The sequence below is a fragment of the Rhipicephalus microplus genome, chromosome 7 (assembly GCF_043290135.1).
Source record: "Rhipicephalus microplus isolate Deutch F79 chromosome 7, USDA_Rmic, whole genome shotgun sequence".
In the NCBI taxonomy this organism is placed as follows: Eukaryota; Metazoa; Arthropoda; class Arachnida; order Ixodida; family Ixodidae; genus Rhipicephalus; species Rhipicephalus microplus.
Genome location: NC_134706.1, coordinates 46,447,252 through 46,735,609, shown reverse-complemented (window position 1 = coordinate 46,735,609; position 288,358 = coordinate 46,447,252). Strand labels below are relative to the sequence as shown.

Genomic DNA, 288,358 nt, shown 5'->3' with positions numbered 1-288,358 from the left:
CAATCTTGCGTAACAAACAAATAGAGTAGAGTTTTTATTTAAGGATGCTTCATTTCTAGGTGTATAGGTTTTGTCAGAAGAAGTGAGACCGTGCATTTTACAGCACGCATTCATGCGTTACGCAGAGCTCTGGACATGATAAACATTTGTTCGATAAGTGTTTCTTCGGGCGTCTACGTACGTGTTGCCTTTCAAGGTGGCTGATCAGAATTGTAACAACGTTATAAAAGGCACGGAATACAGAGTCTATGTTCGATTTTGCCATCACATAACGCAAGCTATATTAACAAAAAATATTATGCGGTTTGACGCACCAAAAGCACGATATGAATTGGAGGCAGGCTGTAATGGAATGCATCACACAATTTGACCAGGTGGTGTTTTTGAGGATGCATTAACATTGCACAGTTGACGGGGTTTCAATTCACTTAACGTCGAAAGAGATACGAACACCGTGATGGGGTGGGAACTGTGTAAATTTGATAGGAAGCCGGCCACTCTATCATCATGGCCGATTGAAGTAGACTATGGCGTGAGCTTTGGGACAATGATTGTGTTGCGTGTTTTTCGCTCACGTTAACAGTGCATAGGGCGGAGGGATGTGAATAATTTATTTCAATGTATGAGATCCCCTATAGATTGCGGCTGACTGAATGTTAGTGGCTCGTAAAACAATAAAAATTGCAGATCCCACGTAAAGTGGGAATCGATGATATGCGAAGCATGAATGAGAAATGTTCATATGTGACTTTATACTAAGCACAACTTTACGAACTGGAGGTATATTATGCCATGGATGACTTCCGTGTGATAATTATTACATTTCGATGTATCTTTTGTCATTTTTTGACGTCACGTGATACCAAATTTAGCATATGTGGAGCTAGCGAAACGGCCATGAGCACGCTATGAGCATGGTATGTTGTCATGTTGTTACATGACACGCGTGTCAGGATTATTATGTTTGCACCAGTGATATATTTTGTCATTCATTGACGTCACATAACACCAAGTTTGGTATATGTGGAGCTAACCAAACGGCCGCGAGCGCATCATGAAGGACCCAATATATTTCAATGTAGCGTGGACGCTCGTGCACGCTGGGCACTGCGATGCTACGTTAGCAAAACGCGAGCACTCTACAGTCTGATGCCAGGCGCGACCAGCATCCCTCGGTGCGGCCCGACGGCAACCAGCACGGAATGCGACATGCTGCATTTCGAGCCGAAGCGTTACCCAGACAATAGAGAGTTTTAGTACTGCGTACGCTGCCTACGTGGCGGCGTTGTGTACGTAAGGACGCCACGTTCTGCGTAGTGCGCATGCGCAGACCGCAACGCGCACGTATCGCATTACGTACGCAGCCGCTACGTACGCACGCATGAGATGCGTGCGTGCGTACGTACCAGGTGATCGCGCCGCTCTCGAACAAGTTCGCGACAGCGCGAGACCTCGTTTTGCAAAATGGTGGCATCGAAGGCAAGCACCGACCGGCTCTGTGGCTCAAAATATGGCCATAATCTGCCTATAACAGTTGGATTGGCTCACATTGGCTGTCAACAACACGTGCTTCTATTTTGATCTACCAGATGGCGCAACACGCTTCACGCTGGTTACGTACGCGGGTACTACGGCGTACTAAAAGCCGATTAGTGGCAAACGACGCCACGTAACGCAAGGCGCTTGCGTGATGCGTACGTAGCACCATTCCGCAGTACTAAAACTCTCTAATAATGCGTCTCCCTCTTTTCGGGACGGATGGACGCCGGACGCGCTGAAACTTGCATGCGTCAAAGCAACGCAGCGCGGCGCGCGCCTGCGAGTATATGGCAGGACCGGCGCCTGGCTTGGCAAGGCCGGCGTGACGCGACGAAATGAACGCCGGCAAACACGCGCACCGCGTCACGTTGAACTGGCGCCTTGACTGTGGCATGTAGTCATGTTCTCACATGACACGCATCTCATGAAAATCATGTTTGCACCAGTCACATACCTTCGTCGTCCATTGGCGGCACATAATACCAAACTTGGCATATGTGAAGCACGCGAAATGGCCGCGAGCGCGTCATGAGTTTAGCTTGTAGTCATGTTGTTACATGACACACATCTTACCATTATCATGTTTGGATGTGTTATTTGCCTATGTCGTCCGTTCGCATCACGTGAAACCGAATTTGGTACAGGTGGAGCTAAAGAAACGGCCACCAATGCATCATGAGCGTGGCATGTAGTCATGTTGCTACATGGCACGCATCTCATGATTATCATGTTTGCACCAGTCATATACGTTCGTCATTCATTTATGTAACGTAATACCAAATTTGGTATGTGACACTTGCGAAATGGCCGAGAGCGCATCATCAGTGTGGCATGTAGTCATGTTGTTACATGACATGAATCTCATTATTATCATGTTTGAACCTAGCACATACCTTCGTCATTCATTCACGCACCGTAATATCAAATTTGGTATGTGGGGCGCTAGCGAAACGGCCGCGAGTGTATCATGAGCGGGGCATGTAGTCATGTTCTTACATGACACGCATGTCATGATTTTCATGTTAGGGTCCGTCTCTTGTGTTCGCCATGATTGATAGATATGTGGGGTATAACGTCCCAATACCACCATAAGTATATGAGAGACGCCGTAGTGGAAGGCTCCGGAAATTTCAATCACCTGGGGTTCTTTAACGTGCACCCAAATCTGAGTACACGGGCCTACAACATTTCCGCCTCCATGCTTGTGTTCGCCATGCAATGAAGCCATATTATACCAGTTTTGCAACATGCATTGTGAACGAAACTACTGGAAGAGCTGCAGGATTATGAAATGTATATCATGACATTCATGAGATGCATGTCATGATTTTCATGTTATGACTAGTCAAATTTGTTCTTCGTACAGTCATGGTATGCTATACCTAGTTTGGTATAGATATCTTTATCGAAACGGCCAGGAGAGCTAAAACTCGAAGGCGGCTAGATAGATAGATAGATAGATAGATAGAGATAGATAGATAGATAGATAGATAGATAGATAGATAGACTCAAAGTCGCCGAAGTTCGTCAAGAAATGGTTCGCATTTAAAATTCAAGAGCTGACACTCCCATATACCGTGGTCGACCATAGCGCCCAGGGACGACAGATCTAACTATCATTTTCTTTCGCTTGCACACTGATTAAAAGGAACACTCATTTGCACTGGAGATTTTACGAATGGATAAAAGCAATGCTCTTGACGAAATACAGAGTAATGTACATATATTACAAGAAATGAACTTAGGAGCTCTGAAATGGACTATGGTCCTTGGCTGTTTGCAATAACAAGCATTGAATTCGCAGTGGATGGCATTATCAGAAACAAAAATATGTTCATGCAAGCTGCTCAAAAACTAGCGCTTCTTCAGATACACATGCGGTATCCAGGGTACATACACATGTGCACAGATGGCTCAAGTATTACAACGTCTTCAAGACCGGCATTTATTATACCACCGCTCAATGACGCCTTAGACCATCTACGCCACGCCCAGTTCTTTACATCATTAGATGTTAAGTCAGGGTATTGGCAAATTGAAATTGATGAGGGCGACCATGGGAAAACCGCGTTCGTGATTCCTGACGGGCTCTACGAATTTAAAGGGCTTATTTGTTTGTCCTTTTCTCTGTGTTTAGCACTTCGTTTATTTTTTCCCTTTTTTCGAATGTTTCTATAGTGACCTTGTTTATTTATTCCGACCATGGATGTTTACTGTTTTTGTGTTTTTTAAGTTAGTTCATTCATGATGTATACCATGTTTACCATGTTTTTGTGTGACCCCTGTGATGCTGCTCAGTGTATGAGGTGGCCAGGTTCCCCTCAAGCTGCTCAATGTAGCTTTTTTGCCTGGTCATCCTCGCAACTTGTAGTTGTGAATAAACAATTCAATAAAAAACAATTCAATTCAATAAAGTACTGCCTTTCGGTCTCTGTTCTGCTCCCGTCACATTGCAACGCTTGATGGACACTTTACTAGCTGGACTAAAGTGGCAGACGTGTCTTGTATACTTGGATGATGTCGTTGTGTTTTCAAGCACGTTTGACGAGCATCTTTCAAGGCTAAAAAGTGTCCTCACTGCAATAAGGAGAGCGAACCTTACTACAGAGCACGAAAAGTGCTACTTCGCCTATCCGTAACTCAAGTTTCTCGGCCACGTGGTGAGCCCGGGGGGTGTTCAATCAGATCCTGAAAAGTTGGCTGCCGTGGCCGATTTTCCTCGTCCTGGAGACAAGAAAGCTGCAGCGATTCCTCGGACTCTGTGCGTACTACCGCTGTTTTGTCGAAGGAATTTCGAAAATTGCGGAACTTCTTACAAGACTGACACGGCCGTATGTGCCTTTCGTATTGCCGGAAGAACAACAACAAGCTCGTAATCGAGTGCAGACAGCTCCAGTGCTGGTACATTTGGACGACACTGCCGACACCGAGATCCACACAGACGCCAGCAACGTAGGAATCGGAGCCATTCTAGTTCAATGGCAGAACGGCGCAAAGCGTGTGATCACTTACGTGAGCCGCAGTCTAACAAAAGCAGAGTATAATTACTCTACCACCGAAAAAGAGTGCCTAGAAGTCGTTTGGGCCATATGCAAGTTTCGCACCTACCTATACGGCCGGCCACTTCGAGCGGTAAATGGCATAAATGGAATCGGTAAATGGCCTCGGCGTAAATGGCAAATCTAGCCTTGGTGTCCCATTCGTGGTTTTCTGCTACCCTGCTCATGGCCACATTAAACAGCGTTGGTCCTAAAATAGATCCCCGTGAAACACCTGGAACACCTCTGCCCAAGAAGTTAGTAGTCTTCGGGCTCCATACAGGTGATGCACCGCTTAAAGCGAAATGGTCGAGCTGCAAGGAAATTTCGAATCAATGTCTGCGCACGCTGACTTGGGTAGCGCTTAGCTAGTTCTTCAAGAATGGCGTTATGGTAAACATTCTTGAACGCTTTCTGCATGTCCATAGCCAGCAAGTAGTCAGGTAACATCTTTCCTGAGGTACGACTGATAACGCGCCGTAGCAGCCAAAGGCAGTCATGGGTGCCGAGGTTAGGACGAAAAACCCGCCTGGGCTAGATGGTATTCCGGCCGGGTTATCTCGAGGTAATGGGACATGCGTGTGTGAATCATGCGTTCAATGAGCTTACATAAGGTAGACGTTAAAGATATTGGCCAGAGGTTCTTGCAGAAGGTCTTTTGTTTTCCATGTTTCGAAATAGGATAATTGAGACAACTTAAGGTTCTGGGGAATATTTCTCGAGGCCTAGAGGTCATTGATTAGCACCAAAAGTGCGTCCTGGGCTTCATCTGCGAGGTTGCGGAGCTCTTGCCATGTGAATCTGTCATGGCCAGGCCCCAATCGAGGACGCCCGTGTTTGATAGCTGCTAGCATTTCTCACATGCTAAATGGGCGATCGAGATTCGGATGAGGTTGCGTTATCGTTGCAGGCTTTCGGAAATGTAGGCGGAGCGAGTGAAGCGTGAGGAAAGAGTTGTAATAAATTTGTTTTCCGAATCTAACGAATATGCCTTGAGGAACAGGGTGGCCAGAGGAGGGTCGCCCTTTCCTTTGCCGCTGAGGCTACCAAAGATGCATCATAGACCTTGGAGGCCCGGTACATGGCCAAGGCGTTCGCAGGTGGATTGACAGGCTTCGCTTTGAAGTAGTAGCTGGTCTTCATTGACAAGCTTAAATTGGCGCTTAGTTTTCATGAGATCAGAGTGTCGTTTGCCATGCGAGCGGTATCTTCTGACTTAATATTCTGCTATTTTCTATAAGTTGCCTAAATGGTTATCCATCGGTTAAGTATGGTCTTTGCATGGCACTGTTTCGCGTGCCAGCTCACGGCCTGTTGAACAATATCTAGAAGGCCCTCAACTGTCGAGAAGGATCCAGTAACATTACTACAAAAAGTTTTCTAATTAGTCATTGTTTTTGTTGTTGCCTTGATCCGGAAGCATTCTAGATGAAGTGCCACGAATATCGAAAAATGATCACTGCCTCATGACTGGCTGTAGACTGTCCAGTGTCGTACAAATAGGAGGCTGGCGAGGGTAAGATCTGGGATCGTGTCTTTCTGTGCAGTATATAGTCCTATTCTTGTAGGGTTGTCAGGGGCGTTACAAATTTCTACAGAAGGGAGGTTAATAGCCTCGTAAAGATATTTTCCGTGTTTATTGAGCTTTCGGGCACCCCAGGCAGAGTGACGAACTTTAAAGTCACCTCCGATGAGCAGAGGGAGGTTCTTAAATGCTTGCTTTAGCGTCTCCAGCCAGGTGTATGGTCCAACTGAAACATTTCCTAGGCGAAAATACGCAGACACGACCTCGAAGGGCTTTTGGCAAGGAGGACAAGTTTTAACAGCTACTATTTCGCGAGCATTAGAACTGAGATCAGGACTGTTCAATTGAGTGGCCGGGCATTCATTACGCACCAGAAGCGCTGCCTGGCCTTTGGCAAGCTGCCGCTTACGTTTGATGATTGGTGTCTCAAAAGCACGGTAACCCGGAAGCCAGCACGTGCCGCGCGTCTCCTGGAGAAGAAGGAACAAGGGGCGATGCCTTTGAACATAATTACGAATAGTGGAGTGCGTTTGTTCAAAACTACGACAATTCTACTGTACCCCTTGAGCGAAAGAATTTATGAGGAAGGCCCTGCTTTGCGGCGATTATCGTCATCAGCGAGGACATCGCGCTGCAGTTCATCAAACATGTTTTGAAACCAAGTTGGCATGGTATCAAGGGCTTGTGTTAGAGTGTTAACCATCTCCGACCGAATTGCATGCTCTAGCCTATTAGATTCTTGAGTGTGTTCTTGTCGCAGGAGCCCAATAATGTGAGGGTGAGCGGAGTCCTTGTCGTTAACCGGTTTAAAACGACGTGTCGGAGAATGGCACTTTCTTTTATTTCGAGACCAACTGCGGCTTGTGTTGGGGACCAATTTCCTTTCTTTTGGTCCAGCATGAGGTCATGAAGAAAGAGAGAAAGAATAGACTTTTATTATTAACAAATACACGCTGAGCCTTCCTTGGGTGGGGCCCTCAGTCCAGGGCTCCATTGTCTTGCGCGACCCTGCGAACCCGCTGGACCAGCTGCTGCTGTTCCTGCCATTGTAAGCTGAGCAGTGCAGACTCCCAGGAGGAAGGGGCGGGGTTGGGAATGAGAGGAATGCCCTGTGGGGCAAAGCATTCTCACATGGATTGGTACACTGTCGGTATGGATCCACAGAAGGGGCAGTAGTAGGGGTAGAGAGTCGGATGAAAGCAATTTAGCATATAAAGGCAAGGAAATTAATTGGTCTGTAGTTGCCGCCAATTGAGAACATCTGCTCTGTTAAGCGAAGGATGAGGGGGAGGATACGTATAACGGCTTTGTCGGTGTAGTACTCCAGCGTAGCGTTGTAGTTTAACGGTTCTGTCGATGCATTGTCTGTATTGGACAGCTCTTCGAATGGAGCGTGGTCGGTCAGCTCTCAAGCAACCGCATGAACGCGTTGATTACCATGAAGAGAGGCGTTTCCAGGAGTCCAGACGATACGCACAGGACGTAATGCAGACGGTGAGACAAAAGAGAGGGTATTGTGTGTATTTGCAGCCACAAGTCTTTGGGCGAAAGCACGGCAAGCAGCTTGTGAGTGTGGTACAGTAGTGACAGGGAAGTGATCTTACAGTGTCGTAGCGTGAACAATTGCCAGAGCGAGAGCTCCCTCCTCTGCCAGACCACTGTCTGTAGTGCGAAGTGTGGCGGACGCCCCAAGGGCGTCTGTGTCATCTATCACGGCTAAACACATGGCTGATTTCTCAGGGTAGCGTGCCGCATCAGTGTAAATGACTTGTAAGTCTGTGGTATACCATCACCAAAGACGGGTGTCATAACCTGAACTCGGGCATGTCGACGACCGGCGTGGCGGGAGGGATTCATATTGCGTGGAATTGGAGGCACTTTGATGAGTGCGCGGACAGTAGAAGCAAGTTTATGTTGCGGTACTTGTGCGGGTGTTTTGGTAATCAGGTAGCCAAAACGAGACAGGATGGCGCAGTCCTGACTGGTCTGCCTGAGCCGTTGGAGCTGACTGTTGTGCTGGGCCTCGATGAGTTCGGTTACGGTGTTGTGGCCTTTTAGTTGAAGGAGGTGTTGTGCAGATGCGTGTGGAGGCAAGCCGAGAGCCGCCTTCACAGCTGTCCGTAGAAGGATGTCCATCGTTTCTATTTGAGCTAACGTGAGATTGTGAAGGGGAAGATGATAGGTGAGCCGACTAACTATGAGTGCTCGTGCAAAGCGGAGGACATTCGTCTCACAGAGGCCTCTCCTGTGATTGGTGATGCGTTGGATCATGTGTGTACTTTAAGTTATCTGCTGAACCAGAAGGTGTGTATTGTGCGAGGCCTCGCTGTCGGACTGAAGGTAGAGGCCTAAAATGTGAATTCGTGGTACCAGAGGGATAGGACGGCTTCAAGAAACAGCGAAATGTCAGGACAATCAGCGGTTTTGCGGCACCGCTTTGTATACCAATAACAACTCCGACTTATCCACTGAGCACGTAAGGCTGCTGGCAGCAGCATAGTATTGTACCACAGACACAGCTTTCTGTAGGGCGTCTTGAATGGTTCCGTCTGATCCTTTGGTTGCCCAAATTGTAATGTCATCTGCATAGATGGCATGCTGAATGTTGGGAACCTGTTGTAATAGGAAATTGGAAGTTTAACCGTAGCCACGTTGAACAAAGTGGGTGAGAGAACAAAGCCCTGTGGTGTTCCTCTGCCTGCGAGACAAATGACGTCTGAGCGGAGGTATCCAATCCCAATAGTGGCTGTGCGGTCAGCAAGAAAGGACCTGACGTATTTGTAAATACGTTAGCCACACTGAGATGAAGCGAGATTGTCAAAAATAAGGTCGTGGGAGACGTTGTCAAAAGCACCCTTCGATCCAGGGCCAGAGTAGCTCGGACTTGGTTTGAAGTGGAGCTATCCAACACGTCCTCCTTAAGCTGTAATAATACTTCCTGTGTAGAGATACCAGGTCGGTAGCCGAATAGTGTATCAGGAAAAAAGTGATTGTCTTCGAGAAATGGTTGTAGTCGAGAGAGGACAACGCGTACAAAGAGTTTAGCTACACATGAAGTTAAGGATATAGGCGAAGACTCTGGAGGGATAGCGGCCTGCCAGGCTTTGGAATAAGTATGATTTCCGCGTGTCGCCACTCCTTTCGTAGCGTGCCGTTGTTTCATTGTTCACTGTAAAAAGTGGTTAAATATTCAATGGACTGGTCATCTAAATTATGCAGGAGTGTGTACGTAATCCCGCCTGTCCCGGGTGCTGTGTTACGCTTAATGCTTCGCAAAGCTGCCCTATCCTCTGCTTTTTTAATGTCCTCATCTAGGGGCGTATCGTGTACGCGTGGATAATCACGGTAGGCGGGACGGGGGCCCGTGGATACATAGTGCTGCTTTAAGGTGTGCAGCAGAGTGGTATATCGCCGAGCCCTCATTTGTGGATAATGGTGTGGATTCTGTTAGCATTGTGTGATTTTGTGTGCGTGATGTTTAAGAGAGCACAGAGTATACGCTACGTTCGAGGTGTACTTAGTGAGCCGTTCAGTCGATCGCAGAAATTATGCCAATTGTTGCTACTGAGGATGTTCGCATAGTCATGTGCCTCAGTAGCTAGCTGGGCGATTCAGAGACGAAGTTTTCGGTTATGTTTCTGCCGCCGCCACCACCGTGTCAAGCCCCTGTGGGCATACCAGAGATGCAGCAGATGCCAGTCCACATGCGGCGTTTCTGTCGTCGCAGTGATGAGTTTGGTAGCTGTTTGAAAATTGGACTGAAGTTGCAATATCCAAGCCTCTAAGGAGGTAGAGTCCTGATGGGTAGTTGTACGATTACGCCTAAATGCATACCAATTTGTTAGTTTTATGATGCGCTCTGGGGCACGCGTGGCTGCTTCTTGGCGCTCTGTAGTTAGTATATGGTGATCACTGCCAAAATTCACCCTGAGGTAGCACCACGAATGGTGACTAACCCCCTTGACTTTTGTGAGGTCGGGGCATGTGTCCCTGCTGACACTATTAACTAGGCGAGTGGGTTGATCCGGTTCCATCAGCACGTCAAGCGATGAATAGCAAGAACCTGTGCCAGTCGTCGGCCTTTAGGCGTTTCTCTTGCGTAGCCCCAAGCCGGATTGGGGCATTTAGATCTCCTACAATATATATGTGTTTACTCAACTTGCGTAGTTGTGCAAATAAATGACTGAAGTCATCGTTCCTGGCGTTAGATGCGCTATAAACGTTAAGCACATACAGTTTGCTACTGGAATGATAGCACGGGACTGATTCTAGAAGTACATGTGAGATGGAGGTGCTTTGAAGGATGTGTTATACGACAGTGACATGCTTACAAACTAATGTAGCTGTGCGATGTGGTATATTGTTCGTGACGCCCGTGTATGTGGTGTAACTCGTAAGCATAGGGGTACATTGTACTTCTTGTAACGTTTTGACATCGGGAGTAATCCGCTGCGTCGCAATCAATGCATTAGAGCTCCGTCCCAACAGCAGCAGCTGTGGCTGTTGGGCCGGTTTTTCGGAACGGTGATAGGAAACGGTAAGGGCGTATGTAAGGATGCGGTCGCTGTATTTCACGTGCCGATGACGTGGTGCGTTTTGGGGCAGATGGCGCAATATGAAGTCGGCCAAGTGCAGCAGATATCTGCATTTTAACATTCGTTACAATTTGCAGGACAACAGGTTGCAGGGCCTGCTGGATCAATTGTTGGTTTGGAGGTGTTAGTTCAGCCATAATGATCATCATCATCATCATCATGTCATCATCATCATCATCATCAGCCTGACTACGTCCACTGCAGGACAAAGGCCTCTCCCATGTTCCGCTAGTTAACCCGGTCCTGTGCTTGCTGCTGCCAATTTATGCCCGCAAACTTATTAATATCATCTGCCCACCTAATCTTCTGTCTCCCCCTAACCCGCTTGCCTTCTCTGGAAATCCAGTTAGTTACCCTTAACGACCAGTGGTTATCCTGTCTACGCGCTACATACCCGGCCCATGTCCATTTCTTCTTCTTTATTTCAGCTATGATATCCTTAACCCCCGTTTCTTCCCTAATCCACTCTGCTCTCTTCTTGTCTCTTAAGGTTACACCTACCATTTTTCTTTCCATTGCTCGCTGCGTCGTCCTCAATTTAAGCTGAACCCTCTTTGTAAGCCTCCAGGTTTCTGCTCCGTAGCTAAGTACCGGCAAGATATAGCTGTTATGTACCTTTCTCTTGAGGGATAGTGGCAATCTACCTGTCATAATTTGAGAGTGCTTGCCAAATGTGCTCCACCCCATTCTTATTCTTCTAGTTACTTCAATCTCGTGGTTCGGCTCCGCGGTTACTACTTGACCTAGGTAGACATAGTCTTTTACAACTTGAAGTGCACTATTACCTATCTCGAAGCGCTGCACTTTTCCGAGGTTGTTGTACATTACTTTTGTTTTCTGCAGATTCATTCTAAGACCCACTTTTCTGCTCTCCTTGTCTAACTCCGTAATCATAAGTTGCAATTCGTCCCCTGAATTACTCAGCAATGCAATGTCATCGGCGAAGCACAGGTTACTGAGGTACTCTCCATTAACTCTTGTCCCTAACTGTTCCCATTCTAGGCTGCTGAAAACTTCCTGTAAGCATGCGGAAAATGGCATTGGGGAGATTGTGTCCCCCTGCCTTACACCCTTCTTGAATGATATTCTGTTGCTTTCTTTGTGAAGCATTATGGTAGCAGTTGATCCCCTGTAGATTTCTTCCAGGATGTTTATATATACTTCATCGACGCCCTGATTCCGCAGTGTCTGCATGACGGCTGATATTTCTACTGAATCAAACGCTTTCTCGTAATCTATGAAGGCTATGTATAGTGGTTGGTTATACTCTGAGCATTTTTCTATTACCTGATTGATAGTATGAATGTGGTCGATTGTTGAGTATCCTGTTCGAAATCCTGCTTGTTCCTTTGGTTGATTGAATTCTAATGTTTTCTTTACTCTGTTAGCAATTACCTTTGTAAATAGCTTGTATACTACAAAGAGCAAGCTAATCGGCCTGTAATTCTTTAAGTCCTTGTTATCTCCTTTCTTATGTATTAAGATGATGTTAGCGTTCTTCCAAGACTCTGGTACTCTTCTCGTCAGGAGACACCTCGTACGCAGGGTCGCTAGTTTTTCTAACACAATCTGTCCTCTATCTTTCAGCAGATCTGATGTTACCTGATCCTCACTAGCAGTTTTGCCTCTTTGCATGCTCTCCAAAGCTTTTCTGACTTCTATCATTACTGGTAGGGTGTCATCTGGGTTACTGCTGGTTTTTATAGTGTTAAAGTCGTGGTTGTCCCGGCTACTGTACAGATCTCTGTAAAACTCTTCCGCTATTTTAAACTATCCTATCCATATTGGTAGTTATTTTGCCTTCTTTTTTCCTTAGTGCATAAATCCGATTTTCGCCTATCCCAAGCTTCCTCTACACTGCTTTGATGCTTCCTCCGTTTTTCAGAGCGTGTTCAATTCTCTCCATATTATACCTGCTTACATCGGATACCTTACGCCTATTAATCAGCTTCGAAAGCTCAGCCAGTTCTATTTTGTCTGTTGTACTTGAGACTTTCATGATTTGACGCTTCTTAATGAGAATCTTCGTTTGCTGGGAAAGCTTGCCAGTGTCTTGTCTAACTACCCTGCCTCCAACATTAACTGCACACTCTGTAATGATACTCGTCAGATTATCACTCATTGTATCTATGCTAAGAGTGGGCTTGGCAGCAGCATTCCTGGCATGATGCTCAACCCTTTTCGCTTCGTGCTGCAGGCTGTCATCGTTCTGCTGGGAACCTCTTCGTGGCCGCACTACTACATTTCGCAGACGACGCATGCGCACAAACTCGTGGCCTTCGGCTGCGTGTCATCTTCGGAGGGTGATAACTTCGCCCTGGATGGATTCTGTCTGCTGCACTCCAATGAATCAACATGGTTGCTATCTTCGGTGACGTCACCGCACGTGAGAGAATCGCCGGCTATAAGAGCGCCAGCGGAACGGGACTTCACCAGTGGGCTTGGCAGCAGCCTTCCTGGCATGATGCTCAACCCGTTTCGCTTCGTGCTGCAGGCTGTCATCGTTCTGCTGGGAACCTCTTCGTGGCCGCACTACTACGCTTCGCAGACGACGCATGCGCACAGACTCGTGGACTTCGGCTGCGTGTCATCTTCGGAGGGTGATAACTTCGCCCTGGATGGATTGTGTCTGCTTCACTCCAATGACTCAACATGGTTGCTATCTTCGGTGACGTCACCTCACGTGGGAGAATCGCCGGCTATAAGAGCGCCAGCGGAACGGGACTTCACCAGTGGGCTTGGCAGCAGCATTCCTGGCATGATGCTCAACCCTTTTCGCTTCGTGCTGCAGGTTTGTAATTATTCATGCGTTCAGTGTTTTCGTAGTGATGACCCATTTCTGGTGCTGCTGCCCTGCCCACTATGTTTAAGGGGTTTAATTTCTGCTGTTCGTTCTGTGCCGCTGGATCTGTTGAGATGCGGGGATGTAGAGGCAAACCCAGGTCCTACAGAGCAGATGTCAGAACTGTTAAATGGTCAGGCACAAATTAATGCCACACTTGACGCCATAAAGTGCTCTCAAATTGGAATCGAGAAAAACATTTCTGATTTAACCCAGCGCATAGAAGGGCATAGAAGAAGCTACCTTGACAAGTAAAGTAAAAGGTATCGAGATTTGTATGTCAAAACGAGATGAACCGATTTTATGCTTGTATCGAAAGTTGACGATCTCGAAAACAGATCCCGCAGAAATAACTTAATTATATATGGAATAGAAGAACCTGCTAGACAATCTAACGAGGAACTACTGAATGAAGTAACAGAATGTTTTCAGAAAAACCTTGAGGTAACGACATCCGTCATTGAAAGATGCCTTAGGCTTGGCCGTAAAGTTGGAAATACGCCACGTCCAGTAATCATAAAATTTCTAGATTATCGGGGAAAGACTTCTGTATTAACGAACGAATTTAAGCTAAAGAGAACTACGATGTCTATTTCTGAGGACATCTCTAGCAGGGTACGGGAAGTACAAAGAAATTTGTGGAAGAGCGCGGCTGAAGAAAAGAGAAACGGCGCAAAGGTTAAGCTAATATACGACAAATTGAGCATTGATGACACCCTGTATGGTTGGAATGAAACCGAAAAATCGCGCTTTAAACTTCAAAAGAAGAAGAAAAACTGACTTCGTGATCTCGTATCTGAACCATTAAGAATCCCTAATGTAAATTGCCGAAGTGTGGTAAACAAAGCAACTGAATCAGAATCATTGCTTCTTATTCATGATCCAGACTTAATAACTCTTACAGAAACATGGTTGCATAGTACAATAATTGATAGTGAAATAATTCCACCTGGTTTTAGTGTGCTAAGAAAAGATCGTGAAAGTAAGAGAGGAGGCGTTGCAGTTGTATTTAAGAAATGTCTCAAAGTAATTAGGATGCCAGATATTCCTCAAGTGGAAGGCTTATTCTGCAAAATGTACCACAATAATATTCAATATATTGTAGCTTCAATATACAGACCCCCGACCTCGTTCATTGAAGTCATCAATGAATTAAAAAAAATATCTGTGCCCTCATGCAAAATCAGGAGCTCGGATAACTTTATTAGGAGATTTCAACCAACCAGATATGGATTGGACCTCTCTTTCAACTCTTGACCTTTCTTTCAACTACTAAGCATAACGATAAGATAGGAGAAGCAATGCTCGACGTTGCTTTTACTTTTGATTTGTTACAAGTTGTTCACGATTTCACTAGGGTGCAGGGAAGTTCGAAGTCAGTACTAGATCTCTTTTTTTGTTATTGGATGTATTAAGTCTTTGGCCACGTGTGAAGTGGTTCCTGGTATTTCTGACCACAGTGCTGTACTATTGACCCTAGCAAATGGCTTTATGGCACAGAAACAAAAAACGTCATGTTGTCGAATTTTTTTGAGAGCTGACGATACATCAATTATTATTCTCCTTTCTCTCAACTTCGACTCGTTTTTAAACAGTACTGCTGATGTGCAAGGCCACTGGGACTCATTTAAAGATTTGGTGAATGAATGTATTGATCGCTTCGTTCCATGTGTTGTTAAAAAGAAGAAAGAAAGGAACCCCTGGATTTCTCGGGACACGTTGCATCTCAAAAGGAAGCAAAAACGATTAAAAAAGCGTCATAGTCTTGGGAATATCCCTGGTATAAACGAAGAGATTTCAGAACTTGCAACTGAACTAAAACACCAAATTTATGTTGACAAACAGCTGTATTATGGTGAATCATTACCAAACGTCATTAAAACGCGTCCTGAGAGATTTTGGCGGAACATTAAGCCTACATATACTGAATGTAATGTTTTTGTAGTTGATGGAGTTGATGTGCATGATAGCAAGGTTATTTCGAATGCCTTTGATCAACAATTCAAATCGGTTTTCACCATTGACAATAATGTTCTTCCCTCATTCGATGCAGATTATCCACCTATACCTGATGTTGTTATCAGTGAGCACGGCATTCTAATAATGCTACTTAAACTCAATGTTAAAAAGACACCCAGACCGGATAGCATTCCAAACGCATTTTTAAAGCGTTATGCCGAGTGGATCGCCAAATATCTGTATGTTTTATTTTCAAAATCGCTACACGAAGGTCGAGTACCAGATGATTGGAGGGCCGCCAGAGTCAAGCCTCTTTATAAGTCGGGTAAAAAGCAACTTATCTCAAATTATCGTCCTATTTCATTAACGTCAACTACCTCTAAGCTTATAGAACACATAATAAATACGCATATCTCTGAGTTTCTTAGTAAGCATAATATCTTAACAAAACACCAGCACGGATTCAGAAGAGGCTATTCAACCTGTACGCAACTTGTGGAGACAGTTCACGACTTCGCAACTTCAATTAACATTGGGACACAAACTGACGCCATTTGTATGGACTTTTCAAAAGCGTTTGACAAAGTCTCACACAAGAAATTACTGTTTAAATTAGAGAAAACACTTAAAAATCCGCGCCTAATAAAATGGATAGCAGACTACCTTATAAACCGTAAACAATTTGTTGTTTTTAACGAATTCTGTTCAGAAGAGGCAACCGTCATCTCTGGCGTCCCACAGGGTACGGTTTTTGGACCCCTTTTGTTTTTAATTTTTCTCAATGATATTGTGAATGAAATTCCTGTAAAAATCAAGTTGTATGCAGATGACTGTGTCATATATTCTGAAATATCCAATGTAACCGATCAAATCATTTTGAATAGTGCCTTTTATACCATTGTGAAGTGGTGTGATTTATGACAGATGTCAGATAACTTCGATAAAACAGTATTTATGCGAATAACTCACAAGAAAAAACCCTTACTATTTATTTATTACACCGCAAGTTTCACCCTTTCTGAGGTAACTAACATTAAGTATCTTGGCCTTTGGATCAACACTGACCTTAGCTGGACTAAACATATTGACTCCGTAATTACAAACGCTAACCGAAAACTATTCTTCCTTCGAAGAGCTCTAAAACATTCTAATTCCATGGTGCGTACTCTAGCGTACAGGACTATCATTCGCCCAATGTTAGAATATGGAGTGAATGTTTGGGACCCCTTCCCTAAAGCTAACATAACTAAATTGGAAAACATGCAGAAGAAGGCAGTCCGCTTTATCTTTAATAGCTTTGGACGCACCTCTATATCTGAACTCCTACATCGTGCCAATGAGCCTTCAGTTACCGAAAGAGATCGTTTAATACGACTACAATCTCTTTACCAAATAATTAAAGGGCATTATAAGCTTGATGTTTCCAATATCATTTCCTTTTCTTCTGGGTACGCCACCCGCCAAAGGCATCAACTTACAATAACCCCTTTCCGGTCCCAAAATAACTGCTTGAAATATTCCTTTTTCCCTCGTACAGTAACTCAGTGGAATGGACTAACTAATAACCAAGTGATGGAGCCGTCCTTAAAGTTGTTTGCAGCAAATTTGACCTGATTGTTCACATCATGCCGTTCTATTTTTTGTTTGTTTGTTTGGTTTATGCATTATTGCGAACGACGGACCTGTCCCGCCGAAGCCACCACTGTTGCGAAAGACGGACCGATCCCGCCGAAGCCACCACTGTTGCGAAAGACGGCAACGCCAACACGGCCCCGGAGGCGCCACTGCTTTCAACTCCGCCGGGAAGGTCACCAGCCGTTTGGTAGCGTATGTTTCTCAGCTCGCGACTGCTTCTGCGCAGAGCTGATCAGACGAGCGGACGAGACGACGGTGAGTCAAACAAGGTTTATGTACAGCATATATACAGAGGCGTTACAATTTCGGCACTGGGGCCGACAGAGACTCGAAGAGCCGAGCTCTTCTCTCTAACCATAGTTCAGCCTTTCGCCTAAGACCGCTGACTCACACACATGTCGGCACTCCGACATGGGGACTCCTCTCTCTAGGACTGCCGATCGCGACGCACCGCAGGGCTTCTTTTATTTACACCGGGTCCAACCAAAATGTCCAATCAGAAGCGCCGCTGGTCGTCAGCGCAGATTCTTCCAATGGGGTTGCCGCGCCATGCGTCAGACCACCAGACACGAGAACGCCGGCTCGCTGTCACGTGCGCCGCTGACTCAGTGCACGTGGGCGAGAGAGGCGCCGCGCGTGTTCACGCCGTTGAGATGTTCGCGTCAGGCAGACGGCGGGCTGGCCTTGACCCAGATTGCCTTTTTCAGAGGCACGGACGTTTGACGAGGACTCGCTGGCATAACAGCACCCCCGCCGCCAGACAATGCACCGGAAAGACGAGCTGCTTCCACGGGGCTCGGATGTCAGGTGCGCTCGTTCGCCAGGTCCCTCCAGGTTCGCCTCCAGGGCCATGGGGAGAATACAGCTCCAGACTGTTCCGGGAACACATCCCATTTTTGACGACGGATCCCAGCTCCACTGGCTTGTCGCCACAACTTGTCGACCAGCTTCACTCGTCTCTTCTGACCATCTTCGGTTTCAGCACTTGTCGATGGTTCTGCAACTTGCTAAGAACGGTTCGACAACAGACAACACACGACACAAGCAAGTGCCCTCGGTCACCCGACAGAACACCAGACAAAGTATAGTACAACATATACCTATCTACGTGTCTATTGGAATTTTGTTCCCTCTACATCAAGAGGCACATGTGGGACACAAGACTCTTAAAATGACAACTCAATTTTTTTTTCACGTACAACAACGTAACAGATTAGAATACCACATAAAGTTGGCCCCTTGAGATCACTCTGAACGAGAGCGCTCAGCCCAGGTCGTGATGAGGTCAAAATTTTGCCCCGAATCGCCAGCGAGAAACCGAAAGGTGTAGAAGTTACTAGCTGGAACGCACTGCTCAATGCACCTGCATTAGCGTTTACCTTTTCTTTTTTTCTTTAGCGAACGTTAAAGTTGCGCTGTGGAGCAACATGCTCCACTTCAGTAACCGGCCACTTTTAGGCGACGATACCTATGCGGCACCAAGAGCAGCTCACACTTTCGACGTTGCACATGGGAACAACGATACGGCTTGCTACGGATTGACTCCTCACCGCTTAGCTCGATATCGTGTTCGATCACCCTCGTGTTTCCGGGGCGGTCCGAAAACACGTCTCCAAACTCGGAACCAATCTTTCTCAGGTCCTCTTTCTCAGGTCCTCCTTCACTTAAGCTAGGCTCTAGGTTTATCTGCTCCCAAATTACTTTCGATCCCCCTTCAATTACCTCACTAGAACTCAAACTTTCTGCTTCCTCTTCCTTTGAAGCATTCAACAACAGATTTACGACCGCTTGATGTTGAACGTATGGTTTCATCAAGTTGTAAATTTTGTCCGGCCGCCTTCCTAATTTCACTTCATAATTTGTATCGCCAGGCTTCGATAATACTGTGGCGGGCCCTTCCCAATCAACCTCAAGCTTGTTCTTTTTGAACGGCTGCAGCAGCATTACCTGACTCCCTACTTCAAAAGCACGCTTCTTCACCGATTCCTTGTAGTGCTCCTTCGACAGCACTTTTGCCGCGTTTTTCTGGCTTTCCACTAGCGCTTCGATTTGGCTTTCCACTAGCGCTTCGATTTGGCTTTCCACTAGCGCTTCAATTTGGCTTTCCACTAGCGCTTCAATCGAGAGATCCTCACGCTGCTCTCGAATGAGCGTCTCTCGATCAACTCTCGGCAGCTCGCTCCAACTTTCCGCTACAGGCGAGAGCGTTGCAGCCCTCTCGCTCTGATTCAATGGCGCCATGTCGTCTCCCCCAACGCATACCGCGCCGGCCGCTTCCGCGACGGGCCGCTCGCGTGACTGCTCACATGACTCACGCGGAAAATTTCCTCTCTGAGGTTCCGTCGACCCGCCGACAAGGTCACTTGAGCGTTCACCGCATTGAACCAGATCAAGCTCCGGCGAAAGCTTTCGCGCTTGCGATCGCGTGAGAGCCATGCACGCTAAGTTGGGGAAGAACGATTTGCCCTGCTCTTTGAGAAGCTGCTCTGAGTTGTTGGAGAATAGATAAGGAAAACGGTCGTTCAGCGCGGCAGACACAGCCGCTTCGGTGCGAAGCTTACCGAACGGGCCTTCAATGACAACCGCGGCGATCGGTAAGCGAACACTCTGCTCTTCGGCGACTTGCCTGATCCACGCGCATTCTCCTGTAAAGTCATCCGGAGACACCAATGAAGGATGGACAACGTCCATGGTTGCCGCTGAGTCTCTAAGTGCTCGGCACGTTTTCTCATTGACCCTAATTTCTTGGAGATACGGCTCCAACAACCGAATGTTTTTTTCTGATTCTCGGATCGTTGCGAAGGCAAACTTTTCCTGACAGTTTCTCGCGATGTGCCCTTCCTTTTTACAGTTGTAGCAGATTAGCGGCTTCCGTTTGTTTTCCGATTCAAATGCCTGTGTGGTAGAAACCTCACTCGATTTCTCCGCTTCTGTTTGCCCTTCCCCTACACTGTCCTTCGTAAGAGACGGGTCCTTCTTGAAATTACGGTGCGGAGCGGGTCTCCGTTGATCAGGTTTCTTTGAAAAGCCCTCTTTTCTCTCATACTTTTCAGCGCGCACTGCCCTGCTATGCAACTTTCGGCGAGTATAATACTCCTCAGCTAACTCAGCTGCCTTATTTAACTGTACTTCCCCAAGTCTGTCCTGCAGCCAAAGTCTGACATTATCCTCGATGCAGCGGTAGAATTGCTCCAATGCAACGCATTCCACCACTTTATCGCGATCATCATAAACACCTTCGCCCTTGAGCCATTCAATTAAATCGGCTTTAAGACGAAACGCGAAGTCAACGTGTGACTCGTTCCCCTTTTCAGCATACCGGAACCTTTGCCTGAAAGCCTCGGGTGACAACTTATAACGTCTCAAGAGCACTTCCTTAACCTCGTCATAGCTCTCAAACGCTTCCCTCGACAAGCAAGTTATCGCGTCGGACACTTCGCCGGGAAGAAGAGCTAGCAGGTTCCGCGCCCAAAGAGGCCGCTCCAAAGCGTTTCGCTCACAGACGTGTTCAAACTTGACGAGATACTTCGCCATGTCCTCGCCTACTACGAACGGTGGCAGTTGGTCCCGAATTCTAAAACCGCTGACCTGAATCGTCGGAGAAGCTACGCTAGGCGCCTGCGAACACTGTAGGATTGCCAATTCTAGTCGTTTCAACTCTAGGCGCTCTTGTCTCTCGGCCTCCTCGCGACGTTCGCGCCTTTCAGCTTCTTCGCGAGCTTCGCGCCTTTCAGCTTCTTCACGTTCGCGAGCTTCGCGCCTTTCAGCCTCTTCGCGAGCTTCTACTTCTCGCCTTTCAGCCTCCTCACGGCGTGCTTTAATATCCACCCAGGCCTCATCGACTTCCTCAGCCGACACTCCCTCATCCTTCATGATCTCAAGGCTCGCTTGCTTTCGTTTCGCACGGCCCAAAGTAATGCCGAGTTCCTCACAAATTTCGATGAGTTCCTTCACCTTAAGGTTCTCCATCGTTCACACTAGCCTCTTGCTGTTTGCCCCTGTTAACAATTTACTTGCCGTACCCACTATAAGTCAACTAGCAAGACGCGCAAGCAATTTTTCACTCTCCCGTGTTTACCCCCTCCGCATTAACTTTGGTTTCAAAGCACTTCGACTTTGCTTGAAACGATCAAAGCTCACTAATGCTTCACACAGCCCTTCTCTAAACTACTACAACCTGAGCTAGAGCAGTCTGGTGAACTGAGGGGAAAACATCAGGCACTCACCGCATCGATGTCGCTGACGCCGGCCGATCCCGCAGCTGCCAACCACTATTGCGAACGACGGACCTGTCCCGCCGAAGCCACCACTGTTGCGAAAGACGGACCGATTCCGCCGAAGCCACCACTGTTGCGAAAGACGGCGACGCCAACACGGCCCCGGAGGCGCCACTGCTTTCAACTCCGCCGGGAAGGTCACCAGCCGTTTGGTAGCGTATGTTTCTCAGCTCGCGACTGCTTCTGCGCAGAGCTGATCAGACGAGCGGACGAGACGACGGTGAGTCAAACAAGGTTTATGTACAGCATATATACAGAGGCGTTACAATTTCGGCACTGGGGCCGACAGAGACTCGAAGAGCCGAGCTCTTCTCTCTAACACATAGTTCAGCCTTTCGCCTAAGACCGCTGACTCACACACATGTCGGCACTCCGACATGGGGACTCCTCTCTCTAGGACTGCCGATCGCGACGCACCGCAGGGCTTCTTTTATTTACACCGGGTCCAACCAAAATGTCCAATCAGAAGCGCCGCTGGTCGTCAGCGCAGATTCTTCCAATGGGGTTGCCGCGCCATGCGTCAGACCACCAGACACGAGAACGCCGGCTCGCTGTCACGTGCGCCGCTGACTCAGTGCACGTGGGCGAGAGAGGCGCCGCGCGTGTTCACGCCGTTGAGATGTTCGCGTCAGGCAGACGGCGGGCTGGCCTTGACCCAGATTGCCTTTTTCAGAGGCACGGACGTTTGACGAGGACTCGCTGGCATAACAGCATTCTTGACTGCCAATATTGTGAAAGATATATCTGTAACCACCCTGCTAAAATCTCTGTAATAGGGATTGCAGTATGAGAAAATAAATAAATAAATAACTAAGAGCCGAGTACCTGTTCTGAAGCGAGGCTCTGAATTCCTGTATTTTACCTCTCAGTGCTAGCTCATTGACTGGCTTCTTGCGTATCAGTTTCTGTCGTTCCTTTCTCAAGTCTAGGCGAATTCGAGACCGTACTATTCTATGGTCACTGCATCGCACCTTGCCAACCACTTCCACATCCTGCATGATGCCTGGGTGTGCACTCAATATAAAGTCTATTTCATTCTTATTCTCGTCAATAGGGCTCCTCCATGTCCACTTGCGGTTTCCTCGTTTTCGGTAGAATGTATTCAAGATCCGTAAAGTATTGCGTTCTGCGAATTCCACTAGTGGCTCACCTCTGGCGTTTCTAGTACCGATGCCATAATCTCCTACTGCCTGATCTCCAGCCTGCTTCTTCCTTACCTTTGCATTAAAGTCTCCCATCAGTATTGTATACTGTGTTTTTACCTTACTCATTGCCGATTCCACGTCTTCATAGAAGCTTTCAACTGAAGCGTCATCATGGCTGGATGTAGGCGCGTAAGCCTGTACCACCTTCAACTTGTATCTCTTATTCGGTTTAATTACGATACCTACCACCCTTTCATTAATGCTATAGTATTCCTCTATGTTGCCAGCTATGTTTCTGTGAATTAGGAACCCCACTGCCAGTTCTCTTCTGTCAGCCAAGCCTCAATAGCAAAGGAGGTGCCCATTCTGTAGCACCGTATATGCCTCTTCTGTCCTCCTAACCTCACTGAGCCCTATTATATCCCATTCAACACCCTCTAGCTCCTCGAATAGTACAGCTAGACTTCCCTCACTAGATAAGGTTCTAGCGTGCAACGTTGCCAAGTTCAGGTTACAATGGCGGCCTGTCCTGATCCAGAGATTCTTAGCACCCTCTGCTGCGTTGCAGATCTGACCGCCGCCGTGGTCAGTTGCTTCGCAGCTGCTGGGGACTGAGGGCCGTGAGTTATTTGACGTATGCATGTGGGAGGTAGTGGCCAGATACTGCACCAGGGTGGCCAATCCTTTTCTGGTGAGGGAGTGCGTTCCCGGCGGTGGTTACCGGTGAGGCCACACCCCATTGCCTCGCAATGCAGCTCCATCACCACGCGGATTTTTTTTTATCCGGTTGGGAACTGTGCGACATAATGCTATCCTTCCTATTCTGCGTTTCTACCTGCATCATAGCTGCGAATTTATTCCTTAAAAAGTATCCATTTTGTTCAACGCCCCTCGTGTGCAACAGTCAGATCGTGCCGTAGTTGGCGGCATGTTAGGGTGAGGCTGAGTGTCCACTGACATGGGTTGTGGTGTTAATTGCTGCGTTGATGTTTGTGTGAGGGGGTGGGACTGATGTGGAGAGAGAAGGAGAGGAGGGAACTGCCATGCCCAGCTTAGTGTTTGTGCTTTCTTGCGGGAAGCGCTTTGCTGGCCATGATGATGCGTTGTCCAGTCCGTGTGCCAGCCTTGAGATCTCTGCTGGCCAGCGCTCCGCGATGATGACTTTCCTCGCTTGGGCCCCGACTTATCCCTGGAACGGCTCCTTCGCCTGGCTGCACTCCCGGACGCACTGCTCTGCCATCCGGGCTGGGGGATGGCGACTGGGCCTTCCTGATGAGAGTAGCTGACCGGGGTAGTGTGCGTAAGTTGACTGGTGGCAAAAAACCGCTTTGGGCATGGTTTGGCAGCCGTCGGGTGGTCGTCACCGCAAAGCATGCAAGAAAGACGGCACTCGTGGTTGTTAGGTGATAGTGAATCCCCGCACACTCGACATTTCGCTGTTACAGGAGGCTGTGGGCACACATCCTCGGGGTGTCCTGTTTTGTTGCACTTTCTACAGTGGGGAATAGTTCGTTTGTAGAGGTAGCAGAGAAGAACTTTTCCGTACGCGTTGACGAAGAAAGGGACCCGCTTGCCACAAAATGTGAGCACCGTTGTTCCAGAGTCGCCAAGGCGCCTGCACGTAAGGACCTCGTAGCTCGGTACTTCTACTTCTGTTAGGAAGTCGTCTGGTGTGATTTCATGCCTATTCCTTTGACCACACCTTTGCACGAATTATCAGGCACAATACCATAAGAGGTGATGTCGTTGGTTGCTGCTGGACTGTAATTTCGGCGATTTGTTCAAGTGCAGTGGCGACGTGTTCAGATGAGGTGCTTATTGTTGGCACATTTTGATTTTCGTCAACACGAAGCTTGATATAAGGCTTCTCACTGCGTATATTTGCTGCATGAGTAACGGCGAGAAGTAACGTCTTGAGGCTAACCTTGCTCAGATTTAATCCACCATGGCGACAAATTGCTAGCTTGTAGTCCTCGGAAGGAAGTGGTGGGAGTCTTGGTAGACGCGTCTTAGGCTGGCTCTGGCATAGAGCGGGCTCAGATGGCGTGCTGGGCAGCTATTGAGTCAGTACGGTATGGGTTGCAGCTTTCGGCATTTGTTCGCTCTCAAACACCATAACATATTCCATACACCATAACAAAACAATATTGAAACACCAAGCGTTTCGGTATGGAGTTTGTATGAAATGCCAAAAGCAGCAGCTGTGTTTTACCGATCATGCGCACATCGGTGATTGTTGCCTGTTCACAGCGCATATGCACTTTGATGTACTCAATTGTTTGGCCGGATCTGATTTTTATTACCCCCCGAGAGCTGCCGACTGCGTGTGGCTGAAGAGGCGATGTGTCAACATCAATTACTCGCACGCTACCATTGACTATTGCCACTAGGCGCGAGAGTGTGCATAGTTTGCGAAAATGACCTTCGTCACGTAGTGTAATCCGTACGCAGTTACTGGCTATGTCAAAGCGCAGAATTGACATTTCTGCAATAAAGGTTTACGGAGAGTTTGGCTCTATGACGTCTGTAAGGACTTGTCTCAGAATGTGTCTGTCACATGCACTTTTTTTAGCGGCCTGATAAAAACAATATAGCGGGGCCGACTCACCCGTTCGGCGTGCAGTGTGTTCGGTGACACTTGGCGTCGGTAGTACAAGGCGTTATTCTTTTGTACCCCGTTGTCGAGAAGTTCAGTGGTGCCGGTAGAAGAGCCCACTGCCGTGTTGTTGACACGAGGTCCGGTAGACGATTCTGATGACAACGTAGACTGCGGTGCATTCATTGTCTCGTTTTCGTCAGATAACGTTGGGAAATCGCTTGAGTTCGCTGGTACGCTTGTGCATGCAGTGGTCGTTTTCATAGTGGGCGTCTTGAGATTCGGAGTGAAACGCGCCGTGTGTAACAGGTTCGCCAAGCACGGCACGGCCGCGCGGACGTGGTGTGAACGCGGTGCAAACGCGGCCGCCGGCAGCTGTGCCTTAGGCCAGTCCGTTGCTGCGCACTAGGCTTAGGGTGGTCAGTTCACAAAACACAGAAAAAAAGAAAAAATATTCTCCAAAAATGCTGTCTGTGTGACACAGGCTCACCATGTAATTGGCATTCACTTCTGCGGCGAAAAATCGTGGCCTATTAGCAGAAAAAACTAGCCAAACTGACAAGAAAACGTGGAGGCGAGGTCAGGCACGCGTGCCCTCGTGGGGGCTCAGCAGCGCCCCTCGAGTACAAAGGGTTGGGATTTAGATCACATGTATCCATTTATTGAATTCAAAACTACGCTGGCAAAAAATAGAAGTATGGAAACTCTAATTGAACGATTGAGGCTAGGCACCGCATACACAAAACATTTTTTGCACAGAATTGGCAGAGCTGAAACTCCCGAATGCGAATGTGGATTTATAGATGAAGACGTATGTCACCTTCTCATAGACTTTCCACATCATGACACGCCGAGACGCCGTCTCAAATTGGAACTGTTGGCATTAGACCACAGACCGTTTAGCATTAAGAAACTTCTGGTCCAGTGGCCAACTGGAGTTTTACAGACGCATGCTTCAAGAGTCTTAACATGTTTCTTACAAGGCTGTTGAATTACTGACAAGTACTAAGAAATAACGAACTTTCATTTGTATAAATATGTACTCTATATGCGCAGTATCATGTGTGTACTGAAGTGAATGAGGTGTCGACTATTATGTACACACGAGCGAATACATCTTCATAAAAACCAGACGTGTGCTCTCCCGTTTTGGGTTAGGTGACCCGAATAAGAACGTGGGACATTGTCAGAGACTTCTTACATTGACTTTCGAACATTTCCTTATCATTTTCTTTTGTTATGTGCGTATAAGTGCGTCTTTGCATATCTGTGCCCGAGTGTTTTATTTTCCATGCACGGCTTTGTATGCTTTATTTTAAGATACGTGTTCAAGTTCCACTCAAGGGCTAAGAAGTAGCCGGCATCATAATTGTGTGCGAACAGCTCTTTATATATCATATCAATAAAAAAACATTGACTCTCTTGACCACCTGTTGCTTTTGTCAATATCTTGCGGATAAAATTGCAGGGTCGACTTAATGACCACAGTTACGCTTGTTTTAATAACAGAGATTGAAGCGGTGACGCCAAAGCCCATTTCTCTGGCACTCAAATAGCGCCTAAGCATCAACGGTATGCAGCAAAGTCATTGTTGCTATTAGTGAGAATTAGAAAAAAATGTAATTTACAGTTTGTGCAGATGTTGAATTTGACATAAATATGTTGCTTTTCTTATCCTTGGAAAATATGCAAGGTCACAACAATAAAGTAGAGAAATTGCCCATCGAGGTATTATCTAGCTATTTGTTTTTCAAAGTTGGTCGTCCCAATGTTGAAAAAAAAACCGATTTGCTCTGAATAACCTGAAACGTGTTAAGGTGAAAACTAGCAATGTACTTTCTTTTTCAGTGGCTTCTACAGTAATTAACAACGTTTCGACTGCAATTCGTTTTTTAGACATCTATTGCGACAGTAAGTTCAGAAAATAAAGGAATTCATGAAGCGGGACATGGGAAACATAGCTAACTTTCTCGTTATGCCATAATGGGCTAAAATACTTTTCAGATCTGACAACATTACTCTAGTTTTATGCTCAGTCGAAATTCTGCATTGTACAAGTCACAATATTGCTATGACCACCTAAAATAACTAGCGTCTCAAGCCAGGCCGACCACCCAATATTTATGGCTGGATTCACGGGTCACTCTGCCACTCACTGTTAGACTTCAAACATGAAGCAAACTTTTGTGTATATTCATGCACAAAGGCGGGCTCTCGAACCCAAAGTGAAAACTTGACTGTAATCATTCGACAGGTGTCTGTCTGGTTGGGTATAAAACTGAAAATGATTTAAACTCCAACCAAAAGGTTGCTTGGGGTTTAAATCATTTCCCAAAAATCAAAACTACGTGACGTTTTTAAGGCCTGCTCTCAGGTTAGGCACTGAACCTTTACTGTACAAACTTCACTTACTGGTTTAAGTGCCTTAAGTAGTACTTAAGTACTGCCTGCAATTTTACAACATTTCTTATGGACAAAATGCCACTACGACATCTGTTTTTGTCGCAAGCTGTCACTGCAGATTCTAGGTCACCTCAACATTTCAACATCGTAAAATAAAATTTTATTCCGTGTAGGTAAGATGGTTGGTAGGAATAATAATTATACAATAAAACGTGTGAAGCCCTTGTCCGCCGCTGTAGACGTTAACGTGTCTATATCCGCCATAGTAGGTTTTTGTTTACAGTGCGCAGTTGCTGGTCCGAAAGTCGTAGGTTTGAAGATGGCCATGGCAGCCGCATTTCGGTGGAGGCGAACTGGAACGTATACTGTGTGATGTCAGTTTACTTTGAAGAACACCAGGTGGTCGAAATTTTTGTAGCCTTTCACAACGGTTTCTAGGGGCTCCTTCAGGAATGGGTCGTGCGTCTAGATTCATGAGTGATTTGTGGGGTTTAACATCCCAAAACGACCAGATGATTATGAGAGACGCCTTTGTGGAGGGCTCCGAAAATTTCGACCACCTGGGGTTCTTGAACGTGCGCCCGGGTCGTGCGTCTTCTGTATGTAGTGACCACCTCTCTTTTTAGTCCTCGGAATGTCCGCTGGATGGCAGTACTTGTACATACTGAATATATGATGAAAAAATTGCGAGATGACGGTACTACGAGTGTTAACTAGATGAATGGACGGACGAATAGACGGACGAATAGACGAACGTACAGACATGCCAATGGACATGCAGACAGACGGGCAAACGTACAGAAAGACACACACAAACACGAATGTGCGGATGGATGGACGTACAGAAGGACACACAGACGGACGTAGGTACGTATGGACGGATGGATGAACGAGGCCAGTGATTAATTCACGGTTCGCCCATAAAACCCTTAAAAGTTTTGTTCCCCACACGGTTATTCACTCCGTGGATATATGGTGATTTTTGTTATAATATTCGTATCGTAGTTTCATGATGTTTAAATAATATTGTCAGCGGTTTCACATGTCCAGTTTGCGTCAATTGATGCAGCTAACTTTGCCGCTTGCTTTCTTCGAGGTTTTCCTAGACTGCCGTAAGCCAGCTATGAAAAAAATACCATGTCAGTGGCTAACGACACGAGTCGCACCAGTACAAAAAATAGGTGATAAACGTTCAGTACACAAACAGACCAATATCTATTACATGCGTGCATGCGATTAAACATTCGAGTATATACTATCAAAATGATGTTTAGTTATCTGGAAACCTCAAACAAGTTTAATTCTAACTAGCATGTATTTACGAGGCACTTGTCCAGTCACCCAACTTTCAGAAACAGTGCACGACTCTGCCGAGATAATTATTGAAATTAGTCATACAAAAGAAAATTTGTTTCGACTTATCGAAAGTTTCCGATTGCCCTTTCTACTCATTTTTACTTGGTAAGCCAATTGTTCTCGGAGTTATTTGAATATATTTACGTGAATTTATTCATATCTAACTAATTGCAAGCAATACGCGGAGGTGAAAGAGAAGTAATCTAAACCATTAAATGTAAGAAATGATGCCCCCCATGGGTCGGTACTGCGACCTGTTTTATTCCTTTGTTACGGAAATGTCATTATGAATGACCGCAGTACCAAAATTACTGTTCGTTTATTTGCGGACGACTACATATTATTGTTTAAAATATCATGTAATGAGGGCCAATTAGAGTTAGCTTCAGCACTACATTGCATAAGTGATTTTTGAAAAATGAAAATCAACCACAAAAAACAGTACATGCATGCATTACTGGGAAAAATGTGTTAGTTTTTAAATATACGCTAGATGGTAAGCCATTAAAGCAAATGAGGCCCTTTAAATATTTAGGCATTACGATATCAGACGACTTTTGCTTTCCGATGTATAATCGAATCGCACACACGACAATAATACGTTTCGCACTTGCATACGGGAGAATATTAAGGGATGCGTATAAAAACATTGAAATAAAAGAATGGTAAATATACAGAGACGTAGAGCAAGATTTATTAAGTCAAAATACAGGTAAAGGATTCAGTGACTGAAATACTCACTCATATAAACTTGCCTGAGCTTTTATTTTGACAAAAAGTGTCTAGATTAAAATAATTTACCTAATTAAACACAACTGCTTCATTGTTAACTCTTACAAACACATACAAACGGAAATTCCATGTGTTTCACGGTCTGCTAGATCTAGCCTTCTGGACTGATGTGTGTTCATGCCTACATTGTACACACCTTTATATACTCGCTTTTGCGAAAGCGATTGAAGAGCCCAACATGCTATCACATAGCATCACCATAACTAGTTATTCAGAAGAATTTTATAAAATGATACTAGCCTGTTATTCTTTCATCTAACCGCATTACCCTCTTTTTTTTCGAGTTATTAGCGGGATGTTTGCTTTCACATCATTTCCAATAACTGTATGTGATATCGAAAACCTTTCTGATTATGATTTAAAAAGTGTTGATACACATGCCACAGCTTCAGTTGAGTGTAGTGTATGCAACTGTGTCACTCGACTATTATCGCGGCTAACTAGTGAGTAAACTTCAATTATTTGCGTGTTGTGCTTTTGGTTGAATCTGTCCTTTGTTCGAATTATGAGTTGTATGGTCTCCATGTTGTAGGTGGGTTGAAAGCTGTAAGATTTGTTGTCTGACCTGATTCCATTGTGTAGTGCTTGTATCTTCAACAATGTGTGAGGTTTATTTAATTAGTCAACTCTGTATCAGCCTTTCGTTAACTGTACGAATGAATAAGTAAATAATAAATCAAAAAATAAATGGGCTGAAAGACCATAAGAGAAATCAATCGCGAGAAGTTTCTAACCATGACGATCCAATTTCGTTAAATCAAAACAATATGAATTGAATCTCCACAATTTCGAAGCAAGTTTTGTACCCAACAGAATGTTATATGATTTTGAACATGCAACACATCTTTCGTGAAAACACTAAGGTATTCTGCATGTGAGAGCACTCCAATGAGAAACGTCGTACTGATAATAAAATTTGAGTCCACCTTTAAAAATTGACAAGTGCGGGATGTAAAGCCAATCATTTTAGCTCATTTACTTGACATTAAATGGTTTCAGCTTTTTTTTTTTCAAAAAGAAGTTCAAAAGGTGAGGCTGACTTGACACCTGCATTTGATATACGAGTATTATAGTTTGGCAGTTTTGACTGAAACAGAGCAAACAACAAAATCAAAGTCATCAAGACACCCCAAAAACGCTTTTTACGCAGTTTGTAGTACCTTTCATAAAACGAAAGTAATGCGATTTCATATTGCTACTTGCATAGGTGTTGTTGAGACAATATTATTTATTTAAACAAAATAACGATTACCTGAATTTCTGTTGCAGGTAACGACAATGTAATGTGATCTGTATGGGTGAAAAACTGTTATTGCACTTTTCACCATGTTTTACAATTTCCTTTGTTTGAGTGTCAAAATTCAACACTCAAGATATCTAATGAATTCCTATATTTATTGGCTGGTCAATCTCGCCAATCAAGTATGAGACAACTAGTGGCCACAAAAACAACAACAAACCTTTGTTACGTTCGTTTGACTTCGTTTTTGAAGCGAAGCTCCTTTAGGCGTCGGTCGTGCGTCTCCTGTATGTACTGGCACCCCTCGTTTTATTCCTTCGAATGTTCGCTGGATGGCATTACTTGGACTGTTCACCAGAAGGATAGACGCCCAGATGGACATGTGGACAGACGCATGGACAGACGAGCAGACTGACAGACAGACAGAAAGGGAGACGGAGAGGCGAACGCACAGATAGACGCATGGACGGACAGATAGACACAAAGACGCGGCTAGAAGATAACCATTGGTCTGCCGATAAAACCCTCTGAAGCTTCTCCGCACTTATCATCATTCACTCGGTGAATATGGCGTAATTATTTTTTTCAAGTGGAGCATTTCTTAGTCGCACGATGTCGCGCTTTGGCGGCGGCGATGGTGCCGTCGACCCCCCCCCCCCCCCCCTTTGTACATGCTGGCGTCAACGCGTTGTGAGATTGTTGTATCAGTGTAACTTTTTTCTATGCTGTTTCCGCTGCTACAGTTTTAAAATGAATCGTTATGTCCTAGTTATCGACTTAGCTACCTGAAGATGGTAGGTGGCGTCGGTTAAATCATTGCAAAGGGATACAAACCTATGACATACAGTTTCTCACCACTTCACTCTTTCGCATATTTACCGTATGAATCTTCCAATGCGAGAATCGTTTTAGTGGTTTCAGTGCATGTCGTATGAACAAACACTTCGTTTTGTGAGAAAAACTATATCAGCCACTTTGAAACAAATGCGTTCATGTTCGCTACTCAACACACTTGCACCAAAACTTTATATTTACTCCGCAGTGCCTGAAGGCTAACGAACGACTCCCCTTTTAGGAAGAAATAGGTCAACGCACTGATTCAGCACACCTCACAAATGTCCTCGCAACCGTGCGTCTTCGGTTATCTGTTCTAATCTGTACAACGAACTTAGACTGTCATTTTGGCTACGTGGCCACTGCTGCTCGGAATGTCCTTTCTCGCAAACAGGCAGCTTTGTAGAACCCGACCGATTCAGACAGGGTACTATGTTCATTGACGGCTTCGTCGAATGGTCGTGCTACGAAGCATGAAGAGCATGGAATGAACAAACACTTTACCAGAAGGACATGAAGATAGGGTTAAAAGGCTGTGAAGAAGACAGGCTTTATATATGGAATGCAAAAACAGCAGCATTACGACAGTATCTCATTGTTTGGTTCAGCGGACATTTCTATCTATCTATCTATCTATCTATCTATCTATCTATCTATCTATCTATCTATCTATCTATCTATCTATCTATCTATCTATCTATCTATCTATCTATCTGTCTGTCTATCTGTCTGTCTATCTGTCTGTCTGTCTGTCTGTCTGTCTGTCTGTCTGTCTGTCTGTCTGTCTGTCTGTCTGTCTGTCTGTCTGTCTGTCTGTCTGTCTGTCTGTCTGTCTGTCTGTCTGTCTGTCTGTCTGTCTGTCTTATCGCAAATATGACAAATGGTGCACACTTGCAAATAAATCAATAAGACAAATAAAAAAAAAAAACGCCAGGCCTGCGAGGAAGGCGCAGCACAGTCACAATGAAGGCTAGCATAGCGACCCTTTCAGATCCTTCTTGAAACACCTCTTTGGGTAAGTACATCAAGCCCACTTGCTTGATACCCACTAGGGCATTAATAAGAACTTTTTAGGGTACTAGGCCGGCATTCGCTAAGCAATTTTTCTCATTCTTCTGAGAAGGATGGTAACCGCTAAACACTTGCTAGGATACTTGGGCCCAGTGTTCATTCATTGGGTGACGACGATGAGCAAATATGGCTGAAGTGGGTATACGCCATAGTTATTAGGGGTACAAGAACGAGCTTTTGTGATGAGTTGGAGCATTGGACGGCCATTCGTTACGCCATTTGCATTGTGCGACGACTGGTTGACCTTTCGCAGTTTTAAAACGCTTTATATGTCATGTTAACCTGATTGCTTTTCCCACACTAAGGCTGCCTACGGCAAGTTTGACCACAAGTCACAAGCACCGGTGTAGCTCAGTTTTTAAGCTGGGTGGTACCCACATGTTTTTCACTCGCCTTAGTACGTCTTATCCATATAATTTTTTATACATTGAACGATGAATGGGCACAGTAAACACATTCTGCACTAGGTCTTTCATAAGGCACTTTCTTTTCACTTTAGGTAGGTAATGCATCGAAAACCTTGCCCATAAGAAATGATCAGAGAGCACAACTTCGCGCAAGAGCGGTGACATAGTGTGCCGTCCTCCCCTGACTGAAAATACAGAAATGTCAGACATGTGGTGTAATTTTAGAACTTTCTTTTTCAAATTAACGGGAACCCTGCCAGTGAAACCGTTGCTTGAGGAGACGGGGATGTATCTACCATGGGGAAGCAGCTGTCTCCTTTGTAACAAACCTGAATTCATTCAACATGTATTTATTGATTGCAAGAATGCCATTTTCTTTTGTGACATTTTACAGAATTTTTTAAAAGATTTACCTCTTACTCCACGTAGAATTCGTTTTTTTGCCTTGTAAAATTGCTGTGCAGTATTTGGACTTTATTAAAAACGATAGTCTTTCCTGAGGACTTTCGACGCAAAAATTTTGGTCTATCTGTCTGTCTGCACATTTATCTATTTGTGCACTCTTGACGGCACCGGGTACTTGAAACGGCCGACCCCTACCGCAGTGCCCACCAATGTTTCTCAAAGTTCAGCGTTGACACTTGTGCAATTGTCAAATAAAAAAGCAATTATTGCGCATGTCTGGGACACCACAACAGCACGTATATGTTCTGCATGTGCTCCTTCTCCTAGAAAAGGCATGAATAAGTAATTTTAAGAACCATAGCGCTTATCACGCTGCGCTGACCATGCCACGCTTGCACGAAAAGGCGACTGTTTCCAACGCTGTTTTCAATGCAACAGGAGCCAAAGTGACCGTGTTTCGCCACTGAAGAATACTGTCCCACAATCGCGGTCATGTTTTCCGGGTGAAAATTATAACAAAGTCACGATTACTATATGTTTAGCGAGATGATGTTTTTCAAAGAGCCGCAGCACGCACCGGGGACGTATTCAAAGTTGTAGTATTTTATGCAGTACCATTTCACGTTTTCGCACGTGTGAAAACGTCACACTTTTTACCTGCACATCACAGTCAAAATGGCATCTTCGTATTTACGTGAGCGATCGTCGCCATCCGGATGTTCCGGCAACTCGGCTAATGAGCTTGTGATGAATTTGACGCCAAATCGCTCTATAAGCAGGCAAAGCAGATGGTATGCATTAAAATTATTCGAACACGGCCGTCATTCAGAACGCTAGCTGAACCAGTCTGCTTCGCGTACGAATACCGTATGCTTATCCAATACGGCCACTCCCATCCAAATCACCCAGTGGAATTGTCGGGGCTCTAAGGCTCACACTAAGCGCGCCAACCTCCGGCTTTTCCTCGCCACATTTCAAAACCTTCCTGCTGTGGTAGCCCTCCAGGAGCCAGGGAGTGCTGCCAAACTCACAAACTATACTACGTTTCAGCAGGACTCTTTATCTTGTATCTGCGTGCACAAAAATTATACGGCCAACCTAGTTGATCTCGACCTTAAGCCAGCTTTCTCGTGCGTGATGGTGACACTCCTTCCGCTGCGTAAACAGGACCCGCCACTGCACGTGCTAAACATTTATGGCTCACCGAAACTAAGCAACATTCCATTCGCAGACCTTTTTAGCCGCACCTTAATGGCTGCAGGCAGGGACCCTCTGGTGATCGTGGATGATTTTAATGCCCCCAGCACACTCTGGGGGTATGCACGTGAAGAGAAACGTGGACGTAAATTAGCGGAACTTATGTCCACGCTGGGCCTAACTCTTCACACCGATCCTGCCTACCCAACTCGCGTGGGTAACTCCGTGACCCGGGACACATGTCCGGACCTTACCCTCACAAAAAACATTCAGTATGCGGATTGGGTCAACACTGAAGAGACCCTCGGCAGCGACCACTGCATACTCAACACTACCATTCGCACCTATCCTTTGGCAAGACCCTACGGAGAGGCAAATTTACCCGATTACACGAAGTTTCGGCAAATATACGCCGATTCGACACCCATTGAGGAGCAAGGATACCATGCTTGGTCCCAGCAACTGGTTTCCTCATTACGCTCCACAGAAACACAAATTAAACTCTCCGAGGTGACTCCGTCGGTGGATAACCATCTCCTTCACCTCTGGGAGGCCCAGCGCAGCCTCGTCCGCCGACGGCGCCGGCAAAAACACAACCGAAAGCTCAAAATTCGCATCGCTGAGCTCGCCCAGCGAGCGGCAGAGTACGCGGCCCAGCTTGCTGACTCTAACTGGGTGGACCGTTGCAACACGGCCGCTTGACAAATGTCCAGCCGGAGTACATGGCGCCTCTTCCGCGCCTTGATTGATCCGACCCAAACTCGAACAGAGACACAAAAGCATCCGCAACGAGCATTGCACAGCTTCGACGGAGACACAGCCAGATTGGCATGTAAACTCCGAGACCAGTATCTATGCACACAGCAGGACTCCCGAGGGCGGCGTACTCGTATGCAGGTACCGAGAACCCGGAGCTGGATCAACTGTTCCAGTTACACGACCTGAAGGCAGCCCTAGCAAAAATGAGGCGAGGAACGACGCCGGGAAGGGATAAAATCACCGTGAAATTACTTGCCAATCTTCCTGACTCGGCCTACACCATGCTCCTTGCCTACATCAATTCCATTTGGATCGGGAAAACAAGCCTACCAATTGAGTGGAAGACCGCCCTGGTCACCTTCATACCCAAAGCGGGCAAAGCTATTAACACGGACAACCTCCGCCCCATCTCTCTTACTTCTTGTGTGGGAAAATTAATGGAGACGATGGTGCGCGGCAGGTTGTGCGCGTTCCTGGAGACCAAAAATGCATTTGCAGACACCATGTTCGGGTTCCGCCCACACCGGTCCGCGGAAGATGTCTTGCTTCAGCTCGACCATGAGATCCTCGATCCAGTCGAGTATCCCCTGGATGACAAAGTTGTGCTCGCTTTGGATCTGAAGGGGGCCTTTGATAACGTGACCCACGAAATTATTCGAACACATCTCTCACCGATGGATTGCGGCCAAAACACTTTCAACTATATTAAACAATTTCTCACTGACCCACAATCATACATTCGGATTCAGGACATTGAACACGGCCCTTACCGATTAGGCACGAGAGGGACTCCGCAGGGAGCGGTCCTCTCGCCCCTCCTATTCAATGTGGCAATGATGAGACTCCCCGCTCAGCTGGCGAAAGTCGAAGGCATACAGCATGCGCTGTACGCCGACGACATCACCATATGGGCGTCACACGGCTCGACAGGAGACATGGAGCCAAGCCTGCAGCAAGCGGCGAACATCGTGGATGACTATGCCCGTCGCTGCGGCCTTCAGTGCTCCCCGTCCAAATCGGAATTCGTGCACATACGCCCCTCACCAAAGTGCACCACAAAAATCGACCTCTCCCTTCACAGCGGACCAATACCCGAACGCGATGAGATTAGAGTACTGGGGCTTTTTATACACAAAAATCGCAGAGAAGACACAAAACTGCCCAAATTGCGTAAGGTAAGGGACCAGGTGGGCTGGATGGTCCGCCGGGTTTCCAACAAGCGCGGGGGGTTACGATGCAAAGATGCCTTGCGGCTGGCGCATGCATTCGTAACCATCCGAGTCCTGTACTCGGCTCCATACCTCCACCTACGCAAATCCGACGAGAATGCACTCGAAGTCATTCTCCGGAAAATCTACAAGCGCGCCCTCGACCTTCCTGTCAGCACCTCTAACCAGCGCCTTTTGGGCTTGGAATGGTGAACACCTTCAAGGAGCTGAGAGAGGCGCACTTGACAAACCAATATACTAGACTCTCTAAAACACCGTCGGGTCGCTGCCTCCTTGCCCGGCTACACATCAATCATTCAATACACACGGAAGAGCGCGTACGGATTCCAGAAGTTTGGCGATACTCCTTGCACGTGCGCCCTCTTCCGGCTAACATGACCCGAGACGACTACAGTGGCCGACGCCTCGCGCGGGCGGAAGCCTCGGCTCGACACTACGGCCACAAATTCGGAGTATTCTACGTGGACGCCTCCGGCCCGCACCACGGTGGTTGGTACACGGCTGCGGTCGTCCACCAAAACACCATTGTAAACGGACTCACATTCCGTGCACATAACATTACGCACGCGGAGGAGATCGCCTTCGCACTAGCCGCCGCAGATCAGGACTCGAGGGTCATCATCACCGACTCAAGGGGTGCCTGTCGCAATATTGAACAGGGATACATTCCGTACCGTGCTTACAAAATTTTGCAGAACAGCAGCTACCTAGGTGCCCCCACGCACCGAACGATCATATGGGCTCCGGCTCACACGGGCCTCGATGGTAATGAGACGGCTGATGCCGCCGCCCACGCGCTCACTCTCCGGGCACCATTCTCGTCCCCTACCGATCCGGAACTCGAACCCAATCCCGCCTACACCTTTAAGGAGGTCACACAATTTTACCAATCCGGCCATAACGTCTATCCGAAACCCTGTAAGGGCCTCACGAAGGCGGAGGAGCGAATCCTCTTTCGCCTTTATACTAAAACTCTATTGTGCCCGGCAATCATGAAACACTTTGACCCCGCTTGCACGGGGAAGTGCCCGCATTGTGAGGAAAATTCCTCTGACATTTTCCACATGGTGTGGGCATGCCAAAAAACCCCAAACCTTACCCCACTACCCAACCCTTCGCGGGAGGACTGGGAGGCAGCCCTGCTCGGCTGCTTTGACCTGACAGCCCAACGGGCTCTGGTCGAGTGTGCCCGGGCCGCGGCCAACGCCAATGGGCTCCCGTAAGAGGGAGCTCACCTAGTGTTTGTACGGGGCGGCCCTTTAAGGACCGTTCTCACCCTCCCTGTAAATAACATCTGTAAATAAATGTTTTTCAGCAGCAGTACCGTATGCTTCACGTAGGAATACAGTCTGCTTCACACTTAAGGGAAATCTCGTAGTGCTGGCCTTGCGATGCGGCCATGATGCGGCTAGCGCGGCAGTCGGGTGCCGGCAGCAGCTTGCGCGTGCGAAGGCGCTTGAGGGGCATTGTGTTGAATGGTTTAATCATGCTATGCGCAAAAAGCTAGCGCAACTTCCGTAGCAGCCCATGTATCTAGTAGATGGTGCCTCGTGGCCACCATCGCCGTCTACATATGGAGTGGACATATGACAGCTAACAAAAATATAAAAAAAGGTATGAATTTACAACCGGAACTGGCAGCGACGTTTTGAATTTGTCCTTTTGGCGCGAAATTGAACGTTTTGCAATTTCTGATCGTTTACGTTTCTATAAAATACAAGGTTTGTTGCGCATTATGTTTGGGCGAGTGAAAAGGAAGAGCAACAAAAAAGGCCGAGGAAACAAAGTTGTTTTATAAGCCAAATGATGTACTTAATGATGTATACAATATATACTGAGAACTTCGCAAATTAAATTGTGACACAACTGTTCATTAGCACACTACCTATATAGTTCGAAAACTCATGTTGCGCAGAAGTGGAAAACATTTGCAGCGAGACAGCAGCCTTGAAAAAATAACTTTGGCAACTTTAGAGTACAGCGTTTTGTCGCTCAGTCTGAGGACTTCACCGTCACAAAAGGCGAGGGCAGGCCGGCTGTGCACCAGCGAAGTGTGTTGTACACTCAAAGATACCATTATCACTTGTAATTCATTCCACACCTATACATCAAATTGCTTCTCACTACCATAATTTTATACTTTATACACACATTTTACGCTTTTATATAGTATAATTTGAGGCCTCCATACAGCCGTAGTACACCCTGTCATAGCAATCATTGTTCATTGCTTACATACATTGTATCGAAGACATAGCGCTCCTCGGCCACCCATTGACCTCTGCGCGACAAAACTCTACTAATCATAATCATCAAGGCCTAAAGTGCCAACCACTGGCACGCGTACGCACCCATCTACGCGCCAAAAGCGTCTAGTCACACCGGTTCAGGAAAAGGGCGCGCAACTACTGGCACACGTCGACTGCCTGGACGCTCACGCGTCCAAAGCTGATGCACAGTGTTGCTCGGTCTTTTGGCTTTAAACTGTACTAGTTCAGCACAGAACGACGCGTTCTCAACTATATCAGATTCGTACGCTTTCGAAGATATGAGAACACGGTAAAAAATTTATTGTGCTTCACCCGCCGTATATTGGTCTATTTTAGAAGTAATCGACATCGCAGTAACAAAAGTAACTGCAGCGGAATACACCCGAGTTTAACATTGGTGCGTATTGCTTCCGTGAACGAAAGTTCGCGTCTAGGATACTCTACCCCCATCATAGAAAAGCGCAGGGTTCTCCTTGAGGAGGGGTGGGGGCAAGGTTTGTACAGAGCCCCACTCACTATTATATCTATATAGGGACAGCCTTAGTGCCCCCCCCCTTATTATGTCAATCTATGGAGTTGACGTTGCACCCTCCCCCTCTTCGGTGACTAAGGAGGTAGCCGCCCCCTAATCATGTTTATAAATCACCAGGTTCCTATAGCGACACTGCAAAATTAATTAATATTATTGTGAATGTGCTGGTACATTAAGTACAATTACACTTCATAACTTCAAGCTATCAATAACTCAATAATCACGCCTGAAACATCATGATTCGACAAATTTAGGTCATAAGACTACAATTGAGCCCTGTGTAGAAGGCTCTCGAATTATGTGTGCAGTGTAAATATCCTCTAATACAACAAAGCACACGTCACTCCTAATGATAGAACCTATATTGGTCATAAGATTGGAACTAAGCTCCGTGTAGAATGCTTTGGGCATTTTCTGTAGTAGAAATAAGCTCTAAGTGAACTAACTAGTTGTGCCTGACACTTCATGGTGTGACAAATATTCGTCATAAGACTGCAACTGAACTCTGTCTGCAAGACTTCTAGAAGTTTTTTGTAATGAATGTACGCTCTCAAGTGACATACCTCAACCAACTCTTCGTGAAGTCACAGATATCGGACCTATAAAATTGTAACCGAGCCCTGTGTAGAATGCTCTAAAATGTTACTTTTATTCATTTCCAAATACTGCAGCCCAATGTGAAACTACTGCAAGGATGCTGTACATAAATATGAAATGAAAGTATTAAAACATTGATATCCCAATACGTCCACCAAAAGAAACAAATATTGCTACCTCCTGAATGCAGCCATAAGAAAAATGATAAAAATCACAACAATAATATCACACAAGTGCCGCTAAAATGTCAGACACACTGGTATCACGAACAAAACTAGGTTGACGATTTCAGTGTTTCATAAGATTATTTCAATGATTTACATAAAAAACAGCGCCAATAACGAGGGGCAAGAAAAGAAGGACACAGACAGTGGCACTGGTGCCAGTGGTGTTCTCGGCGGTTGTTTTCTGATGTTAGCCGCCGTTTTGTAGAACAGGAAGAACGTGTTAGTGACTTGAGTTTGTATAAATTACATTTAAAGCAGTTTGTTTTTCCCACCTGGTAGACCCAACTTATTGGCGAAGTGAGGATCTTTAGGGAGCATATATTCACGAGAGAGAGAACCTCGATGTCACTGTATACAGACATCGATGCCTCCAGGGGATTACTGAAGCAAAATCACCCGATCACTACAGACAACTTAAAGGCCTTCTAGTGCAGGGCTCGAGACCATGCTGTGTCGCGGTACGCATAACGAAAAAGAAGGCGGATGAAACAACCGCGTAGCTCGCGATGTTCTCTGTAAACCGCATAACTCCGCTAGCCTGTTTCTCATACCCTAAATATTACTTTTGTCTGTAAAATAATTTCCTGCAGCAAGTTTAGTTCCTGTGAACGAATATGTGCAATGGACGGCTGGAAAACCTTACAAGCTGTAAGCATAGCCAGGAAATAGTAGGACGCTCAGTCATAATAAACTGACCCTCCCCCTTCCCCAATAGGACTGTATATTAGATTATAAGAAAAACAGAGGGGAGCAACAAGGGACAAAGCAAGTTTTTACAGGTCAGATGTTATTGAAAACCGCTTACAAACAGCATCTGGCCTTGATTTCTTCAAACTGCCCTGCCTCCTTTGCTGAAAGCTTGTGTCCTCGCAGCGGGTCTTCAATAAAGCAATAAGGCGAAAAATCATACACGGTACCGCCTATATACACGCAGTCCATACATATTTTCTCTACAAGCACTAAATAAATACTGAGTTCACGATATCAAATCATTTTTGTTGGCGGTTATGAAAAAAAAAAGGAGGGCAGAAATAACGACGCAGCACCATTCTCCTATAGGGCATAATAAATGCGAAGCATTTCTTAGCAAACTTTATCTATCTATCTATCTATCTATCTATCTATCTATCTATCTATCTATCTATCTATCTATCTATCTATCTATCTATCTATCTATCTATCTATCTATCTATCTATCTATCTATCTATCTATCTATCTATCTATCTATCTATCTATCTATCTATCTATCTATCTATCTATCTATCTATCTATCTATCTATCTATCTATCTATCTATCTATCTATCTATCTATCTATCTATCTATCTATCTAGCCACCTACGACTTTAGCTCTCCTGGCCGTTTCAATAATGGTATCGATACCAAACTTGGCATGGCATAACATGACTGTATGATGAACGTATTTGACTAGTCATTACATTAAAATCATGGTATGCATGTCATGAATGTCAAGATTTACTTTTCCTGGTCCTGCAGCTCTTGCGGTGATTTCGTTCACATAGCATGTTGCAAAAATACTATGGTATGACCTGATTGCATGGCGAGCACAAGCTACAGACACTAGTATGAAAAGCATGGCATGCTTGTCATGCAACAATATGACTACAAGCTACGCTCATGAGGCACTGGTGGCCGTTTCACTAGGTTCACCTATAAATTTTGATATTGCGGGATGTGAAATAACGACAAAGGTATGATACAGGTGCATACATGATAAACATGAGGTGCGTGTGATGTAACGACATGACTACATGCTACACCCATGATGCGCTCGCGGCCTTTTCGCTAGCTTCACATACGCCAAAGTTGGTATTACGTGATGTCAATGTATGACTAAAGTATGTGACAGGGGCAAACACGATAATCATGGTATGCGTGACATGCCACAGTCAAGGCGCCAATACATTTCGACGTGCCGCTGTGCGCGTGCTCGCCGGCGTTCATTTCGTCGCGTCACGCCGGCGTTGCCAGGCCAGGCGCCAGTCCTGCCATATACTCGCAGGCGCGCAGCGCATTGCGTTGCTTTGACGCATGCGCTTTTTAGCGTGTCCAGCGTCCCTACGTTACGAAAAGACGGAGACGCAGTGTTGTCTGGGTAACGCATCAGCGCGATATGCTGCAAACGCTGATTGCCGTCGAGCCTCGGCGACGGACGAAGGTCGTGGTGGTCACACCTGGCGTCGGACTATAGGGCGCTCGTGTTTTGCTAACGCAGCGTCGCTGTGCTCAGTGTGCGCGTGCGTCAGCGCTACATTGGAGTACATTGGGCCCTTCATTAGTCACTCGCGGCTGTTTTGCTAGCTCCACATATATATACCAACTTTGGTGTTACGGGACGTCAATGGAAGAGGAAAGCATATGACTGGTGAGAACATGATAATCCTGGCACGTGTGTCATGTAAAAACATGATAACATACCATGCTTTTGCGGTACTTTCGTTAGCTCCACATATACTAAATTTGGTATCACGTGACGTGAGTAGATGACGAAGAAAAACGACACATCCAAACATAATAATCATGACACCGAAGTCATGTACGGCATCATTTACCTCCACCACGTAACGTTCTGCTTACCTTAAAGTGACATATGAACCTTTCTCATTCGTGCTTCGCATATCATCGATTCCCACTGTACGTGGGATATGCCAATTTTTTTAGTTATGGGCCAACAACCGACTTGCTTAGTGTACATATACTGCACCGTTCTGGTCCGAAAACACACAGAAGGACAGACAGGCAGGAACAGTAAATGTGTCGCATTCTATAATATTAAAGCGAAATCTTTTTTGCCATTGTTTAGCGAGTATCAGTGTGGTGCCGCGTGTCATTGAAGGGAAGAACGAATGCCCCATGAGAAGCCGCACAAAATCCAAGTTGTGTTGCAACTGTGCAAGACTCCAGGAGCCCGCACCACAGTGATCTCTGATTTTGAGGACCAAATAAAAGTTTATCCAATCCAATCCAATTAACTATAATTTTCACTAGAAACGAAAGAAACTTCGTCAAGGAATGTTTCACGCCACAAACAAACGCATTATTTAGCCGATTACTGTTATCTTTTTCAGTCGACACAAAGATTATCCTGCACATTGCATGTCACATACGCCCCTAATGGTACTAAAAAATTTCTAGAATTGCAAATGCCAATTTCGGCTGTTGCATTGTCATTCCAACCTTCATATCCGCTAACCACGCCTGCAAGTCAAAAATGCCATTGAAAAGCAAGGAGTAGGCAACGGGAGAGAACGGAATCACTCTGTCATGCCGTCAAAGTGATTTTCAACACTATGTCTCATACAGTTGAACCTGCTTCCTTACAGCTGGACGAAAAGTAGCGCATACTGACTTTGACAAAACCGTTTCTTTACTACCCGCCAGAGTGTTGAAGTGGTTATGGTGCTCTATTGCCGACCCGCAAGTAGCGGGATCAAATCCCTGTCGTACTTTCGATGTAGGCGAAACAGCTTGTGGCCCGTGGACATGGATTTAGGTGCATGTTAAAGAAGCAAAGTGGTAAAGTTTCCGGACCACCCCGCTATGGCGTTTCTCATTGACCTATGTTTGTTTTTGGATATTCATCACCATAATCATCATCACCAACCTGACTATGTCCACTGGATGACAAAGGCCTCTCCCATGTTCCGCCAGTCAACTCGGTTCTGTGCTTGCTGCTGCCAATTTATACCCGCAATCTTCTTAGTTTATGCACCTGCCCACTGTTACGCCTGGGAGTCCACACCGAACGTCAATGCCTCTGCAAAGGCAATCTGTGTCAAGGCCAGCGATCGAACCCCCCTGACGCGATCAAATCAACGACGTCATCAAGAGGTGGCGCCGCTCTCTCACGCAACGCACAGCGAGCTCCCTCAGCCCACGAGCCCGTTGAAGCAATCGTCGCCTTCCAGTCTGGCGAGTCTTACGCAATGCGTGGCCACGTCGCTTGGCTTTGGGTGCAACCACGCGCAGCAGTTCCGGATTTGACGAGCAAGACGTGACCCAGCGGCGGGCCCAATTGGAGGATTCTGACATCATGGCCAGTGGCACTTCTGGTTGGACCTTGGTGATTCAAAAGATCCACCCGGTGCCTATAAAAAAGCCCTGTGGCGCGGGCCATCCAGAGGGCCCACGACATAGCCGTGGAGTTTAACCTCCCCGTCCCGTCATGGGAGTGGCCCAGTGGTGTTTCCCCCTAAGGGGGATCGAGCGCCGCCTCCGTATATTAATAAAGTTCTTTGCCTGCCTGCCTGCGTCACCAGTAGTACACATATGTGTCAGAGAAGCCTCTCGGTTGCTTTGAGCCCCTTTCGCTGTCGGTGCGGCCGCTGTCTTTGGCAGTGGCGAGTTTTTTGGCGCTCTTCTTGAACTCGTCGGCGGTGCACTTCGTAACAGTGGTTGGCAACTGCGAGAGAAGACATCTCAGCTCTTCGAGTCTCTATGATGTCGGCCCCAGTGCCGAATTCGTTGCACCTCTATTTCTATGTTGCACATAAACCTTGCCTTGGCGGGGTACATAAACCTGTGCAGGGCATTCACCGTCGTCTTGTCCGCTCGTCTATCAGCTCTGCGCAGAAGCAGTCGCGAGCTGAGTAATACACGCTACCAAACGGCTGGTGACCTTGGCGGCGGAGTTCGGAGCAGTGGTGCCTTCGGGACCGTGTTGGCGTCTCGCCTTCGTAACTGTGGTGGCAGCTGCGGGATAGATCGGTGTCAGCGAAATCAATGCGGGGAGTGCCTGATGTCTCCCCCTCCCCCAGTTCACCAGACTATTCTAGCACAGGATATAGTAGTTTATAGAAGGGCTGTGTTAAGCATTGGTAAGTGCGCTTTGATTGTTTCAAGCCAAGTCACAGCGCTTTAAAACCAAACGTACTCTGGAAGGTTTGAACACGGCTGTCTACAAATTGCTTGCGCGTCTTGCTAGCGGACTTATAGTGTGTACGGCAAGTAGATTCTTAACAGGGGCAAACAGCAAGATGCTAGGTGAACGATGGAGAATGATGGAGAACTGCTACCGCGTATCTATCTACAATTGTATTGCATGTCATGTGTTATTTTACATACACTCATTCGCACGATTATCCAGTATGTTACTTTTCTTAAGAAGCATTTGCTCTAATTCTTTCGTTTTTCCTTTACACCTTTTCACTTTCAATTGCTGTAACTATTGTATAATGCTTGGAAGAATTGCTTATATGCCCTGTTGTTTCTAATCTTATATGCACGTTGTTTTTGTCCTATCAACACTGTTAGGCCATGAAATACCATCTTGTAATTCCTTCGGTGTGTTTTGCTGTCTGCCAGGCTCTGCCAATTAAGCCACCAGTTAGCTTTGGCAGGCCTAGTCACATGTACTGTTTTATTTGATGAATTAGTGAGCAACTCGGCATCACTTTAGGCCGTGCGAAACAAAAGCAAGCGATCCGTGAGATCATGAAGGATGAAGGAGTGTCGGCTGACAAAGTCGATGAGGCCTGGGCGGATATCAAAACATGTCGCGAGGAGGCTGACAGGCGAGAAGTTCGTGAACACGAAGAAGCTGAAAGGCGTGAAGTTTGCGAACGTGAAGATGCTGAAAGGCGTGAACGTCGCGATCGTGAGGATGCCGAGAGACAGGAGCGCTTCGAGTTGAAACGAATAGAATTGGCGATCCTACAGCGTTCGCAGGCGCCTAGCGTAGCTTTTGCTACAGTTGAGGTCAGCGGTTATGGAATTCGGGACCGACTGCCACCGTTCGTAGTAGGCGAGGACATGGCAGAGTATCTCGTCAAGTTTGAACACGTCTGTGAGCGAAAAGCTTTGGAGCAGTCTCTTTGGGCGCAGAACCTGTTAGCTCTTCTTCCAGCTGAAGTGTCCGACGTGATAAAATGCTTGTCGAGCGAAGCGTTTGAGAGCTATGACGAGGTTAAGGAAGTGCTCTTGAGACGTTATAAGTTGTCACCCGAGGCTTTAAGGCAAAGGTTATGGTATGCTAAAAAGGGGAATAAGTCACACGTTGACTACGCGTTTCGTCTTGAAGCCGTTTTAATTGAATTGCTCTAGGGCGAAGTTGTTTATGACGATGGCAATAAAGTGGCAGAATCCACTGCATTGGAACAATTCTACCGCTGCATCGAGGAGGATGTCAAGCTTTGGCTGCAGGACAAACTTGGCGAAGTACAGCTAAACAAGGCAGCAGAGTTAACTGAGCAGTATTACACTCGCCGAAAGTTGCATAGTAGGGCAGTGAGCGTTGAAAAGGATGAAGGAAAAGAGGGCTTTTCAAAGAAAACTGGTCAGTGGAAACCCACTCCACACCGTAATTTCAGGAACGACCCGTCTCTTACGAAGGACACTGTAGGGGAAAGGCAAACGGAAGCGGAAAAATCGATTGAGGTTCTTTAACAACGCACTGATACCACATGGGCGTTTGAATCACGGAAGCCGCTAATCTGCTACGACTGCTAAAAGGAAGGGCACATCGTAATAAACTGTAAGCAAAAGTTTGCTTTCGCAACTATCCGAGAATCGGAAAAGAACATGCGGTTGTAAGAGCCGTATCTCAAAGAAGTTAGTGTGATTGGGAAAACGTGTCGAACACTTCGAGACTCAGCGGTAACCGTGGACATTGTCCATCCTTCGTTGGTGTCTTCGGATGACTTTACAGGAGGATGCACGTGGATAAGAGAACTCGCCGAGGTGCAGAGTACTTGCTTAACAATCGTTATGGTTGTCATGAAAGGCCCGTTCGGTGCGCTTCGCACCGAAGCGGCTGTGCCTGCCACGCTTTCCGATGGTTTTCTTTATCTTCTTTCTAATAACTCAGAGCAGCTTATCAAAGAGCAGGGTAAATCGTTCTTCTCCAATTGAGCGTACATAGCCCTCACGCAATCGCAAGTGCGGAAACTTTTGCAGGAACTTGATCTTGTTCAATGTGGTGAAGCACCAAGTGCAAAGGCTGCTGATCTGTGTGACCTTGGCGGCGAGTCAACGGAACCTTAGACAGGAAATTGTCCCTGTGAGCCATTTGAGCAGTCACTCGAACGGCCCGTCGCCGAGGCAACCGGCGCGGTCTATGTCGGTGGAGGAGATTACATTGCGCCATTGAGTCAGAGCGAGAGGGGTGACAACTCTCGCATGTAGCGGAAAGTTGGAGTGAGCTGTCGAGGGTTGATCGAGTAACGCTCATTCGAAAGCAGGGTGATGACCTCTCGGTTAAAGCGCCAATGGATAGCGTAAACTTGAGAAAAAAAACGAATGTTTCCTTTGTTGAGAAGGCAGGGCTCCTGTACCGAAGCTACACAAGTGTGCCAAATTAGAAAATATGAGCAGTTCATAGGCCACAAAAGTATCGTCGTCAACTATGGTAACTGGCGCATGAAAACGCGTCGGAAGGGCATATTGGCATAAAAAAGACCAAGGTTAGAGTTTCCCTTGAGTTTTATTGGCCGAAATGCTGGAAGGAAACCGTAGTCTTTGTACGCTCATGCGACACTTGTCAGAGAGCGGGCAAATCCACGGACAAGTGGAAGGCACCCATGAAGCTTATGCCCATTATCACAGAACCTTTTCGGTGCCTATTAATTGATATTGTGGGGCCATTGCCAGAGTCAAGGCAAGGTTGTCATTACATCCTGACGGCCCTTTGTGTAGCCACAATATTTCCGGAAGCGATGCCACCTAATTAAGGAGCTCAATTTCCCTCATGTCGTAAGGAGCTCAATTTCCCTCATCTAAATTTGCACGCGTCGGATTTCCTTATGAAATCTAATGCGACAACGGTAGTGTCTTCACCAGCTGCCTTACCTCTACCTTTATGGATAAAGGCGAAATAAAAGTAGTGCACAGCTCGATCCATCACCCGCAATATTATCCGTTAGAGCGTATGCATTCCGTTCTGAAACGGATACTGAGAGCTCTTTGCTACGTGCACAAATGCGACTGGGAATCGTGTATTCCTCCCGCTATGTTCGCTTTGAGATCAGCTTCTCATGGGAGCACTGGTTTTAGCCCTGCAGAGATCGTGTACGGCAGGAGTTTGAGAACACCATTGCGGATGCTGCGTGAGTCCTGGGAGGGATTCGATGAGGACCGTAATTTAGTTGCGTATGTTCTAAACCTCCCTCAGAGGCTTGGGAAAACGAAAGATCTTGTGGAAAGCCACATGAAGGCTGCACAAGTGTTGTCGAAGGAGTACTACGATAAATCGGCGAAGAAGCGCGCCTTTGAAGTAGGTAGTGAGGTAATGCTGCTGTGGCCGTCCAAAAAGAACAAGCTTGAGGTTCATTGGGAAGGGCTTGCCAAAGTAATATGGAAACTTTTTGATACCAAGTATGAAGGGAAATTAGGAAGATGGCCGAACAAAGTTTACCACAGTAACTTGAAGAAACCGTACGTTCAACGTCAAGCGGTCGTGAATCTGCTTTTGAATGCTTCAAAGAAAGAGGGAGCAGAAATTTTGAGTTATTGTGATGTAATCGAAAGGGGATCGGAGATAATCTTGGAGCAGTTGAACCTAGGGCCTAGGTTTAGCAAAGTCCAGAAGGAGGACCTGACAAGGATTGTTTCAGAGTTTGAAGACGTGTTTTCGGACCATTCCGGAAACACGACGGTGATTGAATACGATATCGAGCTAACTTGTGAGGAGCCAATCCGTAGCAAGCCGTATCGTTGTTCCCCTGTGTCAAAGCAGATGATGAAAGAGGAGATCGATAAAATGCTGGAGTTGGGAGTCATTGTACCCGACGAGAGTGACTATACATATCCTCTAAACTTGTTTCAAGTGCCGGGAAGACATTCGAGGCCATGCATTGATTATCGGCGTCTTAACGCTATAACTCGAGACCAAACTTACCGAATACGAAAACTACAGGAGAGGGTAGAAACTGTGTCACAGTTTAACTATATTTCCACGTTAGACCTCGTGCGAGGGTATTGGCAAGTCGCCCTTATGGAGCGTGCTCGCCGCTATGCGCATTCGTTTCTCCATTTGGAAAGTATCGTCCACTTAAGCTGAGCTTTGAATTGAAAAATGCGCTATTTTGTTTTTCAGGCTTAATGGACCACGTTCTTAGAGGCCTGTCTGAGTTCGCTCTGCCGTATCTTGATGATGTCACCATCTTTTCAGAGAACTGGGAATAACATGTCGAACATTTACGCGTCGTGCTCAACAGATTGAAAGGAGCTGGTCTTGCCATGAAACCTACTAAATGTCACCTATTAAGGTGCGGCGAGGTGTCTCAGTGGGGCACGTTGTGGTGCGTGGCCGGCGTAGACCTTCATAAAATAAGGTAGCCGCCGTCGTGAACTATCCCTGACCAACCACAAAATCTGAGATAAGGGCATTCTTGGGTCTAGCTGGATACTATCAGCATTACGTGCAAAACTGCGCTATTATTGACTGCCCTCTAATTTACGCACTTCGAAAGTCTGAGCCGGTTAAAGTAGCATGGGACTCAAAAAAAGAGAAAGCGTTTAGCCAGCTGAAAGAGGCCCTAAACAAAACGCCCGTTCTCATGGCACCCAATTTCTCTAAGAGATTTGTGATTCAATGCGACGCAAGTGATCGCGGCTTGGGAGATATTTTGTGCCAAGAAGACAGTGCTGGTAACGAAAGGCCGGTTTTGTATATAAGCCGAAAACCCAGTGGCAGGGAAGAGGCATACAGTACCTCCGAAAAGGAATGCGCTTCCCTCGTGTGGGCCGTTCAAAAGCAAGCCTGTTATGTCCCCGGTTCGAGGTTTGTGGTCGAAACGGACCACTGTCCTCTTACCTGGCTAAAAAACAAGTCGCCTAAAAGTGGCCGGTCCCTGAGGTGGAGCATGATATTCCAACAGCACAACTTTGATGTTCACTACAAAAAAGGAAAGCTAAACACTAATGCAGACGCATTGAGCCATGCGTTTTAGTTAGTACCTTCTCCACCTTTCGGTTTCTCACTGGCAATTCGGGGCAAAACTTCGTCCTCATCACGGCCTTAGCTGAGCGCTCTCATCCAGAGTGATCTCAAGGGGCCAACTTTATGTTGTATTCTATTTCATTAAGTTGTTGTACGAGTAAAAGATTGAGTTTTCGTTTTAATAGCCTTGTGTCCCACATTTCCCTCTTGATGTAGAGGAAACAGAATTGCGATAGAGACGTAGCTAGGTATATGTTGTATTATACTTTCTGTATTGTTCTGTCGGGTGACCGAGGGCACTTGCTTGTTTCGTGTGTTATGTGTTGTCGAACTGCTCTTCACAAGTTGCAGAACCATCGATAAGTGCTGAAACCGAAAATCGCCAGAACAGACGAGTGAAGCTGGTCGACAATTTGTAGCGACAAGCCAGTGGAGCTGCGATATGTCCTCAAGAAATAGATGTGTTTACGAAACAGAGCCTAGAGCTACATTCTCCCATTGGCCTCCGCCAGATCCTTTCAAGTTTGTCTGCAGGTTTGCCTCCAGGCAAACCTGGAGGGACCTTGCGAACGAGCGTGCCCGACATCCGAGCCACGTGGAAGCAGCTCGTCTTTCCGGCGCATTGTCTGGCGGTGGGGGTCTATTACGCCTGGGAGTCCACACCAAACGTAAATGTCTCTGCAAAGGCAATCTGTGTCAAGGCCACTGATGGAACCTGCCTGACGCGATCAACTCAACGATGTCATCAAGCGGCGGCGCCGGTCTGTCATGCAACGCACAGCAAGCTCCCTCAGCCGACGAGCCCGCTTAAAGCAATCCGCGCCATCCAGTCTGGCAAGTCTTACGCAATGCGTGGCAACGTCACTCGTCCTTGGGTGCAACCACGAGCAGCGGCTCCAGAATCAATGAGCAAGACGCGGCCCAGTGGCGGGCCCCATTGGAGGATTCTGACATCACAGCCAGCGGCACTTTTGGTTGGAAGTTGGTGACTCAAAAGGTCCACCCGGTGCCTATAAAAAAATCCCTGCGGCGCGTTGCCAGCAGTAGACCTATGTGTGAGAGAAGCCTCTCAGTTGCTTCCAGCCCCTCTCGTTGTCGGCGCGGCCGGTGTCCTTGGCAGCGGCGAGTTTCGTGGCACCCTTTGAAACCTTGTCGGTGGTGCACTTCGTAACAGTGGTTGGCAGCTGGGAAAGAACACATCTCGGCTCTTCGAGTCCCTAAGCTGTCGGCCCCAGGGTCCATTTTGTAACGCCTCTATTTCTATGCTGTACATAAACCTTGTCTTCACTAACCGTCGTCTCGTCCGCTCGTCTATTAGCTCTGCGCAGAAGCAGTCGTGAGCTGAGTAATACACGCTACCAAATGGCTGGTGACTTTGGCGGCGGAGTTCGGAGCAGTGGCGCCTTCGGGACCGGGTTGGCGTCTCGCATTCGTAACACCACCTAACTTACTGTCTCCCCCTTATGCAATTGCCTCTTCTGGGAATCCAGACAGTTAGTTTTAATGACCAGCGGTTATTATGCCAACGCGCTACATGCCCGGCCCATGTCCATTGTCTCTTCGTGTTTGCAACTGTGATATCCTTAACTCTGGTTCGTTCCCTGATCCACTCTGCCTTCTTCTTGTCTATTAAGGTTACACCTATAATTTTTTTACATCGCTCGCTGTGTCGTCCTTAATCTAAACAGAACCCTCTTTGTAAGTCTCCATGTTTCTGTTCTATTGCTAGGTAGCGGCAAGATGCAGCTGTTATATGCCTTCCTCATGAGGGATAGTGGCAATCTACCAGTCATGATTGGACAGTGCTTGCCAATTATGCTCCAACCCATTCTTATTCTTCTAGTTACTTCGATCTTGTGATTTGGCTCCGTGGTTATTACCTGTCGTATGTAGACGTAGTCTTTTACAACTTCGAGTGCATAATTACCTATCTTGAAGCACTGCTCTCTTCCGAGGTTTGTACATTACTTCTGTTTTCTGCAGATTATATTTAAGACCTACCTTTCTGCTCTCCTTGTCTAACTCCGTGACCATGAGTTGCACTTCGTCCCCTGAGTTACTTAGCAATGCGATGTCACTGGCAAAGCATAGGTTACTGAGATACTCTCCATTAACTCTTATCCCTAACTGTTCCTATTTTAAGCCTCTGAAAGCCTCCTGTAAGCACGCGGTAATTAGCAGGTGGAAGATTGTATCCTTCAACCCTACACCCCCCTTGATTGGTATTTTTTCGCTGTCTTTATGGAGCACTAAGGTGGCATTTGATCCCCTGTATATGTCTTCCAGGTTGTATATATGCTTAGTCAACGCCCTGATTTAACAGTCTGCATGACTGCCAGTAGAAATTTTGTGCCAAATATTTCTACTGAATTAAACGCCTTCTTGTAGTCTGTGGAAGCTATGTATATTGGTTTGCTGTTGTCTGAAAATTTCTCTATTACCTGATTGATAACATGAATGTGGTCGATTGTTGAGTAACCTGTCCGAAATCCTGCTTGTGCCTTTGGTTCATTGAATTATAATGTTGTCTTAATTCTGTTAGCAAATACCTTTGTAAATAGCTTGTCTACAACAGAGAGCGAGCTGATCGGCCTGTAATTCTTGAAGTCCTTGTCATATTTTTTCTTATGTAGTGAGGTGATGTTAGCATTATTCCAAGATTCTGGTACTTTTCCCGCCAGGAGACACTTTGTAAACAGGGTGGCTAGTTTTTTTAACACAATCTGTCCTCTGTCTTTTAGCAGATCTGATGCTAACTGATCCTCTCCAGCCGTTTTGCCTCATTCCATCCCCCCTAGGCTTTTCTGACTTCTTCTATCGTTACTGTTGGGATGCATCTGGGTTACTGCTAGTTCTTATATTGAGGTCATGGTTTTCCCGGCTGCTGTACAGATCTCTAAAACTCCTCCACCATTTTAACTATCCTGTCCATACTGGTAGTTACAATACCTTGTTTGTTCCTTCGAGCACACATCTGGTTTTACCCTATCCCAAGCTTCATCTTCACTGCTTTGACGCTTCGTCTGTTCTTCAAAGCGTGTTCAATTTTCTCCATGTTTACCTTCTTACATGAGATACCTTACGCTTATTAGTTAAATTCGAAAGTTCTGCCTATTCTATTTTGTCTGTTGCATTTGAGGCTTTCAAGCTTTGACGCTCTTTAAGAGCTTTTTTTTCTCCGGGGACACCTTGCCAGTGTCATGTCTAAGTACCGTACTCGCAACTTTCACTGCACACTCCGTAATGATACTCGTCAGATTATCATTCTTTGTGTCAACGCTAAGGCTGGTTGCTCGATAAGAGTCGAGTTCCTGTTCTGAAGCGAGACTCTGAATTTCTGTACTTTCGCTCTCAGTGCTAGCTCATTTATTGGCTTCTTGCGTATCAGTTTTTGTCATTCCTTCTTCTAGTCTAGCCGGATTCGAGACAGAAATATTCTTTGGTCTCTGAATTGTACCTTGCCAAGCATTTCCACATCCTGCACGATGCCTGGGTGTGCGCTCAGTATAAGGTCTTTTTCCTTCTTACTTTCGTCATTAGGGCTCCTCCATATTCAGTTACGATTCCCTCGTTTTCGGTAGGATGTATTCAAGATCCGTAAAATATTGCGTTCAGCGAATTCCACCAACAGCTACCCTCTGAAATTTCTAGTACCAATGCCATAATCTTCTACTGCCTGGTCTCCGGCCTGCTTCTTCCCTACTTTGGCATTGAAGTCACCCATCAGATGTTAAACCCCATCAATTCATCATTGACAGCTATGTTTTTGCGGTTGTTCAGAACATCTCAATCTAAGAATAACGTACTTCAGTTACCTTCATCCTTGATTGAGCTGGCGCCTCTGGTTGATGTTACACACACATTCAGCTGAAGCCGACTACGTTCCCGTTAAATAACAGTAAGAATATCTTCCGGACGGACTTGTATTTCACGGTGGATGTTCAGAGAGCGATCCAAACGATCTTTCACGTGTTGGTGTAGCTCTCATGTACAACGGTAATGTCTCAGCGATGAAAATACGTCAGGCCTTCGTGGTGTGCAAAGCAGAGTCACAGCAAAAGTTAGAAGTGCGGCCTTTCAGAGCCTTTTCAAAACACTCATTGGGTAACTACTGGAAGCACATTTGCTTGGAATCCACAAGGGCTATAATAATAAACTTTTGGGTAGTAGGCCGACATTCGCTATGCCCTTTTTTCTTCCTTCTTCTGATAAGCGTGGTGTCCGCTGAACACTTGCAAGAAATTTTGTGCCAAATGTTCATACAGTGGCTGTCGACGATGATAAACTATGGCTGTAGTAGGTATGCACCACAGTTATTTAGGAAACAAGAACAACCTTTTCTAATGAGTTGAAGCATTGGATGGTCCACTTGTTATGCTAATCGCATTCTGCGATTACTGCTTGTTTTTTCGCTGCTTTTAAACGCTTTTTAAGTCGTATTAACGCGATTTCTTTCCCGACATCAAGCCTGCCTAAGGAAAGTTTCACAAGAAGTCACAAGCACCCTTTAGCACCGGTGTACCTCAGTGGTATAATATTGGGCTGGCCCCTAGCGGACGCAGGTTCGAGCCCGCCTGTGCCATTGGTGTTAAGTCATGCCTGCCTAAGGCAAGTTTGACAACTAGTTTCAAGTACCGGCGTAACTCAGTGGTAGAATATTAAACTGGCACCCAGTGGACCCGGGTTCATACCCCACTCTGTCATTGGTGAAAGTTTTTTTTTTCTACGCGCGATGTCGTTACGGAAATCGGCAACGGTGGTGGCAGTGGCGGACAACATGCAACTGCACGTGACCTGAAAAGTGATCTAATAACATCTTCCGCTGTAAAAGCGCTCTGCTTCAGCTGTGCTCACCGCAGAGATGCCGGAATATTTAGAAGGTGGTGCACGTTTTCGAAGAAAAATGCCCCGCCGTGGTGGTCTAGTGGCTAATGTACTCGGCTGCTGACCCGCAGGGCGCGGGTGTTAATCCCGGCTGCGGCGGCTGCATTTCCGATGGAGGCGGAAATGGTGTAGGCCCGTGTGCTCAGATTTGGGTGCACGTTAAAGAACCCCAGGTGGTCTAAGTTTCCGGAGCCCTCCACTACGGCGTCTCTCATAATCATATAGTGGTTTTGGGACGTTAAACCCCACATATCAATCAATCAATGTTTTGGAAGAATACCTCTCGACCATTGGCAACCGCTTGCATCGCAGACATGCTCAGCGTTCCTCGCTTCCATTTAGCAGCCTATACTGCTAACTCCACTTGCAATGCTGGAGTTGAGATGATATTCGAGTATACACGTTAGTAAACATCTCGGCAGTGGTAAGAGTGGCTGATATGGCAATTTTCAGTGGCAGAAGCGAAGAAAGCATCTTCAAGGCGTGCTGATGCTTTTTGAAGCGTTCATTGAAGTAGTCTAATCATAGACCAGAATAGTCCAGAAATACTGAAAGGTTAAAGTGCTCTTCTACGCCAGCCACTGGAACGTCATTTCGGTGAAGCTGCCTGCCTGTGACAAACGGCATTCTCATTTTCACTAGTTGTGAAGTGTGCACTGAGAGCAGCGTCGCTTTTCGGGAACTAATATTCAAGCATTATACCGTACGGCGTTTGGGCATGACCATCGAGTCTCATAAAAGGGCGCTGATTGACCCAAGACATGAACTACCAAGCAATACGTGTAGGCAGCGTATTTCGAGAGGGTGACTTCGCATTGCGAGGAAGCGACAAGCTCAGCAATGTTCGTGCAGTGACCCTGAATGCGACAAACGAGTACTTTGGCAACGATACATATAAGCTGGTAAAGTTCCGCCTTAAACACTAGCGCTTGTTTATCGACTGGCGGAAAGTATACATTTCCTTCACTTCCCTTGAGGTTTCGGTAAGGTTGGTCTCGCCCAGTAATTTGCTCTGCGCGCGAGATGTCTCACGTTTGTGATTGCGCCCATACAGAAGGCTGGTAGTTTCTGTCGCGTTGTGATGAAAAACCAGAAACGTTAATGAACGCGAAGAAGGTGATGGCAGTAGTGAAATTCCAGTGACTAGCATCAGAATGCCCGAAACACGCAACCGACAGACATTGATGTTGCACAGTAGAGCGTACATAAATTCGTGTTGCATGCGCTGGCAACTCTCGTCGGAGCTTACGCGTTCTGAGAAACGAATTAGGTTGTATAATGCTCTAAGCAACTCCGGAGTTTATTCCTTCATCCCTCGTGACAGATCGCTGAAGATTTGATGTGGTTCAAGGCTGCTCATGTTCACGCTGGTGAAAGTGCTGGAAATATGAATGCTCGTATGCGGCGTGGAGAAAAATTCTACACAGTTCTGAATCTGTTCAGGTAAAGAGAAAAGTGGGCGGCACACTTGCAAACAATGGAAGACACCTTCCAGCAAAACGATCGTTTCAGAGAGCTGAGCTTTGGAAGAGCTATCTGAACAAACACTCGTAAATTTACGCCCTACAATGCTTGGCACTACGTCAAAAGGTAGCACACTATTCCACGTTTTAGACGTTCTTCACATTGGACAGCATCTGTCCTTCCGACAAGTATATTAGACCATGCGCACCACATCGCTGAAACCAACTTCTGCTGCGTCGCAGTTTTCAGCGAAGAGTCCGATTCTTCACTGGTATTGCGCACTCCAAGTATCCTAAAACACCACACACATCGGGATTAGGCAGCTGTAGTGCCCAACAGCGTTCAGAATGCATTTCAGCGATCGCTACGTGTACGAACGTATCCGCAGTTCACCTCGCGGCGCCTCTGTGTGACTGTTTCTTAGCCAGCTCGCCAGGACGGCACATCGTGTAAATTTTACGTGCGCACGGAGAAAGGGTAGGGACGCCCCCTGAGCAGCGCTGGCTTCCCATAGGCCTGCTAGTAGATGACATAAACCTACATACTGTAAACCTTAGAACCTAGCTTCGCCCACTCATCATGATGCACCTTCATGAAGATCCACCTTCATAGGAATGTGGCACCTTCATGTACACACACGGAGTTTTTTAAACGTCATATCCGGGACGGAAGTACATCAACAATGTGTTTGTGAACCTTGGCATGAGACACTTTTGTGTAAAAAGCACTCCAATCAGACCCTATAAAACGTGTGCGCCAATGAGATCAAACGCGCAACCTTTTAGAAAATCAGCGGGCTCAGTGCTCTGCTATTCCTTGCCTGCATTATTAGGCACCTTTAGCCGGCCGTATTTTGCCTCCCGTTCCACACAGCCAGTCGGTGGTTGCCCCACTGAGCATGCGCTAGATGGTAAGGTGCTGAGCGTGTGAGCGGACCGTCGTAGCGCTTGAAGGATCGCCCCCTCCACGGTGGTCTAGTGGCTAGGGTGCTCGGCTGCTGGCCCACGGGTCGCGGGATCGAGTACCGGCAGTGGCAGCTGCATTGACTATGGGGGCGGAAATGCTGTAGGCCCCTGTGGTCGGATTTGGCTGCACGTTGGTGGCTCCAGGTTGTCGAAATTTCCGGAGCCCTCCACTACGGCGTCTCTCATAATCATATCGTGGTTTTGGGACGTTAAACCTCACATATCAAAGCGCGCGAAGGATCACGTAAGACGAGAAGAAACGACAAAATGGCAGCCCCTTGTGCCGCGAGTACACGCTGCTCTGGAAACGAAGTGGTTGTTCGGACAACACGCAAGTACCGATGGCACTTCAGAACACACAAGGATTTGGCCCTCCTCCTAGAACGCGTCACAACCAGTCCCTTCGAGAATCCGCGCATGTGGGGTGAACTTCCACGAAACAACTCCAGGCGACACTTCGGGCCATAAAGAAGCGTCTCGAGTTGCTTTTTTGGTACTTCCATCAAAGAGACTTCGCAAATCTTGTATAGTAAGCAATTTTATGTAACAATAGTAAAGATTTATGGTGTCCTTCATTGGCAGATTCTGAGCACTTCCAGTAATGCTTTCTTGTGCTCCATGTGGAGCAAGTTTATTCCACTGGTGGATTGAGAGTGCTCCCTGTATGTTTCATTGGTAGATCTGTAGCAGCTCCGTCGCGAGATCCACTCCACAGACCGACTACTTCTACTCCGTAAAAACCGCAGGATTTGACCGGAAGTCAGAAGCACCCGACGCCTTGAAACAGTGCCAAATTTGGGTGGGCCAACATACGCCGGTCGCGTCACTTGGCCTCGCATCGGAGCTCATGTTTTGTTAGCCTATAGGCACCCGATAGTGGACCAGAGGGCGCAACGAAGCTGTTTAGGCCACCTCAGCATTGTTGGTACCGACCGCCAGGAATACTAAGAAAATGGAACGCTCGCTGAACACAGTGACACGCCGAAATGTCAGTGCCCTTTTTGGCAAGTTTTCAAAGAACGCTTCCTGGGCGCTTATATAATCAGCCGTCTCCTCCTTGCTTACAACTAGAAAAAAAAACGGCAGCATACCCACGGAGTGAATGATGGATACTGGGGTGAAGCATCCCTCCGTCCATTCGTTCTTGCTTCTGTCCATCCATGCGTGCGTCTGTGTGGCCACCCATGCGTACATCCGCCCGTCCGTGCATGCGTCTGTTCGTGCGTCCGCACGTTCATCTGGTGTCCATCCCTACTTTCTTCCACACATCCGCTCCTGCGTTCGTCCATGCGTCCATCCGTCCGTGCAGCCATCCGTGCGTCCGTCCTTGCATCTGTCTGTGTGTCCGTTCATCCACCTATTCAACACTCCAAGTACCACCATCTCGCATCTTTTCATCATATATTCCTCATATAGAAGTACCGCCATCCAGCGGACATTCCATGGACTAAACGTGAGATAGCACACGCACACTTTCTAACGGCTTGCGATTCGTGTCTACTTCCCACCTTTAACCACCAGGAGTTCGTGGCATATACAATTCACTGCAATTATGGCTCTGCGGCCCAAAGCTCGCTAACCTTTCTAACGGTGCAGACACACGGCAGCAATGATCTCCTTTTAGTGTTTTCGTTCGAAGACGCTAGAGAAAGCGTTGCGCTAGCCGTTAAAAGAGAAGCAATGAAAATTAGACGATGTATCCCGATGTACAAATTGAAGACTTGTTGCACTGCTCGTTTCTTCAAATAAATTTAAGAATAAGAGATGAAGAAACACCAATGTGAAAGTTTGTTGCACTAGTTAAGGAATCATTCCCATAACTAGCGACGTGCACAAGTCCGTCTGGCACCACTGGGCTTTTATTTATCGTATTTGTTTTTCGCTGCTCTCGACTGCTCTCGACACGTTATGGACGACCGTACGGAAGAAAAAGCGAGGATCGCAAGCCCCACGGCCTGCCTTCTCGCTCTGGAAAGCGAGGCAGACGCTCCAAAAGCCACCAAGGAGAGGATCAAGCAGCAACTGCTGTTCAGCAATTCCTTGCTGTGCGCACTGGAGCTGTCGGAGAAGGCCTGCGATCGATCGATCTGGGCCTCCAGACGAAACGAGAGGTGGTTCGCGGGAACTGTACCTCACCTGGGTGAGCAGAACTTCAAGCAATCTTTTCGAGTGTACCCGTCCACCTTTCGTTTCATTGTGGAGAGCTTGCGCAGTGAGCTCGAAAGACAGTGCACCAGCATGCGTGAAACCATGCGAGTCGGCATTGCCCTATAGAAGCGAGTCGGCATTGCCCTATACAAGCTTGACCACTTCAATGACGGGCAAACACACGACTGCCACGCTTTCCTCACTTGTGCAAAATGGCGCGGTGCAAGACCGAGCGTCACCACGTGATATTGCCGACGCGTTGTAGCTGCTTACGGGAGTAGAAAAGGAAATAACCATTAAAGAGTTCATTACACCTTCTGAAGGATATGAAATTTGTTTTTACAATGGGTTTTGGTGACAGAAAAATAAGCATTCGCTCTTTTTTTCCCACCACTCGAAAATTGCTGGCGCCCGCTGGTTTTGAGGCTACTCATTCGGAGCCGTAAAAGAGATTGACGAACTCCGTTTACGAAAAAGACCGCTTCTGAAAAGGAGTTCGCTGTGTGCCGTGTGTCTGCTGCCAGGAACTCCTTTTCAGAAAAAGTCTGCTTACTTAAATGGCTTTTAAGTGCCCGTGTGACAGGGGTATAAAACTTGGAAGGTTACTCCCAATGAGTAGAACGTATACAACCCTTTCTTGTCTTCTGAGCGTTTTTGAACAATAAAAAATTCGCAGCGTGGACGTTAACTAAAAGCCGAATTCTCCTGTCTTTCATTCCCCCTTAGCAGCCATTGGCATGTACATCGAGCCCTATCTTTTATTGTTCAACAACGCACAGAAGAAATCTCTCACCGGCACCACCTTGGAGGTCAAAATGTAATACTGATTACACACTACTACTACGGCCAAGAGGGACGAACGGGTGCCGCTATAAAGAGCTTCGGCGTTCCAGTCTTCAACGCGGTCAGCGTTCCGGCAGCGTTGCTGCCGGGTGTCCACTCGCGAATTTGCCAGCCAGTTTTTTTGAGGCCTGATCTCATCGTCGTCGGCTCCTGCCGGGACCAGCGAGGATGACGTCAAGGCCTGCGGCACTCCCCCTCAAGGAGCACTGCTTCAACTTCAGCGTCCTGGAGGGGACGGCGTCCGTCGACGAGATCATCGATGGCCTCGAAGACGTCATGGGGAGTGAAGGGGGTGCTGTTCCTGCAACACCTCGGAGCTTCGAAGTTCCTAGTTTTGGCTTGGTCGTCTTCACAAGCAACCAAGTTATGGTAAACCAAGGATTGAAGTTATAAGGTCACAAGGTACAAAATGAGGCAGTCGGGGTGCCAAGCGTAGAAGTCAGTGTGTTCCGCCTGCCGCCATACGTGTCGGATGACGCAGTTATTTCAGCTCTTCTGCCATACGGAAAAGTGAAGGGTATCACATTTGTTACCTTGCAAAGGCATCAATCCACGTACACTGGTACCCGCATCGTCCGAATCGAGATGGCCAAGCCCCTAACTTCCTATCAATTCAAGGTCACCGCGTGATGCTCGAGTATCGTGGTATGCGCAGAGTAGGCGCATGCTGCAGCAGAGAAGGTCATGTTGCGGCTACTTGCACAACACCCTTCTGTCAACGATGTGGCACCTTCGGCCATACATCTGAGGATTGTGTGTCCAAGTGTAAGCGCTGTAATGGGGACTACGCGACGAAAAATTACTTCCGCCCCAAGTCATACGCAGACGCAGCGCAGAGCACCTCACAGTCACTGAAAGAATTCCCAGGACTTTGAGGAAGTGCTTCGAAGAGAACAACCCAAATTGGACCCTCCAGACGCGTGGAGGTTTTGCAACGCAAAACCAAGCCACGGCCACAGAAGATTCTAGATTATTGGGATGAAGACAGCGCAACCGACACAGAATTTTAAGACGCCAAGACAGAAGACGCCAGCGGCGTTGATGCCGCGTCGCCATGTACAACGAGTGACAACGACGTTTCTGCGCTGACTGGGGACACTGCAGCATTGTCATCTAAAACAACGTCTTCACAGGATCCCAGCAATGCTGCGGAGACGCCGAGTGCATCTGCTACGTCTTCATCAGAGGAACTCAAGGCCACAGAAAACGAACAATGCTCGAACGAATCGCCGCTGGTGGAAGCGTTCCAAGCATCTCGGAGCGCTGGCCAACCGAGAAAATCGCTCCGACCTTCTGAGGCAACAAGTGCAAGTGACGAGCTCCATGAACGGCCACCTGTTGGCCTGGAAAGTAGCGTGAAGACGACGCCCACGAAAGAAGTAAAGACCATTTCTTCAAGGAAACTTGACCCGCCTCACACACACACTGTACAGGCCCAAGAAGAAGCATCCGACAAGAGATCCAGACATCGTAGGAGCCGGTCACCATCACGAAAATTAAGGAGTGACAGATTTTCGCAAGCCTCCCGATCGGTATCTTTGTCTCCTGAAAATACGTGTTCTCCCGACAAATTGTCTAGAGCCACAAACTCTCAGCGCCACACCAAGCCTGGTAGTTTAAGCCGTGGAAGTGATGTCACCACCTCCAAAACATCCAAAAAGCCCCGAGTGGCTTCGCCGAACCGAGATCCATCACCTGATGCGGGTGAGGACTCAATGTTTTTTTTTAAATTTGTGCTGCCCACATCCATTATTTCCGCTTCCTGTTGTCTTTACCGTTGCAATGCTTGCTTCCCAGCCGTACAATCGCTATGCATTTGTTGTCTCTGATGCATGCAAACTGTTTAGTATTCCATATGTTACTGTCATTCACGATGGAACCCTCATGTGCCAATTTGTGAGCTCTATGCTGTGGTGGCAATGTCCTGTTATAGTAATTGCATCATGTGAGTTACGTTGCATGCTGCGTGTACTATTTCTGTTATTATTGGTGTTGCTTACTGGGTCAGGTCTATGTGTGCGCGTGAGTAAATCTCAGCACCAGTCCTTCGAGTATCATCACGCTGACTTCATCCACTGCCGCTTGACTCAGGAGAAGCCGTGCCGTCCCCTTACGCATAGCTTATAAAAAAGAGAAAAAAACATTGTTTCGTTTCCCCTTAAATTTATTTTAAATGAATAGGCTATCTTTCATGACTTTCAATATTCGTGGTTTCAAAGATCTTGTAAAAGAACAGGAGATAATGAACCTTGTGCGCTCACTCGGGGTCGACGTGCTTTTTCTGCAAGAAACCAACATTCGAACGTGGCACGACATCATGACCTTCCGTACTAGATTTTCGGTTGAAGCCTTCTTCTCGGAAGAGTGTGACATAAGGCAGTGGAACTGCCGGAGATCCCGACGAAAAAAAGAACAGCTTTCACAGCTGGTGGCCATGCAGCCGAGGCCACCTGCTTAGATACCTCTCCAAGAGGTTGGAATAAGGCTAAGCATGCAGAGCTATGACACTCATGGTGAAGCTGTGAATAATAACAACAAATAGAGAGCGCCGACATTATTCGCCAAATCCATACCGCAATACAGCATTAACCAATAGAAGGAATCTAAATCTCACACATCATCACGGAAATTCTATATAAAGAGAAGAAAAAGAAAAAAATTTTCATCCTGAACATTTATAGCCCACCTCGGCAAAGAAAGGCAACTTTCGACAAACTATTTGAAGATTCAGTAAAACTAGCGAAGCAGAACACGCTCATAGTGGTGGGGGACTTCAATGCAGAAGACCCAAGCTGGGGATACCTCACTCATGATGCTAAAAGCAGAAACACAGCCCAGCAAATTGAAATTACAGGTATGACACTCCTGATGGATCCAGCAATGCCAACAACACTAGGAAACAGTAACTCCAGCGACACGACACCGGATCTAATTATGTGCAAAAATTGTCAAGAGGTGGAATGGCACAACACTCTAGAAAATCTAGGCAGTGATCATTACTTATTATGCACCACTATACACACAGATCAGATACGTAAAAAGATTGGCGTTGCTAAAATAACTAATTGGCATGCGTTCAGAAAATCACTGGAACAAAGGTTGACTGCCTCAGATATTACAAACTTGAGTGATTGGTGTGACAAAATAAGGCGTCTAAAAAAAGGTACAGTAAAGAAATAACGCAATCAAGCAATGCCCCTGAGGTCGGCTCACACCTAACACATCTTTGGGAAGAAAGAAGAAGCCTCAACAAAAGATGGAAAAGACAGAAAGGTAACCGTGAAATGAAAGAAAGAATAAAAAATATCACCCAGTGCGCAGAGGATTACGCCAATCAACTAGCTGCAACTAATTGGGCCAACTTCTGTGATTCACTCAATGGAACGCTGAGTACGGCCAAAACATGGAACATACTGAAAGCCATGATAGACCCCACGAAGACAAAAAATGAAAACAGTAAAGCCTTTGAAAGATTGCTTCACTTATACCCTGGTACAAAAGAGCACCTTATTCAAGCCATGCATAAAAAATGCTTTGAGGAAGACGGAGCGACGCCTTCAGATCAAGGAAGGTATAAAGGATCACCGCAACCTGATTTAGACAAGCCATTTACGCACGCTGAGATAAGAGCAGCCATATCTAGTTACAAGAACAACAAAGCCACGGGATCAGATAAAATCACCAATGGTATGATCAAAAACCTAAATGATGAAGCCATTGAAGCTACCACTAAATACATAAACAAACATTGGCTGGCTGGATCTGTCCCACCAGAATGGAAACATGCGATTGTGGTCATGGTGCCTAAACCAGGAGAAAAACTTGCCATTGAGAACATGAGACCTATCTCGCTCACGTCCTGCTAAGGAAAAATCTTTGAAAAACTGGTGAACACAACGCTCCTCAACCATCTCGAGAAGAACAACCTCATGCCCGAAAATATGTTTCGCTTTCGCCCACACCTTTCTACGCAAGATGTTCTACTACTTTTAAAAGAACAAGTATTAGTAAACATCTCTAAGGTCGGGGAAAACGTCGTTATGGCAAATGACATGAAGGGAGCTTTTGATAACATCAGTCACAAAGCAATACTAGAAGGTCTGGAGGAAGCTAACTGTGGAGAACGAATGTTCGACTACGTCAAAAGTTTTCTTAGTCACAGGACTGCAACAATCAAGCTGGGAGATTACGAATCCGACATCATTAAACCTCCAAACAAAGGAACACCCCAAGGGGCGGTCATTTCACCGACACTTTTCAATGTCACCATGACAGGCCTTGCAGGAAAACTCAAAGATATTGCCGGTCTACAATATGTGATATATGCAGACGATATTACGGTATGGACAACCACAGGCAGCCTAGCGCAGAAAGAAGATAGGTTACAACAGGCAGCTAGCACAATAGAAGAGTACGCAAGGATACGGGGTCTTCAGTGCTCAGCCGAAAAGTCAGAGCTCATTCACTTCACGAAGAGAAAAGCACGGAGGATCGATCCGAATCTAAAGCTGGAAGTCGAGCTCGACGGAAATGTCATTCCGGAGAAAGATACCATACACATACTAGGAATGTGGCCTCAAGCTAATCAGAGATGTCTGCACACACCAAATAAACTCAAAAGATCAGTACAGTAGATCTCACGCATGATCTCGCGAATAAGAAACATAAAGGCATGAGAGAACAAGATACCCTAAAATTGGTCAAAAGCCTCCTCATCAGTCGCATTACATACTCGCTTTCGTATCAATTTATGAACAGGGAAGAGAAGAAAAAAGCAAACCAAATAATTAGAATGGCCTACAAGACATCCCTGAGATTACCGCGGATTACTTCAAACGACAAGCTACTGGCGCTTGGTCTTTATAACACAATTGAAGAATTATCCGAGGCCCAGTTACAAGCGCAAGATAGTCGCCTTCTCCAGACCCCAATAGGCAGAGCAGTCCTAAAAAACTATGGCGCGATACTTCATTACAAACACACTTAGAAACTAAAGAAGTACCAAGCGAACTTAGAGAATGGTACACCATATCACCAATACCAAGCAACATGAATCCTACTCTGCATGCTGGAAGAAGAAAGGCAAGGGCTGACTACATAGACAAAAAGACAAGATTCTTGAACACGGCCAGATTCACTGACGCCGCGCCTTATCAGACCAATGCAAAGAGATATGTGTGTGTAGCCACCGACCATAGAGGGAAAATTACAGCCTGCGCTTCAATAGATCAGGCGTTGACAACACAAGGAGAAGAGGTTGCCATAGCACCCGCTATAAAAGAGGGATGGGCACAAAACGCTCCATTAACAACCATTACAGATTCGCAGAAAGCTTGCACAAACTATCTAAAGGGCCAAATTGGAGCACAGGCACTCCGTATGTTGGTTGGGACAGAATGAGACCCTACAGTGAAATACGTACAGGCTGTGACTTGGGCACCGGGTCACGAGGGCGTGACAGGGAACCTGCGCGTGGACGAGGCAGCTCGAGGCTTCACAAATCACCGAGCCACTCAAGCCAATGCAAGTGATGACCCTACACCCCTGGACCCTTGTTTCGCAACGATTTTGAAGTACTACAGAGAAAATAGGCAGCTGTATCCACGTCCTCGTAGCAATCTCAGCGCTGCAGAGGCAACAGTGCTAAAAAGAATACATACTAACACTTACATAAACCTGCACACTCGTCACCTGATCTACCCCACGGCGTACAGAGATATATGCACGTGGTGTGGAGCCACCCAACACTCTTTCACATTCCATGGGAGTGTGCAGAGCACGACGAACAACACGACACCACTGGCACGTGGGAGGAATGGGAGGCGCTGCTATCTAGCCCAGCCCTGTTTAGAAAAAGTTTATTTACAGCATGTACAGAACACAAAGGCTTCATACCTAGTGAATGAGCGGCGACTGATCCACAGAGCTGAACGAATGGCTCGCGCCAGTGAGGCCCTGGAATAGGGGCACCACCATGCCGGACAGACTTTGCTCTCCACCCCGTATACTTCTCGGGGCACTGGAGTTCAAGCCTCTCTGGATTATGTATATAATAAAGTTTTGTACTCCTACTAGCCTTCTTCTCCTTAACGCAGACAGTCGCGTGGCACTGGTGTCGTCTTTCTCAAGCCGAGGTTAAGGCGGGGTGCGCATTGCCTCTTCGGTTCAGAAGGCCGTGTTATTGCGGTGGACATGTGAATAAACGACCAGAAAATCTGATTCACCAACTTTTACGCGCCCGTGAATAGGTCTCATGCCAATGACTTTTTTAGATGTGCCAGGCCATTCCTGCTAAATTCAGCACCGTGCGTGTTCTTAGATGATTTCAATCGTGTTTTTGATTCAATTCGAGATGTCCGAGGCCCTAGTCAAGGACAAAGCACATACCATTCGAAAGAGTTGCAGAAAATATGTAGAGAGTTGAAGCTGGTCGATGCATGGACAACGCTTCACGAGAACACCTTTGGAGCCACGCACGTTCAGGGTACGTCTCAGAGCAGAATTGACAGAGTATTTAACAAGCTCGTTGAAAATTTAGAGACATGCGATGTCATTTCTTTAGCGCCTGGGCAACGCAAGCTCAGCGACCACATGCCAGTGATGTTCACCTTGAAGGCCCAGCTGGGAAGGCATCGGTCCAAGTTGTGGGGAATGGATTCATCAATCTTAAATGATGAAGTTTCGGTATTTGAAATGCGCATGAATATCAATGCGTCTTTGAAAGACACGCCGCAAATTACGCCGACAGCATGGGATATCTTGAAGGCCTGATGGCGTGTGATTGTGAAGGAGGCCGGGAAAATGCGCCATGCACGTCTAATATCACAAATGAATGAAACATTGAGGCGTATTCGAATCGTTGAGTGCGCAGGCAATCTGACAGGCGCAATTCAAGAGTAGACTGGGGCCAAAAAGGCTAAATACGACCTCTTGTTGAGGGCAAGGTCCGGGGCTTTTAAACGCGCAGAGGAACGGCACCTGCCTACCGATGAACTAGGTAACTTGACATACGCACAGCGAGTAGGGGTAGGGAAACACCAGCCCAGTATTATCGGTGCAGCACGGACAGAGTGCGGGAGCAAATCACAGATATCAAATCAATCGAGGAGGTCTTTAGGGTGCATTTTGAAAGGCTCTGCTCTGCAGATCATCGCTCGAAAGACAGCAACCAGCATCAAAGAATCGCAAAAGTTTGCGAAGGCTTGCCCCCGCTGTGTCCTGAGGCGTCTGATATGCTCTGCGCTGAGGCGACGAAAGATGAAGTTTGGCAAGCCTTGAGGAAAATGAACACTACCACGGCTTTAGGTCGAAACGGAATACTGACGGGGTTTTATATAACTTTTTTCGACGTCATGGTGACGCACTTACTGACATGGTTAACGGGTTCATTTTTGAGGTCTTTCAGTGAGGGCCGTGTAGTCTTGCTGCCAAAAGAGGGCATAGATCCTGACGATCCACGGTCATGGAGGCCGATTACTATCCTTAACACGGACTACAAACTTGTAGCTACGATCTTTGGCTTGAGGCTAAAACCTTTTCTACCCGGTATAGTGTCGCCCACGCAAACGTGTGCAGTGCCAGGTAAGTCAATTTTTCAAACACTTACTCTGATAAGAGACTTAGTCTACTATGCCAAAAACGTTACCGGTGCTTTCGTGTCGTTGGATCAAGCTGAGGCCTTTGGCAGGGTCGAACATGACTGCCTATACTGCGTACTTAAAATGTTTGGTTTGCCTTAGCAGTACGTTCGCTGTATAAAGCTTCTATACACCAACATGACCAGCTGACTTCTCATCAACGGCGTGGAGACAGCAAGCTTTCCAGTAACAAAAGGTGTTCGCCAGGGATGCCCAATCGCACCGGTGCTGTTTGTTCTTTTTATAGATCCTCTCTTTAGGAAAGTGGCAAAGTGCCCTAATATTCAGGGCTTTCCAATGACAGGTCTAGAGTAAGCATCACCGCTTATGCGGATGACATCTCTGTGTTTGTGTGAAAGCAAGCCAGTTACCGCGCTTTCTTGGAGCGGTTCGAAGAGTATGCCAGTTTATCCGGTGCTTTCCTGAATGCGGAGAAAAGCAAAGCCCTTCGTTTCGGTAGCATCCACGGCTCTTTGCCGAGTGGTATTCAATAGGTGGATGCCGTAAATGTCCTCGGGCTATACTTTCAAGACGGGGAGGTGGCCAAAAGAAATTGTGAGGACGCCGTACATCGAGACACGCTGGTCTTCGCGTCTGCTACAGACTTCAATTTGTCACTTGACGCCAAAGTGACGGTGGTGAAAACTAAAGCATACGCACATGCTTTTTTATATCGGGCACATTGCACTCATACCCAAACATTTTGCGAGCCGCCTTGCGTCATTGGTTCGAGCCTTCCTATGGGACGGGAAGACACCAAATGTTCAACAAAAGTTCCCGAAGCTCCCAAAAAGTTGTGGAGGACTCAGTCTGCGAGATGTTGCGACATTCACAAAGGCACTTACAGCTAAAACAGTTCACCGATTGTTTCAGGACAATGACTATCCTGGCCGTAGCTTACTGATATTTTGGACCGGAACTCTTGGAGCTGCATTCACGTCGGAAAGGTACCGGGGATCTCAAGCAGAACACCCACATACCTTTTATAAGGCAGCAGAGGGCCTCAAGCGTTGGGTTGACGGCAACGCCACCGAAGAATACTTTGCAAAGCTCGCACCCGCACGCATTAACGAAATGTTAATCAGTCGCTTGATTACTGACGAGGAAAAACAGTGATGAAGGCCCAGCAAGTGGAAGAAATGGCGGAACAACCACGTACCGGAAATAGAAAATTTGATTGGCTGCGGAGATGAGACGCGTTGCCCACTCGTCAGAGACTGTTAAAGCGGGGCGTCTTTGCCAATGGCCAATGCCCCAACTGCGGAAAAAGAGAAACGATTCGACACACGATGTTTGAATGCGTAGGAGCCAAATGCGTGTGGCACGTGGTGCGTCGTCAATTCGGAGTGTTAATTCCTTCGAGCCTACAGTGCAGAAGGGGCTTATTTGAACAACTCGTTCTGTACGTCACAATGTTCGTCTTGTGGCGTCACCGCTGTATGGCCAAAGCACGGCGACGACCCCAACGAGCTGCGTACCCAGCGTTACAGAAGATTAGAATGATCATGGTTCGGTACCTTACCGAACAGATGGAAACTCGAGGTGAAGAAGCATTTATCAGAAGGGGGCATACACGTTTTTTTTTTTTGGAGTTCGGAACGGGAATATTGAACTTACTTTACTGCCATTTTAACTCGGGGGAGAAAATTGCTTCTCGTAGCACGTAATATGTGAATCTGTTCCAATTTACATCTTTTTTGCCTTTCTTTTCTCTTTGTTTTCTTGAGTGATTCGTGATCTGTGAGAATAGTGGAAGTGCTGTGTGTTACGTCCTGTCTATGTTCTCTTGTTTGTACACGCCACTGAAGTGATTTTGTTACACCAGACAGTTGTACTCACCTGAATTGTTGTTACCAGTTTGCAATTAACTTCCCTGTTTTGCCCCTAAAAAGAAAATGTCATCTCATATCCATGTTCATGTAAATGACGTCTGTTTTGTCATCATCGTTAGAGTATATCTAAGGAGGAAATGTTCCATTGAGTGTTATTGACGTTTGTGGCAATAAATTTTTTCTAAACAGAAAATACACGTGCAAATTCGGTTTCGCAAACACTACCTAGACTATTCACAAGGCCCGTTCATACCCCTCTCTCCAGACGGCATACGTCACGCTAGTTGTCCGATGTTATGACCGGCTCAGCAAGGAAGTGGCTTGCAAGGGACGCTCATCGGCGTAACTGTCAAACGCTGTCCGCGTCCTGCAGGAACGCGGACAGCGTTCTGTGTGAGTCTGTGTGGTGGTGGTGGTGAAAAACATTTATTTACAAAAGAGAGGTGTAGGACCTCTGTAGAGGCCCCTACAGACTAGGTGGAGTCTCTATTCCGGGACCCCATTGGTTAAAGCCGCCGTCTTGGCTCTCTGGACCAAGGCCTGCTGGGCCTGAAGGTCTGAGCAGCCGAGCAGGGCCGCCTCCCAGTCCTCTCGCCTAGGGTTTGGGTTAGGAGTAATGGCTGCGTTAGCTTGGCAGGCCCACACCATGTGGTAGTGTGTGGCGTCTGTGTGTGCGTCTGTGAGGCGTCTGTGTGCGCCGCATGAAATGCACATCAGCGTCGCTGGGACACACAGTCGGCGTCTAGCGCGTGCACGGACGGCTATAAAAGGAGCGTGTCGGAAGTGCGCTGTGCTCTCCCTCTGGACTTCGCTGGCCCGCTCGTCTCGAGTGCGCTCTGGGTCCTTGTGATGGAAAGGCGCGTCTGTACGCTCTTGTTGCAATGTTCTTCTCTTGCAAATATGTAAATTAAACACATCTTCTACTTGTTCGTGAGACGCGTCGCAAGAGTCGTCTTTCGCCGCATCCTGGGTGGCAGCCTAAACTCCTTTCCGGACATATCACCGACTGTCCAGTGGCCGAGGACGCGTCGCTCAGGTGGTGGTGTCGGTCACCCCGCGCACTTTTTTACCCCGAACGGCGGACAAGCCACGACAGGTTTGCCTTTCATCGCTACCTGCTTCGCTGGTTAGAGTGCGTTAGGCTTGGTGCTGCATCGCACTGCTTTGAGTTTTCGTCAGTTCCCACGTGTCCTATTTTATTGGTGTTGTATTTGTGAGTATGTGATTACACATCGATCAGTGCGACATGGGACGTTGTTGTGTTCCCGGGTGCAGCTGCAATTATGACAGTGGTCCCAAAGTGCGTGCTTTCGCATTCCCCAAGGATGAAGCTCGGAAAAAGTCTTGGATAAAAGCCATTCCGCGAAAGGATTTCACACCAAGCATACACTCCAAGGTGAGAAACTGCTGAAATTTGTTGTCTTACCGGCTCTATCGCATTACTGGCGTTCTGGCTCTGTTACTGTTGAACGGTGCGAGTATCGTGAGTGGTGATGGTAGTTTTGTCGCGCTTCAGGTAGGGCAGTGCGGTAAAATAGAACAAAAATACTCAGGCTTGTGTCAAAGTTCCCATTAGCCCGTTTCGTATGAAAGTAATGAAGTCACTGTTATGCTTGGCGCAGGTCTGTGAACTCCACTTCCTCGAGGCTGACTTCATCACAAAGCTGTCACATTTCGACGCAGCGTCGAGACGGACATTGACAGTCGACAGCGAGAGGGTGCGCCTAGTGTCAGATGCTATACCATCGGTGTTTCCGAACTGTCCGTCATACCTGAGCACGAATCGCAATCGTCGAGAATCACCTGTCTCGAAACGAGCTCGAATGAAAGACGAGGCCTTGAGCAAAGCGATTAAGGACTCTATATGCGCAAAAAAAGCGAAGAGGAGAGAAATGCTGTGTCCTCTTTCGAACACTTAAGAGGCAAGCTTTCTGCTGTATGCAGTAATGATTTCTGGACCATCAAGGCCAACGATCGTTGTGTGATGTTTCTCCGCATCGAAGATAATCCATCACCGCACGTGAGGTTTCCGTCACTGTGCTTGCTGATCTCTCACTTGCAGTCTCAGCAGGTATGATCAAGCTTTTTTCATTACCTTGCGGAGGCGCAGTTCCAGACGCAGTGCGCGACATCCGGACGTTGTCCTCGCTGCTCCAGCAGCTGGAAAACCACATGACTGAGACGCCTGAAGTTGCAAGTCCGTCGAAAACAGCCTCAGCATTGCAGCATATCGACTCCTTATTGAATGAACTGTCCCAAGACAGTGACAGGACCGAAGAACACAGTGCTTTGTTTTGTTTGCTAAATGAGCAAATAGCTCTCGCACTCACTGCCCCCTTTCGTCGCTACAGTGCTGAAACATTAGTGTTTTCTAGCATTCTGCACTCCATATCTCCGCACGCCTATAACTTTGCCAGATCAGCGTCGACGTTGACTTTACCCCATCGTTCAACCCTGCGCCACGTTTGTTCCAAGTATGGAGGCGATCCCCTGAAGGAGCAAAACGAAGCGAACTTCCTCTCCTACATTCAAGAAAGAGTGAAGTGCATGCAGCCGCACGAAAAGACGGTGACGCTAATGGTTGATGAAATTCATATCAAGCCATACTTCGATTATAAAGGGGGCAGCATAGTTGGATCTGCAGCCAATTCTCAAGAGGCAGCCACATCCGCTCATGTTTTCATGCTTCAGTCGCTCTTGTCATCAAACAAAGATGTGCTTCACATTCTTCCTGTTGCTAAAATGACCGCCAAAATTCTACATTAGTTCTGCAAGAAAGTAATTTTAGAAGTGGAATCTATGGGCCTCAGGGTTACTGCTGTAATTACCGACAACAATTCCCTCAACCGGATAATGATGTCGTTTTTCTCAGAGAAACAGGAAGTAAGCATTGTATATCCTCATCCAGCCGACAACAATCGGCCTCTGTTTTATGTCGTAGACCCTGTGCACATACTTAAATGCATCAGGAACAACTGGATGAATAAAAAAAACGAAGGAATATGCTTTAACTTTCCTGAAGTGAGCCTGTCAGGAATATTGCCCGATGGGCCGCCCAGAATGATAGCAGCATCATTTGAAGCCGTACGGCAGCTGTATGCACTGGAGCAGATATCACTTCTCAAGCTTGGCTACAAGCTAAATTCCAAGGCAATCAATCCAACACCTATGGAGAGACAAAATGTAAAGTTGGTGTTAAACGTCATTAATCCGTTTGTATCAAACGCACTTGAGACGCGTGGCGATGCCCTTGAAACCACATGTGCCAGTTCAACAGCTCTCTTCATAAACATCATATCGACGTGGTGGAAAATCGTCAACGTGAAGACCCCTTCGAAAGGTCGCTGACTGAACGACACCCTTCAAAATCCAGTGAATTCTACGGTGGATCAATAGCTGGTTTTCTTTAGTGGCATGGTAGACTGGCTGGATGCTTGGAGCAGCGTCAACATGAGCCGTGGCTGCTTGACAAGGGAAACACATTCTGCGTTGAGACTCACTTACTACTCCCTTGCTGAGCTGTCGCGGTACTGTTTAGAAGAACTGAAGTTCAAGTATGTCTTGCTGGGAAAATTTCAAACTGACACTCTTGAAGACCGCTTCGGTCTCTACCGTCAGCTTGCTGGTGCACAATATCATGTTTCCGTGAGGCAGCTTCTGGAGTCTAAAAAGAAAATTCATCTGCAAAAGCTGCTGATGCTTCCGCAGCCAGACATCAGCAGCGAAAGTGACACAGAAGTATCGCAACATAACTTCTCTGTTCACATCTCAAATGATGAAATTTCCAACCCAAAGCATGACACGGAGCTCGTTGCTTACATCGCTGGATATTGTGCTCATTCAGCTCTGAAGAAGCTGTCATGCGCATTGTGCAGCAGCGTGCTCGTCCTGGAGAGCAGGAACATAGATGTGGCAAGTAACACAATGATTGGCAACTTGTCAAAAGGAAGCTTAAAGTTTCCGCAGCAATGTACTGTGCACATGGTGCTGGTGACAACGCTTGTTGTCGAAAAGCTCACCAAGGGAGAAAATGCAAAGGCGTTCCTCGCGTCGAACAACCAACGTGGCATTGTAAGCTCCATTACCACATCACTGTTAGGAGATGTTGAGCTAGAGACTTGTGAAAATAGCCATACCTCTGAGACTATCGTGTGGCATGTAGTGCGCGTTGCAAGAAATGTCGCTCTGAACAACTTTTGTAGACTTCAAAATTACACCATCCAAAGCACCGCACAAAAAAAGGCAGCTGACAGAAAAATCAAAACCTTGAACAAGAAATGAGGTAGGATGGTTTTGGCCTTTCGTCCTAATAAAACTAGTTCTACAAATGCATTTCTGACTATTACAGTTTGATCACTAAAGTGTAAAGGTAGGCGTAAACAAATGCAGACCACGCTGGAACAAAAAAAGAACAAAAAAAAGAAACACCGGCTTTCAATAAGTGCCCACAGCAGATATAACGAGAACGAGTGGCGACGATGGCCAGGGTGCAGGTGGGCAACTTGCGTGACGTCACGCTCTCTCTGGGGCCTTGTCAATAGTCTAGGTGGTGTTGCGCCTACTCGCTAGGCTGTGTGTTCTGGCGCTACCATCTGATCTCGTAAACTGCATTGCCGGGTGCCTATAGCGTCACTGTGCCCAGCGTCCCTACTCAAGCAAGAAGAGAGACGCGTGCATCGCGTTCCAGTCTGACCTTGCCATTTGCTACAGAGAGAGCGCGTGTGTTACATTGGTACATTCCATTCTGTTGCCCTCCGCCAGAGTGTAGTGCTCCGATGCTGAGCTCGTGGGTCACTCCGAATCCGCCAGTGGATGACGCCATTAGTTTTTGAGAGCGGCCACTGTTCTACTATAGTGCCTGCAATATACTTCTACCTATTCAGAAAACCTCTGTAGTTTGATTGGCCACAAGGCAACGCAGAGAGCGCACTGCATCAGGGTAGTACATTTGAAACACGTGTGGGCTGCCTTCAGGGCTTTGTAATGCAGCTCCAAGTAAAGGTGACAAAAATATAGGCTCCTACGCCAAAGAGAAATCACTATACACTCTTTTAAAACAGAATTTTCTTTACTGCTGCAAAATAAGGACAATTTTTATTTTCCTTTACAACAACTTCGTGCACCGGTAACGTCGCCATTGCGTTGACTGAATGCCGTTTCGCTAAAACCAAATACGCGCGCTGCTTTCAGGTAACGTCGAGCGTTCGAGCGCAACATGCCATAAGGTTTCCTTATATACAATACAGGGAACTCTGGCGCTACTGTCTATGGAAGCTGCAACGCACGGCACTTCAGCAAGCATGTTAATAATAGGTAGTACACAGATTTGTACAATATTCGTATACTTATGGCCTGTTTTTGGCTCCACGTGTTCGTGTGGCTTGGAGATATTTTTTCACGAACAAAAATCAGCAAATATTCAGCGGTTGCGCTTCACCACCTTATTCTTTTAGACTTGCTTTTCCAAATCGGGTGACGAAGTTCAAACTGGTTTATTCTTTATTACAAAACAAAACCGAAACACAGCAATAAACGAAGCCGCAAGTACGATTCGCGCCCGCAAGTAGGAAGACTAGGCAAATGTGTGTACTACCCATCATTCCCATGGTCGCTCAACGATCGCAGCGACAGAGTCCCCTCTAGTTAATTTTAGGAAACTCTATTCAACAGGGAACGGAGCACAAAATTGGTCTGCTAAATGTGCGTAATGTAGTGGGAATTCGCAAGGCAATGACCAGAGGGACCATCTTTGAGTGCGAAGCGTGAGCGTGGGCTCCAGCAGTCCAGCGTCTACAGCTCGTACCCACGCTCGCGCTTCACAATCATAGATGGTCCCACTGGTCATTGCCTTGCGAATCCCCCACCACAGTATTTATTTTGTCTAGACGTCGGGAGAAGAAGAAGAAGGTGTTTATGAAAAGGAGGAGGAGAGGTCAGTCTGTAAAGCGGGTTTCTAGCCTGCTACTCCTCACGGAGGTGAGGGGTAAAGTGAAAGAAAGATGGACTTCGCGATAATTTAAACGAAAACTGCGTAGTGTACAGGCGTGGACCACTCATCTGAACGTGGGAGAAGCGCACTGCACACTGGTCACGTCTTTTAAACGCTCAGTTCCAGTCTTCCCGATCATTGACAACTTTGGTGACGTACAATCTTGGAAAAAAGTTAGTAATCAGTCTCTAAACGCGTGTGTTGACTAGTTTCTGTAGCATTTACTACCTTCACGGCATCCATTTACTAGTCACCAGCTAGTATAGATAGTAACTTTAGTCGTTACTAGCCACAGAACCGTAGTGTTTTTAATTAAGCAGCTACTAAGCTGCCCATACGTTTCCAGACCTTTCGTAGATGCCGCAGTACGTTTTGCCGTAATGATGATATTGTAACCAAATTTAGGCTGGCTCTAATTTTACTGAGTGCCATTGAATAGCACTTTCGTGCTACGTAATGGCACATATAGGCAAATAGAAGGGGACATGAAGTTGCGTAGTAAACATCAATTATCTTATACATTCTGTCACTGCTAACCAATACACCGTGTGCGTTCTCAAAGCAGGGGTACATATAGCCTTCAAGCAGCTGCTACAGTGTAAATCTGCTATATCAAAGTCTTGAAGATATATTTGTGCGTGCGGTTGCATGCGTGTTCGCGTGATTCGTTCATTTGAGTTCTCATACTCATATGAACATATAATCATGTAAGTATGAGAACTAATATCATATGTCCACATGAGCACATGAAATTCGCGTATGTATGATCAACTGTGAATCTGGTTTGATCATAAGATCATGTGGTCCAATTCCTATAATTATAATATTGTGATGCGCACTTACCACAGCATAGTTACATGACGTAGTAAGAAGCCATTCAATAAATTATGAGGGCCATGACAATTCGTTTTTACATCTTATACTTTTCTAATAGAATCATTTTGATATGTAAACGCGCACGAACATTTACCAAAATAGACGTAAACCTCTATTTGCGAGGGTTAAAAACAATTCGCGGGGGTTACTAACACTCTAGTCAGCACTATTTCCTCATTACTAGGTAGTGAATTTCCCTAACCTACATTTTACTACCTTCCCTTACTAAGAGGCTAGTGCTTCATGTGACAAGTAAAAAGTTAGTATTTAGTTAGTGAATATGCCAACCTTTATTTTAAAGAGTGTAGTAGTCATCGGTCCCTCGCCGTTAGTATGTGGGAGGATGTTGCAGAGTGAGGCCAAGTGGTTTAACGTGTCGTGCGACGTGTTGAGGAGCTGTTTGTTCTGAATAAATTATTTCAAATACCTTTTCGAGTTTGTATTTTTGGCAAAACACTATATTATGACTCTGTTAGATAAGGTCTGAAACCATAGGCATAGAATACTACAAGCTAGTTATGTAGTTGATTTTTGTTATTACTGCTATAGTGCAGCATACGTTTTAAACAAGGGTGATATTATGAATGCGTACCACGGAGGATTACCGGCATTATGATAGAGAGACAGAGAGCGAGGAATATTATCAGAAAGATAGTGAGGTGAACTAGACTAAAGCCAGTTTACTACCCTACACTGGGAAGAGGGGAATGAGAAAGTAAACGACAGAGAGCGGAGGTGGAGGAGATACACATGGCACATAACACCCACACGCCACCCACACAGTGCAGGTTTCAGAGGCGTAATAGAAACACGCGGGTAAGTGCAGCAGTCGTTTGACTCACCTTCTGAGTGATGGCAATTTAGAAGCGAAGCGCAGCCATGGAGGAATAAAGAAAAAAATTTTAAATCCTCCTTGAGACAAGCGCAGCCCCGAGTATGTATATTGTTTTAAACTTGAAATTATTTTCAACGAAGTGATGTGAATGATCGAGTTTATTGAACAAACCAATGATTTCTCAAAATGGATAAAGTTTGGTCCTTCATTGTCTCTATTTTTAGGGTAGCAGTACCTGAATACTGCAATGACTATTTCCCCCAACAAAAGTCTGTGTGTCAGCCAAACCCACAAACGCAGATGTGAAGTGGAGGTGAACGTTAAGTAGCCAACAAGGTGCCGATTTGCAAATACGCCCGCCGCGGTTGTCTAGTGGCTAAGGTACTTGACTGCTCAGCCGCAGGTCACGGGATCGAATCACGGCTGCAGCAGCTGCATTTTCGATGCAGGCGAAAATGGTGTATGCCCGTGCGCTCACGTCTGCCAAAATTTGCAAAGCTACGCGCCGCGGAAATGGTTCAAATTTCAAGATGAAAGCTGCTTCCCCTCCCCTCTGCGGGCGCACGCGTAGAGAATGAGGGCATGACGTGGGCGAAGGAATTGCCCTACGTACACGGCAATGCAGTGACGTTGGTCCTTCACGTAGGCACTGCGCCACGCTCCCGACCAAGTTGCAGAAATTAGGTGCCTTTCTCATCTTCTAACCACTACCACCACCTTTACGTAGACTCTGCTCTGACGTTGTCAACAGTGTACTCCGTGACACGTCGAAAATTATTTAACACAACATGCGCAGTTTATGTATTTGTTGCTTTAGGAGATGAATAAAACTTGAAATAAATATTGAGACGCAATAAAAAATTGTGCGCGTTTTCCTTACATTTTTCCCGTAAAATGCTACGAGATGCGGGGCTAATGTGCCAGCGTTTCGTATGCGTTCGGGTCCCCGTGGTCAGCGCATTGAGCAGACGACCGCCGTGAAACGCTCCTACGCGTTTGCGCACTCATTGTGCTCATCTACTCTGCCGCGTCTGAGCCAGCGTTTCCGAACGATTCCGCAGAAACAGGCACAAGACCACAAAATAACGTTGGTCAACAAAGCAACGCTGTTCGCGTGCTCGGGGGCTGGGCTTGTTCGGCACGTCATGTGCACGTCACCTCATGGTTGGATGCTGGAGAGGGTGGGGAAGAGATTTGGCTTGCGAAGGATACGCGGAGGAGCCGCAAGGGTTTCGAGCTCGCCTCCTCTCACCTTCGCTTCGCGTCGCTCCAAAAAACCTGTTTTCTCCGCTCGTAATGAACTGATTCGAAAAATCTTTGCGTCAAAACGTTCCTCATCGGACACCCAACAACTTCCACTGTCTAACTAAAATTCGGTATGGGGCCTGGTGAGTGACCTTTCAAACCCCACATTTCAATCAATCAATCGATTTTCAAATACGGGAGGACGAATACCCAATCGTTTGATCAGGCAGGAAGTTGAAAGAAAATGAACGGGGCATTTCATCACGCAAACCCTTACTTAACAAAGGAGCCATCATATTTACCGAGTAAAAAAGACACCTTTACTTTTAATGTCTCTTCCTACAAAAAAGCGCTATGGCGTCTGCTGTCTCTTGTTCCCTGAATGAACGTGACGCGCTGCCTCGGCAAAATAAATAAACAGCCTTCATGGTGCGCAGAGGCGTGAAAAGCTGTATAAAAACCTGTCTTCCTTAAAATTTGATTGCTGTCACGACATTTTGTGCTTGCTTGTATTCTGAAAAGCAATGCAAATCGCGGTTACTTTCATGGCAGCTTGGTTATATCATGTTTAGGACAACATTTAAAGGATAGCGACCGGCTCGGGAAGGGAAACGTTTGCGATAAATCAAGAAATTTATAAAATTTGAGGTTCCTATGATTGAAATTGAGCTACATACTTTACAATCTTCATAACGAATAATTTTACGTGAACAGAACATGGTCAAATATACAAATGGATGGTTTATGCTAGCGCATTACAATAGTATTGATGGCCGAATTTGGTTATAAGATTTTCAGGAATCCACCTAGCTATTACTTGACGCGTTTAGAGTGATAAATAACACACAAAATGCAGAAGAGACGGGGCCTAATTGCCTTAACAAGCAATACATTTATCATTGCCTTGTGAGGTATCGACTGGGCTTATGACTTCAATCCATCTTTTATCCTCCGCTAATTAGCATACGTAATAGAAGGTACATAAAACAGTTGCAATAGAAGCTCATGGGTATTCATGAAAGTTTCAAATGAGTCATGAGCAAGCATCTTGTGATATTATCAATTCAGAAGTAAAAAATTTCAAGTATGTATGAATTGAGCTGGAAGAAGAATGCACTGCTCAGCTTTGAGCTCTATAATAAGGCAGTTCGCATGACTTCACATTAATTAGGAGAAAATATCCTGATGGTAGAACATTACGAAATAATGCTGGAATAGATATAAACATAGGGATCTCTGAAATAACACACTAAATTACTTGCCCTGGCAATGATGGAATGTCGTCAACAAAATAATTCTCTTAATGCAGATCAATAATGGCTTGGACGACGGTATATTAAGACCACCACCTCGGTTTCACGACGCGAATTTCAGCAATTTGTTGACGCAGACAGTGAGTATTTTTGTGCCTAAAATTATGCAGAGCATTGGTATCCGTTTCAGTCTACAATGAACTGTTTATGCTGCCTAACTATAAAACATAATGATTTAGTCACATATTTATTTATTTATTTATTTATTTATTCACACTGTTAGCCCAAGACCGATACCGAATGCAGTACTAAAATACAGTTCACACATCGTTCATGACACAAGCACAAGACAGTGAAATCAAGAAAGATTATGCGTCTGGAAGCTTTAAAGATACACCATACAGACCATGCAAATCGTAATTCAAACAAAGAGCAAACTTAACCAAAAGTACAACGCACATAAGCATTCAAGTTTCACACAGTAGTGACCAACAATGAGCGTAAAAGAATCGCAGGCACTACACTCTACAAACGTTGTTCCATGTGCTTCAAAATTATATTAATCAAACTCCAAAACTTTTACATCATCGCGTATAATTATATTAACTTATGTCAAAGCATACATGCCGCTTATAACTTGAGGTAAAAACACCTAAACATAGTTAAATGGAAGAATGATAGGCCAGTAGTATTTTTTTTCAAGTTCTCCTGAAGAGGCACTTTTATAGCCATAGTATGCAGTAGCACATCACGCTCTTCAGTCGTTTTCAGAAAGAACGAGTATTTAAAGGTGTCAACCTCTGTAGGTACACACACCAATCTGTCCTGGTGGCTTGATCTGACAGACCATCAAATACGTGATATCCGGCTTTGCATGTATCGTATCTATGAGGGTTAAAGTTAAAGCAGCTGTGCTTAATCAAGTGAACGCATTTTTATCTAGCCACTTTTTGCCGCCATGAAAATCCAGGCAAGTTTAGTTCAGTGAGTGTCTCGGTCTCTGAATATGTGTACCTATATTTTGACATAATAAATCTTGCTTCACGTCTCTGAATTTTTTAATTTTTTTATTTCGTTCCTTGTATGTGGATCCCAAACTATGCTTCCGTATTCAAGTGCGAGTCGTATCAAAGACATGTATGCAGGTTAACATCTCGAGAGCCAAATTTTAGCCTACGCCTTAGTGCGCAAATTTTAACCTCTGCGGTATTACATAAGTTAGTAATAATCTTTTTCCAAGTCATCTGATATTGTAATGCCCAAAGATTTAAAGAGCCTCACTTGACTAATTGTCTTGCCATCTAGCAGATGATTAAACGCTAACACATTTTTGTTGGTTTGCTATGCACGCATATACTGTTACTCATAGTTTAGAATCTTTTTCTTCATGGGCACTAATCAGTAATTTATTGTAGTGCTGAAGCTAACTCTAATTGATCCTCATGACATGATATTTTAAATAAGTTAGGCCATCATCCGTAAATAGGTGAATAGTAGGTTTGCTAATAAAGTCATTTTTAACACCATTATGGTAACAAAAATGAATTAAAACAGGTCCTAATAGCGACGCCTGAAGGACGGCAAATGTTACACTTAATGTTGTCGATTTTTTTTTCATTTCAAATCCACGTGTTGTGTCCTAATACTTAGATATAATTGAATGCACTTGAATATATTTGTCTATTCAATTTACTATGTATTTAACTATATTTGTCTGCACATTACAGCTTGCTCGTCCTGAATAAACTCTGCTTTTGAAAGTTGCATGTGATACTTCCATTGACAGTGGCATATACCACCCTTCACAAGCCGAGGGACATATAAAGAGAAAGGAATAAAATATGCAGAGAAGGCAACCAGGTACGCGTGTTATTGCTGCCTTCCACTGGCGAAAGGATTAAAGGTGCGAAAAAAGAGACAGAAGAAAGACACACACATAATCACGCGCAAATTGGGGGTTGCACATCAGATCTTTAGGTGGACGAAACGGCAATACTTTAAGCACTTAAGGTGCGATTTCACGGCCATATGTGCCATCGTCACACTTTCCATCGTCCTAATATCTTGGCTGCTGAAAAAAATTACAGCATATCCACGAAGTGAATGATGATGAGTTGGGCGAAGCGTCCCTCCGTCCGTGTGTCTAGATGGACGGACATAGGCACGGACACATGAAAGGACACAGAGACGCACGGATGGGTGGATAGACAGCCGCATTGACGCTCGGATGAATGGACGGACGGACGGACTCATGAACAGACGGACCGGTCAAAGCATGGACCGGCGGAAGCATGGACAGACAGGCGCACGGACGGACAGACAAACGAATGGACGGAAGCACAGATAGACGCAAGGACAGACGGATGCATGGATGGATGAAAGCACCAACGGAGAGACAGAGGGGCGGATAGACTCACGGGCGGACGGCCGGATGGAGCGATGTGCAGAAGCACGGACGCACAGACGAGTGGATGTACGCATGTATTGACAAAAGCACGGACGCATGGCAAACGAACGGAAGCACGGATGGAGGGACGCGTAGAAGCACGGATGGACGCATGGATGGATTGACATGCAGACGAACGTACGATGTTTCGCCACACTCATCATCATTCACTGCGTGGATACGCTGTGATAATCACTGTTAGCTAGATGCTATATTTAAATATATTTTCAAGGAAACATACACACGGCGCCATCAATTGAGCAACTCATAAATTAGAAGTGACTAGATACTACCGCTACTACTACTACTGCTACTACTACTACTGCTACTACTTTTACTACTACTACTACTACTACTACTGCTACTACTACTACTACTGAGGAGAGAAGGGCCCCTGCTTAAGGAGCTTCGCCCTTAACAGAAACATCTAGAGCCGACATAACTGGGTATCATAGTGTGAGCACCTGCACAGGACGTCCTCATGTCTGCAGTTCCACAGTAGATCTCGCAGAAATGTCCCCCATTCCGACGCATTAGAATTACGCCTCTGTGATGATGAAAACTATCGCAATTCAGTATGACAGGGATGCACAACTATCGAAAATTTACAAGGCTAGTTGAACAGAGTCAAATCATCCAGGCGATACCGTTGCAACATAGGAAATGACCATGAAGCGAGCTGGTTATTCTGAGCTAACAAAGTAAGTTCTTTTGCCGCATCTCTCCATAACCAACAGCTAGCTATGTCCTCTGTTGGAAAGGCTGTCGGCGGGTCACAAAGATGATTTGGTTCGAAGGGGCTTGAGCGAGGAAGCTAGAATAATTAAGTTCTGTGAGACTGCCAAGAAAACACCTTGCGGGAAAACTCGCCTGCCATGGAAATCGATAAACATGGGAGCATGTTGAAGGCACTTACACCATAATACCCGCGTTGATCATGCCCCATTGGCACTACGGGCAGGTTTCCACACAGTGCTCTCTATCGAGTGTAAGGTCAAAGACATGTGTTGAGATCTAGGAAAGAAGAGGAAACAAATGGCTAACCCACTACGCACGTGTTGTTTTTCTTTTTGGATTCTCTGTCGCAGTTAAAGCGTAGTTGTGTGCAGTAAACTCTGAGTTTCTTTAATGCCATGTGCTACAGGATCGGCTATGTCGTGACAACACATACGGTGGCGAAAACCCGGTAGCTGCGGCTAATCAGCGATATGGACAACAGCATCGACAAGAACGATTTCTTTGAAGAATAATCGTCGGTGCTTGGTAAGCGTCGCCGGTAGCCGCACCCAGCAACGTCGACGAGTGGACACAAGTCAAGGCTTTTTGTGAGTACACTGCAGCAATGTATCGTTTGAACTACAAGAAAACGTCGGCACGCACTGAGAGTACCAACATAATAAACAAGGCGACTGCTACTTTGGGAAGCGACAGCGCCGATAGAGCGACACTCATCCCATTGACGGAGCGGCTGACATGCAGCAATGAGAAATATCCGAGGAAATGGAAGAGTACATCCCAGCGAAGGAGCTCACGTATGAATACGCCACAGCAGCAGACTACGAGGATCAAGCGGTCGCGATACTTGCATGCCTTCAGTGCCGAATCGAGGACATCAACAACTTGCAAAGAGCCGTCGACGCTGGAGATTCCTTAAGCACCGTTCATTCTCCTGCGAACGTCGGCAACGTGAACGTCGGTATTCGCCTACCTCGACTTGAGATTAAGCCATTTAACGGAAACATACGCCAGTGGACCTCATTCTGGGAGCACTTTGAAGGTACCATCCATTCAAACTCGGCACTAAGTGAGACAGACAAGTTTCATTACCTTCGGAATGACTGAAAGGAGAAGCTGGTGCAGCAATCGCTGGATTTGTGACTAGAAGCGCATGCCATGACAATGCTTTGTAGCTACTCAAAGACAGATATGGAGACAAACGGCAAATAGAGCAACACCATATACCAGCCTTGAGAGACATTCGATGCGTTAGACTGACATCTGACGCAAAACAGCTGCGCAAAATATACGATTAAATTCAGAGTAGCATGCGTGGTCTCGACGCACTCAGGGTGCCGACAAGCAGTTTTTCTGCGATGCTCTGTGATATACTCCTAAAAGAACTGCCTCAAGATATCGTCATTTCTTTTCTCCGCCAGCGGCGTATAAATGAGGTCATGTTTCGAACATTGGTTGCTACAAATGAAGGAACAGCGTCATTGAGTAAAGAGATCGAGGGAATGCTGAAGTTTACCCGCATAAATATCAAAAGCCGAGAGTGATCCGGGACACAGGAGTCGTTTGAACGCACTTACAACAGCAAGCATATTCCATCGGCATATGTGCTGCATATCAGGCATGTGGAAAAGCAAAAATATGGTGAGTGCTTCTTCTGAAAATCCAACAGACATGAAACAGAAGTATGCGACGGTTCTCTAACGCTTGAAGAGAAAAAGGATAGACTAGACAAAAGTATGAGGTGCTAAAAATGCACATTACCAGCACACCTATATCCCGAAATTGTAGAATACGCATATAATGCAAATCTTGCAAGAAAAGGCAAGCATTGACTATGTGTAACCCAAACGCAAAGGAAAAAAGTGATAAGAAATTGACCACTATAACAACTTCTGTTAACGAAACGCTGTCAGATAAGGGTGAAAAATCAACAGTCGTAACAAGCTGCCAACTTGACGAAGGAGTGCATCTACATACCTGCCGTTGTGGGGCGGGAGGAGATAGTAAGGCTTACTACAAAAGAGGAATGATAGACAGCGGCATCTAGCACACATTTATAAAGGAAGTACTCGCTGCACGTTTGAAGTTAACAGTTATCAGCGAAACGAAGCTGCTAATTAATAAATTTGCGTCCGAATTACGTTCCCAGCCACGGCAAAGTAAAATAGTGGAATTTCACGTGGGAAGTCCGTTTGGCACCCCGCCGTGGTGTTCTAGTGGCCAAGGTACTAGGCTGCGACCCGCCGGTCACGGGATCGAATACCGACTGCGATGGCTCAATTTCTGATGGAGGCGGAAATGTTTTATATAGGCCCGTGTACTGAGATTTGGGTGCACGCTAAAGAACCCCAGGTGGTCGAATTTTCCGGAGCCCTCCACTACGTCGTCTCGCATAATCATACGATAGTTTTGGGACGTTAAACTAAACATATCAATCAATCGATCAGTCAATTTGGCGAAAAAAATAGATCATCAAAGCTATCAGTATACCGGTTATTTGTCAAGAAGCCGCAGTAACGTATACTTATTGTTCGTTTAGCAAGAACCTACGCGCACTGAAGGTGGCAGTAGTGGACGAGCTTACTATCCCTATGATGCACGCTGAGCCTGGAGTAAGCTTGCTTATTGGATCAGAGCAAATATGAAAAATTATATCCGGCAAAGTTATTAGAAGCGAAGAAGTTGAAGGAGTAGTGACTATTACCACCATATTGGGATGGATGTTGGAAGGACCCGTGAAAAAACAGAGCTTGGCTTAAAGCCTATCTAGGGTTATGGTATGCGTATTAAGGACAGATATACATACGCAAGAGAAAATTAACAACGATCAGCAGTCCTTTTAGAATTTGGGCGTTATAGGCACCTCCCCAGAGGAAGAACAGCTCACTTCTTCAAGGACCTTGTCCAGGTTCATAAAGATTGTTGCAGAAGATACCAAAAAAATGAGTACTCACCAAGGTTGGCAATGTGCCCTGCGAGGCAGTCCTTAATGCGGTGACGACATGTTACCATAGAAATCAAATCACAACCACAACAACAAGTGGGAAAAAATGGAAGAGAAAATGGGACGATCGTGAGGAAACAGAAGCCTACTGCCTGTAAAGCTCATTAATGTAGCTCTTCGAGAAAACTGCTGACACCAAGAAAGATAAGAAAGTGGATTGTGCAGGCTGCATAACTGCCGATGTCCAATGCCAAGACCGAATCAAAGAAGCGAATGATGCTACTCAAGCCAAAGTGGAGAGAGAGAGAAATAACATTTATTTATACATCCGGCATGTAGGAAGTCCCGGCCTCGCAGGGCGCGGATGTTCCCTATCTTAAGATATCTTAAACTGAGGCGGCGGAAAGAGGAAAGTGCTCACAAGGTAAATTCCGCAAAGGCGAGAAAGCCACAGAAAAGGTTCTCAAGGAAAGGCTACCTACGATGTTCATGTAACAACCTTCATTCAGAATTTTCATCCCGAGGAAGACTGCTCAAAGACAGCGCAAGCTCAGCAAGGTCAACACGCTCAAAAGCACGAGCCTTGAACAAGCCTCGAAAGCACCAATGAAAAATCAAGTTCAAAGACATGCCCGGATAACCCCACAAGCGGCGATTTGGAACTCAAATGGACACTTGTAATCTCTACGGGTTACTGTTCCTCAGCGTCACGCGCCACTGGCGAGGGGGGCGCGGAGAATGCTGTACAATTTGTAGAAGGACGATACAGCCTGCTCAAGAACTTTAGTTAAAGCGAAGTCAGTTTGTCGGGGCAGAGAATGTTGTAAATTGTGTGCGACGCCGACATAAAGATAAAGAAGAATGGTAGTGGATATTGAGGAACCACTCTTCGCCAAAACAGATGGATAATGTGACCAAAAAGCGTCTGTGATTTTTACTTGTGCATCAATGCGGATGGTAAACTTGGAGTTGGTTGCCGACATGACGGCGAAAGGCTTCCTGCTAGCATTCCAAAGATGTACTGCTAGGAGAGGATTGCCCAGCATCTTGTACTCCGACGACTCTCGATCAATCAAGAAAGCCTCAAAGGAGCTAAAAGAGATAGTCGACCGGATCGAACACACCGAGCTCCAGTCATTTCTCACAACACAGCGGATTAAATGGAAATTCATCATGAACGCTGTTCCATGTTAGCGCAGTTGGCGGGAAAGACTCATTACATCGGTGAAGACGTCCCTGCGGAAAGTCCTCAGGCGAAACAGCCTTTCTGCTGAATAACTCGATTCGCTACTTTCCGAGGTCGATGCTGTGATGAATTCCCGACCACTTACTTTCGTTTTTATTTCATAAAACCCCTAAAGGCCCGCGAAGGGGTATTACATAGGGGAACGGACACATGAAACAAGCCTTTGTACGCTTATACAATGTAAAAACAAGGTTATACAAAATAATGAAAGCGAGCTAAATACAAAAAACAACAACAAAAACCAGATACTATAGAAAAAAAGAAAAATAAGTAGAGATAGAATATTGACTACTGTTAACATAAATTAAAAGCACTAACAAATACAGTATACAAGGAAAAAACTAAAACGAAGGCACGATCTTTAGATACAAAAGTTTGCAATTAACACATAATTAATACAAATTAAGCGTGTACAATGGTGGTGAAAACATTAACACTTGATAACAAGAAAATTAAACGCTGATGTACATATGAAGAAGCTTAATGAGAGTACGCGCGGTGAACATCTAGTCTGAAATGTTGAGTAAGAGTTGTGAAAACTGTTGTGAAATCTGCTTGATTGGCAATGTTGGATAGTAAGTTCTTCCATGCAACTATTGTTCGGGGAATGAAAAAAATAGCATAATGAGCTGAGCGACAAGTTATACGTTTTATCTTGAAGATATGGTGTATGCGTGGAAAGATGACTGTTGGTGCTTCCATGATTCGGTGAAGGTATGGGTGATGATACAGTTTGTGGAGAAGCGAAAGGCGGGCAGTTCTGCGGTGATGAGATAAGTAGTCAAGCTGAGCGCGAGTATTTAGTGCTGAAATGCTAGTATAGGGTGAATAATCGGAAAAGATGAAACGGGCAGCACGGTTTTATAAAGATTCTATTTCTTGGGTTATGTAGATTTGTGAGGGATTCCAGATAGCTGATGCGTATTCGATTTTAGGACGTAATAATGTGATGTATGCTAGTCTACGGAGATTATCTGGAGCATGCTTGAAGTTGCGTTTGAGTAGACCTAATGAGCGGTTAGCTGATGCCAACGTCAGGCGGATGTGATGATGCCACGTAAGGTCAGACTGTAAGTGAACACCTAGGTACCTATACGAAGTTGTCAGTTGAAATATGTTAATATTGATTACATGAGAGGTCGCCATGCGGTACATGCGTATTGTAAATGATTATAACTGTGTTTTAGCTGTATTAGAAGTCATCAACAATGTTGATCACCACGTATTATTTGCCTTAAGATCCGCTTGAAGAATATTTTTGTCATTGTCATATGAAATTGTTTGATAAATTACACAGTCATCCAAGAAAAGTCTGATGTGAGATGACACCCAGTTAGGTAGGTCAGTAATATAGATTAGGAAAAGCAAAGGGCCAAGAACGCTGCCCTGCGGGACACCGGAGGTAACGTTGTTGGATGAGGAGGTGCTGTTGTTAACAGACGTGTATTGTAATCTAGATGAGAGGAAATTTTTAATCCATCAAATAACAGTTGGGTGTATATTCAGGTTCATTAGTTTTACTATTAGTCTATGGTGAGGAACACGATCGAAAGTTTTCGAGAAATCGAGGAATATAGCATCAACTTGAAATCCTAGGTCTAGATATGAATGAATGTGATGTAAAAAGCCGGCTAACTGCGTTTCGCATGAATAACCCCGACGAAAGCCATGTTGTTATTCAAAAATAATGTTGTGGTCTTCTAAGTGGTTAATTATTTCAGTGTATAATACGTGTTCAAGTAATTTGCAAATAGTACTTGTTAGAGAAATTGGGCGGTAGTTCAATGGGTGAGTGCGGTCCTCGGACTTGAATATGGGTATGGCTTTTGCTACTTTCCAGTCGCTCGGAATAGCGTTAGTAGATAGAGACTGCGAGAAGAGTGCGCACAGTATATGTGATAAGCTAGGAGACAAACTTTAAACATTTTGTTATTAATTAATACCATAGTGATCAGATGCCGAAGAAGCTTTAAGTTTATTTAGTAAACAAGAAATTCCTGCCTCACTAATGATTACTTCAGGCATAGATACGTTGATGAGATTGACAAGGGAGGGTGATGATGGGGTGTCTTCATGTGTAAATACGGATGAAAATGCGTTATTCAATAGATTCGCACAGTCACAGTTGTGAACCATATCGCCGTGCTCATTAACCTTGGTTATGTCAGGGTAGTTCTTCGGGTTTATTACACGCCAGAAACGCTGAGGATTGTTAGTGAGCATAGAGTACAAGTCATGAGCAAATAAATGTCGTTTCGATGATTTTAAGAGTGATTGGTATTGCTTATGGCAGACCTTGTAATGGTTCCAGGAATCGTAGAGGCGGTCCTTATCCTTTGAACGTTATAAACGCTTTTTCTTCCTGTTGAGGCGTCGAAGCTTTATGGTATATAAACCAGGGTGATGTCGGAGTGTAGGCTATTTTTGTTAGAGGGACAAATCGATTGATTAGGTCAGTGAAAGTGGTTTTAAACATTAACCAGTTATGTTCAATGGTTTGAGATTGGTAATTATTAAAAAAGTCTAAAGAAAAAACATAAAGCTCAGAGTTTATGCTGTAGAAATCGACTCTATTATAGCATCAGATATACTATCAGAGCACTGGCGTCTTGGAAGGGAAAGTATGACTACCTGTTATGATGTCATGATCAGAAAGCCCATCTTGATGAGTTCGGTCAGAGCACACTTCCGGATCATTGGTTATTAGAAGATCTAAAATATTGGCAGATGTAGCCGAAGGTCACGTGGGACGCGTGACAAGTTGTGTTAAAGAAAAATGGAGACACGACTGCAAAAAACCATGAGCTTCCGATAGGTAGGTTGTTGTGGAAAGGTTAGCCCAATCGATATCGGGGAAATTAAAATCACCAAAAATTAGAAGTACAGAATTAGGGAAACGAGTAGTAGTAAGTTCAAGAAGCTGTTGGAATTCCTGAGAAAACGTCTTGTCCATGTCAGGTGGTCGCTGAATGGCACCAATTACTATGAGACCTGCTTTATGTTTGATTGAAACCCAAACACACTCTAAAAGCGTGTCGAGGAGAACACGTGCGGCGAAAAGATCTTTTTGCACTGCTACCAAAACGCCCCCACCTATTTGATTTAACCTGTCGCACCTAAAGAAGAAAAAGGAAGTCCAACTATCCAGAATGCAGTTATAGGATGCAGTATCGGTGAGCCACGTTTCAGTTAGTATTGCTAAGGATGCTGAACATGTGTTAATCGCGGATGATAGTGGTACTTTTTTCGAGAGGACACTTCTTATTTTAGTGTACAGGAATGGAATAAGGCCTTCAGCGTCATTCCTCTCCGGTAAACGTCGAGTGGACGGATAGTTGGTACGATTACATCCCACTGGTCATTGTGTTGCTTGTTTTAACACTCGCATCGCGCATTTGAGATCGTTATACCATATATAAACATCATCATAGACAAACAACTTGTTCAACACGAGTCGCACACGATCACCGTCCTTTCGGATTGTTTTTGAAAATTGTAGAGGGTTGCGCCACTTGTTTCACACAGGTTCAAAGTAGTCGCGTGATATGCTAAACGGTTTATCTTTTAGTTTGTAAGTATAGCCAATTATTGCCTCAGCTTTTTTGTCATTCAAAATCTTTGCAATAATTGGTCGCTTTTTATTGTCAGTAAAGCGGCCTAACCTGTGCGCTTTTGCTACTAAGGATATTTTCAAACCAAGATTGTTTTCACAAAATTCCTGAACCAGGCGCTCAGATGTTTCCCATCTCTCATTCTCCTCAGAGTCAGAAAGCCCGTAAAACAGTAAGTTGCACCTGCTGGAGCGGTTCTCCGAATCATCAACCTTGTCTTCTATTTTAGAAATGCTCGCTTTATGTGTTGTCAGAGAGTGCGCATTAGCCTCCCCCGGCAAAATCCTAAAGTTATCTTACGCTCGAACTGATCGCATTGATTCTGCAGTTTAGAAAGCCGCTCTTCACAGATAAGTGGGATGTTTCCAGAAGCATCAGACTGAATTTTGGCTTCAAGTTCCAAGACACGCCGAGTTAATTGTTCGAGTTCATTTTTAAGGCCGATATGAATTTGTAGCACCTTGTTAACATATTCTAGAATACCTATACTGCTCGAATCTAGTCTCTGTACAGTATTGAATACAAAGTCAAGCTTTCCTTCTTGAGATTTAGTTATGGGACCCGGGTTGGCCTCGACATCACCCCCAAACAGCAATAGGCGCCACAAATGCGTAACACAATCTCAAAAACGCTTCACTAAGTTGGGTGGCCACGACACCCCTAATAAGAACACATCGTGGTCACGAAAACAATATGCATCATTTAAACTAACCGGCGGAAGCATGAAAAAAAAGCGTGGCATCCCCACAATCGCGGTTTCGTGGCCCGAAGTGCGGTCAAAGTGGGCGTCCTTAGGTACTGTGCTTTCTGTAGATAAGGTTCCATGTTGCCAGCCGGGTAACGCAGTCGTATCCAGAATAGGTGGTTGACATGGTGGCGGACTCGAAGATAGGCCGCGAGTCGAGCGTAATCCTTTCAGCGCGGCGTCCTCATTGGGCCCGCTATTTTCCGATTGATAATGCAGGCACTGCGGTACGAGTGCCGACTGTAGACCAAAAGTAGCCAACAACACCACCTGCGGAAGCATGAAAAGTGAGCGTGGCATCCCCACAGTTGCGGTGTCGCCTGCCTCGAAGCTAGCGAGCCATCGGCGATTACGCCAGCACATTTCATTATAGGCGAGCAATTTGCCACATTGCCGGATGCTGACTCAACACAATATTCAGAGAAACATAGCAGTGCTAAGGAATATTCACGCAGTTTTTAACACCGATAAAATTTATTAGATCATTTCTGGAGATGGTGGAAGCAGGAGTACATCCCCACTCTACCATCGGCGCATAGTTCTCCTGGATCTTCCTCCCCCAATCTGACAGTTGGAAACATTGTGACTGAAGCCACGCCCAGCAAAGCGAAGTTTATGTGGCCTCTGGCAAGAATCGAAGAAGTTTGCCCCGGCAATGATGGAATCATTTGCATTTGCCTATTACGCTTGGGTAACGGAAAAGTTTTGAAAAGACCCGCACAGAAGATACACTACTTAGAGATCGGTGCTACCATAACTGTGGCCCCGGAAGATGTTGCGACCTAGAAAAAAAGAGGAAGCAAAGGGCTGACCAAGTGCGCACGTGTTGTTCTTTAAATTTTCGCCTATAAAGCGTAGTTGTGAGCAGTATGCCCTGAGTTTTTTATTGCCGTGTGCTACAGGATCGGCTTTTTCGTGCCATAACAACATGTTCAGTATACAGTGGAGACACTTGACTATACCATTACGCAATCATGAAGCCTTTGATTCTACGAAACCACATGCCGAGCAGCTTTTTACAGGACAGATACGAGAATATTTTGAATAAAGAGCTTCGGTCAGTATTTATTTGTGGATGCTTCACCACTTTTAGCCGCATCTACTGTGAAGCTGACGGTGACCTTGAGAAACTACTCCGCTTTATTTGGGTCAATCACGTGATAGAATAACCTGAGGCATCTGAATCGGTAGACCATTTTAAGAAAACTCAATTCTTTGGTGCCAAACGAAATAAACATGTACGGGTCAGTTTCCGTATGCACGAGCAATGTCACTGGATGTACGCGCAAGAATGTATTGGCTGTCAACGTGATGCACCAGTAATCTCTCCTGTCTCTTACCTGCATTAGAGACCGGAATGGTATCAAGGTGAAAGTTCATATTCCACTTAGCAAGCACATGGTACTTTGGGTTATGCACAATGTTGGCATCACCATTCCGCGTGCAAATATTCCGATGCTGATCGAGGAAGAAAGCGATCACGTCAACATTGTGCCTGTATCACGTTTGACTAAGTTGCATCAGGTGAATATTATCTTCAGAGGGGGCATTTGGGCGTCGTACGTGACGAGCATTCTATATGTAGTTCGTTCATTTACACCGAAACTGCAGTGCCACATGCGGCGGAAAATGGGTTAGTGAGGGGAGTTAGCAGGAACGTGGTGGTTTGGTGCACCGATGTCGGGATGCGCACAGTGTAGAATCCTGCCGAGCAACTACGCTGGTATGTCCCAAGTGCCACGAATCACATGAAGCTTCTTGAAGAGTCTGCCCAAAAGTGAAGAAAAAATGAAGCGTGGTCAATCTTATGGTAAGGAATAGCTCCACACATGAAGAAACCGATGCGTTCATGACGAGTTAAATAGAGGCCCTGACTGCACGACTCTATCTTAAACGAATAACAGCGTGACAAAAACAGGGACGGGAAATAAATGACAAACTTTTGCGTCATTTCTTTCCCGTCCCTGTTTTGTCGCGCTATTATTCGTTTAAGATGAAAATGCACCAACTTTCCCTATTGTCCTTTATGATTCACGACTCTAGTTAGCCATCTATTTCAGCACCATGGCAGCTGTGGTAGTGATGAGGAATGTGTGGCGTACAAAACAGCGAACATACGTGGGGCGATGGTTTCCACCATGAAACGAGGAGAAAGAACTTTTCATCCAAAGCCGAACGCGCCCAAACATTGTGTTTGTGTTCTAGGGGCCACGACATGCCCTTCAACTAACAAGGATGAATCGTATACGCGGAGCAATGACGGACATTGTGGTGAATTGTCACTGGTGTTACATATGTTTACGTACAGCACGAAAGTTTTAGGACGTAAAACTGTGAAAAATATTATAATACATTATTCGCATAGAGTGCGAAAGTCCAACTTTGAGTCTATCAAATACAGTTGCATATTCAGGTCGTTTCATTATGATAATTATCGTTTAACGTTTGGGCGTGTATGGATAGAAATTAATGAATTCCGCAGACAATTTGCAAGTTTTGAAAAGTGAGGTTCGAGTAACTCACAAAAATATCAAGTAAATTTTGGACAGGCCTGTTAAATATTCTTGTCATGCAGTGACTCTGAGTTTCCTTATAGCAGATACGCGTTTACTTATGCTGTATCTACGGTCAAGTTCCAGCAGCGAAGTTTCTCTCCGAGGCTACTACTGTAGTGAGAGCTATCATGTCCAGAGGCCATCATAGATCGCAGTGGTATATTTCCACAGGGAGTGGGTAAGTCCTGCTACATGCATGGGCCACAACTGCCATCATGTGCACGACTCTATATCACATCACTTCAATACCTTAATGACCCCCATGTAGGGGGTATTACATAAGGGGTGGGTTACAGGTAAATGTACACAGGTTTCCAAATGGAAATGTGCGTGGTGACCTTCTCTTATTATGTTGATGGACACGTGATGGCTGGAACGTCACAGGGAAGGCCATTCCAGTCCACTGCTACACGGGGGAAAAAAGGGCTGAAAAAGTAGTAGTGTGAGAATGTGGACGGGCAATTTGAAACGCGTGGGCAGTGCGGTGAGATATGCGCGTTGGTGGGACGATGTAGGGTGCTTGACGATGTAGGGTGCTTGATTAAGAGGGCTGTGAAGAACTATACTTCCACAACTCATGACTGCGTCAGCTGCTGCTGCCCCCACCGCTATTCCCAGTCTTTATTCTCCCACTTCATGTCACTTCATTTTATTTATTGAGCACACTTCATTCCAGTATGTTAAACCTATTGCAAGCAATCATTTTCGCTGTTTCGACAGTTTCTGCCATGTGGAACAGGCCACATTTTACAGCGAAAGCTGTTACGAGATGACAACTCCGGGCACGCGTGGCGTCGTAGTTGTCCGCCGCCACCGGTGTCCGTAACACTATCGCACGAAATACTCAGTAACTGAAAAACAAAACGCCAGGCCTGCGTGGAAGGCTCAACACAGTCACAGCGAAAGCTAGAAGAGTGGCCTTTCAGAGCCATTTCAAAATACTCATTGAGAAACTAATGCAAGCACACTTACATAATACCCACTAGAGCATTATAGCAAATTTTAGGGCCGAAGCTCCTTGAAGCGGCACCCGTTCGTCCCTAGTCGTAGTGCGTAACCAATCTTACGCTTTTACCTGGGTGATCCCATAAGAGTCGGGTCCAAAAGTTGATATTTTAGATTTCATTGAGTATTTTATACTTCATACACCTCTCACCAGGTAGCCCGAAAGTCGACTTCGTTTTATTAATAACGGCATAACTTACAAGAAAAAAAATATAAAACTTCACCAACACGAAGGCACCAACTTCGTCACCTGTCATTTTGGAAAATTGCAGATGCTATCAAAAAAGACAAATATTTTTGTTTCAAGAAAGATATTTTTTACCTGAAAAGCATGTCTGATGAAGAATGAATTCGTCTGGTTTCAAGTTTGTAGACCCTAAGAAAAAAGCTTTTAAAAATGTCTAATTTTGCGACAGTTTAAAATAGGTTACGTATTCCCCATTTTTTTTTCTCCGAAAGTAATGCAAGCAGCGTTTTCAAACTTGACAAGTCTTAAGGATATAGTGTGTTCATTAGGTGCATGAATTATTGCTGCCGTAGGGCAAATATAATTTTTCATATATTGCCTCAAATTTCTCATATTGGCAAAAGTGTACTCCACTGAAATTTGAATAATAAAAAAAACCCATCTTAGATTTTTCTTAAAATCTCGTAAATAGACAACCAAAGGCCATCATACAGTAATATAGAAAAAACATATTGCATTATTTTGTTTTAGTGACAATATTCTTGGTAAAAATCAGAGCTTTTTGAGAATGCGCTGATAAGTTGAGAAATCTAGAAATCGGAACGGAAAAGCGGCAATAAGCTTCAAACGCGAGTAAACGTGACCGCATTTGGTGAAGAAAGGCTGTTTTAGCAGATATGAGTAACTATTTTGAACACGATATTCTACAGTATCTGAATCCACTCTTGTACGTAGGGCACTGAGACTTCTAATATGTGGTGCCTCTCTATTACTGACACACAGATGGATCTGCTGTGACGGCCATGTGTTTGTAACACGTTGGGTTAGAGAATTGAATGTTGAATGAGTTCATAAACGATTCATAAAAATTTTTTATCATTTGGGGCACGAAGACTGCCGCATTAGACTGAAGAACACGCTTTAGGGCAAGTTGTCATCTGTCGTCTGCTCTACAAATGAAATGCTGTGCGCTGCATCTCGGAGGCAATGCTTTTGATCATATGGTTCAAAGTAGGAACAAAGATTACGCCTCCCGTAAAATTATTGACAAAAACATTGTGAAATTCCTTTTAACGTACTATACTTCAGATTTGCATTCGCACTGCGAATACTTGCGCGCGCTGTTTTACGTCAGCTCTCATTAAAGGTGAGAGACATAGGAACAGACGACAGATAGATCCCTTTCATGCTGCTGGTTTCACCCATAGTTGCATTGCCAGTAATTTGAGCCTCAAAGAGCGTGGCGATGGCTGACCACTTCAGCCGGGATAGAGTTTTTTGTTCAGATTATCTCATGTTACATAAAAAGAAAATACCTTATCAAGGAAACTTCCGCATGGTCGAACACTTCGGCCTGTTTGCCCTCCAGAAGCTTTTGCCGAAAGCTGCCCGCCATGCACATAACAACGACCACGTCTGCCAGAACTGCTTCAGACGCCTCAGAGATATGCTGTCTTCGTCTAATGGCTTCTCAGCTGAAACAGCTGATGAGTTTTTGCCGGAAGAAGAAAAAGGCAGAATTCAAGAGCGGTGTGTATACACGCCTGAAGCATTTTCACATATGCGACTGGAGAAGCTGCATGCGCAAAATAGCAAAGTTCGTGCAGAGCCAAAAGAACTTAGCAGTAATTCTACAGTAATCGTGAAATGCCACCGTGACGTGTGTAACCGCCACTTTCAACCATCAGATCTAAAACGCAGTGTGTGTGCCCAGTGGTTCAAGAACTTGAAGCAAGCCTATGAAGCGTGTTCTTCGTATCAAGAGCGCATGCATTTGTTGACACTGTTGCCGAGCGATATAGAGCGCTAAAAACTCCAAGCGCTTATACCCAACTTGTCAGCTTACATGATATACAGATCCCGACGCTGGCGCACAAAACATGGGATATGGTTAGCACCAAGTGCGGTAAAAAGGACACGGCTGAACCCAATGGACGTCCAGGCAGCTATGACTTACTACTCCAAAGATGAGTATAGCTGCTCTCGGCAGAGTCCCAGCAAAAAAGGTGTAGTATCTGTTATCATTGACGGAAAAAAGGAGCTTGTTTCGAAAAGGTTTATGACCCGTTCGGTGCGAGAGGCTTACCGTCTCTTTAGAGAAGCTAATCTGAACACGTCTATTGGACTCTCAAAGTTTTATTCACGGAGGCCGAAGTGGGTTCTTCTTGCACCACACCAAGAAGTGTGCCTTTGTATATACTGTGCTAATGCCACGGAGTGTGTTTCTGCCCCAAAAGATGTCACCAATGGTGCCTACATGGCGGACTTCTTGAAAAAACTATGATTTTGCAGCTCCCCTACAAGTGATTGTTTTTTAGACCATTGTGACTATTGTGCTAAGGAAGACGCTCTGACAGCCACATGTTTAGGAATCCCTGAAGATATTGAGGTAGCCTATGCAGTATGGGAAAATCGCGATCTAGTAAAAAAAACAGCCCAGGCAAGTGCTTTTCTGCGAGAGCTAAGTCTATGGTTCGTGAAGTGGATTACCCATGAATTCATAGGATACATTCAAGAATCAGCAATACGCCAGGCGAAAGAGAACCAAGAAAAGGAATCTTGCATTTTTCACTTTGATTTCGCCGAAAATTGGACAGCCATTTTACCGAATGAGGTACAGTCGTATCACTGGCACAAATAACAGGTGTCTCTATTCACGTGTGTCGTCACAAGGAAGCAATCAATTGAAAGTTGTCAGTGATGACACATGTCATGATGCTGCACATGCCTGTTTTGCTCTACAAATAATTCACAGCTATATGAAGAAACAACTCAAGCCTGACACGCATGTTACTTATGTTTGTGATGGTGCATGCAGTCACATTAAAAACAAATACCAGTTCTTCGAGTTATGTCAGAGAGATCATATATCAACAAAGGGAATTTTTCGGCCACAGAACATGACGAGAACTCTTGTGACGGCATTGGTGGCCTACTATAGCATCAAGCTACGCTCTACAACCTCAGAGCGGCAAGCTCAGCTGTGATTATGTCAGCATCCCAAATGGTGGCGCAAATGAGCGCGAAGCTCAAGAATGTCAAGCTGCTGTGTGCAAATGCAGACGAGCTAGACACATTCTGTCAGTTTAAGAAGAGCCAGTGAAAATCGTTGCCACGTGTTCCAGGCATACGTTCTTGGCATGTTTGGCTAAGCACATCTGACGGCACTGATCGTGGTCGTGTTTTGTTAGCGTCACGTACTGCTGCAAAAGATGCAGCCATTTTGAGCGCATCTCTTGTTTCACGCAGTCACCACCAAAATACCAGTGAGGGTACTTCAAGCGCATATGATTTTTCTAGTGAGACCCAACACTTGCGTTTAAACATTTTCATGTTTGAGTTTATCTGCAAATATAGACAGATGTTTTGCAACTGATTTACAGTGTCGAAGATTTCCTTCATTAGAGCTGTGTTATCAGGAGCATAAATGCGCTTTCATGGGCACGTATTTGTCAGAGTGCTAAAACAGCCTTTCTTGACCAAACGCAGTCCAGTTTACTCGCGTTTGAAGCTTATTGCCGCTTTTCCGTTCCGATTTCTAGATTTCTCAACTTATCAGCGCATTCTCGAAAAGATCTGATTTGTGCCACAAATATTGCCACTAAAAACAAAAGAATGCAACATGTTTTTTTTATATTACTGTATGATGGCCTTCGGTTGTCTAATTACGAGATTTTGAGAAAAATCGAAGATGAGGTTTTTTTTATTATTCGAATTTCAGTAGAGTACACTTTTGCCAAAATGAGAATTTTGAGGAAATACATAAAAATTTACATTTGCCGTACGGCGGCAATTATTTATGCACCCATAGAACATACTATATTCTTGAGACTTGTCAAGTTTGAAAACGCTGCTTGCGTTACTTTCGGAGAAAAAAAAGGGGGGAATACGTAACTTATTTTAAACTGTCGCAAAATTAAACATTTTTAAAAGCTATTTTCTTAAGGTCTTCAAACTTGAAACCGTATGAATTCAATCTTCATTAGACATGCGTTTCAGGTAAAAAATATGTTCCTTGAAGCAAAAACATTTGTCTTTTTATAGCATCTGCAATTTTCAGAATTGACAGCTGACGGAGTTGGTGCCTACGTGTTGGTGAAGTTTGATATTTTTTTCTCGTAAGTTATGGACACCGCTAGGGGGCCACGGAGTGCGGACGTGTTGCGCGTCGGCTCCGCAACTTTCCTATGTTTTTGGTGGATTGTCGAATGTATCGTGGAAAACGCTTCTCACCATCGATCGGCGGCAGTTTCAAGGACTTCCCTAACACCAAGTTTTGCCAGGTGGGACCACTTTTTAGCCACTTATTGGCGCCTTTTATTCCACCACGAAAGCAAGAACGCCAAGTCCAGCGTCTCTGCGCACGACGCCATAGGCCGGCCGCTGCGGCGGTGGGGCCTGCAAGCCTAACGTGTCGCCGGACCTCCTCGGAGCTCCCGATCCCCGACGGCAGCGTACAAGGCCTTTGCCAGGGCTAAATGGATGTCGTAGAGGTAGAAGGAGAGGACATTCGGCCGGAAGTTTTCGGCGAGGGAGCAGGATGGTGCAGCATAAAGAGAACGAAACAGGCCGACGGCGCGTCCGAGTCAGCGCAAGACCAGAAGACGGAGACGCAGCAACAGGCGGCTGCCGCGGAGACTACAGGGATTGCCCTGGATACTGCCACAGCGGCGCAGAATAAAAAGAAGTGTGCTCGTTACTTGCAGCACCTCGCTAAGGCGAGCCGAATGCGAGAGCTACCGCCCGATGACTACAGGATCATTGTGCGCCCCCGCGGCGGATTCAACGGGGCTGAATACAAGATAGATCGCATTTACTGCTGCCTTCGTAACGCAGCAGGTATCGGTAGAGAAGCGGCTAGAGAGGACAGCATCTGCCTCAACGTTAAACAGAACGTCGTGGTGCTCAGCACTCCGTCCGCGGACAGAGCCAAACGCTACGGAGGCATCAGCAAGCTTTGCATCGGGAACCGAGAGTTCGAGGCGAACGCCTATCAGGCCGCCCCGGAGAACACTTCCAAGGGCCTGATTAGGAACATTTCCAAAGACGAGAGCCCGTAGGACATCGTTAACAACCTAGCGACGCAGCGCAACCCCGGCGTGCTGCATGCCAAGCGAATGGGCACCACGGACAACATCATCGTATTGTTCGACGGTTTCCATGTTCCCAGACACGTATACTATGGACCTATGCTTGTGAGATGCTCCCTCTACAGAAAGCACATCGACGTGTGCTACGCGTGCGGGAGGCTGGGCCATCGCTCCGATGTGTGTCCCAACCCTGCCGACAAGATTTGCCGTGGCTGCGGAAGCAGTAACCCACCGCCTGACCATCGCTGCGAGCCGCGGTGTCAACTGTGTGGCAAGGATCATCTCACGGGTGACCGCGTCTGCAAGGCGAGATACAAGACTCCTTACATAGTCAAGCGTCGCCGCCTAGAGCGAAAGCGGCGTGAAGAAGAGCAAGCGGCCGCAGCGTCCGACAGCATCTACAACAGCGGCATTAGCACCGAAGGCAACGGAGGTTACTACAATCATTATCCGGCGTTTGACAGTCATTCATCCAACGCCACCAGAAGAGGACGCTCGACAAGCCGAGACGCGAGAGGCGGCGGCGGTAAATCCCGGTCCCGCTCTCGCAGCCGGACACCAAGGCCGAGAAGCATGTCGAAGACGCGCGGTGGCGCCGTTCCGGGCGCCGCAGCTGTCAACCAAGGCACCCAACAAAGTCAGCAGCATCAGACGTGGCGGCAGCCGCAACTACAAGGACCCATGGGCACATGGCAGCAGGTGAGATGGGCGGATGTAGCCGCCTTTCGCGCCGGCGGCGTTGTTTCGGCGGGACGTCCTGGCGGACCCGCCGTCGGTGGCGGCGGTGGGAGCGAGATCAAGCTAGCGGTAGAGCGAGTGCTAGAACAACGCCTAGGACCATTACAATCGATAATTTCAGAGCTGAAACGCGAGAACGCCGCCCTTAGAGCAGAAAATTCCAAATTGAAAGGAGAGGCTCTACGAATGCAACAACCGCAGCAACAGTCGACGGCGCCGCCACCACCGACGCCTCGGTCTTCGACTCCGTCGAGACCCGAGGCGGCGGGGATGGACACGGATGACGAGAGCAGTTCGGGAGAGGGGGCAGGCGGACGCGAAGACCGCCCGTGTATCGCGAAAAGGATAGCACTAGATCCTGCCAGGCACGAATCCACACAGCGATTTGGCCGTTATGATAAGCTACAGAAACAAATCGATACTATCGAGACCAGCCTCGATGAACGTTTTGCTAAACAGGTGGCACAGATGAATGACATGTTCAATAGTGCGATAGCTAAGCTCTCTGAACAAATGACACACATGCTCACCGCGCACACGGCGCGCATAGAAAACATTGAAGCGCGACTCCCGCCAGCTGCGGGCAGACCGATTAGAACGGTGAGTAAGCCCTACGCTAGACAGCAACAGAGTCAGCAGCAGCAGAACGCGCTGCCAGACGCCGAGCCGCAGATTAAGCCGCACCCCAGTCGCCTCGACGGCGATGGGTTAAATTAAACACAAGCATCACCATGGCTAGACACGCGCACACTTACACTAACACTCACAAACAACAGTACACGATCTGGCAGTGGAACTGCCGGGGATATAGGAGGAAGCGGGGAAATCTCGAGCAATTTATTCGAAGCCGTGAGACGAAACCGGACATTATCCTTTTGCAGGAAACAAATTATCCGGCAAAACTAGCTGGTTACAAAGCCATAAATGCGGCCGCGGCGGACAACAGGCGGAAAGAAAAACGTGCGACACAGCGCTCGGCGCGTGGTGGGACGCCGGGGGCGGCCGCGGGTCGCCGAGGGCGGGGCGATCCGCTCTCGTCGTCGGCGCGACCGCGGTCGCTGCCGTCGCCCCCGCCGCGTCCGGCGCCGGTCGCCGCCGTGCTAGTTATACGTAACATCACGGTGGCGCAGCGCGAGCTTGAGTGCGTAAGGATACCGCATGTTTTTGTAGAATTAATTCCTAAGCGCGGCCGAGGCCTGTTTGTACTTAACGTCTACAGTAAACCCACGCTACAGCACCGATTTGGGGAGATGCTCCGGAGAGCAAGCATGGCCGCCAACGGCGCACCTCTGCTAGTTGCGGGTGATTTTAATGCGCCCCATGGGGCCTGGGGATACACGCGTGAAATGCTCAAGGGCAAACACCTTTGGGAAGACTCGCAAGATCAACGGCTTGAACTGATCGCGAACCCCGCCGATCCGACGCGCCGGGGTAACAGCGTGAGCGCAGACACGCTACCGGACCTCGCGTTCGTGTCGAATGTCACAGCGGCGTCTTGGCAAAACACGCAGGAGGACTTAGGGAGTGACCACTCTCTGATAGAGATTACGGTAGACACGGGCCCGAGCGTTCGTAGAACATACTCTGAAAGCACAGGCCGTAAACTCAAACTAGTGCAGTGGGACGCGTTCCGCAAAAAGAGAGCAGAAGGCGGGCGGGGCGACGAGCCGATCACGGATATAGACGAGTGGACCGGGACGCTCAATCGGGACGTAGACACGGTAACGTGCCACATCCCGCCCGAAGCGAAGCTCGAAGTAATCGACAGCAGGCTCCTACACATGTGGGAAGCAAAGCAAGCCCTACTCAAGAGGTGGAAACGCCAGAGACATAACCAGGCGTTGAGGAAACGCATAGCACGGTTAGACAGAGAAATTGAGGAACATGCGTTCCAAGTCTGTAGGTCACAATGGGAAGACCTGTGCAACGGCCTCGAACGACAGATGCGAGGGGCGAGTGCTTGGCGCCTTTTCCGGCACCTATTGGATCCGGAAGATAGTCGTGCCGCTCAAGGCCATAAAACTCGGAGACTTGTGAACGATCATAAAGGCGATGACCTGCTCGGTGCAATACGTGACCGTTACTTTAAGTCGGCAGAGAGCCTCCAACACCCAGATTATGACGGCGTTGCTAATGAGCAACTAGACGCCGAATTTAGCGAAGCGGACATTCGGGCAGTCCTTTTTGAACTTAACACCCGATCGGCACCCGGCTTGGACCGGGTTTCGAACAAGGCTCTCCGCAACTTAGATGACGAGTCAATCTCCCGATTTGTGACTTATATCAACGAGTGCTGGCAACGCGGTTCCCTTCCTGAAGCGTGGAAAAGAGCTCGAGTTATCATGATTCCTAAACCGGGCAAGCAGGTTGCGCTTGATAATCTAAGGCCAATTTCGCTCACGTCTTGTGTAGGAAAAGTTCTGGAGCACGCAGTCCTCAAACGCGTGACTGACTTTCTCGAAGTCCGCGATGTATTTCCGCACACCATGCTAGGATTCCGCCGCACTCTCTCCGCACAAGACGCGTTGCTTCAGCTGAAGCACCACATTGTTGAGGACATTACCAGCTCAACCAAGGCGATCCTTGGCCTAGATATTAAAAAGGCCTTCGACAGCGTTAAACACGAAGCAATTTTAAACAGAGTTCAAACATTAGGACTAGGACAAAAAACATATAATTAAATACGTGACTTCCTTGCCGGCAGACGCGTACGCGTCGTCGTTGGAGATGTGGAACTGCAAGAATTTGAGTTGGGCTCGAGGGGCACGCCACAAGGCTCCATAGTTTCGCCATTACTCTTTAATTTAGTTCTATTGGGGCTACCCGAAAAATTACTAGGCATACAAGGATTGCATCACAGTATCTACGCGGATGACATCACCCTCTGGGTTCCCGGCGGAGGTTGTGATGGTCACGTCGAGCGTACGCTCCAGGCAGGTGTAGACGAAGTTCAGGAGTACTTGCGAGGAACGGGCCTCGAATGCTCGGCAACCAAGTCGGAACTTCTAATCTACAAACCTACAAGTAGAGGTCGCAAAACCCCGCGCGACGAGGAAAGGGAGTGCTACAATATAAGCGTTCTATTGGCAGATGGTACTCCCATTCCACACGTAGACAAAATTAGAATTCTGGGGTTACACCTGCAGGCAAACGGCCATAATGGTGAGACGGTGCGAAGACTACGTAGTTCGGTAGACGACACGATCCGACTCCTACGTCGTATCACGAACAGACGTACTGGTATGCGCGAACACTGCGCGATCCGTCTAGTGCAGGCGTACGCAATAAGCCGTATAACATACGTTGCCCCTTACCTCAAATTGCTAGGCTCAGAAAAAAACAAGATCGAATGTATAATACGAAAGGCTTTCAAGAGAGCAATTGGAGTTCCACTGAATGCGAGCACTGAAAAGTTACTAGAACTTGGACTGCACAACTCACTCGACGAGTTGAATGAGGCCCATGTCGTTTCGCAAAACGAACGCTTGTCGGGGTCTAAGATGGGTCGACACATCCTCGAGTCACTTGGTATCCGGTACCACACTCAGCAGGAAGAAAAAGCGGATGTTCCTGCCTCGGTTCGCGACCGCCTAATTGTTCCGCCGCTTCCTAAGATTATGCACCCGACGCACCACGTCGGGCGCCGTAACCAGCGAGCTAGTGACCTTCAAAAGAAGTACGGCACTAGCGACGAAGTTGTGTACGTAGATGCCGCGAGATATGGGGACGGGAGACACGCACACGCCGCTGCGGTCGTTGACCGTGCGGGCAAATGCCTCGCGAGCGCCACGGTGACCACGGGACATACGGAGGCGGCCGAAGAAGCCGCGATAGCCCTAGCAATTACCACGGTGCCGAACGCTACGATCGTAATCAGCGACTCGCAGGCAGCAATCCGCGGCTTCGCGCGCGGCCGCGTCTCGCGGGAAGCGGCCCGCATCCTTAAGAGGTGCGGTGATGGTGACTCAGCGTCGCGATCGCCACAACAAAATTTAACAGTCTTCCTCCTTTGGACCCCGGCACACACCGATGTCCCGCTTCCGGGCAACGAGGCGGCCCACGCCGCGGCTCGAGGTCTCACTCGCCGAGCCGCGGCATATTCCGTGGCCGCCGCCTCCGCTCCCGAGAGCGGGGCTTCTGATCTGCCGGATCGAGACACTTTGACAGACACGCAGCGACAACACAGACCACAATGGTCGTGGGGTGATCGTCTCATCACGTTCTGAGATATTACGCAACACTACAGACTTGAAAGGCGAAAGTTCCCGCCACCGCATGACAAATTAAACAGACACGATGCCGTAAGCTATCGCTTACTACAAACCCACTCTTACCCCAGCCCGGTCGTCTTACGCCACTGCTACCCGCACTTACACATTACCGATCTATGTAAAGCATGCGGGCACAGAGCAACGCTGCGCCACATGCTCTGGGAATGCGCCGATAACAATGGTCGAGAAACGGCCGCCGTTCGCGATGCGCCTATGGCGGCTGCCAATACCAGGCAACAGGAAGCCTCGAGCTCACTCGTTCCCGCCGCCGTCCCGTCTGCGGGAGCCGCGGGGGACCGTCTCCGTCGGCGACGCCGCCGCTGGGAGGCGGCGCTCAGAAGCTCGGAGCTCAACGACCAGCTCTGGGCTGTCCGGCTGGCCGAAGATGCCGCCCGAGTTCAGGGACTCAGCGCCGCCATCTGAGGCCACCAAGACCAAGCTGCCGGCCAAGTTCTAATAAAGTTTCCTCTCTCTCTCTCGTAAGTTATGCCGTTAATAATAAAACGAAGTTGACTTTCGGGCTACTTGGTGAGAGGTGCACGAAATATAAAATACTCAAATAAATCTAAAATATCAACTTTTGGACCCGTTTCGATCTCTCGTGGAATCACCCGCCTGCAAGCTGGTGCCAGTGGGACAATTCTCCTGTGCGTTTTTGAACAATAAAGAATTCGCAGTAACTAAAAGCGGAATTCTCCTGTCTCTCGTTCCCAATTAGCAGCCATTGGCATATACATTGAACACTATCTGACAAGAAAGGGTTGCTAGGTTATACTCGCTGGGCATAACCTCCTTGCTTTTAGAAAGGTTTTGCGAGCGTTAGGTCACAGTGCCATGAATACAGTGAATTATAGTATATACCATGAACTCGAGGTGGTTAAAGGTGGGAAAAGTGTGCTTATGCCACCTCTCGTTTAGTCCTTGGAATGCCCGCTGGATGGCGGTGCTTCTGTATGCGTAATATATGATGAAAAGATGCGAGATGGTGTTACTTGAAGTCTTGACAAGAGGGACGAACGGACACACAGTCAGATGCATGGACGGACGCAGGGATGACTGTACGAATGGCTGTTCGGGTGGATCGACGAATGAAGGAACGCAGGGGCAGATGCATGGACGAATGCAAGGACGGACACACGGATGGACGTGCGCACGCAGAAACAGACGCACGCACGGATGCGCGGATGGACGGTCACACAGATGGACGCATGTATGATGAAAAGATGCGAGATGGTGGTACTTGAAGTGTTGACTAGATGGATGAACGGACACACAGACAGATGCATGGACGGACGCACGGATGGCTGCACGGACGGATAGATGGACGCAGGGGCGGATGCATGGACGAACGCAGGGACAAACGCACGGATTGACGAGTGGACGCACGAAGAGACGCACGCACGGATGGGCGGATGGACACACTGACGGACGCATGGACGGATGGAAGCAAGAACGGAAGCGGGTGGATGGATGCTTCGCCCCACACTCCATTATTCAACCTGTGGATATGGTGTCATTTTTTGGCAGTAGGTCAGCATTCGCTATGCTGTTTTTCGTCATTCCTCTGAGAAGCGTGGTATCCGCTAAACACTTGCAAGGAATTTTGTGCCGATAGTTCATGCAGTGGCTGATGACGATAAATTATGATGGCTGAAGTAGTTATGTGCCACAGTTATTAGGGGAACAAGAAATAGCTTTTTTTATGGGTTGGGGCATTGTACGGCCCACTCGTTACGCTGTTCGCATTGTGCGATGACTGGTTGTTCTTTCGCTGTTTTAAAAACAGCTTTATAAGTCGTATTAACGCGATTGCCTCCCCGACATAAAGCCTGCCTAAGGCTTTATTGGGATAGTTTGCCAACTATCAAGTTTGCCAACTATCGCAAGCACCAGCGTAACTCAGAGGTGGAATACTGGGCTGGCACCCAGGGGACCCGGGTTTGAGCCCCACTGTCATTGGTGCTAGGTTTTTTTTTATATTCACGCGGTGTGGTTACGGACACTGGCGGCGGCGTACAACTGCGCGCGACTGGACATGTAATCTCATAACAGCTTTCGCTGTAAATCACCAATGACACGGGCTTGAACCCGGGTCCTCTGTGTGCCAGCCTTTTCTTCTATCACTGAGCTACCGTGGTGCTCCGGGCTTGTTCGCAAAGTTGCCTTAGGCAGGCTTGACGTCGCGAAAGTAATCATGTTAATATAAGTACTGAAGCGTTTTATAACAGCAAAGGAAAAAAACAGACGTCTCGCAAAGCGAATAGCGTAACGAGTGCGTCGTCCAAAGCTCGAACACATCAAAAAATCTTGTTTTTGTTCGGATATTAACTGTGGCGTATATCCACTTCAGGTGTAATTACTCATCGTCAGCCACTGCATCAACAATTGCTACAAAATTCCTTGCAAGTGTTCAGTGAATAACCCGCTTCTCAGAAGAATTGCGAAGAATAGCACAGCAAATACCAGCCTACTACCCAGAATTTATGACTTTAATGTCATAGTAGGTACCAAGCCAGCATGTTTGCAGATGTTAACCAATGAGTATTTTAAAAGAAAGGCCGAGGAAGGGCGCTCTTGCTTCTGTGCAGCGCCTCCTGCGCAGGCGTGGCGTTTTATTTCACAAATAGAAGATTTTCTTCAAAGCCAAATGAAATACAAAAAATTTTATTTTTGGTGACAAATTGTCATCATAGTATTAAAAGAGGGCCACTACTTGCTTTGTTTAAGCAGGGTAAAATAGTGTTCATGTCTGGTTGGCGAGGAATTGTTTCTACTTGCTGCGAAGCCATGAGCAGCTGTTCTAACCAAGAAGCTTCGCTGTTACTCTTTACAGACATCCAAGCTATTCAGGTCTGCATCATGCCTTCTGTTTGATTTCTAAGCAAGTTATCTCGTTGCAAGTGCAGAAACAAGCAGAGCCAATACATGATTATGATTGAAATTGGAGATAGTTGTACATATTACAAGACAAATCAAAACCAACTTTTGAGAATTTCTATAATTTTCTTTTTTCATGAACTCTAGAGCCAAGGCAACTTATCCCAAGAATGAAGTTTGTTACTTCAGTGCTTGCAAGGGTCATATGGTGCTTATCCATTCAAGGTAAATAAACATGTCATTTTGCATAAACGTAACATGTAGTTTGTGCGCGCTGTATTTCTGTGTTTTGAACTGTTCTCTGTAACCTGTAATAACGTGCGTCTCTTGGCTTGTCCATTTATTTTAAACCACTTAGCGCAAAAATTGTCGCAGAGGCTGTAAAAAATATTCATATGCATTTGCATTGATGGGTTATAGAAATCTATATTTTTTGCAATGTTACTGTGCACTGTGCAATCATTTATTGCTAGTCATGTAAACATTCACAGATACAACAGTTATTAGTGTCCAATACGCAAAATTAATATTTTACGCAAATGACACAAGCATTTTCGTTTCACCCAGTTCTTGCATTAGTTTATTTACCATGGCTAACATTTCCCTGTGCAGTTCGTCCTATTCGTCTGGTGAAAACTGTTTTAATATATACTGCAAAAACAAAAGTGGTAATTTTTCACACCAAAGGCATTACTTTTCCTTCAAATCAAACATTACTCTATAGAACTACAAATGTAGAACTTGTGCGTTCTGTGAAGGTATTAGGAGTACTTTTTACACATATTATGTATTGGGATGGTCATGTATGCTCGGTACTTCAATAGACCTTGCTGGATAACAGGCGTTTCAGGTCGTTACCGATACGCTTTGGCTATTCCTGTAAGATTGTTAACTCAGAGTACTTTATTTTTATTTCATATTCATTTTGGGCACCTAGTATGTAGCACCACGATTCAGTTTACTTTGAATAAACAAACTTTTATGCAGAATAAAATAATACGCATCGTCACTAATGTACCGTATTTGCCTCATACCGAAAACATCTTTTAGAAATACAACATAACCGAAGTTCATAACATATACAAAACTGAACTCTTGCGCGAGTATTAATCTTGTGCTAAACGCAACACAGCGCGGCGTCTGTGTTGTTCATACGACCTTCGAGTGGCTCCTGCTTCCTACAATGATCTTCAAGTGAATTTTTCGAGTGCGCGTTCAGCTTTGTTTGTGTCGCATCAGTGAAAGTGCCAGGACTATTTTGATGCCAAAACCTGCTGCGTGAGTGGACTATTTTCACGTTTTGGAACGTTTTTTCTCCGGAGCCGGCCACCGCCTGAGCTAAGCCTAATGAGGTAAGCCCACGCCGGCGCGACGCAAACCGCGTCGCCGTTCCCGGGTGCTCTTTTCGCTCTTCTCAGGGCTTATTTTCAGAAAAAAATGGAATATCTGGTGGTGGGGGAGGACATAACCCCCGAAGAGGTTACAGAAGACCAAGGTTGGCAGTCTGCAGGTGCCAGATGAGCTGGCGCGCGCTCGGTAGGCACTAATCTTAATGGTGCTACTCTCAACGAGACGAAGTCGACAACGGCCGAGGCCCCGCGAGGCCACAACAGTGGCAATAACATCAAGGCTAGAATCATCCGCGCTGGCCGGATTCCACAGCTCCCCAGTGAGGATACCAAGATCGCGATTCGGCACCGCGGAGACCTCATTATTGTCAAGACCGGCTGCACCGTGATGGCTGATGCAATCCTGGCGGCCACAAGCATCTGCGCCAAAGATTTGCGGGGTGACATGCTATGCCCCAACGTGCAGCAGAATATTATGGTTGTCAGCACACCTAGACGGGAAAATGCCAACTACTATGTCAGAGTTCGGCAGATCGTCGTCATGGGCCGAACATACGAGGTCAGTGCCTACGAGGCCGCCCCTCATTCCACGTGCATCGGCGTGATCCGAGGTATTCCACTCGTAGACGGCCCGAATGATATCGACAACAAGATCGTAAATGAAAGAAATCCACTCGCCCTGGCAGCCAAGCGCATAGGCAGCACAGGTACGGTAATCGTCGCCTTCGACGGTCATAGAGTCCCAAACTTTGTACCCTACGGCCCCACCCTTGTGCAATGTTCGCTTTATCGCAAGAAAATAGACATTTGCTACGCTTGTGGTCAGCTCTGTCACCGTTCTGATGTGTGTCCCAGCCCAGGAGACGTCGTATGTCAGGGCTGCGGGGCTTCAAATCCTGACGCACAACACAAGTGTACACCCAAGTGCAGGCTGTGTGGTGGGCAACACCTCACGGCTGACAAGGACTGTAGGCAAAGATTCTAGATCCCGTATGTCGTGCCACGAAGGCGCTGGGAAAAGTCTCGCTCCACCGATCAAGGCCAAGCCACGGCACCCCCCACGGATGGGCAGGACTTCCAGCAGTCACGCGGTTGCGGGGGCCGTTCCAGGCGACGTTCGGGGCCAGGAGCCGCTCCCGGTCCCGAGGAGGAGAGCGGCGCTACAAGTCTGGGAGCCGCTCCAGGTCTCGATCAAGGTCTACCGGCCGTCAACAGCAGCCTAGCGGGGTGTCAGCGAGAAGCAAGAAGTCGGGCTCTACAACCTGGGCCGACACGGTCCGAGGAGGGCCAGCTGAGGAACTGTCAGGGTCATTCCCAGAGCACGCGGAGAGCGCACGCGAGATTTCCCAGTTGAAACGCGAGAACGCAGCGATGAAGGAAACCATAAACAGGCTTATGTCCATAATTGCCGAGATTAAGAACGCGAGAAACCCACCATTGCAACCCGCCGCCGCATGCATCGCCGATACGATGCCCCTACCCACGGAGGTGCACAGCACTGAAGCCGGCGACAGCAGCAGTGAGAGTCAAAGTGCTCCCAAGAAGAGGGCCGTCGCCTACGAACAGGAAGGTGTAGTCAGGTCTGAGATTCGAGACACGCTATCCGCGCTCAGTGAAAGCATCAATAAGCTCGGGGAGAATTTCGCCCAACTACAGATCACCCTGGCCGCGCAAAACGACCGAGTATCCAAGGTAGAGTCGTTTATCGAAAGCATAGTGAAACCCACTCTGACCCCAACCGCCGTCGTACAACCCCAGCCCGGCACTACGGGCTCCATCGTCCACGCTTTTCTTAGCCAATCTGAGGGCAGCACCAGCCCACAAACGCACCAAGATGGCCAAGCCAAGTGAGACGTTTCGCATTTGGCAATAAAACTGCAGGACTTTCCTAATAAGAAGGCGTCCTTGCAGCAGTTTATTCGATGCTCTAGCGAGAAACCCCTCGTCATTCTGCTTCAGGAAACATTAACCCCAAACGTCACACTGACTGGTTACAAGCCCGTCTCGCGTTATTCTGATAGCCGGAGCGTCTGCACCTTGGTCAGTAGCAAGCTCACACACCGTCATCGCCTTTCGTCGGCTCAAAAAGCCGTCAAAGCTGTCCTGTGCTTTTTGAGGACTACAGGCCTACGTGACCACCTTTAACTTTTGTTTAGTGCCACCGCTGCTTATGCACCAGCTGATTGACTGACAATCCTTCTTTTTTGTTTTCTCTCTCTCTTTCTCTTCTCTTTCCTCTCTCTTCTTTATGCCCCCTTCCTATTCCCCCAGCGTAGGGTAGCGAACCGGGCATGTGCCTGGTAAACCTCCCTGCCTTCCCTCTTGTTGTTTATCCCCCCCCCCCCCACACACACATCTCTCACGACCTCGAAATGGCCACCAGCAGCGCCGAAATGTCATGACCGAGATTCTGCCGCGCAGCTCGGAACGAAGCAGCATCTCTTTTCTCAACGTGTACAGTAGCCCTAAGGACCGACGGCAGCGCTTCAGGACCCTCATAAAGAAGGCCGTCAACTTGGCGGGTCCCAACCCCCTGGTTGTGGCGGGCAATTTTAATGCTTCGCACCACACTTGGGGCTACCCGCACAATACCAGCAAGGGCGCGGAACTGTGGCAGAACGCGACGGACATGCGCCTGACTCTAATCACCGACAAGGCCTTTCCAACTCGGTTGGACACCTCATCCTGCAGAGACTCGACTCTCGACTTGGCCTTCGTGAAGAATTTCCCCGATGTGGTGGGCCAACTCGAACATTGACTTAGGGACCAGTACGTCCTGGTGACGTAGTTCTTAGTGGTCCGAAAGAGGGCACGGGAGTTTTCTTGGACAAACTGGGACCAGTTTCGCAAAGTCCGCAATGGCTGACCCCTGCCTGCAACCAGGCCAAGCCTCCGGCTGTGGATTAGCCAGCTCAGAGTGCACGTCATAAGTACCACGAAGAATATTAGTAATGACCTTCCTGTTGAAAAAATGGACAGCTGCCTTGCTCACCTGCTCGAGGCCAAGCATTCACTTCTCGCCCGCTGGAAAGGCCAGCGCCTCAATCGCAGGTTGAGGCGCTGACCTAACAAGACCACTGCTCCTCTCCAACCAGCCGTGGGACGAGGTGTGCAACTCGGTAGATGGCCAGATGCGTAATGGCAAGACATGGAACCTGCTCAAGCACCTGCTCAGCGAGGCTAACACCAACACTAGCCAGTGGAACATACTAGCGCGAGCCATGCACGAAGCTAAGTAGTCCTCTTCAGAAGAGGAGGTTTTGAAGCAGCTGGTGCAAAAGTACCTCCCTGTCGACTTTAACCCCGCAACAACGTACTCCGAGTACTCAGGACCGGCCAACACTGAACTGGATGCCGAGATATGCCCCGAAGAGGTTCGGCAGGCGCTCCACGGGCTCAATGGGAGGCCTGCCGTGGGCCCCGACGGCATAACTAATAAGACCCTGCGCAACCTGGACGTCTGGTCAATCGACTACCTCACCGAGGTCATCAACGAGGCATGGAAGAGAGGCTAGGTCCCCGACCCGTGGAAGGTCGCACGCACCGTGCTCATTCCCAAGCCTGGGAGGTCACCCAACTTGAACAACATGCGCCACCATTTCGCTCACATCTTGCATAGGAAAGGTAGCCGAGCAATTGGTCCTCAATAGGTTGACTCGGTACCTGGAAGACAATGGGCTCCACCCGCACACGATGATTAGTTTTTGGGCCAAGCTTTCGATGCAAGACGCTATGAAGCTGCTCAAGCACCAAGTCATCGACTGCAACACTCGAAACATGCGGGCCATTCACAGCCTTGATTTAGAGAAAGCCTTCGACAATGTTACTCACTCTTTCATGTTGCGGCCTATTGCTGAGCTCGGACTTGGAGTCAGATTCTACGAATATGTCAAATCGTTCTTGACCCGTAGTAGAGCCACCCTCGGTGTGGGAGACCTTATCTCCGAGGAGATCGAGATGGGATCGCGCGGCACGCCACAAGGGTCAGTGATATCGCCCACCCTGTTCAACCTTGTCATGGTCGGGTTGTTCAAAAAGCTCTCAAGTATCGAAGGCATTAACCACACAATTTACGCGGACAATATTACCATTTGGTGCACAGGTGGCAGCGACGGGCAAGTCGAGTGCTCCCTGCAGGAAGTCATAGACACCACGGAAGATTACCTTCATCCCACAGGCCTGAGGTGTTCGCCAAGCAAGTCCGAGATCCTCCTCTATCAACCCACTAGGAGAGGGCCCAAGCCGAAAAACTGGCAGCCGATATCGAAGAGTGATATGAAGCTCTACACCAAAGGTGGCTGCGAAATATCCAGAGTTGACTACAACCGGGTCCTCGGTATGACCATCGAGTCCAATGGTTCCAACGGCAAGACTATACCCAAGCTCGCCGCCAAGACGGATAACACGGTTCGGCTGGTTCGGCGGGTGGCCAACCGCTACCAAGGCCTCAAGGAAGACAATCTAATCCGCCTGGTCAATGCCTTTGTGCTCTGCCTCTTTTCATATGTCGTGGCCATGCACAATTGGCAGCGTGCCGAGCGTGACAAGGTCAACGGCTTGCTCAGAAAGATTGCCAAGCGGGCCTTCGGTATCCCGATCAGGAGCGCCTGCTCCAGCTCCGAGCGCCTGCTCCAGCTCGGAGTACACAATACGTTGGAGGAGATTTCCGAAGCGCAGGAGCGGGTCCAGCTCGCGCGCCTTTCGAGCTCCCAGACCGGCAGACATATACTGCGAGAGCTCGGTACTCTCCGGCTGAAGTGGACGAGAAGATGAGGCAGGTGCCCCGTGAGATTCGCGACCCCGTCATCGTGGCACCGATACCGAGGAATGTCTATCCCGTGCACAATCGTGGTAGGCGACGGGCTAGAGCTGCCACTCTTCTCAAGCAGATTCACAGTGAGGAGCACGGCGTCAGCTTTCTCGACACGGCAGCGTACCGTGGGAGCCGCGCCTTCTCCGCAGTCATCGTCGACTCGAAACAGCAAATCACCAACTGCGCAACGGTTCACACTGACGATCCGACGATTGCCGAGCAAGTGGCCATCGCCCGGGCCATCCTGAAAGGTGAAAGAGAGGTCATCTATAGTGACTCCAGGTCAGCTATTCGCGCTTTCGAGCGCGGTGTAATCTCCAAGAAAGCCCTCCGCGTGCTCCAGAGTGGTGGCCGCGACGGCATCAAGAACCACGTACTGATCTGGTTTCTTGCACATGTTGGACAGGTCCAAGGCGCTCCCCCAACCTCAACGAGTCTGCCCACGAGGCCGCGTGCGTGCTAACCGACCGCACCAGTTCCGGGCAACGATTCGGGGCCAACGGGGTTGCGGAAAACCGGGACGCGCCTGCCACGTACAACGACATAAAATATTTTTACCTCGCGCGGAGACTATATCCACCCCCTCATCCAAATCTTAATGGGCCACAGGCTCTTACGCTCAGACTACTGCAGACCGACACGTACCCTAACCTGAGATCCCTTCACGCTATTTATTCTGACGTGTTCCCCAATGACGATTCCGCCAGGTGGCGCCGAGGAGTGCACACGCATTCACATCGGCTCCGTCAATCATCGTACCTAGCAGCGGTTAAAATCATGTGACTACCAGTGAAACTACGGCAATTGTGCAGGAAGACGTCAGGTACACGCTGACACCACCTTTTTGGACAAGCGATCCCGGTTTCCTCTGGGAAGTGAAGACCTTCGGCAGAGCATGCCAACCCGCCACGCTCAGCCTCGCGGCGAAGCGGAACGCGGAGTCCTGGCAGCCAGCTCTCGGCCGACGCGTTGCGCTGCATCTGCCCGAACCCCAACGGACAACGACCCGGAACTAGTCCAGGCACTTATGGACATGAATGACCAAGACATCGAAACCCAAGTGAGCTCTGCGGTGGACGCCAACGAAGATTTCCTTTCACCTGACGAGGTGCTACAAGGAGAATCTACTAGCGACGCCGAGAACAAGGAAAAAGACTCTGCGGAGGAACGCGACGACGAAGCCAAGAATGGTCAGTGGCAGGTAGCTATGTCATTGCGACAGCGAAAACGCATCAGAAAACAAGAACGCGCCGCGAAAGATGACAGCGTTGCTCGAGGCGAAACTGAGAGCAACAGCTCCGGCGCTAGAACGCTTGCAGAAGAGCAACGCGGAAGAGCATCTGAAAGGGGCCGGCGACGAACGCGCGCAGCGCCGCTGCCCAAAAACGATATGAAGATTATTATGCGGCCCAGACCAGGGTTAGTTGTGAAGGAACTGAAAGCATACCAGGTTGCGCGAGCGATAGAACTTGCGAGCGGTGACCCGGAGGCCTGTAACAGCCACAAATTTCTGCTTCGCCTTCGCAACGGATCAAACATAATTATTGCAAGCACTCCATACGAAGATGTAGCAGAAAGGATCTTGAAGATAAAGACACTGGAGCTCAATGGCACCAACTATCCCGTGAACACCTACATATCCACTCCTGCTGGATACCTGAAAGGAGTGGTACACGGATTAGAACGCGAAACGCCAGAAGCTGAACTCCTGAGCCATCTCCGAGTGCGCACTCAAGGAGTGACAATTGTTCAAGCCCGCATGCTCGGACAGTCACAAACTGCAGTGATCACGTTTGATGGACCAATACTGCCGCGCTTCGTGTATTATTACGGTGGCGAAATGCCGTGCGTGCCTTATCAACCCACACGGCAGTACTGTGAACTCTGCAAGAGCCAGAGACATAGGACGGATGTTTGTCCCACACCAATGACAAAGGCGTGCAGTAACTGTCGCCTAAGAGACCCACCTGAGGACCACACTTGCGATCCGGAATGTGCCCTGTGCGGCGGACGCCATCCCACGGCGGCATCGGAGTGCACCAAGAAACTCAAACGCGTCCCTCAAAAGGGCCGGTCGCTGCTGTCGCACCAACACAGCACACCAAAAACCACTGGCATACTCAAGAGACGCTGGTTCAGCACGGACCGCGAGGACTCTGCACCGCCAAGCAGGGCCCGTTCCAGTTCCCGATCCAGATCTCGATCTACATCCTGATCCAGGTCCGGCTCTCGAGACTGCTCCAACTCCAGGAATGGTGGCCACAAGCAGGCCCAAGCAAAGCAACAGCACAAGGGCAAGAAGGCGCAGAAAAAGGAAGAGAAGAACCAGGTGAGCTGGGCAGCAAAATCCTCCCAACACTCACACCAAACACCACAACTCACGCGCTTAGAACGTGAGTTAGAGATAATGCGGGTGAGAATAGGTGACCTAGAACGCGAAAATAGGGAACTAAAAAAGCAACAAACGCAGCACCCGCAACAAAACTCTATACCCACCCAGAGTGGCCAGAAATCGCAGACGCAACCGAATGCAGGAGGTGACTCAATGATTACGTCGTCGATGCTGAAAGAAACATTAAAGGAAGTTATACCGACAGTTATAGAGCAAGTAATGATAAATGTAGATAGAAAGCTCGAGATTCTGGACAAGAAAATCCAGGCACAACACGTCGAATTCACGAAAGCCTTGCGAAAGCATGCCACAGGCATCAACATCAGAGAAAAAGCTGAGAAAATTTACAACAGGCCCGGATTGTCGGCCATGAACCAGGAGACGCATAATGGCTAATCATCAAACGCAGCGGTCAGAAAAGTGCGAAATATGGCAGTGGAACTGCCGTGGTTTCCGGCGGAAAAGAGGGCAACTGTTGCAGCTGGTGGCGTCGCAACAAAAGCCACCTGCTGTCATAGCAGTCCAGGAAGCCGGAACACAACCAAAATTACGGGGCTACGAAACTTATAGTACCAGGGACGCAGAATGGAAAGTTGCTACATTAGTCGATAACTCAATTACAGCAATATGTCATCAGCCCATTGAAGAGGCGGATATCCCGCATATCATAACAGAAATAATCTACAAAGGAAGCCATGGAAAGAGCGCCTTCATACTTAATATCTATAGTCCCCCAAGACAAAAGAGAGCAACGTTCGACAAGCTCTTTCAAGAGACAGCAAAACTGGCGAAAGGGAATCCATTAATCATAGTTGGGGATTTTAATGCCAGGCATGCAAGCTGGGGATATAAGATGCAAGACACCAAAGGCAAGAATATCGCAAGACAAATAGAGAAACTGGAAATGACTCTGTTAACTGACCCTGCAATACCAACGAGCATAGGCAACAGCATATCCATGGACACAAGTCCGGACTTGACGATAGTACAAAACTGCTACAGCGTGGACTGGTACAACACCCTTGAAAACCTGGGCAGTGATCATTACATACTAAGCACCACAATCCGCACCGGCCGAATCCGCAAACACATCGGCACAGCCAAAATTACAGACTGGCACGCATATAGAAAAGCGCTAAAAGCGCACGTGACCGCCATAGACGACTTGGACGAGTGGTGCAAAGTAATTCGAAATGAAAAGCAAATGTACACCAAAACTGTCGCCAGAACAGATGATACCCCTGAAGTAGACGCTCACCTTCTCCACCTGTGGGAAGCAAGAAGAAACCTCACTAAAAGATGGAAAAGGCAAAAGCGAAATAAGAAACTCAAAGCGAAAATTGAAGAAATAACGCAGCAAGCCGAACAGTACGCTAATCAACTCGCGACAGCCAACTGGGAACAATTTTGCGATTCACTAAATGGAACCCTAGGAACAGCAAAGCCGCCCGGCATTGCTGTTCCTAGGAACAGCAAAGGAACATGGAACCCTAGGAACAGCAAAGCCGCCCGGCAAGCCGCCCGGCATTGTGAGGCCGAGTGTCCGGATCAAGTGGGCCCTTCACTAACATACCGGGACATATTGGCATATTACATCAGAGCTAGACGCACCATGCACATGCCCCCACCGTCGTGCTCGCGTAAAGAAGAGGTGGCACTCCGCCAACTCCAGACGCATACGTTTCCTAGCCTCCTCTTGATACATAAATGCTGCCCTGACCGCTACGCAGACTTTTGCCCGGGCTGTGGAAGCTGCCCAACTGTATTTCATGTAACTGTGGAGTGCACCACAAAACTATTTCCTACCCCTCCCGCTCTCCTGCGTCCCTTCCGCACCAAAAAACTGTGGGACAAGGCATACATGAGTAACTCTAAGGACTGTATCGTTTATCATGCTGCGCTGACAATGCAACGCGATGATTAAAAAGGCTCGTGTTTCCAACGATTCGCTAAGTCGACACGGTGGTGGCACCTGCCCGTCGTTTTGCGTTCTACACCTTATCGCCTCCAAGACGCGTTCGCACGCCTCTCTTCGTTTCCGAAGATAACTGCAAGAAAGCGCTCGTGTCTAGTGTGCCTCGATGCGCTCGTTCGCCTTCGCTGCACGGATATTGATACACCCTAACGCAGCGCCTCCAGAATACAACTCAATGATTTTCTCGCGCATAAAATCAAATAAACGTTTTGTTCACACTCTCCAGACGCAAGACTATCATCTTTTGATGCATTTGCAGTGAAACACGGTAATACAGCACCATTTTTTTTCTTGAGCTTTCCTATATATAGATATTTATTTATATATGGTGAATGACAGCGGCGGCGGCGACGCTGACAAAAACCATGCGAGGCTGTCTCTATAATTGCTATCGCAATGAAAACAGCCGCAGTACAACAGCGAGGCGACCTATAAGGGTTCGTGCATGTCCTGGCTGTGCTTTTTCCTACAAATCGTCCGTGTCGGCGTCGGGAAAAGCAAGCCATTAGGAAGCCTCCATGCCCACACGCCTCCTGCCCGGTTTTAAGCCGTCAGTATCTGCCAGATTTGACAGCCAAGTCAGTTGCCATCCATAGACACCGTTAAATTTTGTGGGCCGCCATGTTGTTTCTCACTTGCGGGTCAGCGGCTGTAATATGCACACAAAATTTCTGATTAGCACGCAGAGCAATAATACAGCACTCTCGAAACCATGAATGCTGGCATTTTCAACATCATGGATGCAGTTCAGTCACCATTTCCGGCCGTTGTAGTGGAGATTTCTCCCATGTGGACGCATTATCTAATCACACATGACTTGGTCGTGTTTCGCCTTAAGCTGCTCGGCTTTGAATTTGTTGTCGTACCACCCAAAAGGTTCTATCTCATAGCATTGCATACGCGCGTACGCAGGTAACATCCAATTTGTCGTCGCAGAACGCTTCGCGTTTTCTGAGAAGCATATTTCAATATGGGTTGTACATTTCAATATTTCTATGGTCGTGTAGAAATATTGGTCCTGTCATACGCTCAAGATTGTACGGAGCCATAAGTCTTGTGTAAGGTTTTCCCAAAAAGAACAGTGGCTTTTGTTTTATGCCATTCAAACTTTACAGATAATTTTAGTATTTCACAGTTTCTGTAAAGAAAGCATTGTTTCTACCTGCACGGGTATTTTTGTGCGTGTCAGCTAATGACTAAATATGCCAGTGCTGTACACAGCTTTAATTACGAGACGTTATTTTGAGCATTACAAGCAAACTGAGTGACTGAAAGAACTCGCAAGTCTAAAGATGAGACATTTATTGAGAAGTAATGAAGCGATACATGAACATACATGGCGGCTCTGGAGTAGCATATTTACAGCCATTTCATTCATTTGTTATGCTTTCTTTTGATAAGCTTGCAAAAGCCATACCGTATTCCTCGCGCTGTGGAATCACAGCAGCTTTAAAATAAAAAAATTGCAGAAGTATTTATTGCAACGCAGCTGTTATCCGCTTCGCCGCTTACAAGCGAGTACATGAAGGTTTTCAATAATCACTTAGAGTTCAATAAAATACAGCTTCATAAAATTAGTTCCAAATGAATTAAGTAATCAATGATTGATTACGTCAGGGAAAATTGTTTTGCTTTACTGTGGCCACGCACTTCAGTGAAACTTATGTGAAAGGTAAGCGTGAGTATGATTAGCGACAAACTGTACTTTGGAGGTGCCTAAAAAACAATGTTTTACATGCTCCACTGAACAGTAACAGAGGCTCGTTCTTCTTTTCTTCAAAGTTTTCAAACGAGTTCCCGGTATAGGTTCCTTTATAGCAAAAAGGACTCGACTGAGTTACATGTAAGAAATTGAACATGACGTTAAATCAACGTTACATTTGAATTTTCAACCACATTTCTAATCTGATAAGGTCTGAGCCGTACGTAATAAAGTGAGCAAGTGAAAGTTTACATCTAGATAAAAAACTACACAAATTTCGAATTTCCAACATCAGGTGATATTTAAGCTACATAATTAAATTCTCCTAGACTGAATAATTAGAGACCACTGTTCTTACTACGTATACATCTTTAAGTTCAACTTTTGAGCTCGTCTATTACAAATTTACATGTCGAACACATGTGGCACTTTCCACGTTGGTCTTCAAGTGGGCAGTCGGAGTACTACACTTCTGGTATTCAATTAGACTTATGTACCAATATCATCAAATTTATTGCACAGAACCTCCATAAAAATAAGCAATACCGAAGTGTTTAATGAGTGAATATTCATCATTGCAGCATGAGTAGAAAGTTATTTCTTGGATACAAATTCGGAACATAGTAAATAGCCTATTCGCAGTCAGCAAACATTGTTCTGTGTATTTATTTCATATTTATATTTTTTTCGTTCTCTTTCTTTCTCTACTTTTTCTCTTTCTCTTTTGAATTTCTTCTTCAATCTCTCTCTCTCTTTTGCAGTTCTCCCTCCTTCTATCTTTTGTTCTGTTTTTTTATTTCTCTCTTTCGTTTTTTACTTTTTGTGCTATTTGTTATTCTCTCCTTTTTCTCTATTCTTCATCAAAATTTCTCTTCACCGCCCCTTTGCTATATACTATACACTAAACAACGTGAGGCTTTGACATTTGCTATGCTTTGCTAGCGTGCGTGCATCTTGCAGAGAATTGCAGATCCTAGAGATTCGTCAACAATGCACGTCATAAGAATGGTTATTTAGCTATTAGATATATACGAGCACGTGGACATCCAGTCATAATGTTAATTACATTTGTTACCTGGTCATATTTGCATCCGCTGTAGTGTATATTCAGAAAAGGCCGTTACTTGGTCTATTCGCTCTATATTAGAATGCGAATTCTTCAGTGCTTTATGTTCTTTGTTTTGCCGTGATGCTAGCAAAATAATATGTTATTTCTCTGCCCTTAGTGAGTTCTTTTCAAGTGCCGCAGCCATGTTAAATAAATGGCGTGAAAGGAAAAAAGCAGCAGAGTAGACAACCGAGTGGTTAATACAGCGCTTACCTTCATGACCTTCATAGTCGAAGGTGCGTGGATTTGAATCTTGCCTCACGTACAGTTTTTTCACGCTAAGAGTTGTTTCTCTAGTTCTCTGTAATTTTTTTCTCTGTGTATAAGTCACCTTGCTCATCAGAGTTGTGGCAATCTATACCGGTCCACTAGGCGCACGTGTTCTGGGAGCGAAGCGGAAGAGGACAAACCGGACACAAGAGGCGCGTGCCGCTTTATGATCACAATACGACAACGGCAAACCTCAACCATAACAATACTGTTGTAAAAATAATGTAGCCGTTCCTCTCGCTCGTGGTCGGTCTCAGCATCATGCGCTTCTTTGCGTCCCTGGCGGATGCCTTCAAGTGAAAACCAGAATACACCATTGTCACGTGACAGACTAGCGGTATAAATTTTGTACGCCATCCACCGTCACACTTGCGTGCATGTTCAGTGCTCTGGAACGTTTACAGAAGTAACGCTGTTCTCTATGCAATTTTATTGTAGTAGGAACGCTGTTGCAGTTTCTACAATTCTGAATGGAACGGCGGCGTTCCTCCAAAAAGGAAATAGTTCCTGGAACTTCGTTCCTTAGAACGCTGTTCCACACAACAATGCTAAAAAGTGTGGGGCATAGCACTCCAAACCCACGATACGATTATGGCGGGCAAAGTAGTGGTGTGTCGACGATTTTAATTTCGGCAAAGTGAATTTATTGGACATGTACGAGTGCTATTGCCTTTATCTTGTCAAAATGGCGCCGATATAGCAGGGAATCGTACTTACGTCCTGCAGCTTAACAAATCAACACCTATCTCCTGAGCCCTCATTGCCAATGAAATTGCTTAGTACATAGATATAGAACCAAAATGTCTAGCTCAAACTGCACTATACGTCATTTTGCCGAATATTTTCAATTTCAGGGCATTAGGAATATATCTTTAGGAAGAATTTAAAAACGCCAGAATTGAGCTGATAGCTTGATAGCAAATTACACTTGTGTAAACTACAATATAACAAAACGTTTCAAAGAAACAGATGTCGAAAAACAGTTCACAGATGCCCGAGCACATCAAAACTGCAGTTTTTTTTTTAATTGCGCAGAATAAGCAAAAAAACATGGCATCTAACAAGCATTTTCCTCATTTGGTATAACAGCTTTTTTTTAGATACGTCTGTTTGGCGACAGGTATCTCTTCATTCAGGCCAACGGTTACCTCATAGCATCTATGTGCTCTGCGTGTATTCCAGAGTGAAAACTATAGTTTGATGGAAGTAGAAGTTTCTCTTGAAATAAAATTGATGACCTGTGGAGTTATTCCACGCAAACGTTATAACATTACACGTGAAAATCTAGATTCGAGTTTCGCCATGCCTGCGGCACCCCCCCCCCCCACTTTTTTCATGCTTTGTAATCGTAAAATAATGGAATGAATGCGTGGCAGCTTGCAGTACGTCAAGCGTGTAGCGTACAAACTACATCAATATGTAACTGCGGTGCAGACAGCATGGCAAAACACAGTACCCATCATGCATACGTATGATGACGGCGTCACCACCCACCGATTTACCTTGATTTCTGCCAGCCAACGTTTCTTTCAGGTTGCACTCGATGGCAAGTGATACATTCTCACTGCGTTATCTGTTCCGACTGTTCGAACATTGTGAAACGCAACAACCAGTCATGCTTTGTTTGTTGCGAGCAGCCGGTGACGTAGTGCTAGTCCTTCTTTTGAACGTTGATTCGCACCACAGAAAACGCACGATTGATAAAATGAAGATTTATTCACCGAAATGCACAGGTAGAGCAAATGTAACCGCTGTTTTGATAGCTGTAGCAGTGCTATATAACAAACGCCGCTTGCGTGGAGCCAGACTGCTATCATTTGATCACTGATGGCGCGAACGTTGACCACGTTCAGCCGATTAAGATGAGAATCAAAATGGTGACAGAAGGTTTAACAACTGTCACCTTCAGACCTTGTGGGCATCGGCTTGTGCGCTTTCAAAGGCTTACAACATACTAAACGTGGTGAGAGGCGTGTGTATGAAAGCTCCCTACGATTGATGGATGGATGAATGCTATGAGCGTCCCTTGTATAAGGGGGGGGGGGGTGACATGTATGCCACCCGGCTCGCAAGAAAGAATGAAAAGAAAACTAGTTTTACGTCGGTCTAGTGTCTTGTCTACTTCGAATAAATCTATCTTGTTATAACGAAAATAAATTTATGTTCCATCTCTGCCTATTCAGGCAGACTGACCTCATTTCGCCATTATTTCTGTTCTTTATCTCTCCTTTTCCGCCATCAATACTCTAACCGTCTCTTACTTGTTTCTATCACAGACGTGTTCAGCTTTCTATGTTTGTCCCTAAAACCCAAAGCCTCAGGTAGGCTTTTACCCACACGTATACCTGGGTAAATATCATCGCATTCCATCAGAACATGTTCCATCGTTTTTTTAGCTCCCTCACAGCATGTACATTGTCCCTACTGTTTATTGAATCTTGCTTTATGAACCCGTGCTCTAAGACAACCCAATCTCGCTTCAAACAGCAAAGCACTTCTTCATTTATTAATTAGAAACCCTCTACCACCTTATTCGATTCTTGCCCTTTCGGTAGCTACTGAGAGTGGGCTTTGTTTACATCGATGTCATTATTAAATTCTCTCCGCCTCTCTGACTTTTCGCTTCATTCTCCTTGTCGCCTTCCCTTACTTCAAAGCCTGCACATTGGATATTCCTCTTTACAGCCTCAATCATCGTCTTCCCGTGAAGGCCCAACGCGAGGCGTTCCACAGTTCTTTGATTTACATTCATTGCTGATTGCTAAGCCTGCTCCACCTACCTCACAAGAGAGCCCGGCGAGCCCAGGATCGCAGGGCACTGGGTCCACTTCTCACTAGGCGAGGTCTCGCACAAGAACCCTCTGCCCTCATGCGAGGGCATACGGTGCTTCCAAAGAGGCAATGGGCACAACACCGCCCACTCTGGTGCCAAAGGATTGGCGCCGGTCACTTGACCGCGTCAAAAAAATAAAAAAAACCTATAACGGGGCCGGACGACGGCCTTGTTATGTAAAAACACTTGTCCACATAAAACGACACCTCTCGTTTGTGCACACAGCACACTCTTATTTTTAACATGAATACACTCCTCATTCAGTGGATTGTAAAAGGTCTGTGTGAAAATCTTAATGCCATTCATAAAATTCTTCGTAAACACAATCCTTGTGTGCTGTGTGCCCAAGAAACACACTTGAATTCAAGTACACTAACTTGCTTCGACATTGTGCTGCGCATCGTAAAGACCAAAATGGTGCACTTGCAACATCAGGTGGTGTAGCAAATATAGTAGATAAACGCATCCCCTGTCAATATCTGCATCTTCAAACACGTCTTGAAGCATCCGCTGTCAGAGCTTTACTCTTATATAAACAAACAAATGACTGGCGGTTCTCTTCACATACCCACTCACCATCCACTCACCAACACGAACTCCAATGGCTCACAGCTAAATTAACAGATCCGTATATGGTTGTTGGTAATTTCAATGACCACTGCGATCTATGGGGCGACTCTCGCTGCGATGCCCAAGATCATTTGGTGGAACAGCTCCTTTTCTCTTGTGGCGCTTGTTTACTGAATAAAAGAGAACCTACGTATTATAGTGTTGCTATTAAATCGTACTCATCTATAGACCCCAGCATAGTTTCACCGACGCTGCTGCCTGATCTTAAATGGGAGGTGATGAAAAATCCTTATGGGAGCGATCGCTAACCAATACTTTTAAGAACGCCAACGCAGCCCGTTTTGATTCCTCGTGCTCCTCGGTTGAAGGTTGACACAGCAAAATAGCAGCACTACACTGCTTTTACCAGTATTTCATTGGCTGATATGTCTTCTTTAGGAATGGAAGGGGCAGTCAACTATTACACCACTTTTTTAATTAATGCTGCTTCAAAATGTATACGCGAAGTAAGTGGCGTTACACCTAAATGCCGCGTCCCGTGGTGAAACGATGAATATGGAATTGCGTGGAAGGAACAGAATTAAGCGTGGGAGCTGCTACGCGATTCACGCACTGAAGAATATCTGGAAAACTTTAAGAATATGTGTCAGGGAAGGAGAACTCGACGGCAAGCTAGACGAGAGAGCTGGCAGAACTTCAAATCAAGCATTAATTCCTACACTGAAGAAGTCAGGGTCTGGAACCGAGTAAGCAGGATAAGAGGCTGAGAAACATATTCACTTACAATAATAAACACATCGGGCGACAGCTTAGAAGACCAAGAAAACATGCTCGGCGCACATGTTAAGCATGTATCAAGCTAGTAACATAATTCTGAAGCATTCAAACTGTATACGGCAAAAATAGACGAACACAAATTGGAATGAAAGTGTGGGAAAGATCAGCCCTACAACCAATCATTCTCCTTGGTTGAGCTACAGGCAGCACTAAACTCGTGGAACCAGTATGCTCCATGTTGAGACCGAATAGTATATGAAATGCTGAAAGACCTACCTCCTGAAACGCAGAATACTCGCCTCTTTTTGTATGATGTTGCGTGGCTTTCTGGCGAGATCCCCTCTGCGTGAAAAACGTAAATATTATTCCAATCCTCAAACAGGGTAAAGCTTCATCTACAGTTTCGAGCTACCGTCCTATGGCGCTAATAAATTGCATGTTCAAAGTGTTCGAAAAAAAAAATCACAGCCTATCCATGGAGTGAATGATGATTGGTGGGGCGCAGCATTCGTCAGTCTGTCTGTCCATTCGTTCTTGCGTCCGCCTATCTGTGTGATCCTTGGTGCTTCCGTCCGTTTGTTCATTCGTCTGTCTGTCCGTTCATCTCTTTTTGCGGCCATCTCTCTGTCTGTCCATCCATCCATGCGCTCCTCTGTCTGTCCGTCCGTGCGTGTGTCAGTCCGTTCGTCCGTTCATACGTCTAGAGAAAACTCCAAGCACAGCCATCTCACATCTTTACATCATGTATTCATCATATACAAGTGCCCCATCCAGCGGAAATTGTAAGGACTGCTATTTCGGGTATGTGCCACTGGTGGTTACGTGCTACGAGGGACGCACAAGCCACGCCATAAGGAGCTTCGCCCCTAAAATAATCATCCGTCGACCAGTACACTTCCTTGAATCGAACAAACTGCTTGCTTCATACCAGTGTTGATTTAGAGAGGGTCGCTCCATGAGTGACCATCTATTACGTCTTGAGACACAAATGAAGCCTATGCCTATAACAATTCTTTTTGTCCGTATTCCTTGACATGGGAAAGGCTTATGACACCACGTGGCGGTTCAGAATAATTAGAGACCTCTCACACTTGGGTATACGTGGAAACAAGTTAAGGGTGATTGAAAGTTGCTTGTCGAATCGCATATTCCGTGTTCTCATCGGCAATGCTTTATCAAGAAAGGTTGTACAGCAACCCGGAGTACCACAAGGTGAAGTAGTCAGTTGTACTCTTTTCATTGTAAAAATTATCTCCTTACATCTGTTCATCCCACACAATGTATTTCACTCAACTTATGTTGATGACAAACAGATAGGGTTGAAATCTTGCTCCCTGACAAGTTGTGAGTGCCAGGTGCAGCTCGGTCTTAACAAAATTGCCGGCTTGGCAGAAGAGAATGGGTTCAGACTGAACCCACAAAAAATCACGTGCATGTTCTTTTTTCAAAAAACAGAAGGCCTGCACCCCGATTCGGACATTGCTGTGAAAGGTCAAAGTCTGCCTGTTAAAACAGAGCATAAATTTTAAGGACTCATTTTATATGCAAAGTTCGCATTTCTACAGCATATCAACTACCTTAAAAGGAAGTGTCTGAAAACCATGAACATTTTGAAAGTACTCTAGCGCACAGCATGGGGCAGTGACAGAAAATGTTTTACGTACATAACAAAAGCTTAATACGAACATGCATGGATTGTAGGGCTCTGGTATACTAGTCTGCCACACCAAGCGCTTTAAAGATGTTGGATCCTGTCCACCCTCTAGGTATCCGCGTTTTCATAGGAGCCTTTAGAACAAGCCCTGTAGAACGCCTATAAGTTGAATCAAACGAGTTGTCGCTGCACTTACAAAGATCGTACTTATCCTTCGTCTATTTTCTAAAAGTAATACAAAATAATGAACATCTTGCATGTTCTGAAATAACTTATCTATTTAGCTCGCTACTGTTCGCAAACCGTCCGCCAGTGAGAATGCCTTTGTCACTCCGGGTAAGTGAACTGGCTGACGGAATATATGTTCCTTTACTTAAGCAACTACTTACGGTTCTCGAAAAACAACTTCCACCATGGCACTGACAAGTTATTGACAGTGGCATCTCTTTTGTTTATGTTACAAAGCATGTCCTGGGTGCGCATGTCCGTGTCCACGTTTTAGAACTACAGCACAAATAACACTGCACAGAATTTTTTTATGGATGCATCGAAGACTCATGTCCGCGTATCTTATGCAGCAATCAGCCCATCTATTTCAGACTCTGGCACGCTGCATCTGAACACATGCATGCTCACAGCAAAGGCGTACGCCATATTATCCATTGTTAATCATATCAAAGAAGCAAGAGTGCAATCATAGCAGTCTACACAGACTCTCTGAGTGTCGTAAAAGCAATAAAATCACTTGAGAAGCACAAACACCCAGTGCTTAGCTCACTCGACGCACTCCTGTGCCCTGCTTATGCTTCGAATCAACAGGCCGCAACATGATGGGTACTAGAACACCGTCACATTGAAGGCAATGTGCTGGCAGACCAGCTTGCCACCTCCGTTATACAAAAGCTGGAAACTACTGTACACCGGTACCCTTTCTTGATGAGAAACCTTATACGCAAGAGACTACGGATGTACTGGCAACGTCTGTAGGAAACTCGATCTGGCAATAAGTTTCATCTCGTTAGGCCGAATCTAGGGTATTGGCCTTCAACCATACGATCAAGACGAAATTACGTCTTATTTTCAAGGAGGAGAATAGGACATACTTTCGGTACTCACAGTCACTTTTCAAATGGCGGCGAACCTCCGACATGCCGTATGTGAGCAGAGACACTTACCATCCTTCACGTAATGATGATTTGTGCAATATTGGAAAATTTCAGGATAAGGAATTTCTCTAAACGTTACCGTGAGCAGATATTCCCTTCATCCAGCAATGTTTTAGGCAGCCATGCACGCTTTGATATTCAGTCTGTCCTAAACTTTCTTAAGGAGTTTCGCACATTGAACAATATTTGGACTTTCAACCCGTAGCACATATTCTTCAAAAGATGCCGCTACGACATAATGTGCCCATGCGATATACCCTCCAGTCTCTTGCACGCAAGGGCTCTTGTGTGGTAGTAGTGCTGTGCAAGTTGACAACTTTTCAGGCACACTGTTTATTAGGTTTTATCCTAGTCCATTCCATACACTTCATGTGGCTCATTCTTTTAATTATGCTAATTTACGCACCTTTATTGCGCATAGTTTTAGGCCCTTATACAGCCACCAAGCATCACCATTCTCTACGTAACATACCGTGACCTGGAGCTCTATGGCCATCAATGGCCCTTGCGCCATAAAACCCTCTTTATCATCAATATCATCTTCTGCTTGGCTCCCAGAACCCTCGCGCTGATTTCTCCTTTGCAGCCTGACCCTTACAGGAGAAAAAAACAATAACACACAGGGAGAGAAAGCCAATGTAGGAGATATAAATACATAAAATACTTAAAAAACACTTGCCGAAAAATTTTTCGAAAGGTGAGTTTTGAACCCACACACCCTTGGACCAAAGGCGAGCGTTTTAACACAACCGATGTTGAGGAATGATCGCGAAACATGGTGTATAGTCTTATGGTGTAGTGTAGGGCGTTGGAGGGTATGGAAATTGAGCTAGAGTAAGTGAGGTGTGATGATGTGGAGGATGGACAGAAGGAAAGAACAGAGTGAAGCACAGCCCGGGCAGAGTGTGGAGGACAGACATATGTATAAAAATGCTGGAAGAAAATTGGAGAGAGAATGTCAATGAAAGATGGGGAAAGAAATTGAGTGAGAGGGATAAAAAAGTATGCAAGATAGAAAGAGCGAAAAGAAGAACAGGAGAAAGGAAGAAATCAGTAGCAGTAAATAGAGGTAAAAAGATGCAGTAAAAATAGATACAATATAAAACAGATACATACATAAAGAAAGCAAATACACAAATTTTAGCAAAACAGAAAGAGCCAAGACTACCTAGGTGGCCACAAGCCTCATTGTCTCTTTAGCATGGCACCTTCTGTGCTACCTAAGCCAATCTTATTAATTTCGCAAAATGTCGAAAAGCGTCTGCTTCAGTATATTATTTCTCGGAGGCGACAACTACCTTACACAAAGGATGCTTCTTGTAATACACAGCCACGCTAGTGACGTGTATACTACATGATGCATACAATAAGTAAAGTATACAGTGCACAAAAATATCTAGCTGAAAATATTTATTACCAATAAATATTGACTTTATTTATATAGGTGCAACAAATTGATATGAATATTCTGAAAATGAATTTTTCAGGCTCTCAAAGTACTGGCCAATCTATGACTACCATTGTGTCAAAAGTGAGCGTGGCTAATTCTAAAATTTGCATTGTTTGGTTAGGCACTATATCAAAATCGATAGAACGAAATTACGAGATGCTTACTTTTAGTGGTTTAGTGGTATTTATTGGGTAAATCAGTTCAACAAAATTGTGGACAACCGATACCAACTAGCCCAAAACCAATAATGCCCTGGAGGAAAATTGAATTACTAAGATCCACATTTAGTGATTTTCTCTAATTCCACCGGCACATTTACACAGTAATGATCTGTGCAAGTTTCCTAGGCAAGACAGTTACCAAGTGGTACAGTTGTAGTTGTGTTCGGTGTTTCACCAACTGAGGGAATTGTATGGCCAGCAAGATAAAAATTATTGGATGAGTATAACCTCCGCTATACCACTTTTCAATCATTGTTGCTTCAAACTGAACCATGAACATTTTCTATGAACAAGCTAATAAACTGTTGGCGTGCTTTGGCATGCACTCCAGTATATTATTATATATTAACGCCAATTCATACTTGTCCTGGCATGCACGTAATTTTAAACAATACAGTCATAATTCTAACATATTTACACAGTCAGCCGTAACGGTGAAAGCAGTGCTTTTGATGACTTTGCTTAACTTACTACTAAATGCACCGAACGTTACAGATGAGTTATGCTCGTAGTTCAGTTTCTAGGGCCTACTTTTCAAATAGTTGCAGCTTAATTGCTACTGAAACACTTAAATCTCAGTCAATTTATATTTCAGCTCTAGGGTGTGTTTTTGAAAGTGCAGTTACCACTAGGAATCATTCATGTCGGACGTAATGATATAATAACAAATGATTGCACCAGCACTCAATATCCGAATGCAGCGCCATAGTAGAGGCCTCTTCAGTGCACTACTGATCTTGCCTGGAATAAGTGCACGTGCACTCACACAACTATGCAGCATGTAGCATTCACAGCATCACATTGTAAATTCACAGTACTTCCTCGGCACTGATTTGATGTTTTTGTTTTTATAAATATTTAAAGAGTTTCGACCACGGTGTAAGAATAAGTTAGATGATGACCCTACACCCGGTGCCGCGTCCAGATTGTTTTCGCTTCTTGGGCTGTTTAGGCTTGATGCGACAGATGGTACTCGCAGAAGGTAGGCCAAGACGCTCACTGGTGAGTGACTCCATCCGGATGTAGAAGGTTACTGCTGCGGAGCCTCGCTGGTCTCTTACGTGCGATGTACAGGTGTACATCGATGTCAATCAATTATTACTTTGTAACTCTGCTGTAACAAAACTGATTTCCTAATTTTATCTGCAGCTTTTATGCTAACAGTGCATTTGTGATATAAATCCACCCATAGCAGCTAACGTTGGCCTGGAGAAAGTGGTTGCATTTAGACGCGAAAGCACTAAAGATCTCGTTTAGCAGAAATTATGATGTCGGCGTTGGCATCTTCGGCTCAGAACAAAAAAGCAGCTGTGTCCGTGAGAGAAAAATTGAGGTGTCTGCAATAAGGACAATAAGAGTAAAGGTGCACTAGTCATTAGGAATTCCATAGTGTGTGTGTGTGTGTGTGTGTGTGTGTGTGTGTGTGTGTGTGTGTGTGTGTGTGTGTGTGTGTGTGTGTCTGTGTGTGTGTGAGGGAGGGAGAGAGCGCACGCACGTACGGACATCACTGTCGCATTTTGTTGCTCAGCAAAATAAACAAAAAACTTCGTCAGAGAACTTTCAACAAATGTATCAGGAAACTTACGCACCTTATAATGAGAACCTAAAATTACACACTATTCTTGGCAGTCTCACTGTAAGCCTCACGCAGAGCTCGGTCTCTGGCAGTGTACAAGCATGGTTGGGTGAAAAAACTCCTTTTGGTTCTGAAAGTCGACCCAGGGTTAACCAGTTACACACCCATGTCGGAACTGTTGGGCAAGGGCCATAAGACATACTTCGCGCTATTTAATTAGGCCGTGTGAAATCGAACTTGATGAAGTGCTTATGAGACAGTGGAAGTACAAACTACCTAAAGCAGTATATCTTGTGCAGCTTGACCCTCACGCCGCCGACGCGGGACGTCGACAAACGCGATCCGCGTTTTATGAGGGATTTAGGGATATCTAAGACCTTCGAAATAATAATTAAAATGTGTTGTGTCATAAGTACCATGGTCGGAATGGCGCCTGCGATGTTGCATGACGGTGACGATGAAGTGCTAGAGACATCCGAAAAACGAGAAAATGTAGCTTGACGACATCAAGCATGGCAAACAAGTAAATTTTCATAATGACGACTGCATCCCGTAATTAGTATTACAATGATTTGCGTTCATTGATATTCTACAACATTTGTATTTGCTTGGTCTAAATAGGCATATATGAGGCAGCTCAATAATTTGGCATCTCAATTTAAAACAAAGAATTACTTTTCCCGCATGATGAAGAACCGAGTTGGTACCGCATAGGCCCACACTATCAGTGCAGTGTTGAGAAGCACCCTCCTATTCACGTGGAGGAGGCCCGTCGCAGATGAAGTCGAACCGCTACCTTTTGCATGCATGTCTGCTGATTCATCACCATCATGCTGTGGAAAAACTGTATACGCACAGTAAACTGGTGTTCTTTCAGCGGTCGTGTCAGGCGCTTCAGATGCAGTTGAACCTTAAGGGCCCCGTCGCTTCCAAGAAGTCGGCTGTAGAGCCAATCATTTTCACTAAGATTTCTTGTTTTTTGTTTTTTTCTGCAGGTCAGGTATTTCGGACCACCCAGTAATACGGCAGGCATAGCATCCAAAGTGAGCATTGGCTTCTTTGGTGCGTGCGTGCTCCAGGACGTTTCCCTTGCATTCGCTTGTATTTGATATGTTGCAGAGATCTCATTTTCGGATAAATGCTTCGTGCACACATGGTCAATAGGCTTCAAGGCTCCGTCAGCTTTCGCAATTGCCCGTCGTCACTTATTCAAGCGCTCTGGTTATTGCGGAGCATTGGAAAGCGACACACCCTCTGTACAAATCCGATATCTCGACTTGCGATTTCGGGCAAAGCACTAGACTTGCCCATTTCGAGGAGCAGTCAGCGATAAAGTCGCTGACGCGTACTCCGAGACATATGCAGCGTGGAAGTCTACGTGCTCTGAATCACAAAGCACGAATCAACTGAACAAATGCACTGGTAGGGCTCACATACACAAGGCGACGTGTTTCTGAACCACAAAATCCTATGCACACAAAGCTTTCAGGAAGATGCTCTTTGGCGCGCGTATTTCAGAATGAGTGCCACGCGAATACCTGCACGCCATACAGTAGCGCCATCTCAACTTGCGCGACTTCAACTACCTTTAGCTCAAGGTCATCGGCGAACACAACTTTCCCGCGCCCTCTCCCTGCGCGGAAAGGTGAGTGTCAGCACCTTATTCTTCCACCTTGGTACAATGTAACCATGGTTTCGACATATATCGTGCTTTCTCGTGTCCGTTATTTACAGAGCCAATGTATATACTAGCCTTCCTCTATACTTTACATCTGGCGGGTGTGTTCTTTGGACGGGTACCTGGTTGTATTCACACCGGAGGTGGTGACGAGCCCTACGTAACCCAGCGTCTGGGAGCGAGGTACTTCGGCAAAGAAAAAGAATGAAGATCACACGAATGGACATTGGTCCACTCTGTCATGGCGTGTTCCCAAGGAAGGCTTACACCGTAGTTCGCTATGCGAACAGAACAGTGCCGGAATGGCAAGAAAAATCGCAAGCTCCTGTACTGACGACTCAGAAGCGCTGGCATTAGGAACGCATTCCTTGAGACAGGAACAGACATACTAGGCAGCATTGGCAGGAGGTGCTTGCGTCCCTCTGTAATCCATGGTAGGTGGATGCCGCGGCTAAGGAGTTGATCTTTGCATGCCAGGCGGAGAAGTTTCTGACCTATTCCTTGATCCAGGTGCCTCGACGGTATGGGTGGTGGCGCGCCTACGTAATCAAGCCTAGTTGGAGCCGTGACCTCGCATCTTGCCCTCCCAACCTCCAAGAGGTGCGCCACGGGCAACGTGTTTGTGGAGTCGGATGCTCACACGGCTAAGAGGGAGGGAACAGCGGGGATTCCACCTCGCCTCCATGGTTCTCGTGTAGAAGTTCACGCTGGCATGCCACTGCTAAGCAGATGGTGGCACACGAGGGTCGCGATGCTTTTTTGGCGTTATGCGCAGAGCGCGGCGCTGGGCTTGCGACCCAAACAGGCTTGAATATTTTGAGAATGGAACATTTATTGAAAGCCGCCACTGAGTGGCGGCGGCACCAAGATGCCGCCCCTCAGCTGTGAGTTTGACGGCTGTGAGGACGGCTCGTTCTCACAGCCATCTAATGACCCGTTTAATCACCATGACGCCACCGGTTTTTGCCACGGGAGATGCTTCCCGACCCGTTTTCTCTTCAAAAATGGGTCGACGGTGATGTAGAGCGATGCTCTAAGTTTCCGTCACCAGCGCGGAGACAGAGCTCCACTCCTCATTGTACCAGAACCGTTTCTCCTTTGGTGCACCTGACAAACAGAAGAAATCGTGGAGAGCGCAAAAGAACGTGAGGATAGAATGACTTGCTTTTTGCATGGTCAAGAAGAAAGCGATTATCGTGTACAAAAATGTGCTGCTTTCGGCCTTGCAACTTCCGTCGTCTGTCCGTACACAGCTCCATTGCGTCTACTCCACGTTTTTTTTTTTTTTCACGTCACATAACACGACGGGTCATTTGACAGCTGTGAGAACTAAACCGGTGGACAGATTGCAGCAGCGTGTGTACTAACTCCAGACCGCCGACCGACTCTCTTGTCAGGCTCGTTATCACGCGAAAGTATTTTTTGAGCTGTAGGTTGATGAAATGACGGAGTTCTTTTAGCAGGTTTCTTCAATAGTGAGGATAGCAAAGTGTGGGAGCGCAGAGGTGGAGACACGTTTCTGAGGATAGGAGGGTTCTTTGCTACATTGGTGGAGATAAAGAACAGGTTCGTCCCACGAGGTGGTCTTAGATAAGCCTTGACGTATTTAATGAAGAGAAGGGTAGCTTGGTGCTCGAGAACGAGACAGAAAAATGGGGACGGATGTCCTGCTTCGCGCTGACTTTGATCCAAGGTTGATATTACATCTGGAAGTTGGTGTTGATGCATGGAGTATACGAAGGGCTCGGCAAGTAACACTGACGTTAATACAGACCAGTGCTTACTCTGCGGTCAGTTTAGTTGTCGCCGGGGCCTTTGCTGTAAATAAGTGGCAGTGTGTAAATATACTGAAGTTTGCCAGTAAGTGAGCAACCGGGCCTGTCCAGTCCTTCAACGTGTCATCGTGGTCATCTGAACAATCTGGATGACATCCATCATCCCAGTCTTGGACGATGAAAAAATGTAGGATTCAATCTTTTTCACTAACACTAGAGGTGACATCCACAGACTCTTCGATGGCTGGATGATCTTGTCACGTTGGATATTATGAACCTACTTCATAGTGGCCTCGCATTATCGTGGTTAAACTAAATAGGGGCTTCGACGAATTGGTCAAGCGCTTTCTTCTACTTCAATGCAATGTTTGGCGACTGCAGTCTGTCAGACCCTTGACCCCGACGATAAACAGTCCCTGAATGACAGGAGCAGGGCTTTCAGCTGTTCTTACTAGTGCTTAGAAAGGCTTGGGTTATCGTCAGAAACTATGTAGAAATCTTGATTCGTCGAAGCAGGCTCGGTAGCTGTGATAAGGGTGAAAGCATTGCTGGCGTCCACGAATTCATCCACGTAGGCAACTGTCATGCCAATGTCAGGTGTCTGCATTATTGGTTAAAGTTTCTCAGACCTACTTTCTTTTCGTCATCCACAGCCCTGCTGAACCTCTTGCGACGTAAATTTGGTGGCTTAGAAGCATATGTTGATTTCCCTTGATGTCGACTCCTAAATGTGTGGGTTCTTCTGTGTGGAGGGTAATAATGACAGTAGGAAGAAGCGGAACAGAGATCTCTTGTTTCGTAGTCAAGGCATTGTGACCAATTTTTCCATCCGGCGAACTAGCATTGTCCAGGAAAACGTAATCGATAGGGATTGTACCTAGATGATTGCTCCGTGCTGATTTTTGAAATGCACTGTTATAACAATGTTCCAAGAATAATGCTTCAGGATCACAATGCTCGTCGGATATACCTAGCCATCAATCGCGACTCTCGCCGTGCGTACTCTAATCGTTGTTATCCGATAATCCCCAGCTGTCGGAATTCCGTGTCTCAGGACAGTTTCAGGAGCGAAGCTCCTTAAAGCGTCACCCGTTCGTCTCTCGTCGTAGTACGGAACATGTATTATACTTTGACCTGCAAGGTGGTTTCGGTGCGAGATTTGTCCTGTGCGTTGTTGAACAATAAAAAAATCGCAGCGTGCACGTTAACTAAAAGCCGAGTTCTCCTGTCTCTCATTTCCCATTTATAAGTCATTGGCATGTACATGAGCACTATCTGACAACAAAGGGGTTGATTTGTTATACTCGCTGGGCGTAATTTTCTTGGTTTTATAAAGGTCTAGCGAGCTTTAGGCCGCAGTGCCATGAATGCAGTGAACTAGTATATGCCATGAACTTGCGGTGGTTAAAGGTGGGAAGTAGACACGAATCGCAAGTCGTTAGAAAGTGTGCGTCTGCCACCTCTCGCTTAGTCCTTGGAATGTCCGCTGGATGGTGGTGCTTCTGTATGCAAAATATCTGATGAAAAGATGCGAGATGGTGGTACTTGGAGTGTTGAATAGATGGACGAACGGACACACAGACAAATGCATGGACGGACGCACAGATGGCTGCACGGACGAATAGACGCATGAACAGACGCAGGGGTGGATGCATGGACGAAGGCAGGGACGGATGCATGGATGGACGTGCGGACGCACGAACAGACGCACGCACGGACGGGCGGATGAACGCGTAGATGGTCACGCAGACGGACGCATGGACGGACGGAAGCAAGACCGAATGGAAGGACGAATGCTTTGCCCTACTTTCCATCATTCACCCCGTGGATATGCTGCCATTTTTTTCTTCAGCTTGGCGGCGAACGCCCTAATCATGACGGCGTGGTCGTCCCCCGTGTCGACAAGAGCGGGAATGTTTGTCATTGCAGCTGAATTGAGACGTACACATAAACAAAAGAAATACTAGGACAGTGCTGAAAGAAACAACTGGTACAGAAACTATTGCTCTATCGGCCACTTCTCCTAGTTTTCAAAAACCGAGCTTGCGGAACGCTCCGTGTAGGGACGCTGTGCTGGCGGTGTGGTGGTGACATGTAGTTGTTGCCTGATGACAGCAATTGGGATCATCGTCAGCACGTCCAATGTGCTTCTGCGAGGTAGTCAGTAGTGTAGCATGGTCGCTAACCCTGTCGCGGGCACGGCACGTGGTTTGCAAAATTGAAGGTCCCCACTGGTGTGACAGGCAGCGCCGGTAGGTGTCGTCAGGTTCTCCGCAATAGTCCCAGTGTACGGTGGTCAGGGGTGCGTTAAACATTGATCTTCCTCGGAGCGCAGTTCTGGCCGACAGGTGGGTGGTATGGTGGCGGTAGTGGGGGTGGTACTGTATGGCGATGAAAATAAGCCAGTGAAACACCTTCAGGTGGACGCGCAGAGGGAGCGTTGAGACGCCCTGTTGCAGCTTAGCTCACCGCTTGCACTCGGGCTTCGCTTGTTGAGGTGCTGCTAGTAATAGCTAGACTTTGGGGGGAACGACATCGGCGATAGGTTTCAATAGGGGCTGCGAAGATTGAAGCACTTTGCCTAGCTCCTCCCGTATAATCTCTCTGAAGGTTCCCACTCTTGTCATTGGAATGCAGGGCTTAAAGCTTCCAGTAGGCCGTCGAATGAATGTGGTGACTCTGCTGGCTGATACGTACTTCAAGCGCGTTTTAGATCGTGTTCTCGGTGAGAAATTCAGCAACAATGTTGGGTGGGTTACTGAGAAGTCCTGCAAACAGCTCTTGTTGCACACCCCGTATAATCAGGTCAACACTCTTGTCTTCCGGTTTTGAATAGGAGCTACTTCTGCTAACTCCGGCGTATTTCAGTTGTAATTTAAGTCTGTTGATCAGTTTTCGCTGCTCCCTTGGAGGGGATGGATGTAGACCATCCCGGGCGCCTGCCGGCACCAGCGGCGTCAGCGGCGGCCGCCTCCAGAAAGCGGATGGGACAAGCAAGCAACAGCGACAGTGAAGATACTCATGCTTACTATCTCAGCAGTGAGGACTTCTCAGATGACGGTTTCCAACCTGTGCTGAGCCGCAAGGCGAAGAGAAGGAACATGAGGACATCCTCATCTCCAACTATTCAAACTGTAAGAGAAGCGCCAAAATCGAACACTTATACCATCCTGTTTCTGCCTGCACTTCCTACCGTCAGCATGAAACGCCTTAACAGACAGTCTGTGTCGAGGTCTCTGGAAACGCTCGTGCCAAATGAGATCACGGACATAAGAGTGAACACCAGAAAAAAATATACTGACTGTGGACGTTTTGCACGCAAGTGCGTTGGGCGTTCTGCGCAGTGTAACTGACTTGGACGGGAACCAGGTGTGCTCTCATGTTCCCTTGGGATTTGATGTAGTAACCGGCGTGATCTACGACATTGATGTCGCTATTTCCAATAAGGACTTACAACTTCTTGTCAAGTCAACAACTGATACTCTGATTGTTTATGTCACCCGGCTAGGCTAAGTCTCGCTGTGTGAAGATTGCGTTTAAGAGCACATCACTCCCCTCTCATGTGAAGGTGGGGTACTTCAGACATGCTGTGCGGCTTTTCATTCCAAAGCCTCTCCAGTGCCGTAAATGCATGAAACTTGGACATGTGAGCAGCGTCTGCGAGAATTCAGTGGTATGCCACCGCTGCGCCGAGCCCCATGAAGCGGATAAGTGCGTCGCAACTGTCAAGAAATGCTCTAATTGCAATGGATCCCTTGAAGCCACATCGAAGGACTGCCCGCGGATTCAGAAGGAAATTGTCATCTTGAAGGAGATGGTGCGCGATCACTCATCTCATCGAGAAGCCGCAGCTAAAGTCAGAAGGCGTCGTTCACGTCGACGTCGGTCTTCGAGGACGCCCGCTACCACCTCGACACGTTTGCGTGATCCCTCATCAGTACCACCTCCTGTGCCTCCCAGACCACATGCCGTGGGAAAGGCTGTAAAGGACAAAGCCAGTGAGCATACCCTAACTGCGACAGAGTGGCCTGCACTTCAAAGGGAAGCAGCGTCAAGCGAACCGAAGGAGCTTCATGACGGCCAGTCCGCGCTCCCGGTTCGAGATCTTTCCAACCAAGACAGGCAAGTGACTGCAATCGTCCCGGTTCGAGATTTTTCCAACCAAGACAGGCAAGTGGCTGCAATCGTGCAATCATTAATTGACACGATTTGCACACTACTGAGCAGCATACAATCTCCATCTGCTAAGAGTGCACTGCAAATACTGGATGCACTGAATCCAGTTCTTGCTAACTTCGTATAAGCACAATGGCTCAACAAAATCTCATCTTCCGCACTGAAGTTAAAAGTGCGTCGATTTTTCAGTGGAATGCCAGAGGCATGACTTTCGCCAATTTGTTCGGGCCAATCAATTCCCTATACTTGTCATATGTGAACCAAACGTATCAACGCCTTATGGGTTGTCCGATTATGAAGCTTTTTGTTCAGCCGCTTGTGAAGAACAAAGCTAAGTAATTGCTTACATTCGCACAGACTTGACTTATCTTTCGCACCCAATAAGTTCAAAAAGACGACAATAAGTACGTGTGTCTTCGTGTGCAGAAGAATGCAGTTTCGTTCACGCTTATTGGTGGATATATATCTCCATCATCGCGATTCGACTGCGACAGATTAAAAGACATCCTAATGAGAACCGATGGGCCTTGGATCATCACCGGTGACTTCAACGCCCATCACATGCTTTGGGGGAGCACTAGAATGAATGCCTGGGGCTGGAACATTGTTACATTCGCTTCCGATTACGACCTTCTCATCATGAACGATGGTACCCCCCCATATCTGCGGGGTCTCACGTATGGCAGTTGCTTTGACCTGACATTGGTGTCACGGTGCTTCTCTCACAAAGTTAAGTGGTTTTGCGATATTGAGACTCATGGGAGTGATCACATACCCACCTACGTGATGATCTATGGTATCATAAAAAATTTCGCTTCTTGTGTTGCAATTGGCACTGCCTGGTCGATGTTTGCATCGCGTGTTGAGAACGCTTGCCAAGAAGGCCTCGCCTGCAGCCTTGAAAATACCATAGCGAAAGCTATGCAAGCGTCCAAATGTAAATTACCATTTCCGTCTAAAATAACACAGTTTGACATCGAACTGAAAAAATTACGAGCTATACGAAGGCGTGCTGAACGACGATACAGACGCACAAGATCAATTTACGATCTGAGGGAAGCAAGGCGGCTCCAAAAAAAGATTCAACGACGCATTTACAAACTGGAGAGCGAACGCTGGAAAGCATTCTGCGAATCTCTAGACCCTCATGAATCGCTGTCATATATATGGAGAACAGTTCGTGGTCTTCGCTCTCTCCACAACAACGGCACCCTTTTAAAGCTTTGGCACTCCATCATGGAAAAACAGAACTCGAGGTGGCTGAAGAATTTTGCACGAAAGTTGCCGGGAATTTTATGAACGAGAGAATCGACGCCGTGATCGTTCCTGAGACGCGATTACCAGAAATGGACATTCCGTTCACCATGGAAGAACTGGAAGGTGCGTTAGTCGCTTCTAAGTGCATGTCATTGCCAGGTCCTGATGGTATTACTTATAGTGCGTTGGGGCACCTTGGACAAAAAGCCAGAAAAAAACTTTTAACATGCTTCAACAACTCCTGGCTCAGCGGCAGTGTTCCCCGAGAATGGAAAATAGGTCGATTAATACCACTTTTGAAATCGGGAAAATCACCATTGGACTTGACAGCGTATCGCCCTATTGCCCTCGCAAGCTGCCTCGGAAAAGTGATGGAAAGAATGGTTCTATTTCGTCTCGAGTGGTACTTGGAACGATACACCAAATACCCTTCTTGCATGGCAGGCTTTCGTCGGGGCCGCTCCTCCATTGACTGCGTCCTTGACTTATCGACATTTGTTCATCAAGAAAAAAGTCGCAAGCGCATATCAGTGGCACTCTTTCTTGACTTTGAAGGGTGCATATGATAATGTAGCTCACGATGCCATCCTCACTTCTCTCGCAGCAATGGGCAATGGTGGACGAATGTTTCAATGGATAAAAGATTATATAACTGGCAGGTGTTTCTTTGTACAAACATATGAGGGTACAACTGCCCAACATTACACCTACTGCGGAGTACCTCAGGGAGGTGTTTAAAGCCCCACATTATTCAATGTGGCCCTCATTGGTCTGGTGAAGGTTCTGTCAAAGTCGGTGTGCCTATCCATATACGCCGATGATATTTGCCTCTGGAGTGCTGCAGTTACTCGCCCTCAGGTGCGTGCACGAATACATTGGGCAGCAACCCTCACAACAGCCTACCTTCAGAAACAAGGCCTAAATATATCAACTGTGAAGTGCGCGTTGATGGCGTTTACACGCAAACCAATAACGCCATACCCTGTTTACATCAATAGGCAGAGTGTCAAATATGCACGGACGCATCGTTTCCTGGGCATAAAACTCGACAGAAGTCTTTCGTGGAGCCCACAATGTGCGTACTTGAAGAAGAGACTGCTATCTATTGTGCATATCGTGAAATTCTTGTGCGGTAAAGCATGGGGAACGTCAGTGGCCTCCATGCTACAGCTGTACAGGGCCTTATTTCTGGGTCTATTGCGCTACAGCTTGCCGGTACTGACTAACACTTGCAAATGGAATACTCATTTATTGGAGAGTTTGCAGGGTCAGGCACTGCGTATCTGCCTAGGACTGCCCCGATGCGCTTCTACTTATGCCACAACCATGCTTGCCAAAGACCATCCGGTCAGGACATATATAATTGTGGATTGCCTCAGAGCGCACATCCGACATGCTAGCCGTGTCCCCGACCACCACTTGGCCCTTCTACCTTCCGGAAGGCCACGTGCTACGTTTTCAGACGTCATAGCCAAGCACCTAAACAGCATTCTATCAGGATATACGCCAGCTGCAAGAACGGCATGTCCTTTGTGGTGCCTCGACGAGCCGCAAGTACGTCTAGAAATTCCGGGAATCAAAAAGAAAAGCAGTCACTCCAGAGTAGCATTGAAGCAGGCAACACTGCTAATATTACATGAGTTGTACTTAAACCGAACGCAGATATGCACTGATGGGTCCGTCTCATCCAGCAGCTGATCAGGTGCCGCTGTAATTCCGGCTGCAGAAATGACAATCAAGTTTAATTTGTCGCATATGACTACATCTACGGCATCAGAGCTTGCTGTTATAAGGGCTGCTTTAAAATATCTCGTTCAAGAACGTCCAGGAAAATGGGTCATATTCTGTGATTCGAAGGCAGCGCTTCAGAGTTTGCAGTCTGCCATGCGTAGGAGGAGTCATGACCAACTGGTACAAGAAATAAGACATTGCCATCATGAAGCTCTAGCATGAGGGCATGATATTATATATCAATGGCTGCCTTCACATATCAGTATTACCGGAAATCAATTAGCCGATGATGCAGCCTGCTCAGCCCATGAAGAAGCCCGTGTAGTCCCGATTCCTCTATCAAGGAATGATGCAGGAAGACAACTTCACCTGCTGGCTCGAGATCTCACACGCACGTTCTGGTCGTCTACCAGCTTCCAAAGGTGTCAATTTTATGAACTGCATCCTTCGCTCAAGCTAAAGCTACCATCACAACTTTCCCGCTCCGATGCGACACTGTTATGCCGCCTTTGGTTGGGTGTTGCATTTACAAAGGTGTACTCCTTTCGCGTTGGTATGGCAGACACTCCTACATGCGACTACTGCGGAGCTGAAGAGACCATCGAACACGTCCTGTGCAGCTGCGCTTGCTACGACACACAGCGACGCTAGCTCCGGATGGTTTTGAATTGACTTGACCCCGGACCATTTTGTGTGCAGAAAATACTAGGACCTTGGGCATCTGCCTCAGTTGCGCAGAGAGCAACTAAAGCACTGCTACTTTACCTTAAGTCAATAAACCTAAGCGACCGCCTGTAGACTGTGTGTGCTCCCCAAATGTGCTCGTGATTGTGTGTACCTTCTCATCTTTCTGCAACCTCTTTTCTCCCCTTTATCCCTTCCCCAGTGCAAGGTAGCAAACCGGATGTGCGTGTGGTTAACCTCCCTGCCTTTCCTTGCATCTTTATCTCTCTCTCTCTTGTCTTCTGGCCAAGAAACGTCGGCCTGTTGGAAAAGTCACCTTGTGCGTTCCGTGATAATAGGTTTTTGTTGGGTAACTGCGCAGTGCTGCCTAACCGATTGTGAACGTCTGATGGTTTTTACGTTTTACTTGAAGCCGATAACCCCACTTTGCAAAAAAAAAAGAAATATTACGAAGTGCCCCACAAAAAGAGAACTCTCTCTCACTCTCTTTCTGGAACAACTCACCAAATTTTTCTATTTTCGTAGCTTCGTAGTAAGACTGAATATTATGTCAACGATTACAGTCACGTTCTTAACGATTCAGTCATTGAGAATAATTTTTATTTGAAAAAACTTATTAGGAGTTTCCGGTGTGAAAGCGTTATATTTCGTGACAAATTGCGCGGAGCTTAAAATGCTCGCCGTCAAAATATATAGAAAACAACAAAGAAAAAAAAAAGACTGGTACGGGTGCGGAAAATGCAAGAGCGTCACAGTTTCACCAAAAGGATGACGCAATGAATGTAATAGCAACATATTTTAATCTTTTACGAAGCAAGCCTAGCATTTTCAGGAGCAATAATATTTGTACTAAACATGCGCTTGCTAAGTAACCGCGTTTCCTGCGGCGTGGCCACAGTAGATGACCAAAACATGGCTAGTGCGTAGAGACGGCGTTGCTAAGAAGCGCCTTCCGTAGGCAGCGCATTCTAGTCCTGAGGGCTATACGCTGTGTGTCGCCGCTGGCGGGCAGTTTGTTCTGTTAAGAGGGCATCTACATGTGGTGAGGCCCTCCCTCGGGTGTGCTCGGAATGATAGTAATGCAAGACCTACGTGGCCATATACGCATTTATTGACGTTAATAATTATTGGAAGCAGATATAGTACTCGATAGAAACACTGAATAATATAAATGAAACACAGTTTACTCGATGACAGCAACAACCACTTTGTGGTTACTCAAGTATGTTAGCAATGGCACGCAGGGCACTCGTGCCGCCACACTCTTTCCGAACATAATAACTAGACACGTGTTTTTGTGTATAGTTTGATGTGTGACGTCAGATAGGAGGTGAATTCTAAGTGCGGCACCACGAAACGCCACAAGCCACTCATTCTCGCGTCGAAGTACATTCACGTTGAAGTCTCCAGTGACGATCACCAGCACATACTCTTGGCACGCCGCCCTAAAGTTCTTGAGCAAGAACATACTGATGTCTTTCCGCGAGGTTGACGGCGAGATATAAACAGCTGCGAAGAAGAAGCTGTGTGATGTTTTGACGGCACATGCTGCCCCAAAAGTCAACTGGGGCAGCGAGTTCACTTGGTATGGAACACTGCACGGTAAAAGCGTTATTCCGTCAAGGCATTCGTAAACGGCCACTCCAACAGATCAGTGGTTTTCCAGTTTGTGAGGCTGATGCACTAGCATTCTCGCGGTTTGATGGCAGTTCCATCAACGTTTCTGTGAAGCACTGTATAGGCACTGTAGGGGTATGATCGGGCGAGACATTCACGTCGTGCGCGGGCAACGAGCGTACGTTCATGCTGCAAATTAACCCTGTATGCAGTACTGGAGGATGGCGAAGCACTTGGTGGTGATTGTAAATAGTCAATGAATTACCAATCGGTCAAATTTGTCCAACAACGTGTGATTGGGATTTTCTCTACCATGATAAAAGGTGAAGTCATGTTCTGCGTTTGTTAAAAACAGTGATTCCAGTTTCGTGACTCGACTCAAAGAAACGTAGACGAGCTTCTGTGCGTGCGTGGAGGTACATTTAAGAGGAACAGCTCAACACACGCTACAGGAGTGGCTGTGAAAGCACTCGTACGTTTAAGTGGGCATCAGTGTACATACACCTTGGTTTGTTGTAGCCTGAAACTTAAAATGCACGCCAAGGCGTTTACCGACGTATGCGGGCGAGATGAAATGCGCATGGTCGGTAAGTCATGCAGATGGGCATAAAGGCGAGTGAGGTATTGGTTCGTTTCTGTCCATAAGTACATGACATGGTGAGAAAGAAGTAAATAGAAATATGTGGTACGCAAGCAGTTTTATGCGCTGACACATATTTCACATCCTTCCCCTGCGTATCAGGCTTAAGTATCTTATGGCAAACGGTACAGAAAGTGCAAAACATGCGAGGCCGATGGATACCTATGGATGTGTGTCACGAAGCTTTCTCGGTGGCTTTGTATACTCGCGTGCATGTTGTCAAGTGCAGTTCGCGACTGTGGCAGGGATGATTGCACAAAATCAGTTTCACCGAAAAGGAAAAGCAATGAATGTGATAGCGACGAATTTTATTTTTTTATTTATTTATTATACCCTCAGGGCCAGAGGCATTACAGAGGGGAGTGGTACAGAACAAAGGCATAACATGAGGTAGCATGGTTACAAAAAACACCTTCAGGAAGGTGGTTCCATTCCCGGTTTCAAGGTTATACGAAGTGAGGCTGGCAGTCAACTCATTTAGATCCAATCTCATTTGACTCTACAATACAAAACGCCGGTTTAAGAAGACACGGCTGCTCTTTGTACACTTTTGGCCCCATTTGTTTGTGTCAAGAGCGCAACCCGTAGAAGCTCACGCCTGCTCTGGGGGGCAAGAGCGGCGCGGCAACCAAAAGTGACCCCTCCCTCTTGTTCGCTCACGAGATAAGCACGCACGCAGAAGACCCTGGCAGGAAAGTCGATGTTCGCTCCGCAGAAAGAGGAGGCTAGCGCATCCTTTGACGTATATATATAAACATAGATATACATATACGAGTATGACGACGGCTCTGGGAGCGGCGGCGGCGGTGACGGCGAGGGCGAAAACAAGCCGAGACTGTCTATATTTGTTACTGCAATGAAAATATAGAGTAGAGCACTAATCCGGCCTTTTCATTTGCTGTGCTACTTTCTACGGTTTTGGTGCAGGACGGGTAAACTGACAATGCTGCAATGAAGGTTTTTAAGACAAGTAGGTATATTGTGACATTTCTGCCCAAAAACGGGTGCATGCGCCATGGCAGCCTGTAAAAAGCAGATTAGACAGAGAGAAGAGATTCTTAAAGGTGGGTGAAGAGTGTGCGTAAGTAACACAGTAACTGTCTCTCAGGCAAGGACACCACAACTGTGACACTTGGGGGAGAAGCAGGAGAAAAGGTAGGGGAAGAATTTGAGGGGAGTGAGAGGCATGGATTTTGGTAGGGGATCGTACAACAAAGGAATGGGAGCTTAACACACACAGAGCTATAGCGATGGTTCGAAAGCACGCGGAGAGAGAAGAATAGACAGAAGGAGAACCTTGGTAGTGGAAACAGCGGGAGAAAGCGTGCCACGCATCATGGCCGCCGTGTTTCAGATCTCAGCCCACATCTCTACCGGTCAACCGCGGGTCCTCTTGGCTACCGGTTATTTCTGGCCATGGATCACTGGTGTGCTGCATCGTTGCTAACGTTAACCTACCAGTGGACAGGTCGGAGCAGCTGAGCTTCTGGCTCGAGCTCGGGCGAGGCTTTTTGGCTGGAACACATCTTCGGAGCCGGCGCTTGGAGTCCAGCGTCAACTGGTTCAGCGTCAACTGACAAGGCCAATCATCACGCCTCTCAACGCTGACGGCAACAGCATCCACATCGACCTCTGTGTTTCGTACCAAGGCATGTTCATCACTGATGTTGATGGAATCTCAGTGCCTTCACTTCTCTCTAAGAGCGGTCGAACGTTAGGGACTAAATATTTCAGTAAATAATTAGGAACTGAGCACGCAGTATACGTCTTTCTCTTTCATTGTCTGAGGTTAAGGATAACGCTTTTTTCCACTGTAATCTTCTGTCTTTGTTCATGCTATTTGTCTTAGTGTTATTTCATGAAATGTTGTCATGTGGTATCGTCCTTCTGGGAACGTCTTGGGGAGTTGACACGGGGGTACATTGTAAAGATAAGAAGCTGTTTGTTGTGCGAAACGAAACGTCAGTGTCACATAATAACCTAAACTCATCATTACACAAAATCGCATCAGCATGCCTTGGAGTGACTGTGAACGACTTAGACAACAAAATTTGATCAATAAACGCCAAAAAACCTGCCATTACTTTATAGCAGCATCTTACATCCCCCTCTGTTTCTCATGCTCGGAATTTCCTTATCATCTTGTTTAAACAGTACATTATTAAAACACACTACCACAGCTGCTGCTGACAACTTGGATCTATCAAAACTTCGTTTCCTATAGCAATCCCATAACTTATTTGGTGAGCATTTGACGTCGTTCGTGATATTGACGCAAGGTAGGCTGGAAACTATAGTAGCCAGCATCTGAAGAGGACAACGAAGTAGATCTGTGTGCGCATGCTCTGGTGTTCGCGTTTTCTGGCCCTTGGGTTGCGAAAGTAAACGCCCTATTTTGTACCTGCGTGCCTGTGTCTTTGTGACATTTTTTGGTGGAGGTGCTGGGCACGGTAGATGATACGGTCCCCTGAGAGCACCCCTGACGCAAGTCCATCGAGTAGCTCAGCCGAACTTACCCCTGTGCACGTACGTTCCAGCCGTCGTCTCCAGGGACTCGAGCCACAGCACAGTTTGCTGCCTGAACGTCAGAGGGCTATGAATCAAACCCCGCCTAACGTCACCGCGCCAGCACCAGCGCACCTGGTTATCAACCAGCCCAAGACGCCGAAGACATTTCATGGAGCTGCTTTTGAAGATGCCGACGACTGGCTCGAGCATTTCAACCGGGTCGCCGTCATCAACGATTGACGGCGACCCGGTTGGAGGACTCCGCGAAAACGTGGTTTGAGAACCATGAAGCAGCGCTTACGTCATGGGAGGAGTTCCAACGGCAGTTCCTCAAGGCATTTTCCCGAGAGGACAGGAAGGAGACAGCGGAGCGTGCTATAGAGGCAAGGGTTCAAGGCCCTAACGAAAGGGTGACGACCTACGTAGAGGACATGGATCGGCTTTTCAAGCGTGCGGAGCCCTCCATGTCCGAATCCAAGAAAGTTCGCCACCTAATGCGTGGTGTTAAAGAAGAGATTTTTGCCGGCCTGATTCGAAACCCGCCTGCGACACTTGCGGAGTTCCATGAGGAAGCCACTGCCATGAAGAGGGCCCTTCAACAGCGTGCCAGACAGTATAACCGTGGTGTAAACCCAAGTGAGGTCACTTCTGTCACTCTCGGCAATGACATCAGCGCGTTGCGAGAGCTTATCAGAGCTCTCATTAAGGAAGAGCTACAAAAGATGCAGGTGACTGCTTCACCTGCAGAGCAGCTATCCGTTGCGGAGATGGTACGCGCCGAGCTACGGCAAGCCGTTCACGCTCCCCAACCATCCGAGGCGCCACAACACAGGCACTGCGTCGAGATGAGCTACGCGGAAGCAGTGCGACGTCGTCCATCGTGCAGTTCAACCAGCGTATGTTACCCTAATGAGCGACACGTTCAACAAATGGAGGTAGGCTTCCGCCCTCGCAGCTCACCGTTGATCGCCGAAGCAAGACCGAGAAAGAGTGACATCTGGCGTACACCCGACCACAGGCCCCTTTGCTTCCACTGCGGGGAAGCCGGACACGTCTACCGGACATGTCCATACCGTCGTGTGGGTCTCCGTGGATTTTCGCCTAATGCCCCTCGTCCACGACCTGGCGAGCGACCACAGGAAATAGAGAGTTTCATCTCGAATCGTCGCAGTATCGAACATCGGTCACAAGAGCCTCGCTCGTCGTCGCCTGCTCGCTACAGGTCACCGAGCCCAGCCTATTCACGCGGCGCTCCAAGACGCCGTTCACTCAGTCCTGCAAGTCGGGAAAACTGAGTTCAGCGACCTCCGGAGGTGAGGCCGCTGACGCTGACTCTACGGAAGATTCTCCACTACGACGACAGCGACAGCAGCAAAAATATGTACAGACGCAGTCAAACGGGATGCGAAGAGTGGTGACATCAAACATTGCGGTAACTGTGGACGACGAAGAAGTAATGGCGCTAATTGACACTGGAGCAGACACCTCTGTTATGAGCATGGGTCTTGCCTGCAGGCTGAAGAAGGTTTCCACCCAGTGGGCTGGGTCGCAGATACGTACGGCAGGAGGCCATCTTCTTACTCCGGTGGGGCGGTGCACAGCGCGAGTCAGTATTCACGGATTTACGTATCTCGGAGATTTTATAATACTGCCGAGTTGCTCGAGGGACCTAATTCTCGGACTGGACTTTCTGCGTGGTAATGGAGCCGTGATTGATTTGCAACAATCGCAAGTGACGTTTTCTACGGCACACGCTTTAGCGCGCAACCCTCACGGCAGTTACGTCAATGCTCTGAGAATTGTTGACGATGACGTCACGTTACCGCCGAAGAGTAGCGTGTTCACCTTGGTAGCCTGTGACGTTTTCGACGAATTCAACGACTATGAAGGTATTGCTGAGGCAAATATCCCGCTGCTGCTCAAACGAAACATATGCATAGCCCGATGCCTTGTTCGGTTAGAGAATAAACGCTCTCGAGTTCTGCTGACCAACTTCAGCAATGAGTTTCAGCACGTTCCTAGAGGGACTACTGTCGCTTTCCTCAGTGAAATAGCCGACTTTTTCGATATCAGCACAATGGATACGACTTCACCACATGCAAAAGCTTGTGCTGACCTGGGAAGCCGCATTCACGTTAATCCAGACTTGCCAGATTCACGAAAAGAGCGGCTGCTGAACCTTGTGAGGGAATTCTCGGACTGCTTCTCCACAGCATCGAAAGTTCAGCGTACCACCGTTACAAAACACCGCATTGTTACCGAGGAGTCGGCGCGGCCTCTTCGCCAACATCCATACCGTGTGTCCCCGAAGGAAAGAGAGGTGATTAAGCGTCAAGTTCAAGAAATGCTGAATGATGACGTCATCCAACCCTCGACAAGTCCGTGGGCGTCACCTGTTGTCTTAGTAAAAAAAAAAGACAACACACTACGCTTCTGCGTTGACTATCGACGGCTTAACAAAGTCACGAAACGCGACGTTTACCCCCTGCCACGGATTGATGACGCCTTAGACCGTCTACGCCACGCCCAGTTCTTCACATCACTAGATCTCAAGTCAGGGTACTGGCAAATTGAAGCTGACAAAGGCGACCGTGAGAAAACCGTGTTCGTGACGCCTGACGGGCTGTACGAATTTAAAGTGCTGCCTTTCGGTCTCTGTTCCGCTCCCGCCACGTTTCAACGCATAATGGATACTGTACTAGCTGGACTAAAGTGGCAGACGTGTCTTGTATACTTGGATGATGTCGTTGTGTTTTCAACCACATTTGACGAGCATATTTCAAGGCTAAAAAGTGTCCTCACTGCAATAAGGAGAGCGAACCTTACCATCAAGCCCGAAAAGTGCTACTTCGGCTATCAGGAACTCAAGTTTCTCGGCCACGTGGTTAGCCCGGGGGCTGTTCGACCAGACCCGGAGAAGTTGGCTGCCGTTGCCGATTTCCCTCGTCCGGGAGACAAAAAGGCTGTTCAGCGATTCCTTGGACTCTGTGCGTACTACCGCCGTTTTGTCGAAGGATTTTCGAAAATTGCGGAACCTCTTACAAGACTGACACGGCCAGATGTACCTTTCGTATGGACGGAAGAACAACAACAAGCCTTCATAGAGCTGCGCAATCGACTGCAGACAGCTCCAGTGCTGGCACATTTCGACGACACTGCCGACACCGAGATCCACACACACGCCAGCAACGTGAGAATCGGAGCCATTCTAGTTCAATGGCAGAACGGCGCAGAGCGTGTGATCGCTTACGCGAGCCGCAGTCTCACAAAAGCAGAGGCTAATTACTCTACCACCTAAAAAGAGTGCCTAGCAGTCGTTTGGGCCATTAGCAAGTTTCGACCCTACCTATACGGCCGGCCATTTCTAGCGGTCAGTGACCACCATTCGCTCTGTTGGCTTGCCAATCTACGGGATCCATCAGGCCGCCTCGCCCGCTGGAGCCTCCGCCTTCAAGAGTACGACATAATGGTGGTCTACCGATCAGGACATAAGCATACAGATGCTGACTGCCTGTCTCGTGCTCCTATTTCCCCGACGTCATCTGACACTGAACAAGATTTACCGTTTCTTGGCATCGTCGATGTGGTGCGGATGGCTGAGCTTCAACGTGAGGACACTGAGCTACTTCCTGTCATCCAGCATCTTCAAGGAGAAGACGTTGTCGTCCCACGCCGACTCTCGCGTGGTTTGGCTACGTATTGCCTGCGGAACAATGTTCTCTACAAGAGAAATCTTGAGAGCAGCCAGGAAACTTTCCTCCTCGCCGTTCCAATGGCACTGCGTGAGGAAGTTTTGCAGGCGTGCCACGACGATCCTTCGGCCGGTCACTTAGGCTTTGCTCGGACATTAGCGCGCATCCGACAGAAGTACTACTGGCCACAGCTGTATTCGTCCGTTCAGCGCTATGTCCGCACCTGCCGTGACTGTCGGAGGTGTAAAGTTCCACCCGCAAAGCCCGCCGGTTTCCTCCAATCTTTAGATCCACCTCGAGCACCATTTCAGCAAGTAGGAATGGATCTTCTTGGTTCCTTCCCTACGTCATCCTCAGAAAATAAGTGGATAATTGTCGCGACCGACTATCTGACTCGCTATGCAGAAACCAAAGCTGTGCCTAAGGGAACTGCAGTTGAAGTCGCCAGATTCTTTGTCCACGACATTGTTTTGCGCCATGGTGCACCTGCTGTTCTCATAACCGATCGCGGAGCAGCATTTACGGCAGAGCTATTGCAACAAGTCACCAAGCTGACGCACACCAACCACCGGAAAACAACAGCTTATCATCCCCAAACAAACGGCTTGACGGAGAGGTTAAACAAAACATTGGCCGACATGCTATCTATGTATGTTGACGTAGAGCACAAAACGTGGGATGAAATTTTGCCGTACGTCACGTTTGCCTATAACACCGCTGTGCAAGAGACCACAGACCTAACACCATTCGAGCTTGTTTATGGCCGTCGCGTCACAACACCGTTAGACGCTATGCTCCCTGTAGACCAGGACAACAGCGGAAATGACAGCGTTGACGACTTCGTTGAGAAAGCCGAGGGAGCCCGCCAGCTTGCACGGAACCGCATTCGCGCGCAGCAAGATATCGACGCCCGCCGTTACAACCAAGGCCGAAGGAGTGTCCACTATCAACCAGGTGACTATGTATGGGTGTGGACACCAGTTCGACATCGTGGGCTTTCGGAGAAGCTATTGCGGCGCTACTTTGGCCCTTACGAAGTTGTGCGCTGCCTCAGTGACGTGAATTACGAGGTAGTTCCCCAAAGCCCCGACACCAGTTTAAACCGAAGACGTCCACGTCCAGAAGTAGTCCATGTAGTACGGATGAAACCGTACCATGCCCGCGACTTATGAACACTTCGAACTTTTTGCTTATTATCCACAACAGCGTGGGGTTTTTTTTTCATTGACGTGATCATTTTTTTTCTTTCATGGCCACCTCTAGCATCTCAATCAATCGACCGGGACGGTCTCTCTTGAAAGGGGGGAATTGACGCAAGGTAGGCTGGCAACTATAGTAGCCAGCATCTGAAGAGGACAACGAAGTAGATCTGTGTGCGCGTGCTCTGGTGTTCGCGTTTTCTGGCCCTTGGGTTGCGAAAGTAAACGCCCTATTTTGTACCTGCGTGCCTGTGTCTTTGTGACAATATTCCTAAAAAGCACGACACCATGCAATTAAGTGTACTAGGCAGGATTGGTACCCGAACACGAGTAGCAGGCTCTTTACAAGCTCTGCGCTAAAACACCAACACAAAAGCAAAAGCTTAAGCGAAACACCAAAGCCTGATTGAAAAGTGACAGCTTGGTATAATGAGAGTGCGAAGGCCATAGAGAATTCATGACACAATGACCATGCCATACATGTATACGCGCGAAGTGATGGCTAGCGTATTGACACGAAGACCAGGCTATACAAATATATGTCTGAACTGATGACCAGCAGACGATACCAGGTGCATTTGACACTGCATGGCTTCTGAGTGCTACCCCATTTTATATCGCGGAGAATTTTGCTCGTTCATTGAGCGCAATTGGTTTTGTGAACTTGACCACTAATGCTTTATTAACTCGCGTAGACAGGGTTGCCAAGAAGCGTCCACGTAGCATCATTCAGACGCGAGAGAACGCTACTCAAATACCTCTGGAAAACGCTCCCTTCAATTATTACCAGTGTCACACGGGCACTTTTAATCATGATCATTGTCGGTCTGGATTAGGTGCTGCTGCACAATCACTTTTAGTCACAATCAGGCGTGACCAGAATAAAAACAATTATGATCTCGCATCGCGATCTGCTTGAGAGATCGCAATTTTGCAACGATCTGCCCCCCCAGGTCGACCTTGTTGGAAGCAAAATAAGAAAATAGAGCATGTTTAAAACACACTTTTAATGTCTAGATGTTTATTAAACAGCAAATTCTAAACTGTTTACAAGGAACAATATCTGAAATATTCCATATTTTAAGATTAGTATTAAAGTTATGGCAGGAGCAGACGAGAACGACGACCGTCACATTCCGCGCTTAGTTGACCTGTCGCACCGTCAGAGCTTTTGCAGCATCTTGAAGAAAACTGACTATGAGTTCCCCAAGCCTTTCGATTACGTCGCAACCAAGGCGTACGCGCACTTCAAGGTCCAATGAACAGATTTTACAGTAATTCACCACTGTCAGCAGCAACTGGTGGATTTGAGGCACCAGAAGTGAAATTCTGTCATCTTCAACGAGATGAACGCCTTTTGTGACAAGACGGCTACGAGCGGGAGCCATCAGAAATAAAAACGATGGTTTATGAATCTCCCTGCACTAAAGCTAAGTGCAAGAAAACTTCTATCGAATGCCGGATTTATAAAATTTCTTTGTTAGTTTTGTAGTGGCACGCAACGTCTTTGGCGTTCGAGCGGTTGTACTACGAATAACATTGCTACTAAATAGCCCAATGGAAATATTGTATGCCGAGTTCTCTCAGTGACATGTTTTACGGCACGCAAGCACCACACGGTGCAATTTATCTGACCCAAGTTCGAAACGAATAAGCTTGGGCCGTGTAGCAGCAGTCATAAAGTTGTTCGAGAACAAGAAAACTGATCCTGATCGCCCTTATCACGAATAAAAGTGCCCGTTTGCCACTGACATAAAACAGATTGGAGTCATGTAGGAAAATTACATGGCAACAAAAGAATTTTTCATTTTTTTAATCGTTTAGTGTGAGCATTGTTTTTAACACTGCGTGTATATGTTCACTGCAGATGTTGTCTTCTGAAATGCCGACTGTATTGTTATGGGGTGAAGGTGATCCCAACCCTCAACAACATACGTGTTGGAAGGCCGTATATGGCACCCCGGGCCCAAGGTCTACAATTCCTCTGACCCTATATGGGGGATGGATCCAGGAGGTGAGAAGGATTATCCGTTTTATGTACTTTCGGTCACAGTATCGTGCTTAGTATCTATAAACTTACTCGACCACTCCCTATATAAACCAATACGCGGAGACTTTGCTCTTGGAAGCCTAAAACAGTTTTTTTATGGCACGATATATGTATACCGTTTTTAGCTTTTGCAAAGTGGCGTAGAAATATTAGCCCCAACGCTTAGTTACAAAGGAGTTCGATTCTATTTGGGGACTTTCCATTGTGCACTGATTACAGCGTAAATTCAAAGAAAGGTGTACGCTTGAATCTATCAAGACCAGTTGGTCAATGAATGCTGCTGGAAATGACTCCTTGATAACATTTATTGAGTTCTTCTACTTAACGGAGTGCATTTAGTTGACCGTTTTACATGACCAAGTATTTCACGCACTTACTCATTCTCAGTTCTAAAACATATGCATCATGGTGTTAGTTGTATTTAATTCAATGTATAGACGAGTATACTTTGTTTGACACACAACATCGGGAGACTACAAGATACTATGTTGTACTTCTCGATATTTGCATTGCGCAATCCACTGTATTCACATATGAAGAACAGCACCATTAAAAGATAAGTTACGTAGGCTGATATACCGGTGCCATTTTTCGATAAGGTTTTGGTTTGAAACAAAAATTCCGTGGGTGGACTCTTATCTCACACAGGCAGCCGTGCTTTTATAAAAAATCCTGTAACATCAACTATAAAGACGCCATCGTTCTCAACCTCGATGTCATGTGATGTCACCGTGTTTTTTTTGGGGGGGGGGGGGCAGGTTGTGTGTTACACACAAGATGACTATTGACAAGCCACCAGAGAGTACGCGTCCAGCAATTAATTTGTTAAAAAGGTTGCCCAGTAACTTCATTATTGTAATTGGTTGACTCAACAGGGAAAAATAACAAATTATTGAATTGTGTGAATTCCAGTTCTAGGAAAATAAACAAGTCGCTGTTAACATTGGTGAAAATGCAAGGTTTCAGCCTACGTGCACATTTCAAGGTGTCTGAAATAAGCAAGGAAACGCAATGACAATGAAGTTTCACACATAAACAGAGAACTAGAAACAGTTATATTACCAGCAGAATTGAAAACAACCGTGATCATCCTTGTTCATAAGGTGGGCCAACAGTTGCGTTTGAGCGCACTCAAGCCCATCTCACTCACGTCATTACTGAAGAAGGGGGACTAACACACGCACACAACCACATTTCAAGATACACAGAGTAAAAACATCTCGTCTCCTACACTACTATTGGCTTTACACTGTCTCGTTCCACACAGGATGTCAAGAAGATTAGGAAGCACCAAATTTTAAACGGACATCCAGATGTCAATGACATCGTGGTGCGAGTCTTAGAAACAGCTTTTCATAACATTCCTTATTGTGACATTGTAAATTAACCCTCAGAGTCGGGGCTTGAATCCCGTTATCACAATTTCACGCACTCTTTTCTCCAAGACAGGCGTACTATCATACAGATAGAAGACCTGTACTCGGGGGAATACCACTTAGGAAGCAAGAGTGCTGTTCAGGGCGGGGTTATCGCGCTATTACTTTTGAACATTGTGATTCAAAGTGTATTGCCTCAAATCACTGTTATATAAGGCATCATTCATTCGCTGTATGCCGACGACATTACGATCTGCTGCGCTGCAGACAAGGACAGGGAGATGTAAGGCTCTATAAAAGAGGCCTTAAGATGCACCTATAAGTTTCTGGAAAACACATGGCATAAGCTCTCCTCCGAAAATTTGGAGCTATTCTACCTAGAGCTGGGGAAAAAAGGTTTTACCACCTCGCATTAAAGGGAACAGTGTGTAGATACGAAGCAGCGAGTGATAACGATCATACTGGCAGCGCCGTTGACACTAGAGTTCAACATGTTGTTGTGGAGGAGAGAAATCTGGGGAAGAGAAAAGGACGTAGTGCTGGAGCGATGTTTCTTACTAGAACATGCCAAGTGCTGCTTATGAGCAATGAAAGACAAAAGACTCGACTGAGCACCGAGACCTGCTGTCCGCTTTTTGTTGAAGCGCATCTGCGAATTTTCATTGTTCAAGGAAACGCAGGAGATGTCTCCCATGGGCACCACTTTTGAGGTAAAGATCCAGTGTCTATATACTGAATGGTTGAGCAGCCTGAGATATCGGGTTTTTTTCAATAAAAAGCTCTCTACAGCGCCTATACCTATAGCGCATGGTTCCTGCGCCATAGTTGTGCAGTTAGAGATGGAAGCAGAGGACAGGGGGAGAGGAGACGTATGCGCAATGGTGATGTAAACGCCGTGGGGAGGGATGCATAGAAGAGGAAGAGGGGGGAGCAAGCGTAGATATACAGACACTGTCCGCTTCGGTGTCGTGATGCGAGAGATGGTTGGAGTGTAGGAAAAGAGAGTGGGAGAGAGAGTAGGCGCATGCGCAGTTGAGCGTGGATACCGCATATCAAGCTCACTAATAAGACGCCTCGCATTTGAAAGAAGTACACCACCGTTCCCTCAACTTCACCGTTTCCACAATTTGTATAAATTACCACTGATACAAATATTCGGTAGCCGATTCCCCGCGTTCCGAATATTTGCTTATAGGCAGGGCTCTAGAAGAAAACGGAAGTAATTCACTACGCATGGCGCGTATTGCCACCGAATCGGACAGCATGGTTAAGCTAATCATCAAGGTCTCAGACTAACGAGGAGGCTTGAGTGTTGTGAACCTGTTAAGCCCGTTTCAAGCATTTTTAATGAGTTATATTAATACATAGCACCAGCGCAGAGATTAAAAAAAAAGAACAGGCCAAACAGGACTAAATTATTGAAGGTGTATCAAAGGAGTTTTGTGTCTCCCGAACAGAGCTAATAAGGAAAACCTCAAGGAATTGGGCATGCATAAGAATTTTATGGAGACAGCAGATGAATAATGGGCTGCATGTCCTGCCTTAGAGATAGATAGATATGGTTCGCTAAGAAGTGGTTCGCGTAAAAAATCACAGTATATCTACGGGGTGAATGATGATGAGTGGGGCGAAGCTTCGAAGGGTCTTATCGGCAAACCATGATTCTTCCGTCCATCCATCCGTCCGTCCGTCCATCTGCCTGTCTGTCTGTATGTATGTATGTATGTATGTATGTATGTATGTATGTATGTATGTATGTATGTATGTATGTATGTATGTATGTATGTATGTATGTATGTATGTATGTATGTATGTATGTATGTATGTATGTATGTATGTATGTATGTATGTATGTATGTATGTATGTATGTATGTATGTATGTATGTATGTTGTTGCCTGTTTGTATTTCGGTGTGCCTGTATGTGTGTCCATTAGTCTGTCCGTCGGCCTGTCCGTCGGTTAATCCGTCCGTCCATTCGTCCGTCTGTCTCACCTGTCTGTCTTTCTGTCCATTCGTCTGTCTGTCCATCACTCCATCTTGCGAACACTTCAAGTGCCAACATCTTGCATCTTTTCATGATATATTCATCATATACAAGTACCATCATCCATCGGGCATTCTAAGGACTAAAATGAGAGGTGGCTACTACATACAGGAGACGCGCGACTCACACCCCTAAAGCTGGGTCTGGAAACTTTCATCGTCATCCTTTTTTTTACAATTCGAAGACCTTGCGACCACAGCTCTGATCATGCGCCGGCCGGGCAAGCTTCTTCACCACGTCGTCACTGGCGATCTCCCTCACCTGCTCGAGGTCACACTTTCCTGAACCGCCAAAGTTACGCCGATGGCGTGACAGACCACGCCAGAAAAACTAACGACCGTGACCTCCGGGGCGAAATTCGCCAATTACCAAAACGACAAAAGTTTCTCCTTACATCTACTGATAGACTATATGACGAAAGTGACGACGATGACCACGAGTACTAATGCCGATGAAAATGTCCGAGCCGAACTCAGCGTTATCATATAGGTGACCACTAGATGACAACACAGGCTGAGGCAGCCGCTGACAAGAGTCAATAGCTTGCCAACCACCTTTGTTAGATCAAAACTTCTTGGAAAGGGCCGAGCATGAGGAGTGCTGGTTGGCAGCTAATGACGCCCACGGGCAAATTCACCGCTCGGCTATGATCAGCGAACGCAGCTTCGTCACCCTTATTCCAATCTTACGGGATGCTGTAAAGAGCTGATTGTGGGTATGAACTTTCTCTGAGAGTACGGGGCCATCATCAACAACCCAGAACCTAATGTCACCGTTTCCGTCCATTCATATGTCTACGCCACCACTGAAGAACTGCAGCGTTTACTTTTAGTCAACGACTTTACGCACCTGCCGCGATCCTGCTGCCTTATATCTGTGTTCTGTGAGCGGCAGTATGTGAGGACGCGATAGTGGAGCGAAACGTCACGCTATTGCTTACGCAAGGGGCTTTCGTCGCGAGATATTTTCTGGCACCAGCCTGTGGACAGGCAGAAGTGCCCTTCACCACCTTCAGCGACGAGTACCGTCACGTCCAAAAGGGCACCGCAAGTGCCTATGTACTATAAAACATTGTGGACCAAGCCTGGGGTAGTTATGATTTGCAGCCGAACAATGTGACGATCACTGCCACGACACCTGTGTCGACACTTGCTCTACACTGTCACCCTTGAATGAACAGCACCTACTAGAGCTGATACACCAGCTTCAAGATTGTTTTTCGTGTACGTCAAAGGTCAGATAAACACCATCGACACTGCACCGAATCATTGTTAAAGAAAACATGAGACCAATCTCACGAAATTCACACGGCGTGCCTCCGAAAGAACGTAAGCTGATTCAAAACCAAGTGCAGAACATGCTCCGAGATGACGCCACGCAGTCTTCTATAAATCCTTGGGCATCCCTTTTGGTATTGGTCAAATAGAAAAACGCCATATTGCTTTTTTGTATAGATTACCGCAAGTTAAATGAATTTAAAGACGTCTCTCTGCTGCGACACATAGTGCCCCGCCGTGGTGGTCTAGGGGCTAAAGTACTCGGCTGCTGACCCATAGGTCACGGGATTGAAACCCGGCGGCGGCAGCTGCATTTCCGATGGAGGCGGAAATGCTGTATTGCCGTGTACCTAAATTTTGGTGCACGGTAAATAACCCCAGGTGGTCAACTTTCCAGAGCCCTCCACTACGGCATCTCTCAAATCATATGGTGGTTTTGTGAAGGTAAACACCGCACATCAATCAATCAATGCTGCCACACACAGATGATTCTTAGAGATGCTGTGGTATGCACGCTATTTCTCGTCAATTGATCAGGGATGTGGCTATTGGCAGATAGAGCATGACGAGAGAGATCTTGAGATTACTGCCTACGTGACACCCGATGGTCTCTGTGAACTTAAAGTGCTTCTATTCGGCTTGATGCTAGCAACAGCCATTTTTTAGCGTTTAATCGACACCGTGCTGGCAGGATTGAAGAGAGACATCTTTGGTTTATCTCCCCGACATTGTCGTCTTTTCAGGCACATTCTAGGAACACCTGAGTGGATTATTCACAGTTTTACAAGCTATGCGTCCAGCTGGTTCATCTTTAAAATCAGAGAAGTGTCATTTTCCTTTCAGTGAATTTCGCTTCCCAAGCCAAGTCGAAAGTTATGAGGAGGTTCTATCAGACCGGTGCAAAATTGACGCTGTTGCAGAGTTTCCTGTACCACATGGCAAAAGAGCAGTGAAGTGAATTTTAGGTTTCTGCACCTATTATCGGTGATTCATCACGAACCTTTAGTCTATTACTGTGTTTTTGACACGGCTCACACGAAATAATGTTCCCTTTTTTAGGACGAAAAGGAACAAATAGCATTGAACGAGTTACGTCAAACTCTCCAAACACCTCCGGTTCTTGCACACTTTGACCAGGAAGCGCCCACAGCAGTTCACACTGATTGTTACAGTGGCAATTCAGATACAGTGGCAAGATCGCTCCGAAAAAAAGATAGACTTATACCAGAACAGCTCCTTTTCGCATAGACGAAATATACTGGACTATCGAGAAGGAGTGTCTTGCTGTAGTCAGGGCGGTTCTCAAATTTCGGCCTTATTTCTACGGCCGCTCATTCAAAGCCGTCAGTGATCACTATTCACTTTTTTTTTCGTTCAGTGAATGACGCTCTATACAAAAGAGCTTTGCTCTCTCCGGCAGCGCATACTTGTTCGTTTCCGTACATCGCTTCGAAAAAAAAAATCTGGAAACTTGGCTTTATGAAGTCGCATCAGAAGTCATCTCGGCTACATCTGGACAATGTTCTGATCACAAACCAATTACTGCTGACCGAAGTTACCTGCTGCTGTAAAACATCACGCGCAAGATTGTACCGACTGCCAAAGTCACAAAACACCCCCCTGGATGCCAGCAGGCCTATTACATTCCGTCGAAGTCCCAGCTAAGCCGATTGCCCAAATTAAAATGGATTTGCTGAGCACATTCTTAACTTCCACCGCAGAGAATAAGTGAATCACTGTCACGGCTGATTACTTGTCTGGCTAAACGGAGACTAAAGACATGCAGAGGAGCACATAAGCAGAAGTGGCACATTTATTTGTGTAAAACGTCACCCTTCGGTACGGTGCTCACACAGTTGCACGGATACAGGAACTGGGTTCCCGGCAGATTTTTGGATTCGGTTCTAAGGCTCAGCGATACAGCTAACCAGAAAATAACTGCGTATACCGTCCCCAAACATACAGGCTGACGGAGAACCCTAGTAAGACCATTGGCGTCATGCTCTCCATGTACATGAACACAAAACATAAAAATTAGGACAAGAATTTCGCTTTTGTGTCCTTCACCTGTAATACTACTAAGCAGAAAACTACTGGTGTGACTACGCTTAGTTAATTTGACGGTCATAAACTCGATACAGCAATTCACGCTATGCTGCCAGAAGAGTGTGGCGACAGTCATGCCAACGCTGAAAAATTTACTCAGTGTGCCGACGAACTCCGACAGCTTGGCCGCGTGCGCACTTTTCGCGAGAACAAAAAGATGCAACACGGTACGACGTACGACACAAATAAGTTCCTTACACACCAGAAGACAAGATATGGGTCCGGATCCCAATGTATAAGTGCCGACTTTAAGAGAAACTTTGGCCCTATCAAGTCACCCAATGATTGAACTATGTCAACGACGAAGTCATTCCTGACGGCGATTGCAGTTGCAGTCACCAGAAGCATTCACCCAAAGTTGTCCATGTCATCCGTGTGAAAGCGTGCCTGTCCAGCTAACTCGCGTTTGTCGTGTCGGTGGCAGTACATATGTGTATGTTTTTTTTAAAGTAGGGCGCCTAGGTTGTGCGTCAGAGGGGCGCCTTTTTTGATGGGAGACAAATGTCACGTGCTTGTCACGAGAAAAGACGAAGACGGCCGATGCGCATCTGCACGCTCAAGGTACTAACAAGAAAGAAGAGGGATATGCTCTGGCGCGCACTAATAAAACGACTGACCAGCTGCTGCTTTGTTTACATGTTCATTACGACATCTGTCTTCACGTCTCGACAATACAAATAGAAGCGAGAACCTATGTCTTTTCATTCCCCGCTGACATGTTGGGGGAGAGGCATCTCGTCATATCGAATTACAATGAGTTGGGTCAGGCCAGAGCAGGCAAACTAATTCACCATGCCGAACCTATGTCTATCCAGGGCGAAGGGAAGCGGCAGCACAGAGAGCCACTCTTCACCTTCAATGGATTATGTAAGCACTACCTACTCAGCAGGCCAGAGTTTCGCCACCACATCGGAGGCCCACGAGGACGCAGCTCACTGCACTCAGAATGCTACAAACGAAATAGATTCTGTCTCCGCTGATATAAGCTAACATCCAACAATAAGACGAACAGCAACGAACGGTGCCTGACTGATGATTGATATGTGGGATTTAACGTCCCAAAATCACCATAGGATTATGAGAGACGCCATAGTGGAGGGCTACAGACGTTTGATTACCTGGGGTTCTTCAACGTGCCTCAAATCGGAGCGCACATGCCTACAACATTTTCTCCTGAATAGCAGCCGCCACAGGATTTGATCCCGCGACTTGCAAGTAAGCAGCCGAGTACCTTAGCCACTGAACTACTGTGGCGGGGCATCGAACGTTGGTGTACAGTCTGTTTGGCAATTTGGAAAATCTAGTTGAGCGTGGCTGCGCGACGCGGCCAGCGTGGCAGTCACGCGCCTGCAGCAGCTCGTACGTGCGCAGGTGTTTGAGGGGGTGTGCCTAATGGTTGAACCGCGTCGTCAGCTACAGTGGCGCGCGCTGGCGCTTCTTGGGGCAGCGGGCGAATTTCATAGTTGCTGGGGGAACTGTGCCAATAATTTTAATCGTGTGACGATACGCCTCATCTCCGTCCGAAATGAGCGCCCTCATCGCGGCCGTTTGTGACATGACGGGGTCTTAAGGGAAGTGGAAAGCTTCACGTGTGCACTTCGGCTCCGGCGAGTCAGTGCCAAGGTCTATTTAAATAGGCCACGAAGGCTTAGATGAAAAGCGGTTCAGAGTCTATTGCCAGCGACATCAGCATGGGGAATCATATGAGAGCTGGGATTGAAGCGTGACTATGTGTGGAGGGAACAAAGACTAATAGTGAAAAACCAAATTTCAGTCAAAGTCGAAGCAATCAATCAGTTTTTCAAATGAAATTTCTTTTCTCCAAAAATATTATATAGTTGTAATGTACAAAGAATTTATGATGGTTTTTATTATTACGAAAAGTCTTTTTTCTAGAACCCTCTGCCCATAGTGTTATAATTCAGTGCAGTACTTGCACAACATGGGTACAAATGGCAAGGCCCGCTCGTAACGTTCATCTGCGAAGACACACCCCCTCACGTGTTTTATGGTTCTGCGCCTGCTTGCGTACTCTGTTGTGCGCGATATTGTTAGGTGCATTTTCTCCTTGTTGAACGTCTTCAGTGCAGTGTCCAATGGACAGTGGAACGATGCGAATTGCATTTAACGTGTGAGTGCTTTCATCGGTAGCTGCGGAAACGATGTGCTGTGCAAGGATGCCATAGCAACAAACGTATGCCTGGTGATCCAAGCCTTCTAGATAGAAAACAAGGACAATGGTTTTGAATGCACTGCTCGCTGGACTTTCATCCACAATTGATCCTGCAGCCCAGTTTTCTTCTTGAGCATGCAGCGTCTACTATTCACGTTATCGGTGAGCAGATTGCCAAGTTATCTATCCCGGTACATTTCGCATGTCTTCATTCGTATACGTACCGTTAATTTCTCGCAACACAATGCTGAAAAAAAGAGAAAGACATAACTCAGGGAGTGTCCGCTAATGTTTTTGTTCTGATCACCATTTCGTGCACTGTTATAAATTTTAGTTATTGTGACCACTGGATAAAACTAAAATGTCATCATTTTGGCGTCACTAGGTGTCATTTCTTCCTGTTGAAGCAGAAAATCACTAACATTGTGCTTCACAATAACCTGCGTATGGGTGAAACAAATAAGCGATGCTGGAAACATTACTTGTATACGCTGCTACGCTGTTGGTTTCCGTAATTCATCGATGGAAGATGCCACAAATTGTGTATATGAGTTCGAAGAATAAGTTTTCTTGTAAAATCGAGGCAATATGAACGGTAGTACACTTAAACATCCCTATTCAATAATGAGTCCGCATTAGAATCGGTGGAGTTGACTTGAAGTGGTGACTCGCCGACAATCGCCTTAGCGCGTGTCGTTGACGATCCGGGTGCTTTGAAAACTAAGTTTAGATCAAGTTTTGCGCTAGTGCACACATAATGACGCCACTTGTTCATAAATTATTGCGTCATATCTGCTTTATTTTTTGTTCCGGCGGAAGTGTTCCCTTCTCACATAGATGGCACTAAGCCCCATGAGCAGCTGATCAGCCACCATTTTCTGAAGGTATGGGCTTCTATGGAGCCTTCGCTACCAGTCTATATATACCTTGTCAATGGTGCCTCGTGTAATCAATAGCCACTAAGAAGAATCACACATTTCGAGCACTTGCCGCACCGCCATGTCATGCGTTCCGAGATTTCTCTCAAGTGTGAAAAAGACTACATGCACACTTACACATGCTCCGGCAATGCTGCCCAGCGCAGCAAGACACCCGACTGAAGTCATCTGATGCATGGCGGTTGACGCTCACAAGCATGGACTTTGGCGTCCAACATCGGGGTGTCCAGAGGTCCCACAATCGGTCGACTGGGCCTGCCTTGCTCGTCCCCACAGGGGTGCGGCTCACCGGTGAACCCCATCCTTGATGAGATTTGGCCACTCAGGGTTTCAATAAAGTTTTGTGACCAATGACTGTCCCAGGTTTAGATCAGGTGTGTTGCTAAATGGATACCAGAAAGAGATGGTGGGTCGGAGCTGGTCATGCTACTCGTCAGCGTATTCTCGCTGCCTACCTTCTCCTATGCTTGATGAAAAATAAAGGACCTAATATTAGATCGAATGAGTCATTTCAGGAATTCAGCTACAAACTCAACGCTATTATTGAATGGAAGATAGAAGTGTGTGTTTTTTTGGCTGAATGAGGATGTTGATTCCTTTCCAATTGAAGGCCGCTCAAAAGTGACATATATATTAATCTACCTATATGCCATTGTAATAAATTTTCTACCTTGTTTTACCTTCGCATTTAAATTTCAGTTTTCAAGGTCAAGCTTGAAACTTCCACTTTCAGCAAGCGGTGTACTTCTAATAAATATGTAACAATAGAAACCAGAGCTTGGAAAAATGCAACACCCTAATATTCTAAACCTCTTTCGGGGTGTGGAAGCTTGGGCTAGTCGATATGGCATGACGATAGTTATAGCGCGAGAACAAAACGACGACACAGAGACAAGAAGGACACGAAAGACACGAGGGGCCTTAGAATGAAATGGCAGATTATCCGGACTTTTTGTGGTCATCTACAGAACGATGTGTTATTGCGTTTTTTTTTCTAGAATGTATGTCATTCTTTCCATTTCAGACTGGAAAGGACAATGGAAGACCTAAGCCCGAGTACGTAATTGTTTCAGACTTCGCATTTTTACAAGCAGTTGCAAAGAGAGCACATGCGTGATTTCTTCTCTACGCTCTTACTGTGCAAAATTCTTAGTGCCCTGGAGAGCTAACTTTGATGCACAAGATTTTGCACTTTTTGGAACTGTAGTTCTTCACATGTGTATCTGACAGCAGTCAGTATGTGGTGCGCTACACTAGTGAAGTCGAGGCGCTGTGTTTGTGTCGTCTTGCGTGGCTTGTGTGGGTCGAGACCTTATTGTAAAAGTAGCGAGCTTATGAGCGGTGCCGACGAGAGAAGAGATGGGAGTGTGCTTTTCAGATTCACTGGTCACCCACCTTTACATTCCGAACAGGTACAAAATTTTTAGGAGTCGAGAACCTATCAATTTCTCACTGTTTCTGAAAAAAAAAAACATCTTCAAAGCGTAGTATATAGCTATCAAGGAAAATAGGTGACCTTAATGTCTGTTCTCTAGTGGAAGCATGAACTGGTACACCTAAATTTCCTTCTACCTAAAAGTTTCACTGGTGTCACGTACCAAGAAAAACAATGTATGCGAAGCATGCGGAGGAAAAGTGAATGCAGTGTGATTTGTTGTGAAGTGTTGCCATATTAGGCTAAAGACATACACAAATGTATGACACACAGACATTTTGAACAGTCGTATATGTTTTATATAACTAGTTTCTCGCAGTCACATAATGGTATACCATGAGTATTCTCAACACCAGAGGTACTACGCTGACATGTAGCGCTTGTGCTTGCGAGAATGATAGCTCTGATTAGAGCTACATAGACAAACATCAGCGGGTGGCGCTTAACTACAATTGAGGTTAACCTCACGTGCCGCGTGTGTCGTATGAGTAAAGTGTAATGTTTTGAAATTGGTACCGAGCAATGCAACCGCAATTGACGTTTCACGAACAACACGTCCGCAGAGTGTCTTCTTCTAGTATGCTTCAACCCCTGGCATGGTTGCACGTAGAATGCCTAGGTTTGGTTCCTGCTCTCACCCTGGTTTTTATTCTTTACGTTCATCTGATCAATGCTGCTGGTCTTGGTATATATTAAACTCGGTGGTAACAAGCAAAAGATGCAGATGCTGTGAGTCCACAAACAATATGTTTTGTTATTTTTTGTCTGAAGCCACCAAGTCATATAACGAAAGTCATATTTGGTCAACTGCGACGTTAGCTGATGATGGCGGAAGAATGGCTGTGTGCTGATGAACCAAAGGTCCTCGCAGAATTTCCAGAACTTTAGGGGTTCGAGAGCGGAAATCTTGGGCTCACGAAGTTGTGGCGACAATGGCGGTACCTGATTAGAGGTCATCACTGTCTGACTTCGTGAAGGACTGCGAAGACAACGATGCTCGAGTTTCTGGCTGCTGTAAGCCAAGCGAGGTGGCTGAGGCAAGCACAAACTAGAAAGCGAGCGCGATCAGGTGAAGTCAAAGTCGACGCCTGTTACAAATTTGTGGTAACGGGCGTTGACGCTGTCAGACTGCAAGTCACCCCTATGAAATTGGTAACGTTTGTTGTCACAATACCGGGGCACTTGTGAATCTCCTACGGCGTGTTCCCGCATACCTTGTCAATCTCTTGTCTCGCTAGCCCACATACGGTGTCCCTTGGTGTAGAAGTATGAGCCATACGTGTGTTTGACAACATACTAGTCAAGATATCCTTGTTATGAACGTCATGACCAGATAGCAATATTCATAAAAATTTCTTACTCTCTCATACTCATTCGGCCTACACAATGTAGCAAGCTCTACGATCAGTGCGATGCGCTGAACGTGATGCTTCAATTGGGTGATGATGTATGTACTCTGCTTTTTGTGTCGTTTAAGCGTGATGATTCGTCGACAGAGCAGTGAAGCTTCAACACGCACAAAAAGCGTTTCTTCTTCACTTACTGAGGGGCGAAGCCTTTGGTGAATGAAAATCTTATAGTCGCTGACGTTGCAATACGCTTGGGTGGCGAAGTAGGCCAGAGGAATGGCTCAATCTTCATTTTCTTTGTATTTCGTTGCTCCAAGAGACCCAATTGTTGTAATAATTACAATATAGGTGCACTCTTTGTTCCACACAACCATTTCATTTCACGATGATGATGGCTTCCCTCACCCAGCTATAGATCGTAGAGTAGAAGTGGAACTGTCCGGGATACAATCGAAAACCGCCATGCCTGAGCAAACCGTGCAGCACAGTGCTATGCCTGGGAGTCCAGAACAAACGTCATTGCTTCTGCAATAGTAACTAGCGTCAAGGCCAGCGAACGAGACCGCGTGACGCTATCGCCTCAATGTCATCTTACGCAACGCATGGAAAGCTCCCTCTACGCACGGGTCCACTTTGAGTAACACTTTGACTTGGCCGAGTTGGTACATACTTGGGTAGGCTTCAGCGCGAAGACAAACGTTGCAGCGCTCGTCTGTGTTCTGTGTGTCTTCTTTGTCTTAGCCTAATTCACGCTGAAGCTTATCTGATTCCAGCCCGATGATGCATTCGACGCCATCCAGTCTGGTGTGACTTACGCGACGCGTGGCAATACCACTCGCGCACGGCTGCAATCTATGTGGCGGTTTCTGATTAAAGGATGCTGACGCTAGGAGAAGAGGCGGTTCCTATGAATCATTGCTAACGCAAAGGTTCACCTGGGGCCTATAAAGAATCAAGTGGCGCGACGCCAAGCTGCAGACCGATGCGTAGGAGAGCCGACCTATTCTTCAGAAAGAAGACGACAGCGTCAGAGCGACCGAAGACATCATGGCTCTTTGAGCCCTTACGCTGTCAGCCCGCCCCGTGACCTTGGAAGCGGCGATTTTCGTAACAGTGACACCCTTCGTACCCTTGGCATTGGTGCACCTTGTAACAGTGGATAGCAGCTGCGGGATCAGCCGGCGTCAGCTACTTCGATGCGGTGAGTGCATGATATTTTCCCGTCAGTTCACCAGACTGCTCTAGCACAGGTTATAGTAGTTTATAAAAAGGCTTTGTGAAGCATTAGTCGAAGTTCTAATTCTTTCAAGCCAAGCCGGAGCATTTTGAAACCAAAGTCATTATGGAGGGTGTAAAAACAGTAGTGCTAAAAATTGATTTCGCATCTTTCTAGTAGACCTATAGTGGGTACGGCAAGTAGATTATAAACAAGTGCAAACAGCAAGAAGCTAGTGTGAACGACGGAGAACCTCAAAGGGAAGGAATTCATCAAAACTTGTGAAGAACTTGGACTTAATTTGGGCCTTGTGAAACAAAAGCAAGCGATCCATGAGATCCTAAATGATAAAGGAGTGGCGGTTGAAGAAGTCAAGTTGGCCTCGGTGGATATAAAATCCTGCGACGAGAAGGCTGAAAAAAAAAAGAACTTTGCGAATGCTAAGAGTCCGAAGTTCGACAACGCCGTGAGGAGGCCAAGCGACAGAAGCTCCTTGAGTTGGAAAGAATAGAACTGGCCATCCTACAATGTTTGCAGGCACCTATCATATCTTCTGCGATGGTTCAGGTCAGCGGTCATAGAATTTGGGACCAACTGCAACCGTTCGTAGTAGGCGAGGTCATGGCGAAGTAGCTCGTCAAGTTCGAGCATGTCTGTGAGCTAAATGCCTTGGTGAGGTCTCTTTGGTCACAGAACCTGTCAGCACTTCTTCCTGGTGAAGTATCCGACTTGATAACGTGGTTGTTGAGGGAAGGGTTGGATGGCTTTGACAAGGTTAAGAAAGTTCTCTCGAGACGTATTGAGTTGTCAGCCGAGGCTTGCCGGCAAAGGTTCTGGTACGCAGAAAATGGCAATGACTGACACGTTGACCTCACGTTTTGTCTTAAAGCCAATTTATTGAATTTTTCTAAGGCGAAGATGTTTATCACAATCGCGATAAAGTGATAGAATGCACTGCATTGGAGCAATTCTACCATTGTATCGTGAATGACGTGGAGCTTTGGCTGCAAGACAAGCTTTGGCGAAATACAGCTAAACAAGGCAGCACAGCTAGCCGAGGAGTACTATACTCGCCAAAAGTTGCATAGTAGGGCAGTGCGCGTTGAAAAGTGTGAAAGAAAAGAGGGCTTTTCAAAGAAACCTGATTGACAGAAACACACTTCACACCGTAACTTCAGAAAGGACCCATCTCTTACGAAAGACCCTGTAGGGTAAGCGCAAACTGAAGCGCAAAAGTTGAGTGAGGTCCACTGAATTGCACACTGACGCCACACGGGTCTTTGTGTCACTGACGCCGCTAATCCGCTACAACTGCGAAAAAGAAAGGCACATTACCAGTAAATTTTAAAGAAACGTTGGCTTTCGCAACAATCTGAAAATCCGAAAAAAACCTGCCGTTGTTAGACCCGTATCTCTAGGAAATTAGTGTTAATGGGAAAACGTGTCGAGCATTTCGAGACTCAGCGGCACCCATGGGCGTCGTACATACATTTGTTTGTGTCTCCTGACGATTTTACAGCAGAATGCGCGTGGATCAGGCATGTCGTCGAGAAGCAGAGCGCTTTTACCAATCGCTATGGTTGTCATCGAAGGCTCGTTCGGTAAGCTTTGCATCGAAGCGGCTCTGTTTTCCGCGTTTCCCAATCATCTTCCTCATCTTTTTTCGAATAATTCTGAGCAGTTTCTCAAGGAGCAGGGTAAATTGTTGTTTTAAAATTTAGCGTACATGGTCCTCACGAGATCACTGGCGTAGTAGATTTAGCAGGAACTTGACCACGGTAAATGTGGTGAAGCACCAACTGCAAAAACGGCCGAGATGCATGACCCTGGCGGGGAGTCGACGGAGCCTCGGACAGCGAATTCTCCAGCTGAGTCACTCGAGCAGGCAGTCGAGCCGCCAGTCACGGAAGGTACTGGCGCCGTCTCTGTCGGTGGAGGAGACCACATAGCGCCATTGGGTATCAGCGAGAGGGGCGCAACAGTGTCGCTATAACGGAAAGTTGGATTGAGCAATTGAGCATTGATCGAGAAACGATCATTCTGGAGCAGCGCGAGGACCTCTCGATTAAAGCGCTAATAGAAAACTTTAAAGTTTGGATCAAAGAAAAAGAATGTTTTGTTTTGTCAAAAAGCAGGGCTCCTGTATCGTAGCTACACAGATGTGTAACATCAAAAGTATGAGCAGCTTTTGGTTCCAGCTAATCATCGTAGTCTGGAAGTGGTGTGGGACCCAAAAAATAGAATGCGTTTTGTAAGGTGACGCAAGCCCTAGGCAAAATCCCCATTCTCATGGCACCCGACATATCTAAGGCCTTTGTCGTTCAATGAAACGCGAGTGATCACGACATGGAAGCTATATTGTGTCAGGAAGACAGTGCTGGTAACGAAAGGCCAGTTTTGTATTTAAGTCGAAAAATAAGCTGCAGGAAAGAGGCATACAGTACCTCTGAAAAGGAATGCACTTGACTCGTGTGAACCGTTCAAAAGATAGCTTGTTATGTCTCCGGTTCGATGTTTGTATTCGATCATTGTCCGCTAACCTAGTTAAATAACATGTCACCTAAAAGTGGCCGTTACTGGGATGGAGCCTGATACTCCAATAGCACTATTTAGACGTTTTCTACAAAAAAAAGCTAAACTCTAATGCAGAAGAATTGAGCCGTGCCTTTTAGTTAGTACATTCTCCACCTTTCGGTCTTTCTCTGGCGAGTCTTGGCAAAATTTTGTGCTTAACGAGGCCTTACCTGAGCGCTCCCGTCCACAGTTATCTCTAGGGACCAGCTTTATGTTGTAATCTACTTCATTATGTTGTTGCGCGTGTAACTTTTTGAGTTCTGATTTTAAAAGCTTTGTGTCGCACATGCGCGTCTTGATGTAAACAAAGCAAAACTCTGATGTACAGGTAGCTGAATTATATTGTTATGCATGTGTGGTTTGCATATGCATATGATTATGATTATGATATGTGATTATTCATATGTGATGCACATATGCATAACATTATTGGTATGCATATGTGATTTGGGCGAATAAGCAGATGGGAGAAGAGGACGTTCGGCTAGCGATATAGGCCTCCGGTGCTCGACCCCTTCAAGTCTACCAGTACGCCACAGCGTAATTTAAACATATCTAAATGTAACAGAGTGGTGGAGGTGCTGAGTACAGCACGTCGATGAACTACGAAGCCACGGCTGTTTGAACTTCGCCGGAGCCGTCGTCTTGCTGGTCTACCACCGACATCAACCATCATGGCCGAGAGCGAAGGTCACGGCTTCTCAACCACGCAAAGGTCAGTGCCAGCTGCACCTCGGTACCGCTATATGGAACCCCGCCCGTTCACGAGAAGAGCAGGGGAAGATTGGATGTGTGGCTGACGCATTACAAAACGGTGAGCCGGTACAACGGTTGGAATCCCACCGACTAACTGGGAAATGTCGCGCTGCTTCTCACGGAAACCGCCTTGGTGTGATACGAAAACCACGAAGATTCCTTAACATCATGGGATCGTTTCGGCGAAGATCTCAAGAAATGCTTCAGCGACTCTGATTCGAAAAAGAAAAGCGAGGAACACACGTTGGCTCAAAGAGCACTCCTGGAGAAACAGGTACCACCTACATAGAGGTGGTCATAATGCTCAGCAAGATCATAGACCAGTATATGTCTGAAAAGAACATGGTCAGACACCTTCTGAAGGGTATAGCCAAGGACGTGTACAATTTTTTGATAGGCAGGAAAGACCTCACTTCCGTCTCCGCCGTGCAACGTCACTGCCGTACTTTCGAGAAGCTGAAGACCCGTCGTACTGCCCCGAAATTTCGTAGGCTGGCGAACGTCACTACGGTCGCTAGCGTCGACGCAAGCCCACCTGCCGACCTTGCCGCTACTATCAGGGCAATAGTGCGCGAACAGCTACATCGAAAAAGACACACTGGTACAATGGAAGGGGTCTGGTTGGGTTTCGTATATATATATATATATATATATATATATATATATATATATATATATATATATGTCTGTGTGTGCGTGCGTGTGTGCGTGTCACATTACGCTCACTAAATATTACTAGAAGCGTCCTTGCAACTGACTCGGGTCATTGCGGACCATAGTGAGCGTAAGGCCGCCGAATACAGTGTCACGGAGGCCACGCAGAAATTAGTATCTAATCTCTGAGAGCATGAGACAAGAGAACTGGAAAGATATGAACTGAAAAAGAGAGGCGAAATTTAGGTAGTAAAATATACCAAAATTCAATCGGGACTGCAGAAGCTCCACTGCTCTGCAACAGGAAAATAGTAATGAGGCCGTACAACAACACCAGGAACCACCCGTACCACAACCTAACCTTGAGTAGAAAAATGGAAACTCGAAACTACAGTGTAGTCCTAATCAAAACAGCCTTAATCTCGAATATGACGCTGACACTCCCGTGCCACGTGATAGCCAAGTGCAGCCAAAAACTTGTGAGAAAATTGTCCTCAATCTGTCCAACAAAACGCTCACACCCGCTCAGCTACAACTTTTGTCGAGAGGCTTAACCTTTTGTCCATCATCCGGTAAATTCAATCAATTCGAACTGTACCAAGACCTCGATAACTTGGCGCATAATCTCCGCCTCTGTGAATATTTTCGTGATTGCAAGGACTGTACGGACGAGAATGGGTTGATTGGTGGTGACAAATCATGGTGTCCAAGTGAGCAGAGGGACAAAAACCTTGCTATGTATATATCAGCAGTTCAAAAAGATATCATCAGAGCGTATGAAAAAAATAGGCCGTCTCGAAACAACATATCAAAGTCAGAACAAAGGCCACTCGATGAACTACAAAAAAAAACGCTGAAATTACCATCAAACCGGCTGATAAAGTGGGCTGCATAGTAATTTTAAACACGTCTGACTACATAAAGGAAGGGGAATGACAACTATCAGACACAAATTTCTACAAAAAATTTCCAACGGACCCGACTCCCGAATTCGAAAGGGAGATAAAAGTAGCCCTAAATAATCTCCACCGGGACGAGAAAATTACCAGCAAAATGTTAAAAGCAATGTTACCGGCCCATTCTGTTCCCGGTCGATTCTATTTGCTCCCAAAATACTCAAGGCAGGCATTCTGGGACGTCCGATAGTATTCAGTAACAGCACATCAACAGAAAATATATCAGAATTCATAAATTCCTTAATAAATAACACCCCCCCCCCCAAATTTTCCTTATTACCTAAAGGGCACAAACCACTTCATCTGCGAAACTTCAAGTCTCGACATATCAGGCGGTAGTTTTCTGGTGACCATGGACGTCTGCTCACTGTACACCAACATACCCCACCATGACCGAATAGCGGCTATGGTTTCTGAATATGTAAAATCTTACTCATCAACTGGTGTAAGTGGCAAGGTAATCTTTACACTTGAGCTTGTGCTAAATTATAACCATTTTGAGTTCAATGGCAAGCATTTCCTTCAGGTCAGTGGCACTGCAATGCGCACGAAATTGGCCCCAAACTTCGCGAGCACCTTTATGGCTTCACTTGAATTCCCATTCATTGAGGGACGCACCACGAAACCTTTCTACTACAGAAGATACTTAGATGACATTTTTATGATATGGTACCACGATGAGGGAAGTTTTTTCCGCTTTATAGAAGATTTTAACAAGTGCCACCCGTCAATTGAATTCACGCACAAAATTTTCACAACTAGCAATAACTTCTTGGACGTCACTGTCACGGCCAAAAATGACCGCTTGTCAACAAACCTTTACAAAAAGCCTACAGACCGTCAAATGCACATACATTTCAACATCAGCCACCCAAAGAATTGCAAAACGGGTATTCCATATTTTCAGGCCTACCGGTACCGAAGAATATGCACCGATATGCGGGAATTTGACAGACACGCAGAACATCTAAAGCATTTCTTATTGAAACAAAATTATCCGGAAGACATTATTAACGATGCCATACTACGTGCTCGCAACGTGAACAAGAATGATATAATTAAGGGACCAAACAGAGTATCTAAAACGACTTCCCAAACGAACCTATTACTAACTTACTCCTCATCAGCGCCATGAACCAACAACATACTTTCCTGCCATTTGAACATAATCAGGCAAAGCAAACGACTAACTTCTATTTTCATGAAGCCACCTCACGTGGTGTGCCGCAGGGATAAAAATCTGAAGGACATTCTTTTCAGAGCAAAAACAAACCTCCCCAAAATTCAGTCAGGGTGCCATCCCTGCGGAAAAGCTCGATGCAAGATATGCCCACAGATGGTCACAACACGTGAATCCAAAGCAAACTTCTCGGATTTCAAATTCTGCATAACTGAAAGCCCTAATTGTGACTCCAGTAACATAATATACATGCTACATTGCAACATCTGCGTACAAGAATATATCGGCCAAACAGACACGCCATTTCGGCTGCAGTTCAATAATCACCGGTACCACGCCACTTCACTGCCGAAGCTAATTAATCTAGACATCTGCGCCTGCCAAACCACAGTTTTGAAAATATCAGCGTAACTCTTTTGCAGTCCGGTTTCTCAAACAGGCGCGAGCGCGAACAGCGTGAGGCATTTTTTTTTCAAATTTAGAACATTAGTAGCCGGCATCAACGAGGAACCCGGAAGACTCTCCTGCCTCTGAGAAGTAAGCCGGGAGGAAATTGGTGACAAAGATTGATAGCTGGAGACCATGCTTGTTTTTTGTGGCTGACTCGTACCTGTACACTGTTCTTTCTTGTTTTTTTCTCTTTTTTTTTCACATGCACATACAAAGTGTTTACGTTCGCCTACCACTTGATGACAATTGAAGGGAAACGGACGAAGACGAAAGGTAAAGAGCCGACTGACCCATTAAGGAGAAACCCTTTCCTTACGCACGCCGTCGCGGACCCCTCTCGCTACCGCGGCGACAATCTTGGGTGGCCCGACACACGTCGAGAACTGACCAGCGCGGGATAAGAACCGGATGTGGGCGTACACCAACATTTGGTTTCATGCTCAGTGTTCACAGTGGTTCTTCTTTTCTTCTCTTTCTTTTCTTTTTCTTTTTTTGTCTCTTTCTTCTCTTTTTTTCTTTTGTTCTTTTTTCAGTTCTCTCTCACCCTCGCTAACATCTTTCAAGGCGAGAGGGAAGCGGCAGCAACGAAGTTTGGAAGTTCATGTTAGTATAACTCATCCCCTGATGAAGGGAGGAACCCTCACGAAATTGTTGGGAAATAAATATATTTATCCTTGTTGACAACGCTCCCGTTGTGCCATATCCCATACCTTTACGAAGACTAACTGGCCCATTGAATTATTACTTCCACAATATATATTTATATATATATATATGTATTGCTATGCTAGGAGATCCCGCTGTTTTTTTCATCAAATTTTTTATTTATAAGAATTTCACATTCCGTTGTAGCCATACGTGCTTTCGTTCCTCGCGCGCCGCTTTTTATTAGTGTTCGCATTTGCGGGCTCGTACAGGCTATGCTTGTTTACCTCAAATTTTCTCTTGCTAAAGCACTCATCAGGTGAAATTGTATTTCAGGCATGCTGAAATCTACGTCTCATTGATATCCAAAGATGGCAAGGAGATTTTGAAAGTCGAAAAAGGAAGTAAGTCAACTCTCACTTCCTACTTACATTCTTCGAAGGTTCGACGTCGCTATGAATGAGAGTATGTTTCACGTAATGGTTATTTGGAAGAGGTTAGTAGAAAGAAGAGTCTTAACGAAACAATATTATTCCGTACCGAGTTTGATGGAAGTAAGTGAGCACTTGGAAAGACGTAAAGGCAATTGTTTATGAACCATCTCCCCCAAAGAAACCCCAATAAGATGCGAAGCAGCTGTGGTGTCCACTGCGTTGACCCCGCTGAAGCGTGTGTCGGCGCGAGTGCTGGAAGAATGGTTTGAAGCGAAGATCGGTGTAGCGTGTCATCGAGTAAACGGTTGTTTGAAACGCAAATGTACGCGGGACGTGGTATGAGTTTCGCATATATATATATATATATATATATATATATATATATATATATATATATATATATATATATATATGATGAAGGCCCGGCTCTAGGCCGAAACGTCGAAATAAACCACGTTTTGACCGCTCCCGAACTATATATATATATATATATATATATATATATATATATATATATATATATATATATATATATATCTGTGTGTGTGTAACGTAGGAAGCCAGTGACTGATGGCAGAAGCCAAGAAGGAAGAAGTCACAACGGAATAAACATAGCGTTTGAGCCAGGCCACGTCGCCCATTCATCATAGCGTCACACGAGCTGACAGGATGAAGACCTTGCAGCCACTTCATCAACCGGCCATCATCATCGAACACCTCAGCAAAACGCAGTGACCAAACGTGGACCACAGAAGCGCATTCGAGCTATACACCATGACCAGCATCATGACCGCGCCATCAGCTGACCTTGACATCCCCAAGTACATCAGATCAGTGGACGACGGACCCGTACAGAACTGGTTCAGCCTATTCGAGCTCCACATTACTGCTGCATCCTGGTTGGAACGAGAGATGTTTATAAACTTCAGCGACTACGTCACCGGTGAGGCATTTAAATTTTACCTCACCCACATCTTCGTGAACAACGAGTCACGGCAAAAGATCAAAGAGGAGATGATTACCCATTTTAACGACTATGATCAAGAACTACTCATTGCCAACCATTTCGAGACAACCGAACGCTATCGTCAATTTCCTAAGCGGTCCTCAATCATTCGAACACCCAGCATGAATCGACCACTGCAACAACACAAAATGGAATATGAGTACACTGACAGGCCACCATGTGTATTTCTGGAAAAACTGAACAATCGAGCGTGCCTTTTTTCTGCACGAAAATCGGAATTTTCAAAATCGTCACTCCAACATATGACACAAGACGTGTTCACCTTACTGCTGCCCAGCCTGTTTCGTATCGCCTACATGGTCCACCACCTGGTTTTCCAGCACGCTCCTAAGGCTCCTAATTGTCGCTATTCGTGTCATAAGGATGCCTTGTTTGCGGTAGACCAGCTGATGCATGGGAAAGATATCGCACAGCCCCAAAAGGACTCGAAGAGGGAAAATCAGTCTTCACGCTTAAGAGCAGCTAACTTCCCATCTAGCACACTTGGACCACCTCCTGGTTTTCCGTCGCTTGGCTCTTTCGTCGCTCACAACGCCCACCTCACATCTGGCATGCTCACAACGGCCGGAATAGAGCTGCGGAGCTCGGACAATACTCAGCCAAGCCCTGAACCTCTTGTCCAATTTCAGACGCAAAAACCACTCGCAGCGAACAGCAAAGAAGAAGCCCCTGATGATGTTTCTATCAACTCTGAAGCATTACCTTCATTACCAGAAATGCAGCACAAAAACCTAGACACTACTATCTGCCCAATGGACACCACATGCATTTGCCCAGAAAATGAGTGTCACGGCCAAAAAGGGCTGCCGGCTCAGCTCTTTTTGCCGCAACATCATCAATGCCAGCAAGTCCAACAACAACAGAGACTCCAAGGGCTACACGAACAAGGACAACGACGAACACAAACATCATCGGATCATTCCAGGTATAAACGAAGGCGTCTACAAGCGAGTCAAGTGAAGTGACGTCAAATTCAAGATGTCTCCCTCGAGAGAAAGACGATAACAGATTTAAGACATTTTCCCGAAAACAAACATCACACAAGTTTTATCCAGCAGAGTTCAAAACAGATCCTACGATCAAAGCGACTGAAACAACAGAGGACAAAACGACACAATCGGTGTGAAACCACATCCTGTTTTGCAGAAAGGCAAATGCAAAACTCCATCAGCCAACGAATACGCAAACTGGTAGTGCCCCGTGCGTACCATTCGCGACAAAAGACCCGACGTCTGCGAAACTCGAGCTATGAGTATTCCGAGGCGTTCCAACCTTGCTCATTAGTCACAAGAACTGCTGTATCATCACCGATTTCCACGTTACAGCTATGCTTGTCCTGTCCCGAACACTACAGCCAACCTCGCCCAGCAGAGCTCCACTTGATATCTTCGGGCTCCTGCTCTCTCCTGTGAATATTTTGTGCAAGTTTATGCAACTCTCATATGGCGTGGAACTACTGCAATCTCTGACATTTTTCATGATGATACACCACTTGTTTATGCTATGTAGTTTGTAGCCCGCGCATTCTTTCGGAGGGAGGGGGAATCATGTGACATAGGAAGGCAGTAAGAATCGAATAAACATAGCGTATAAGCCAGGCCACGTCGCCCATTCATCATAGCGTAATATATATATATATATATATATATATATATATATATATATATATATATATATATATATATATATACATACATATATATATATATAAATATATATATACTTTACTGGTGATGATGATGAGTATGTACAGATGAAAAGATGGGACGCATAAATAATGCTCACACATATTTTCCCCGCGCACTTGAGCGGCCGGCCCAGCCGAGACTTAGGCGGGAAAGGTGCGGCGAAATTTTTGTAGCAGGTGCAGATACAATCTACCTCGACTAAGCAATCAACAAAACTAAGTTGAATCGTCAGTTCGTAAGTTCAGCAGTAATTTAACAACAAATTTTCCAAATGTTGCCATGGCAAGTGATTCCACTTGTAGCGTTCGACTAGACTAGGCGCGGGATGGCTCGCTCCTTGCAAGGTGAACAAGCGGCTCACGCTGGCCGGGACACAGGTCTTTCGTGCCCTCCACCGGGCTACCACGCTTTACTGCTGAATTCGCCGACTGGTGAAGACATGGATCTTTGTTTTCTCCACGGAGGCCCTTCGAAGTGGCCTTGTTGTGTATTAGATTTTCGAGAACTCCTTTAAGAAGCCGGTCGACGTGCTCAAGGCTGTCAGTGGTATAGGTGCTTTTCCGATGAGCCATGCCTGGCTTGTCAAATTTCGCACAGGATAGGCAAAGAACACTGCGCTTGGCAAAAGTATCTTACGCATGAAAGGTGAATATTGTGCAATCATTGATCCTTATAACCAGGAAATTACGCTGAAGATTGACTGTGGGCCTTTTCACATCCCAGGAGAGGCTATTCAAAAGGCTCTGTGTGAGTTTGGTGAAGTGAAGGACGAGTGTCTTGACGGTGTTTTTGGATTTGAGTTTGCCAAATCGACAACGCGAATTGTACGGATGATCCTCAACGGAGGCGTGACAATACACAAACTAACATAGTTGTTCAAGTTTTACAACGGTTTAGTACTTGTCATTGTTCCTTGACGTGCACCAGTCTTCCTGAGGGTCCGAAGGCACGGTCATATCAGACGCGATTGTCAGACGCCGCTCTGCACGAGGTGTCAGTTTTTGGGCACGTCAGGGAGGACTGTACTAAGACGTACGCCAGTTGTCGGTACCTCCCCTGCTGTGGATGACAGCCACGAGAATATTACGGAAGCCGACGGAGCAGAGACTACGGCACCAATAACGGATGATGGTTCCCCGCAACGCGGACCACTCAGACAACTCGAGTGATCTGGGAGGTCACTGACACAGCCTGAGGTCACCGACGAGGAGACGACTGAAGAACAGAACGCGGTGTAGCAAAAGGAAAGCTGTAACCACCGGGGCTGTGACCTGTCGGAGAATAGCACACCGCCAACAAAACGTCCGTGAACGGACGCTACCATGCCAAACAAGAGGGCATCCGACTGCAAGCTGCAATGCCTTGAGCGTACGCCGCCCGAGGTCGATTGTCGAAAGGGCAATACATATGCGATGTCTCGACCGGCGTCCTCGTCACCTGCACGCAGTGAACATTACTACCGGCACAGAAAGTGAGCGTTCTGGCCCTGAGATTGGTCAGTCACTGGTGGTGTTAAGCTGATTGTGTAAGTCTGTTCATGAATGTTCAAAAAATAACGCGCCTAACTGCACCGACGCACGTAGGCATGCTTAACGTGCGTGGATTGTCTGCAAGGCGTAGCGGCGTCCCATTGAAGAACAAGAGTTAGACATACTTGCTGTCCTAGAGACAAAAGTTGATAGCGAGAGTGGAACCGAACAAATGGTCGCTCCTTCAGCACGAGTTATGACGTGTGTTTTAGCCATGTAGTAGGTACTTCTGTACGGTGTGCAATATTTATTCAGACATGTTTTGACATTTCCTATTGCAAAAACAGCGTGATTCCAGTACGTTTTTTGGCACTGGTACACGCTGGAAACGCTGGTACACGCTTGTAATCACTGAACATTCGCTGGGCGCACTGCGAAAAAGCTGTGTCGCACTGGTAGGAGCACTCGCTCAACCACTGGGATGCTGGTGCGCACGCGAAGCACTGGAAGCTCTGGAATTTTCACTGACAAGCGCTGGTGAATACTGAAGCACGCACTGTTTCTACCAGCGCAGCTGCAGCGTGCATGTTATTATAGCGTTTGCTGTGGTTTGTTTCAGTGTCGTTGAATATGAAACGCTTGATGCGACGGCAGGGAGAGATCCTACCGTTACAGATACCGAGCATACATAATTTTTTAAGAAATATCGAGCATACCTAAGCGGTCTTACCCAGTGCCCGGCCCAGCGAGCATTAAACCTATCAAGCCAGCCGCGTCGGTATATGTGTTACCGGCGCTTCTTGCTTCATGTACGCACAACTTTAAAGTGTGAGAATAACTGTAATGTATAATTTAGACATCTATGAACATAAATCAACTATTTTGTCTTGTATCGATGTTCGCACAAAGAGTGCTGACGATCGAGAGAGAGAGAAGAAACTTTATTCAAGTGTCCCTCCTGGGGTCCAAGGGGGCGGGGGGCCGGGAGTCGGGCCCCTCTGTAACCCCCTTCCTCAGGCGGCGGCCAGGCCTTGAATCTCGGCGGCGTCTTCGGCCAGCCGGACAGCCCAGAGCTGGTCCTCCGGGCAGGTGCTCAGCAGCAAAGCCTCCTGCTGCTCGGCCGTGGTGATTGTGAAAGTAGGGTTCGTGCTGTGTTTAACTGAGTGAGTAGCTTCGGGGCAGTTCCATATAATATGGTCGAGCTGAGCGTTAAGTGCACCGCACGTTTTGCATTGTGGTGCGTGAAAATTGGGGTAAACACGACTGTACAGTGACGGACAGGGGAAAATGCGTGTGTGTAATAGACGCCAGGTAGTGGACTGCTGCTTACTAAGGCACTTGTCTGGTGGTGGGTATTCAAGTCTGACCATGCGGTAATACATTGGGAATTCCCCAAAGGTAACCATTCTGTCCCTCGCATTGTCGCGAAACGAGGAGACCATCATCTCTCGCTCAGCCGCGTCAGGTTGCGAGGGGTGCTGCTCTGTTGGATGACGCGCCCGGTGGACGAGAGCTTGGGCAGCGTCTTGAGCGTGTTCGTTCCCAGCCCTGAGTGGCCCGCAGTCCAGATGATCTCAACGCGGCGATGACGTAACAGAGGTGTACTTGTGAGAATTCGGAGCCCTGGTTGGGAGATCAAACCTTTGGTAAAGTTGCGGATAGAAGTCTTGGAGTCGCTGATGATGCAGGATGCTTGGGCTGAAGCGTAGGTGAGAGCGATGGCTGCTTCTTCGCGTTCTTCGGGTTTGTTTGCGCGAATGGTGCCAGTTGTGGTAATTATGTACTGCGGCTCTGTGGCGACAGCGAGGGCCACGACCCAATGCGTAGGATATTCCGCTGCGTCTACATACGCCACGTACATGTCTTTCGCGTAACGCTTGCCTAGTTGCTTGGTGCGGTCTACTCGTCTTTCCACGTTATATACAGGATGCATATTGCGTGGTATGAAGGAATCACGAAAGTGTCGCGAATGTCCGGAGGAATTGGGAGTTTTTGGCCAAACTGGGAGACGTAAGGTATGCCGAGTGCGCACCTGAGATGACGTCCTGTGGGAGTTTGGCCTAATTGTTCGTAGTGCGATATATGTTGTTGGGCTTCAAGGAATTCGTCTATAGTATTGAGAATTCCAAGGTCATTGAGTTTCGCATTGGGCGTAGACATGGGGAGATGCAGCGCGCTTGTAGTAGCGCCTGATCATTATGTTTAGTTTTTCTTCTTGGCGAGCTGAAGTTTCATAAACGGAGCAACGTAAAGAATTGTGCTTATGGAGAAGACTGTCACCAGTCGTATGAGATTGACCTCTTTCATGCCGTGCTCTTTATTGGCGATGCGGGAGATAAGCCTAGTGGTCTGATAGACATGATGGTGTAGTAGTTGCATTGTTTACGTATTGCCGCCGTTCTGCTGATTGCGGAAGCCCAATACGCGAATGGTAGGGACTGTTCGTATAGCGTGATGTTGCACAAGCAGATTTATCGTGGGAAGGTCTCTGTTGTAGGAAGATCTAGGTCGATAGACGAGTAACTCTGACTTTTGGGGTGAGCAGGACAATCCTCGGTGTTCAGCGTAAGTTGTGATTCTATCAATCACCAATTGAAGTGCATCTTGTATCTCTCCGTCACTACCTCTGGCAATCCACAAGGTAATATCGTCCGCGTATATGCTGTGGTGGAGGTGGGGCATGTCTTCTAGAAGTGGCGAAAGGTGAAGCATGGCCAGGTTGAAAAGGAATAGAGAGAGGACTGACTCCTTTGATGTACCTTTCCCACCGAGAGTGATGAAAGGTGCAGGCAGATAGTTGACCGAGAGTGTAGCTGTCCTGTGCGTTAAAAAGTGGCGGATGTAGCGGTAGGTTCGGGTGCCTACGTTAAGCGTGGTGAGGGCGGCAAGGATGGATGAATGTAGCACATTGTCAAATGCCTTGGTAAGGTCTAGCCCCAGAATAGCACGTGTCCCATACCGAGAGCCGTCTTCACCGTCGATAATGTGACTCGTCAGTTGCAGCATCACGTCTTGTGCCGAAAGTTTAGGGCGGAATCCGAACATTGTATGCGGGTAGAGTGCATGTTCTTCCATGTATCTTTGTAGTCGGGTGTGAATAACATGCTCGAGTACCTTGCCGACCCAAGATGTGAGAGATATCCGCCGAAGGTTCTCAATAGTGTGTGGCTTTCCTGGTTTAGGTATCAGAATGACTGTGGTGGTTTTCCATGTTGTTGGTATTGCTCCCGAATCCCAAACCATTTGCAGTTGAGATGTGAGTGGTTCAAGTATTTTTCGTCAAGGTTTCGTAAGACTTTATTTGTATTTTTATCCGGACCAGGCGCTGATTGGGGTCTCAGTTGTGAAACTGCGGACCTCACTTCCGCATTTGTAATCTGCGAATCAAAGGCTGGATTATCCACCCCATTGTAGCATGGGAAACCCACCAAAGTAGCACTGACAATGTACCGACTAGATGAGTGTTGGATAAGGTCTTCATTGGTACCTGGATAATTGTGCAGAACGGTGATTAAGGAGTGGCGCTGAGCAGCTTTTGTTCATGTTGGTTCTATCATACGACGAAGAATATTCCACGTTTTGGGCACGTTAGGTAAGCGTTCCATAACGTTACTAAGCTGATGCCAGTTCTGGCGGGGGAGCTGAAGAGCGTAATTTTCAATTTGACGCGTTAATATAGCAATGCGTTTGCGTAATGCGTGGTTCAATTTGTCGGAGTTATAGCGCTTGCGCGGACCAGTGAGGGCCTCCCACATGAGCAGATGCTTGGTGTCTACCGTGTCACCTACGGCGTCTTCTGGGGAAGACTTGGTAGCACGCTTAACGTCTATTAGCAAAGAAGCTGTCCACTGGTCGATCGAGGTGGCAGATTCTGGAGAGGCCATCACCCGCAATTCGTGGAAGACATCCCAATCAACGAGGGCAGGCTGTTGGGATTTCCTGCACGGCGGGCCAGCCTTGACGATCGTTTGTATATTTTAGTTGTCGCTGCCTAGATGTTGATGAAGGTTGAACCACTCTGCATGCGTAATGTTCGCCGTGAAAGTGAGGTCAGGAGTGGTGTCTCTGGCAACGCTGTTGCCCGACCGCATAGGGTATGTCGGGTCTGTGATAAGGATGTAGCCGAGATTGTGGGCGTCTTGCCACAGCATTCGCCCTTTTCTGGTGTCGTGAATGTAGCCCCAAGCGGGCGAGGGAGCCTTAAAATTCCCTACCACGAGGAGGGGGAAAATTCTTGCCAACTTCTTGACATAAGACAGGAGCTTGTGAAAGCGATGTGGTTGTCGTGGGCTGCTGTAAACACTGACCAAGAACATACTGGTGGATGTCCAGCGAGATGAGGTGAGGATTTCTAATATAATGTGTGGCACTGTATCAGAGAGCGAGGGGTGTTGAATTACATGGATATTTCGCTTCACGAGGGTGGTAAGGACTTCGCTACTGTCAGGGGCTTGAGCAGCCGTAAAGGAGGCGTATCCGACCATCTTAGCCTGTCCGCCCGATTCCCGTAAAGCAATAATATCTGGTGTATCTGTTTCTTTGAGTGTCGATAGAAATTGTTGTAGCACGCTCCTCTTACGGCGGTAGCTACAGCAGTTCCACTGCCAGATGCTGCACAGCGTGTGTGGATTACTCACGGCCATCTTGGTTAATGCGGCCATAAGGCTTCTCATGCGAGTGTGAGCGAGAGCGATGTGTACACCGCTCAAGCTCCGAGATTCTGCTATTGTAGCTGGCAAGAAAACTCGAAAGTGTGGTTTCAAGCTTGTTCTGGATAATTGTCGCTCGGGCTTCCAGCTTTCCGTCGAGCTTAACATTAAGGTGAGTTGGTGCTCTAGCTTTGCTGTGGGAATTGAATCGAGGGATCGCTCTAGCGTTTGTGCGTTGGTCTGTTCAAGCATTATCGGTAACTGCCGTTCAAGTACGGTTTCAATCGTCTCGTGGAGTTGCTGCTGCGGTAAAGATTCTACAGGCAAAATGTGTGTTGAGGCGGTAGGTGTTTGCGACGATGGTGTGGCTGGTTCTTCTGTGTCTGGAGCCTTTCGTTTAGGGGGTAGGAGGTGGGGGCGGTATTGGCGTGGTGGTCAGCAGAGTGAAGCATAGAAGAGGAAGGAGGTTGCTGGGCAAGTTGTTTCCAAAGATTAGCGTTTTCAACGCGAAGTTTTTGTACTAACGTACGGAGTGAACACAGCTCCAGTGTGATGGAACTTAACATGGTTTCCTCATTAGGTGTGGCCGTGTTTGTACTTGTAGGCGCTGTATTATGTATAGGAGCAGGTTTGGAGGCAATGATAGCCTAGCTTACCTTGGGGGTGGCGAGGGTGAGATTGGGTCGCCGCTGCTGAAGGCGGGGGGGGGGACCATACGAAGCCTCGAGTGCCGCAGATCCCAATAGGAGCTCCTGGGGCTGATTCTTGCGTCGCTGCTTTGATCGGCTGCGTGAGCCACGACGTCTCGAGGTTGGACTGGGACTACGGGAGTGGGTGTCGCTAGGCTTCACCTCTTGGCGTTCCGGATGAGCATCTTGCCTGTAAGTCATGGTTGAGAGGTACTGTTGTTGTTGGAGCTTAGCTTTTTTTTTTGGCGACGATAAATAGAAGGCGATGTGTCTGGTAGCGTTGAGGACAGGTTTTGTCACCTGTCTCGTGGGCTTGGCCACAAAAAAGACACTTGAGGGTGCATGGATGAGCAGTAGCAGGGTTGGCATTTGGTTTAAGGCAGATATCCGAGCGGTGGCCGACTGCCCCGCCTTTGTCGCAGACTTCGGTGCGCTTCTTATGTAGGTAACACTTGTATTCGGCTCCTCGATATTAGACATTTAAATGGACTTGGTCGCCATCGAATACAATGAGTACCGTGTTTGTCTTTCCCATTCGGCGAGCTTGTAGTATCGTCGGGTTGCGGTCATTATTAAGACTTGCAGAGATGTCTTCAGGAGAGTCGTATGGGGGAATATTGTGGATCACTCCCTTTGCTGTGTTTTCAGGGGAAGTAACGTAGGCTCGAACGTCATATTTTTCAGTGTTCCACCTGTAGTTGGAAGATCCGACTGTAGATTTCTGCATTGGATAGATGAGGTGTGCTTACTGCGATGAGATTAACTTCAACGCATGTGCGGTAAATGTCCTCTTTAAGTAGCGTTGCTGCAGATCCACTTCGCGTAGAATAGCATCGCCCAGTTGTGCTTCCCCCACTTTAGAAAGATTGAGGCTCTCCCTCGGGCGAATCACAACTTTTACGTGATCAGCTGGCAGACGCGGTTGCCTAGGTTTGCGAGGGAGACGCTGGGCAGATCCGTTCAGCATTGGGGTATCGGACGCACTTCCCTGGCCAGTTGGCGATGCCGGAGCGTTCGATGCATGCTTGCGTTCCTTGTTTCGGTGGCTAGAGATCCATCCGGCTTCGAGAGTGGCGTCTTCAGGGGCGATCTCACTTCCTTCGACTTCGACCACTTTCATGGTAAACACTGCTGCGATTTCTGAATGTAGGACTCAACGTGGGCTAGTCGGATGGAGTTGGGTAGCACCGGCGTCGCGGCGAGGAGCAGCTGTTGTGGCAGCCACCACGCCAGCGTCGGGCGGCGCGAGCAGTGTGAGTTCGTTGTTGCGGTTAGCGTCTCTATCACCTTGTTCAGGAAAAGCTCGCTCACCAAAAATCTTCCCTGTACTGTAGTCGGGGGCTAGCTGTATTGGGTGCTGGGGTGCTTCCATTCGTCGACAACGGCGATTGAAGATATCCAGAAGTAGGGGTCCAACGCTGCCTCTTCCACATGCAGGAGTGATTGGGTGTGCTGCTGCTCTGCATTATGTCTAAGGCGTCTCTCCGCTGACGATCGAACGTCGCGCTTCAGCTACGCAGGCTGTCACCGAAAACTGCCGGCCGCACTTATCCGGTGCTTCTCCGACTGATATGTAACAAAACGCAATTTCCAGTTGGTAATTTAGTACGCCTTCGTGAACTGAATCCCTGGAATACGTTTTCAGCGGATTGCAATGGTATTTCTAGGGGTTTTTTTTAATTTTCGGTATTGATATAACTGCATATATGTGTACACTGGCACGCCCGCAGTTTACTGCCAGCGGAGGCCAGAAAAACGGCTGTCGCTCGCCATCGCTACTACGTAAATGCATCGATTGCATGGATTGACCTTCCACTTACTTAAGACACAGTTTAAGTAAGAGTTAGAAATATCGCGAAGCTGAAATGCTGAAACTTCAAGCATCGCAACACAGCCGCTTTGAAAGCAGCCTTACGCAGTGCACCGTCCCAGCGATGCCTATCGTGCCGCCCGCCTTGGTGTACCTGCTGCCGGCGCTTTTTACTTTAAGTAGGCACAATTCCAAAGTGTAAGAATGACTGTAAAGTACAGTTTAGACAACTCCGAGCCTAAATCGACCATTTATCCGCGTGTGTGGTGCCCGCACAAGGAGCGGCGCCGATTGATGTGTCGTGCTTTAAGCAACGTAGGCTGTCACCGAAAGCTTTCTTTGAGCGCAGGAGTATACTTCTCTGACTCGTACGTAAGAACACGCAATTTGAAGTTGGCAATTTGGTGCGCGCTAGTGAGCTAACATACTGGCATAATTTTTCTACGGATTGCATTAGGCATTTCTTCGGCAGTTGTTTAGTCGCAGGAATCTTTATAACTGCAAATATGTAATCTGGCACGCCATATGTGTACTGCTACATCGTCGCTTGCGCGAAACAAAAATAGTCAATGTTCACTCGCGTGCGTGGATATCTGCCAAACAAGACATGTAAATTATCTGCACTTGTTGATTAGTAGCAAGTGCTAGAAACGACTATCAAAGGAAAAAAGACTATCCGCAGCAACAGCTGACAATCTGTGGCTGCTGCTCCAGTCAATTCGAGATCTTTCAAAGTTAATATGTAGATGCTTCAGAAAACTTAGCGTTCTTGCTTATATCTGCACGTCATTCGGTGCCCAGAAGCCGGTCGTCACTGTCAAATCAAGACGCAATTGTTATTTAAAAAGGAATAACGTGTCAGTCTTGACTGTGTGACTTCTACACATGAAGTTAACGGCACGCTCTTCAGGTAAATAGTGGTTTTACAACCCAATGCCTCCTAGATTTTCCGTGCCTGCCAGATGAGCGCGAAACGCCCGTCATCTATGGCGGCGCTGCCTACGTAGGGGTAAGAGTTTTTGTACTTGGCCTTTGAGATCGGCAATTTTGGCGTTTGATACCAATTTCAGAGGATGCCTTGTATGAAAAATTTCCTTGCTGTATGATGGCGTCACTTACGTATGCTTAATTATAATTACGTTTATGCCTTTCAAAAACTTTATTACGTTATTTTCGTTGCATATAGGCTCCAAAAACGTAAAAACCTATTTGAAGACACCCCTACTTGAGTGGCGCCACCACTGTAATTCCCACGACCGCCGCATCCCAAGTGACCGCCGATAATCCGGCAGGCGTGGCAAATTTAGGAGGCGTTGTACAACCTTATCAGCACGTTCTGGCGTGATGTAGTGGATAGCGTGCTCGGTTAGAGATCAGAAGATAGCGACTTCAAGTCCCGTTTCGCAGAGTTTTATTATTTTTCAAATTTTTATTGTGAATGCGCGTTATTTTACTTATATACTTATTTATTTATGGCGAATGGGCGCGCTCGTTTTATCCCTGGGGACCCATTCTGCGCAGAGTACTGGGACGCTGCCGCTCCAGCGTCCCAGTACCTGCGCCGGGAGGCGCTGGTGCAAGCGCCATACTGGGCCCATAGTCAGGCATGGCGCTGGACGCTGGTACCCAGTGGCGCTGGTTTTTGCAATAGGGTTGTTTAGGAAACAGGGATTAACTCTTTAAATGGAAGATTTATTTTCTGCGATTTTATCAATGAAGAGACAAAGTGGAGGGCAACATACGAGTACGCGCTAACAGACCCTCGTCATCGCTTGTTCTTTTATTGCGATAGCAATTATATGGACACTTTCAGCTGGAGTTTGCCACCAGCGTGGACATCGGCTTCACTGTTACTCGCCGTATAAAGTGCGAGGACGAAAAAACTCAGAAAACGACTCCAGCACGTAAAATCGAGCTTAGGTCCTCTGAATCGTGAGTGAGAGGCGTTAACCACTGAGCCATCGAGGAGCACGTCCTTCAACGTTCAAAGGGCAAGCTATTTATATATACCATATGCCATTTACCTCTGCTGATGGGACTCGGGTGCCACTATCATGTTTTCAGATTTACCTGCAAGATGGCACAATGAGCACGTGTCGCCACATCAACATGACGCGGTGGCGCACGCTCTCATGTCCCACACGCACTTTTTCCGTTTAGAGGAGCGGGACGACGCTCCCTCACGCACCCTTATCTCGCGGGGAAGACCATACGTCTTGGCTGGCCTCGGGCTTTAGCTTCAAGGATTATGCTATAGTTACCGGGTTCACAAAGATCAGTGAAATCATTGCAGTCTCCGTTTGCGAAAAGCGCGCACTTTTCCGTCCTATCGACGTAACAACTGAGGCGCCTATTCGCGTGCATCTGTACCTGTGAGTACGTTTGGTGCGTCATTTGCGCGTGCGAAACGCGGGGCACATTTCGATCTGCTTTCCATCTTGTGCATCATCTCGCGATTTGTTGCTATCACGTTCATTGATTCGCCTTTGTGGCAAAGTTGTGATTTTTTCTTTAGAACTGTGTCCTTATTTTGACACTAATATGCTACTGGTTGTTCTTGGAGTTTTTAACTGAGTGTTTCGTGCAGAATATTGATCTAGCTACTTAGACAGAAAATACGACAGCGCTAATTTTCTAAAAGAGATCATTGACAAGTACCTTTTCAGGCTATCACTTTATTTGCTAAAGGCGGATTGCACTGTCGTTATACACCCTTTCAGGGATCAAGACATGCAAGATTGGCAAGAGCTTACGTATTATTAGTGGTGGCGAATGTCTGTGATGAATATGGTTTTGAACGATTCTCGTTCAGCGATCACTCACTTGTCATATTCTCCTTAGGCCAAAAATATGCTTCTAAACGAGCATTTATGTATGTGCTGGAAACGCAATTAAGTGTGGGCCCAAGATCTGGTCAATAAAATGACTCAGCAATCAGGGCCTTCAAACAGGAAACACGGCTGACTTTATAAACAACACTAGAAACAACCCAAAATATTTACAGTCAAACTGTTCAGCAATCAACCGTCCGTGTACTCTCACTATGGTCCGCGAGCTCCTACATTCATTTCGTCACGCTGTCGTGGCAGTCACCGTGGTGGTCATCGTCATGGTGGTGTCGCTGCGTGTCATGACGAAAGTCGCGATGGCTCGTCACTGCGTGCGCCCCGGTTATGACAGTTCGGCATGGAGTCGCAACGGACGGTCGATAGAAGGTGGTTACCGTGCCTGGCTGGCGGTTAGCCAGCCGCTTCCAGCTGCGGCATCGCCTCTGGTCACTCCGGGATACCCGCACTAGGCCGCTAGGGCAGCAGGCCACTGGCACACCAAGGAGCCAAGGGCGGGATCTCGGCGCCACTGGCAAGCAACACTAGGTCACTCGAACAGCAAACCACTGGTGCACCGTGGAGCTCGACGAATTAATGATGATGATGATAATGATCCTTGTATTACTGGCGCACACCCACAAAGAGGGATCAGCCAAGAACCGGGCCGCAGGATCTTTAAGTTATGGGTGCACAAACACAGAGTATGGGTGCACAAACACAACTAATGGGTGCACAAACACAAAGTAGTTTTTGGACGGAAAAAATATCTATAAAGAAATAAAAAAGCCAATAATAAAAAAGGGAGTATACCTGAGCAAGAATGCAGGCTATCAGATGTGATTTGAGACAGTTGTAAGGTAGTGATGGGGTCCGAAACTAACAATATAAAAAAGGCACACTAACATGGTGGTCTCTTTGTTTCAATTATGTAATCAAATACCATAGAGCAGATGACCCTGTGGCTCTAACCTTATTTAGTGCTGCCTAACAATAGAATTAATACCACGTTCACTTCTAATTCTAATTTTTTTAGTGTAGCTACCAGGTATCTCTTCCGCTGAAGAAATATCGGTGACAGAATAAAAAGAAATGATTTATTGTTTCCATTTATTCGCAAACCTGATATAAAGGTTACGCCTTTAGACCAACTTTATGTAAATAATAATTTATTTGCGAAATTCTGCAACGCAATCTGGGATAAGTAACTTCTAATTACCGTGTAGCGCACCACTGTCTAGGCCAGCAGCATCTTAGATGTGCAAACTCTCAAAATTGATGCCATGAGAACAATTTGATTTCGTTACGCAAACAAATATTTCGAAACCTGATTTCTTTTGCGTTAGCCGTATAGGGCGAAATTAAGATAAGGGAACCACTAAGAGACACTTGGGCTAGTGCATCCGCCATCTCATTCAGATATATTCCACGATGGCCTTGTACCCATTAAAGCCAAAGTTTTTGCAAGTTTGTTGGCATGAATTGCCGAAACATATGCATAAGTGTAAAGTTGGCTCCCGAAGACAGAGCAGCAAATACTGAAAAAGAATATGTAATAATGACTGCTTCTGGTTCGCCCAAAGGAAGTTTCCGCAGTGCCAGTGCAATAGCACTTAATTCTGATTTGAATATTGGAGTGTAGTCTAGAAGACTAACCGAAAAGGACCAGTCAAGGGAATGCGAGGAGACAGCTGCCCCAGACTTTTCGTTTGATGCGGATGCATCAGTGGCAAATATGTTGTCCATGTCCACATGTGCCAAGTATTCTTGTAGCCGTTCATCCAAATATTGAAATGGCATTTGCTTTGCATTAGAGGGATAAATATTCTCAAATTCTATAGGAATTAAAGTTACTTGTTGAGAAAATATGTTTGATTTTGAAGTTCAGTGGTTCTAGCAGCGCTTGAAGGAACATCATCTGTGGCGAGTGCAATCACGACCACCGAGTTTCAAAAATAAGCTTGGCTCTTTAATGAAAGTGTAAAACGATTTTCTGTGGAGCGACGTATATAGTTTTAAAAAGGTTTGCATAGTAAGCGTTTTGAATCTATTTAACAGTATGAAGAGACGCGCTTCTATGTAGAGCACATTGTTAGCAACAAACTTGGGCAGTTCAAGGCACAATCGCAAAACTTTCCTTTTTAACAGTATTAGCGGCCTCATTTTGTAAGTCGCACAGCTAGAAAATAACGCACAGCCGAATTTCATGGTAGGACACGTGTACATTTTACAGATCATTACCAATCTATTTCTTCGCAACCCCGTTTTTCTATTGATGAGCTTGCGTAACCACCCCATGACTCGTTTTGCCTTGGACCCATTGTGGCCAATGTGACTTTTCCCGTTTAACGAGCTGTTAATATATATCATGCCTAAGTATTTGAGTGAATCCGCCTGAGGAATCAGTTCTGTGCCATACATCAGGGAGATAATGACAGGATACTTGAGCGAGAACAGTAGAAGCGAGCTTTTCTTTACGTATAATGATATTAAAATCTTCTCAAGCCATTCCTCTATCGTGTTTAGGTAATTCTGTAACGCCTGAAAAAGTAATTGCAGATCACTATTTGTCGCAAAGAAGGCAATGTCATCGGCAAACACAAATAGATAAACATCGCAATGTGTTGGAATCGAGGTGAGGAAGATGTTAAACAACACCGGTGAGAGCACTGCCCCCTGTGGTACGCCACGGTATTGTTTATATCTGTTAGAAAAACAAACCCTTCGAAAGCAGTAAAACTATCTCTCCCTTAAAAACTGCTACCCATGCTGTATGTAAATTGGTAAGCGATACAATTGCATCTGCTGTGTTCGTGTTTTGTGCTCCACTTTGCCATACGCGTTGATAAAATCTAGATTAACTAATGCACAATACTTTCTTTTACGCCGAGCCAACTTTATATGACTCTCCAAATCCACGTGCGCACACCAGATGGAACATCCGGATCTAAAGCCAATTTCACTAGGGTTCAGTATTGACTTCTCCTCAATGTATTTCATTATACGTGCGTTCAAAACTGTTTCAATTAGTTTACCCAAATTAGATGTAATAGAAATTGGCCTTAAATTGTCAAGCGTAAGCCAATTTCCCTGTTTTTTTAAGGATTGGAATTATTTTGGAATGTTTACAATCCACAGGTATCCAAAAAATTTTCATTAACCATAATACGGAGTTCATAAGGGGAAATGTCTTACAGTACATTTCTTTTTGCTGAGGTTATTCATTTATTCCAGATGCTGTTGGAGGAAGTGCCTGACTACATCCGCTGCTTTCGCCAATGTCACTTCAAAGAACTTCTCCCTGCAATTCGCTTTATTAGGTCTTTTGGCATTATTGGTCTCAATCTATCTTCTACTCTTTTAGCAACATTTTCTCAATAGGTCAGGGAGTTCGCGATGCGATAGAATCGAAAAAATAATGTCTGATGGCGGTATTTTTTTATGGAACGCCGAAGTCTGGAAACTGCTTTTCTATTGCTTGATTTTGAAAGATGGCTGGATTTGTAAGTGCCATAGTATTCTTTTGATTTGCCTACTGTATGTTTAAAATCTGCTGCCACGTATTTATAGTCACAACAGTTTTTGCACATTGGTTCAGAATAAGTTGCTTCTACGCCGCTTTTCGTTTTCTGTAGCCCCTCATACATTCTATAGCCCCTCATATGCTAAATGATCCTCCTCTGTCTGAGGTTATTGTAAAAATTGATTTTTTAAAGCTCTTCTCAATACCGCACACAAACTCGTTGCCTGAATGTCTTCCTGCAAGTTTTGCAAATAATCAAAGTAGACTAAGTTTTTTGTAATCAATCATTTTACAAATGAGCCAAATTTGTCTGCTAAAAGTATTCTGGGAAAGTTAACATGAATACTAATAGGAAGGGGGTCACTGTTCATGGCGCAATCTAAAGTTTTCCACGAAGTTATTTTTAGTGAGGGGCTTGACAAATTCATATCTATAGACGACTTAGATTGTCCCCCATCAAACGTGATAGTGGGAAAATTGACACAATATGCTTGATTATAAATAGCTATTCCATTCCCACAAGCGCATTTCACTTACATCAGTCTTGAAATACGAAGACACGTGGTGTACACTGAAGTCACATGTTAATAGTACGTCTTTCCTGCATGAAGCTAACATCACATTTACGGATTTTGTGCCCTATGCTCCTGCCACAAAGTATGCATTAACAAAAGAAAAAGGGGAGCAATACTTTTTTGCAGACTAGTTGGTTCATACTTGAAAAATTGATTTGCTGCACAAACTTGAAGGAAAACAAGGGAGACAGGAAAGAGCGTTGACTACCAACTGTTTATTGTCGTTTCTGGAAGCCAATATATACGCATGCTACGCTGCGCTTCCACGATGCGCACAAAACCAAGGATGCTGCAAACAAAGCCGTCCCAAAACAAATTAATTCAAGTGTGACTGCCACCACACTGACAAATGCGAAAAATGGCAAATTACAAAAGTTATATAACAAATTTTCAATACCGCACACAGTGCATAAGCATGCTTTCATTTCACTTCCGGAAGGGAAATGGTCTTCCTACATCGTCGTGTGTAATTTTGTGGGTAACGTCTTGCATTGTGTTTTCTTCCAGTTCTCTTTTTTTTGTTCACGAGTGTTCCTGTTATATTTCCCATGCGACGCTACGTAATGTTTTGTAATGTTTTATGTGTGTAATTCTATTTTTTTGACTCGTCGTACTGCTTCTTCGGGGTTGCTCACTTAGGGCTGCTTGGAGTGACAATAAAATTGTTATTTTATTGTTTAACTCGGTGCTAAGCACTTTTAAATGATTTTAAACAAAAGTATCTAGAGTACGTTTGCATATTTTCATGCCTTTGTTGATGCTTGGTGCAATAAAAATAAAAAAATAATAAAAGATAAGTTTTAGAATAAAGAAGAGCGCACACCTTGGGAATACGCAGTTTAGATTGTGGTGGATATCACTTTTGTAATTTGCCATTTTTCGCATTTTGCATTGTGGTGGCAGTCACATTTGAATTGATTTGTTTTGGGACGGCTTTGTTTGTGGCATCTTTGGTTTTGTGCGTATCGTGGAAGCGCAGCGTAGCGTGGGTATATATTGGCTTCCAGAAACGACAAGAAACAGCTGGCAGTCGGCGCTCTTTCCTGTCTCCCTTGTTTTCCTTCGAGTTTGTGCAGCAAATCAATTTTTCAAAAGGGAGCTGTTGTGTATTCGTATTGGTTCTGTGACGCCACCAGAGATGGCGCTGTGATCTATGTACCTGTTTGTCGTGTATATAAGTTCACCGTACAATAAACACCGGCAGTCGTCGGTAGCCCCTGGCGGCAGTCATGTGTACGAGTTTATCTCTTCCGTGATAGCGGCTCACCGCGCCACAATACCACATTGGCGACGAGGATGGCCACCGCTTTATCTCCCCCGCCGCCGTTCCTCGAGACTCCGGGCACGCCAGCGATTCCTTGGAATCGCTGGTTCCGGTTGTTCCAGAACTTCGTGCTCGCGTCCGGCGCCGACGAGTGGCCAGCAACCCGCCGTCGCGCGCTCCTGCTTCACTGCCTAGGCCCCGAGGGCTAACGGATTTTCGACGCCTTGCCGGCACCACCCCAACCCCAGCCGCCCCTTTCAACTGAAGCCACGGTCAGCAAGTCGACGGAAAAACAGACTTCCGCGCACACCGCTGCCGCAAGCCCTCCGGACCCATACGACGTTGCCGTCGACACACTGGCACACTACTTCACCGCCACCGTTAACGTCCGAGTGAAACGTCATCATTTTCATGATCGTCGACAGCTTTCCGGTGAGTCGGTTGCCGAATTTGCTTTGGCGCTCCGGGAACTGGCAGCCCCGTGTAATTTCGCCGCTACCGTGGATGATAACTTGTGCGAACAGTTCATTGCCGGAGTAACTTGCCCGCAACTCAGAGAACGACTGCTCTTCGAAGGCGACGCATTTACATTCGACCGAGCGGTGGAAATTGCCAAACTTCGCGAACAAACTCGCCGAGAAGCTGAAGCCTTCGCGAACCCGATTCGCCGCATCACGCAGCGCCAACGCGGACGCAACCCGGCTAGGCATGATAGCCCCCGATTTCGCTTCAACGGGTCCCACCCCCTAGTCGGCATCGTCGTAGCTCGTCGCGCACTCGCCAAAACTACAAGCCCAAGCCGGAAACTGCCACTGCCGACCCCCTGCACGCCGTATCTCGTGATAACTGCGATAACTGCGGCGCAACAGGATGCGAATGGTCGCGCTGTCCCGCCCGCGGCCGCACCTGTTATGGTTGCAGACGCCGCGGACACTTCCAGAGCGTTTGTCGGAGCTCGCGTCGCGGCCAACCACGAAGGCCTGCACCAGTCCGCGAACTCCTCTGCGACGATGACGCTGAGAGCGGTCACAGTATTTTGACCGTCTGCACAAACAAACGCAGAGGCCTGTATGTTAACGTCGACGTGTCGGTGATTAACCCGAAGCCGCTCACGCGCAAAGTCTCGTTTCTCATCGACACATGCTCTGCAGTGTCAATAATTGGGGAAGGTCACTTTCGAAACCTTTTTCAAGATAAAGCACAACTCAGTATCCCCAGCATTACTCTGACTTTTCACGCCAGAAGATCCCTGTGCTTGGCCTGTTTTAAGCAACGTTGTCGTACAAGGCACGAACAGCCGTCGTACCGCTTTACGTTACGCGCAGTGGGACCTCCCTTTTGGGATTAGATGCTGTGCAAGCCCTGAATTTTCAAATTTCAGGGAAGGAGCTACGTTGCCTGCACACGGTCGTTACGCAAACGTCCGCCTCCACAACCTCAACGTTGCCTGCAACGAGCTCAGACGCATAAGGCCGCATTTCACCGCAAGGCGCTATCGTAAAGCAACCGCAGAGTGAGCCAAAGTTTGACATGCCTGCATTGCTGTGGGCCAGGTTTTTTCACCTGTTTACCCCAGGTTTGGGCCTTGTCAGAGGTTTTCAGCACAAGGTGAAGATGAAACAGGCAGTCTCCCCAGTCGCCCAAAAGTTGAGGCGCCTCCCATTCTCAGTATGCCAACCAGTAAGCGACCAACTACAGACCCTGCTCTCTGCCGACATCATCAAAAGGATCGATGCCTCCGAATGGGTTTCTCCCATCGTCGCAGTCCAGAAGGAAGATGGAAGCATCCGTCTTTGTGTTGACCTAAGAGAGCCAAACAAAGCCATTGTGGTCGACAACTTCCCGCTGCCTCACATTGAGGAACTGCTGCATGCCTTAAACGGAGCCCGCCACTTCTCAAAGCTAGACCTCGCCTCTGCGTACCACCAAGTCCTGCTGCACCCGGACAGCAGGGATCTCACAGCGTTTGTTACGCACGAGGGTTTTTTTCGGTTTAAAAGGGTCTGCTTTGGATTGGCGTCGGCCCCAGAAGCCTTTCAGCAGCTCATGACAAGAATCCTGCAAGGCTGTCATGGTGTTCTTTGTTACATAGACGACATCATCGTCTTCGGGAAGACTGAGAAAGAACATGCGAAGAACCTGGAAGAAGTTCTGCATCGCATTGCGAAAGCAGGTCTGAAACTTAACGAAAAGTGTGTTTTCAATGCAACAGAACTCTCTTTCCTTGGACATCGTGTCAGTGCGGAAGGCATAGCACCCCTTCAAGTCAAAGTCGATGCAATCGTCCACGCCCCCACACTAGCAGAACCCGGCACACTCCGTTCATTCTTAGGACTTGTCGAATACTACGCAAAGTTCATTCCTAGGCTAGCCGAGAAAGTCGAGCCTATGCGTCGACTGCTGCGCAAAGACATGCTTTTTGAGTGGGGCAGAGCCGCCCAAGCAAGTTTTGAGGGAGTGAAGACTCTTCTGGCCTCCCACAAGGTGTTGCACATGTTTGACCAAGCTCTTCTAGTGACTGTCGCACCTGATGCTTCTGCATACCAGCTAGGTGCCGTTTTGCAGCAAGTGGACGGTCAGAAAACCTTGACCATTGCGTTTGCTTCGCGCACTCTAACCAATGCAGAAAAAAAGTACTCCGTCAGAGAGCGTGAAGCATTGGCTTGCGTGTGGGCCTGCGAAAAGTGGCATGTTTATTTGTGGGGACGGCCTTTCACTCTTCAGACGGATCACCAGGCATTGGTAGCGTTGCTGTCTAACAAGGGAACAGGGCGACGTCCCTTTCGCAATGCAAGGTGGGCTGAGCGACGTCTACGCTACAACTACATCGTCGAATACCGCAAGGGCTCGGAGAACAAGGTAGCAGACGCGCTGTCACGTCTTCCAGCGGAAGGTAAGCCGGAATGCACACCTCAACCTAAAGACGACTCTACAGAAGTTGTGTTCCTAGTCGAGCCGCTGTGCATCGCTAAGGACCAGTTCGAGCAGTCCACCAGTGACGACGCCACTCTGGCAAAAGTCAAGGAATGCGTTACTTCGTCATGGCCTCCGCACAAGCTCGTCCCAAGCCATCTGCTGCCGTACTTCATGCTACGCAACGAGTTGTCAGTGGTAAACAACTTACTTCTTCGTGGGGAGCGACTTGTAGTTCCACAGTTCCTTGCGCATCAGGTAATCTCCACAGCACATGAAGCTCATCCCGGCAACGTCAGGACGAAAGCGCGACTTCGAGAACGGTTTTGGTGGCCGGGTATGGACCGGCAAGCAGAAGTCGCAATACAAAACTGCAGCGTCTGTCAGAAGGCCGACAAGAGTGCGAAAACGGCACCTGCTCCACTGCAACCTGTTTCATTTCCAGAGCGCCCTTGGCAAAAAGTCGCCATAGACATTGTTGGCCCTCTGGAAAGAGCTCCTCAAGATTGTAGGTTCACCATTACACTGGCTGACTATTTTTCTAAGTGGCCCGAAGTACAATTCTCTAACGAGGTATCTACAAGAACGATCACCAACTTCTTGCTGTCAATTTTCTCTCGAGAGGGATACCCGGACGAGATAGTCACTGACAACGGGCCCCAATTTTCTTCACGAGAATTTTCGCAATTCTTGAATGAGCGTGATATCTGACTGACATATTCTTCGATGTATTACCCTCAAGCCAACGCACTTGTCGAAAGGTTTAATCGTGTTTTTATGGACTTTGTACAGGTTGCTTCGTTAGAACATGGCCCTCTTCGACAAGCGGCACTGGAGTACTTGGGTGTTTACCGGTGCACACCTCACGCAACCACGGCAGTAGCACCAGCCTTGCTCCTACATGGACGACTGCCCCGAACACGACTGGACATCATTGGGCACCCATCCCCATCATTCTTCACAGACCCTGCCAAAGAACTTGGCCAGCTTCGTAAGAGAGTTGCACAGGAGCAAAAATACAGCAAGATGTACACAGACTTCCGCCGTGCAGCCAAGAAACCAAACATAGCAGTTGGAGACTTGGTCCGTGTGAAGAAGCCGGCTGTCTCTTTTAAAGGAGACCTCTCGTTCAGCCGTTCTCTGAAGGTGGTGGAACAACGAGGGCCAGCCTCTTTCAGCCTAGATGATGGGCGAACATGGAACTCCTCCAAGTTTAGCAAGGTTCCTGCACAGGCCGCCCAGCCTCACCCAGTCATCCAAACGCCAGATGTTCACGCTCACCCAGCACAGCCTTCAAGCCCGTCACCTGTGCCTTGTGACAGTGGGCAATCAGCAGTGCCACTCGGTACCCCCCTCAGTGCAGTTCCTAGCGTTCTGTGCAGCCCTTGCGTAGCATCGCAAGAGACACAACAGGCTGTCTCTTCTCCACCCTCTCCACAACCGCCTTCTCGTCGGGAGCTACCCGCGAGGACGAGACGACCGCCTCGAAGATTTATGGATTACGTTTAGAGTGGATCCAGTGACATGAACGCGTGTGCTTGCTGCATTAAGTGTATATTTTGGTGTAAAGGTTTTGGCATTTTGAGTGTACAGTTGTGTAAATATTCCATGCTTATTGTGTGTAGATGAAATGACTCTCCACTAACACGTACTAACAATTACTAATCAACTAAAAAAAACTAAGAGAGGGAATATGTTGTGTATTCGTATTGGTTCTGCGACGCCACCAGAGATGGCGCTGTTATCTATGTACCTGTTTGTCGTGTATATAAGTCCACCGTACAATAAACACCGGCAGTCGTCGGTAGCCCATGGCGGCAGTCATGTGTACGAGTTTCTCTCTCCCGTAATAGCGGCTCACCGCGCCGCAATACGACAGGAGCAGCTTGGCAGAGTGATGTCTAATACTATAATTTCATAGTTAGTATTCATGCACAGGTTGGTAATCTTCGCTCTATGACCAAATTTAGTTGATATAAAAACGGCAAGCTTACCACCTCTGCTAGGTCTATCTAAAGGAAATCAGCGATAATTTTAGGTAAAGTTTGTTCAATTGTAAGCCAGGTTTCTTGTGAAATAATGATATCGAGAAAAATTTGCGAAGAAGTATATGATAAATTTGTGGTGGCCTATCCTATTGATTGACAATTCTGCTGTAATACTTTTAGGGAGCACATTTTGACACTACATACCCGTCGCAGAGACTGCTTTATCCAAAAGATCATTCTTGAATGAGTATTTTTGGAGGGTTTTTTAAACAAGTCTTTCTAATTTTAAGATATTGGTTTCTGTGAAGACTTTTTCGAGAGGAGAGATCTGGCACGCTTCAAGGAGTTTTCAATTCCGCGTACATATCTGTGAATTCTTCGAAATAATCTAATATAGGTTATGGATCTACCCGCAGTATCTGTTTAGTGGGTCCTACTTGACGAGATGTGCATCGTGTAGGAACTATCAGGCTTTCTGTCCCTGCACACCTTGAAACCTCTCAATTCTGGGTAGTCTGATGTTTCATAGACACTGAAGCAAGGATTTCGGTCAACTGAGATGTTAGCAATTATGCTACGGCTTGAATAAATTTGTTGGCAAGACGCTCCATTGCCTGTTCTGTTGCCATCTCTATGGCCTCTGCTATGGATTTTCCTAATGATGCAACTGTAGCAACATATATCGCGCTGCTACGCTTGCGTAGCCTTTTGAGCGTTCTTGTAATTCAGTCACAGCTTCCCTTGGGAAGCAACGCCTGCGTTCCACAATTTCCAATAGCCTACCTTCTCGTTCTCTGTCTCTCAATTCATAGTCTGCAGGATGCGCGTCATGACAGAAAGATCACTTCGCCTATGGCTGTCATAATTTTCTCCGCATATTCGACATCTAGCAATTGACCGGAACCCTTTTGCATTACGGCCTTATCTCTAACAATTCAAGCACTGCAGTGGCTTAGGGGATAGAGGCTCTACCTTATAGATAAGAGGCGAAGCCTTAATTTCAGAGGGCCTTACCGTTCCCGCAAAGGTTACCATCACCGAGTCGGTAAGAAATATCCTCATGTCAACCATACGCATGCACCTGTATACTGACACTGCACCTGCTACCAAAAATAATTCAGAAAAAGTGCAGGGGTCAGGCTCGCATCTACACTGCGTACTATGTCTTCCGAACATGTAAGATGCGCTGAAACAAACAGACTCGCCGCATGCACTGCAAACTCGAAACATTGAAGAAGCTCTTTAACGCGCTGCTGGTTGGTAGAGCAGCACAAAATACCACCACGACCAAAATGCCAAACCTCGGTGATCTTTTTAAAGAGTGATGTGGCTTTGCGAAGCTCCATTTGAATCACCTTCGGATTTTTAATAGGTATCGTACCTCTATTGGTCGGTACCAGAGCCACGGAGACGTAGACAACCCCACTTCATAAAAAAAATCAATAGCCCAGTCCTTGGCCGGTATAGAAGCTAGCCAAAAAAAAGGCCTGGCCAGGTGAAAAACAAGGACATCGCGATAACCTGAGTCACTTGAACTTAGAAAACCAAATAGCACATACCACAAAGAACTGCCTAAATAGCACTCAAAGCCACAAACAACCAAATGGTAAACTCAAGTGCGATGCTGCCGCCCGTTGTTCCAACCACTCCCACCCGTGAGAAGCCGAGGCGGGGCGGAAGGCGCGATAGAGCCAGCACAACCAGTCTTCTTCTTTTTTTCCCGGTCTGTGCTCTTTCTCCGCCACAGTCATCATTATCTGCTCTTCGCTTGTGGTAACACAGTAATCATCGTTACCAGCTACCTCCTCCTACTGTCACCGCCACGCACCACTACATTTATTATCACAATATGAACCTTTTGGAAGTTAAACGCCAAACTACCTAGTGGTGATACGTTTTTCAGTTGTATCAAAAAATAATCACACAAGCTAAACACCATTGCATTTAGTAACTGGTCGAAAATTGGTAATCCTTCAAACCTACTGCGAAAATGCGTACTATGAAAAGTGGTGCATAATTATGGTTCGGGGAACGAGTGGAAGAGAATAGTTCAAAAAAGTTAGTTGTGAAAAACAGCAAGGCAGAAACACAAAACACTTGAATTTATTGTGAAGTTATTAAATATATTAAGAACAAACTCGAGCACTTCGATGTCACTAGTTTCCAAGGTGCGGTTGTAAGGGCTCAATCAGACAGGTTACTTGCTGATTAAATACCTAATCCGCGATTTATTACTATGGAACAAAGTATGCGCATAATAAAGACATCACAGAAATCGAATATAGTTGCCAGTTAACGACTAAACCAGAAGATATGAAGAAAGCATTTATACAGAATATTTTCGTGATTTATTTTGTAATCGCCTTCCCGAAAAAGAGACTTTAAAAAAAACTTTATAAGCCTTTTGCCAACCCTAAATAACCAAATTACAGGAGGTTTATCAGTTTATATGACTGCGGCAGAGATAGAAAGAGTTATAAACCAAATTGCATAACGAGAAATGTCTTTGCCCAAACGGGATAACGGCAGTGTTTTACAAAACATTCTAGGCACAGTTAGCCGCTGTTCTGCGAAAGGTATTCACTGAACTTTTTAAGAAGGTTTCAAGGCTTTCACAGTTTCTTTCTTAAAGAACCACAGTGAGTTTCTTATGACATTGTGCGAGAAACTGCTCCGACACAATTTTGTCTCGCAGAGCATCATTGGTCCGGTGTGTTTTGGCCATTTTTTGGCCAATGGTCAAAATAACCTAATAGACGTCCGGCAAACTGTGTGCCCGTTTCAGAATTATCTGGTTTTGGTGATTGAAATTTTGTCCGAAAGCCTTCTTCCGTGAACCTAAATCGTTGTAGTAGCGTTTTCTTCAACGTTACGTAGTCCGTAACATGTTCAGGTGCCATCCTACCTACACTCAAGACTTCTCCGGTCAAGCAAAGGCTTAGTGATAGGGCCCATTTGTTTTGCGGCCTGTCTTGACAAGTAGTGACGCGCTCAAATCACTGTATATATGCGTCCAGCTCATCGCGTTCCTCGTTAAAGGCTAGAATGAGTTTATGTGGACTTTGGTAGCTCTGCGTGGTGCCTACTGGCGCACCCTCGGTAAGCTGCCCAATAGTTGTGGTAACTCTTGTCGCGGCTAACTGATGCAACTTTAACTTGAGCTCAAGAACTTCCTTCTCTGCTTTTATTCTAGCGATTGCCTCTGCCTCCACTTCTTTCGCGGCATTTCTTTCAGCCAGATGAGCGTCACGTGCCTCTTTTTCGCGTGCGCGTTCTTGGTCCATTAAATCTTTAAGTGCTGAACCACTTAACCCCAATTCCTTTCCGATCGCCGTCAGCTTATCTGCCTCCATCATCGACCGTCACACACACATATGCGATGTGATGTTCTTCTTAGATGTAACAAGAGTAGTCCTGTCTCGTGCACGCCAGATATGTCCTGGTTAGGTTCGTTACGTAGCAAGGCGTGTGACGCGAGGAAGCTGAAGACAATGAGGAAAACAAAAGGAAGTTATATTGGACGAAAAAAAAAACTATTGCCCATACAGTACTATACGTCGTACACGCACGCGGTTCACACACACACACACACAAAAGAGTAAAGCGTCTCATAGTCTGGGCCGTAGCCTGGTGCCTTGAAGTGGGACCCGTTGCGTACTTGAATGTAGTCGTCGCTTGGGTGCCAGGTCAGCATACCACTGTAGAGGGCATCACCGGGTCTAGGCGTAGCCGCACACTCTCAGTGACGTCGGCTTGCTGGACGTGGCCTTCAAGGGCGCTCGCCGTATCGGAGATGTCCGCAAGGCCACTCACCAACAGCTCGTGCCTGGCCATGCCGACACGCCGTGCCTCGAGGATGTCAATGGCTCGAGGAATGGAACCCGGCCTTTCGAACCCCACGCGTAGTTGCGGGTTTGCCCTAGGCCCCCTTGCGTCGTCTTGTCGGCGTCCGAACAGCATCGTTCTCCGCGATCGTCTCCTCTTCTTTCTTCGATGGTCGCGCTGCAATGCCCCTTCATTCTTGTCATCTTACAGGTGATGTCGCGCTGTTGTCTGCTATGCTCAATTTTTTTAAGCTACTACATCACAGAAGGGTAGCCAACCACCATCATTTAAAAAAGTACAGACTGTTGTGATCACGAAAAGTAACGACCCTGTAAAACAGAATATGTGTCTGGCAAGGTGGAGAACGTTGATGAATCAGGACTACAATATAGTAATGAAAGTTCTGGCGATGCGGTTGCAAACAGTCATATGTACATTGGATGGCCCACACCAAACCTGTGAAATAAGAAAAAGATCAATTTTTGCAAGAATACATGTAACATGAAGCGTATTGGTGTGCTGTAACACTGACTTCAGAAGAGTTGCAATGTTGCAAATTGATCAAGCGAAAAAATTGAATTTAGTTTGTCATAGCACGTTGTTTAAATTGTAGGAACATGTTCGCGTTAGCACTGTGATAGTGCAGGGTGTCCAGATGACTTACAACAATTATTACACCAAGTTGATTGTGAACCGCGAGTTAACTGAAGAATTAATGTATGTTCGTGGTAAGGGCAAGGTTTCCCCATTTCGCCGTTATTATTTGCTTTTACCTAGAATCTCTTGATGTGGCCATTACGAAAATTCAAGTATACAAGGTTTTCATTTAGGTACGTGCGAGGTGAAGATATTGGGATATACTGATGATGTTGCATTATTCTGTGCCATTCAGGAGAGCATACCCACCTTCATGAACAATGTACGAAGAATTTTCAATGCTACTAGTAGCATTGTAAATATAGCCAAGTGTGCTGGGCTGTGGCACGGTAATTGGGAAACGTTCCCAATGGTGTACGAATGAATCGATTTGTAAAGCATGCCTAACACATACCTTGGTGTGCCGCTAGAAAATATCAGAACGACGATAATCTGTGTGCCGAGAAAACCAATCGGCTATCTGTTCTGACACAGAAATAGGAAGGCCGTGATATGTTCGTCTCTGATTGCGCGACTATATGCAACGTCGTGTTCGAAAAGTTGTTGCGGCTTTCCGATTTCCTAGTGGTAGATTTAGTTTAGACTACCTATCTGATGTCACTCGGAAGCGTTTGTCAAGAGATTTGATTAGAACTGTTTTTTCAATTCCTTTGTATCACTCTATGTATAGAGAACGCTCAAGAAAAGACTTTTTGATGAGAATTAAAAAAATATGCGTACCAACAGGTGTTTAAACGTTCCTATTTAAGCTTCCCACGAATACGCTGCCGTTTTAAGCGTGGCTAGAACAAAGAGGCGAATTTTCACCGTGGGCATCCGACTGCTTACTGTGCCAAAATCGAAGTTGGTAGAGCATGTTTTATCAATTGCTGGGATGCAATTTAGTTTTGGGATGTTCTACAGAGAACACTTAAGCAAGATTCTTCTATAACTTCACATGAAATTTAACTTTTAGCAATAGAACCTGGCCTATTAAAATATGATATGTTCTTTCTCCTTAGCTTACATAGCATAATGTGAAGCCTCGTGGCCGTCAGGCATTGTTTTTTAGGCGCTCGTCCAGTGCGTATTTATTTTATTGAACATATGTGCAATCTGCGAGAAGTTTTGGCAAGACTTTACTGCAATGATGATCTGATAAATGTCATGGATAATTTATGTCATTTGAAACGATTTAAAGTATGCGTAGCAAATGACTCATCTTCCTATAAAAGCCTTGACATTGAGCTTGAAGCTTGGGCAGACTGTGTTTTCGGTTGTTTGACTGTTACATGTTGCTATAAAAAAAGAAGAATTCTAGCGTGGTGCAGCGGGTAGAGTAGTAGATTCGGAATCCAAAAGTGTTGAGTTCGAATACTGAAGGCTAATGTATTTTTTTTTTCATGTGATAATGCGTTCTGTATCATTTATTTTGCTAATATATTTATTTATGGCCAATAAGCACCCATGTTTTAATGTCTTAAATTCGTTTCTCGCTGCGTACCCAGCGCCTCCCTGTAACAAGCCGCTCTAGCGTCCCAATATCCAGCGCGATAATGAGCGTATAACCCGGACGCTGATGCCCAGTGGCACTGGGTTTTGCAATAGCGCTCCGTCATTATACTATGAGTATTTGTTTTTCAACTCCAACGGCACAATAAACGAATGCAGTACGTTTGGGGGCGAAGCTTCTGCGATGTAGTAGTAGTAGTAGTAGTAGTAGTAGTAGTAGTAGTAGTAGTAGTAGTTGTAGTAGTATTAGTATTAGTAGTAGTAGTAGTTGTTGTAGTAGTATTAGTATTAGTAGTAGTAGTAGTAGTAGTCATTGTCGTAGTAGTAGGTAACCACCTTTTCGGTCAGACTAGAGGAGCGGCAAGCATGGACCCTTCTGAATTGACAAAACCCGCGCCTAATCACCGTAAATAAAAAGATAGCTGTTTCTGTTGAAATAGCCTACAGAGGCGACTATCGGTGACTTAATACCCAATAAAGTTTGCCTTGCAATTCAAGCTTACTAAAAAAGAACTGGTATCAGAAGGACACACTCTGGGCACTATCGGACCAGGTGTTGCCCTTTAAACTCGCTGCGCGTAATCTCTGTGGGTTAGGCAAGGTTTAGCAAAGATTGGGCCGCAGCGCCATAAGCTATAGTGGCGGTGAGAGAGAGGAGCTACTTAGACACGAAGCCCAGGCCGTAAGAAAGTGCGCGCGTGCCACTCCTCTTTTCCGGCCATGTCACCTCTCGGTTAGTCCTTGGAATGTCCACTAAATGGCGGTACTTCTATATTATGAATGGTGGCGTGAGCCACCACCCGATGTAAAGGGCACAGCCGGATACTTTAATCTATTCATCTATCCATCCACTAATACGAATATATGATGAAAACATGCGAGATGGCGGTACTTGGAGTGTTCACTAAATAAACGGACAGATAGACAGATACACGGACGGACGGATGGAGCGGCAGACAGATGCATGGAAGGACGCGTGGATAGATTGATAGACGGACGGGCGCATGAATGGACGGATGCATGGACGAACGCAGCGATGGACGCATGGATGCACGCACGGATGAACGCATGCATGGATGCACAGACGAGTGCACAGACGGACAGATGGACGGACGCGTGGACGCTTGCACAGATGCACGCACGGACGGATGGAAGAAAGAACAAACGGATGGACGGAAGCGCGGATGGACTATCAGACGCTTCACCCCACTCATCATCATGCACTTTGTGGATATGCTGTGATTTTTTATTTAGGGTTATTGGGTAGTGGTAATCACTCGTGGTGTACAGGCGCATCGATATAGATATATAGATAACGAGCAGTATAATTACGTTTTACTCTGTCATGCCAGAGGAGTATATGAGCATTCGGCTATTTCCGAGAGAGGTAGAGTACGAATCGGTTTGACTTTGTGTTCGCATACAGAAAGAAAATTCATTTTACTATATCCGATGTTTTGCAAGAGTAGAACAGTCTGAATAGTAACTCGGCTTTTTTGCTCCCGTGATACCCTCCACAATTTTTATACTGTAAATATCTGTCATTTCTCTTAGCTTGAAGCCAAAAAGGATCATGCACTGTTCGCTTTCCGGAAGTCTACTCGTTTTATCATACCTGTCAGCTTCACGCACTCCACATAAACTTAACGCGGGCGTAGCTAACAGAGAGACTACAATTGATAGCACGCCAGTTGAAAGCGAAGTGGCCGCAAGTCGATCGCTGCGCTTGCGGTGCAATGACGCAGTGGACTGCTATGCCACTTGTAGGTGCCACGCGTTTCCCATTGGCAAATGTTTCGTCATCTTGCACGTCTCCGTGCGCATATAAAGCACCTCCAAACTACAATGCCGTACAAGACGAAGCAGTTGAGGTTTCATTGACGCCCCCAGTATTTAAAAACATTGGGGTAGCAGGCACATCAGTACAAAACACCGAGAAATGTTAATAAAGTTAAAAGTATTCCAAGAAACAACAAAAAGACATAATTGAGAACCATTGCGTAAATTTTGAAACAATTTATTTCTTTCGTTTGTAGCTATTTTCGCAGTGCTCTGAAATCACAAGCGTTCTGTATAGTGTGGTATGACTTTCGCACCAATAAGCCTATTTTCAGTAAAAAAAACCTGGCCCCGAATCTGCATATTACACTGCAAATGTCGTCGAAAGACGATAATCGCGTCTTGAGAGAGTGAACAAAACGTTTATTTGATGTTCTGTGCAACAAAATCGGTGAATGGTATTCTGGAGGCGCTGCGTTAGAGTGCCTCCAGCATGTAGCGGAGGCGAACGAGCGCATCGAGGCACGTTAGACCCGAGCGCCATTTGGCAGTTATCTTTGAAAACGAAGTGCGCCCACGGAGAAAGATGCGCGCCTGTTTCGGAGGTGATAAGGTGTTGAACGCAAAGCGACGGGCAGGTGCCACCACCGTGTCGTCGTATCAAAGCGTTGGAAACACTTACCTTTTTGAGCATCGCGTTGCACTGTCAGCGCAGCGTGATAAACGCTACAGTCGTTAGAGTTACTTGTGTGTGCCTCTTCTAGTGTAAAGGCAGACATAGAAAACATCGAAGCGCTGTTGTGGCGCTTCAGATATGCGCAATAATTGCTTTTTAATTGACAATCGCACAACTGTGAACACTGAATCTTGAGCAATATTGGTGGGCGCTGCGGATGGGGTTGGTCGTTTGGTGCGAGGTATCGTTAAGGGCAAACAAACTGAGAAATGTACAGACAGACATACCCAAAATTTTCCGTCAAAGGTCCCCAAGAAAGACTACCATCTTTAAAACGCCCCAACGGGTGCTTCATTTGGACCCAGAATTAGACAGGTCATCCGCATACTTACCAAAATGACAGCTTTAACAAAGGTGTTCTATGATTCCAGGCAATAACGCGGTTGGAGGGCTCGCAGAGGGAGAACACACAATTTTATATGCATCCCCGACATGTTTTATTTTGCAAACACCTGGAAAAAGTGGTGGTGAGTACAACTTTGGGCGAACTGCACCAGCCCTTGCTGCTCAATTCTTTTTGTCCCACAACTTGTATTTAGCCAGTATGAGACAAGTAGTATAATCAGTATAGATTAAAAAGTGTTTTTGAAGAACAGAATTGTGGTATTACATAACTGACTATGCGGTTCTTTTCTCATAATTTTGGCTGTTCTCATTTCTTCTCGCCCCACCACGGTGGTGTAGAATGAGAAAGGTAATACACATTTAGATCAGTGGTCTTGAAAGCGATACACATAGTTTCAAAAACTAAAACAACGCAGTGCAAACAACAAGAAAAGAAAAAAGCTCTTTGGTCAGACTCTAATGGAGAAGAGGAGTGAAAATAAGAAGATGACACCTCATTCTTAGAATGAAAGCAATGTAGTGATATTTTTACAACTATATTAACAATAAAATTCCTATAGTCAGCTTAGACGAGAGTTGTTTGAAATATTTGTTAACGTAGTGCGGGAATAGAAGGCAATAGAGGCGGAAATGTTGTAGGCCCATGTGCTCAGATTTTGGTGCACGTTAAAGAACCCCAGGTGGTTGAAATTTCCGGAGCCCTCCACTACGGCATCTCTTATAATGTTATGGTGGTTTTGTGACGTTAAACCCCACATATCAATCAAATCAATAGAAGACATGTAGCCAGTAATATTTTATTCTCGAGAATGGAATCATGTAGTTTTATTTTTGCAAACGTCACAGTGAGCTCTAGTTTAAAAATGCTCCTACATTGAGCATTATTATCAATCTTACCTGCATTCATGTTGTAGCCGCGCCAGCATATAGATATCCGAAAGCAGTTTCTTTTACACACCATTTCATTGTTTATTCGTCAGATGCGTGCAGTACGTAAAAGGGTGCCTCAAACACTAACCCCTCCCCCCGCCTTCTTTTTTAGGGAAGTTCTTGATAAATACATGTTATGGTGTCATCTTTTTTAAGCAAAATAACCTTACAGGTTTGCGAGCACTTATACTGGCGTTAAACGTCATTGACACTATAGTCGAAAAGCTAGCTCTAAGCTAACGGACTCGGAGTCGACTCATTCGGACTCACAAAAAGTGAGATCTAGCCATGAGTCATAGACTGAGATAGCATAACGTTTTGGCAAGTTTGAGTCCCAGTGAGTCCGCTTGAAGAAAAGTTTTGTGAGTGTGAGTCCGAGCAAGCCCGACGCAGAAAAATGTTGGTGAGTCTTAGTTCTAGTGAGCTCTAAGTGCGAAATGCGTTTCATGAGTGAGTTTGAGTGAGCTTCAAAAGTTTTTTCTACGTATGGATGATTGTTTGTAATTTTATAAATCTGGTAAATTATTATTTAAGAAAGATCTAGTCTCCATTCAATATATGCAATAATAAGAACAAACTGAAATGAAACAATTTGGTAACTTATGCTGAGACAGCTGATCACGAGGGTGAATATTTAAACTGTGGTACATGTCGTTGCATTACATATATACATAATAAATGGCTGCGGGTCATGAGACAAGGTGCCCGATCTTGCAGGTGTTGCAGTTGGCGTAGGCGAATGAAGCATGCGTAATAAAGAGACTGAAAATGTGCCGCTGAATTTGTGGGTGCGTGTTCATTAGGACGTACATGGCGAACATAATCCAACGGACAACCAGTTGCGCAGAAAAAAGAAGTTTCAGAAGATAAAATAAAAGTTTTTTTTCGTCCTATATCAGTAATGAGCTTTTGTCAAGCCACAGAAATACAGGATTCGCGATTATTCTTCAGAAGGAATTTAAAAAAAAAAGCTGGTTTACTACTAATTTCCTAAACCTATATAGCTAAGACTACGCTGATCTGTATAATAAAGACTTTATATTTAAAAATATTAGGGTCTCGCATAGCATGCTAGAATATTGTCGTAATAACCAGTTAGAAAGAAACCTATCAAAACTACCTTTTTTTCATTTCGCTCACATTGACAGACTTCTTCATAGATTGGTTCAGTTTATATGGCAGCAATCGTATTTATATTTATATATATATATAAATAACACTCTCATGCTGGTTACTTATTATTTATTATATTGATGCCATGAGACTGTTTAAATTAATTTTTTTTGAAGAACGTGTTAAACATACTCATGTATTTCACCCCCATAAATACCTCCGCAAATTTTTGCAAAAATTTTACTCCCTCACTACTCATGTATTTATCATAAAATTGTACGCTTAAGTCCGAAGCAAAGAATATTGTAATCCCCTGAACTCGTGCAAAAGGGTCTCTTCTCTTTAAAAGTGGGCGCGTCAAAGTGTTTTTTTGTATTCTATATTAAACAACAGCTTACAAACTAATGTTCTCTAATATTTAGTAGCATGTTTTTGTGCGAATGTAATTTGCAAAAACATTTTTTGTTGGAAGATTCTACAAAATTGGCAAGCCACATATGACTAGCCAAAATATTAACACGGTAAAGCAGTTTTCACAACAACAGAACAACGGGATTGCTGCCGCCATTCCACCTTTTCAGTTGATAAGTGGTGTATAAATTTTTTACCCAGTTTAGTTTTAAATTGTTATGCACTCGAGTCAAAATACAAAGTTTCATCGTTTGTAGCGTGCAGACGAAGGTCTCAATGTCCAACGACTGCAGCGGGACCCTCCGTTCACAATAACAACAAAAGTGTAACTTGTTCAGCCTGTGAAAATTGGACAACTAAAATGAAATTTAAGGTTTGACGTGCTAAGAAACAAGACCAAAAACACCATCAATGCTTGGTAAAAGTATGGTATAGAATATAGATATCAATATTTTCAGTACTATCGGTTAGGAATAAATTATTTACATAATAAGTATTAACATAAGATTTCTGAATAAAATTGACTGGACGCTTTAGCTTCGCCTTCAAGATGAGACAACGATAGCATAAACGGGCCCAGTGTGCTACAAGCCTTGCTAGCAAGCCACGCCACAGCTGTTTGTTTTATTTCAATGCCAGTTATGTAAACACAGTCGACTGCTAGTTGCCGTCATCGTCGCTGTTCATGAAGATAACTCACAATCATTATATTACGAAGTGAAGATTTGAAAGTGTGACGTCTCGCTCCGCAGAACGATGAGCTATCCGTTCGGCCACAGTAGCGCTCGTGTTTCATTATACCGACATTGAGCTGTTTATATAAACAATTTACCACGGGCAGAACAAAACGGTCTTTTTTTTTTGGGGGGGGGGGGGGAAGAGATATGGCGGTGTTTTCTGTCTTACTAGCGAACCAGCGAGATGGCACGATGTGCCCGCATGGCGCCGCACTTGTTGCGATTCGTTGGCTCACCAATCTGCATTTCGCCGCACGAAACGTGGTCGCCCATGGTTGTGCAGACTCGTGCTTATCTTCCGAAGGGGGCTGTTTGCATGTCGTGTACTCTCGTCAGAGAGGCTGCTCTTAGGTCAAAGAGAGCGCAAAGGTCACTTTGCATGCTGCCCCGTTTGCGAAAGAAGTGAAGCTACTGCTGTGACACTTGTTACTTCTCGTCCACCAGGGTGGGACAGTGGCTACTGGGCCAGGCTGCTGGCGCAAAAGTTAGGGTTTGATCCTGCCTGTGGCAGAGGCATTTTGATCGAGGTGGAATTGTATACAGGCCCGTGTACTGTGCGAAGACAATGTGCGTTAAAGAACAGCAGATAGTTTCAATTTCCGGAGCTAGCCACTATATACGGTGTCTCTCGTAATCTTATTGTGGTGTTGGAGCGTTATACCCCTGATCTGTTATTATTAAATTATTATTATTATTATTATTATTATTATTATTATTATTATTATTATTATTATTATTATTATTATTATTATTATTATTATTATTATTATTATTATTATTATTATTATTATTATTATTATTATTATTATTATTACTTGTTAGATCGTGTTTGTCATGTCTGTAGCGGGCATGTTTCGAGCTCCCTATGTGTTTTAGTAGTGCGTGAAGTGTCAACTCGCGAGGAACGCTCATGTTCGGAGTACTCTTTTCTTGCATTCGTTGCACTTGTGTGCACTCCAACTTTTGACGTGCTTGCCACTCTTTGCTTGGTATCCTAATTAGTTGCTATCCCATGGTTTGCTTTGCCCTTGCGGCTAACGGCTTCATGAAAAGTAGGCCTGAAAAACACCCACTCCTTGCTCAATTCACAAGTTTTGACACCTGGAATGATTCTACGCATCGCACATGCAATATATAGTGCATTAAAAAGACTCGATCCTTGGCCTGTCTGAGTTCACACGGTGTTTTGTGCACAGCAGTTTCAAGAAACATTGTGGGTCTGTGATTGAGCATGTGCTTGACATGCTTGCCATTCTTACTATGAAAACGTTTTGCCGTGTCTGGGTTTGATGCTCACTCACACCAGAAATGTTTTAAATAGTTTTTCACTGGCACATTTCTCAATATTTGTTCTCGCACAAGAACATGGCATTGCGCTCGCAACCAACGATGCGACTGCTGCGACCGACACGGGAATTCCTGCAAAACCAACTATTTATTGCTATCATCTTAAAGGCGTAGAGTGCAGCCAACGCAGCACATTGATAAGAACTTGGATATTATTCGCAGGACACTTGCAGTGCTTGTTGTATAATGGTATAAGAATCGATGCGTATGCTGTCACCAGGCTACTGAGCATCATATATAGTAAGCGCAGTGTATGTGTTTGCTTTTGTTTCTCCTGACCTGCATTGGTTGCACTAAGATTTCATTTTACGTGATTAAAATAACACTAAGTTTTCAGTGGTGTCACAGGTCTCTTTTGGTTTTTGAACAATCAATATCAGACTTCTTCGTGAAAAGCATTTAACATTTTTGCTTCAAGGGTGCGACCTTATGCCAGATGCATTAATGAGCTTTGCTTTGCTTAGCGGCTTTAGTATATGTGCTCAAATTTATTTGGGACACTAAAAAACAAGCTTACGTAGGTGATCTTTTGTTTTGTTTTTTTAGGAAAGTCAAAGTGTACCGCATGGGTTCCAGCAAACACAGCTGCACATCTACATAGCACATGCAAAGGACAATTTATCAATTTGTGTGACTCATGCAAACAATTTACTTGAGATAACCTATGCAAACGTACTAAAAGGCGTTCCGCAAAAAAAGAAGAACTGGGCGACACGCGACATCTTTTTCATGTTGATAGTTTCTAGGCTTCACTATTATTCAGCAGCGAATCAAAGCATTTTACTTAGAGTGTTCTCATTCAATAAACGTTGCAATTGAATAAAAGTTTTCTTCTGGATTGTTTATATCTCCTTAGTTATTAACTCACTGAACAATTTTGATCTGATTATGAATAAGATGAAAAGAAGGTCTTTATGGTTAGATATGACCGCGAAAGCGCGAGAGCAAACTTCCTCTCAACGTAGACTTTTCTACAGCAGAGTACACAGACGCTGTGATCGTTCAGTCGCCATGGGGATTAACGTATAATGCAAGGGTTTACCTAGTGTTCGTACTTTCAGCTTCGAACGCAGTCATGGCTTTGTTGTCACGTTTTAGCTTTTGCTTCAGACTAAAGAAGAACTTCTGAACGTCGCAAGCAGATTTCATTCGGTAGAGCTTGAAAGTGTTAATGTGCTGAAGCGGGAGGGCTCAACTTTATGAAGTTCATTTTGGGGAAGAACGGCTGAACTTTGCTGCCACGCAGGGTCCGTTCGATGCGCCGAAACAGCTCATGACATACTGCCTATTGCCACTGGCAACAAAAGGGGCGACAGAGCTACAGCTCTGATTTCTGATTTTTCTGTTGGGAAGAGGTTCGAGTGTAAAGTAGCGATGCAGCAAAGGATGGTTGTGGCAGAAGATGTCACGTTTTACAGCGCAAGCAGTTAGGAAATCAGTGCTGTAGCTGCTTTTGGTGCCGTAGTTGTCAGAATTTGGTGAAGGAAGCCGTTAGCTTCCATAACTCTCATCGCATAAAATACCATCTGTAACAAAGTATAAACCACCCTGTGTGTCACCCGCACCCCCTCTTCTCTTTTCGCACACAACTATCCAAAAAAACTAAAATGAAAACTTACCCGAACAATAGCATTTTATATTACGCACATCGGCTGGCTTGCCGTTTCATCCCGATTTCAGGGGTCAAACAAACTGTGTTTGGGCAGTAGACTGCTTGTGGAGTCTGCTGTGTTGCGTATGCTATGTCACTGTAACGCCCTGTATATTGCAGAAGACGGTCACATCTTGGAGTGGGCTGATGACGTGAGCACGTCCGACAGTGGTTATACAGTAAGCAATGAAACAAACTGGTAATAATTCTGATCAGTTCTTCTTAATTATAATCATTACAGAAGCCGCAGCAGAGCTACAGTATTTAATCGTTTACATATGCCTAATTTTTGTTTAAGGTGGCGGTCCCAAACCGGCGCCAACCGCTCCGCATTTTACGCATTGTTTGCGGATGCACTGTGCTCGCTGCGCTTCACAAAAAGTTTGAATTGAGCTAATTCAGAAACCTTATGCTCCCCACTTTTCAGTGACACTTAGTGTTATTGCGTAGTCGCAGGCGTTACCTTATAGCAAAGAAAATAGTGTGAGCAACAAAAAGCATTTTCGCTGTTCAAGCCTTCATTGTACTGCGAGTACGGAAACTATTCAGGATAACAAAATTGAATATACTGCTCCTTTTGATGAAGTGCTATTTAAGTTTTTGTGAAGAGATATTGGACATCAACTAAATGGCAACTTATTTACACTCAAGTGAAAATGGGCGAAATAACGAAAAATATTCTGAGAACATTTAGAAAAAAATAATTTGCAGTATGTACACAACACAAAGGCTTCATAACATTCCAGTAACAGGGCACATACACTTCGGCATTTCTATGGATCACGACCAACATGGCTACGTTGCAGTTAAAACATTTGCTCTGATACACATGACAATGTTGACATACATGTACACAAGAACTCAATGCGATGTCATGATACAATGGTATAGCAATACAATAGATGCAACGAAAAACGATTCGTAACAAATGAAATCATATATAACAACTCAACGGGCACCGCTTAGCACAAAGTCGGTCGAAAAATGAGTTGCACTTTTTTGTGTTCAACCTCCACGAAAGGGCACGACCAATGACGCAGAAACTCGTGCTCCCCGAGGAAGAAAAGCTCCTCAGAGAGGAACGCGAGAATCTCTCGTCTCATTCTCCCCAGTATCGGCCACAAAGCACGCCGGTGGCGAATTGGCAGCTATATACGGCCTCGCATCCGCTTCTCCAAAGGCTGAACAGCCCCACAACTATTAAAGAGCGGAAAAGCGGCCACGCGGAAATCGGCCGTCGGACACGAAAGTTCGCGCACGCTGTCCCCGAAAACCAGTAAGAACCGCACGCCAAAAAAGGCGGGAAACCACACATTCAATCGTCGCATGTCAATTGGTCTCTATCATGACGCAGTTAGCGCAAGTGTAAGTGCGAACCACCTGCCACCGCTGCAACCGATCTCGCGTGGGGAGCAAGCCCCAGCCCAAACGTCAGACGAAGTCACTGAGATGCCGTGGCAACACTGCTGTAGTTATTGGTTTCGAAGTGCAGTTCATTATAGATTGACGATGCTGAGGCACCAAGGGCTGTAAAAGGGCGGCCATTGTGTCTACCACTTTAGAATCGGCCACCTCTATCTTTGGGATCGCAGCTTCCAAACGTTGGTGAAATGCCAGAAGGGCTCGATACAAAGATGGTAATCCAGTTGATTGACGACCTCGGTTAATTTGGCTATCCGGCAAGAAGACACGTAGTGATGACCCCAGATGGTAGCGAGCCAGTGTCTGAGTGGGCGTGCCATCATTGCTTAGTATTCGCAATAGAGTTCAGAGGCACAATATAGAAGCCGTGACGGAAACGTTGGCGAATGCAAAACCGCCTTGATCTCGCGATAGCTAACGCTGGACGAGGTAACAATTCTGTGCCACCAGACAAAACAAATGAACTGATGCAGCTTTACACTTTCCTGCAGACGTGGAGCGGTGGCTTAACAGAATGGCAAAGGTACCAAAATTTTTCCAGGTACATCATTCGAGTTAAGTATCGGCGTTCCAAGAGAGGAAATTCGAAGTACCTGGCTGCTTCCATATCACTTTGAAGAGCTTGTACAGCGGATGACCAAATGCTATCCGGTGCACCAAATGCAGTGAAAGTAACTCCGAGTATTTGAATGGTAGGAGACCACTGTAAAGGCGACGTGATGTTGATACGACCACTGCGGTCGCCAATGAAAAAAGACTGGCTTTTAGAAAAGTTTAACTTTGCGCCGAAGATAATGCCGAAATCATGGGAAGTATCAAGAGCATGTTACAGCGGCTGTTCAGTATGTACATATAGAGTAATGTCATCTGCATATGCAGTGACCTGCCCCGCCGCGATGGTCTAGTGGCTAAGGTACTCGGCTGCTGACCCGCAGGGCGCGGGTTCGAATCCCGGCTGCGGCGGCTGCATTTCCGATGGAGGCGGAAATGTTGTAGGCCCGTGTGCTCAGATTTGGGTGCACGTTAAAGAACCCCAGGTGGTCTAAATTTCCGGAGCCCTCCACTACGGCGTCTCTCATAATCATATAGTGGTTTTGGGACGTTAAACCCCACATATCAATCAATCAATATGCAGTGACCTTTACTTGAGTGTTATCGAGTAGGGGTAAGCCTCGAATCTGCGGTTGACGTTCAACGGCCCTTAAGAAGGATTATAATGCAAGTATAAATAACACTGAGGAAAGGGTACACACGTGATGGACCCCACGCTTGACTTTAAAAGGGTGGCTCTCACGGGAATCTATGAGAAGGGTACTTTCTGATTGAGTGTACATCGCGTGGATGAGATCAATGAACTTATCCGGGAATCCGAATGCACGTAAAGCGTTTAGTATGTAGCCATGTTCTATGATCAAAAGCCTTCTCCTGATCTAAGGAAACCAACAGTCTTAGCGCACATCGTCTTTTGGTGTATTGAATGATGTCACGCGTTAGACACGTATGGGTATATATTGCTCGGCCCGGAACAGAGCAGACCTGGTGGAGATCAATTGATGTTGGAAGAGATGGACTGAGTCGGCACAACAAAATGTTGGCCAAGAGCTTGTAGTCTACATTGAGCAGCGTAATAGGGCGCCAACCTTTTGGTCGCGTGAACATTGGGTCTTTCTTGGGAAATAGTGTTGTACGGCTAGTGTTATCATATATTCCTCATATAGAAGCACCGCCATCCAGCGGACATTCCAAGGACTACACGAGAGGAGGCACACGCACACTTTCTTACGGCTTGCGCTTCGTATCTACTTTCCACCGTTAACCACCTCGAGTTCATGGTATTTACTAGTTCACGGTATTCATGGCACTGCGGCCCAATGCTCGCTAAACCTTTCTAAAACCAAGGAGGTAACGCCCAGCGAGTGTAACGTAGCAACCGTTTCTTGTCGGATAGAGCTCAATGTACATGACAATGTCTGATAATGGAGATCACAGCGTGCGCGTTAACTAAAAGGTTGTGGTTCATGTCCGACTCCTCGCTGATATCAAGTGAATGGTCGATAAAGGCCGTCCCTCTCCTAACTAGGGTACACACCTTTGTGTCCTTCCGCGTGCATTCACACGGAGAGCCACATGTCGCATAGCCCGGTAGCTGAGCCCGGTCGAAAGATTCTTGCAAAGCAATCACGTCTTGAAGTTTGCTTTTCGAGAGAGTTTTCATATATTGCACCATTGTAGCTTTTTCATTTTTGAAGCCCCTACAGTTCCATTGTCAGACGGTGCGTCTGCCGACGAACTTGCGGGACGCAGCCATGGTTGCTACTCAAAGGCGTAGAGGGCAACGTGACTGTCCGTGCGTTCCTCCTTTTTCAGCGTGGGTGGCGTTGATATTGCTGGTTCTGTTGAGAATGATCGATGCGTCCCCTTTCAATTCGTCGTGGCCTTGTCCTTGTATCGGCAACTGCGTCGTCCCGCGTTCCAGATATTCGATACGCTTATTCACGGCCGCAAGTTGGTTATTGACCGCGGCATACTCTGCGTTCCTTTTGGCGTCAGACTCGTTCAGCCGAATGAGGAGCGTCTCAAACAGCCGCTCTGTCTTGTTGGTTAGTTTGTCTACCATTTATTCTATCACGTCTATCCTTCGGCCTGCTGGTCGTGCCCGCTTCGGTTCTTGCGTGGGTTTTTCAGCGCCTTCAAAATGTTGAGAATTGCTTGGGCTCTTACGCTTAATGCCCACCGTCACCGACCCTTCATATTCACCTCCACAGCACATGTCCGTGTCCTTGTCTCCTACTGCTGAAGTTGTGTCGCGTTCATCGGCAGCTCCATGGAACGAGGAGGCGCCAGAGGGTGACGTCTCTGCGGGGTGTCCTCCCAATTGCTTGAGGATTTCATTCAGTGTCTGTTGTAGTTCCTCAATTTTTCGCGTTGATTTTTCATTCTGCTTTCTGGCCTTGGCCAACTCTTGTCTAAGCTCCCTATTCTCTTTCTCCGTGTTCTCCATTCTCACCGTCAGGCCGCGGTTGGCGGCTGCCCAAGGGTGGCCGGAGAGATGGTGCCCCTGTGTGGAGTCCACCTTTGTTCCCGTGGCTATGTCACACCAGGTGATTTTGCGTGGCCCTTTCTCTTTCCCGCCATGTGTGGCCCCTCCTATGTCTTGTTGGGGGTGGTGTCGGTCCTCGCTGCGGCTTCTGCTCCGACTCCGACTTCTGCTCGTACTACGACTTTTGGTTCGTCTTTCTACCGGTGAGGGGGATCCGGATCTGGTTGAACGACCCATGACCTGTGTTGGGAGCGGGTTCTGGATCTAGAGCGACTAGGGTGGCCTCCTTCCACCACACCAGCATTGCTATCTGATGGTGACGGGGTTCGCTCTCGAAAATCTCTGAACCTGGCCTGCCACCTTCTCTGCTTCACTATGTGTGGCACCTTGTATTTGGCCTTGCACATCCGGTCGGCCGTGGGTTGCGCCTCACCACATATTCGGCACTGAAGTGTACACTTGTGTCAATTGATGGGGTTCTGTAACCCACAAATTGGGCGTAGTTTGATATCTGGTCTTGAGCACACGTCAATTTTGTGGCCGAGCCTGCAACATTCCTTGCAGAAGTCTATCTGTTTCTGGTACAGAGATACTCTTATCATAACGCTGTTGAAGTAAACCCACGAAGGAACTTGGTTTCCTTCATAGAGCAGTATCACGTTTGTCATACTACCGAGCCTCTTCGCATACGTTAAGGAGGGCTTTCTTGTGTTAACCAGTGCTTCCACGAGTTGGTCTTGATTATATTTAAGAGGTACATTGCGTATAAATCCTTTTGTCATATTCTCAGGCGCTGAAACATATGCGTTTGTTTCATACCTCTTTCCGTTGATAGCCAAGACCTTCATCTTGGCGATTTTCGTCGCTGTGCTTTCCTCCGGTGTGCTTATCACCAAAATGTTTTGCGTGGGGTTGGGGCAGATCGTGATCATCTCGTCGTCACCCACTCCTGCTCCGTTGGGTATCGCCTCATCAAGACTCGCCCCGCACGTTCTCCTTATATCCAGCCCATTCCTCGGTCGAACAATTACTTTGATATCGTCCCTGGGCAGTCTGGGCATCTTGCTTACTCGTAAAACCTTCCTGACAATGCTTCGGCGGCCTTGGCGCATCGGGCTTGGTGAACGGGCGTCTTTTTTTCTCACCACCTTGTTTTCGCTCGCGCGTCGTCTTTTTTTGTGTAACTTCAATCAAGCCATCTGCAACTCTGTCAGCGTCTTCGTCTTCACTCGTGGAAACGCCACTTGTTTGTTCAGTTCTGTGGTCCATGGCTTCCCCTGTCCCTGCCTCGTCTACATCCATCTCGGCTGTTCTTTCAGTCTTCGAGTTAGACGTGCTATGCGTCAGGCCCAACCACCGTTAGGCCTAGACGCTCACTCGTATAGTTCTTGCAGTTTACGTGCCTTAAAGCTCGTAAAGCTCACGCTCACCCAAAAAGCTGGTATCCGTGGGTTTGCGATGAGTTTATCTGTCTGATGGTGTGCCACTTTCAAGGGTAGAGTTCGAAAAACCTCCGGAAACATTCACAAATCAACGGAGCCGATATAAAATGCGTTTGCTCTCACTGGCGACCGTAGCACCTCCCCGCCAAGACAGAAGACGCCAGTGGCGTTGATGCCACGTCGCCATGCACAATGAGTGACGACATTTCTGCGCTGACTGGGGACACCGCAGCGTTGTCATCTCCCACAACGTCGTCACAACATCTGAGCAACGTTGTGGAGACGCCGAGTGCGTCTGCTACGTCTTCATCAGAGCAACTCAAGGCCACAGAAAATAAACAATCCTCGAACGCCTCACTGCTGGAGGAAGCGTCCCAAGCATCTCGGAGCGTGGCCAACCGGGAAAATCGCTCTGACCTTCTGAGGCAGCAAGTGCAAGTGACAAGCTCCATGAACGGCTACCTGTGGGCCTGGAAGGTAGCGTGAAGACGACGCCCACGAAAGAAGTAAAGACCGCGTCTTCAAGGAAACCTAACACTCCTCGCACACACACTGTGCAGGCCCAAGACGAAGCGTCCGGCAAGACATCCAGACATCGTAGGAGCCGGTCACCATCACGAAAATTAAGGAGTGACATATTTTCGCAAGCCTTACGATTGGTATTTTTGTCTTCTGAAAATACGTGTTCTCCCGACAAGTTGTCTAGAGCCACAAACTCTCAGCGCCGCACCAAGCCTGGTAGTTGAAGCAGTGGAAGTGATGTCATTATCTCCGGAACATCCAAAAAGCCCCGAGTGGATTCGCTAAACCGAGATCCATGGCCTGATGCGGGTGAGCACCCAATGTTTCTTTAATTTGTGCTGCCCACATCCATTCTTTCCGCTTCCTGTTGTCTTTACCGTTGCAATGCTCGCTTCCCAGCCATACAACCACTATGCATTTGTTGTCTCTCATGCATGCAAACTGTTTAGTATTGCATATGTTACTGTCATTCACGATGGAACCCTCATGTGCCAATTTGTGAGCTCTATGCTGTGGTGGCTATGCCCTGTTATAGTAATTGCATCCTGTGAGTTAAATTGCGTGCTGCGTGTACTATTTCTGTTATTATTGGTGTTGCTTACTGGGTCCATTTTATCTGTGCGCGTGAGTAAATCTCATCCCAGTCCTTAAAGTATCATCATGTAGAATTCCTCCACTGCCGCTTGACACAGGAGAGGCCGTCCCGTCCCCACACGCATCGCTGTTAAAAAAGAGGAAAAACGATTGTTTCATTTCCCCCTAAATTTATTTTAAGTGAATAGGCTATCTTTCATGACTTTCAATGTTCGTGGTTTCAAATATCTTGTAAAACAACAGGAGATAATGAACCTTGTGCGCTCGCTCGGGGTCGACGTGTTTTTTCTGCAAGATACCAACTTTCGAACGCAGCATGACATCATGACCTTCCGTACTAGATTTTCGGTTGAAGCCTTCTTCTCCTTAACACAGACGCAGTCGCGTGGCACCGGTGTCGTGTTTCTCAATCCGAGGTTCAGGCGGGGTGCGCATTGCCGCTTCGATGCAGAAGGCCGTGTTATTGCGGTGGACATGTGGATAAACGACCAGAAACTTCGATTCACCAACTTTTACGCGCCCGTGTAAAGGTCTCTTGCCAATGACTTTTTTATAGATGCCAGGTCATTCCTGCTACATTCAGCACCGTGAGTGTTGTTAGGTGATTTCAACTGTGTTTTTGATTCAATTCGAGATGTCCGAGGCCCTAGTCAAGGACAAAGCACATACCATTCGAAAGAGTTGCAGAAAATATGCAGAGTTGAAGCTGGTTGGTGCATGAACAGCGCTTCACGGGAACGCCTTTGGAGCCACGCGCGTCTCAGAGCAGAATTGACAGAGTCTATATCTCTAACGAGCTCGTTGAAAATTTAGAGACATGCGATGTCATTTCTTTAGCACCTGGGCAACGCAAGTTCAGCGACCACAAGCCAGTGTTGTTCACCTTGAAGGCCCAGATGGGAAGGCATTGCTCCAAGTTGTGGCGAATGAATTCACCAATTTTAAATGATGAAGTTTTGGTACCTTAAATGCGCATGAATATTTATGCGTCTTTGGAAGACTCGCCGCCAATTACGCCAACAGCATGGGATCTCTTGAAGGCCAGATGACATGTGATTGCGCAGGATGCCGAGAAAATGCGCCATGCACGTCTAACATCACAAATAAATGAAACATTGAGGCGTATTCAAATCGTTGAGCGCACCGGTAATCTGACCGGCGCAATTCAAGAGTACATTGGGGCAAAAAAAGCTAAATACGACCTTTTGTTGAGGGCAAGGTCCGGGGCTTTTAAACGCGCAGAGGTACTGCACCTGCCTACGGATGAACTAGATAAGTTGGCATACGCACTGCGAGTAGGGGCAAGGAAACACCAGCCCAATATTATCGGTGCAGCACGGACACAGTGCGGGAGCAACAGCACAGATATCAAATCAATCGAGGAGGTCTTTAGGTGAAAGGCTCTGCTCTGCAGATCATCGCTCCGAAGACAGCAACCAGCATCAAAGAATCGAAGAATTTCGCGAAGGCTTGCCCACGCTGTGTCCTGAGTCGTCTGATATGCTCTGCGCTGAGGCAGCGAAAGATGAAGTTTGGCAAGCCTTGAAGAAAATGAACACTATCACAGCTTTAGGTCGAGACGGAATACTGACGGGGTTTTATAAAACTTTCTTCGACGTCATGGCGGCGCACTTACTGACATGGTTAACGGGTTCATTTTTGATGGGCGAAAGCCGAGGTCGTTCAGTGAGGGCTGTGTAGTCTTGCTGCCAAAGGAGGGCATGGATCCTGACGATCCACGGTCATGGAGGCCGATTACCCTCCTTAACACGGACTACAAACTTGTAGCTACGATCCTTGCCTTGAGGCTAAAACCTTTTCTGCCCGATATAGTGTCACACACGCAAACGTGTGCAGTGCGTGGTAAGGCAATTTTTCAAACACTTACTCTGATAAGAAATTTGTTCAACTATGCCAACGCCAAAAACGTAACCGGTGCTTTCGTGTCATTGGATCAAGCTAAGGCTTTTGACAGGGTCCAACATGACTACCTATACTACGTACAAAGAACGTTTGTTTTGCCTGAGCAGTACGTTCGCTGTATAAAGCTTCAATACACCAACATGACGAGCCGACTCCTCATCAACGGCATGGAGACAGCAAGCTTTCCCGTTACAAGAAGTGTTCGCAAGGGGTGCCCAATCGCACCGGTGCTCTTTGTTCTTTCTATAGATCCTCTCCTTAGGAAAGTGGCAAAGTGCCCAAATATTCAGGGCTTTCCAATGGCAGGTCTGGAGTCAGCATCACCGCTTATGCGGATGACATCTCTGTGTTCGTGCGAAACCAAGCCACTTACCGCACTTTCTTGGAGCTGTTTGAAGAGTATGCCAGTTTATCGGCTGCTTTTGTGAATGCGGAAAAAAGCAAAGGCCTTCGTTTCGGTAGCTTCCACGGCTCTTTGTCGGGTGGTATTCAATATGTGGATGCCGCAAAAGTCCCCGGGATATACTTTCAAGACGGGGAGGTGGCCAAAAGAAATTGGGAAGACGCCGTACATTGAGCCACGCAGGTCTTCGCATATGCCACTGACTCAAATTTGTCACTTGACGCCAAATAACGGTAGTGAAAACCAAAGCATACGAATATGCTTTTTATATCGGGCACATTGCACTAATACCCAAACATTTTGCGAGCCGCCTTGCGTCATTGGTTGGCGCCTTCCTATTTTGCAACACCAAAAGCTCATTCTCTTGTTCTTTTTTCGTTTTTTTCTTTCTTTTTCTACCTCTCTCTCCCACTGATTTGAGATTGTATAAAGCTGAGCACCAACAAGTTGTAATCAATCCTGCTGAAGGCCAGACTCTTGCTGAAATGTCGAAATAAACCACGTTGTGATATATATATATATATATATATATATATATATATATATATATATATATATATATATATATATATATATAGCGACAATCTTGGGTGGCCCGACACACGCCGAGAACTGAACAGCCCGTGATAAGAACCGTATGTGGACGTACATGGACAGTTGGTTTCGTTCTCAATGTTGACAGTGGTTCTTCCTCTTTTTTTACTTTCTTTCTTTTCTTTCTTTTTCTTTTTCGTCTTTTTTCTCGCCCCTTTTTGTTTCTTTGTTTTTTTTTCCTTTCTTAGTTCCCTCTTACTCTAGCAAACGTCTTTCAAGGCGAGAGGGACGCGGCAGACACGAAGTTTGGAAGTTCATGTCAGTATAACTCATCCCCTGACGAAGGGAGGAGCCCTCCCGAAACTGTTGGGAAACAAATATATTTGTCCTTGTTGACAACGCTCCCGTTGTGCCATATCCCATACCTTATATATATATATATATATATATATATATATATATATGTGTGTGTGTGTGTGTGTGTGTGTGTGTGTGTGTGTGACGTATGAAACGATTGTTTGTAGAAGCCGATGAAGAAGAAGTCAGAACGGAATGAACATGGCGTATGAGCCCGGCCACGTCACCCATTCATCATAGCGTCACACGAGTCGACAGGATGAATACCTCCCAGCTACTTCATCAGTGTCTCATCGTCCACACAGTTCTCAACAAGACGCCCTGACCACACATCGACTACGGAATCATCTCCTGGCCGCACACAACGACCAGCATCATGCCAGAATCATCGACTGACCGTCCCATTCCCAAGTACACCGTAGCAGGGGACGATGGACCTGTACAGGACTGGTTCGACCTGTTCGAGCTCCACGCTACCGCTGCATCTTGGTCGGAACCGGAAATTGTTACGAACTTCAGCGACTACGTCACCGGTGACGCATTTAAATTTTACCTTACCCACATATTCGACAACGACGAGTATTGGCGAAAAATAAAAGAAGAAATGATCGTCTGGTTTCAAGACTCTAATGAAGATTCGATTAGAACACACACTCTCAGTGCATTCGAACTCAATCATCGCAGTCATAAGCAGCCTTCACGCATTCGAGCACAGGGCATGTATTTACAATTCCCGTCAGGTGAAGTTAACCACATGCTCATGGAAGGATCACGCTGTCGTTTTCCCAACATTCCACCTGGTTCCTCATCCACGCAAATATCACCGATGCTTAGCTCTCCGCTTCATAAAAGAATTGAAACCACTATTGATGACTCAGAGGCATTGAATACTTCGTGCCGCATACGTACTTTTCAAACTGACTTGGTATTCAGCTCAGCAGTTCCACAAAGACAGAATTGTTCACAATCAGCATCTTGTGAAGAAAAGTCTTTTGCAGAAGCGTCTAGTGTTCATCAATCCCTAGATCGAAGCGACGTCAATCCAGTGCACAATTGCACTGCCAACACTGAAAACAAAAGCGTAGGAGCGACTTCTGATGACACAAGTACCCTTCATGCAAAGGCCAACAATGAGCGGTTTATGAATAAAGAAGATTCAAGTCTGCGAAACCCCCCACATTGTCTTGCGCCAGAAACAGCTGCATTTGTTGGCGTTGTAGAAGCCTGCGAAGGGCTTGCTAAGAATTCGGGCACATCACGATCAATGTCGCGATGAAGTCGACGAATCTAAGAAACTACAACATCAACGTAATCTTCAGCATTGTCAACGACGAAAGAAAACTTCATCGAAACCAGTTTTAAGACACAAAGAACATTGCGAAAAGGCCCATCGTCGCGGATACATTCTCCGCCATAGATTGAAAATGCGCCTTCGACCAAAACATCTGCGCCATCGCCATAGAAAAATCTCCAAAAGCCACAAAAGCACCCCTTGCACTCGGCAGGAACGCAGGCAGCACCCAATCAACCTCGATCAACGCGCACGCAAGCTGCCTGCATGGCCTGTGTATCACCCACGACGATGCATTCGATGTCTACAATATTGGAACTGTCGATTCTGCAAGATGTTCGAACCTCGTTCATTCTTCACAAGAATACCAGCTGCGATTACCCTTATCTCTACGTACAAAGCATTTTTGTGTTATCCAGGACGCAACCACCAGCCTCGCCCACCAGAACTCCTGCGTTAACCGGACTGCTGCACTCTCCCCCGAAGTCTTTGAAAGTTTACGGAACTACCCTGGAGCATAGAACCAATTCTAAATTTTGACGTTTGTGACTTTTCAACCTCTCCTTGTTTGCTTTTTCTTGTTCGTAATCCATGTCTTCTTTCGGGGGGAGAATCGTGTGACGTATGAAGCGATTGTTTGTAGAAGCCGATGAAGAAGAAGTCAGAACGGAATAAACATGGCGTATGAGCCAGGCCACGTAACCCATTCATCATAGCGTCACACACACACACACACACACACACATATATATATATATATATATATATATATATATATAAATATATATATATATAAATATATATATATATATATATATATATATATATATATATATATATATATATATATATATATATATATATATATATATATATATATATATATATATATATATATATATATAGTTTGCGCGCCTAGCGAGCAAGTCGTCCGGAAGGATCTTTTGTGTGGATAGCCAACAAAGAGCGTGGTGGTCAGTGATGACGTCGAATGCGTGACCATACAGGTAGGGGCGAAATTTTCCAAGGGGCCAAATAATAGCTAAACACTCTGTCTCGGTCACGGAGTGGTTAGCCTCGGCTTTCGTCCGAGTTCGGCTCGCGTAGGCGACCATATATATATATATATATATATATATATATATATATATATATATATATATATATATATATATATATATATATGTAACGGGGTTTATTTGCAAAGCAGAATGCAGAAGGCGAAGCAGTCAGCAGCGCCCGGCCGAGCGCAGCAAGCACAAGCTTATGCTGATGGCGATTCCCGTGAGGCGCAGAGAAATACTGCTGAAGCCCTTTTTCTTCACTACAATCGCCCCCCACAGAAAAAGGTGCCATCCTGACGGATTATGGAGAAGAAACGACTAATGGGTCATAGTGTGGCTCGAGGCGAGAGACGTGGACCGTGTGACGGCCGCGGTAGCGTAGGTCTGTGGATTGGATGATGGGCTCCACAATATAGTTGACGAGTGGCGTTTGCTGTACAACGCGGTATGGCCCGAGGTATTTGGATAGAAGTTTTGCGGAGTGGCCAGGAGCGGTAGCACGTGCCCGAAGCCATACCAATGAACCAGGTGGAAAGTTTGGAGCCGATCGGTCCCCAGGCTGGCGGGATCGCTGCTGTCACTGGTCCTCGGTAGAAAAAGAGCCGGCAAGCTGGCGGCATTCTTCAGCATGTCGGGCAGCTTCGGACAGAGTTGTACTTTCGGACTCATCAGGTTTATATGGAAGAATAGTGTCTACTGTATTGGAAGGTTCTCGTCCGTATAGAAGAAAGTACGGCGAAAACCCAGTAGTAGCTTGTACGGCAGTATTATACGCGTCGGTGACGAACGGGAGAGCTTGGTCCCAATTTGAATTATCAGAGGCGAGACACATAGACAGCATTAGGCCAAGAGAACCGTTAAGTGCTCCGTCATGCCATTCGTTTGAGGGTGGTACGCTGTATTTGTTCGGTGCATGATTTGGCATTCGTTGAGTAATGCCTACAAGTCGTCAGAAAGGAAGGCACGGCCTCTGTTACCTGAAAAGCTTGCGAGGGGTACCATGACGCAAAACGAACGTTGCAACAGAAACGTTCCAACGTCACGGGCTGTGGCAGTCAGCAGCGCAGCTGTTTCGGCACAGCGTGTCTGATGGTCTACCGCAACAATAATCCAGCGATTACCAGTTAGACTTGATGGTAGTGGTCCATAAATGTCAATGCCGACGTGATCAAAAGGTTGACTATATAGGACAAGGAAGAGGTTATGACGGGTAGACTTTTTCGGGAGCTAACGTTCGTCGTTGGCACTGAGCAAACGAGCGAATGAATTTCCGCACGTAGTTATACATGCCCCGCCAATAAAATCTGAGTCGAAGCCTAGCGTATGTCTTGGAAAGGTCTCATTGGGCGCACTGTGAGTCAGCGTGAAAAGCATCGTAGAAAACAGCTCGAAGATGGCGGTGTATCAAAAGGAGGCACTTGTGACCGTCTGAAAGGTAGTTGCGTCAATAAAGAAGATCATCTCTTGGGCAAAAGTTGCAAGCCTGGCGGCGGAGAGCGCGAGACGGTGAATTATTGAGAGGATCAGAAAGAATACTTATGAGGCCACTGATCCAGGGATCCTTTTGTTCTTCAACCGTCATGTTGCGCAAGTCGGATGACGGAAGTGCAGGCTCGAGGGAAGAGAGGCAAACACCTTCATCCGATATGGGTGAGTGAAAAAGGGCGTCGGCGTCCGTGTGCTTACGAACGGATCTGTAAATAACGCGGATAACTGAATACTCCTGAATTTTAAACGCCCAGCGAGCAAGTCATGCGGAAGGGTCTTTAAGTGTGGATAGCCAACAAAGAGCGTGGTGGTCAGTGACGACGTCGAATGCGTGACCATACAGGTAAGGGCAAAATTTTCCAAGGGCCGAAATGATAGCTAAACACTCTTTCTCGGTCACGGATTAGTTAGCCTCGGCTTTCGTCAGAGTTTGGCTTGCGTAGGCGACGACATATTTATGAAAACCTGCCATTCGTTGCGCGAGCACAGCGCCAAGTCCAACACCACTGGCACCAGTAAGAACCTCCGAGAGAGCGGCAGGATCGTAGTGGCGGAGGATGGGTGGCGAAGTTAGCAGGCGGCGTAATTTGGGTGAACGCATCGTCGCATGCTGGTGACCAGGTGGAAAGGTCCTTGTCACCGCTAAGAAGGTCCGTGAGGGGCGCCCATAAGGAAGCGGAATTTCGAATAAAGCGTCGGAAGTATGACGACAAGCCGACAAAACTTCTAAGTTCCTTTAGGTTCTTAGACTTCGAGAAAGCGAGGACTGCTCGAAGCTTGGCGGGGTCGGGAATTATGCCGTCCCGCGATACGACGTGGCCAAGAAAGGTGAGCTGCCGGGCACCAAAACGACACTTCTTGAGGTTGAGTTGAAGGCTGGTGTTGGTGAGGCGTGAGAGGACGAGCTCGAGACGATTTAAATTAGTGTCGAAATCGGTGGAAAGGACAACTACGTCATCGAGGTAGCATAAACATGTGTTCCACTTGAGGCCTCGCAAAGTAGTGTCCATCGTTCTTTCAAAAGTGGCTGGAGCATAACAAAGGCCGAAAGGGATAAGGGTAAATTCGTGTAATTCATCAGGCGTGACAAATGATGTTTTCGGTCGGTCAGATGCTTCCTTAGGAACTTGCCAGTATCAAGACCATAAATCCAGTGAAGAGAAGTATTCTGCTCCCTGCAAACTGTCAAGGGCGTCGTCTATTCGCGGTAACGGGTGAACGTCCTTACGGGTGATCTTGTTTAAGCGTCGCTAGTCAACACAGAACCGAATAGAGTCGTTTTTCTTCTTAAGAAGAACTCCCGGTGACGCCCAGGGACTGTTAGAAGGTTGTACAATACCCCACTGGGACCTGTCAGCAACCTGGTCGTCAATAACACGGCGCTCCGCCGCTGAGACTCCGTAGGTGCGCTGCCGTAGAGGCGTATGGCTTCCTGTGTCAATCTTGTGAGATATGTTCGATGTGCGACTGAGGCCAGAAGCGTGGCTGTCAAAAGAAAGGCGAAACCTTTGCAGCAGGTTGACCAACTCGCTTCGTTCTGAAGAAGACGTTGCGACATCGATGAAGCAGTGGAAAGCGTCAAGGAGTGACTGGTCAAAAACAGAGTCAGAAATGAGTGCGCTGAGGTCCGTAGAAAGTAAACGAGACGGAGCGTCAAAAATGTGACGGGCGTCGATCAGATGCACGTGACCAAGACATTCATCATGGAATAAAGGTAAAGGCCCTTCTAGCTTATTGTACACGAGCGTCTTCGTGACGCCATGGTGGAGAGTAAGGAGAGCAACAGGCAGTGGAGAACATTTGCGCTTAATGAACAGAGCAGAGGGCGTAAATAGAACATAACCGTCGGAAATAGCATCACACGACACAGTCACCAGCAGAGAAGAGCGCGGTGGTATGGTGGTGTCGTCAGAAACAGACAGTTTATTTTATACGGCTTGGAGGCTTCGACAGCGTAAACATCAGGAAGTGCAGACAGCTCAAGTTCAGCGCGACAGCAGTCAATGATGGCATTATTATTTCCATGGAAGTCACAGCCGAGTTATATGCCATGGGAACACGAGCGCAGCACTACGAATTCGACGATATACACATTACCTTCTATGACGACTCGCGCGGTACAGGCTGCGGAGGTGTTACACTGTGTGCGTTAGCCGTTCTAAGAGAGAGGCCGGATAATGGCGTCAGAACTTTGCGGAGTTTGCGGCACAGGTGGGCGGAATCGCTGCTGCCACTGGTGGAGTCTGCTGGGTTTCGATCACCCTGGAGCTTCGGAATCGCATTTTATGGTCCATTATGCCTACCGACGGAAGCGCCGCTCCAACGCCTCCACCGGCACCGCCTACCTTCCTCTGCTTCGTTTTTCTGTGTCTGCGAGATCCCCATGTTTTCTCAGCACAGACGACAAGGACGTTGATGACTGGATTTCTATGTACGAGCGAGTGAGTACTCACAACAAATGGAATGACGCCGCCAAGTTGACCAACGTCTCCTTGTACCTGTCGGACGTGGCCAAGCTGTGGTTTATAAACCACAAAGCGCAACTCCCTACTTGGTCTGTCTTCAAAACGAGCCTCACACAAGTTTTCGGACGGCCTGAGGTACGCAAACGTCATGCCGAAGAACGCTTGAATATTCGGTCCCAGCAGCTTAGTAAGAATTTCACAAGCTATATTGAGGACGTTCTGGACCTTTGCAAGCGAGTGAACGAGTCGATGTCGAAGAGCTTAAAGGGCCACTCACCAGGTTTGACAATTTCGAGTTGACAAGCGCAATGCGTAGACGAGGCGTTCATGATCACGTCTGCCAAAATATGCAATGCTACGCACCACGCGAATGGGTCAAATTTCAAGATGAAAGCTCCCCCCTCCCCTCTGCCGGCGCACTTGTAGAGAATGAGGGCATGACGTGGGCGTAAGAATGGCTCTACGTACACGGCAATGCAGTGACGTTGGTTCTCCACGTAGACGACTCTGCTGTGACGTTGTCAACAGTATACCACGTGACATGGCAAAAATTATTTAACAAAACACGTATTTAACAAAACATGTATTTGTTGCTTTAGGAGATTACTAAAATTTGAATTAAATAATGAGACGCAATAAATTTGTACGCATTTTTTATTCTTTTCCCGTGAAATGCTACGAGATTCGGGGCTAATGTGCCAGCGTTTCACATGCGTTCGGGTTCCCACTGTCAGCGCATTGAGCAGACGACCACCGAGGAACGCTCCTGCGCGTTCGCGCACTCATTGTGCTCATCTACTCTACCGCGTCTAAGTCAACGTTTCCAAACCATCCCACAGAAACAGGCAGAATACCGCAAAATAACGCTGGTCAACAAAGCAACGCTGCTCGCGTGCTCGGGGGTGGGACTTGTTTGGGCTCGTCATGCGTACGTCACCTCTTGGTCGGATGCCGGACAGGGTGGGGAAGAGATTTGGCTCGCGAAGCCTACGCGGAGCAGCGGCAAGGGTTTCGACCTCGCCTCTTCTCATCCTCGTTTCGCACCACTTCGAAAAACCTGTTTTCTTCGCTCGTGATGAACCGAGTCGAAACATTTTTGTTGCAAAATGTTTCTCATCGGACACCCAACAACTTCCACTGTCTAACTAAAATTTTATAAGGGCCTGGTGAGTGGCCCTTCAAGAGAAAAAAGGTGGACCTGGGCAGGTGAAGCAATGTAAGGAGAAGAGAAGTGACCAGTTAAAAGATTAGGCGGCGATTGTAAAAAGATGAGAAAAATAGCTGAGAAAGGCAGAGGACTAAGTAAGATGATGAATTAAAGAAATTGCACGCATAAGATTCAATAAGCTTGCACACGGTTGGAAAAATTGTAGGTAACTGGGAAAAGCCTTTGCATAGCATTTGCCACAAAAAGGCTGATATGCAAGAAGAGCATATGTTATCGAGCTGTTGCACATCGCAGGTTGGTTTCAATACCAACAGGTTAATCAACTGACATCACAATGCTACTGTTCACGTATTGTAGCTGTATTACCAACTTCTTTTCGACAGGCTTCTAGCAACGTAGAAACATATCTGGAATATTCAGCAGAACGATGTACAGGTATGTCCCCGACTGTGTATAGCGCATCTGCAGCCAGTGTTGATCAGTGGCACCTTGCGGCAGTTGCGAGCTCCTAGGTGGTGTGCCGAGGAGCACACGTGACCTAACAGACATGCTGGGCTGCTTTGCACGAGAGCGACCATGTTGAAAGGTGTGCCTGTTTAACCGAAGATTCATGTGCTCCTCAGGGCGCTTGCAGTATGTATATTCTGAAAGATGACGCGTCTTGACTGATAACAACTGCCTGACTAGGCACTTATTATTGTCGCTGGTCAAGTATGATATGGTTGGCATTGCGAAACTTCTTCAGCACCAGCCACGCCAGTTCCCGAACTAAAACGCAGCGCAGTAAAGGAGATAAAAAATAAGCGCACCTGCTGCCACGGTTCGGATTTTAAAATTTTACTTACTTGCTAACATCACCAAATAAAGGCATTATTTCCCCGAAAGGCCATGTTTCACAAGAAAGGAGTAGTCTTTTTGGGGAAGTCACGCCTCCACTTGGTCATATTATGAAAGTATGTGAAATGATAATTTGTGGCATCAGGTGTGCTTTCTTTACCTGCTTCCTGCACTTTGCTTCTGTTTGGACCTGAAGTGGCTGGCACTTAAAAAGTTTCGAAATGCCAAGCGTTCAGCAGCCGACATCACTGAGGCAATGTGGAACCTGAAGGTGGGGCATGCCTGCTGTTTCATACCTAAGAAGCCTGCTTGCGTGACCCGGAAAGGCCTCACTGGGCTGAGAAATGTACGCTATGTACTCAACAAAGACCCAAAATTTAGCTACGAAGCTCTTTTGTGGGCTCAATATTTACATGCTTAGCACCGAAGAGTTGCCGCAAAACTTGATGTAGCAGTTAGGGATCATTGTTTACAAGACAGTGTCTAAGCTGTCTAAGCTAAGACAGTGTCTTAGCTGTCTAAGACAGTGTCTAAGCTAAGTAGAAACCCATTCTTTGTCAGGAGAATGCTATAGTGGGTGTTGTCATTATTCAAGTGCAAAGTGCAACAATTTGTGTTTATTTCAAATAATAAAAATAGTGGCTCCATAGCAACAGGTGTAGAAGTGTGCAACTTCGAGGCAGAACAAGCAGTTCATGATTAAAAGCCATCAAAACAACACTTTTGAAAAGCAGGGCGTGGCTCTGAGTAAGGACTTGGAACTTTCGCAACTACCAAAGTCTATAGCATATTGCAGTTAGCAAAAACAACACTCTTTCTGTGTTCGTTACGGCCAAGACGCATAAGCCAGGTGTTTCATCCAAGACGATTGTGAGTGATTGAGGTATCTAGCAGAATGTGATTAGTCAGTTTTTAATGAAGCATCTAGACTCTGTTGTCATGAAATACCCGCTTTAAACTGAAAACTTTCCTTGCATCATCCATTTTCTTCAAAGCATCTTTTGATAGGATACTTGTTCTCGGTTGATGTTGAGGGCCTATGTTATTATGTCCTACACAGTGAATTGTTTTCCTGCATAAGAAGTTGCATAGACGAGAGTGGTGTAGTTGCCTTCAAGAATGCCAAGAGCATAGGAGTATCAGTTTTAATGGCCCTTCTAAAGTTTCATGTCAAAGTCATATTCGTTAGCATTTTTATATTCAAAGACAAGGCATTTTCATAGGCTGTTATGTCACTAAGGTTTTCTGCAATTTCTTATGCTTGAGCTTAACCGTTTTTTTACATTCCATAACACTTTATTAAGGGGAGGTTTGGACATTTTTACGTATGATGACAAACGTTTTATTATTTTAAAGCAACTAACCACCATAACAAATTACACCATTGTTGACAATATTTTAGCAGGCTTTCGAAGACCGCAAAAAGGATTGGTGTTTGCATATGAGTTGAAGGCTTGTGGCTCTTTGCGATTTTTGGCTTAGCGCATTACCTTGCAGATTAATCACGGCTGTTCGCTTTTTTTGCCTAGGTGTGCAAAAGAATTGCTTCCATACGAGTTGACGCATCACAACACTGTGAAAAGGGCCATAGCTAAACAATGCCTATAGTATGCAGATGCAAGGCCAGGCTCACACGTTATGCAGAAGACTTTTCAAAACCAATTGGATTGGTTGTCTGTGGTTGCTTGCCTTCGCATGCTCTTTGACGCTGTAGCTGAGTCGCCCCACCAGAATATCAAGAGAGAACACCACGGTACTGGGGTAGAGCAAGAGCGCAGAAAAGCGAGAGCCGAAGTTGTACCGTGCATGCACCAAGCTGCAGCACACGACCTAAAAATCGTTGCAAGCAGAGATGGCATGCCGATTCTTTTTTCTGTGCCACGAAAATCGTCTCTTCTTTCTCATGTATATTGGTATACTATCTGATGGAAGCAAAAAGGTGGTTATGGCAAGAGGCACACCAAGTCATACACAAAATATGTCAACGGGGTCGTTTACAAATTTGTACTATCCTATAGCAAAAGACAAATGTTAATCTGGCGATAATATAAGTGAATGAGCATTGACAGAAACATGAGCTTTCGTTAAAAGATAAAGATAGGGCACATTTGCCGATGGATTGCAGTGCTCATAAGTGTTAACTATGCCTGAATAATTTTCAGATTATCAGCAGAAGCAGGGACTCAACAACGCGAGAATGGGTGAATGCATTCTGCATAAACTCACGAGATTCATTAGGTATGAGTTATATTTTATTGTCTTTCTGTAGGTAGAGGGCAAGTTCACAGATTGCGATTCGTTGTTATGTGCTCAATATGAGCCTAGCTTACTCCACACGTGTGTGCCTATAATTTTCGATGCAGGATATGATGAATAAACTGTCGAAACTTTGAAGTCCCCTAGACCCCTTTTCTCATTATTTTCTGAGTGAAAACATCCATATATTTGTGACTACTACAAGAAGATGGACCAATTAAAATTGCAAAAAGTACTTCTAGCATGACCTTTGTGTCTTAAAAATTCGTAGGGGCGAATTCGACATAGAAGAGGGACACCGTGTCTGGGTGATGCAGACTATATAGGTCTTTTACAAGGCTGAACAAAATTTTGAGAAATGTCGTTCAACACAAGAACCATATTACTTTATCATTGTGCCTATCCCGAGAAATGAAGTTATTTATAATATAGAGGAGCCCATAAATGTAACTTGATGGTATTTAATATTCAACGCACGCACCAACAAAGACCGAAAATTGGCAACATATCCACGGAGTCAATGATGAATGGTGGGGCGAAGCATCCGTCCGTCCATTCGTTCTTGCTTCCGTCCATCCATGCGTCTGTGTGGCCGCACATGCGTCCATCCGCCCGTCCGTGCGTGCATCTGTTCGTGCGTCCGCACGTTCATCTGGGCATCCGTCCTTGCTTTCGTCCATGCATTCGCTCCTGCGTTCGTTCATGCGTCCATCCGTCCGTGCAGCCATCCGTGCGTCCGTCCATGTATCTGCCTGTGTGTCAGTTCGTCCAACTATTCAACAATCCAAGTACCACCATATCGCATATTTTCATCATATATTCCTCATATAGAAGCAACGCCGTCCAGCGGACATTCCAAGGACTGAACAAAAGAAGGCACACGCACACTTTCTTACGGCTTGCACTTCGTGTCTACTTCTCACCTTTAACCACCTCGAGTTCTTGGTATATACTAGTTAACTGTATTCATGGCACTGCGGTTCCACACTCGCTAAACCTTTCTAAAACCTAGGAGGTTACGCAGAGTGAGTATAACGTAGCAAAAGACGCTCTAGGTGCCGACCAGTGCTGACGCGCGAAGATCGGCTCCGGCTCTCAAGAATGCTTTTCTGTAGTATTCACGAATTCGTTGCCGAGTTTTCAGTCCCATCGTGTGCCTAAGTTCTCAAGAAATCAGCAGACACCACCTTTGTGCTGGTGAGTGGACTTTGAAACCATTTTAGGACATTTTTACACGGCAACACCACCGGAGGATTTAAGACTAACCAAGGAGGCGATTGTCGCCGATGCGTCTACCCGGCGCCAACGTGGCTCAATGCCCTGCGCGTTCCAGGACCTGCAACTGAGAATGGAATACCAAGTAGATGGAGAGGACATCTCTCCAGTGGATTGCACGGAATACATGGGTAGGAAAGAAGCCGGAACGAGACGCTCGAGGAATAAACTAGCCGCGGTTAGCGTTCCTGCTGCCAATGGTTTGACCAAGGCTGGCCTTGCGGGAGACGCTCGAGCCTGTCGTAGGAGGTATGACACCAAGCATACAATCGTGCGAGCTGGACGCATGTCGCCACTACCCAAGGACTTTAGCAAAATATTACTACGTCCACGTGGAGGAATAAATATCTCGAGAATTGGCACTGGAGCCGTGGCAGACGCGTTAGTACTGGCGGCCAGCGTCAAAGAGAAAAAGGCCATGCAGGACTTCATCTGTTCCAACTTGCAGCAAAACATTATGGTGGCAAGCCCCCTGGACCAAGACAGAGCTTCGAGATACCTCAAGGTCAAGCAAATTGACATTTGAGGCGAAGTTTTCGTGGTTAGCGCGTACGCCACGGCACCCCACGATACTTGTAATGGAGTGATTCGCCGGATCCCCGTAAGAGATACTCAGGACATTTTGACCCGAAAGATTGTGAACGCGAACAACCCCCTCGAGCTGCAGGCCAAGAGAATCAACCACACCGGGACAATCATCATAGCGTTCGAAGGACACAAGGTGCCCAGATTCGTGAGATATAGACCTTCACTTTTGCAGTGCTTCCTTTACCGCAAGAACATCGATATTTGTTACGTCTGTGGAAAGCTGGGACATCGGTCTGACGTATATCCGAACCCAGCTGAAACCATCTGCAGAGGCTGCGAGATCAAGAACCCAGATAGCCTGCACCAGTGCAATCCAAGATGCAGGCTGTGCGACGGTCACCATCCCACGGCAGACAAGGAGTGCAAGAGCAGGTTCTTAGTGCCATACGTCGTCAGATGCAGACGTTGGGAAAGATCGCGAGCAGTCGCAGAAGCCCGGAACGCATCAATCACATCGAGTCTAGACATCATCGACAATAAGCTTGTTCCAGCCTACGGGACCCAGAGCATCCAGACCACACAAGAACAGGAAAGGTGGCCCCACTCCAGAAAGAGGTCGCGTTCCAGAAGAGGTTCTAGACCCAAGGCCCTCTCCCAATCACTGGGGCGTTTGAGTTCTCAAGGTCACCATCAGTGTCGGGATCAGCCTGGGTGGCACCCGAATGGCCATCTGCCTGGCGCTCAGTTCGAGATCACGGCTTCCAACCCGGGGAGGACGCCTGCAGTTACATCGAAAGGCAGCTGGGCTGAGCGAGTGCATAACGGCGCGGCAGAGGTCATGATAGGTAAGCTGCCAGAGCATGATAGAATTGCACAGCTAGAGCAAGAAAACGCGACACTTACAAAATCGAATGAGAGGCTATCAGCTGAGTTAAAGGAAATAAAAATTCTTCTCACTAAGCTAACCAGCGCGCAGTCTTCACAGCCAATGCCTCAGCCAGTTGATGTCCCTGTGGCTGAAAACGTGGGTGACTCGAAAACCACAAAAAAGAGGGCAGTCATGGCACAATACGTGGAAGCCAACCAAACGACCATGTCAGATATGAAAGAGGTCTTTGACACGCTCAGCAATGTAGTAGCCAATCTTAGCAAGCAGATGGGCAGGCTACAATCAAGCGTGGCAGCACTGGAAGAGAATATAACTTTGCGCATTACAAAAGTCAAAGCATATCTGCACAACACAGCAAGGCCTCCTTATGCACTAAACTCACCTCTTCGGCCACCAATACTAGTGGAACCAAACCTGTCGACAGGTGCAGCATCAGGCTCTGGCGGCCCATGTAATAAACATGATGGCAGCGCTACGTGAAGCATTTCGTATCTGGCAATGGAACTGTAGAGGTTACCTTAAAGAGAAGGCGACCCTACAGCAGTACATCAGGAGCAGCCGAGAAAAGCCTCATATTATATTATTACAAGGGACCCTTTCACCGCAAGAAACGTTTCCTGGATTCCGGCCTGTAATAGGAGATACTGAAGGGAGGGGTGTCTGCACCTTCGTATGCAACAAACTAACCCACGTAACCCACGACCTCAAGATTGTAGCAGGCCAGTTGGAACACGTCATGGTAGAGATCATGCCAGGTACGAGCAACCGTAAGAGCATTTTCATTCTTAATATATACAGCAGTCCAAAGGAACAAAAGCAAGGGTTCAAGACGGTTCTAAAGAACGCTGTTAATATCACCGGGGTATGTCCACTCGTCATAGCAGGTGATTTCAACGCGCCTCATCATATATGGGGTTACAAGTACAACACTGGGAAAGAAAATTGACTTTGCAAAGTGCCAGTGAACTTTATCTCACCCTAATCACAGACCCCAGCCTACCAACAAGGCTTCGTACATCTCGCTGCAGGGATTCCACCCCGGACCTTACATTCGTACGGAACAACAAGAAGGCCCCGTGGATGAACCTTGCTGTAGACCTAGGGAGTGACCACTGCGTTCTTGCCACTCCTTCTCCGTGGAGTGTAAAAAGCAGAGAGAATTCCACTTCACAGACTGGGATAAGTTCAGGAAGATAAGGATGGAAACGGAACAAGATGGCCACAGACAAGGCTTGGAGCAGTGGGTCAAACAGATTAAAGATGACATCAAATCCGTCTCCTCCACCATTACCACAGATTTTTCGGTTGAAAGAATGGACAGCCGGCTCGCTCATCTTCTTGAGGCAAAGAAAGCACTACTGAACCGTTGGAAGGGTCAGCGCCTGAACCGAAGACTGAGGAAGAAGATAGCTGAGGTAAACAGATCAGTCGAGGAATATTGTCGTGCACTATCGAGGCAGCAATGGGACGAAATCTGCAACTCCGTCGATGGTCATATGCGCAATGGCAAGACATGGAATATGTTGAAATATCTCCTCAACGAAAACACCACCAAAACAAATCAAAAGCATGTTATCACTCAAATTTCGCATAAAGAGATTGGGCGCACTACATAACAGCAAGTTGTGCAGTGGCTCGTGCATAAGTACCTCCCAATCAAAAGATGATTGGCACCACCAAGTAGACAGTACCAGGGCACGCTCAATCCAGGTTTTTGAGGGCAACTTTAACATCGAGGAGATCAAAGAGGGTTGCATGATCTCAACGGCAGGTAGGCTTCTGGCCCGGACTGTATATCAAATGAGACCTTTCGTAACCTTGATGATGATTCAATTGAAACTTAAAGGATATGATTCATTCAGCATGGAAAGAAGGCAGGGTACCAGAGCAGCGGAAGCTGGCCAGCACGATCCTTATTCCTAAGCCTCGAAAGCCCCCTAACCAACATGAGGCCAATATCATTGACATCATGTATCGGCAAGGTTGCAGAACATGCCATACTGCACAGGATAAACAAGTACTTAAAAGATGACGACGTATAATACACACAATATGATTGGATTCAGGGCAGGGATATCCACACAAGATGCATTGAAGCTTATCAAACACCAGGTCATCGACAACAAAACTAGAGACGTGAGAACCATTCTGTGCCTCGATCTAGAAAAAGTGTTTGACAACATTCACCGCTCATTCATACTCGAAGCAATTTCCAAGCTTGGTCTGGGGAAAGCCTTCTATGACTACGTTTGGTCTTTTTTTACAGATCGGAAAGCCGTGATGAAGGTTGCAGATATCGAGACAGTAGCAATCGAACTAGAAGCAAGGGGCGCGCCGCAAGGGGCAGTGATTTCACCAATGCTGTTCAACATTGCCATGACTGGACTGTCAAAGAAATTATCGAGCATAGAAGGATTAAAGCACAGTGTCTACGCAGATGACATTATCATCTGGTGCACAGGTGGAAGCGAGGGCAGATTGAGAGTGCTCTCCAAGAGGCAATTGACACCGTAGAAGAGTATCCTCGTCCTTCCGGGCTCAAGTGCTCCTCGAGTAAGTCAGAACTTTTACTGTATGGGACTGCACGTCGGGGACCGAAGCCCAGGGAATGGAAGCCGTTAAACCAGATAGAATTCACCTCTGTACAAATCAAGGGGATGCCATCCAGAGGGTCCACTCCATCAAAGTCCTGGGCATGCTGATAGAGTCTAACGGCGCCAACAGCAAATCTACAGCCAAGTTAACTTGGAAAACAGACAGTGCGGTGCACCTCATACGCAGAGTGGCCAACAAAAGAAATGGGATCAAGGAAGATAACCTCATCAGGTTGATGCATGCGTTTGTGCTAAGCCACTTCACGTACGGAAGCAATGCACACCTGGTCAAGAGCAGAGTCCGAGACACTGAATGTCCTCCTCAGGAAAGTTATCAAGGAGGTCCTGGGCCTACCCATACATACCAGCTCCGAGCGTCTGCTTAAGCCTGGCATTCACAACACGCTCGAAGAAATAGCAGAAGCCCAAGAGAGAGCACAGTTTGCATGGCTATCTACAACAAGGTCTGGGAGAATGATCCTGCAGGTCTGGGCCAACGCCCAATGGCAATCAGACGCAATTACAATGATATCCGCCACAACATCAGGTAAGAACATAACGCATCAGGCAAGAACATAACGCATCATCTTCTGAGTTGGTTCCCAGCTCACCTTGGACAAATCAACGATTCCCCTCCTAATCTCAATGAAGCAGCACACGAGGCGGCGCGAGAACTCTCCAACCGCGCCTCCTTGGGGATGCGTTTTACCGGTGAAGGGGATAACTGGGAAATTCTTACAACATATAACGAGCTCACTAAGCATTTCTACCTGTCTAGAAGGATTTTCTCTCCACCTCACAAAAATCTTACCCGGCCCCATGCACTTACATTAAGGCTTTTGCAAACGCGGATGTACCCTACTTTGAAAATGTTACACATCATGTACCCTGACCTATACCCAAGTAATCTTTGTCCACATTGTGGGGAAATAGCTTAATTAGAACAAATTCTCTGGCAGTGCACCAAATTCGCTCATTTATCGAACATCACCTCTGCCAAATGGGAGGCGGCAATCCGCTGCTCGTCCTTGGCAGATCAGCTCTGGGCTGTCGACCAAGCCCACGAGTCGGCTGAGGAGCTTGGCATCTCAGTCCCCACGTGGGAGCTGCCCGCAACACAGTGATCTGTATTTTGAGGACCAAATCAAAGTTTATCCAATCCAGTAACGTAGCAACCCTTTCTTGTCTTCTGCGCGTTGTTGAACAATAAAAAAATTCGCAGCGTGCGCGTTAACTAAAACCAGAATTCTCCTGTCTCTCGTTCCCCCTTAGCAGTCATTGGCTTGTACATTGAACACTATCTTTTGTTGTTCAAAAATGCACAGAAGAAATCACTCACCGGCACCTCTTCAGAGGTCATAATGTTATTTGTTACACACTACTATAACGGCTACGAGGTACGAACGGGTGCCGCTATGAAGAGCTTCGCCGCTAAAATCTTGTACCATGCACTGGCTGCTAGGCGGGGACAAATGTGGTAATCTGATAGTGAAGTGAACATCACATTCTTTTGCTTAAAAATAACATGCACGAAAACTAGTAATAAGACTCAAAATGACATTTTACTTCCTGATTGATATGTGGGGTATAACGTCCCAAAACCACGATATGATTGTGAGAGACGCCGTAGTGGAGGGCTCCGGAAGTTTTGACCACCTGGGGTTCTTTAACGTGCACCCAAATCTGAGCACGACATTTTACTTCCTAAAGAATGAAAAGTCCTTCAATTTTCCTTCTGATACTTGATTTAGCAAGACCGAACATATACTACTTGAACGTTTTTCAACACAGTACAGGTCTACGCGGACACCAGAGAAGAAAGGACAAATCACTTTTCCGCTCATGTAGTCAAGCGCCATGTTGAAATATGTTCAAGTACTGTCACCAATTGGCGCAGCTTTCAGTCCTTCTGCGTACATGTGCTTATTTGCGGACGTCCCATCAATACAGACCTACCCAGTATGATGCAAATTTTCTGCATTATTTTGATACAAGATATAGCTTTGTATATGTAGTAATCTCCTTTTCTTGCATGCTCGTCTACTGACGAAACCAGCACTCAAGGAGGCAAGGACCACAAGAGTGCTTAGAAAGTGTTGGAGCATTCGCACATGTGATCGTACCGGTGTCACCAGGCACTTTTAATTGCAATCAGCTAGGGCGTCAGCGCCAAGCTCGATTTGGCGCCGGCAGTATACTGCGCAGCAGCGACATACCTATCGAACTCGACCAAAAGAATTCGAGTCACTTCTCACCGCTAATTGCCCAAACTAATCGGGTCAAATACGGTGCAGCCGTCATCTAACTGCTTTATAAAAAGGTATGACAATGCAAACAAGAACCCGTGTGACAGTGGTGTTGTCAGTAAAGTGCGTTAGAGACCCAGATTCCATTCAGAAGTAATGTCTGCCCAAAACAGCCGGCACTTGTTCATGATAATGCCGACGCGGGAGTAATTCAATGCTACGGCTAGCATGAACCAGTCAGCTAACGTATCATCAAATGTGCAGGGAATTGACTTTGTCAAACAAACCACCGCACAGCACACACAAGACAGCAAGCACTTGAGCTTATCATATCAACGCGGGATGTTGATCATTCAACGCTACCACTTGGATAGGTCCGCCGAGAATCAGCCAGTTCTCTCGCATCACCAGATTTGCAAGGAATAATACCGCAATCCATACACCCTGCCACGAAACACCAAAACCAACGTTGAACAAATAGAGGAAGTGCTGACGATCGCCGACAGCGCACCGCTATAGGGACGAAATCGGATGTTCGAGCGATTTGGTGTCTAGGCAGCGTACGGTCGTCAAAAAGCACTTAGCGCATGGCCACGCGTATTAGTTTGCGCCATGACTTGCCGTGGCGCTGCAGTCACCGGCTGGAACGGTGCCGAAATGTAAAGGCGCGGCCCGTCCGAGCGACCGTTGCTTTGCCCTCTTTCCGCTAGGGCGGCCGACGGCACTGCGCAAGCTTGAACCTGTCTTCCCAATGGGAAAGCAGAGTAGGAGAAAATTCGCAAGATGTATTTCTCGTCTGTCGACCCGTCGAGAGCTTCATTTCTGCCTGACATCGCGTGAACAAACCAATGGCGTCACGAATTGTGCCACGAAGATGGGAAACGCCGGGAGAGAACAACTCGGTTGTTCGTATTTTTGGTGGTGATTCAGACCCTTTAAAGATCCCGCTTAGAAGGATTACTTAAGGGGTGGGTTACAAAATATAAATCATTGTGTTCGCTTTGTTACACTTCGTATCCTGTTGTGATTGTTTCCAGGAATACAGAAGGCCTCGAGTTAGTAACGACATTTTGCGTCAGTTCACCAGACTTTGGCTGCTCGAAAAAAAAAAAAAAAGAGGTGACAGTAACGGCAAGTGGTTGGACATGGCTTAGGTGGTGACCGATTCAATATTATACGCCTGATGGTGGCAGAATGTGCCATGCGTGTTTCAGTGTGCTGTGCCGAAACTTATGGGAAATACTAAACTATCAATGAAACGCCATATTGAATTGGTTTCAAAGCCACATTCTGCTTTCGAATGTCACTTTGTTATAATATAAACCGGTGGAGTGGGAGCAATACTAATGGCATAGTGTTGAAAGGCCGGAAATGCGTTTGTGAGGAAGCTTTGACGATGATTTTAAATGGCTGGTGCGTACAGTTGCTTTGGTTCTATTAGTTTCTTGTCAGCTGGCAGTTTGACATGCTGTGAAGCGCTTTTTAAGTGCTGTCGTAAAAATGCAAACCCTTTATTGCTGACGAAATTACGCTTGTCTCTTGCGCAAAGCAGTTGAGATGATTTGATATTGTCAAAACTAAGTGCTTATACCTGCCACTGTGGTCTAGTGGCTAGCGCACTCGGCTGCTGACCCTCATGTGGCGGCATCATATCCCAGCTGTGGTGGCTGCATTTTCGATAGATGGGGAAAATACCTTGAGGCCTGTGTGCTCTGATTCGGGTGCATGTTAGGGAACCCCAGCCATATGGTGGGTTTGGGTCGTTAAACTCCAACAGTAATTATAATAATAAAACTGAGTAATCAATTTGGCTGACCGTCTCTCGTTCCCACATACTATTTTGTATCGAAATTTCCACAGGTTAGAACGTTGAGTGAAAGAAACCGTTTGGTATTTACTTGGAATAACAACAATGAGCACGCGTAGACACCAATTTTAAACGTTGTAAAAGTCTTGTTGAAAAGCAATGTGGGAGGTATTGTAAACAGATCAAGGATAAGTAATGAAATTTTGGCAAACATGTGGATTTTGCTAATCTCGTTTACGTTATAGGGTGGGGTAAACGGAGACACGGTAAAAAAATGCGACATTCAGACTTTGCGGGCCTCTCTAGCTAATACAAAATGTACTATTATTTCACTGTTATTCCGAGCGCTGAGTGCTGGTATGTGTCTAATTTTTTATGTGTGAAGGGGCATGGATGCTGGCAGCGTTCACGTGGGAAATATTAGGTGGCTAGTTTCTGTGCGTTTGTGAGCCCTCAAAAAAGAGTGAAATTCTGCTCAACGAAATTTGTGATTTCATGCAGGAAGCTACTCCTGCGCAGTACAATGAGATAAGTATTTTTTGTAGGTTTTGCTTTTAGATACTTACCAACACAACTTCAGTTGATTTGGTGCCCCAGGACCAAGTGAAGTGTTCTTTTTTTAGTTCGGGCACCTCATAAGGACGAAACGCTTAAAAAAAGTCATAAAGCTGCTTCACATACTAAAATAACACTGAAACACCTAAAAACGACTTTATGGTGTCATGATACGCAACATCGCGCGGCTAACTCAAAAATTAGGCCAAAAATATGCATAATTTAGGGCAAACAACTCTATTTTGCCAAGAAAAAGCAACAGGCACCGTGGCTGCCATCGCAAGGCTCGCCGCCGCTTGTGATTGCCCGAATCTTTATACATGATGCGTGGTATGGTGTGGAAAGCTGAGTGCGCTGGCCGGAAGGTGCTGCTGTATTTATCTGTTGAAATGGCGTAGTTGCTGCTAGTACAGTGAGTTGTGGAAGTCATTACGAGTTTTTTGTGCACCTGTACATGTTCGAGCCGATCGCTACTGTAATAGCGACGACCAAAGACGATGTCAGCGCCGGTGATGCGGCAGAGGAAAGCGAGCCACAACCAGTCACCTTCACTTGCATTGGAAGCATTGAGTGGTACGTATAGGATGCATGTCAGTGCTTAATTTCACTGTAGAAAGCTAATGCAAATGATGTGTTTAAGCGATGATATTAAATCCGACAAGTAACAGCGGCAGCGGCACTCGCTTTCAGTCGCTTATAGGCACTGTCCGCGCTACGCGCAGGTGTCGTGCAGAAGCATCAGCTGTTCGTGAATTTCACTGCTCAGAGCTACCAAATGTTTACGCAGTCAGTATCGCCCTTTGCAGTGGGAAAAAATCATGCGATGAGATTGTGGGGTACTGCGAGAAAAAAAAAATGGCCCCATGTCTGCATGTTTCCCTGCAAATGTCGTCGAAAGACGATAGTCTTGCGTGTGAGAAAGTGCACAAAACGTTTATTTGATCTTCTGGGCGGAAAATTGCTGAAATTGGTGAATTTTATTCTGGAAGCGATGCGTTAGAGAGTTTCAATCCTTTCAGCGAAGGCAAACGAGCGCATCGAGGCCCGTTAGACACGAGCGCTATCTGGCAGTTATCTTCGAAAACGAAGGAAGGCGAGCGCGTCCACGGTGAAAGATGTGAGCCTGTCTCGGAGGCGATAAGGTGTAGAACGCAAAACAATGGGCAGGTGCCACCACCGTGCCGTCTTAGCAAACAGTTGGAAACACTTGCTTTTTTGAGCATCGCGTTGCACTGTCAGCACAGCGTGATTAACGCTCCGTTCCTAAGAATTACTTACGTGTGCTTTCTCTAGTATAAAGACAAACATACAAAATATTGTCGTGCTGTTATGGTGCCTCAGGTATACGCAATATTTGCTTTTTAAATAAAATTCGCGCAAGTTGGAACGCTGAAACTGGAGCATTATTGGTAGGCGCTGCGGATGGGGTTGGCCGTTTGGGGTACCACGTGGTGTCATTTGGGGCATTGTCACGGCGGATAAACATACATATATAGAGACAGAAATACAGACAGCCAGAAAAAACAACATTTTTGCGTCGAAGTACCCCTAGAAAGGCCATTATGTGTAAAAAAGGCCCCACAAGTGCCGCATTTCATGCACCACAATGGTGACGTGTGCTTGGAATGGCGCTGATTGCTTGTGTATGGTTGGTTTGGCTCATATGTGGCGCCTCTATTTGCAATACCGACACTTTTTCCAAAACTCTGGCCAGTGCTACAGTGATGGTGTGTTAAAATGCAAGCGCAATATTAGCTGCGTTACAAGCGTGCGACTATCTCAACAGTATCAGTCACTGCTTAGTGACTGATACCGGTGTACATGGGTTTTCGCCCCAGGCGATCATATATACGCGCTGCGTTGAAATGGGGAACGAGGAGGATGCATACAAACCAAGACGTGCCTAAAGATATATGCTTGATTATCAATTTGAAGTTGCACGTTTATTTTTTTTCTAAGCAGTGTAATAAAAATATCATAACCCTCATTTCAGTATGCTGATATATATATCATACCAGTGTAAATCAATCTCGGCACTACATCTATGACGAGCTCCATTCAGCAGTGTAGATTGCAAGCAGCAGAAAAATGTTGTGCAAACCCAGCTTCTGGATAAGAAATCTAAATGAGCATGAACGCTTTGGCTGCTAGCTGTACGTTTGCTTACAATATGCGCGGTCGGAAGTACTTACTGTTATCAGGTTTGTCGCGCATGCAATGATCGAAATCAAGGAAGCCTTTATTCGAATCAAGTACTGCTACGCAGACAGCTTGAAGTTTTGCTTCATTTGGTGGCATTTTGTGGTGATTGAATGTTACGGTAGCGATTCAATTATGTCCGAATTATTGTCTGAGTGGTTGTTGCATCCATGCATCGGTGGGTCTCGATTTCGAGCAAAAAATATTACCCGACCCGGAATAGAAATAAAGTGGCCGTGCTACACGGTCTCTTTCGCTGGCGATCAAGACTGACTATGAAAAGGTTTTTAGAAGGCGTGATCGCCAACTCTCGGTTTTTTACTAGTTCGCGGACGCTGCCTGATTCGGCCTTGCGAGGTGAGAAATGGAGGAGGGAGCGATAGTTCTGCGGACATGAGACGCAAGCATGCGGCCCTTAACTCGAGCATGTCCAAGGGTTGGGTTACACTGACTACTCAAAGAGCTGCTTTCTATCAAAAAGTGTTTAACACTTTAGGATACTTGGTACTTTATGTCGGGAGAGCAGAAAGCCATCCCAGTCTGAGAAGCCTACAAAAAACTACGAAGCAAGTGTTCGACGATTCAGAGTACGATGTGCTCTCCTACAGTGGTGCAAGAAACCTGTTTAGAAAAAAATTTATTTGCGTTATGTAGAGAACACAAATGCTTCATAACATTCCAATAACATGGCACGTACACTTCGGCAAATCTGTGTATCACGACTAACATCACTACGTTGCAGTGAAGACGTCAATGCTCTAATATACATGACAATGTTGGTATACATGCACACAAGAACTTAATGCGATATCATGATACAAGCAATGGTATACCGATACAATAGATGCAATTAAACACAATTTGTAACAAATAAAATTATATGTAACGACCCAACGGGTCCTGCTTAGCACCATATTGGTCGAAAGATAAGTTGTGCCCATTCGTGTTCAACGCTGATGAAAGGGCACGACCAATGAAGCAGAAACTCGTGCTCCCCGAGGAAAAAAAAATTGGCAGCATATCCACCGAGTGAATGACAGAGACTGGGGCGAAGCATTCTTCCGTCCATTCGTTCTTGCTTCCGTCTGTCCATGCGTCCGCCTATGTGACCGTCCATGCGTTCATCCACTCGTTCGTGCGTGCGTCTGTTCGTGCGTCCGTCCCTGCGTTCGTCCATGCATCCGCGTCCGTTCATGCGTCCATCCATGCATCTGTCTGTGTGTCCATTCGTCCATCTATTCAACACTCCAAGTACCACCGTCTCGCATCTTTTTATCATATATTCTTCATATAGAAGCACCGCCATCCAGCGGACATTCCAAGGACTAAACTAGAGGTGGCAAACGCACACTTTCTTACGGCTTGCGCTTCGGATCTACTTCCCATCTTTAAGGACCTCGAGTTCATGGTATATACTAGTTCAATGTATTCATTGCACTACGGCCCAACGCTCGCTAAACCTTTCTAAAACCAAGGAGGTTACGCCCAGCGAGTATAACGTAGCAACCTTTTCCTGTCCGATAGAGCTCAATGTACATGCCAATGGCTGCTAACAAGAAATGAGAGACAGGAGAATTCGGCTTTTACTTTCTTATGGCTTGCTCTTCGTATCCATTTCCCACCTTTAACCAGCTCGAGTTTATGGTATATACTAGTTCATTGTATTCATGGCACTGCGGTTCAACGCCCGCTAAACCTCTCTAAAACTAAGGAGGTTAGACCCAGCGAGTATAACGTAGCAACCCTTTCTTGTCAGACAGTGCTCAATGTACATGCCAATGGCTGCTAATGGGGATTGCAGCGTGTGCGTTAGCTAAAAGCCCGATTCTCCTGTATCTCATTCTCCATTAGCGGCCATTGGCCTAGACATTGAGCATTATTTTTTATTGTTCAACAACGCACGCGAGAAATCTCTTACCGGCACCACCTTGGAGGTCACAATGTTATATTGGAGGTCACAACGTAGCAACATTTTCCTGTCCGATAGAGCTCAATGTACATGCCAATGGCTGCTAACAAGAAATGAGAGACAGGAGAATTCGGCTTTTACTTTCTTATGGCTTGCTCTTCGTATCCATTTCCCACCTTTAACCAGCTCGAGTTTATGGTATATACTAGTTCATTGTATTCATGGCACTGCGGTTCAACGCCCGCTAAACCTCTCTAAAACTAAGGAGGTTAGACCCAGCGAGTATAACGTAGCAACCCTTTCTTGTCAGACAGTGCTCAATGTACATGCCAATGGCTGCTAATAGGGATTGCAGCGTGTGCGTTAACTAAAAGCCCAATTCTCCTGTATCTCATTCTCCATTAGCGGCCATTGGCATAGACATTGAGCATTATTTTTTATTGTTCAACAACGCACGCGAGAAATCTCTTACCGGCACCACCTTGGAGGTCACAATGTTATATTTGTTACACACTACAATGGCTGCGAGGGACGAACGGGTGCCGCTATAGAGAGCTTCGCCCCTAAATAGATCCTCAGAGAGGAACATGAGGATCTCTCGTCTCATCCAGCCCAGTATCAGCCACAAAGCATGCCGGCGGCAATTCGCAGCTACGGCCTCGCATCAGTTTCTCCAAAGGCAACCCCGCAACTATTAATAGAGCGGAGAAGCGGCCGCAGGGAAATCAGCCGTTGGACACGAAAATTCACACACCCTGTCCCCGAAAGCCAACATGAACCGCACGCCAAAAAAGTTGAGAGACCACACGTTCAATCGTCGCATATCGATTGGTCTCTACCATGACGCAGTTGGGGCAATTGGAAGTTCGAACCACCTGCCACCGCTGCAACCAATCTCGCGTGGGAAGCAAGCCTCAGCCCAACCGCCAGACAAAGTCCTGAATATGGCCTGGCAACACTGGTGCAGTTATTGGTTTCCAAGCACGGTTCACTATAGATTACCGATGCTGAGGCGCCAAGGATCGTAGATGGGCGGCCATTGTGTCTACCACTTTAGAATCGGACGCCTCTATCTCTGGGCGCGAAGCTTCCAAACGTTGGTGAAATGCCGGAAGTGCTCAACACAATGGTGGTAATACAAATGATCGGTAACCTTGGTTCATTTGGCTAGCTGGCAGAAAGACACGTAGTGATGGCCCCAGATGGATGCAAGCCAGTGTTTGAGGGGGCGTATCATCATTGCCTACTATTCGCAATAAAGTGCAGAGGCACATGATGGAAGCCGGGACGGAAACGTCGGAGATTGCAAAACCGCCTTGATTTCATGGTTGAGCCAACACCGGACGTGGTAACGATTCTGTGCCACCAGAATAGAAAAATGAACCAATGCATCTTTGCACTTTTCTGCAGATGTGAAGTGGTAGTTTTACAAAATGGCACACATACCAAAGGCGAAGAAAGTGAGACTGCTAAATGGGAGACATAGCACGCTGCACTGACTCTTTCAGACAACTCTTTTTACAGGCTGCAGAAATGTGGACACACGGGTTGATTTTGCTACACATTCCATCTATTGATTACTAGATTAAATTACCTTTAGAATATTTGAGTGATGTTCCAGTGGATACATACCAACTTTATGTGAGATTATAAATATTTTAGATGAACATAAAATCGGTGGACACTTAAGCTCCGCCTTTAGGAGTTGAACGCGATAGCGAAGTTCGGCCTCTTCAACCGCTAAACCGCGCCCTTCAACCGCTAAGTGTATGCTTATTAAAATTTGTCGCCTTTGCGCCCTTGCGCACGCACGCATCCCCCCCCCCACACACACACACGCGCGCACGCTGTATATATAGTAATGGTTCAGGTTTTCGATCTCTTGAACAGCAGTTTTATAACAACTACATGAAAATATTGTACAGTGATGTAGTCACATGGTCCTGTATTATGAAGTGCACGTAGGCGTGGTACTTGCATTCGTAATTGGTCCCATTCTGCGCCATGTTTTGCGTTAGTTATCTGACAGTTGTTCGACTTGTTCTTTTGGAGACTTCTCCCGGCGGACCTCAACAGGCATCGCCTTATGGTCGGTGAAATGGCAACTGCAGTACTTCACTTCCTTAATGGTGTCGTGAGAATGAAAAGCTAAATCTCTGCAAGTGTTGTAGTTTGTTGAAATGGCATTCGCTTGAAGGGGCACAAAGACTCTTACAATATCTCACAGATGGCAGCACATTATTTAGCGTTTGCTGTTTGATGAACGTCTGTAAATGCATGATATGTTTTCCGTTAGATGGACATAGTTGTGCATTTTTAGAGCTGTTGGAATGTTCCTGTGTGTTTTAGCGGCTACGGCTGCACTATTCCGGCCTTTTTCGACGTAGTATGATGGGCTCCCAAATGCGCCTACATATTGTCGAATGGACTTGTTTTCTTCGTGACAGCTATCGAACCAAACGCGTTAAGGAGACTCCTTCTGCTACATTTAATTTATGCAGTGTTTCTTTTCTGGTGCGGCTGTAAGTAATATCATGGCTTATTGGTAGGGCACCGGTTTGCCACGCGAATGATGCGGGTTCGATCCCCAAAGGGACTGAACAATATAGTCTTCACTTTATTTGCTTCTTTCTCAATTTTTCGCTGACGTACGATTTTTCGCTCATAACCAACTGTGCCGACGGCGCAAGCTCTGTAATGCTATTGCGGTAAAAATCAAATAAATCTGCTTCATATAATGTGCAGCAAGCCATGATGTCTTCTCACTACACGAGGCCTCTTGACTAGCTATTAGCAAGTCGACTATTGTTGGAATCGGGTTCTGGTTAGGAAGTCGTGAGTTGAATATATATATATATACATATATATATATATATATATATATATATATATATATATATATATATATATATATATATATATATATATATATTGTGAGCATTATTCATGCGCGTCATCATATCATATGTACATACTCATCATCAACAGTCTGACCTGTGTTGTAAAGCAGAGGCTCGGCAAGTAAAAGAAGTGCCTTGCAGCCAAAACGTTGCCTTACAGGTGGCGAAGAGTGCTTTCCGGTCCCCTGGTCCTCTCCCTGCAGCGCTTTTTTATTATCTTCGACTACTAACCATCCCTGGAGCTCCGGTCGGGTCGCCGTCTGTGCAGTCAGCCCACGGTCATGTCTCAAGACGAGCACAACAACACGGCTCCATCCACCCCACCTACACCCCCGGGCATGCCTTCATGGACTGTCACCGCCCCTCAAAAATATCTCCCGATGTTCGCCAGCCTTCGCGGTGAAGACGTTGAAGACTGGTTGAATGATTACGACTGTGTGAGTGCGCTTAACTATTGACATCATTCTGTGAAGCTGTACCGCGTACCGTTCTATCTGACGGGGTCTGCTAGGACATGGTTTCTCAACTATCAACTGGATTTCCCGGACTGGCCTACCTTTAAGCAGCAGCTCAGTCAGATATTTGCCAACCCTTCTGCCCGTGAAGACATAACCAAACGGAAGTTTGCTGAACGTGTTCAGCACTCCAGTGAGTCTTATACTTCGTACATTGAAGATGTCCTCGCCGTATGCCGTCGCGTCGACAGCTCGATGGCGGAACATGACCGCGTTCGCCACCTGCTCAAGGGCATAGGCGCCGTCGCATTTAACGCTTTAGCGGCAAAGAACTCCACCACGATCGCGGATATCATCAGTAGGTGTCAGCGACTCGATGACCTTCAACTTATACGTTTACAACCTGACACAGGAGATCTCAGTCCAACGCATGACAATGAGCTCCGTGCATTGATACGGTCCATGATCCGCGAGAAGCTGCAACTCCAGGCCACCTCGTCGTGTTATGAGCTCCGCATAACGCCTTCTGCAGGCAGCCTCCGCAACATCGTCAAAGATGAACTGGCGTCCATGACGTGTGAGCAAGTCTCGAGCTCGCATACCCCTCCAAAGCCGACATACGCTCAGGTGGTTGCAGCGTCACCTTGTCAGCAATCATCGTAGTATGTGTCAAGTACGCAGCCCTCACTGAATGCCCTCGCCTCAAGGGCACCACGTCCTTCTTGCCATGCCTGGCGTCCAACTCGACCGATTTGCTATTATTGCGGAATACGGGGCCACATCTCACGGTTCTGTCATCGACGTGAACAAGACGAAAGGCGGGGCTATGGTAACTTCGAGAGGGATGAGTTTACCCCTGCCTCACAACATCGCCACCCATACGAACTGTACCAACGCCGCTCACCATCTCCACAGCACTTCGACGCAGCCAGTACATTCCGCTCCTCGCGCTGTCGTTCCCCGTCACCTATGCGCCGTTCCTCGTCACGACTTCGTCCGGCTACCACGGCGTCTGATCACCGCCCGGAAAACTAAACAGTGCAGCTTCAAGAGGGAAAGCTGCATTTCGTGGACTGCATTGAACTCCTCCGGAACGCCCTTCAAATGTACTTTCAGTGTGTGTTGAGGGTAAATGGACTGAAACCTTGGTGGACACAGGTGCATCGCTCTCAGTTATTAGTGTGGACTTGTGTTCCGGTTTACGCAAACTGAAGACACCGTATGATGGCTCTCCCCTTCGCTGTAATAATGCGGTTTTTGTTCAGCCTTCTGGTGTTTGAACAGCACAAGTTTTCATTGAGGGCATCCTTCGCCATATAAATTTACTCGTTCTGTTATTGTGTACAAATGCGCTCATTTTAGGGTGGGACTTCTCCTCAGCTTCACCCGTGATATCTTGCCGTCAGAGAGTCATTCGTATGTCAGATACTGCGCTTTCATTCGATAAAGATGCTCATAGCCAGCGCTTCGTCACCGCTGATGACCATTTTATTCCTCCAGGCAATGAGCATATTCTGACCCTGACATCAGATAAGATCAATACTGGTGGTGTGTTCCTAGCACCGTGTGGACGCTACATCTCTGGTGGACTTACCATCGCTCCTAGCAGGGTGCGCTTTCATAATAGCAGAGCATAAGTTACGGCAGTTAACTCTACTTATTTGCCTGTTGCACTGCCCCAGGGCGCCAGTGTGATTTGCTTCACAGATACCGAACCACTTTCTGTGGTGCCCTTTCACGCAGACGCACCATCTTTCTCTACGTGTACTGATGACGATGCTACGACGGCTGCTCTACCAGCCACAATAAATCCCAATCTCACGTCTGCGCAAAAGCAAGAACTTTTGGGTATCCTTCAAAAACACAGTGCTCCATTTGATGTAAATTCCAAGCTTTTGGTTCGCACTTCCATCGCCATACATCGAATTGAAACGGAAGGCCATACGATTGTACGCCGCCACCCATATCGAGTGTCATTCGCAGAGCGGAAAATCATCGCGAACAACGTTGCTGATATGCTCAAACGAGATGTTATCCGGCCTTCGACCAGCTCGTGGTCATCACCTGTAGTGCTAGTCCGAAAGAAGGGCGGTTCGGTGCGATTCTGCGTCGATTATCGAGCACTTAATAAGATTATGCGAAAAGACGTGTACCCGATCCCACGAGTCGCCGACGCACTTGACTCTCTGCAAGGCGCTGAACTTTTCTTCAGCCTGGATTTACGGTCTGGTTATTGGCAAATACCTATGCACGAAGCGGGCAAAAACTGCCTTTGCAACACCAGACGGGCTGTATTAACTCAACGTTATGCCGTTTGGTTTATTTTATGCTCCTGGCACGTTTGAACCCATGATTGACGCAGTTCTATGCGGCCTAAAATGGAAAACATGTCTCTGTTATCTTGAGGACATTGTCATTTTCTCCACCTCTTTTCGTCAGCACCTTTATCGTTTAGACGAAGTTTTGACGTGTATTTCTAATGCTGTACTTCACTTAAACACAAAGAAATGCCATTTAGCAAACAAGAACATCAAGGCGTTGGGCAACCTTGTCAGCAAAGATGGCGTTTGCCCGGATCCTGACAAGCTTGGTGCTGTGATACGCTTCCTTCGGCCAGAAAATCAGAAACACCTGCGAAGTTTCCTGGGCCTGGCGTCCTACTTCCGCGACTTCATCAGCCATTTTGCTGCCATCGCGTCGCCACTGTATAAGCGGCTGACATCCGAATCAACTATCGCTTGGAACGACGACTGCCAGCGTGCCTTTCAAGCACTCAAGCATGCTTTGAAATCCGACCCTGTTCTGTGCCATTTCAACGAAAACGCACCTGCATGTCTCACACTGACGCGAGTGGCCATGGCATTGGCGCAGTTCTTCTACAGCGGGATGCCACTTCACGGGAAAGAGTTATTGCGTATGCTAGTCGTGCTTTTACGGCTACTCCATAACTACTCCATAACTGAACAGGAATGCCTTGCTGTCGTTTGGGTCGTACAAAAATTTCGACCGTATCTCTACGGACGCCACTTCACAGTTATTACAGACCGCCACGCCTTGTGCTGGCTATCGTCACTGAAAAACTCGTCTGGTCGCCTCGGTCATTGGGTGCTCCGCCTACAAGAGTACGATTTTGACGTTAGCTATAAGTCTGGCAAAAGACACCTAGATGCAGATGCTCTCTCCCTTTGCCCCCTTCCACTGTCATCATCGAGTACGTCAGGTGATTGCTCGTGTGGTGGGCAAAACACTGCATCACCTCTCACATTATCACAACTTGCGGTTATCGACACGCCGGCTTCAAATCACTACACCAAATTCGCCACACGCCAGCGTGATGATCCGTATTGAAATAGCATTATTTAACGACTGAATGGTATATCACCTACTTCTAATGCTAGATTGCGCCAATAACTACGGCAATTTACGCTCGATAACAATGTGCTCCATCGTTACGTTTACACTACTGATGGACACCGCTGGGTTCCAGTAATTCCGTGTTCTTTGCGTCATTATTCCCCGTATTCTAGAACTTCCCTTCACTCAAAGCTACGCCTTCACTTGAGAAAGCCGATGGGAGCGCCATCTCTAGACACGGCAAGTCACTGCATATCAGCGATAGTCTGCTGCGATTCTTGAGTAGCGCATTGTCATTTTCAGCCGAGTGGTGGCGCAGTGCTCAACTCTGTCAAATGAAGGGTGGAAGTCGAGTAGAGGAGCGTTTGTGAATACGGGGGTAAGTCTTCGAAGCCTTTCACGACGACCCATGTGCAGGCCACTTGGGATTTCACAAAACACAAAGTCGCATCAGGAAACGTTACTTCTGGCCTGGCATCTCTACCTTTGTGGCCAAGTACGTTGCATCTTGCCATCTGTGTCATCGGCGGAAGCGACCAACTTCGTCTCCTGCTGGCCTTCTGCAACCCATCCCGTGTCCCAAGACTTTTTTCGCCATCGTTGGCATAGACCTACTAGGAACTCTCCCCATCACGCCAGCGGGTAATCGTTGGATTGGGACTACTGTCGATCACCTGACACGGTACGCAGAGATTGCTGCACTACGCACAAGTTCTGCTCCAGACGTCGCAGACTTCTTTCTCAACGCCATTGTATTGCGTCACAATGCACCTCGCGTTCTCCTGAGTGATCGCGGCAAAACGTTCCTGTCCACCATAATCGAAACCCTGTTCACAACCTGTGGTACAGTACATAAGACGACGTCACCCTACCACCCCCAAACTAATGGGCTGATAGAGAGATTTCATCGGACAATAATAGACATGCTATCGATGTACATCGCACCAAACCACGACAACTCGGATACGATTTTGCCTTTTGTGACGTTTGTCCATAACACCGCTGTTCAAAGAACTACTGGCTACTCGCCTTTCTACCTCGTGTACGGCCGTTTACCGACATTCACCATCGACGTATCGTTCCTAAATGTTCGAACTGACGCCTCGGCAACCGTATCAGAGCAGTTCATCTCAAGGCTCGAGGAATGTCGGCAACGGGCTCGCCTTAATACAAAAGCCAATCAGCAAGATCGTATTGCGATGTCTCCTTCAGTCCGGGGGAGGAAGTGTTGCTTTCGACGCCCATTCGTACTCCAGGATTGTGCGGTGAATTTCAGTCACGCTTCATTGGACCCTATACAATCAATGAACAAACGTCACCAGTGAACTACCGTGGCACTCCCAGCGACCTTTCTTCGGTTTTTCGCTGTCGTGGTTCGGACATTGTCCACGTATCGCATCTGAAGCCCTTCGTTCGACGTTCCGTTTCCATCTAAGACGCGTCCTGGCTGGCCGCTCACGCGTGGGGAGGGGAATAAGTGTGAGCATTAATCGTGCGCGTCATCTTAAATGTACATATTCATTATCATGTGGGGCAGAGGCTCGGCAAGTAAAAGAAGTGTCTCGCAGCGAAAACGTTGCCTTACAATATATATATATATATATATATATATATATATATATATATATATATATATATATATATATATATATATATATATATATATATATATATATATAGACAGGTAATGGTGGTTGAGTGGCCGTAGCGTTGCATATAGTGCAGTAGATCCTCCGTGAGCGGTCCCAACGTGGTTTATTTCGACGTTTCGGCCTAGAGTCTGGCCTTTATCAGGACTAAACATACAGTTTGTTGGTGCTGAGCTTTATATAAAGCTGAGCACCAACAAACTGTATCTTTAATCCTGATGAAGGCCAGACTCTAAGCCGAAACGTCGAAATAAACCACGTTGTGACCGCTCGCGGAGGATATTCTGGACTATATATATATATATATATATATATATATATATATATATACGTAGATTATGAAGAGTCTGGCTTCGGTTGCCGTAGAATACAAGGAAAAATTAGTATACGCCTCTAAAGAACTGTTTATTGGTGACGTTTCGATTGGAGACCGATCTTCATCAGACATTCTGATGTCTTCTGATGGGTCGGATGAAAATCGGTCTCCGATCGAAACGTCACCAATAAACAGTTTTTAGAGGTGCATACTTATTTTCGTGTGTACAAATATATATATATATATATATATATATATATATATATATATATATATATATATATATATTTATATATATATATATATTTATATATATATATATATATATATTTATATATATATATATATTTATATATATATATATATATATATATATATATTTATATATATATATATATATAATGAAGTGTCCCAATATGAAGTATTTCTTTTCGGGTGCCGATCTTCTTCGTAATTGATGAATATTAGTCTCAAACAGTTTTGTAGAAGCGTTTTCTGATACACATATGCGCCAAGCACATATCGCTGGACCGCGGTAGCCCAAATGGCTGCGATCTTCTGGCGAAGCACAAAGTTCAAGGTTTGGATTTCTTAACACGAGAGTTGAACTCAAATAACGCCGGCGTGCAAGAACAGCGTCAAACGTACGCAAGAAGCATGGCAACAACTTTCCGCGTTTGTCTCTATGCAATTCTAACCCCACCTTTTCGTGTTCCCTTGTAGCCACAGGTACCAATAGCATGCACGTGTCGTCAGGGGTGCACAACATGTCACTCTCATATCAGCTTAGCTGACGCCGAGGGGGTATAATAATGCTTAGAATAAGTTGAATCATTGTGATAATGACGTCGCTCGAACGTTATCGGCTTTATGCATGTCACGCTACTAGTGACGCTACAAAGTTCATGTGCCATTATGATGGTGTACCAACGCGGCTGTTTTTCTGAAGCCAGCACCAGTCATTCATGGCTTTCGCAGGAGTAAGTCTCAGAAGTTTATAGAATCACCAAAGTTGTATTAATCTCAATTTGTTGATATTCCCAGATCGCTGCGATGGTGTATAAAGCAAAGCGCAACCGCTATATATGAAAGTCTTTATCGAGCAAATTGTGGATACGGGCTGGTTTGTATTCCATTTCAAAAGCGATTACAGCTACAGGGAAGTCACGAGATACGGCTTCGTCACTGTCACTTTCCTGTGTCTTCTCTTGCACTTTATTTACTTTTTTCTCAAACTTTTGCCATTTAAAAATTGGCAGATCTCACGTAGAGTGGAAATCGATGATATGCGAAGCACGAAGGAGGAAGGTTGGTATGCCACTTTTAAATTAGCACAACTTTGCAAGGCTGACCTAAATTATGCTTTACATCATCGGACTGCCTTGTTACAATTATCACCTTTGGACGTGTCATTTACCTACGTCGTCCATTCTACTCACGTGATACCAAATTAGGTATATGTGCAGGTAGCCAAACGGCCGCGAGCACGCAATGAGCGTAGAATGTCGACATGTTTTGGCACGGATGTCATGATTATCATGTTTGGACGTCGTGTATTGACGGCACGTAATACAAAATTTTGTATACGTAAAGCTACTGAAACATACGCGAGCGCATCGAGAGCGTCGTACATTGTCATGTTCTTACATGACACGCATGCCATGATCATCATGTTTGCACCAGTCATATACCTTCGTCCTTCATTCACGTTCCATAATACTCATTTTGGTATATGCGAAGCTAGCTGTGACGAAGCAGGGAAAGCGAGAGCAGACGACGGAGTGGCCGATCGCGAAACAAAAGCTTACGTACCTTGAACGTTGCATGTAGTCATGAATTACATGACATGCATGTCGCGATTTCCGCGTTTCGGTCTATCACTTATGTTTGCCATGTAGTCAAGTCCTAGCACATCGGCTTTGTAATATGTCATGTAAATGAAACCACCACAACGCCAGCCAGACCATGAAACGTAAAAAATAACAATCATGACTTTCATATCGTGATTTCCATGTTATGACTAGTCACTTATGATTGTCATACCATCATGTTATTCCATACCAATTTTAGTACAGACGGACAGAGAGACAGACCGACAAACAGACGGATAGATGGATAGGCAGATAGACAGATAGACAGATGGATGGATGAATAAATGAATAGATGAACAACTAGATAGACAGATGAATAGATGACCAAATGGATAGATGAACAAATATATAGATGAAAAAATAGATAGATAGATAGATAGATAGATAGATAGATAGATAGATAGATAGATAGATAGATAGATAGATAGATAGATGGATAGATAGATAGATAGATAGACAGACAGACAGACAGACAGACAGACAGACAGATAGATAGATAGATAGATAGATAGATAGATAGATAGATAGATAGATAGATAGATAGATAGATAGATAGATAGATAGATAGATAGATAGATAGATAGATAGATAGATAGATTGATACGCTCAACGTCACCGAAGTTCGCTAAGAAAGGCGTCGCCGTTAGAAGAAGCACCGCTCAGAGTGTAGCGACAGCACTAAGCACAGACGTTGGTCTTCGGTAATGCAATTGATGACAAAATTGCTGACTATTATAGATACGCTGAAGTGTCATTTATGGTGATGCATTTCGGGGAATACTGAAGCTTACAAGTTTGTTTTTCAACACTTCTAGAGTAGTCGACTTCTTTTGCGAAAGGGCGTTTGATTTGAAATGTGGCCTGGGCCGAGCAATAGTGTGCGTCAAAATAAAATGAGAAAGACGTTTCTCGTTAAATAGAGAAAAAGTATGTACGCTTCTCAATACCGCATATCTTGAAGGATTATTATTAATGGGCTTTATATTTTACAGAACCTTTGTCAGGCAGATATTTCTCTGCCCTAAAAGATGCGCTTTAACTGCATTTATGTTGACCCTTCATTCGGCACTGGCAGAACTTGGTGTGGGGCTAGTTGGCACAAATCTGATGTAAATACCAGAAAAATAAAACACATAAGCGGGACGGATGTTCACTTACAACTGTTTATTCTTTGAGGAAACAGACTGTTATAAACCCACTTGCCGTAAACACATACGCCACATGTGGGCTGTCGCTTACTTAATCACGCTATCGGACACATGCCCTCTAAATAACATGCTTCACACTCACACTGACTTTCGCTAACACAATTAATACCCCGCTTCATGTGATAGGCCTCCGAAATTTCCCGCGCTACCTTGCTTTGACTTTTTCCCTGAATCCTAGCCTGTGTAAAACATGGTGTGCATCTACATTAACCTACATGCGCGCTTAAATGCGCATCGTCCTTATTCTTTATCTTGAGAGCGTTTTTCCTCGGATGAGAACGAACTTTGTGTCTTTATTTACAAGATGAAAATATTGCCAGTGGGCCTTGTTTTCATCCTTTTTGCTGCATTTATGTGCCCCCCCCCATCTCTTTTTGTCTGCTGAGACCCACTCTGCTACAACATAAACAAAATATTCCAGAACAGGGCATAGGAAATTTTCTTGTCTCTCATGATGTTTTCAGTGCCTGCCAGGAGTTTTTTTGAGATGTAATGCTGCTACGACATCTTTTTCAACAATCTCGACAGCTCTCCGAAAAGAATAGCACTTTGCCAGCGCCAACACCACTTAAGTCAGTGTTTTGTTTATATTTGTCGTTACAATGAGACCACATGACATTCGTTTATATTCACAATTTATCTCAACACTATTTTTGTTCTCGCAATCGTCTGGTCACAAAAAAAAAAATCGGAGGTCTACCTCACTTCCGCGTTTTCTTTGCGGCTTTTTCGTTTATCAGTTAGAAATCGTCTCACTTGCGACAACCTATGTATTCGGTTTAATTTGGAAAATCACCGTTTCGATGTTTTTGCGATGTCTAGCCTGTCGAATATGGCGAATTGCCGCGGGAGTTTCCATGGAGGCGTTTCCATCGCCTCGAGCATTTGAAACGGAGGTTAGACTTTCCTTTGGTGACATAACAAAGAAGTAAGAGCAAGCGTTGTTATGGTTCTTTACAAAAAGTCGGCTTCGGTTAGACAATAATTCGCACCCGGTGGAACTTTTACAAAGACTGTTTTTCTTCATTCCATTAGTTGTGTCTTCAAAGGAAAAAGACTCGAGAATAAAAAAGCACACACATAGGGCACGTCTGTTTGCGACCAGGAATTAATGTAGCGCCCCGCCACGGTGGTTTAGTGGCAAAGGTACTCAGCTGCTGTCCCGCAGGTCGCGGGATTGAATCCCCGCTGTGGCAGCTGCATTTCAGATAAAGGCGAGAATGCTGTAGCCCCGTGTGTTCAGATTTGGGTGCACGTTAAAGAACCCCAGGTAGTCGAAATTTCCGGAGCCCTCCACTACGGCGTCTCTCACACCCACATGGTGGTTTTCTAACGTTAAACCGCACATATCATTCAAGGAGTTATTGTAACAAATTGCGCATCTACTAAGCTATCGAAAGTGACATCCAGTATTTAAGGCTAACAAACAAACAAACAGCTAGACAAACAAACAAACAAATAAAAATAATAAATACTTTGCGACAATGAAGAATGCTTACACGAGCGTAGTTCAAAATCACAGCATGCGATAGCATTACATGCTTCTTTTCTTACCCTTACAGAAATTATGTTGGTGCACTCTTCACCCGAATGTATGGTCAATGTCTTCTGCGATCGCTTGTAGTGAGCTAATAGGTATAACAGTAATACTATAATATATACTATTCGGATACCAAAGTAGGGCTATAAGAATTTCTATAGCCAGTGTACTTCAGCGTACTCAAGCTACCAGCGAAGCGCACCATTCCAGCCACGGAAGAAATATTTCTTGTGCTAGACCACTTGAGCACCATGTACCATGGCCACCTACAAGGGCACACCGATTGATCAGTGTGCACACAAACGGATAGCTGCGCAGCGGTTTTTTGCATACCCTACCTTGGCGTGTCATGGTCGGGCCGCCTGGATCGCGTGGTTTCATCCACAATGGCAGAAAGCACTGTAATCACAGCGGCTTTGCAAAAATTGCAATCCTTTTCTGCACGAGATGTTGTAGTGCTGACGGACTCGAAATCGGCGCTAAAAAAACTGCATCGAGGCCTACCTTGAAAATTCACCAGGCAATCTCTGGCACTAATTAAACATCTAATTGGCAAGAGTTTTAATAACAAGTTTCAGTGGATCCTATCCCACGTTGCATTGAAGGCAATGAAAAGGCCGATGCCCTTGCATGCGAAGCACGGACATCTGTTCCAAAAGTAACTCCCAAAACTTACCAGAACAACAAAAATGCGATACGCAATCATTTCAAGGCGATCTACAAGTTTCCGCATCAAGCATGTGTAATTCATGGACTTTCTCGCGAACAAGCAACGCTATTGTACCGCATAAGACCCGGCTCCGCATACACCCCGGCCTGGTCATTCAAGACTGGGAGATACGCTTCCCCGTTCTGTGCCTTCTGTGGTGACATCGGGGATATTGAACATTTCGTTTGGCTTTGCCCACAGTTTGATGTGCAAAGCGCAGCGATTATCCGCACCTTGCAAAAAGGCTGTCAGAGGCACCGAAGAGTTGATGCCGTCATTTTTCCCGAAGGTCCCACGGCAACTAGCAGGAGCGTGCAACGAATTTTGTTGGTCATCCTGCGAGACGCTAAGCTGTCTGACATGTGGTGACGATTTCCAAATTCAGGAGATTCTCAGGCGAAACAATCGCCGGCCATGCAGGCCAGACTAACCCCGCCTGCTGCAACACCACCACCACCCCCTCCCTCACCACCATCTATAGTCAATCTTTGCCTAACAACAAAAATGTAGTTAAGGGCATGCGACCGGCTCAAGGGTCGCAAGGGTCACGTTCGGCACCGTATATACTTGCCTCCCGCCGCTGCCGCAGCTGGTGTTCGTGACCACTATCGCAACTAAGTAAATAGAAACACCAATGACTCAATGGGATTTGAAATTAGTGCCCATCCGTGCCAGCCCATTCCTCTACTCGAGAGCCACGACAGGGCTGGAAACTACGTAGCAAACTGGCCACAAGAAAGCTTGAGGGTGGCAAAGTGATCGCGTTACTATGAGTAATAAAGCGCTATAGAAAACCAAAAGAACAACCAGACGTCACACACTGAGAATTAGGCAACGAGTGGGTCGTCAAATGCTCCAACCCATTATAAAACCTTCAGGCGTAATTCTTCGTCGTCGTCAGCAACAGGATAAAAAAACAGGCCTGCGCTGAAGGCGCTGCATAGTCACAGCAAAAGCTGAAGAAGAAGTGAATGGAAGAAGCCCGTTGCTTCATTTCGCTTTCTTAATTCAGTTAATATATTGAGTTCGGGATCTTTTCACGGTGTGTACGGTGAGTGGACTGTCTCCAGAGTGGCAGCTAAACATCGGTGAGTCGGAGTTTCACTACGCATCGCGATAAGAACTGCCCCTTAGCGGGCCCATGCCTCAAACCTGGCAAAGCCCGGGTATGGGGGACAACGAGATGCCGCTAGCGCCAAGCGGAGCACCACTTATCCATCCCGCTCGACTTCAAGTTGCTGCAGGCTCAGCAACAATATCGACGTCCCATACAAAGAACAGCGAGGCCTCGCAGTGTAAGAAGAGGCGTACAAAGGAGGAAGAAGAGGTTGACAACGATGACGCCAGATCGACGTACTCCCTTAATGACATGAGGCAGATGGATACAGAAGCACCCAAGGAAGACGAGGGAGCTTACACGGTGGTCACCCATCACAAGAACCGAGCTACGGGGATACCGGTGGTGTTCAGACCAATCGCTGCCGAGGACTCCTTCTGGAAGGTGAATCCCAATCACATGGCGTCTGAGATAATCTCTGCTATCAATGAGAAGGTGACATCATCAAGAATCAACAGAGACGGAAGTTTTTGTGTTGGAGTATGGTCTTTGTACTCGGCAAACAAGTTGCTGCTGATCAAGAGTCTGGCTGGATTGCCTGTACATGTGATGATACCTCAGTCTTACATGAAGACCACAGCAAAGATAAGAAACGTTCCACTCGAATACAGTGATTATGACCTACTAGAATATCTTAAAGATGCTGGAGTAATCTCAGTCACACGACAAAAGAGATGGCGAAGAAATGAAGATGGAAGTGCCACAATGCAGCCCATACGTAATGTAATACTCCAGTTTAGACATGACATGCCATTGCCAAAAAAGTTGCTCTCGGCTTTACGGTTCACACTGTCGAGGAATACATTGAGCCGTGTTAAGTTTGGCCTGGAAATTCGTCTGGGCAGACACCATAGTGCGTAAGCCGGTCTACTGGGGAGGCTCTCATTCACTTCGGCGCCCAGTCTGCCAGACGCTGTCGAAGATTTGAGTAATTACACAGACAATGCGGCAAACAAAGGCGAGTTCCCGACTTTCAAATGCGGACCCTTTCGTCGTCCCTTCAAAGAGCAGCGGTGCCTGATGACCTCAGTGATTTATCTGGCGACGGGGAAGCTGTTGTGACCGGCGCCAGAGCTGACAGGAGAGCGGCGCTCCTTGTAATCCCCAATCAAGTAGACGACCAGCCGGCTGCCTATGCTCGTCAGGCATTGTCCGTGCTAGCCGGAGGATGAGACGTCGGGTCACCAAGACGCCGTTAACCGTTAGAGAGAGGCCAACAAAGACAACATCTTTCTGGAAGAGACCGCAGCGGCCACCGCAAATCACCCCGCTAATTAGGCGAACAAATCGGTGGACCCTTTGATGTATGCTGCCAGGATCGTGGGACCTCTCGACTAGCGGCACACACACGCCGAGGAAGAGCCCTGCTGGCGCCACCTTGCAGTGCAGTGTTCACGACTCAATATTGGACGTTCACGTGGACCGTGCATGCTCGTCCCCCTCACCTGCTGTGTGTGTGTGATTGGTGTTCTACTCAGAGAGGAGGAGCCCGACAGGGCTTAAAACGACGCCGCAGAGTGCTGGACGTCACTCTGAACTATGTAACGGTTCAACCACCACGCTCGTGGGGTGTGAAACCCCTAACCTTTCTTTTCTGTAAATATGTGTATATAGTGTCATAAACCTGTTTGTTTTTCGTATCCACTTCTTGTCAGCGTTCGTTTCCTCCACACGGTTACACCATGCAACCACAAGAGACCGGGTAGTCCCCCATCCGTTACAGCCGGCGGTAAGGTGTTACAACTGCCAGAGATATGGGCATAAGGCTAAGACTTGCAGGGGAACCAATAGATGCAAGGTATGTGCGGGCGCACATGATTACAAAGAATGCACCTCGAAGCGTCAACCTAAGTGTGCCAACTGTGCTGGACCACATCCGGCGTCGTTTTCAGGCTGCTCTCGAAACCGTTTGGCATCAGTGGCACAAAGAGAGAAAATTATAAACAGGTACCATGAGATACAAAGAGGCCCAGCACCCAATGCGCATATAGTCGAAGATGTTCCTGCGGCACAAAGAAATGCAAAACAGTGGCGCCACCACTCTTACTCGGAAGTATTGAAGCGCTCAGCACCAAAACATCGCATTGGCAAAGAAGTCCGGGCCCAGGAACATGCTGAAGTGGAACTTTCTGCCGGGCCAGACACAGCCAAGGAGCCACTGACTGACTACCAAAGGGAAGGGTCATAGCAGCTTCCTGAGGAAAAATTCTTCAAGAAATGCGATCTTGGCGGAGACAGCCGGAAACGAGCAAGTCATTTTGCCAATAATCTTTGCGGCACTTAAAGCAATTCTACGATCCCTGCCAGAAGCAGGTTCTTTACCAGAAGTGAAATTGCTGCTAGATGTTGAGCATCTTCTCTTGTCGTAATCATGGCTACCGGACTATCTAACTGGTACAAAAAAAGTGCAATATTCCAGCGGAACTGCAACAGTTTGCAGAATAAGAGTGGAGATTTTCAGAAATTTGTCACTCAGCACGGGTTTCCGATTTTGTGTATTTCCGAAACAAGAGTATCCACTAACTTTCGCTTGTCCAATTATGTGGTGTACCAAGCAGAACGTCCTGCTGCAAAAAACAGAGTGATGTTGTGTTTGAGACGCGATATTCCGTCAACACTTGTGGCTACTTCAAAAACAGATGCGCCGGAATTTGTTAGATGCAAGGTGAAGTTTGGTAACGTTACTGTAACTGTAGTTAGTGTTTACGTGCACCCTCAAGCAAACATTCTATACACAGAGTTGGCTGCAGTGTGTAGACCTGACCATGATGCCATAATTATATGTGGTGATTTTAACACGCACCGTGAATTGTGGGGTAGTGAGCGTTGTAGTGTAAGAGGATCTGCTATAGTAAAAATATGCGAAGACCATGGTTACACTATACTAAATGATGGTTCTCCGACGTTTCTACAGGAGCATAACTACTGCAGCGTACTAGACATCACTGTGTGCTCCTCTGAATTAGCGGCTGGAGCAGACTGGACTGCAGAGGCTGATACAAGAGGAAGTGATCACTTGCCAGTATTCATATATCACCCAAAGTTGAAGAAAACGAGAAATAACCGCACAACAAGAATTACAAATTGGGCAAAATTTCGAGAACTACAGAGACAAAAATTGAACCTTGTTCTGACGCAGAAACGTATGCATCGAAGATAAAAAATTTTCTAACAAAAGCAACCCGTGCAGTACCCATTCCAGATGGGTATTCGGGTGTTGACGCCGAGTATGAGAGGCTTCGGGCAATACGACGCCGATCTGAAAGAAGATATCGCAGGTCGGGTAATTTAGAAGATTTCAAGGTTGCACAGAAAGTACAGTCTGCAATGCATAACCGACTGCAGAAGCTTTCAACCAAAAGGTGTCAAGATTTATGTGCCTCACTTTCTCCATTTACCTCGGCGCCTCAACTGTGAAACACGGTACGCGCCCTCCGACAGCCAGTAGTCCACTCGAGACCACTACAGGCTGTCTCGAGGAGATAGCGAACGTGTGATTGCCGAAGAATTTTGCGATCTTATACTGAGAAATGGAGAGACCACACAAACTAGCGAATATAAATCCTCATCAGAATCAGCTTCGGTGGTTGTAACAAAGTTCTCTGCGATCAGTTCATCAGATCTCGATGACAGCTTCACACCAGAGGAGCTCCAGTATGTGCTGTCTTCAGTAAAACGAACAAGTTCACCAGGAACAGATGGAGTTACATACGCTGCTCTTGCTAATTTGTGCTAGAAAGGAAAATTAAACCTGTTGGACATCTATAGTAAATTTGGGCAAGAAGAAAAAGCTCCGGAAAGTTGGAAGATATGAAAAGTAGTACCGTTGCTAAAGCCAGGCAAGAGCGCTATGCATTTGTACTCGTTTAGGCCGGCTAGTTTGACAAGTTGTTTTCAAAAGTGATGAAAAAAATGATCAATGAACGAATTTTATGGTGGCAAGACAAGAAAAAAACTACTACCAGAAAGCATAGCCGGCTTCAGAAGAGGTATATGCACAATGGACTGCATTCTGGATTTGGTCACAGATGTGGAAAACCAACGAACGCAAGGAAACATGACTGTCGCTGTATTCTTTGATGTCCACCGAGAATACGACACAGTGAGTCACGTTCACGTTCTGGAAGGCCTGGCGTTACAGGAATTCAAAGGCAAGATACTGCGTTGGATCGCTGACTTTCTGAAGCACCAGAAAATTTTTTTAGTTACGCATGAGGGCCCAACGTCAGAACATGTCGTCAACGAAGGAGTGTCACAGGGCAGCGTGCTGAGCCCTACTCTCTTTAATGCAGTCATGGCGCAGCTCCCTTGTAATCTTCCACCTAACATCAGATGTTCAGTATATGCTGATGATATAAGTATATGAACGTCTGGTCCATCGTTTTTGGATGTACAACAAACTCTACAAGAAGGATTGGATCATGTAGACTGTTTGCTGAGTCTGGCTAAAACAGCCATACTTCCATTTACATTAAAAAGACCTGGAAATTTTTAGATTAATCTGCAAAATCAGCCTATTCAAATGGTTAGAACTCATAAATTCTTGGGAGTAATTTTAGACCGGAGACTAACATGGTCGCCTCACGTCGAGTCCCTGGAACAAAAAGTGAATCAGGCCATTCGAATCCTCCAGCATCTCTGCGGGGCCAAATGGGGTGGTACTACAGAGTCGTTATTAGCCCTACATGTTGCCTGGATACGCCCCATCGTAACTTACTCACTGCCTCTGGTGCACGGACTTCCAGCCTCCACCGAAAGGAGACTTCACTTGTTATTGGCAAGGAGCTCGAGGGTATGTCTGGGTTTACCATGGTCAACTTCCAGTGCTTTAGTGTATGCGGAGGCTCGAGAGCCACCTTTGGCAGTACTCCGAATTAAAGAAACATCTCGAAATTTATTTACAATTTTCACGCAAAATGAAAGTCATTTTTTTATCTGGGGCACTAACACAAAGGACGGCAACAAGACTACAGGATACTATATCATCATTTCAAGCAGTAGTACCAAAACTTAAACAATGGAAACCTTCAAAACCACCTTGGACGCTGCCACTTCGCAACGTTATCCATGAAATAGACGGCATAGAGAAGAAAACAGACATGGCACCTCTAGCAGCGGCACAGTTGGTACTTTATCAGCTTCATGTAATGCATATTGAAAAAACGAAGATATATACAGACGGATCATGCACAGAATAAGCGTCAGCCTGTGCGGTCTTTATACCCGAAATTCAGAAAAAGAAGATGTACAAATTATCGCACAAATCTTCATCGACGACAGCAGAATTGGTGGCTATCTTTGAAGCAGTTAAGCTTATCTGCAAGAATCCTGAGCCACGAAAATGGGTGATATGCACTGATAGCAAACCTGCTCTTCAGCTAATCAGAAATGTAAGATCACCTTACAGAAATGGTGAAATAGCACAATGTATCGCAGAAACTGTAGAATATGCCTCATCGCAAGGTCACAACATCGTATTCCAATGGATACCCAGCCACATTGGAATAAAGGAAAATGAAGATGCGGATAGCCTCGCGAAGAAAGCATTGAAGGAAGGACGGGATTGCGCAATCCCTATGTCTGGTGCGAATATTCGACATTTTATATCGCAAGGAGCTAACCATTGTTCGATGGAGAAGGGGTTTGAGCGCCCTAAATCAAAGGAAACGGTACTTTATGAAGTTGATCTACACAGAAAATTTTCCATAGCAACAGACCTCCCACGACACCTAGAGACATTGATCCACCGACTTAGATTGGAAGTAGCACACACAAACAGTTTCCTGCACAAGATACATCAATCCGACTGACCGGAATGCCATTGTGGTCATGCAGAAGAAAATGTTCGCCATATTCTTTTGGAGGGCGAATGAAAGAGAAAAATTAAAGAACAAATTAGCAAGTTTGGAAAGACGGCCCCTCACAATAAAGAAACTACTTGGACCATGGCCTGAGATGCATCTCCAGAAAAAGGCAATAACCTTCCTGACAGACTTTTTAGTGGAGACCGGACTGGACAAGCACCTATGATAGACAGCCAGAGAAGGGTATTATATAAAATGTGGTCATGTATATACTGACATTAGATTAGTAAGGTGTGCGTGTAAGTACTTTATGACTGTGTCAACTGCGCCAAGAAAACTGTGTATTGGCATGATTTGGTTTCAGTGTGCTAATATGTTTTTTTTCCGTATTGTTAATTTTTGGGTAGCGTTCTGTATTATTATTTTATTTTTCGCTGCAGAATTTTGTGATATCGAGTAGCTGATGCAGTAGGCACCTCAACCTCTCCACAGCAAAACAGTTAAAACAGAACAGAACAGAAAAGCTAAAAGAGCAGCCTTTCAGAGCATTTTCAAAACACTCATTGGGTAACTACTGCAATTCGCTTGATACCCAATAGGACATAAATAATAAATTTTTGGGGTACAATAGGCCGACTTTCGCTATGCTATTTTTCGCCAATCTTCTGAGAAGTTTGTTATCCGCTAAACAATTGCAAAGAATTTGGTGCCAATTGTTCATGCAGTGGCTGACGACGATGAAGAATTATGGTTGAGGTGGGTATGCACCACAGTTAATAGGGGAACAAGAACAAGCTTTTGTAATAGGTTAGAGAATTGGACGACCCGCTCGTTACGCTATTTGTATTGTGTGATGACTGGCTGTTCTTTCGGTGTTTTAAAACGCTTTATAAGTCATAATACCGCGATTGCTTTGCCGACATCAATCCTGCGTAAGGCAAGTTGGCCATTATGCAACAAGTACCAGCGTAACTCTGCGGTACAATACTAGGCTGGCACCCAGCGGACATGAGTACAAGCCCTACTGTGTCTTTGGTGCTAGGTTTTTTTTTTCGAATTTTGCGCGATGTGGTTACTATACCAGCGGCAGCAGCGGCCAACAACTGCGCTTGGCCCGAGTTTCGATCGCATAACAGCTTTCACTGTAAATAAAAATGCGCGAAATTCCTTGCAAGTGCATAGTGTAGTTACGAAGCGCACCTCCGACGACGTTACGAAGGGCGCCACGAATCTCACCGCTGACCTCCACTGTTAAGAAAGACGGCGACGCCAACACGGTCCCGAAGGCGCCACTGCTTCGAATTCCGCCGGGAAGGTCACCAGCCGTTTGGTAGCGTAGGTTTCTCAGCTCGCGACTGCTTCTGCGCAGAGCTGATAGACGAGCGGACGAGACGACGGTGAGTTAAACAAGGTTTATTTACAGCATATATACAGATGCATTACAAGTTCGGCACTGGGGCCGACAACTTAGAGACTCGAAGAGCCGAGCTCTCTTCTCTGACACATAAGTCAACTGCTAGCGATGCGCAGCAGGGCTTTTTTAAATGCACCGGGTGGATTCTTTGAGTAACCAAATGTCCAACCAGAAGCACCGCTGGTAGTGAGGTCGGAATCCTCCAATGGTGTCGCCGCTGGGCCGCGTCATTCTCATCGAATCTGGAGCCGCTGCGCTGCACGTGGCTGCACCCAAGGACGAGTGACGTCGCCACGCATTGCATCAGACTCGCCAGACAGGAAGGCGCCGATTGCTTCGACGGGCTCACTGGCTGAGGTGACTCCCTGTGCGTGCGCGGCAGAGAGGCACCGCCGCGTGTTGACGCCGTTGAGTTGTTCGCGTCAGGCGGGCTCGCGGGCTGGCCTTGACACAGATTGCCTTTTTCAGAGGCATGGACGTTCACTGTGGGCTCGCAGGCATAACAGTGTGCACCACGCTTCTCCCAAAAATGACACAGGATGGCATATGGAATACCTGCCTAATACAAAAAAACTTATGGCGATTAATGGCGTATTGGGTACCCCTCAAGTGTGCTTGTAACCAAAGTGTGAATAAAAAAAGTTCTAAAAAGCTGCTTTTCTACCTTTCGCTGTGATTGTGCGGCGCGTTTTGCGTAGACCTGCCGTTCTTTAGTTTCATAGAGAAAGTGCCACTCACATGAAGGATCTGTTAACATTTCGTAGCGCACTATGTCGAATACATGATGTTGCCGAAAGCCAATCAGTATCTAGGAGAACCACAAGTGTTCCGCGTGCCAGGGACTACGCCTCGAAAATTTATAAATTTCTTCCTAAAAGGTGACACTTTTCGTTATTGGTTCTTTTGTTTGACCACGAGTGAGTGGATTGCTCCTCCTCCAGGTATTGTAGAAATATAGATGTAATGAAGACTTTCACCGCGCTTTTTGTGTTGAGTAAGAATGACTATTCATTTAGGATGCCTATACCTCCTACTGTAATGCCAGGTAATGGCGATGCAGATGTCTAATAAATACCCCGCCACGGTGGTCAAGTGTCTAGGGTACTCGGCTCCTGACCCGCAGATTGTGGAATCAAATCCCGGCAGCGGCGGCATCATTTTCGATAGAGGCGGAAATGTTGTAGGCCTGTAATCTCAGATTTGGGTGCACGTAAAGAACCCCAGGTGGTCGAAATTTCAGGAGCCCTCCACTACGGCATTTCTCATATCCATGTGGTCGTTTTGGAACGTTAAGCCTCACATATCAGTCAATCATATATCTCATAAATGAATAAATAATTCAATACTTTAGTAAATGAATGAATATATATTGAAATAAATAAATAAATAAATAAATACGTTTTTTATGTGGTATATATAAAACACTTAAGAGTTTGGTCAGAACATTAGTGGTCACATTTCTCTATTTCGCATTAATAGTATATGAAATGCGTGCAAAAATACGCAGAGTGAAGTGATGTGCGTGCAAGGCACCTCACGAACGCCCTATCTCGTCAAACTCCCCAATAATGAAAAGAAAAATTTCAAACGCGCTCCAACACAATCAGTTCATCCGCTGAGATGCGATGCGCGCATGAGCTTCCCGTGTTACAATTTCTCGTTAAAACATTTCAACGAAAATTGTTAGAAAGTCAACAGCAGTGAAGGCATGCCGGAGTAACCACCGTATAGCTTGGAAGCTCGTACAAGAAAGCTTGTCTGTGCCTCCTAGCACACGACACAAAAAACTGCCTCGTCGCGGCGTCACCCGAAAGAATTTTCTTTGATGAGCGTCGATTGTGTCGCATACCGTATACTTAAAAACCGGTGAATGTGAAGTTGTCGTTAGTGGCAAGCAGTATATATCCAAGCACCGGAACAACCTGCCGCTTCTATAAGGCAGGTTCTTCTTTAGAAATCTTCTAGAATAGTCTGAGTCTGGGTCTAGAAGTCACTTCTAGAAGTCTATAAGCATGGTAAGTTTTCTTTGATGCTATTTTTAGCGACCGCATTTTCTTGATTTGAGCAACATGTCACTCATAAACATGTTAGAAATGCCGTTCGTATCAGGCTCTACGCGTCGATGCGTATGCTCCATGTGTGCACATGCGGAGAGTGCCTATAGCCTCAATATGAGGGAAACGTACACGGTGCCTCCTACTACTGGCAGCAGGTTTTCTATAGCGCAAGTATGGAATGCAGAGTCGTGAAAGCACACATTCAACGTTCAGTACATTCTGAATTATTCTGCAGAAAACGAAAGCAATGTGCAACAACCTCGGAAAAGAGCGGCGCTTCAAGATAGATAATAGTGCAATTCAAGTTGTAAGAGATTATGTCTACTTAGGGCAGGTAATAACCGTGGAGCCGAACCACGAGATTGAAGTGACTAGAATCAGAATGGCGTGGATCACATTTCACAAGCACTCTCAAGTTATGAGAGGTAGATTGCCACTATCCCTCAAGAGGAAGGTATATAACAGCTGTATCTTGCCGGTACTTAGCTACGGAGCAGAAACCTGGAGACTTACAAAGAGGGTTCCGCTTAAATCGAGGATGACACAGCGAGCAATGTAAAGAAAAATGGTAGGTGTAACCTTAAGAGACAAGAAGAGAGCAGAGTGGATTAGGGGACAAACGGGGGTTAAGGATATCATAGTTGAAATAAAGAAGAGGAAATGGACATGGGCCGGGCATGTAGTGCGGAGACAGGATAACCGCTGGTCAATAAGGGTAACTAACTGGATTCCCAGAGAAGGGAAGCGGGTTAGGGGGAGACAGAAGGTTAGGTGGGCAGATGAGATTAAGAAGTTTGCGGGTATAAATTGGCAGCAGTAAGCACAGGACTGGGTTAACTGGCGGAACATAGGAGAGGCCTTTGTCCTGCAGTGGACATGGTCAGGCTGATGATGATGATGATTACATTCTTGAAAAGGTCTGTAGCCACCAATGCAACCCCAATTGACCTTGCACATAAATGGCAGCTGCATCGTTTTATTATCCAATGCCGTTTCGAGGCCCAGCATGGCCCTATAGCGGAGTGAGTACTTGACGGTCACACAGTGTGCAGGTGTGCAAGTCTTGGTCGCCAAAAAGCGTTCTACCATAGGCGAGCTTCAACCTGGCGATTCATAATGATGTCCTTGCGTCATATTCAATTCTATGAGGAAGCTGCTTGGACGTTAGTGCTCATGAGGTGGGATCGCAATGCTGCTTGCGTCTGTGCGATAACTTCCAGCGAGACCTTGATGCCTTTTCACAATTCCGCTTCTCTATGCTGCTGGTCTTCCAAGATTGCGGCTAAAATGAGCTCACATTGTATCACGTGGTGTGATATATCTTATGAGGGCGCATCGTTCCTCGTTCCTCCTTTTCTCCTGCGCGACGCAGCGAGTCTCGCTTACGAAACTTCCTCTTCTTGTTACCGTTTTAAGGTCTCAAAAATCTCGACAACATGCACAATTTCGCTGTAGTGAAACGTTATTCAGCGTCATTGTAGGCATCTCGAGCAACTATCAATGTTTTTGAAGACAAAGAAATTCGGGTATTTTTGGAGCGTGGCAACGATACAGAATATGCGATAGAGTGTTTCGCAGAAAACAGAATTTTCGGGTTCATAAACATCGCAACAGCGCATCCTCATAAGAGTATCGCCTCGTAGAAGCCTTGGCCTATGCCCCGCCACGGTGGTCTAGTGGCTAAGGTACTCGACGGCTGACCCGCAGGTCGCGGGTTCAAATCCCGGCTGCGGCGGCTGCATTTCTGATGGAGGCGGAAATGTTGTAGGCCCGTGTGCTCACATTTGGGTGCACGTTAAAGAACCCCAGGTGGTCGAAGTATCCGGAGCCCTCCACTACGGCGTCTCTCATAATCATATAGTGGTTTTGGAACGTTAAACCCCGCATATAAATCAATCAAGCCTTGGCCTACATTGTTTTTTCAATACGATTGAATTTTCTAACTAACTTCTGACGACACAAAAGTGCCAGAGTAAAGAGAGATATATTCGTAAAGAAATTGCTCTAAGCACTGATAAGTCAATTACAAAATACGCTCTCTTGCTACAGAAACACGGTAAGGACATTCTGTGGGGGACGAGTAAGCATGAATAATTGAATTGGGGATAAAGTTAGCCATGCAAGTATAACTTATGTATACAGAGTGTTGTCTTGTGAGAAAAAGAACTTCACTTGGGTTTCCTTATACTGATTCTTTCATATAATGTGTTCATCGCATATCATAATGGCAGATGTTTCCCTAGGGCTGCTTGTGTAGCATCAGCAGTAAGTGATCGGACTGGAAGAAAACAAACGAGCGAAAGCTCAGGCGTGTTATGTTTAAAGAAAAGTAATTTTACTTTCTTAACGGAACTCTAAACTGTTAACAACTTTTTTCTAAACACACTTTTGCATACAAATAAGGCAATAGAATGCAGCAAAAATTAAGCCAATGCAAGATCCAGTTTCAACACCCTTCGACTTCCTACTTTTTGTGACAACATGTTGCGCATGGTCGTGCTAGCAGTGGCGTAATATCTTTCGTAAAGAGCTTGTTTTTCGAACTTTGTTGTTGGCCCAGCAGGCACGAATTTCGTATACATACTCAAGGCTTGCGCCGCTGTCTTTAAAGACAGCGGCGCATATCAATATTTGTAATCATATCATATCAATATTTGTAATCAGACCTAATTTTAGTGTTATATTGCTACATTTCAGTATTATTTATATAAACATTCGATGCGCACATTTCAAACCGTAATTGCCGTCATTATAAACTCCAAACTGATAACATTGCATCGTACGTCATGTGTTCTATGTGCGAGCGAAAGTTTAAGATTATTGCAGTCAGGTGTTGCTCAATTGCCCCGCCGCGGAGGTCTAGTGGCTAAGGTACTCGGCTGCTGACCCGCAGGTCGTGGGTTCAAATCCCGGCTGCGGCGGCTGCATTTCCGATGGAGGCGGAAATGTCGAGGCCCGTGTGCTCAGATTTGGGTGCACGTTAAAGAACCCCAGGTGGTCAAAATTTCCGGAGTCCTCCACTACGGCGTCTCTCATAATCATATGGTGGTTTTGGGACGTTAAACCCCACAAATCAATCAGGTGTTGCTCAAGCAGAGAAGGAAAGCGCCAGCGTGCGCTAGCTGTTCAGCAGCAAAGGATTGTGAGGGGCGCCGGTGGAGAGGGAAAGGGGAGTGCTTCGCTTGAGCAGCCATTACGGACTTCGATAAAAAAGGAACGCTGTCTTCACGAAAAATCGTAGGCGACCCGTGTACGTGCTCTCTACTCACCACTTACTCCGCTCACTTTGCGTTCAGGTGACGGAATGCACGGAAACCGCTTCGGTACCTTAGGCGGCCGTATTTTTTACGTCAGCATGTGGTTCGACTGCGCGTGATCGCGTGTTAATCGAGTTACATGGTGGCCTTCTTTCATATGACATTTAAAATCGTGTCTATTGCAATTAGCGCTTCACCTTCGCGGCGAAACTGCAAAGTACACATAGCGTCCGCTTCCTTCATTTAATAGGTACTCGGTCACCTCTAGTTACGTCACTAAAGCTTCAGAATTGGCTGCCTTAGTGGGAATATGCTCCAGTTACGCAGTCAAACGTTGTTGGTGGCGGGGGGACAGCGCTTAGGAACATTAAGACATATACACAAAAAGGGTGCGATTGCGACGTGGTGTGCGAAACCAGTGCTGCACAAGTTCAGATGATGCCGCTGCAGTGCAAACGTAGTGCAAAAAGCGCAGGTGCAGGGCCACAGTGCTTTACTTTTTTTCGTTTGAATCAAGGGTCTGGTGCAATGACTTGTCGTCTGCTCTCTGTGTCCGTGAGGCTTATACATCGTTTATGCTGAGCCATCATTGAGCCAAAAAGGTATAAAATCACTCACCAGCTGCTGGGCACACCATCTAAGTTTATCAAGGCGTTCTTATCAACAAAGGAAACTAATTGGTTCTGGATGCCGTTTATTGACACCTACGATCAACGTCATATTCACATAAGCATAGATGAAATGTGTCGTCTGTTTCTGAGATGCACCATGACGGCAACACCCATCGAGCAAGTTCAGAAATTATCTACAACACGGCGGCTATACAGCGGCACTGTGCTGCAATCGAGAACCACGGCGCTGCACACCAGAGAATCGAGGACTGTGGTGTCGTGCACCCTGAACTGGTGCAGGAGGTGCAGGTGAATTGAATACAGCTATAGTAAAAAACGCCCATGGAGTTACTGCGTGTCTCTGTCCATGTAGTATTTAGCGCTCCCCCCCCCCCCTCCTAGAAATATAATTTGACCATCAAACGAGCTCGATCAAACCAAACTTCAGCTAAAATAGCTTTGCAGAAACCACGTTTGAACCATAGCCATCGCAAAATAACCGAACCACCACATCAGCCCATTTAGGGTTGGACTTGGATCTACCAGCTTCGCCATTATTCCAAGTTGCGTAGCCGAATCCAGGATTTTTTTCTCACCAGTCGTAACAACTATAAATGAGTACGACTTCGAAATTTTTTCGCATTTGCTCTTAAAAGGCGGATAGGTACAAACCTGTCCCAATCAGTGCGCACTCCGGACTGATTGATGAGCCGGGCGGCCGATAAGCCAGCCTTCGGAGAACTTTGCCGAGTGAATGAGTGGTACAATTTCTTTAGTCGTTGAGAATATTGTTGAGCGAGCTTCGGTCATCTGGGCAGAGTCTCAGCGGCAACGTTGTATACGACTGTAGATTACTGAAAAACTGCACACAGATCTGAATTGATAGAGTTAAAATAAGTAGAAATGCGTTTTGAATTTTTATACAAGAAGATGAGGGTTACTTGCATACAGCGCTTGCATATAAAAATACAACGTCCTATGAATCATCCACAGCATACGGAAAGTTAAACAAGCAGTTGCAAAGAGCTGTCCTTCAATGTAACACGTCATATTCAAAGTCGCTGGTGCCTTTTTTCACAAACAATGTAACGCAGTTTTTTCTAGTGTGTCCTTTTTGCTACCTTTGCACGCCATAATTCCAGGTGAAGTTCCCCTTTGAGGTCACGCATTTTACCTTCTGAAAATGACGCCAACGTCACAATGTTTATTCTTTTCCACGAGATGAGCTGTTCGGCAAAGTGCATGTCTTTATATTCTGTGCAGTTTTTCGGTAGTGAAGGGCGTGAGGTAGATACATACTCGAGAAGTACAGCGCTCTGTCTGTACTGTCCTTCTTTTTTTCCCGAGTTTTTGCGCTGCCCTTTCTATTTGAGCAGTAGATATATAGTTATACATATGAAATTATTACTCATGAATTCATACTGACAGGTAAGGAAATGGAAAATCTGCTTTGGAAAAACGGTTTCTTAACCTTCGGCTTCGTGAACGCCGCTCTTTCGTTTATATGCGAAAATTCAAGCTGCGGTTCATTTGTGTTTTCGTCTAGAGAAGCGAGCACTATCAAGACCTTTGGCAGACAACAAATTTTATAACAACATGATGGGCGTGACAGTGAGTTGATAGTAACACAGCTTGCACTGCTCGAAACATCTGCTCAATTTTACAACGGCGTTGACTCTGGCTTGTTCGCAATTCATGATCAAAATTAAGCCGAGCACAAGTACAACGGGGCAAATATAAGCAAGACAACCCAGCTAATAATTGTTCTCGCTGCGGGTTCATTCCGTTGGGTGAAAAGTCGAGTGTCGTGTCTAAAAACCAGGTGCACATCACGTGTGAAGTTATAGAAGCGGACATGACCGATAAGCTGGATAATGAGTGCATTCGCTTTCCTTCTATAGCTCCTCGTAAAAAAAAAAAGAGTTTTGGTGCACGCAATGATCATGTTTGTTGAAACGTGTTAGCCGGATAATTTATATCTTTTGAGAAATAAACCTAAAATTAGCACTCGTTTGTCATAATGTGTTAGTCCGTTGTTGTTTTTTTGTTTTTATTTTTGCGCTGTAATTTCTACGATCTCGGTGTCACGTTGTCGAAGAAAAACGGGACCGAAACGCGTTACCGATTACTTAAACGTTCTTTTTTCTATCTGACATCAGGTAAGAATAAAACCGACACGGTGTTATCTACCTGACAATAACATCGGCGCATCGAGATGACGCACACACAGCCAAAAGAGAGGTGTCCGGTACATAACTGTGAAGAAATCGGCGCTTTTCTTGACAGAAACTGAAAGCAACTGACAGCAATCGGGGTGCTTTTTTGAAACGCTTTGTCCAAGCTTCCCCCGTTGTTGGCACCTTAGCTAACCCTACAAAGAAGCGAGGTAGCTGAACAGCAACAAGTTTTATCAGGGGGAAAAAAGATGACACACTTAGCGCACAGCTTACTTCGGGCGAGGTGTCAAGACAACTTGTCCCCATACGATCGCATGCTTGCGCTTCAGGCCAGCACGTGGGCTAAAATGCCAAAATATTTACTGGGGTGTCATGCCCAGAGGTGCAGTTTGCTTGTAACCCCCTTTTTTTATTTTCCTCCGCTCTTTTATATGCCCGTGTGCTCAGCGCTTAGCAGTGTTTCAAGTGCAGATGCAATAAGGTATTTTTCACGTCACTCATCCTAAACCCAAAATGTATCGAGAAATTCGACGCAAAGCTTGACAGCAGATGAACACGAGATCTAGGCACACGTGCTCCACGATCTTACGTAACACAAAAGGAAAAATTGGGGTTTTTTTAAGCATATACTTCATTTCTAAGCGTAAGGGTTTGGTCGGCGGGACTAACACCGTGAATTTTACAGCACGCATGTTACGCAGAGCTTCGAACATGATAGACTTTCGTTCGATAAGTGTTCCTTTAGGCGCCTAAGCACATGTCACCTTGCAACGTGACTGATCAGAGATGTAACAACGTGATAAAAAGCAAGAAAAACTTAATCTACATTTGAGATTCAGGTCACATAACGCGAACTATAGTAACGCAATAGTGCGACTTGACGCATGCAGCACGCTATGTGAATTGGAGGCATGCTGTAATGGAAGACACAAGGCATTATGACAATCTGGTATTCTTGAGGATGCATTAACATTGTACAGTTACCATTAATATTGCACGCACTCGCCAAGATTACAGTGCTATTACCTAGCCCCGCCGCGGTGGTCTAGTGGCTAAGGTACTCGGCTGCTGACCCGCAGGGCGCGGGTTCGAATCCCGGCTGCGGCGGCTGCATTTCCGATGGAGGCGGAAATGTTGTAGGCCCGTGTGCTCAGATTTGGGTGCACGTTAAAGAACCCCAGGTGGTCTAAATTTCCGGAGTCCTCCACTACGGCGTCTCTCATAATCAAATGGTGGTTTTGGGACGTTAAACCCCACATATCAATCAATCAGTGCTATTACCTATCAGTCCGCGATACCATCAGCCTTATAGATGCAGAGCTCCGGACATGATAAGTCTTGATAACCCATGATAACCCATGATGACCCTGTCCACCATCTAAGCATTCACCTTTCTACGAGTGCTTTTCAAACTAGCCCTGTACAAATCTTGCACGTAGAAATAAATGTATGGTTGCTCCATCTGCAAAGATGGTAAGTGTTTTTTTTGTGCAATATCTCAAAGCTAACGCATTCGAGGAACATCCCACTCACTTCACAATTATTGACTCGTTCAATTCTGCCTTGTTCAATAATCGTGCTTGGCCAGGACAGCCCTACTCACTCTGTTTGAGCTGTCTTGCTGAGGAAAGAGGCGTGCCATTGCTATAGCACACCGTTTGACAGCTCCTGCGGTATATCCACCACAATGGCAGCGGCAGGTTATAGACTGCGATCTATCTTTCATAAAAGTTACTAAACACGCACCTACTGCACATATTTGCACGCACTTCGTCGAACTCCAACACCAGTACACTTGCCCGGAATTTTCCGCAGATGCTTCGAAGTATCACATTGGTGTTATGCAGCTGTTGGCCCATCTTTTTCTTGTTCTGGTATTCTGCGCCCTCAAAAAAGCATGTTCCCAGGAGAAGCTGATGCAATATTTGTGGTCGTCAAGCGTATTAAAGAACTACAATTACAATTCCTGGTATTATCCACACATTTAGTGAGCTTAGTAAATTCTTTGAAAACTCTGAAAAAACCTAAAAGTCTCGTACTTGTGTCACTTTCCTCCCTTTCATGAACGATCTATGCTTTCAAATAACATGTTGTGTGCTGGGTGCCAGGGCACCGTGAGATCGGCACAAATGTGTTGGCGGATCGGCTTAGCTGCATTTCCTCAAGACAACGTAGCCGCCAACGCATCCATAGCGCTCCCGGCCCTTGAACTCAAGCCTTTTTTACGATGGGAGCTGAAAGCGTGCTGACACCGCATATGGGATAGGCAAACGCCATACAAATTACATGTCATCAAACCGAGACTCGGAACTTGGCCAACAGTATCGAAGTCACGCTACACACACGTCACACTTACCAGGCTACAAATACAACACCCACCCACACACATACACACATTAGACATTTAAACCTTCTGTCTGGCGGTGACCAACCCATCCGTGAGAGATGTGGAGATCAACTTACGGTTCTCCACATCCTCGTTCAGTGAAGCCATTCAGATGCTCTAAGAAAAAAAGCACTGTTTATTATCCTACCAGCAGCTTCCTCTTCACCTTGTTGGGCTCATCGGTAGGGACGTGCTTTTTAATCCCCAACCACTGTTCAAGTTTTTATGGGATGTAAATAGTTGTCAACCCATATTGCGAGCTGATCCGTAGCGCTACCTTCGCACAGAGTCCGTGGCTGTGGTGGCCTTCACCACCAACACTGTGATTTATTGTAGCTACACATATTACATGTCACCTGCATGATTTTGATACTTTAGAGTTTTAACCCGCCTCAGGGCACAAACTATAGGCTACAATATGAAGCAACTTCACAGTAACATAACTTACTTCCTTTACACGGCATTGAGAATCAGAGCCCATTGAAATGCTTTTACCATTTTTCATGGCACTCTTTAGCCAAGCATGGCGCTTGTACCAATAACACCCACATCATCATCATCATCATCATCATCATCATCATCATCATTATCAGCAGCAGCAGCAACATCATCTTCGTGGTCGTGGTCGTGGTCGTCGTCGTCATCATCACCAGCATCATCTTCATCGTCGTTGTCGTCATCTTCATTGTTGTCGTCGTCATCATGATCATCTTCACCGCCATCGTCATCATCATCATCATCATCATCGTCATCAACATCATCCTCATCAAAATCACCATCATTATCATCGTCAAAATCACCACCACCTTCAGCATCATCAAAATCAACCATCCTAATTGACAGAAGATGTATCGTAATTCGTGATTGAAGGATAATATAGAGCGTAAAAGAACTAGGACGGGGAGAAAGATATCAATTAATTATCACACTCTAAAGCATATTCTATCATGTGCTGAAAATCTGAAGTCTTACAGTAATTACTGCTGTATTGCTGAGAAGGCGCGTATTATTGAAACATTGTTGAAAGAGGTCTAAGAAGCAAGACCTTCTTTTAACTGCAACGCAGTGTTCTTACGCAGAAGTATTAGCTAAGTCTTCAAAGACCTCATGCAAGTTCTGCCGGTGTTAACTAATGGCAAAACTGGAGGGAGAAGTGCGTGGGTGTCCACCCACGTTCCTCTTCAGTCCGGAAATGATGTATATCAAATGGCTGTAAAGGTTGGGCTAAATCAGAAAGCATTATCTATGGTCTGCTTTACTATAATTGTTTCGTATTTTCCCCTATAAAAATGGCAGCTCTCGAAGCATGGTAAAATATTGACTAGGCCACGTCCGTCTAAATATTTTTTTTCCTTTATGTCTCCTAATGGGAGACTTAGCCTAAAAACGCCAATGGCAGCTGGAGCGAAATGTTCCCTCACACCCTCAGAGAAGAGCATGCACTTATGATAGTATTTTATACTAATATTGCCAGAAGTTTTATGCTGCTATGAACTACAACACACGTGCTCTTATGGGCAGACGCTAAGCAAAGGATTAAAGGGATTTTCCTTGTCTAATAGCAACTTCATATCGCACAAATACGGCTATTTCTGATGTTTTCGGCCCATTCCACTTTCGCAGAATTATTTCAGGATGGCTGGAGATGGAATATGCACGAAACAATTACACGAAGACCTACTTCAGCCCATTCTGCAAGTTTCAATTTACACAAACTTTTGCCAAAAGCATGTTGTCAAGCATGTGGATGTAACATCCTAACATCCCCATTCTGGATACTTTAGGCTTTATGAAGGCAGAATGGGGCGCGTTTTAAGAATGCAAGAAAGGGTACTACTGGTCTACTAGAATAAACACTTCTTCATCTGTCAAAAATTTGAAAACATAAAGGACGTACTGCTGAGTGGCTGAAAATCAGTGTTTTATTGGAACATTTTTGAAAAAACAATGAAAATAAAGACCGAGAACACACACTTTCTTACTGTCCAATACTTGTCTAAGGCCTCGTACAGCTTTTCCGCTGGACACAATCTTGTGCCTGTGGTCAAACAAATGAATTTAACTCTTGCTCTTAATAAGTTTCTGTAATCTAATGCCCCCACAGGTGTACTGAGCTTAAAATGCAAATATAGACAAAATGACCACCTGCAGAATGGGCAGAAAAAACCGTTTGTTGAAAGTCCGATGCCATGGAGCAAGTGTTTGAGGATTGCTTGGCAGTCACGTATTTTTGAAACATTCGTGAAATAACACCAACAAATGTAGCACAACACGCGTGTTCTTAAGAGCCCATATTTGGCTACTGTTTGCAGGAGTTCTGCTTTAGCCGTCAACCCTATTGACATAAGTAGCGCTATATATGTTTTCATAACGAAGGTATTCGCAGCACACAGATTTCAACGGAGTCCTTTTCAGATGGCCAATAAACGAGCAGACAAAAAGGAACGACTGAACCCAGAAGTGCCTGGCCTCGTTCTAAACACTCGGCACAATTTCGTACAGCGTAGGAAGCACTCAAACAAATGAACCTACCATCCCACTCTAGACCACGTCTTATGAATGACACGCCCACCCACTCCCGGGCGTAAGTAGCCTTCTCTTGAAACTTTAGTTCTCTGCTTTTCTCTCAATACAGGTACGCGTGAGCTCAATACATGAGAGAGCAAAACAAGTACTGCAATAGTGGTAGAAATCCTACTTCACGTATAAGAAAGCTGAAGGACCCGGACATATCCTCGTGAAAAGATTGAAATTCGTGTATTATTGGAAAACTCCTCAAGCAGCCCTCGAAGAGAAAGGTTCCGTATGTAACTTTAGGATCAGGCTAATACAGGTGGGCGATGATGACAACGCGTTTTTCGAGGCAGTAAGCTTGTGTATCCATCTTAATACAGTAACAAAATAAGCCACTTTTAGGGCACATGAAAGCGTTCAAAGCGTGTGAATTTACGTTGCCTTATGTTCTCCTTGTCGCTAAAACGTGCTATGCAGTAAGAACGCCTCTTTTTGTGGAATGTAAAATTGCAACTCGTTCGAGAGTACTTTAAGCAATCTATTGAAACGTTTGAGGCGTCTGCTATGTGATAAACGAGGCTTCAATGCAGCGCGGAAGACTTGAACGTCTTATAAGTCATAAGGTGTTTTGGACTCATTATATTTTTTGTGTGTAGTCTACCTGCTTACGTTCTGCAGGTAGTCTTTTCGCGAACATCTCAATGATGGTTGTAGAGGAGAGCACAATAGCAACGAGCTTCACGTAACTATTTTCAACTAGGGATAATTTCACTGGTATGTCCTCTAATCTCAATGAGTGGAGGCGGTTAGCAAGAAAAAATTTCTCTTGTGGCATCGAATTGGTGCAATGAGAAATAAAGAAGTGCAAAGATTTGATGTAAAAAGACTATTCTCGTTTACTTTGTAGATGACGAATTATCCAAAAATACAATAAAAACATAAAAATCTAGTTTCTATTATTAAAGAAGAAGGTTACAAGGAGGAAGAGAGGTCGGCCTGGAAAGAGTGTTTCTAGCGTGCTACTCCTCCCGGCCAAAGTCACGACCAGAGTCAAGCCTGTAAGTACTTTCATGGTGATAATCAGGGTCATTCCATAGACGTGTCATAGATGTTTTTATAGTCTTAGTGAGATGTTGATGTCGTATCGGAGAAAGTAAGTGGATACGACATCACCGTTAGAGAGCGCGATTTCCACTTCTGCGTCAGCTTTTTTTATTCTCATCTGTGCCACAGAAACTGGTGTGCGCTGTAACGTAATGGTATGTCCGGATTGACACGCCTAATTTAACATATTCATTATATCACACAACTGACTGCTGTATCCGATTTCTTGCTTCAAGTGGTTGCTAATTAGTTGAAATGTGGGGATCGAAGCAATGCAAATGACAAAGCGTAAGTTATAGGGACACAATACCTCACGCCACAAGAATGCTTTTAAGGCCGTTTGCCATTATCTTCATGAACAAGAATGAATGCGACTTTAAATTTCCAGTTGTATAAGTAAAATAAAGAAGTAATTATTTATTTAAAACATAACAAATTATAATACTTTA

At 46.2% G+C, this 288,358-nt stretch overlaps 1 protein-coding gene across 1 annotated transcript; it reads left to right on the top strand.

The window, feature by feature from the left end:
• The first annotated feature begins 80,359 nt into the window (after positions 1–80,359).
• On the top strand, positions 80,360–215,845 carry LOC142767440 (uncharacterized). Its single transcript, XM_075869108.1, has 7 exons — positions 80,360–80,478; positions 108,936–109,013; positions 155,469–155,615; positions 166,592–166,623; positions 177,119–177,186; positions 210,496–210,591; positions 215,554–215,845. Exons 3-7 carry the CDS (start codon positions 155,469–155,471, stop codon positions 215,661–215,663), a joined length of 453 nt encoding a protein of 150 aa, XP_075725223.1. The 5' UTR covers positions 80,360–80,478; positions 108,936–109,013; the 3' UTR covers positions 215,664–215,845.
• Positions 215,846–288,358: the final 72,513 nt, after the last annotated feature.

Coding starts and splice junctions, on each gene's coding strand:
- LOC142767440 (XM_075869108.1), top strand. CDS start 155,469: ATGTTGTCTTCTGAAATGCCGACTGTATTGTTATGGGGTGAAGGTGAT. Junction 166,624..177,118: donor AATGGAAGACCTAAGCCCGA/GTACGTAATTGT, acceptor ATTGTATTTCAG/GCATGCTGAAATCTACGTCT. Junction 177,187..210,495: donor TTTGAAAGTCGAAAAAGGAA/GTAAGTCAACTC, acceptor CTATGATTCCAG/GCAATAACGCGGTTGGAGGG.